At 47.2% G+C, this 288,358-nt stretch overlaps 3 protein-coding genes, 2 long non-coding RNA genes and 1 pseudogene across 51 annotated transcripts; 3 read left to right on the top strand and 3 right to left on the bottom strand.

Moving 5' to 3' along the window:
• The first annotated feature begins 76,299 nt into the window (after positions 1-76,299).
• Positions 76,300-80,454, top strand: LOC149347676 (uncharacterized; annotated as a pseudogene). Its single transcript, XR_016292602.1, has 4 exons — positions 76,300-76,549; positions 76,644-76,823; positions 77,199-77,352; positions 77,782-80,454. The product of XR_016292602.1 is annotated as an uncharacterized LOC149347676 (transcript).
• Positions 80,455-80,590: 136 nt separating this feature from the next.
• LOC149347675 (uncharacterized) lies at positions 80,591-82,182 on the bottom strand. The gene is made up of 5 exons (XR_016292184.1): positions 82,016-82,182; positions 81,748-81,952; positions 81,092-81,225; positions 80,765-80,829; positions 80,591-80,683 (listed from the first exon to the last, which is right to left on the bottom strand). It is a non-coding gene; the product is annotated as an uncharacterized LOC149347675 (long non-coding RNA).
• Positions 82,183-85,356: 3,174 nt separating this feature from the next.
• On the bottom strand, positions 85,357-94,895 carry LOC149347674 (uncharacterized). The gene is made up of 3 exons (XR_016292183.1): positions 94,743-94,895; positions 88,475-88,538; positions 85,357-85,599 (listed from the first exon to the last, which is right to left on the bottom strand). It is a non-coding gene; the product is annotated as an uncharacterized LOC149347674 (long non-coding RNA).
• An 11,185-nt stretch (positions 94,896-106,080) lies between these two features.
• On the bottom strand, positions 106,081-187,125 carry LOC149347673 (uncharacterized). Of its 28 annotated transcripts, none has more exons than XR_016292577.1 (28): positions 186,957-187,118; positions 175,724-175,772; positions 175,536-175,626; positions 174,106-174,178; positions 173,496-173,667; positions 167,943-167,991; positions 167,754-167,846; positions 166,329-166,382; positions 164,303-164,399; positions 158,423-158,541; positions 155,434-155,597; positions 153,505-153,579; positions 148,277-148,324; positions 146,331-146,493; positions 144,437-144,504; positions 141,099-141,143; positions 136,197-136,294; positions 129,827-129,946; positions 128,329-128,492; positions 121,242-121,289; positions 120,833-120,933; positions 117,759-117,874; positions 117,517-117,561; positions 115,933-116,039; positions 114,981-115,151; positions 111,669-111,796; positions 107,162-107,268; positions 106,084-106,529 (listed from the first exon to the last, which is right to left on the bottom strand). XR_016292577.1 is itself a non-coding variant. In XM_089587282.1 (24 exons), exons 8-24 carry the CDS (start codon positions 164,325-164,327, stop codon positions 115,143-115,145), a joined length of 1,515 nt encoding a protein of 504 aa, XP_089443408.1. In that variant the 5' UTR covers positions 164,328-164,399; positions 166,329-166,382; positions 167,754-167,846; positions 167,943-167,991; positions 174,106-174,178; positions 175,536-175,626; positions 175,724-175,772; positions 186,957-187,118; the 3' UTR covers positions 114,547-115,142. The 28 variants fall into 28 exon arrangements, 1 of the variants encoding a protein (XP_089443408.1); XR_016292576.1 differs by having other exon boundaries at positions 173,496-173,609; XR_016292584.1 differs by lacking the exon at positions 173,496-173,667 and having other exon boundaries at positions 106,081-106,529; positions 111,669-111,762.
• Positions 187,126-197,444: 10,319 nt separating this feature from the next.
• On the top strand, positions 197,445-274,110 carry LOC149347671 (uncharacterized). 19 transcript variants are annotated; one of them, XR_016292567.1, is made up of 30 exons: positions 197,445-197,693; positions 204,987-205,135; positions 209,933-210,022; positions 211,283-211,431; positions 212,529-212,645; positions 216,119-216,195; positions 219,134-219,270; positions 221,516-221,581; positions 222,265-222,359; positions 228,548-228,669; positions 229,545-229,627; positions 231,390-231,464; positions 234,243-234,376; positions 235,155-235,303; positions 238,573-238,602; positions 239,652-239,736; positions 240,671-240,783; positions 243,890-243,934; positions 244,628-244,727; positions 249,286-249,377; positions 253,215-253,334; positions 255,604-255,654; positions 257,038-257,167; positions 259,446-259,490; positions 260,544-260,650; positions 262,474-262,518; positions 264,296-264,383; positions 269,148-269,246; positions 273,232-273,295; positions 273,980-274,110. XR_016292567.1 is itself a non-coding variant. In XM_089587281.1 (28 exons), exons 16-28 carry the CDS (start codon positions 239,708-239,710, stop codon positions 268,331-268,333), a joined length of 990 nt encoding a protein of 329 aa, XP_089443407.1. In that variant the 5' UTR covers positions 197,445-197,693; positions 204,987-205,135; positions 209,933-210,022; positions 211,283-211,431; positions 212,529-212,645; positions 216,119-216,195; positions 219,134-219,270; positions 221,516-221,581; positions 222,265-222,359; positions 228,548-228,669; positions 229,545-229,627; positions 231,390-231,464; positions 234,243-234,376; positions 235,155-235,303; positions 238,573-238,602; positions 239,648-239,707; the 3' UTR covers positions 268,334-268,482. The 19 variants fall into 19 exon arrangements, 1 of the variants encoding a protein (XP_089443407.1); XR_016292556.1 differs by having other exon boundaries at positions 239,648-239,736; XR_016292563.1 differs by having other exon boundaries at positions 235,137-235,303; positions 239,648-239,736.
• On the top strand, positions 222,372-226,529 carry LOC149347672 (uncharacterized). The gene has a single exon (XM_089587280.1). It carries the CDS (start codon positions 222,444-222,446, stop codon positions 224,040-224,042), a length of 1,599 nt encoding a protein of 532 aa, XP_089443406.1. The 5' UTR covers positions 222,372-222,443; the 3' UTR covers positions 224,043-226,529.
• Positions 274,111-288,358: the final 14,248 nt, after the last annotated feature.

The raw sequence follows: 288,358 nt of genomic DNA, 5'->3' as shown, positions 1-288,358 counted from the left end.
CTTCTTGAAGAAAAAATTCACTTTTATCGCACAACTGTGCAGGAGACGGATTCTGACTCCGCGGCAAACAGATGCAAGGACTTGCAGCAAGTGCCAGGGCCAGATCTACCCTGCTGCCACATACTGCAGGATAACTCTTCAAAAGGTGAGCTTCTGGTAACGTGTATATTCAGACAAAATTCAGGGGAGCGCTTTGTTGACCTAAAGTGCGGTGAGGCGAAAGCCTTAAGCGCGGTGCTCCTGCTTGTGTCACTGATGTGTGGTTAAGATGTTAAGCTTCGCCTCCAAGAGTGGAACGCGACAGCGTCTTGCAGCGCCGACAGGGAGTCCATAGAACGCCATCGCCCGTTCGGTTCTACGCCTTGCTCGTCGAAATATTGGTTTTTGAGGATACAAAATGTATCTTTCGCATACCTCGGTGGACACCTAAACCTCGCCGTAACGGGAAGGGAGGAAAATGGGAGTCAACGAAGACACTTGTTCTCTGGACGCGCCTTTTTCATTCCAAACCATCGAGCTGGCATGGTGGAGTGGTTAGCATGCTCGTCTTGCACTCCAGAGACCGGGGTTGGATTCCCGAGCTCGACCAATTTCCTACTCGGTTTTATTTATTAATCTGGCCTGACTAGAAAGGTTAATTAGGCTAATTGGGTAACTAAGCATTTAACCAAATTAACAAACAATTATTTCAAATACGATTCACATAGCACTGATTTATTATTGCTTTCCGATTGGAGAGCTCAGGACAGGACAACTTACCTTGGTGCGCTTCACGGGTTAGGGTAAAAGAGCGAACATAGCACGAAGAGCTTATCAGAAACGGTTAGTTGTATAAAGAGCTGAGTTCTATTTAGTAGTTGTAATCTTATCTAGTACAAGCACCAATTATCGAGTATGAACCAGGGCTCTAGATAATTTTGATATCGCTGTTTAGCGCATACACGTGAAGACAGCCCTATTTGGGCTTCTCCCTTAGACTACTCCAGTGTGGTTCGGATAGCAAAGTTCTGTCAACCATTCTCGTAGCCATGCTGTACCTCTTATATATGCAAAGATCACATCTGGGTGCGTCGTTTTGCTTCACCGCAATTTCCATTCAAATGCATTCTGAATGCATTCTCTCACCGAGTCTGTGCATGTTTAGCTACAGTCAGTTTCTAGAGGTCCGTTTACTGTGTGATATCAGCGCACGTTAAAGAAGCCTAATTGCTCGAAGTTTCCAAAGTCTTTCACTATGATGTCCCTATGATTGTCCAGACGAAGACAAGTCCCCTTGTCGAAACGTTGGCTCGAGCAACCTGATGTTTTCCCCTCCCTTGTTCATTTTGTGATCGCCAAGGACCATCTACCACACCCTATCTCTACCATGGACTCATAGCCTCAGTCACTTTCGGACATTAAACCCCTGCAATCCATAAACCTAGAGATAGTCTGTCGGCCACCTTTATCGTAGTATCCGCCAGCACATTCCTTCAATGACTGCTAGCAAAAGCCGTCTCGAGGATCTGAAAGCTTCTACCGAACGTGGATCAGAAAAGAGGGGAATAATTCGTTGCAGGGACAGTCTGTTTGCAAGAATTGGTTTTTGGTGACGTGTAATTTGAGGGATCAGAGTAGAGCCGCCTCTTCAGTCGGATTTTCCGTATGAGATAGTATGGCCGCGAACACGTGAAAAGTTGTTTGTATAGGTGGTGAAGAGATGGCAGCGGCATTATACTGAATAATTGTCTCCAATCCCTGTAACTACTCACCTTTAAGGATGAATAGAAAAGACCGAGCCTCCTACCACTACCCCGGAAGGCCAAGATTCTCTCAACTTTATAGAATAAACTTCTACCTTTACAAACAGAGCAACGTGAGTGCAATGATATAACGACTCGGAGTGCAGTTCATTCAGGCTTTGTGTTGTGGTCTCCTCTGTTGTTTCAAGCATAAAATGTAGAACTTGTAAATGCCATAATTTGTAACTAAGTTACAACGTTAAGGAGCCCAAACTGAATAGTATGTTTGAAACGCTGAGCATGTGTTGTTCACGACGCCATAGAGATGCTACGATGAGTTCTATCCCTTGATTGTTTACTGCAATATCCTGATGACCCCTTTTCTGTCCATAAAGTTATATGTTTATTTTACAGAAGTGGAGCTGAAAGAACCGCCTGCAACGTGACCATGAGTCTTGATGAAGAACCGCGGCAGCGCATATACTCTGAAGCGCATTCATGACGTGGGTGCAAAGAAGGTCGCCGACAGCCAGACCCGCCTTCACATAAGTGACAGCGAGGGCGAGTATAGACAGCTTTCACAGGTAAGGAAATTTTCCACCAAAGAAGTGCACGTAGCTGTCCCCTAGGATTCCTCGCTGCCGTATCAGACGACCATTAAGGCAATGTATTTGTGTCAAAATGCGTGGCTGTGCTCTTAGGATCATTTTAAATATGAAGCTATAAATGTCTTACTTTATTGCATATGATACCATCAGCAACAATGTACCGCATGAAACATGTGCGGCAAAAGCCTCTGAAGGGTGAATAGCTGCAGTCAGTGTGGAAAAAAATGTGCACTGAGGCAGCACCGCAAGAGACCGCAGCCTATTAAAACTTTGCTATCGTCAAAAGCGTTCTCCGTCGGTTTTCTATGGCAGTCTTGAGCAATAGAGAAAACATTGTTGATACACATCTGAAGCAAGGGCCATTACCTCCAATATTTCCACAACAGTACCTCACAATTTTCTAATATCAAAATTTTTGTTCAAATTTGTTGGACCTAATTAATCATTGGTCACGACAGGCTGCTCAGGAAGGGCAGCCTGGGTCGCTCAAGACCCGCTGTGGCAGAACCTGCCATCGCAGGGCAGTTGCGCGTCGCTTGACCGCTGCACCGATGGGCCTACAGTCACCATTCCACAAGTGTTAGCCATTTTTTCCCCGCGGCTTACATGTTCTCGATAGGATTGCCCTGAACCTAGAAAGGGAGCAAGAAAACTTTTAGAATCGCCAAAGGTTGAGAGGTAAGTATCGATTCTTCAATGGGAGGTAAACTGACAACTTCCATTTCCGCTTCTACTCAAAACATATCTTCGTTCCATGGTATCACGAATACATAAGTGTGTAATATCTGCATCGCAATGCTTGTCGTTTCCCATGTACGCTAGTTAAATTGGACATCGTGACAGCTGAAGGGTAAGGCAAAATTAAATTATTCCATGTCGCCGCTTTGCCTACATGCTCATTCCAGTGTGTAATTGTTAGAGCTATAATGCTCTGGAATTTGTTAGCTCACGATAAACGCGCTGGTATACACATATGTAGGAGCAAGAAAAGGCGCACCCTATATTGTGCCGCCTGGGATCCCGTGGTGATGGTGGCGCCTGCAGATTTCCGGAGGATGTATCCTTGATTCTTTAGATAGAAAGAGTCGTGAGGACCTGGCGCTGTTTGGTACATGCCTACCATTGCGTTCGCGCCTGGTGTTTTCAACTCGTGTTGTCTTCTTGTGCCTTTGTAAGAATGGAGATGTACCAATACCGTTAGGTATTATCAATACGGAAAGCCATATCTGTGTCAAGATAACTGTTGCATATAGCAGCGCTATTCTCTGATCTAACATGTCTCTTTTGCAGGAACGGCCCTTCTTTCAATATGATACAAAGGAAGAGGATAGTTCGTGCTGTGCCGACCCCTTAACTTCATGGGTAACTATGCGGCTGCATTGTCCTGTTTCCCATCACATGGTCATGTTCATCACCTGGCTCTTTTTGTGTACGTGAAGCATGTTCATCTGAGGTACCCACCTTAGCAATGATCGATTAAGTCTGTTGTAATATGATGAATGATTCCTTGGCACCTTTGTTGAAATGCAGAAGCATTTCTCAGACTTGAAATCACTAGTAATGGTGCCAAGACAATACACCGGCTCGAACATCTATGCGGTCAATGCAAAGATATAAGCAGGAAAAGTAAAATCGAGTTATTTAGGCATAGTCCTAATAATAGAGTAAACTGTCAGCAACTCTGTGGGACAGCTTTGCAAGCCGCCCACAGCGACCGCGCCATGGTGGCCAGAGCGTGTACGACTATTTACGACAGAATGGCAGCGCTCAATACCCACGTGGCCTCAGAAACCGCTGCACACACGCGAAAGCAATGCAAATGTGCATAACTTCAATTATGCTTTTGAACGACCAATCGTATACCCCTTCGTTCTTGGCAGTATAATACTAACCTTTTATTTCACATAGACAGGTTTTCATGGAGGACAAAGTTATTTGGAGAGACATGAAAGATGCCTTTGTCCTGCAGTGGGCATAGCCAGGCTGATGATGATGATGATGGTTTTCATGGCTGAACGCAATTTGGGACAGATCCTTTTTAAACCGACTTGAGCCGCCTTTTATTTACACGTTTGGTATTCCATTGGCTGTAGAACATATTTTGCGTGGTTAGTCCGCTGCTTTGCCTCCCAAACATCTTTCATACCGCTCAGGATGAACGAGAGCCGAAATCGCCTTATGCGTCGGCAATTATTTTTGCTTTTGTTTTGATTTGTTTTGTTTTGCACAAGTCCAGAACGCAGCCAGAGAGTCTGGCTGTCGGATGAGATGAGAAGTTAACAGGTTGCCGGGACCGGCGGGCCCCAGCTAGCAAAGGGCAGAATTAACTGGATGGATATGAGAGAGGCTTTTCTCATGCGGTGTATGCACTTGGGCATATGGTGATGATGTGAGATCAAGCATTATCATAATGAGGGGCTAGCAGTTGTCGGAGCCGGCAATGGCGTCAAGCTGCCAACCGCGACACCATGCAATGAAAGGAACTGCAACTTATAAAATTAAAAGCTCTTATATCAGCACAGCAAAATTTTTCATCTTCAGTTTCTTTCCCAGCCATTATGACTCCTAGTGCTTGTAGCGGAATTGGTGCGTACTGTCTCAGTGGCAGTTAGGTTAGGACCGTATCCAAAAGACGGGTGACCTGGCTCGTAAGGATTTTTTCCTGCAGATACGTGCCTTCAACCGCAAAAAAAAAAAACATAGAATTAGCCTTCAAGGCTGCATTCTTGCGTCAGTACCCATGTGCTTGTGTGTCTTGGTGCAAGTGTTGCTTACCAGAACGCTAGTACCACTGTTAGGACTGGGGCACCCAACCGATTGCAGCTACTGTTGTGACTGAGGCGTCCTCGGTTCGTGAAGGCCAGGTGAAAAAAACGACGGCAGGACAAACGAAGAAGGGGCTTTAGGTACACTACTTGCATGGCAGTAAGATACTGCACTAGCATCGACAGCATAATGGCCTCGCTCAAACAACGAAGAACCCGAACGCTATGTCTCTTCCTACCGACCTCCGGGCTCGCTTTTATACCCTCGGCGGTGGCGATTCCCGCCAGCCAGGGCATGTCCTCTCTAGTGCTCTTGTTCAGTTCTCTTGTTCAGTATTCTAGTTCAGTGTTCTAATTCACTGTTTTTATTCAGTTTTCTTCAGTTCTCTTGTTCGCATTTAATTTTTTTCTCATGCTTCCGATGAATCTGCAAGTTCGGCGCTATTGAGGCCATAGTCTCACCTTCCGGGATACCTGTGCACCGTCTTTACCAAAAGTAGGCTGACAACGGCGGTAACAGAGGGAAAGGGTGGAAGTCGCATACGATGAGCTGCGTGCATATATTTGGGAAGATTTCATCACCGAGGCAAGAGAAAGAGCAGCCTTAGAACCTCTGTCCTAGTCTTAAAGGACAGCGCAGGATTGCAAGACAGTTTCGCTCTCTTCTTTCTACCTGTAGTCTAATACGCAAGTTCTTGCCGGTACCCTAAATGAATTACATATTCCTACCTGACGTCTAGCATGCTAGTCACCGTTTCACTCACGGTCTCTCTTCTATCAGTGAATTCATCTTTATGTTCGGGCAACAGTCTTAATAGGAGACCGTTGTGAGTCGATACGGTCGTTTGATATCCGCTCTTTACTCGAGAACTTATCTCAGGACTTCTGTTTCTGAACTGACTGAATTGGGAAGAGGATGTGGAGGGAAGTATCCTTAAACTGGATGTACCCATGCCTCTTGCTTTAAACTACAATGCTGATATACTTTTCACGAGGGTCTGTTAGAGAGAGGATTGGCAGATTAGTGGTTTACAGTCTTCCCTAATGCACGGCGTGTTTCTCGTGCAGGCTCTGTATTTTCGCGAATAAGCAGCCCTGGGTGATGGCACATGGCTGCCTAAGAAGAGCTGGGACCAGTCCTCGTCCTGCGAACAGCCCTACAGCACTGAGCGTGCATACGAGGGACTTGGAGCGTCAGACGGTAAGCTGACGTCGTTGCCGAGTGGCTGCTGTGAGGAGGACACCCGAAACATGTTTTTCCACGCTGAAGCGCCGTATGCCCCTCTTGTCTTTGAAACATCACCTAATGTTCTCCTCTATCCTCTATCCTAAGCATCTAACTGTCCTCTGGTCGAAAATGTGATAAGTTGCAGTGAGATGCGGACTCATCTAGGGAGCACGTAGCTTCAAAAAGTTTGCAAAAAGGCTTAGTAATCGAGGAATTACAGCCGTCTCTGTCAAGTGGGTTCATTCAGGACCCCTTCAAATTTTCTCTTCTGTCATGTCGGGTAACTAGCGCAAGCCAAATATTCCCGAATTGTGCAACGTTAGTCGGAGGTGCCATGTACTTTCGTCAGATCATGCGTCATTGTACCGCCTTTCAAGTACACTTTTCTTGCTTTTTGCTACCCGGAATGTTTCCTGAGGCGCTGCCAGTGATGTTTCCATGCTCTGTATGCTTGATTTGCTTCGTAACACTCGCTGTTCACAGATGCATTCGTCACCCTTATGATTGAAAGTCCACAAAAGTGTTCACTTTGAAATAGGCCCCACCGTTAATGGCTGAATGGAAAGATTCCCGGAGAATCACCTGGAGATTGTGAACACTGGGTTATGATTCACCAGCTTTTCGCACTTAAGACGATAAATATCAACATTGCTATGCAGGCAGCAAAGCAGCGCGCGCTAGTAAATGGTCTCAAAACATATTTAGACAATGTTTAGACAATGTCTAACCTCCTGTGAAAGGGGATTTGCGTTGTAGTGCTTTAAAATGCGAGAATATGCACGAGGTACAGCTGATACGAACCTGGCAGCACTCAGTGCACTGTATAATTTGTTGACTGGCAAGCGCGTTATTTCAGTGAACAACCACTAAGTTCAGTGACGTCACAATGACTGGGGCAAGTGAACCTCAACGTCACTCCATACGGGTGGAAGCATTTGAAAACATGTTCAGTTATGTTCCACCCAACCGCTTGCTAGAATTATCTCTGAGCACCCATGAAACAAAACGTATTGTTTCTTCGGATTCCAAACTTCTTTCTTGTGCCCCTAAAAACAAGTGGACATGTCTGCGTCTCTCAAAGGGTACAACGGCAGCGGTTTGTGGCGTTCATCGTATTCGGAGCAACAGTTCTAACCCACTACCTATATCAGTGAATGTGACACGCATCCGGCATTCTGACGCTCTCATAGACCACCATACTTCACCTTTTTTTTCGTGATGCTGATATAGCAATAGAAGTTCTCTGGTCTGCAGTAAACCCCTGGCCCTGCGCTGTCCTCCAGCCTTCTCTCCAGTTAAACGACTGTTCTTTACTATTGCCCACGACCTTTCGGTACATGCTCGGGACATAACACAAAAAAGGTTATTAAATAGAGTGCCAGTAAGAAAGCCCCACAGCATTGAGCTTTTTCAGGAACTAAGGATTTAAAAAAAATGTGGTACCAACTTTCTTTCAAGCTTGGAAACAAGTCTTCGCATCACGCTTGCTCGGCGCAAAAGTGAACTTACATGCTTCCGGCTCAAGCTATGAAGCATGTGAGCTAGTTGTGCGTCCGTCTCAATTATTAACAGCGCCCCTCGGCACAGTGAATTATAGAGACAGATGTGTAACTTAAGATGCATAGGGCCCGATAAGTCTCGAGCATTCTTGAAAAGCAAGCTTCACCCAGGAACGGACGCTAATGGTACTTGAAGTGCAGTCGGACGCTACTCGTAACATTGCTTTACTTTGACACTGCTTTACTTGGGGTGGTCATACTCCACAGATTCCGTTTTGGTGCATAAAAGGCAGTACCATTCGCTTGGGGCATATACAATGCCCCATACATTTCTTCTTGAGTTACACGTCATGGGACAGGTTTCCACTGACTTGACTAGTCTTAAACCGACTTCACAGTGCCTTGCACCATTAGAACCCACCACCATCATCATTTCCTAAGCAGAAATCTGCGTTGAAGTGAAATTTAACCATCGGCTTATACATTGAAAAGTGGAATATATTACCAAAGCATGCATCATATTTCCGTGAAAAGAAATGGGTTCTTCCTTTTCCTTGGCCTCTTTGGACATGAGAACATTGCTGGTCTGCGTAGAAATTTCTGTAGCCTTCATTACGGCGTCCCTCGTAGCCTGAGTGCCTTAGGATGTTAAACCCGCATTCAAGTTCGGATCGTCCTTACAGAAGTACGAGCACTCCGGCATTTCGCACACTCCTCATCGTCTCCCCATGGCTGTATTCTAGCCGTTCCTAATGCTTTGTTATATATCTGCGCCTATAATCCGTTCACACCGTCACCTTTCCAAGCCTTGTACAACCCCAAACCCTAGTCTCTGTGCATAGAATCACGGCTGACATTCAGCTTTCCGCCTTGTATCATAAACAACACCCCCGCCCTGCCCCGTTTCGTCTGTATCAATATTGACTGAGTGTGCCCTCTTCTTACCTTTGAGCCCTTCACTACGGCGTCCCACATAGACTGAGTTGCTTTGGGATATTAAACCCCATAAACCGTCTTACCTTTATCAAACGTGATTCCTTTCGGCCGTGTTTGGCGACTACCTTTGACCCTTTCACTCTGAAGAAAAAAATTGCTTTTATCGCACAACTCTGCAGGAGACGGATTCCGACTCCGCGGCAACCAGATGCGATGACCCAGCAACCGCCAGGACCAGACCTACCTTGCTGCCACATCGTTCACGATAATTTTTAAACGGTGAGCTTCTCGTAACGTGTGTTTTGCAGAAAACAATGTTTGCCATCACACCTCTATATACGTCAGCCGTATATCATCATCTGCAGTAGGCAGTCATTTCCTCTATCCTACCAATTAAATCAACAGGACACATTCGGAAAAAACGTGTTGCTTGACATGTAACTGCTGGTTAACCGATACTGACACGCCGACAGGCACCTCTGGAATGGCGAATGTATCCTCCGTGGAAGGCTGAAGTTCGTGATATGTTGAAAGCTTTAGTGAAAGGCATTGCTCCAGTGCATGCCAGACAAGCTTTATCAGTTTACACAAACTTTCTTTTCTTCAGTCTTTCCAACTATTCCAACTACTGTGGAACACCACATAATCATTGACATCTGTGTACGTAAAAGCATTGTGCACTGCAAACGAAGAGCTCTTAAGCATATGCAGAGGTATTTTTGCTCCATTTTTTCACCTTACATAGCTAAATTTCATATATTTGTCACAGAGAACTTTCCATACTCGAGGATAATATTATTCTGCGGTAACTGCAGGATTAGCGCTTCCTTAAAGGCTGCATTTACACATTCAATTAGCAACCATTATAGCTAAGGAACACACCGCAAGCGAGTCCAAGGCCTCTGATGTGTTGAACGTCTTTGCAAGACTGCTCCATGAACCGCTGGATCGTGAACTGGATAAACGAAAGATGATCGCAGATGTGGTTAACTTTTAAGGAAATACTTGCACTGAAGCCTCCGTTGTCGTATAAGGAGACGGTGTCCAAGGCAGCTGCTCTTCAATACATTGTTCGTTGCTCTCAACCGTCATGCTGCAATTGAGGATTGATGATCTTTTTGGAAGGTAATCAGAGCTTTGTTCTCACCCGCAGTGCTCTCACCTGAGGGGTCGACTGTTTGTTGGCCTGCACCTGCCATGCACTTTGAGGGTTCGGAATACGGGCAGGGAATTAGGCGAGGTTTTTGAAACCCCGACTAATGGTATCCTTGATTTCTGACACTCGATGCAATGTCCTTGCAAGACAATAAACGCCAATCGGGTTCGAGGTCCACAGCGGGGGGTGGCACCATCCCCTTCCTTCCCCCCCCCCCCCAGTGTTCTATCTTGCTCTCAGGGTTAGCCGCGAATCCGAACACCCCACACCCTCTGTGTGGTCATCGGGAGCAATGTGCAATTAGAGACCCGACACGGAATACTTGGCTAACCGTCAGAAATCTCGAATTATATACGCCTCTCCCCCCTACGGCTCTGCGTCTGAGTCCAACGTATTGGTTTTTTTATTCTGCAGCGGCCTACCTCTAGCAGATCTATTACTAGTGCCGCCACCTTTGATTACTTCGCCCCTCGTCTACCTTTCAGATGTCTCGTGTAACTCTTGTACATTGCGAATTCACTACACTTTGGGCTCAATCCGTGTTACTAACCAGTGCAAGTAGTTCACCATCATTGATAGCAATATTTTTTGTTGACTGTTTGAAACCAGAGCATTTAATGCAGCAGGAATTAAAAATCTATTGCAAAAACTGCATCTTTTCTCAGTCCTTACAGAATGCATTGAGAAGAACTTAGCAGTCTGAGTTGAGTCCACTTGTAACTGGCTTAAAACTGGCCCATGAGCTGCTTCAATGTTTGTGTTATTCCCTGAAACTTCCTTGCAGTGCGGTGATGGAGGCTCAAGTAAAATTCTCTTTGCGCAGTCTGGTCGATGTCGGTGCCTACTGCATCGGGTGGAACACCTACATCGCGTACGGCATAAAGCCAGGTGCACAACTGGCGGCCTGGGTCGGTGGACACCTCAATCGCGCTTTCAGGTACGTGGAGGGGGCGTTCACCTGCAAAATGCAGTGCTTTCGCATAATATTTCGTGCTCAGCAATGCTAAACTGTCAGCCAATTTTTTTTTCGCTGTAGAGGACAGGTGAGTGACTTTTGGACAACAGCTGAGTGATATCCGGAATGTAGTGGGGCTCAGGAACTAATGTTCCTGTTAATGACTTCCGGATGTTACGTTTGTTTTATTTTTCTAATAGTTCTTACAAGGCCTTTATTACAGAAACAGCGTCCTTAAAAACTAAACATACCTCAGCTAATACCCGCAGCACGGATACTTGGTTTGTTCCTCATTTTAGGACTAATTATAAACTACAAACACTGCAACACAATCTTCCGCATGTACTTAACAAATATAAACATACCACAGATTTCAGATTCAAAAAATTGCGACGGTATTTTGTTGATATGTGATGTTTTTGTTTTCTTGCACTCATTATGTATTTCTGATTCTCTAGATGCACTATGTTCTACAAATTTTTGATCATTTTATACAACTTGATGTGTGTACTCTGCTTTAATGTATGTATAGTTCATTGTAAGTGTATTTTATTGTTTGTTTTCAAATAGTGTGTACTTTTGTTCTCCTTTTGTTGTATCTTGTTTATGTTTATTTCAATCACCTTAAAAGTCTAAGCCACTGTATGTAACGGTTTTCCGGGCCCAGTCAAGCTGCGAAAGCAGCTTTTTGCCTGGAAATCCTTCCAGTTGTTCTGGAAAAATAAATTCAATTCAATTCAATTCAATGTTACCTTGCCTTTGGCCGAGTTTACGGTGCGGTCTTAATCCCCAATTATGTATGAAACTGCACAGATTCAAAGTCGGTTTTCTTCCAGGGGCCTTGTTCTGCATCATCACAAACAGGCCTCTATGTGAAACCTCCGGCAGGATAACCACAAACTTGCCTCGCTGTCTGAGTTGCTCTTATGTGTGAAGCATATGCAGTGTGTAAGAACTTTTTTTTTTCGGCGTAGCATTGTCAGCGGTGTAGTGAATGAGAATACTGCTACGACAGCTGATTAACTAATATTCAATAGTAAATTTCTTAACCGTTAACTTGTATTACCTCTTATTTTCTTTTAGCAAACTCTTACAAGCGGGTTCAATTCCGGCTGCGGTGGTCGCATTTCGATGGAGGAGAAATGCTAGAGGCCCGTGTACTGTTAAAAATCCACAAGTGGTCGAAATTTCTGGAGCCTTTCACTACGGCGTCCCTCACAGGGAGTGTCGCTTTGGGTCGTTAAACTTCCATAAACCAAAAACCAAACCAAGTCAATTTTTGTGCTTTCTGACAGTCAGTGCTGTGTCTGTGTATTTCTCGACTGTGTCCTGTCGCTGCGCACTGTTTTAAGCAGAAAAATGAACCAACTGGCCCCGCTACTTCCCATGATCCCATTCAGGTCTGCCCTACAGTGAAAGTTGTTCTTATCTAGTACACGCGCCAGTTATCGAGTATGAGGCAGAGCTCCAGATAATTTTGATATCGCTGTTTAGTGCATACACATGAAAACAGGCCCATTTGGGCTTCTTCACTTAGACCACTCCGGTGTGGTTAGGATAGCATAGTTGTGTCAACAATGCTCGTAGCCACGCTGTACCTCTCATACATGCAAAGATCACTACTGGGTGCGTCGTTTTGCTTCAGCGTATATGTCTGGGAGCATTCAAATGCATTCTGAATGCATTCTGTTGCCGATTCCGTGCATGTCTAGGGAGAGTCCGTTTCTAGAGTTCTGTATACTGGGTGATATCAGTGCACGTTAAATCACCCCAATTGGTCGTAATTTTGGGAGCCCTTCACCACGGTGTTCCTCATAGTCTGAGTCGCTTTGGGACGTTAAACCCCTGTAAATCATGAACCTAGGGATAGTCCATCGGCCACCTTTCAGGCAGTATCCGTCCACTAAATTCCCTGCGTGACTTCTAGCAAAAGCCATCTTCAGGATGTGAAAGCTTGTCCATAGCGTCATAGCATGGATCACAAGAAAGCGGAGTAATAATTCGTTGGAGGGACGGTCTGTTTGGAAGAATTGGTTTTTGGTCACTTGTAATTTGACGGATCAGAGTAGAACCGCCTCCTGAGTCAGATTTTTTGTATGAGATAGTATGGCCGTGAACACGTGGAATGTTGTTTGTTGAGTTGGTGACAAGATGGCAGCAGCATTAGACTGAATAATTGTCTCCAACCCCTATAACTGCTCATCTTCATGGTGAATAGAATAGACCGAGTCTCTTACCACTACCCCGGAAGGCCAAGATTGCCTCAACTTTTTAGAATAAGTTTCTAATTTTACAAACAGAGCAACGTGAGTGCAATGATATAACGACACGGAGTGCAGTTCATTCAGGCTTTGTGTTGTGTTCTCCTCTGTTGTTTCAACCATAAAATGTAGAACTTGTACGTGCTGTAATTGGTAGCTAAGTTCCAATGCTAAGGAGCCCAACCTGGATCGTATGTTGGAAGGCTGAGCATGTGTTGGCCATGGAGATGCTGCGATAAGTTCTATCCCTTGCTTGTTTACTGCAATATCCTTATGACTCCTTTTCTGTCCATAAAGTTATATGTTTATTTTACAGAAGTGAAGCCGAAAGAACCGCCTGCAACGCGACCATGAGTCTTGATGAAGAACCGCGGCAGCGCATATACTCTGAAGCGCATTCATGACGTGGGTGCAAAGGAGGTCGCCGACAGCCAGACCCGCCTTCACATAACAGTGACACTGGTGGCGGGTAGAGAGCGCTGTCACCGGTGAGGAAATTTCCCACCAGAGAATTGCACGTAGCTGTTCCCTAGGATTCATCGTTGTCGCATTAGACAACCACTAAGACAGTGCTTTTGTATCTAAAATCATAGCTGTGCTATAATGCTAAAGTTAAATATGAAGCTATTCATGCTTTACTTTATTGCATGCGATAACATCGGCACCAATGTGCCACATAAGTAATTTACGGAAAAAGTCCTCTTACGGAAGAATAGCCATGGTCAGGGCTAAAACAAAGATGTATTGCGGCAGCTCCGGAAGTCTCACGGCCTTTTAAAAGAAGCGCAACAGTGACACACCGCAAAACACATCTTCCTTCCATGGTGTCGAGAAAACAGCCGTGTGTAAAAGCTGCATCGCAATGCATGTCGTTTTCCGTACAGGCTAGTCGAACTGATCGTGACAGCTTAAAATTGAGGGAAAATTTAAATATTAAACCGCGCCAGGTTGCCCACGTCCTCATTCTAATGTGTAATTTTTAGAGCTATAGTGTTCTTGGGTACGTAGTTCTCGGTAAACGCACTGGTGTCGTACAGACATGTAGGCGCAAGATTAGGTGCTCCTTCTAATGTGCCGCCTGGGATCACGTGGTGAAGCTGGCTCCTGCAGGTTCCCGGAGGATGTATTCTTGATTCTTTAGATAGCAAGTCATGAAGACCTCGTGCTGTTTGGTACACGCCTACCATTGCTTGCGCACCTGCTGGTTTAAACACGTGTTGTCTTCTTGTACCTTTGTAAGAATACAAAAGCACCAATAGCATTCGGTGTTATTAATAAGGAAAACCATATTAGTGTCGTTGAATATAGCAGCGCTATTCTTTGATGCAACATAAAAATATGACTCTTTTGCAGGAACGGCGCTTCTTTGAACATGTAAAAAGGAAGACGGCAGTTCGCAGTGCGCCGAGGGCTTAACTTCATGGGTGAGTATGCGGCTATATCCTCGTGTAGATTACTGCAGCTTTTCCCAGCGAAGCGAATGTCTAGTAGAATGTCCATGACCTGGCTGTTTTTGTGTGCGCACAATATGTTCACCTGAGGTACCCAGCTGAGCAATTGATCGAGGAAGTCTGTTAAAGCTGTGATATTATGCATGATTTCTCTACATTGGCAGATTTGTTAAAATCTGGAAGCATTTCGCTGACTTGAAAACACTAGTAGTGCTTCCAGGACAACACACCGGCTCAAACGTCTATGCGGTCAATGCAAATCTTTATTTAAGCAGGAAAAGTGCAATCGAGATCTCTACCTACTAATAATGAAAATTCTCTGCAACTTCCCACAAAATTTTAAAAGCAACCAGACATTGGCGGTAACAGACAGACAGGATGGAAGGCACACACTGTGAGCTGAGCGCATACATTCTAAAAGATTTTGTCACCAAGGCACGAGAAAGAGCAGCCTTGAAAGCTCTGCCCTAGTCTTAACTGTTTCAGGGTAGTGCAGTATTGCAAGACAGAAATAGTGTCGGTTCCTTGCTTCTACCTGTAGGCCTATAATCAAGTTCTTCTTGCCAGTGCCCTCAATGAATTGCTTGTTCCTGCCTGTCGTCTAGCAGTCACAGTTTCGCACCCAGTCGCTCTTTCATCAGTGAATTCACCTTTGCAGCACATGAAATGCATTGACTAAGACCTTTGCCCAAAACATTGTTAAAAAACTGTTTAGGATTTCCGAAAGCCTAGTAATTCTACTGCTACCTTGGGAATAACAGTGGTGTCTTTGACAGGCAACAGTCTTTAAAGGATAGCGGTATGAGTCTGTACGCTCATTTGATGCCCACTATTTACTCGAGAGATTATCTCGAGCGCAGTGAAGGTGGAGGAGGGTGTTGGAGGATCCTCCTTAAACTGGTTGTACACATGCCTCTTGCTTTAAACTAGAAAGCTAGAACTCTGAGACATTTTTGATGAGGCTATGGTAGAGAAAAAGGTGGGCAGATTAGAGGTTTACAGTCTTACAAACAGCAGGGCTGTTTCTCATGCAGGCTCTGTATTTGCACGAATAAGCAGCCCTGGGCGAATGCTCATGGCTTCCAGTCGAAGAACCGCGACCAGTCCTCTCGAGCATCCCTACGAGAGCAGACGAGGGACCTGGAAAGCGAGACGGTAAGCTGATGGCGTTGTAGAGGGGCTCCTGTGAGGACACCCGAAGCACGTTTTTGCACGCTGGGGTGCCGTATGCCGCTCTAGTCTTTGAGCCATCACCAAATGTTTTCTCAGGCCTGAAAAGGTCTTTATCTGATTTCTTCAGCTCCACTTATCCAGACAAGCACTGTCACCGAGGACACCCAGTATTTGAAAGAAATTATACCATGTGTTTGTTGCATGACGGTCCGAGTTGTTTATGAGCCATAAAACCCAATACAATACAATACAAAATTCAGAGGGGCACTTGGTTGACCTAAAGTGCGGTGAGGCGGAAGCCTTAAGCGCGGTGTTGCTGCTTGTATCACTGATGTGTGTTTAAGATGTTATGCTCCGCCTCTAAAAGTGGAACGCAACAGATTCTTGCAAAGCTACCAGAGAGTCCACAGAACGCCACCGCCGGTTCGACTCTACGCCTTGCTCGTTGGTAATTTTTTTTTTGAGGAAAGGTAATGTATCTCTCTCTCGCATATCTCGGTGGACACCTGAACCTCGCCGTAAGGAAATGGAGGAAGATGGGAGTGAACGAACACACTGTGCTCACTAGACGCGCCTTTCTTCATTCCAAACCATCGATCCGCTCTTCTGTGAAGCAAGGCTGTCCGATGTCTCCTCTGCTTTTTGCTCTTTACCTGGAACCGCTTTGTTTGAGTGTTTTGCGTAACAGTAATATCCATGGGTTCCCTATTTTGGGTAATGAAGTCAAATTGCTGGCATATGCTGACGACCTTGCATTTTTCTGCGTTGACAAGCCCAGCATTGATAATGTGTTGTCCACAATAGATCAATTCGGCATCGTTTCTGGTGCTCAAATGAATCGCTCCAAAAGTTCTGGCCTATGGTTTGGTTCATGGGGCACAACTCCACCTCTGTACGCTGGCATAGAATGGTATTGTGTGCCTCCTAAATATCTTGGCGTTCCACTTCATGCCTACAAATCCAGTGCCCATTACTGCAGAGAGCGAGTTCCGGCTGTTGAGCGTTATGCTCAGACATTTGTACCGCATCGCCTCTCAATTTTTGGTCGAGCCCAGGCTTGCAACACCTTTCTGGCAACAAGAATTTATTACGTACTCCAGGTCCTTCACTGCGCCAGACATTACATACAGCGTTTCCATCGTATATTTGCGACGTTTATTTGGTCCTCCAAATTTGAGCCCATGCGGCGTGATAACCTTTTCAGGCCTGTTTGCGCAGGAGGCCTGGGCCTAGAGCACCTGTATGTGAGACAGTTGGTTGCCCGTTTCTTCTTTTTTCGTGCTTGTTCCCTTCCGATTATTAGAGCATTCTTGCAGGTTAACTTCATGACTTTACTTCCGAACTTAGTAGTTTCTTCCAATTTTACTGAACGACCCCGTTTACTAGGCTTTATGCAGGAAGTTTATGCCTCCGTGCGTTTTTTGACAGTTCGGTTTTCAAATGAGTACTTATATTCTGTTTCGCGCAAAAATCTGTACAGGGATTTGATATCCATGCTCTTCCCGCCCCCACTGTATCGTTCCGTCTACGTTGGGCTCATGGGTCATGATGTTTTAAAGCGAGTGCGTAAAATGCCAATTTCTCCTTGCACCAAAACATTTTTCTATAAATTACACACTGAAACTCTACCTGTCAAGACGTGGCTCGATAGGAAAAACATTTTTGTGTCTTCTGTAAACTGTCGCTTGTGCAATGTGCCTGAAACAATTGAACATTGTTTTATAGACTGCAAAGACGCGATTTTGTTTTGGGATGTGTTGCAAAGGACGCTACAGAAAGATTTTCTCCTAAATTCCTACAGTGTGCGCTACCTTGTTGTTTCCCAACCTGACTCGAATCCTTATGATATGATTCTTCTGATTGGACTTCATAGTCTTTGGAAAACAGGCATGCAAGATCGCAACGTTGAACCTGTTGTTTCGCCCAGAATTCACTTTAGCCGAATGTTGCTGCAGGTAACGGACATTTACAAAAAATCGGACTTTGTACCGGATTGGTTTCCTCTCCTGATGCGCTGTATATCTTTACCGGCCTTTTAGCTATAATATGTTACTATTATGTTTCTGCCACCTAGCGCCTACCTAGGTGCTCTGTAAATAGTTGTTTTTGTGTGTGTATATGCACACACACATATGTATATATATGCTTTGTATACAAAACCATGTAAATAAATACCATGAAAGAAAAAAAAAAAAAAGAGCTGTGATGGCGGAGTGTTAGCGTGCTCGTCTCACACTCCGGAGATCCTGGTTCGATTCCCCAACTCGGCAAATTTGCTACTCAGTTTTATTTATTTACCTCGTCTCACTAGAAAGATTAACTAGGCTAATTGGTTAATTAAATAATTATTTAAACTCAGTCCCGCTTACTTGGAGCATCACTATACCATCCCTTTAATTGGTTGCATGGTAACTAGCCAAAGTACGATTGGCCCCGTTTGAAATTCGCGCTCTGTGACATCACGACCATTAGAAAAGCGTGACAATTCTGTCGACAACTCCTGATTCCAACGATGAGGATTTAAATAAAGGTTTCCGCCTTAATAAATGTTCTAGTTTATTCGCCTCTCTCTCTCTCTCTCTAACTATCCTCTGGTCCAAATTGTGTTAAACCGCAGTGAGGTGCGAAGTCGTCTGGGAAACACTTAGCTTTATTAAGACTCAGTAATAGGGGAATCGCAGCCGTCGCTGTCAAGTGGGCTCGTTCGAGACCTGTTCTCATGGTCTCTTCAAAGCAAAGATTTTCTCTCATCATGTCGACTAGGTACACCGCAAGCGAAATATTTCCAGTTTACCCGATTTTAGCTAGAGGCGCAATGTACATACGTCGGATCCTACCTCATCTTCCCCGTATCGTCATGTTTCCGGAGGCACTGCCGGTGAAGATTCCATAATTTGTGAGCTCGATTTTTTTTTTTTTAACATGAACTTGTTGATGGGCGCGTTGTTCTTTTCCCCGGGCTCAAGCAAACCCTTCTGTTTTTCTATATTCTTGGCTTGTGTAGCTACTGCATTGTTTCTTCTTGCTTGGCATGATAATTTATATTTTGTCAATTTTTCTATTTTTGAACTTGTGTATTTTTGTCTCTGTTTGCATTTTTGGGAAACTCCACGCAGCTGCAGGCGGCGTCGAGATCCCCGCAGAGATATGGCCGGCCGCAGGTGAGTCCAGCGGGCCCCGCCGATGCCGGAGCGCCCTTGGTCAGACAGTTAACCGCGAGTGTTCTAAACAAATAAAATTGGGAAGTGCATGATCGTGTTCACTTTGAAGGCCCCGCCATGAATGGCTGTTTGGAAAGGCCACCGAGGAGTCATCTGGCTGGCGTGGCGACTGGGTTATTATAATTCCCTAGCTTCGCGCTAAAAACGACCATTATCAACACTGCTCTGAACTGAGAAGAGCAGCGCGCGCTAGCAGTGGTCTCAAAATTGAGTTATATATCAACTTTCTGCCCCTTCTCCCCCTCTTTAATACCCTCTGGGCAAAGAGGGTAACTTGAAATAAGTAAATAAAAGGGAGTTTACGTTCAAGTGCTCTAAAAAGGGGAAATATGGACGAGGTGCAGGCGTTCCCAAACTTACTGCGCTCATAACACGCGGAATAATTTATTGACTGGTACAAAAATAAAATCTAGTTGTGTGCGTACGTGCGTGCAGCTGTGCTGCGTGCATTCATGCGTCTGTCTAACTACGCGTTCATCCCTCTTAGAAAGTCGTTCATTCGCTGAGACGTCCCAGCGAGCTCTCGAATCCTAGCATAGAGGGTAAGCTTTTGTGAAAGGAAGCTTAAGTGGCTTCTATTTCAATTTCGCCGTTTTTCCGCCAGCTTTCAGTGGACCACATCAGATCATATTTTGTCGGAGACATAGAGTTTCTTACTATTACCTAGAGGGAAAGCTGGCGGCGCTGCACTTCCGCCACCATGGACGCTCAAAGCATCATGGGGCGGTGAGCTACTTGTTGCGGAACAGTCGTAGTTTTTCGGGAACACGGAGTGTTATTACTAAGATGTTTCATTCCAAAAACGCTGTCCGTGTGTGCGCAGACGACTTTCGCGCGAACGCAGTGTGCAAAAGCCATAGTAGTGAAAACGCGACGACACACGACGCCAATAAAAGGTTTTACTCTTCCGAAATGTCATTAAAAACCTCTTAAAGTATCTAAGCAACAAGATTTTTTTCAAACATATTTACTTTTAAAAGTGCGCTTGTTAATTACGCAATATTAGTTTTTTTAGTGTTCATCACTTGGCCAATAGGAAAGCTAGTCATCTTTTATTTTGGGCAAACTTTGCACTTAAATGCTTTTCTGCTCTTTTGCTGTAATCATTAGACAAGATATTGAATATTAGGACGTTTGTAGTTATCAAACAGCTTAATTTTTCTATTATTTTTTGGCGAAAAGTTGCAGTTCCGCAACAAGTAGCTCACCGCCCCATGATGCTTTGAGCGCCCATGGTGGCTGAAGTGGCCTCGAGGGGTCGCCATGCAAACTCCCATAGACGGGCTGCCAGCTTTCCCTCCAGGTAATAGTAAGAAACTCTATGGTCGGAGAGGTCAATTTCAGGTTTGTTGCGAACCTAAATGAAAGTGCAATCCTAAGACAAGTTTCGTCGGTGTGCAGCCTGGGGAAGATCATAGGAGGTTAAAAGGTTTCAGATAGTGCTTGAGTCCTTTCTCGCTCCTAATATTAGTCAGCGGGCATAGCCTAACTCTCATGTGAAGTGCACGATGAGTGTGAGGGTAGTGGTTGGGTATTTTGCTTGGGAATATCGGGTTGTGGAGAATCGGGCCTGGTCCGGTTCTTGAGATATGCAGAACGATAGCTGTCTTGAGGAATAGCATGAGTTTATTACGGTCGTCTAGCAGTAGGTACCGTGTATCTTCAAATGTTTCAATAACTCAAGAACTGGTTTAGTGCAGCTGTTGGTATTTTCCCTCCCTGTCCAGTGTCCAGTGGTCCTCTTCGTAACCCCAGGAAAACTGTCAGCGCTTTGGATGCGGGACCTGCCCAGACGTTTACGAGGCTCGTTACAGGAACGCGGCCAATGAAACGAGAGTTGTTACAACGAGGTTCTAGGGCACTTTTATAGAGGCAACAATGCTTAGTCTTGACGCTGTGGGAACGAAAGTATATGCGCCTCTTGTGTACTTTGTGCCGTAGCATCGCATAAAATAGGAAGACGCGGCCTTCTTCAGCAAAGAGAGTTTGGCGTAATTTCGAGCAGTGCTGAGCACTTAGCGCATGAGCACTTAGTGTCATGTTCACTTCGATGACCTGCCCCGCCGCGGTGGCTCAGTGGTTACGGCGCTTGGCTGCTGACCCGAACGACGCGGGTTTGATCCCGGCCGCGGCGGCCGAATTTCGATGGAGGCGCAATTCTGGAGGCCATTGTACTGTGCGATGTCAGTGCACGTTAAAGAAACCCAGGTGGTCGAAATTTCCGGAGCCCTTCACTACGGCGTCCCTCATAGCCTAAGTTGCTTTGGGACGTTAAGCCTCAATAAACCTAGTAAAACTTCGATGACCGCGATAGCACTTGTTAGATGTGATTGTAATTTTCCGAGGCTCAAAACATCTTATGGAATGACGGCAATATGAGCAAACTCAAGAGTGCTACGACAAGTTATGGTTCGTGGGAAAATTATTCTCACGGCGGAAAATCCCGCCAACGGCATAGATACCGTGAGGACGGTATCCGGACGCCAGTCTCACGTAACTGCAAGCTTAGGGCTACAGACGTTGGGGCGTAGCCCCAAATAATTCAGGAAACTGGTTGTTAGTCTATATAGCATATTCTGGATAAATAGGTATTTACTTTCCACCTGCCGAGACTCATTATCCTTAGAACCACTGTGCAGATTTCCATTGCATGGCCCTCAAGGAGCGTAACGCTACAAAATTAAAGAAAAGTTATTCTGCTCGCGGCAAAAACGGCACCAGAAACACATTAGTCGTGCAGTTGCCACCACTACGCCATGGGTGGGCTGATATGTACGACTGGTGAAGCGTTCAAAAGCTGAGCGCCAAGCATTCAACGTCTCCATAGCCAAAAATAGCCGGCCACCCCCTTCCTAGGAGTTCGCACCACTTGCGAGCTCCGTTTCTTTCGTGCGATTCTATTTTTAGGAATCAATCCTGCCAGCGTTTCATGGGCAACGAAATACCAGACGGAACCCTGTGGTGGCTTTTGCTAGGCTGCTGCGCTGACTTGTTCTTGCCCAGTCATATTCGGCCCCGGCAGGGGCTAGAATCTTGCGAAGAATCCATTGCAATTGCACATTGTGATGGAAGAGCGGGCGTGCGCAGCATACTAAGAGCTTTTTTCTTTGAAAGCGGCCCTTAAATATGCGGACATACAAAATGAAATCCACGTAAAAGAAGGCTTTCCAATCCACACAGACATCTATAAATGCAGCTGTGGTGTGTTTCTGATTCGTACTGCAATCAGAACCTCGACTTTCTTTCGCTCGTTCCATAAAGTCGTAATAAGCGAGCTTGTGAGGTTTTTTAGCTACGCTAGCTCTGCTCTGTTTGTTCAGATACCATGTGCTTTTTGTCCTTAATTGTTGGGACAACTTCATTCTGTTCTCCTGAGCGACTGTATCGTCTTTCCCTGAAAGGTGAGAACTCGTGTGGTACGTAGTCCAGAGCCTGAAGACAACGCTCAGAACTTGAGAGAGAAAAAAAAACCTTATACAAGCGCCTATACTGGTTTGTGTATCCATTATTACCAGGAATATATCCGTTGAGCTTCTAGTAACAGTTCATACTACTATTTCAAGCATGCTGTTCGATCAGCAATACTTGTTGACCAGAAGTAGCACCCTAGCATGCCAGAAAATGTCTTTCTTCGACATGTAAACAAGAGGTGGCTGAAATTTCAATCCAGTCTTGAGAGAGTGCTGGAACAATTTGAAGTTTTGAAGGTCTACGGCGGCTAGCAGTATAACATAGGAACTCTTCTGGGATTCCGTTTCTCTTGATGCGGTGCTACGCAGCAGAGTGTTTGGTGGCAACCATGGAATTCAACAGATAACTCTGATGTTCTGAGACGGGTTTGCTGCTTTTCAGGAGTTAAGCAAACAGGTGATGTCATTCCACTTTAAGCGAGTGACCAATTGCCAGCAGATGTGTAGATGAGTACATAACACTGCCACCGCAGATATGCAGCTTCCGCCTTTACCGTACATTAAACTATGCACCGTACCGGCAGTTGCACCTAAGATGTTCTAAGTACGCGGTTTAGCGTTTCATCACGGCTGCCTATACTCAAGCGCAGTGCAAGACATTGAAAATTATGCTTAAAGTTTCCATCCATCATGGTGCACATCCGCTCCGACTGTACACATGTGACTCATAAGCTTATCTGTGTTGTCTTCATTGATAGTTCGTGAGGTTCACTGAGGGGTGAAAGTTTTTCCCAGATCCAAGTCGAAAAAAATTGACTGAATGTTGTTTCGTGTGCGAGAATAAGCTGCTGTGGAATTTACTGCAGGGATCAAAGGTAGTCCCTGTATTCTGGGTTAGCGACATAACAAAACCGATGATGTCATCACCTCTGCATCATCAAACCAACACGAAAATTCTTATCGCTCTCTCAATATCAGCAACGCGCTAGGCTGGGTGGGCATCCGGATTCCTTTTCCGAAGCCACTGCGTAAGCGGGTGCTGATGCCCCAAGGCTCCGAATGCACTTAAGCAAGAAACAAAGAGGGGAGAATTGTAGGGGGTCGCTTTTCATTACCTTGAGAGAACTAGTTTTTGCCCGAAGCATCCCCTTGCACTCAACATGTAAACGTGTCCAGCATTCTTGGACAAAGATTTTGACTATTGGATGGTTTTGGGAGGTTTAACGTCCCAAAGTGACTCAGGCTATGAGGGATGCCGTAGTGAAGGGCTCCGGAAATTTGGACCACCTGGGGTTCTTTAACGTCCGATAACATTGCACAGTACACAGGCCTCTAGAAATTCGTCTGCACCGAAATTCGACCACCGCGGCCGGGATCGAACCCATGTCTTTCGGGTCAGCAGCCGAGCACCATAACCACTGCGCCACCATGGAGGCTGAATATTAGAAAATTGCAAGGTACTGTTATGGACATATTGAAGGTAATGGTCCAGCCTTCCGATATGTAGCAATATCTTGGTTTTGAAACGTTTCCATCTATTCCATCGAACAGTTAAGACTGCCATCGAAAACCAAATGGGGTAGGCTCTTTATGATAGCAAAAACTTCCATATAATTAGCGTTAATAGACTTTTATAATGTTAATCAATGTTAATAGACTGCGGTCGGGTGATCCACACAGATATATTGTTATCGTGAAATCTGACATTATATGAAAAAAATTCGTTCATAAATGGTTTCCCGCCCAAAAATTTGTCCAGAATTGTATACGCACTGAGCTAATGCTCCTTGTCGTTGAAAGGTTTGCTACTCGTGTGTTCTTGTTTGAAAATCGCCATTCGTTATCCCCTGGAAACGGGTACTCTGCAAGTGATTTAATCTCAGGTCTAATATCAGATGTGATCTCATTGGTTACTGGATCTGAATGGCTCCAAATCTTAGGTGCATCTCAGGGTGTCGTATTTATTCATCTTCTTAATTTATTTATAGTAACTCACACTCGGGGGTGCGGGGCTTTTGCATTAGGGGAGACTGCACATCGTTTAACAGAACAGTTATGCAATATCAGCTCTTGAAATAACTCGCACTGGAGTGAAGGATGACGTAAGGGATGATAGAAACTTTATGAAATAGGCGGGGCCTAGACATTTTGCGGCACAATTTTAGCCTGGCGATACCGGCTTTAACATTTAGGTTAGTAACGCTAGTCAGAAAATTTCAATCTGGCGGCATGGTTTTGAATCGATTCGATTGTAGTGATTTGATTATTGGAATTATTGGGATTATAAGATTTCTGCCTCTATCGAAAATCAACCACCACAGCCGGGATTGAACCCACGTCTTTCGGGCCAGCAGTCAAGTGCCATAACCAGTGAGCCACCGCGGCGACCACTGATTCGATTAGGATGATGCAGGTCACTTATCACACAGGCGTACTCATGTTCGGGCCTCAAAAGGATTGGATATAGTATTTGTTTCGTTCATTTACAGGAGAATAAGCATGAGCTAGGTGAGATCGAAGAAAGCTTAAAGTGCAAATCATCGTTGGTAACATTTATAAACTGAGGAAGCACTTCCAATAGCTGGAAATGTGGTCACCTAATTGTTTTATAGAGGAGACAGAAGAGTTAGTCGTGCTGCTGAACAGTAGGTTACAGAAATAGTAACATCTGTGGAAAATATAAAAGATATGTGTGCAGACATACAGTCATTAGTCTATTTTAACGCCAATCAATTTCTGCCAGGTAGCTCTCACCACCTGGATTATCAATAGTGGTACAAAAGGAGGCAGTACATAACAAGACATAAAATTATGCTGGCTACCGAACCATGTCAGCATAGCCGATAACGAAATAGCTGACGTTTGTGCGTTACGAGCTCACCAATGCATATAGAAACAGTAAAGCTTCCACGCAAACATGGCTTAAAACTAGTACAGAGGAAATTCATCGAGGTATGTAGAGAGGCGACATAGAAGCATGGTTGTAGGTTGGTGCCTAAGGCTGTATAGACATAGCATCACCTCTAAAGCTTTAGCTTACTGAATGCTCTTCGAAGGAACCTATAGGCGTTTTGGACCTGTAGCCACATAGCTTGTTGAATTTAGTCTGGTTGTTTGGTTTATGGGGTTTAACGTCCCAAAGCGACTAAGGCTATGAGAGACGCCGTAGTGGAGGGCTCCGTAAATTTCGACCACCTGGGGTTCTTTAACGTGCACTGACATCGAACAGTACATGGGCCTCGAATTTCTCCTCCAAAGAAATTCAGCCGCCGCGACCGGGATTGAACCCGCGTCTTTCGGGCCAGCAGCCGAGCACCATAGCCACTGAGCCACCGCGGCGGCTGAATTTAGTCTGCTTTGCTTCAACAGCTGCCGTGGGGTATTAAAGGCCGGGATTCAACACAAAGATCATTAAACTCAGTTTGCTACAAATGCGAACTGTTCAGATGTGTGCTGTCCTATGCGTCTGATCTCGCCGTACAAAGTCCATAGTACCGCCTCTCTGGCACGGGGAACTTCATTTCTCGGTAAAACTGACGAGTTCTGAATGCTACGCTCTTCCAACACTGCTAAAAGGGTACATGACACAAGCAGTTGTATGCTAATACCAGATTCGATAACGTGGCGAATATCATTCGAAATGCCACGAGTGGTGTTCTTATTTTGCGCCGATTCTCCCATACCACTGCGAGTTTCCCAACTGAAGACTACGCTGAGTCGCTGGAAATGTCAGCACCAGGGCATAAAAAACCTTGCATTGATTAGGAAACCCTTCTATACCGAGAGCACTACAGATCTAACTCAGCATCTCCCAACTGCGAGGCGGATATTCATTCGGTAGGCTAGAGTATCAACTTGTGGACACCATAAGTTATGTTTACATAGTGTGCCTCGGTATATTTTAAACCCACGGCTAAAGTTAGCTCGGGCTCCTGGTAAAGTAGAAAAGCTGCATTATATTTTGTAAACATGGATTAGAAAACTGAAATATTTCGCACACTTGGGCTATATTTGAAGTTACGAAACCGCGAACCATCATCAATGCGTAGTGAAAAATGAGCAAGTACAGCTTCAGCTTCTGCCGCGTTCAACATGGCATAGACTTGCTGCCGAGCCACCTCATGGTTCACTCCTCATACATTTATTGGCTGCGATCCCATTTTTCCTGCCACTTTTCTGCCTGCTTTCCCGGTTGACATGAAGCAAAATCTTGAGGATATGAGAGCATCCGTGCAAATAGTTAAGGCGGCCAACAAGATATGTCGTCCCGAGAAAATTTTTCACAGTTAGGAGCAGAAAAATTCCTCGTACAAAGGTTGCCCCTCTGCCTTATATGAAATTTCGTTCCTCTTTTTCACACCATCCTTTCCTTCCCTCACAGTGCATTTAAAGTGTTCAATGTTAGGGAGACATACAAGGCCAATCATCTCATAACCAGTGAACTTAATTCTATCTTTCATTTAAGTTCAGCTCCAGAAGCGACGCCCCACCAACAGCACACAAGTTTTCAACAGCGCTACCCACGGTAATTGTTTTTTGCCACTAACCGGTAGTGCGAGCTAGTGACTGGGAGCTCTATCTCCATACCATGGAGAAACGAGGAAGGCGGGAAAGTCCGCTCCTTCCGTCCTGCAATTGCAAGTACGTCCCCGTTGCTGGTTGCTGTTGAGTGTGCCTGGACTTAGGTGGCTTCCAGAAACGCGTAACTTACCCCTTTTTCTTTTTCCCTAGCAGCTATACAGCAGAAAGGACAAAATGCATAACCTGCGAGGAATAGCACCATTTATTATACCCACTGAGTGCCATTGGGAGAAAAAACGTGGTGTAACCATGCCCCCTTTTTGTGTCCACCATCACTGCTTCTCCAACAACCATAGTTTGATGTGAAGCTCCCTCTTTAGTCATACAGCTGCGAAGTTGTGGCATACAGAACTTCACCAAGCCAAGTGTGTGCAATGGCTCCCAGCATGGGGGCGCTGTTCACAGTGGCGTGACCACCATAGTGTATAGTTGTTAATGTACGCACCAGAGATACTGCTTATTCACCATTTTTGACTGTACAAAGAGAAGGTCTGCAATAAATCAGCCCGAAACATGTTAGCCGTGCTTCGTTTTCAGACTACAAAATTTGCATGTACGCACTACTGTTTTAAGGCCCACGGTGAGGCGGTGGTGTGGTCGTGTAGTCAGTTATTCTGTGATCTAGGAATGATATTGGTGCTGGTGCACTAAACGTGACATTGTATAAAAAAACGTTAATATGCCCCATTCTGATCTTCTCAAACCAGCCGCTAGATCTGAGGAACTTGATTGTCCTGTTTCCCCACGTATTGTGACAGCTATAGGCCAATTTGTTTTGCAGGCTAAATATTTCCATCGCCACAGAATTACTCCAAAAAGACGCGGTGGTCGTGTCCTCACCATCATCCAATACAAAAGCAAAGCTTAGTATTCGTGTTTCAAGCTTTCTGTCCAACCACAGCTCTTTGCAATCCTTGAGAAATAAATTGGTTCCTCCAACCGAGAAACCATTCTCAGTACCCTAAACGGCGCATTGACTGGCGTGGCTACATTATAGATGGGACGAAAATACAACTTAAATTTATAGACAGAAGTCAAGTGCGATACACAAAACGGGCAACAGGGAACCTGCTGGTGCATCAATGCCAAATGCACGTATGGTTTCTGCCGTATTTCACGCGGCGTAATGAAGTCTACACAAATGATGCACCACCAGATCTTCATAACCAGTCATCTTGCATTAGGCTACGATGAGGCCATAACGTACTCAAGCCTGTGCCCTGGTGACCCGTAGCGGCGTGCATTCATAGCGCAGCGAAGCTGTTCCTGCAGCCATATGACTGACAGTAGCACATTGGCAAACTGCAGCTCGGAACGGACAGCTTCGAGAAAAAAAAATTAGGAGTGATCAGTTGAATGACAAGGAGTAAACTCTATAGCATCCTTCTTTCGATCACCAATCAATTCCAGTTGTGATTTTATTCCAATTATCAGTACATTGTCTTTCACCCTCCAGTCTATTCATATTCTTATTCTACTGCAGTTCTGACTACGCAACTACGCAAAGTGTGTTACGTTGTTGGATCGCGGTGAGCACTACGACCACTGCCGGTGCTGCGCTACAGCAGTTAAGCGATGCGCCACTGCACTGGCAGGTGCCTGTTTCAAACATAGCCACCGGCGGAGGTTGTGAAACTCAGGTGGCTCTTCCCGAGCTCACGTAAGATTCATCTTTGAACAGGTAGTTCTTCGAAAGCTATTCCAGTGGGAGAGGAGTAAGTGTAGAGGGGTGCGAGTCGAACGGTGGCAGATATCGATATTTACAACGGTGGGCTACAAGTGGGCTAGTGAGCATGTCTTAGCTGCATTCTGATGCAGTATACTGCTGACAGAACTGGAGGAGACACTTAAGCTCTGTCTTAAGGGTATGGCGCAATAGCGTAAGGAGTTAATTCCAAAATATGCAGAAGGGCATTATCTAGTTCACGTTCATAGATCCCTAGGAGTCCTAATATCCCTCCCGGTGCAGTGGTGCAGCGGTTAGGCGATGCACCTTGCCTTACGATGGCAAGCGCTTCCAGGTTGCGATTCCCGAGTCACCAATTGAATCCTTCCACCTGCAATGGTGGGTCGTTTGCTCACAATCAGTTGGCCAGGCTGTGATGACGCCGCATGGTCATGTGACCTAGGTGTCCCACCTACCTCCCAGATTGCTGTCTGGTGACAACACCGACGCCGAATTTTATGCGTGACCGGGCCTTTAACACTACCACGTTAATACTATGGCAAAGAAATGCTCTCGTAACTCAAAATGGTCGTTTCTACAAAATGCTCACATTCTTAAGTGAAAGAGCCTGCATACAAACTCTTTTGTCGCGCTCAATTTTACGTGCTACGAAGCAAAGATCAGGAGCCTGGCATCTTCATTCGTTCTTTATATTCCGGGAAGCGAGCCCGGCAAACTGATGGATACACTTGGTTTATTATGGGTGTTTAACGTCTCAAAACGACGCAGGTTATAGCCAGCCGGTCAGTATAACCATTGAGCCACCACAGCGTTAAAATGTGTAGTGTCTAGTTCAACCACTTGCGAAGAGCTCAGTTTCTAGTTTAACGGCTCGCTCGTCTCGTGGTGACGATTGAATTGGGCAGGTTGCTTACCCTATATCATCACCATCATCAGCCAAATGATTTATACTGCAGGAGAAAGGTCCCTTACATATCTCTCCATTTAACGCGGTGCCTTCCCAGCTGCGGCCACCTTATCTCCCCATATCGACTGAGGCTATGAGGGACTCTGTAGTGAAGGGCTCCAGAAATTTGAACCACCTGAGTTTTAACGTGCACACATATCCCACAGTACATGGGCCTCTAGAATTTCTTCTCCATCGGTGGTCGAATTTCGAAGGAGACGAAATGCAGAGGCCTGTGTACTGCGCGATGTCAGTGCACGTTAAAGAACCCCATATGGTCAAAATTTCCGGAAGCCTTTTTTCTTTTTTCTTGCCTAATGGTCTACGCAGAAAAAACGTGCAGCCTAAGCGGTCTTGATAGCTCAGTATTTATGATGCTCGGCTGCTGTACCGAAAACCGTCGATTCTATCCCGGTCCCAACGGTCGCAGTTCGTTGAAGGCGAAATGCTAGACGCTTGTGTTCTGTGTGATGTCAGTGCTCCACTACGCCGTTCCTCACTGTTGCTTTGGGTCGTTAGGCTCCATAAAACCAGTAAAACCAACAGAGATGCAGCCTTACGCACTCCCTGAATATCTGCTCTCTCACAGGCCAGGAACAAGAAGCTGCCACTTCGTTGTCATGGAAACAGCCAGTAGTGGGACGTGGTGGCTCGCTCTGCTATTGAGTCAGGCGTCTCCGACATTTAGCTCGGATACATTCGATCAGCGAGCGACCATTGCACGATGTAGCGTCACTCCATCGGTCCCAGTACGAAGAACATGTCCAGTCGTACCTGCCAGGCAGCCCGCTCAACACTGAAGTAAACGGCCGGAGGTGAGTATGTGGTTCCTGAGATACACTAGTGTATAGAGGACAAGCTTGCCTTTGTGATTTAGAATGATGTTATCGCTCTTCTATGCGAGAAAATGTGTTACTCTCACAACCAATCATTGCGGTGGAAGAAACCGAAACTGTCTGAGAGTTTTAACAAGCATGCTAATGCATGTGTAGATATTTATTAGCAGGACATTTTCACTGAGGTTAAAGCGATAAAAATTACGAGGAACTTTAGCGGCTAAAGTGGTGAAAGGCGAAAGCGTGAGTGCTGCATTCTGATACGCGATTGTTCACTTCACATTCTGTTGGTGCATTAATTAACTGCCAATTAATGACGCTTAATCTTTGCCTTTAGGAGTGTAACGCGACAGCGTGTTGTAGCGCTGCCAGGGAGTCCACGGAACGCCACCACCCGTTCGGCGCGATGCGTTTTTGTCCTTCGAACGCAACGCTTTTTGAGGAAAGGAAATGACGCTGTAATTCTCTATTCTGGGTGGACACCTCAACCGCACCGTACAGGAAGGGAGGAAGTGGAGTGTAAGAAGAAAGAGAAAGAGGGTCCGTAATGAAGGAAATGAAAACTGTATTTCAAGAAAGGAAATTGCGCAGTAACTATCTCACATATTTCGGTGGACACCAGTCGAAAGTTATATTTGAGGAAAGGAAATTGCGCACTAACTGTCTGCATATTTCGGTGGACACCCGTCAAAATTCGCGCGCAGTGATGTCAAGACCATTTCGACCAATCTGAAACGCGGACAAATTTGCTAACACGTCTTGGTCACGACAGTATGAGCCATTAAAGGCTTTCGCCTTAATATATTTGTTTTATTCACTCTTGTGGCCTAATCTTCTACGCGTAGAAAATAACGTGGATCCTCAAGAGCAGAAGGCTGAGTAGCAGACAATGTCATCACAAACCAGATGCCCTCAGTTCAGCTGACATAACATGCCTGAAATATGTTTCGGTTGATCAAAATGTGTAGCTGTGTATTCATTTTGATTGAGCAAAATTTCTCACAAAAACCACCTTTTCACGCAATTTTCTGTGGAAAAATAAAAGGGAAAACTCGGGAAAACTTGTCACTTAGCTGACGATATAAATCCCAGTTTTCCCTTGATCTTGTAACAAAGCAAGCTGAAACAGGAACACAATCAGCAGTGGTGTGCGTGTCCGCCCAAAGCATTACAATATAGAAATATGCCAGCTCCCCCAAAAGAATTACCAGTAGGAGACAAGGGTCCTATATTTTTATAGGATGCAAGTTTTTAGCCACTTTGCGGTATCCTTCAGTGAACGCATTTGCAAACTATTCAGGTGCAGGTCTTTTGTTTTCCATTTAAAAACGAAACATCGATATCGGCTGGAAGACTCAGTTCATCAATGAGAGGGCAGGTAGATCGTCGACTCCAGTGGAAGCTCTAGCATCTGAAGCCAGCAATCGTGGTATTATCCCCTAACGCTAACATTTTCTGCAACATACACGGCAGTAGTCTTGCTGTCACTGTAGTCTGCACATTGCACTCGTAAAGCAATTGCCAGTGACAGGGACCAGAAAATCATCGCACCCAAGCCCCGTCGATGGTCAGCATTCAATATATCAGCGGTTTCGTAGGATGTAACTGCCAAATATTGCTTCGGTTTTGCAGGGGCCTGCGCTTCTTTCATCGCAGTACCTCACCTCCACCGCTCTGCGGTCGGACGCTCACTTTCGGTCGCTTCCGCCTGAACTAGATAAGTAGGCCGCTGTTAAGCCACGTTCACAGTGGCGCGTCACGGAGGTCACGCGACGCAATTGTGCCGATTCATCATGAAATAAGGGCCCTGAGCAAGTCGCCGGCGACCCTTTTGGGCTGTCACTCGCTGACCAATTCTTATGACGCGACTGTATGTCGCAGAACTCCTCAACCAGTTTCTCGAAGCAAATTATCTCTGCAGTTCTGACTCCAGGCTTGTGACTAAAGTCCTTGTTCCTCGTAGGTACAAGCATTTTCCTAAATCTGACGAACAGGAGTCGTAGCCCCTCTTTCGTATCGAATACTTGCACCTGGTCTAGACGGGGCGCCTGTCGACACACAACCAGTTCCCTTTACAGCCCGCGTTCAAACACAGTAGACGGATAAGCGTCGCCTACACCCAGAATGAGGGAGGTCAGGATGTGAGCCACATAATGCCATGATTAAGGAAACTAGGTAACAATAAACATGCAAAGGTTTCCTCGGTGTTTTAATCGGTCCATAATACAACACCGCCCGTGTGTTTGGTGATGTCACGAGTTTAATGAACTCCAAGGGCTCAAGCATTAAATCCGGAGCGTTGAACTGTGACGTCCCTCATGGTATAAGTGCCCCGTCGGCACACTGAACCGTCATTCTTACTACATCGTACCAATATCATCTCTGATATCTTCTATCGTATTATGCCATACCATATTATGCTATACTTAACACAAGCACTAGGCCACTAAAAAATGATTCGTTGCTTAAACTGTTCATTGTTAACTTAATTGTTAGCAGAGAAAGGTATGTACTCATTATGTTGCTGCTACGAGGATCCCTCTTTTTTTTCCTCTCGAAACGCGAAAATCTCAACCACATTAGGTGCCAGTACTAGCGGGCCTCCGGGTCCGTTCTCAGAAAATTTGTGAAAATGTGTGTCATGGGCGATGCTTGTCTACGTAGGCGTTTCCAAACGATGTTCGGTGACTGTCGGCGTAGTGCAAGTCGTATAGCGAACCAGCTTGAACTTTTCTCCCTTCGCCCTCAAGCAACAGAGCCAGCGGGGCCGATGTAAATCAAGACGTGGCAGACTGAGCTGTCTGGAGTGCTTTCGTCACGTGAGTGCGAGCCGGTCCTCCGGCCTTATCTCCCTCGCCCTTACCACCGGGACTCGGATGAAGAGAGCTGTACGATGTGAGCAAGATTGATACTTGACTGTTGTGGAAGTGACTGGCCCGCTCGCTTTGCTGTAATGCAATTCATTCGACAGTCTGTATTCTAAAAAAAATTCAGGGGGGCGCTTTGATGACCTAAAGTGCGGTGAGACGAAAGCCCTAAGCGCGGTGTTGGTGCTTGTGTCACTGATGTGTGGTTAAGATGTTAAGTTTCGCCTCCAACAGTGGAACGCGAGAGCGCCTTGCAACGCTGACAGGGAGTCCATAGAACGCCATCGCCCGTTCGATTCTACGCCTTGCTTGTCGATAAATTGGTTTTTGAGGAACGGAAGTGTAGCTGTCTCGAATATCTTGGTGGACACCTAAACCTCGGCGTAACGGGAAGGGAGGAAAATGGGGGTGAACGAAGACACTAGATACGCCTTTTTCATTCCAAACCAACGAGCGGGCATGGCGGAGTGGTTAGCATTCTCGTATCGCACTCCGGAGACCCTTGTTCGATTCCCCAACTGGACCAGTTTCCTACCCGGTTTTATTTATTTATCTGGTCTGACTAGAAAGGTTAATTAGGGTAATTCGTTAATTCAGCAATTAACTAAACTTAGTCCCACTTGCTTGGAGCATTATCATACCATCCCGTTAATTGGCTGCATGGTTACTGACGAAGGTACAATTGGCCCCGTTTGAAATTCGCGCACGGTGACGTCACGACCATTTCCACCAGTTAAAAAGCATGACATTTCTGTCGACAACTCCTGCTTACAACGATGAGGCATTAAAGGCTTTCGCCTTAATATACGTGTTCAGCCTTTAATGTGCTTCAACATGTCTCTAAAACTCACACATCCTCACTGCGCATTGTACATTATTTCGTGAGTGAAAGCTATTGTCTTGTGCCACCCTTACTTTTCTGCAAATAACTGCAGTGTTGCTGGTTTAAATTGTGCCAAATTCTTTTTTTTGCCCTCCTTTGGGCGGTTTACTCATTGCAGCGTAATACGCATAGAAGGTTATGGCATGGACACATACATGAACAGGGCCTGTAAAAGAATGACCTCTTAAGAATGCTTCAGTACTGAGAGGTGGGAAATTCAGCTTTGTGCTTACCAGGAGCCAGATACAGACAAACCGGTTTTCAGCTTAAGCCACCCCTATTTGAGGCAGTCTAATGGGAAAAGACGCTGCTTTTCCACTCTCATGGAGACAAGTGCCAGCGTGACTTGTGCTTCACCTCTTCCTCATAGTTACAAATGACCCGCATCTCCTGACAACCCTTTTGCAACTTTGCTGTGATATCTTGCCACTTCTTACATTCCGCTTTCCCCTGTATAATTCATTTTTAATAATTGCGTAATCCCTCCACCTCTCTTGAAGCTCTACGAGCCAGTGTTGGGGCAAGGACGAGTTTCGGGAGAGCAAATGTGGCCGCCTACGTGTTATGTGGTGCCTTCGTCACATGGGTGCCTCTTATCCCACCGAAAGCTTGATCCCCCTGCTGCCGACGGGGACAGGTTGGGAGAGCACTGTGCTCGGTAAGGAATAATTCGACCAGAGCAGTGCATGAACCTTTCAACCTGCTGAAAGTTTCCGTATGAAAAGTTGTATAATTCCATGCATTTCCATATGAAACTTTGTGCAGTCAGTATCGAGCATATGGAGTCGTTATGGGCTGTATAGAAGCACCTATGGAAGTTTACGGACTCGATATAAGCTCATGCGCATTGCATGGAAAAAGTGTAAAAAGACAAGGTATCAATCTTCATATGGTTTGGTTTATGGGGTTTAACATCCCAAAAGTGACTCAGGCTATGAGAGACGCCGTAGTGGAGGGCTCCGGAAATTTCGACCACCTGGGGTTCTTTAACGTGCACTGACATAGCACAGTGTTCTTCCCTATGTTATGGGTTTCATATTCCCATAAATTCATATTAGTGGCTCATATGGAATGTTTCAGTAGGGAATCCCCCTGTGCTATTCCGTGCTGACTCCCTTCAGTTGTTTTAACTCCATCTTGGACAAATGTTCTCATTTTCATTCATTGCACCCAGGCCTGAGCTGATGCCCTGCTATTCGCTTGCAAGTACTGTTAATTCTACCCTGCTTATTCGTCAATTTTGTCCTCGGTTCCGGTTTTCGTAACTTGTAAAGCAGGTACGGAGCGCTTAGTTTGTGTCTCATGGCAACAGACGTTGAAAGGATTTTGCGCCCTTTGACAAAATCCTTATTGCCCGTCAACCGCTTGACCTCTGCAACGGGAAAGATCGAAATAATAAGAGTCACGTGCAGAGTCACCTGATTTGTTGACTTTACGACTGTTATTTTATGCACAGCTCCAACGACAGATTTTGCTATCCATGGAGGCTTAAGCGCTGCAAACCATCTATGTTGTGTGCCTAAGTGAGGTTTATGACCATAGTAATTGCTTTAATGGGTCAAACCTTAGGTTGTTTATTTTTCTACAACTCAATTCTTGCGGCTTTATTTCTTTTATTACTTACTCTCTTGCCGCTCCAGAAACAGAGATGCTAACTTTGCTGCCCGTTTCTGAAGTGGCGACTTCAAAACCTCGTAATTCGACTCTTGTTATATACACAATAATTTTACTCTTAGGGCACTCCATGATGTCAAGCTAAACTAGTGGAATGCATATCAGCTAGTTCCCATCAGCAAAATTGCTGAAATTCTCTGCGTTAAAAATTCTTCAATTCTCTCCACATAATATTTTCGTACTTTTATAACATACTGTACGAGTACGCAAGTAGTCTTGGTCAACAGTGTTAAGACCACAGCGTTTAGCTGCAGCGAAATTAATGTTCCAAGAATGTTCCGCGTAGCGGATCATTCAAAACTCTAGGCAAGCAGGAAACTTGTCTGCCACAATAAGAAGCCTTCTGGAAGCATTCCAAGGTGATCAGATCTTTAATAGTGCCGTAATGACTCTGTTGTGCGGCTGAGCCAAAAAGCCTTTTTCCTTGAGACTTTTAACCACGACTGTACAAGTTTAGCATAAAATAAATGGACATATTTAGAATCAGCACACTTTTCCCTGAAGATTTCATAATTGTGACCTCATTATTACATATAAATTTTTTTAAAGAGCAGGGTCCCCCCTTAAGCAGTTCCACGGTTGGGAGATATTTCACTGTCAGCTGGCCGATATGTTTTGCGAGTGAATGGTGATCAGCACAATGAGGCCTCCCTCCTCAGTACCCTTGTTCAAATCTGCGCCTCCAAGTGCAGGTTATTGTGATCTGCTCTTTCAGTCACATGGGGCGTAGTATTTAATAAGACTGGCGAAAAGTATGTTCTGGCTTAACCTCTTCCTTAAAGGGATGCTGACCCAAACTTTTGGAGCCGCTCTTTTACATGTAGACAAGAGCTTGACTGCTGAAAGTGATAAATGCGACAACCATTTTTGCGAGAAAAGGCAGATGGCACGTTTTTTCGCGATTTAATGCCGTATCGTTGCATCTCGTGGCCGCCTGTGGCAGCTGTGACTAGATGTCATAACACCCGTACGCACACTGTTCCCGCACGAGCACGATGGCCATCCCTACTCGCGGGTTTTGCCAGTTTTGCGTTGGTAGCGTAGGAGGTCGGGAGCCTTATAGCTTGGTCTACCCGTATTGCAGTGCGACATCGCGCTTCCAGTGACGCAACCGGTTGCCTGTCGGACAAGGGTGTCATGACGTCACGGTTTTCACCTCGCGCCGGCCAGGAGGGCTTGCTGAGCGCTCATAAAACATCGAAAAGAAAACCATCCGCTGAAAATTATGCGAAGTGATGACTAGATTTCGGTGTAATCACAATCCGAGAACCTATTTTTAGCATTTTTGTTCAATTTTAAGATTTTGCTTCAGGATTCCTTAGAAAGGTCAGCTTAGAGTAACTTTCGTTATGAATTGAATAAGAAACTACGAATTCCTTTCAGAGGGTTATGTACAATGCATTGCCTCTTTTTGTCGGGAGTAATTTTTATCTCATTAACCAGCTTGGGGAGGAGACGTGCTAGATGTTTACAAAATTTTTCCTTGTGAATGACCCGCCCCGAGTTCTTCCCTTCTCCGAAGTGATCAGAACTCGCTGCCCAAGAACTTGAATGCAGGTGCAGCACATTAGGGCAGTCTATCATGTTATAGCCTTATATGCGCATCGCAATCAGTACCGCGAATGCTCAACAGCCGAGCAACATCGCGTCCTCTGGAAATTTCCGGAGCCTTTCACTACGGCATCCCTCGTAGCCTGAGTCGCTTTGGGACATTAAACCCCTATAAACCAAACCAATCTGGCAGAAGCCAACAGTTGTACACCGATATTTATATCCAAGTTAAAGACCCTCACGGGGTCGAAATCAGTCCGGGCTCTTCTGCTGTGATGCCTTTATATTTAATGGCGACGCTAAACCCTACATAACTGCCTCCCATCACGTTTACAAATTTCAGAAGGTTGAGAGCTAATTTGTTAGCTCGGAGTCAACCAGAACCGGTGAGTTCTGCTGATCAGAAAGGTTATCACAGTTTAAACTGCGCTTTTTGATCATTGGTTTCATCCTGCGAGGCATATCCGCCGGCGGCCGTTAGATCTTGCATCAATCTGGCATTGCCACAGCTCTGATTCTGCATGCGTCGCTTCACTCTAAGCACCAGCGTCTCCCCTTCGTTGAAGCCGGTAGCTGAGGCCCTGAGGTGACAAGGGAAGTTAGACCTAGTTCTGTTGTCTTTGTTCCACATTTACGAATGTGCTACCACCGCAATCACGCTGCCGATGATAAAATAAAGCCAAATGCATGTTGAGATAAATATTGGATATAGCAATGCAGTTTTGAGAATGGTGTGGTTTTTGCAGCAGTTCCGTTTCCTTGGGTGTGGTACCTGGGACAGGGCTGCTCAGGAGACCACACTTCGGCACCTGGTGAGTATGCTGTTATCTGTTGTAGATTACTCGGGCTATTCGCAGTAAATGGAATGTCTGGCCTCAGTGTCTGTGACTCGACTGCTCTTATCTACCTGCGGCACGTTTATTTCCAGCAGTAATAAGGAGTAAGGAGTTGTAGTATCGCAATATCCAATGGCACTTCTTTCGTGGTCATGAAAACTCTCAGTAACACAATGGGACAATCCTATAGGCCAGCCTGACTGACCGTGCCAAGGCACCACCTAAGTGAGAGGGCGCAGACTCCGTTTTAAACACATCGGCACCATTCAGTGTACGCCTAGCTTAAAAGACCAAAGTCATGAAATTTATCAGAAGGAAGAAAACTTTATTGCTCACTCCCGAAGCACTTCCCCTGCAACACGCCACCTCACAGGTGGCGTGCTGCGGTGTGTGACGTGGCGTCTTAGCAGGCAGTAGCAGTTCGAAACGCTACCTGTCACGGCAAGAGCGGAGGAATGGACACCCGGAGGTGGATGGATGGCTACCACCATAACACACTACCTGCCAGCGGTGGCAGGTGGCGTTTGAAAAGCTGCGCTCACATTTTGCATAAGTGACTACCGTAATCGTCTGCCAATTTTAAGCCGGTTTAATTAAGCCACCTTGTATTCATAAATGTTTTTCGCTTGTCGAATCGCATATTGTCTGAATCTAAACAGACACTATTAGGAACGGCTATTTATTCAATTCGATTACGCGGCTACAGACACGTACCCTTCAGTTCTTGCAGTCATGCTTTATCCATAGCTACATGAGAAGATCGACTGCAGAGGGAAAGTTCAGCTACATAAGTTTTTAAAATATCGCATGCTCCTAGTTGCGCCAGTTGATGTCACCAAGCGCCTTTGGAACGGATATGTTTTGGCCAACCCTTTCTTTAAGCGAGTACAGTACAGGACAAACATTAGTATATATATTTTAATGATACAAGTGTATTATGCGTTCCCCGGAAAGAATCTCTGACGGGAATGTCGCTGACTTCGCTGCACTCTCAGCGCACTCTTTTTTCCGGCTATTTCTTCCGGCTATTAATTTTTTTCATTAGCCATCCAGACTAGCTATTGTGAGCAGTGGATGTCCGTTCAATGCGTGTAACGGTACTGAACAAAACATTGCTCTTACAGCCAAGGTTTGACGAAAATCGCATAGTAACGGTAACATTCCATGGTCACCTGGCACCTAGGAAATAATTTAGATTTGAAAAAAACTCTGGTGGTTAGCTATGCCTTCAACCGGAGCAGAAGCTTGAAGCAGAACTCGGTGCTACGTTCCCTAGATTTAGCGCACGTAGACTTGCGCCTTTGCGTCTACTGAATTACAATGCGCGCGCAATTTTGGACACTGTTTCCTCAAAGTGACTACTGCTGTTGTACCCCTGGAGTATGTGTACAGCCTTTAACTGAATCACCAGTGTACGCTCTAGCACTTTCTCCTGGTGTCATCGCAGAGCTGGCGTTCCTTCGGACGTGGTACCTGGATACCGGGGGCTTCCAGAGCCTGAATCAACTTCATAAGTAAGTCAACCGTTTTTCCTTTCTTACACTCAGACAGGCAGTTTTATGAACTGGAAGGGAGTAGCATATAGCGTAGGCGTCTACGTGCCCGATGGTTGGGCCGCTTTATTAAAGCAGCCTACTGGCGAGAGAGCACGACTTCGTGTGCATGCTCCATGCGCAGAGGTTTAACATACAAGCGTGATTAGACTACTCAAAAATACATTCTCTCTGGACGAGCAGTTACGCACCGTGCCCCTTTATTGGTACCAGCTAGCGCTGCGGATCACGTCACTGTTTTAATCCAATCCCGTGATACTGCATTACATCTTCGGTCACCTCCACACACGTCAGATGTGAAAACTGGCGAGGGGTCTCCGAAGATTTTCTTTGCATACAGGTGGCAGTGTACCTAAACGACGACTGCGAATTTCGGGTTGCAAATATGTAGACCTCAGGTTTGGCGCCGTAGAGCTCTGCTCGGGAATTCGTCATAGTCAAATTTTCTTACGAATGTTATCGATGTGTGTGAAAATGAATGATGCCAAAGTGACGGCCCGCATGTAGAACGTACAGATCACCTAATTCAAATGACCCAATAAGATCAGCATGCATACAAGTTATTGTTTTTAACACTTCGTGAGTTCAGTCGCCGAAACGTGGAGGTAAGCACACGTCATCTGTCCATGATCACTGACGTGCATATTTCTTGTGGCTGTGTCGTGTAGATTTGCACTCGGAACCTTTCTCTTTTAGTTCCTATCATGACCGCAAGGTGGTCGCTCAGCACTCGATCGCATTTGCTCCACTTTGTCTCGTTTAAGCTCTGGACATATTTCTGTACCAAAGATGGCGTTGTCCAGGGGCCTGCAGAAGATTCCCAGCAAAGTCTCTGGAATTGTGACGTGTCAACTCCCAGCCGTTGTTACTCTCTGCTGGGCAAGAACCCTGGTGAGTGAATGCTGCTTAAGAGGACATAGTTATGGTTCCCATTTTCGAAGTAGCGTGCTTCAGGGTATAAAAACGAAGCGGCGAATCCCTTTTTTTTTAGTTATCAGATCATGCCATTTATTCGACACGGGAAGCGTCTAAGGTTCCTCTGTACTGAGAACGTAGCATGTTTGATTCCTTGTTGCCTGTTTAGACACCGACCACCTTCCCGTTTTGTGATTGCAAATGCCGCAAATGGTGGTCAAACATGCTTGCGGGAGATAAAAAAAAACTGCAATCTTTGTAATTATTCTTCAATCCTCGCTTAACACTACATTCTAAATGCAGTGCAAAGTCGTTTATGCAATCTCCTAGAGATCGGCCTTTTTTTAGTCTCTTTGAAGTTTTCATATTTTCTGCTTTAGCTAAAAAGCACGGCTAAAGGTGTGAATTGCTCTCTCCTGGACGAAATGAGCCGATTAAGGATACCCGAGAAAGACAAAATATTAAGAGTTAAACTTCTTCAGGGCAACTACACTGTCGAGTAATGGCACTGTAGTTTTATGTATCGGGGGGGCCTTTGAATTTGGAGGCGCCACTTCTGGAGCATCATTTTACAAACAGTTGGCGTCGACTGAGATCAGTGTCAAAATTGGGCGAGCTTACATGCTCCAGAAGTAGATGAGTGATAAGAGTATTTCCACTATGTGCTGTTCTGGTAGTAATCTTACCCTTTGGGAAAAAATATCCACCATTAATACTGCCTATCTACACACACCCACCCGCCCGCCCGCTTTTCTACAACTGACGACTCATAGAAGTGGTAGTAGTGGAAATTATAGCAATGACTTATTAGGTTTTCGCCCCTATTTTTTGCCATTTTTACAGGATTGGCATTTCTTTTAATGTGGTACCTGGCCAGAGGGTGATTTCTGTGCAGAACTTGAGATTTCAGCGCCTTGGCCTGAAATTAATCGGTGAGTTCATTTCTATTTCTACTGAGTCGGCAATTGCTAGTGCCCAGGAAAAAAATGTCAAAACATTTTATAATCGTGCAACAGCGCCTGCAGGTATGAAGGAAGAGGGAACTGTTAATGAATTGCAAAACACCCATAATGCAAGACATACTAGCTGGAAATAAACAAATTGATAACTGCATCGGACTCGCCCTACACCACATCGAGTCGAGTCGACGATTTCAGATTTGAATGACCGAAAAGTACCTTTATCGATTTACTAATTTCCTGATTTAATTAGATATTTCGTGGCTGCTCTTCGCTTCATTCAAATGAGTTTTAGTGTATTGCAGCTTTGAGAGCACAATTGTGTGTTGGTCCCCAAAATGACTGCAGCCTATCAACGAGCCAACCTGCTATCGCTTCAGTTCGGAGTTCAAATAGGCGTCTGCAGTGACAACATTCCCTATGAACAGTTACGAGGCAGCCTCGATCCTTTTTCACAGAATTGTGTTCCCTTTGGCAGTAGCAGACTGAAGCTTTGGAATAGCCTCTTTTGACATGCACAGCCTAACGTGTATGGGAGGCCTCACACAAACCCAAGCACAGCTGGAAGACGTTACTTTCACCGTGGTATTTGAAACATCTTGCTGTGTCGATCGACTAAACGCAGTAACCGCTCTGAAATTAATAAAAGAAACTGAGATTTCTTTCTTTTGGTGGCTTATGTGGATTTTAGTCTTCGCAATCGTCGGCTGAAAAGCACATGTTCATTCAGAAGTCTTGACTTTCAACCTCAAACAAAAACCGGGGCTATTGAACAAGTGATTGAATGTGTTTTGATTTAGGATCAAAAATAGAGGATAACAAATGCTATTGTCATGGTCTTTATCACTCTACTTTCAGGTCATCCGCTCAAAGGGTTTCCCTATGCGCGGAAAATATTTTGCTCGAACCTAAATTCTGTAAGCTTGTCAGTGGCTAGGCTGGCTGAATGGTCTGTTTATTCTTGGGAAGCTTAATGAAGTGCTTATAGTGAAAAAAGTAACAGGTTCTAAACTTAAATCAGAAATTTTAATGGTTGAAAATATGCTTTCAATTTTCTAAACCTCAGCTATGCTACAAATAAAATTAAAGCATAATCAGCGATGACAAGCAATACTCCATTGTTGTATTGATTTCCTTCGTTACGTAGCACAGTAATATACGGCAATCATGTCTACTAATCACGACCTCGCTTAGAAGCCGGCAAGAGAACAGCGTCAATCCATTGTGGTTTCCACACCCAGCGCACGACTGCCGCAGACGCCGACGCAAGAACATGCCACTTGGCAGTGGTGTAGCCAGAAATATTGTTCAAAAGTTGTTAAATGCCGCTGGTAAAAAAAGAAAGCTTAGCGGCACCATCTGGTTTTTAGGAGAAAAACTATTTTTGTCGACAAATCAACACTCGGAATTTTCGTTTCTACACCTTTTACGTCGTGGTGTGTGTAGTGGTGTAGCGGCATGCTGAAAATATCGGGGGGTGTTCTGACACGGAAACACCATACCCCTCTGGCTATGCCTCTATGGCTTGGTTACTAAGAACCACCTCTTCTCTGCTTCCTTAGTTCTGTTCCTTACGATTTAAATGCACTTAGTGTTCCTTTGCTATTGAAATGACCTAAAGGGGACCATTTGCAGCGCCCTTGACTGCTGTGCCCTGTGTGCGCTTTTTTTGTTTGATTTGTGATGTCAGACGATCTATCCGCTGCTTCACCTCAAAGACGAATGTTGCTACTGCGGGCACATTGAAGCTTGGCAAATGCGAAGCAGCTTGGGGATGTGAATTTTATGCAGAACATTTTTGTACAGCGTAGTAAACAGAACCCGCATTAATAATTATTTATAAAAAAGGTAATACACTGCAAATAATGGCAAACGGCGCCGAGCGGTTCGCCTGTTGTTCCTAACATTTATAGGATTGTTTTTGAGGACTTCAACTGAAAAATGTTTTTCGCATCCTGTATGGATATTTCCGGCGCCAAGTCTGCCGCATAACCTACAACCTTCTCTTTCTTTGGTAGGACGCCCATTTCGACGAACCTCTCCTTCAGCCCACTGGTCTGAAGTTCGTGGGTGAGTTCACTGCTGTTGCCTTATAGAATATGTGGTAGTACTCCCACGCAAAACACGTAATGGGCCCAGTATTGCAAATCGATGGCTTTGCTCTAGTTCTTTTTACGAGCGACCTTTGCCAATATGTTTCCAATATTGGGCCGATTACCTGGTGCTGCTTCGATTACTGGTTTGGTTTATTTTAGTTGAACGTCCCAAACCAACTCAGGCTATGAGGGACGCCGTAGTGAAGGGCTCCGGAAATTTTGACCACCATGGGTTCTTTAACGTGCACTGTGCGATGTCAGTCATCGCACAGTGCACGGGCCACTAGAATTTCGCCTTCAACGAAATTCAGCCGCCACTGCCTGGGAAGATGTGCTACGTTGCAAACTTCATGCTTGTACTGTTTATCGGTTCATTACGACTGTCTGCTCATGCATTCTCTTCATTTCACTGAATAAATGTCACTAGGGAGTCATAGTTCTTAATCATTTGGTGCATAGGTGCATTTTAGTCTTCGCAACCGTCGACTGAAAAGCACATGTTCAATCAAAAGTCTTGACTTTCAACCTCAAACAAAAACCGGGGCTATTGAACAAGTCATTGAATGTGTTTTGACTCAGGAGCAAAAATAAAAGATAACAAGTGCTATTGTCACGGCGGTTATTGCTCTAATATAATGCATTGCATTTAGAGTGCTCATAAAGAAAACATCATTATTACGGTAACAGGCACAGTTCATGGCTTTTCTGGGCACTTATTTTGCACAGAGCGCACTCTACATCTATAAACAGTGTGAGTGTCATACCACTGAACGTGCAGTTCTTGGCACATTCAAACCAAAGCTATTTCAGGCATCATTAAAATCTTCTAAATGGGTTGCGAATGCGATTTCAGTCTTCCTCCTTGTGGAGGGCTCAACTGCGTTATCCTATCCTATTCGGGGCACCATTTTCAAAAAACCGACCTCCATTAGGTAGACGCCTCTCGTTCCTTTTCGCAAAATGTTCCCATTCCGGAAAAAAAAATCTAATTCCTAAAAGAAGCCTATGTTTTTTTTTAAACTATAACATGTTCCTCTATTCTGACAGTCGTATTTATCTCTTGGCACATGACAGCTTTACCTGCTTGCATGCTAGGGAGCTGAACACAGCACATTTGTTCCCTTTTGACAAGTCAGATTGTCCTATATCCGGACATCGCGTGGCTTCAGTTGAATTTGATAGGAAACAAAGCCTCTCGTGCCTGTGAGCAGTTGTTTGTAATACTTCAGTTTCCTAGTAAGACTACCCTGGTGAGGTTTTAATGTTCTTTTTTTTAAGGGTCTGTTGGATACAGTTGATTTAGGCGGTCATCAGACATGTCAGGGGCGAGAAAGCGTGAAGCGAGAAGCGATCCCATCAGCTACAAAAAAAAAGCATATCACCTGTTTTCAAACCAGCCACTTGAGACCCTGCACTTGATGCTGTATTTCGCAAAATCGGCAACATGAGTTCCCTCTTAGCAAACTTGTAACCAACCCAAATGTGCCGCTTTCCTTTCTTTTTTTATTTTCAGCGATGCGTTGGGGGAACATAATGGACCCCGACATGCCAACGTTTCCAGAATTCGCTGCGTACTTGTGCCACCAAATATTCAAGTAAGAACCGCTTCCGTTCACTTGGCACAGTTCTGTTCTGATTCCATTTATATGGAAGGAAGAACACGTGGCTCCACGAATCAACTTCTGTTCTCGTAGCGCTCTCTTTGTAACAAGGTGTGATAATGAAACTGTGTGAAGGAGCTGTAAGTGTCTGAAAGTTATTCTATACTGGCTTCTCACATTATTATTCGGAAACTCCTATCCGCTGTTCTCTAGCTACACGGGGCGTAAGCTGAAGGGCAAACCGCTGGAGCTAAGTGACTGACTGCACCTGCAACACGCCTGTACAGAGGGCAAAACGCATGTCTAGAACACGCTCTGAGCGTGTTTCGGGCGTAACACGCGATAACTAGCGATGAGATTTGGTTAAAAATGGTGTAGATGTGAACATGGGCTGTTAAACTCTTTGAATTTCATCGTCATTTTTTGCCTTCTTGGTTGCAGCGGCTTTGGGAGCTCCGGAACGCAGAGTTTGGTTGTTCTAGGCATGTGTTTTGCCCTCTGTACTTCCCCAGTATTTGCACTAAGCGCAGAAGTTTGGGTTATGGGGTTTAACGTCCCAAAGCGACTAAGGCTATGAAGTGATAAGCACAGAAGTGATGAGGAGTGATTCGAAAGGCTTATCACCCTTGTTAATGTTTTCTAACTTAACGTAAACTAACTGGCCACATGCTCACAGGCCTGAAATCCAAACAAGCACCAGCAGACACCGTCTGTGAAGAGAGAACGTTATGTGTGATGTTCGACACCAAATGATTTCTGGACTGCAACATTTTCAGAAGAACATTAAAGTGAAAGGATTCAACATTGAATTTCTTTTCAGGGAGCTTGTCGTTCTTCATTGTGCTTCCTCCACAACCGCACAGTCACAAAAACTAAAATTCTCTTTCCCAGAATGAGCGCGGCAGAAGACTGCGTTGAAGCAGTGTACTGTTGATACGTTTCAGACATCAAGGCCCATCTTTCCAGTGTCCGTCTATCTTTGTGGGCAGCAAAGTGCTGCTGGGAAAGAAGATATATTCAGGCATTGATGTGAATGTAGACTATTCTATCTGGTCTCAAAGAAGTGTTAACGCTGTATAAGGCTATACATATCAAACACGCATCGTTTCCTGCCAAGCTCCATTCATGCCAGCCTCCCTGTGCTGTATAAGGTAGCGGGTCTCCTTGGTTATTTTTATTGACGATTATATTACAGATGCAGTCTGTTTCAAATGAGTACAACACTCATTTGCGTCCTCATGCCATGGATGCATGTATTTCTGGCATGACACTTTCCTGAAGTAATCAGTGAATGCCTTTTGCTGTGATAAAAGATATGACAGCTGATTTAAGTCTCTAGACGATAAAACCACTTACAGGTTTTCCGAAGTATGTTTCTATATATTCGTCCTCTAAGGCGAGGCACTTTCTCCAGCGGTGCTGAGAAACCTTTTCATCGAAATTCTCCAGATGCCATCCTAATTGTTAGCGGCAAAACTTTGCCCAGCAAGAAATATTTCATGTTTGGAAAAAGATTGGGAGGGGCACCATCTGGCAGATCGTACGAATGAGGAACAAGCTGGAACTACAGTACCAGGCACTTGCTGAGGTGTGTGCTGGAACGCTGTCCTGATGGTACAAAACTCCCCTGGTCAGCGTTCCTGGTTTCCTTTCCGCATTCTTTATTTTAGACGCTTCATAAGTTCGCAGTAAAAAAATCTGGCAATGTTGTAACCTTTCGCATCACACTCAGTGAGCAACATATCGTTGCCATTTCATGAAACTTGATGCCGTCTCTCTAGACGATGGTACAGAGATGAACCTATACTTACCCATGATAAATAATAGAGCAAGCATATTGCTTCTCAGGGGTGATGAGACGTGGAGCCTATTGAGCAGAAATTTATAATAAGCTAATATCCCTGAATGTAGCATAGTACGCTCTCTCCTGTGTAATTCCCAGCTGTTCTACAATATGGCGCGTAGACAATTGCCGAGCGTGCGTTGTATCCAGAGGGAGTCCAACACCTTCGTTGGTGGTGCCACTCAATGGTCTCCCGGGCTTCGGGGCTCACCTTTTAAGCTCTCCCTGCCACACTTTAGATCTTGCACCCATTGTTTTGTCATGTGTGTAGGGGAACTGTCATGCAGTGTCATGAAAGTCCTGAATTTAAGATGGCAACATGTCCTCCATACGGTAATATTGTATTACAGTGCAGTGTTGCAGTTTATCCAATTTCTTCATTCTTAAAAGCTATCTCATGTAAAATACAGGCAAAAATATAACAGAATCTTAGAAATACGCAAATAGTAAATGCTACGGCAAACGGAGTATGCTGTGAAACTGTTTTATATTTCTAGTCTCCACCTTGCTCGGTTAGCCCCAAAACTCCATCACCCAGTGTATTTGATGTAAAATTAATGCATTTTGGTTTAACAGAATTGGTATGCTCATTGTACTTCCAGTGCCATGCAACTGAGGGCAACGTTAAAATGTAACGCAAAACAAGTGCCTGTAGTTAAAACCAGCAAACAGCAACCGCATGGGAGCAACGTATAGGAGGTATTCACATAAGGTCACGGGCGCCATTTTGGCCTCCAACGTGCTGCTTCAGTGATGCAGGCCGGAGGAGTGGGAGATAAGCCAATTAGACATTCGCTGTAGCCTTTCACTGTGTTTCATCTACGCCAAAATGGCGACCACTGTGGCTTGATTTTCATACATATCTGGCATCACACCAATAAGGTCCTTTTGTTCCCCGTGTCGTTACACTTGTGTTGAGCGTTGCCTTTTATGTGTAAACCGGTTATTAGTTGTCATGTAATGCCCCCCCCCCCCTTATGTAATGCCCCCTGGGGCCCTTAAGGGTAAATAAATGATGATGATAACAGTACTCTAATCGTTTATCAGGAATATCGTAAGCCAGCAGAAACGGGAGACACTTCGTGACAACACTGAGCACTGGCGCCACCTTCATGCTTAATTTTTTGATGTCAGCCGACAAGCTTAATCGTCGCTATTTTTTTTCCACAGCGTGTACAGGGTTGCATTACGATAGTTGTATCTAAATAAATGAAAAAGTTGGTACAACGTCTACATGTTGATAAAATAACTTTCTATAATAGCCACTAATTTTTTGTGGGAGCTAATAGATCCTTTTCATTGCATGCAGCTAACGCACCGCGAGGAGAAGCAACGGTTCCTCATGGAGTTACGAAGGATGGACGCTGTCCGACATGCACTGAAGGGTTACTCAATGTTTACGGAGATAACACCGTGGACAATAACGTGCTTAGATGGATTAAGAAGTTTCAACACAGAGTATTGTCCTGTTGTGTTATTTGTGATTTGTGAGGAAGAAGCGCGGAGGGAATCGCTCGTGAGCCCGGTCTCGACCGCTTGGACTGTCTCTGGCGCCTGCTCTCCTGTGGTCCTAGTCCTCCAGTGTCCCCACGACCCGCGTCTTTTGAGCGATCGGTGACAATATCAGTATGGAAGACAAACCACGCAGTGAGACATCTGTGCGTGACACGGATTGTCAGCGAGTAGACAAAATGGTGCTGGTCAAATGCACCAACTGTGATAGTCTACCCTGAGTAGTACTTTGTATTGAAAAACAGTTGCTCTACAAACAAATAATAGAATTTGAACGACGTATGTGAGTTAATAAAAATTACGAATTTTGCAATAGTTTCAGTGCAATCCTCATTTTTGCAGGAATATGGAACTTCTACATGTCTAGCAACCATTCCATGGCCCCTTTAACCTACCGCTCGGCAGATGCCCGGGCTGAGTGCGAAAACCGTGTCCCCTTCTTTCGTCGGCCCTCTTAGGCTGGCGTTCCTGAGAAACCTAGCGGAGCGCAGTCGGCACACACTTGGCTTGGAGCAAAGGGCCCTAATAAAATTCGCATAAAAATGTACGGTGCGCATCCAGTGATGGACACAACTTCATGTACTATCGCGATCAGAGGTTTACAGGACACGAGTGTGCGTAAAATTTTTATAGGCTCAGTCGCGTACTCCAGTGGCCTGAAATGTGTCAGTGTATGTGATGACATGTATGCGTTATTCATTGGTAACAAGACCACTCGACTGGTTTGCGAAGTTGAGCTAGAATGATTTTTTTCCCGAGAATATGCATTCCGTAGTATTTTTATCGCGATAGTAAGTCATCGGCGATTCACACCACAGCCACCGGGTGACTATCGCAGCAAAACAATTTCGCACTTGTGCTACGAGTTTGTTGCGAAGACATTTAGAACCCACCCGTCTAAATCTCGATTCAGCTGAGAGTTCGCGCGCAACAGATCAATCCTTCATTGTCCCGAGTTCATTCAAGTTCAACCACATGATTAATGGTGCTCTAGCTAGTTCGCTGGTGGCGCCCGCCATTCATTCATAACAGTGTCACACTTATCTACAAACACGAATTGAAACACTTCTCCCCGGGCTGTGCTTAAGAGCTGTTTTGCGATAATTTGAAAGCATCGGCACAAGTGAACTCAACGAGACCACGAATTTAACTTCCTATCAGAAAGATGCAAAAAAAAACGGACGGCAATAGAACGAAATATTTAATTGGTAGAACTGAAAGCACTTATACGCAATATTTCGGCTCTTTTTCTACTTGGGAAATAGGTCTGCTTCATTGATGAATGCCAGGTGGTTGCTTAAACTACGCTAAGCTAAAAAACAATTGCAGATTGTCCATTTGTATCTCGCATTACTTGGCTCGTTTAGCGAAAACCCCGCCGTCGTCAGAAACTCGAGGCAGAAACGCGGCAAGCGAATAACGTCACCACTCCTGGAAGTGGCACCGCTGCCGCCCAGGCAAGAGAGGGAAACCGTCCTCACATTGCGGAATGCGACTCTCCCCTTTCCGAGATGGGCAAGTCGACTTCTGGGATGAAGGAAATCAGATTCAGGGGCGCCCCTCCCTCTCCCTATCGTGGCTATAAATTACCTCCTCAGTCGGACAACAAAGCAGACCATGCTCAAGTTAGGCCTTAATTACAAAAGGTGAAGTTAATCCTATTTGCCATTTTTGTGACAAAACCTTACTGCAGACGATGGCCATTTTCTCTGGAGATGCGAGGGAAATCCAACCCCCAGAAAGCTCCTACCATATCCCTCAGCTTATAGCTGGGAGAAAATCATACCCAGTGAAGACAAAGAAGTACAAGCCAACATCGCAGATTGGATCCTCGAGGTCGTCCATTCATGGAGGCCACCTGAGGCGAAAGTGGGCCAACGACGACAAAAGAGGTCTAATAAAGTTTATTCCTCCTCCACCATGACAATGTGGTACATGTAAACTGTGACGGGTCGCCTACGCAGTGTACGCTAGGAACTACGACGCACCACTGACGTAGAGAAACACTACTCCTTACACAGTGGAATGCAATTCTCCCCTTCCGAGAAGGTCAAGTCGACTTTCGCAATGAATGGAAACAGGTTTGGGGCCCCCCTCCTTACTGGGGTGGCTGTATACCCCATCAGCCAGAGAACAAAGCAGGCCACGATTAAGATGGGAGCCGCTGGTCACCTCCGCCACATGCACCGGGCCAGAGGTCGCTGTCCTGCTTGATTTGATGGCGTACATGTAGTGTCACCTCCTCGAGATACGCTGGAAATAGGAAGCGCCAGTGTCGTATTCACGTAAACGCGGTTAGAGATTACACAAGGGGAGAGACCTCGCCGTCAACGTCAGTTGTCCTTCAGCTTTCGGAGAATGAGCTTGAGGAGGTATGCAGTCTTCATTTTCGAAGTTGAATCCCTCGCGTCGAGTCTACACCATTAGGCGAGACAGCATAGCGTGGCCGGAGGCGGCAGCTCAATGCCGATGAAGTACGGGAACCCGGCAACGCAATGAAACGTGCGAAACGAGCTGCTGCAGCGAAGACGTTAGACTCTCAAGTCCTCGATAACTCGTCGACAGGTAACGTTCTCGCACTACACATAAGAATCGCATAGGTACCCCAATAAAATACTGAGACGACAAAGAAAAAACGCGAGTAAAACTAAAAACTTTGAGATCACTACGGCGACCCGCAATGGAGCAATGCAAAAGCAAAATGCCCACATACGATATCGACGTCTGTGGTTGTTCTAATGTCCATGTACTATATTGAAGTCTATAGCTATTTTGACGTCTTATTTTTTTCGCGTTTCTAGCTTTTTATTCACTAATTAAAGCTCATCAACCACATTTTGCCCATGACAACACTAGCTGTCACAATCACACTTTCCCACATTTGTCTCTAGAAAACGTACAGCGGACAAAATTGCGGACACTTTTCGCTAACGCGAGAGTCGTAATGCTCTCGCATTAATAAAATACCATAAAAACGCAGTTATTGCAGTAAACAAGCAGGCGCAAGAAATGTGGAGCAAGGAGGACCCTCGACCGCATTATTTGGGACTGCACACAATCCCCAGGCAGGGCGAATAAAATAGGCAGTAGAGACGCCCGGGAGACCTTGCTGCGTAGCCCAGACCCTGAGCACCAGCTCCTCGTCGTCCGACTGGCTGAAGAGGCCGCCGGGATTCAAGAAATCCAGGCCAGCATCTGACGCGGCGACCCTGTCCACCCCAGTCCCTCCTGGCCCTTATCTCTCGACTGAGAGGGAGAGCCGGAGGGTAGGATGAGGTCGTCTTCTTCTGTCCGACAATAAAGTATTTCACTCACTCACTGGTGACCACGTAGTCCAAAAACAGGTAGCGCCGGAGCGCCCTCCAGCAATGCTCGTTCAGGTCGTCGAGCTGCGCCCGCGTGTCTTGCCGGGCGTGGCACACGACTCTCTCGCGAACGACGCCCGCCATAACCATGAAGGAGTGCATGTCGTCGAATGCGCAGAGTGCAGCTCTTAGCCCAGCTGCGGCCTTCTCCGCGGAGATGCATTCCACTTCGGCGAACTCTTCCAGCAGGGCACGATGTCTGAAGACGCGTTCCATGGCACCGGCAGTTATCCTGCGGACACAGCAGATGGTTTGGGACGACACACTAACCACTACCACTAACATTGCTATGCCAAAAAATAAAGCGTTATAATTCAAAAAGCCGATTTTTATAAATTATGTAGTCTTAGGTGAAACACCCTGCGTAAGAATAAAGCGACGCGGCGAAATTACCAAAACATCTAATTTGCGTTATTTCACCTTTGTGAAATTGTCTCCGAGTGCCTTGCCCTGCTAATAAACCTAGTACCACCGACCAGATCTTTAAATGGCGGGATTTTTGCATCCCTAATTCCACCTTATAAAATGCTTCCCTCGGCTGAATCACTGCTATATTCGAGCTGTAATTGACTTGTGTGGTGGCATTTGATGGCCCTTTTTTTTCATATTAAGCTTGAGTGGAGTAGTTGCCTGACTGGACCAAAATTTAAAAAATTCACATCGTCTGTAATGGTTTTGGTACATTTCGCTTCCTTCTCTGTGTAAACTACCTCTCTCCCCATGTTACACAAGCCTTTTAACCATAGTAAGCGCGACTGCGCCACCGGAACCATTGCTACGTATTACCCTTGTTTTGGCACTGCGTAGATGCATGCGATGAAAATTACTCTGAATTTTTAGTTATTCAGGCAACTAAACAACTCAAGCATAATATTAATAGAAAAAGTGATAGGGGCTTAACGTAGTTGACCCGAGCAGACCTGCGAAAACCGGTATTCGTTCTTCAATTGGAGGGGGCACTTAAATTTCGCTTTAGGAGTGTGGCATGATATCTTGAGTGGGTTAATGCCCATGCATGCTGAATTGGAAATTCCTACTTAAGATTCATAGATGGCGGCGAGTCCTCATATGCCACTACCAGCGCAGTGGCCCAGCGGTTAACCGATTCGCCACTGCACTGGCACGTGGCTGTTCCTACCCAGCCGCCCGTCGGGATTTTGCGACCCATGTTGCTCTTCCCGAGCAACCTCTCGCGCAGATGGCATGACGCTCGTCCGAAGTCACGCGAGTTACTACACGAGCTTACCCGAGTAACTCGTGTAAGCTCGGGTAATAACTAGGGTTGCTAGGCAACGGTACAAGATCGTTGGTAGCCGTACCGCCACGAGCATACGCGACGAGCCGAGCTGGGGTCCAGTAGAGTTGCTTTCGCAACAAAATGGACCACCAAGTGCAACCACACACGTCAAATTACAGCGTGGATATGCGAGCTCTTTAGCCGAGGGAAGATTTTTACAAGGTGCAATTAGGGATGCAAAATTCACGCCAGTTAAAGATTTGGCCGCCGGGTGTGCGTTCTTTGAAGGAGCCATACGCACCTTTCGAGACGAGCTCCCATCTTGAATTGAGAAGCCCGTGCCACCAGACTGGAGTTGCGTCGCGTCGTGTCCAGGACGGCGTACGCGTTTGGGTCCGAGTAATTGAGAAACTTCACGCTGACGAGGGCGTAGTTGCTGGCAATGCCTGTGGAAAAGTGCTTCGTGAAGAGTTCCAACATCCGCTCTTCAACAATCACACCGAGCCTTCTGATGCTATCGCTGCATCTGATAACATCGGCCAGATATTCGATGTCTTTCGCCTCCACGATATGCGAGTTTATGCGCAGCTTTGAGACGCTCTGGTTTCTTGAGAGCGACTCGATGGTGGCTTTCCAGCGTACGTTTTTGTAGTCCGCAGGCTTAACGGTTCCAGTCAAAAAAAGACGCAGCGTCTTAAGCGTGGTTGTTGCTCCGATTAGGCTGGCGATGGGAGACAACGGATCCCTATCAGTCGGATGTAGGGAGATGCTCAGGGTTAATGACGTCACGTGACTTACAGCAGAGACCTCGGCTGTCAGTTTCTTAAGTTGTGGGGCACTGTCTCCACAATCAGCCTGGATGTCGATGAAGCTCTTGCACTGAATGAGGCTGAAGTTGTTACCGTAGAGGGAAAGATCGAATGCAGGGGTGAAGGTAACTCTCCCTTCAGCTCCACTTTGGCAGATTGCCACGCAGAATTCGTTCAAGTCCGTCACCGACATTTCGACCCAAGCTATGCTGATGCTTTTGAGGTTCTGCTTCGTCGATAACAATTCGAAGAACTGCAGCCACTGCGGTAGCCTCCAGATCTGAAACGGCACCGTCATTTCTTCGATAGTGTCATTTCTTGTCAGACTGCGGAGCCAGCTATCACAATGACCACCCCCTTCGATGACGCACTTGTAAGCAGGATGAATGTAGAAGCTGAGAAGCACGGTGTTATTTGCGAGCAAACTGGCGATGAGGTCGAGCGCCTCATTATCGACGAAAACTCCGTCCAGTTTCAGTTTGAGGATGCTTTTGTTATCGCATAGCGCCCGTAACACCGCCTTCCCGCAGGAGCAACGAAAGTCGCAATCACCGTCGAGGCTCAGAGTCGTCAAGGTGCCGCTAGTCTTGAGGTACTCTGAAAATACCTCAAAGTCTTCGGAAGACGTCTCCAGAAACGTGAAGTTTAGTGTAAGCTCTCTCAAAGAGGCATACTCAGTAATCGCAGTCAGAAGGTCCGTTGGGTCCATGTCGTAATTCCAGAGTCCGGGAATGCGCAACGACTCCAGCGTATTCGTTTTCTTCAGAGTTGACTCCAGCGCTGTCAGATGTTCCCTGCGGAACTCTGCATCGGTTGTGTATTGAAAGTGCCTCAAATTCTTCAGCGACGAGATCACCGGGAAAAAAGGTTTGAATGCATCGCGGTTGTGCGTGAAATCCACAAGGGTAACACTACGGATGTGCTCGTTGTCGCGAAGGGCGTCGCAGAGGAGTGCGTCGTACACTCTGAGTCTGCCAATGACGACGTCAACCGCTGTCAGGCAGTGATGTTTCTTGATAAGGAAGTAAAGGAGCGTGGCCACTCTCAGCAATTTTTCAAGATCGTGAACTGTGGCGCACGGATCTATGCTCGCTAACATTAACTCGGGACGTGTTCGTGGACGTTCGCGGAGTTCATAGAGGCCCTGGAGTAGTGCTTCGTTCCACGCTGACAGTTGGTGAATGATCTGGCAAGCTCGGTATTTGGTGCCGGTGCAGGGTAGTGTGCAGTCAACCACTCCACCTGTGAAGGGAGCCGTGAAGCCGCCAGCGCATGCCAAGCAAATTCGGCATGCATGCAGTGTAGCCGTTGGGTTGGAAGACAGCGGGTCCTGACTTGGGTCTCTCTTGCTAGCCATCTGACCTGCGATAAGTAAGCGTTCGTCATGGCGTAGCGAAACAGCAGCTCAAGTGTTTTCAAGTCATGCCGTGGATGCAGGTGGAATGTTTCTCAAAAAACACACGTTTCATTTGGAACATGTTTGAATACTTCCACACCAGATTGTTCACTAATGACTGTGTGTGTTCGAATGACCTGCAGTCCAAAAAAAGATGAATAACGTATGCGCTTCGCTACTGTTGCTCATGCAGATCTCCGCCATGTTAGATAAGAACTTCACACAGATGCGTTGTCAAGTATCAAGTGAACATGGGTGAACTCTTTGTGTTTAGGTCATATGTTGCATCAGCGATATTTCTCTCACCTTGTCCAGAAGCACAGAAGGGTTTTTTTCGCGTTTCGGTCTGATCATTGAACACGGCTCGGCTTGTCATGTTGGTGTCCCTTACAAAAATTTTGTAGACTGTCTATAGAATTCTGTCTATAAAGTCCTGAGGACAGTCTATAGGCAATGCTATAGACAATCTGTAGATTTATGGCCAAACACTTTAATAGATTGTAGTCTATAGACTATGAATGGACAAAAAAATATCTACAGGAAGCCAATGGAGTCTATAAGAAGTCTATAGACTGTCTACAGACCATTTCCATAAAGGGTAACTATGGATCGCACGCTCTTTAGCACGCGTGTTATGCACGTTCACCATGCTATACACGTTCACCATGCTATACACGTTCACCATGCTATACACGTACGTTCACCATGCTATGCACGTTCACCATGCTATGCACAATCATCATCGGCTCGAATTAAGCCAGGTGAGAGTACCGTTCCTACGGACTTCCCAGAACCCCAGGTGGTCGAAATTTCCGAAGCCCTTCACTACGGCGTCCCTCATAGCCTTAGTTGCTTCGGGACGTTAAACCCTAATAAACCAGAATACGTTGCCCATCTTCGCCAGGTGAGAGTACCGTTCCTACGGACTTCCCAGAACCCCAGGTGGTCGAAATTTCCGGAGCCCTTCACTACTGCGTCCCTCATAGCCTGAGTTGCTTCGGGACGTTAAACCCTAATAAACCAGAATACGTTGCCCATCTTCGCGATGAGTTTCATACCGTTCATTTCAGAGACTGCTTCAAGGTACCCTCCACCGTTTGGCGCCGCTGAATCCCAGTGCAGAACACGAAAAGACGTTCCGACAAGCGAGCCACCGCTAGCAAGGAGAAATAGTGGCCCGACGCGCTTCAGTCGTGCAAGCAAATATTCAACGGGACTTCCAGGCATTCATATTACCGTAGCACGGGGAGGCAGACAACAGCCGATCACTAGCGCGCATTGTATCACTCTGCTTTGCATTGATTGCTCGTCGACCACGCCTGAATGTCCCCACAAGTTCACATACCGCCCACTTGTCGCAAAAAGCACTGTCTGTTTTCTTAATGAGTGATTCGCCATCGTGGACTGCTGAAAAGACCCAAAAGCACTGGTCGACGCCAGCCTAAAGATATCATTACATTTCTATCACCGCGTACATCTGCGCAATTCAACATCTCATAAAACGCTATCTCACGAGTGACTTGAAAGGAAGTTAAACGAGTGCAGCAGAAAAAAAATGCCCTTCAAACGATACCCATCATGACCCCAACCTCTGATCAACCCCCCCCCCTCGCCCTCAAATCCAAAGAAATAAAAGTGGAAACGGCCCAGCTAGCCTCGCCCTCAGTGTATCGCGATTTTCTCGTGCCTCGCCGTCTGTCACTTGTGGCAATCTTCCTTTCGTTTGCACTGTACTTTTGCTATCAATAGGACTTGCAGCGCACGAGCGTGTGGCCGCAGCGCTTTTCGGACGCACGGTAGTGCCAACAAGCGGCATGCCTGAAAACAAAGTAGAAAGGATTCTGCTGTTCCACCAGTCAGCCGCATCGCCCGCGTCGTCTGACCGATGCAATCTCAGATCAGTTGCGACATGCGCCTTGCACTGTCGCACAATTGTCGCCGCGCTAGCGTTGGCGATGCGATAACGCTATGCTCCTTTCAAGGCTAGACGACAGAGGGGAAAAGGTTCACTGCGGGAACAGCAAAATCCTTTCCCTTTGATTTGCATGTGCACCGCTCACCGGCCCCGCCATGCTTCCGGTAAGCACTCCGGCCACGCTTCCCGGCGTTGCATGTCGTATGGAGCGCGATAGTACATGTAGAAGTAATACAAAAGGAAAAGAGCTAGTCCGTAGCGATCCTGTCCTAAAGCGCGCCTCGGGCTGCTGTAAGTATTGAATGCACGCCCTGCCCAGCTTGCGACGGGGCGTGCTGCAATTTCAAAAACGGAATGCTCATCGAAGTACGATTTCGGCATGCATAGCAGCCAACTGGTTTTCTAAAGCAAGTGGAACTAAAGCACGACATGGCAGCCTCCAATATTTAAAAAAGCCAAAAGACTGATCGGCCCTCACATACACAGGCTCCCGTGTTCCCTTTCACAGTGCTGCTAGCTGTACACGTAAGTAAGGCTCCTCGTGATTTGCAACGCAAAATGGTGCACGTAGTTTAGAAGACAAGAAAATGTTAAGCGGTGCTCGTTACGACATAATGACGGAAGTGAACAGTCACCGGAACCAAGGAGCATATGGAATGTGTTTTTGTAGTTTTTTAACAATGGGACATACTTAAAGCAGAAGTAAAACAACCTCATGCCACCGGTGGGATCCGAACTCACGACCTCCAAATTTCGCGTCCTGCGCTCCTCCAACTGAGCGCATTGTTTAGGAAAGGCATAACACACAATGATCACTTAAAAGTAGCCGAAGGAACGCCGGCAACGGAGGACAGCCAGCACGCAAACACAGGGGACCATAGACGTTAGGAACGCCTTGTGCTGAGCTGCCAACCCGGCTTCGAGGCCTCGCATTGGCGTTGCTCAGTTGTTAATCATGAAAGCTTGCGTGCGCGCTGTATGTAGTAGACAGGTGAGCAAGCTTGCCTAGAGTACTTGAGCGTTGTCCTGCAGAGCAAATAAAAGCGCAACTTCTTTGCTAGGGGCAAGCTGCTTATCCCTGCAGGGTCGGCATTTCTATTCGGCTGCGCTCGAGCGCTGGTATCATCACTGACTATCAGCACCTGCACTAACATTTCGGCTAATTTCCTGCTCTAAGCACCGCCTGAGCGCTCCAGACAAGTGTGCTCACCTGCGGACAAGATCCGAAAATTGAGCGCAGAGGGCAGTTAAGATGACGCGCAGAACGCATTCGAAAAGCGTAGTGACTAGGGGAGCCTACAAACTGCTGCGGAAAGACCGAAGAAATAAGGTGCGGGGTGCACCAAGGAACAGCCAGAGGCCGAACAGGTTGCTCGGTTTTAAAGGCGAACCGAACAAATGAAGGAATACACGCACAGTCTGAACAAGAAGCACGCGAGGTCTATGGCAAACGCGTGAGTTCAGCCGCTGCTCAGCCGCTGAACAGCGCTCAAGCGTATGTCTCGTTCCCTTTGTTCCTCGTGAGCGCGTACCAACCAGCCCACATCAGCCCTCTTCTGGAGTACACGACGGGCCACGCAGCCTGAAGAAGACTGGCAGCAATGACACTCAGCACGAGAAGCGCTGGTTCAAACACGGTCTATGAACCGGGTGACGCTTTGCCTCAAAGCAATGACAGCTGGCAGTTTTTAGCCGTACCTAGAGCGACTAGTGCGGCAGCCATTAACATCTTTTTACTATTTCCTTGTAAGGGCGTCACACCTGTGCGGCTCGTGTAGTAACGCGACAGGGCCCGCACATTCATATCCCGCTAATTAAGACTCTAGCGGACACAGCGCAAAAATAGTCTCGTAAAGCATGTACTCACGGCAGAAGGAACGTTACGAGGCCTCCAACTGACTTCCTGCTAAACGGGTTCTCGAATAAAGGTGAAGGGTTCTCTAATTCGTCGTGTCTGTCGTCACAGCCTTCTTCGGTGCTATGCCACGTGTCGTGAAAAAAAACTGGTATCGCTTTTTTGTTTTTAATTCTGACGCAAGTTTTCTGAGTTCGGCCCTGCAGAACTCCTGTTGGTGTAATCGCCCCGTGCTGACACGTGCTAGAAAAGGAGGAAAGGTGAAAAAGAAAACAACGATAAGGTAGCTTTGTCTCTTTACTACTTGCTGTGCCATCTCATTTACATGGAACGACCCATATGCGATGAATATCGCACGATGGTTGACCGCACCGAAATGCACGTGCCAGTCGCCGATTTCATGGCGGTCAAGAACCACCGCATAGTATCACCGCGCCACATAGTACCGTTACGCCGCGCCACCAATAGATTTCGCTCTGCAGAATGGTCACACAGGAATGACTACCGTTGAGTGTAATCCAGGCGTTCTTATAGATGAAATGCAGAACATGCGCGCAGATTAGTTATGCAGTAGAGACTTCCTGTAGAGATTACAGAAGATGTACAGGATACCAGTGCATGTTCCTTTAAAACTATTATTCCCTTTTTCACAGACAGTATACTCCCGCATAAAGGGCTGGCCATAAATCCATTATGGTCAAACCCTGCATTGCATAATAATAGTTCACTATATCAAGGCTACTTATGAGTTATCAGAGCCGTTAATCGCAAAATGATTTCCATTGCAGCACACCCACGACACCAACAACGCGTTTTCATAAAGGCTTCCCCATAGGTCCTCTAATTATCAAATCGATAGTAACATGATCTTCGTTTACTTTTACCAGCAGAAACCGACAGCAAGATCTGGACAAATTCTTATTATCGTCTGCACTGCCTCGTAAAGCCGTCGATTGCACGTTCGATGCCAGGATCGTTTCGGCAACATCACCAGCCAACAAGTCTCAAACAGCGTACTTTTCACGTGCTTCAAGGCGAAGTAAGGGAACGGGATCACTACCTGTAAGCACGGACGAGACGCGTGAGCAGCGGTTTCAAAATGAGTTTTCAAGGCGCTTAAACTTTCTGAGACGAGTGCAGTGCGAGCCTACGTTAAATGACGACTATAGGTACAAGCTAAGCGGGCGCGAAGAGAAGATCCTCGACTGTGCATGCGTCGAAGACTGCGTGGTGGCACTGGTAGCGGTTCAACTGCAGCGTCAGCTCTTCCTGGTAGTCATCAATGCAGCAAGATCGCAGCGTGCCGTCATCCTCGGCGAACGTATATTCGAGGAGGACGATTTTGTCACCTCCCTCGAGGCTTTGCTACGAGTCAATGTTCACGTCTTGCACTCCACGTCGTGCTCCGTAGAGAGCTTAGACGGCGTGTACCTAATGGAACCTGACCTCTTCGCAACTTTCCTGGATGAGGGAATCCCGTAGACGAGTGACATTCCCCACGTAATTCTCCGGGACTTCTATCACTATCTGGACCCGAGTCATCCATATCGCAAGATCATTGCCTCGTTTCAAGAGAGTCGGCAGCGAAAAGCCTCCTCTTCAACAAGGCTTCTAGCGATAGTGGAGAACCTGGACGTCAGCGGCATCGACGCTCTTGAATCGGCACTCAAAAGCCTGCGGACGCCGCTGAACCTCGTTTGCTGCCTCGGGACGTCTGCGAGGCCTTACGCAAAGGATGTCGCCATCGAGGTCCGCCTCGTTCCTCTGCGTCACTCCACTCTAGACGCAGGCAAGTTTCCCTGGCTCGACCAGAGCAAAATCCAGGCAGTCAATTCAACGTTACGAGAGTGTGGCATGGTGGCCGCGCGCCGCCAAGCCCAGGATATAGTCGCAGGCAAGCCGCCGGCAGAACTTCGAGATTTCTTATCGCAATGCAAGAGGCTGCTCGTTGAGGCCAAGGCTAAGGCTGTCCTAGAATGTGTGCAAGGCCGGTCGGTTGCCTTAGTGTCGACAATAGCTTTCCAGCGCGCCCTGAAGGACGAGATCCGCGCTCAGCAGTCTGTGGCGCTCATTGCCGATCCCAGAAACGCTGCTATCGACTCGCCTGCCATCCTTGTGGCCACCATGGCGGACGTGCCTATTCTGGTGTTTTACTACTGGGACGCAGTGCTGCTTTGTGACATGCCTGCAGGCGTTGATTGCGATGAACTGTTCAGGAAAGCCCATCGCAAGATTGCCGTTGCTACCGAACCCGAATGGATCGATTGGAAGGAAGCTCTAAAGCTTTACGATGACCTAGAGGAAGTCCTTCAGCATGTGAACGGCTGAAATCCCGATATTCTGTATGACCTTTTTCTCTCTCTCGATGTGTGACTATTCGGTTGTTTTGCTTAGCCTAGTATCCAACTCCTTGACGGGCATAAGCCGCCGCAGCGTGGTGGCATTTGTGACATGTGAAGGTTGGAGATAAGATTTAGGTAGAAACCCGTTCGCTATTTCTTGACACTGTGAAGAACATACTGGTATCAGTGACGCTCCGTCTGATACATGCGTAATTCTCTTGGACGCCTACCTGCAAGTTTCTTGAGACCTCCGCTCGTTCGGGACATGCACGCTAACGTTCTGGACGGCGTGGCCTGGGCATATCAGCAGTTTCTGTACTTACACTAAGCGAACATCGGCCTCCCCTTGCACCGTTCTCTGCGTGGTTAATTCCGACCCTGTGTTCCAATGAAACACTCAGCCGACATAAGCGTCCACTGTTGCACTAAACACGTTGCCTAGCTGAGAGGAGCCTGTGGTTTAGTTAACTATGATTATTATGAAATGTATTTTGAACCAAAAATGATATTGTTACGTTCGCAAGCCCTGCACTTGGCATCTTTTGTGGGAGCGAGTGGTTACTTAATCACACATCTCCAACGTAACCCACGCCAACTGGGATGCCGCCCTGACCAGCTGGGACCCGAAGGAATAGCTTTGTATGATCCAACGGGCGAAAGAAATCGGGGAATTCAACTGTGCTTTTTACTGATGGAAGTGACCAGACTTAGTGCCAATAAAGTTTTTAATCATCATCATAACTCGACACTAGTGTCACAGCTGGTGCGCTTCAAGCTCCTAAGATGAAGCCCGTGTAGCGCAGGGCACTTTAGATGTAATCGTTTCGTCGCTGGCAAAGAAGCGAATGTGGTTTCATGCGACACCGCCTTTTAATGCTACTCGCTTCAAAACGATGTATGGCTAGTGATAGCAAACCATGCAATTCGTGTAGCTGGCTCCGAAAATGCGCGCTAACGGTCAATATACTATGCATCCGCACTTTGAGGGACACGTCTCATATTGCGGGGAAGTAAATCGAGGGTGCCGGGAGTGGAACTAATATTTGCTGTCGACATTCAAGTATAGCTACTATCAACGAACTGCTATAGTTACAAGTCGGCGGCTGCCAAAAGACATGCGTGGCAGCGAACACGTACTGGAATTAATTCGGTGTTTCTCTCGTGGCCACATTTCGAGGACGACCGGCCATCAAGTGTCGTTGAAGTTTGCAGTGCCTCGTCTTCAGAGCTGCGAACCCCTGGCCTGGCACATGCATAGGTCACCTGCAGTACCGAGGTGGCCCTTCTATTGATCCTATGCATGCCTAAAAACTGGTGCAGCCAGTCGTTTGACCCGCGAAAAACATGAGAACACATTCTGGACGATCGAAGGCGCTCGTTCGGCTGATAACATTTTTTGCCTTGGCGCTTTCGACGGTGCTGCCATCGACACGGTGAACTTCAACGCAGGTTGCATACAGCATTAATTTTCACGTCCCCCATTATCAGCCTTTCCTAAAACGGCAAACAGTTGCTTTGGCTCTCGTACTCTGATAGCAGTGGTAGGCAGGGGCCTCTTAATTAAAAAAAAATGGTAGAGACACTTACTACTGCTTACGTGTTGGAATGCGAAAGCTTGTCATGGACGCAAGACGTAGACGTTTGGTTGCGGTTCGCGAAGTCAGTTTATCTCAGGCGATCAATCAATCTTTTTTTTTTCGAAGTATGACACTACCCGCACACAATCACATGCGTATGACACCACCCGAAAGGCTGTACGACGAATGGTAGGAGGATATAGAAGAGGAAAGGCAGGGAGGTTAACCGAAAGAATATTCGGATTGCTACCCTACACATAGCATCACAGTTATGATACGCAAGTCTGGGATGGCATACACTTGAAGATGCCTATGTCGTCGGTTCGAACCAGGGGCGTAGCCGGGGGGGGGGGGGGGGGGGGGTGCTATAAATGATGGTGATGCGGCAGTGAAAAAAACACTGACATGGCGGCCAAGAAGAGTGCGGCTGTGCGGAGTGGCTGTGCGGCCAGGGATATACCGTACTACCTCTCGCTATGTATATCCTGGCATAGCTGAGCTAAGCCACTTCCAATTTTTGTCTATCCCGCTGACAACGCGGTGCGTGTTCATAAAATGGCGGATATGATGCAGCACTCTGTGAGGTCATTTTCGTGCGTAGGGCTGATCCTAATCAGTGTTCCTTCGCTACAGTGTAACCTAAAGTGCAAAGGACGTTATTCTCTGAGATATACGTATAAGTACGAAGCAGGAAAATGCATAGTTTTGGCATCACCACTTATGTTTACAGACAAAGGCGCCGTAACTATCGGTCCTCGGTGGACACGTCAATCCCTTCTGTATTTTCTCAGTAAAGCTGTTATGCAGAGCGCATCGTACAGGATGCTATGAGAGCTGCGTTGTAAGATCGTTAAAGTGTATAGTTGGGCTACTTCCTAAATTCACGATCACTAGCGCAATGAGTTTAAAAGCTGCATTGTTGAAGCATCCCGTGGACCTACCAGCCAAGTTCTCTGCTGCCTCTGTCCGCTCGAAGCTGGACGTCCGCAGAACCACGTGCTACAAGAGACATGCAAAGGGTGCCAAGGCCTCCATTATGCGAGGTCAAGATACAGGTAACACCAGTATGAAAGGAAACACGGGAGCTCGTGGCCTCCGCACTTCGCGTAATGGTGCCGCTGAGATCTGGCGAGAATCGGCGGCATAGGCGCATGCGCACGAGACAAGGGCGGCTGTTCTTGCGCGTACGCGCACGGCCTCGCCCATGCACTCCGGCTGTCGGCGGCAGCGCTTCGCGGAGCGCGAAAGCAACGGGTTACCGTGTTCCCTTTCATATTGCCGCTACCTGTACGTCCCAATTGATCTTCTAGACGGCGTGCGAGCCTTACTCTCGACGAGCACAGTGCCACACGACTGCTGCGCACTGATTTCTCGGCCTTTCTAGCGCATGAGCAACGTTGAGCTCTTTATTCTTGCAAGTGTGGTGTAGGCACTATACCTCAGGCGTGTCAGGCTTCGTGAAAAAGAAGTAGTATGAAGGATAAATTGAAAATCGAAATTGAAAATTAGTTTGAGAAAGGAGATGGCGCAGTATCTGTCTCACATCTTGGTGGACACCTGAACCAGGCCGTAAGGGAAGAGATAAAGGAGAGAGTGAAAGAAGAAAGGAACAAAGAGGTGCCGTAGTGGAGGGCTCCGGAATAATTTCGGCCACGTCTGTAAGGTGCACTGAAGTCGCACAGCACACGGGCGTCTCTTGTGCTTTGCCTCCTTCGAAACACGGGCGCCGCGGCCGGTTTCGAACCCGGGTACTCCGGCTCAGTAGCCGAGCGTTCTAACCACTGAGCCACCGCCCTCTGATAAACATTTTTAGTGCCAAGACTTATAAGCACGCACAATATAGTCACACTGCCTGATGCTAACTGTGCCGTTCAATTCATACTTGAATGGGCTTCGGCCGCGGGGTATCGCTTCGTGTAGGGACGCAATGCATGGATATGACCACGCTTCTCATAGCCTGTCAACACCAGTCGCGTCCAATCCAGAGCTAAAAAAACCACTCAGTGATTTCCACCCCCAGCAGCACTGCTAATAAGCCCAATATTGTAAATGTACTGCAAAGGCCAGTCCTATAAAGGGCCAGAGTCAAACCATCCATTTCCAATATCGGGCCCTTTACCTGAGCTCCTTGGGACCGAACACATGGCCGCGATCACCGTCGTTGGACCTCTTTCACCAGACGTGTCGTGCCATGCCGCAGTTTCGACGCTACGAAGCAGGCAGTTTGATGGAAGATGAGGTGCTAAACGTCCGCGCTCCGAACCAAATCGAGATGCATGCAAAAGCAGCTCACCTGGAGAAGCTCGAGAGAACGCGAAGTCGTTATCTAGATCCCAGCACATGCGGGATCCACTGATCATGCTTTCTGATCGTTGATCATGCTTTGCAGTTCATCTCCTGAGTGACTTAGCAAGGCAATGTCATCAGGGAATGGAAGATTACTAAGGTATTCTCCATTAACTCTTATCCTAAAATCTTACAATATTCCACAGTTGGCTCACAAATGAAAGTGATGTCCGAGAAGGCTAGACTTGCACCTGCTTTTACGCCCTTCAGCAGAGCCAAAGAACAAGGTGTTTACATCCATGTGGTTTTGAAGAACGTCGTACGTAATGCAGTCAGGACTAGCATGCATCCCAAGCGGCATAGGTAATTGGCCCAATACTGGAAAGAGATGGTTTCGCATTGGTCATTTGTAATACCAGCGTACATCTCTAATGTTGGGCCGATTACCCGTCCTGCGACAAGGTGATAGTGCACTTTTAATTTCCCCGATTCTTAAAGAAAATTCGATAGCTTTTCAAAGCTGGCTTACCGCCAAATATCAGAAGTGCCCCCCCCCCCCAATAAATTTAGGTGGATTAGTAGATATTATTGTGGATTAAGGGTGGATTAATAGGTATTAATGGGTGGATTAATGCGTAAGAGTGGGTCGGGTTGTTACTGTCCCGTATGACAATCCAAAGAAAGATACCCGAACATTCGACTCCTCAGGTTTTCAAACTACCCTCTCGAACGGTCAGGGAATTTCGTTACGAAGAAACTGGTTTGACAAGACGATAGCCTTTGCATTAAAACAGGCTTGATGGGCTGGGGCCACACAACGTAAACCGTGTTCAGTGATACCACCAGAGCAAAAACGTGGCTGTGTGTCTACTAGGTTGAGCCAGGATATATAGAGCGAAAGTTCTCTCAGCAAGCACTGCAATCATATTAGCGAGAGCATATCACGTGATGCATCACGTGCCGCAGGTGCAAGAGCGAGCGTCCAGAGCGGCGGTCGGCGCAGCGGCGGACGTGACTACCAAGCGCAAGAGCGAATCACGTGACACATCACATGCCACAACTGGCGAGCAGGAGCGGCCGAGCAGCAGCCAGTGTAGCGGCGGACCTGACTGCCCTGCGCGCAGCTGTGACGTAGGTGTCACATGGCATTACGTCATAGCTGCACGCGGCGCGCTTCCCCTTAGGGGTCAAATCTAAGAGCTAGTTGACCTTCAGGCTCAGCATGGTGGCTCAGTGGCTATGGTGCTCGGCTGCTGGCCCGAAAGACGCGGGTTCGATCCCGGCCGCGGCGGTTGAATTTCTTTGGAGGAGAAATTCGAGGCCCGTGTACTGTGCGATGTCAGTGCACGTTAAAGAACCCCAGGTGGTCGAAATTTCCGGAGCCCTCCACTACGGCGTCTCTCATAGCCTTAGTCGCTTTGGGACGTTAAACCTCATAAACCAAACCAAACCAAACCACTTGGTCACTTCAAGATGGCGTGCTCTCGGTCCAGCGGCGCGCCTTGTACTTGTACAGGGCGGGATCTTCCCTGTAGACTAGCGCCGCTTTGGGGTCGATAGGGTGGTCCATGTCTGGGGCCCGCAGGAGGGAGCAGATGGAGAGCATCACGTCCGATATGGACACAGCCGGGGACCACTGCGACGTGAGGATGCCCAGGCAGATGGGGGATCCGCCAATGAGGTTTAGATGGTGGATCTTGGTGACGAGCTTCACCTGCGAAGCAGAACAGCAGTGAGGCTTGTTTGCTTTGTTAACCTGCTTCACGCGTCATTTGTTGATTTGTAGCGCCACTTGGTGGCCAGGGTGCGCATTGCAAGAGCCCTGCAAACCACAAACCTCTCAGAGACGTCTAGCTAGACGTCTCTGAGAGGTTTTCGGTCTGCTGAGAGACGGTGCCTGTCATAGTTGGCCCGAAAAGAATTCCATGCACGAGAACTAAGGTTCCCGTTTGGTTTGAGTACTGTGCCATCGTCCGCAGTGGTCGCATCTTTGGACAACTGAGCAATAGAGTCAAAGCAGCGGCAGCAACCTTCTTCCTTGGTTCAATTTCCCGCACCTTCGAAAGAAATTTTCCTTTTGCTGATCGCGTCATTGCGGATTTTGTGAACCACTTTTATTAGACGCCGACGCCGCCTAATTTCGTTTCTAATGGGTCATACAAGGCTTTCGCCTGAAAATTGTAAGCCGCGAGGACCGTCAGTTACTGTGAAAAGTATCCCAGTTAGGTAGCCAATTTGGTAAAACGCGCTAATGAACACTACATAATAGCCGCCGCGGTGGCTCAGCGGCTATGGTGCTCGGCTGCTGCCTCAAAAGACGCGGGTTCGATCCCGGCTGCGGCGGCTAGAATTTCTTTGGAGGAAAAATTCTAGAGGCCCGTGTACTTTGCGATGTCACTGCACGTTAAAGAACCCCAGGTGGTCGAAATTTCCGGAGCCCTTCACTACGGCGCCTCTCATAGCCTGAGTCGCTTTGGGGCGTTAAACCCCATAAACCAACCAAACACGATATAATTAGTACTGTCCGGTCGACGGAAGAGACGATGCCATGGAGGTTTTTGAAACAAATAAAAAACCGATATCTAAAGCCATGCAGCGCGAGGAGTTCCGGTGCTTTTCCCACACACAGGCGAAACTGAGAGCTCGATGCAAACACAACGCCCGCTAGTAACGTGTCGCAGTGTCTATGACTCCAATCCTATCTGCCTGCGTCATTGTGCCACGCCATGCACGTTTTCAACACGATAGGGGAAGGAACGCTAGCCTGGTGGCGGCAGCGGACGCATGTCGGACCGCCTCCCGCATTGTGGGCTAATTTTACCAGGTTAAAACGGACGTGGCCCAACCATTTTTGGTGTGCGAGGAAACCAAGATATCCGACGCATCTGGATACCAACTTCAAAACGGTAGGCCAATTTTGCGACTTTTTATCGAGTTGTAAAGTTCGCCTGCGAACCGCCGCAGCTAAGCCTAACGAGACGAAGGCCTCCGCTAGACCTCGGCGTTTGCGCCGAGACAGAAGCCGACGGAGGGATGCTCGCTAGCCCCAGCGGGAGCGGAAACGCTCCCAAGGGCATGCAAAGCGAGGATTCACAGTGCGAGGATTCTCACATGGAAGACGAAGTTTCTGAGGACGAAAGTTCTACCGAAACGTACCAGGAACGCGCGAGCGACGCCAACACGGACACTGAGGAAAACGACAACGATGGCGCGGATAACTGGACGCCAGTTATGCGGGCCAGGGCGCGACGACGAGAAAAGCTCAAACAAGCAAAAGAAGAAAAGAAAGCCAGAGCGGAAGCCAGGAGGCTACAGACGCCAGTCGGACGGGATGGCAGCGACCAATTTGGAGAAGACAGGCGGCAAGGCGCCATCGCGGAGGGTACCACCGCTACCTAAGACCGACGTGAAAGTCATCCTAAGACCTAAGCAAGGGCTGCAACTGAAACAGTTTCCACAGTTTCTCATCTCGAAAGCAATCCAGGCGGCTACCGGCCACCACTCAGCATGCGGAGGAGAGAACTTCATTACCAGAATCCGACCTGGATCAAACATAATCATCACAAGCACGCCATCTGAAGAGACGGCAAGACAAATCAAGCAAATAAGACAACTCAGCATCAAGGGCGTCAACTACGAAGTCAACACGTACATTGCGGCGCCGGATGATGTGATCCGAGGAGTCATCCACGGAGTCGACCCGGGCCTCAAGACCGAAGACCTACTGGCGGAACTAGAGTCCGAACGCATGGAGTCGAAATCGTCGGGGAGAGAATGCTGGGTAAATCCTCCTCAGCAATGCTATTCTTCGACGGCAAATTCCTTCCCAAGCAAGTGATTTTTGCAGGGGCTGAGTACCAATGCTACCCGTATCGAGTCCGAAGGCAGGTGTGCCACACATGCATGCAGCCTGGACACAGAACAGACGTGTGCCCCACCCCACAGGTGAAGGTATGCAAGTCATGTGGAGCTCGGGACCCCCAGGAAAACCATCAGTGCGAAGCAAGAAAATGTGCGCTCTGCGGTGGTGACCACGCTACTGGAGACAAGGACTGCGAGATGCGGTACAAAAAAGCCAAGTACCAAACGGGGCAACCGAAAGGCAAGACCCCGCCAGGTCAACGAACGCAAGACAACGGGGACGCTGGACCGCCGGGACAGCGATCGCAAGACACCGGGGACACTGCTACACGAACGAGCAGATCCAGAGAAAATCAAGGGGCAGACGCAACGAAGCAACTGCTTCGTTCAGACAACAACTCAACGCTCAGCAGCAACGCCGAGAAGCGCACGAGATCGAGGTAAAGATCAGCGATGCGATCCAGATCCATGTCGACAACGCGCAAAGAAAACAGCGGGTTCCAGGAACGCAAAGGTGACTTCCCAGGCCTGGCGAGCGAAAACAAGAAGCAAGATCTCAACCAGCCACAGCAGAGACCGGAGAAGAAGGTGAGCTGGCCAATTGGACATAACTGTGCAACCACTGTGTCACACTCTAAGACAATGCAACTTGAGGAAAGAATAGTAAAACTAGAACAGCGACTTGCTCAAAGCGATCAAAGGGTCAAAGAGCTAGAAAAACAAAACACGCATCTTAAAATAGAAATCCAAAGACAAAAAGCACAATACATGAACGCACTAAAAAACCTCGAACACGCCAGACAGCCCATGTTCATCACGGAGGCCGATCAAGTAGAAACGTACCAACGTAGAACAGAATCCGCAGAGGTGGCCGCCATAAAGGCGGCACAACACCAACTACAAGAAATCCAAGAACTCGATCAGGAGATGGTGAGAGCAAGTTTGCTAGCAATAATGAAACACCATGTCAAAGTCAGTGAAGACCTGGAGAAAATGGACGGAAAATACAACTACATTAAAGGGAAAGTAGCGACTACAACGAAGGAAGCACACAGCAAACGCATGAGAGAACACATGAGCAATAGGCCCATCCGTTCCGACGAGCAGGAAGCAAGAATACAAAATGTCTAACGGCAAAAACAGAAAGCTAAACAAGAAAGGAAGCTTGAAAATTTTGCAATGGAACTGTAGAGGAATAAAAGGAAAACAAACTCATTTAATCCATCCCATAAAGAACCAAGAAAAACCGCCGGACATCATTGCCATCCAAGAATACGGGGCCAGGGCTAAAACAAGCCTAACAGGATACGAGATGTATGACGGAGACGGTTCCGGCAAGGCCGTCACCTTAGTACATAAGTCAATTACGGCAATCTGCAAAACCAACATACCGGATACGGACTTACACCACACTGTACTAGAAATTGCACCAGAAAAACCAGCGGATGACAGCGCTTTCATCATAAACGTAAACAGCCCCCCAAAACAAAAGAACCCCAGAATACACGAACTGTTCAAAAAAGCCAGCGATATGGCAGGCCAGGACCCAACGTTGATCCTAGGAGACTTTAATGCGGCAAGCCCCATTTGGGGGTACCAAAAACTGAATGCCAAAGATAAAAGCATAGCAGAAAGCGCAGAAAAATACTGCATGGAGCTAGCTAACGACCCCACAACGACGAGGATAGGAAACAGCGTCTGCAAAGACACCACGCCTGATCTAGCCTTCTCAAAAAACAACGAGAATATCCAATCGGAAAATACAATGGAAACCTTAGGGAGCGACCACTTCATCCTTCACTTAAAAATAGCCACAGGAGAAATGAAGAGATGCCTAGGGACTGCCAAAATCACAGATTGGGAAGCCTTCACAAACCACAGCGACGAAATAACAAAACCGATAACCAACATAGAAGAGTGGTGCACGGAGCTTAGGAAGGTCAGACAAAAATACACGAAGATGATCGTTCGCACGGAACAACACCCAGACGTAGACAGCCACCTTCTTCACCTATGCGAAGCACGAAGAAGCCTTATCAGGAGATGGAGGCAGCAAAAACACAACAGGAAACTCAAGCTGAAGATCGCAGAACTGACTAAGAAGGCATCAGAACACGTAGACAACATCGCCACGCAAAACAGGCAACAATTCACGGAAACACTTAGAGGAACACTAGGCACGGCCCGAACTTGGAATATACTAAGAGCTTTGATAGACCACACGAAAACCAAAACGGAAAGCGGCAAGTCCATGAAAAAACTACTCCACACCTTCCCTGGAACGGAAGACCAACTAACACAAGCACTGAGGGAAAAATGCTACGGCACAATCATGCACCCAAAGCAAGACCAAGTATACACCGACGAAAACAACCCCGAGATTGATAGGCCAATAACCGAGGAGGAAGAAAGGGCAGCCATAGGGGAAGCAAAAAAGAATACGGCAGCCTGAAAGGACAAACGAAATAACGCTACCCTTAGAAACATGGGAGGCACGGCCATCGCCGAGCTTACGAAGTACCTAAACGCTATCTGGGAAAATGGAATCGTGCCGGCGGAATGGAAACATGCAGAAGTAATTATGTACCCAAGCCGGGTAAAAGACTCCAAATTGAAAACCTAAGACCAATCTCCCTAACCTCCTGTCTAGGGAAGATATACGAGAGGGTGATTAATGAAAGGATCACAAACTACATGGAGGACAAGGGATATTACCCTGATGCCATGTTTGGCTTCAGAAGGGGACTGTCCACGCAAGACGTACTCCTACAATTAAAGGAGGATGTCCTCACTGAAATACCAAGAAGCGGCGAACACATAGTGCTAGCACTCGACATAAAGGGAGCCTTCAATAAAGTGGGACATGCGGCCATCATGGAAGGTCTAAATAACATAAACTGTGGAAGCAGAGCCTTCCGTTATGTCAAAGCCTTTCTCACGGAACGAACAGCTACGATAGGCATCGGAGATACAAGATCGGAGAGCTTAACGGTGCCAAACAAGGGTACCCCGCAAGGCTCAGTAATATCACCCTACTATTCAACATAGCGATGATAGGACTCACGAAAGTATTGGACGAAATAGAAAACATCAGCTACGCAATGTATGCAGATGACATAACAATATGGACAACCACAGGCTCCCTAGCAGCTAAACAAGAGCGGCTACAAAAAGCGATCGACCATACTGAACAATACGCCAGGGCCAGAGGATTATTGTGCTCAGAAGAAAAATCAGAATACGTAAGAATCAAAAAAGGTACACGAAAATACGATTCCCAAATCACCCTGAAACTCGGAAACGAAACAATACCTGAGAAAACGGAAGTCAGGGTACTTGGAATGTGGCTGCAAAACACAGGCCGATGTAGAAAAACCATTGCCTCTATTAAGAATACAACAGAGGAAGTCGCCAGAATCGTGCGAAGAATCAGCAGTAGAAAGAAGGGGATGAGAGAACAGGACACCCTAAGACTCATTGACAGCCTCGTCACGAGCAAGAGACTCTACAAATCGACACCATACTACGCAAAGCGTACAAAACGGCACTCAAACTGCCAATGTCCATACCAACCGAAAAACTAATGCCCCTGGGAGTACAAAACACCTTCGACGAACTACGCGAAGCGCAACGTAGTGCGCAATTAGACAGACTCACTCAAACCAGAACGGGAAGACACCTAATGGAGAAATTACGGCTACCTCTAGGTACACAAAGAGACAAGGAACAGATTAATAATGAAGACAAAAACAACATCCGGGTAAGACCAATACCACGACACATGCATCCGAATTGACATCATGAAAGACGACAAGCCAGAGTCCGAGCACTCACCAGGGAACTCAGCGACAATCCCAACGTAGTCTACACGGATGCAGCAAAGTACCAATACCAACGCAAAACAATCGCCGTTGTAACAGACGAAGGAGGGCAAGAAATAACCAGCGCAACGATAAACAACCCGAACATAGAAGCAGCTGAAGAAGCCGCTATTGCTCTGGCAATATTTATTTATTTTTTATTTTTATTTATCAAATACTGCCAACTGCCTCTTGGCAGTCAAAGCAGGAGTGGATACATTGTTCTTGAACAATTGCTAAGGTGAGTTTAACAGCGGCAAAGAAAGAAAACATGCTATTGACAATCAGCCATGAAGGAATGTGCACAATCAAAAAACACACAAAAAAAGAAAGAAGGAATACACTTTGAAAGGTGGACGGCAAAGCAAGAAGGGTTGTAAAGAAATACTTGCAGCATCATAGATAAGATGACACGGCTGTAACAAAAGATTCAACTGAGGGCATGTCAGCTACTTCATAGGGTAAGGCGTTCCACTCAGCTGTGGTTCGAGGAAAGAATGATGAACGGTAGGCGTTTGTTTTAACCTGCGGCATTACAATTGTTTTGCTGTGCTTGCCTCTCGTTTTCCTGGATTCGTTGAAGTGCATGTAATTATGAAAATTTATTTTGACATGGTGGTTGACAATACTGTACATCATTTGTAGGCGGTGTAGTTTGCGGCGCATTTCTAGCGACGGGAGCCCAGCTCGTGTTCTCAGGTCTGAAACAGAGATACTTCTATGGTAAGCGTTAAAAATGAATCGAAGTGCTTTCTTTTGTACCCCTTCAATGTGATTGATGTTTTTCTTAGTATGAGGGTCCCAAACAGTGTCAGCGTAATCAAGAATTGGCCTAACGAGTGTCGTGAATGCTGCAAGTTTTGTTGCACTAGTGCAGTGCCTCATGCGGTGCTTTAATAACCACAGCTTTTTTAGTGACGCCGACACAACATATTCAACATGTGCGTTCCACGTTAATTTGGAGTCAATTATAACACCAAGATATTTGAAGTGGTCAACCCGCTTGACATCAGCATTGTTAATTTTGTAAGTATATATTAACGGTTTTTTCTTTCTTGTGACCATCATGTGGGCACATTTAGAGACATTTAGGTCATACGCCAGGATTGACACCAACTGGTAATTGCAGAGAGGTAATCACGTAGCACAATTTGATCTTGCACAGATTCGATGACCTGGTACACGATGCAGTCATCGGCAAAGAACCGGCATTGTACAGAGGAATCCAAAGACAGGTCATTTAAATAGATCAGAAAAAGAAGAGGTCCAAGGACAGAACCTTGTGGTACACCGGATAATACAGGGGCAGATGAAGAAAGTGAGTTTTCAATGCAGACATACTGTTGTCGATTGGATAAGTAACAATCAAGCCAATTCAAAATTTGTTCATTTTGCAATACACTTTTTAGCTTAAGTGATAACCTTTTGTGACAGACTCGGTCAAACGCCTTTTCGAAGTCGAGGAACAGTATATCAATTTGCCCACCCCGATCCAAAGCTACCATGAGATCATTAGTAGTGTGTAGTAGTTGCGTAACCGTGGATAGGCCACGTCGAAAACCGTGCTGTCCCTCAGAAAAGAAATTATTATTTTCCAGAAAACTGCTTATATGCTTAAAAATAAAGTGCTCCATTACCTTGCTAGCGGTGCACAGGAGCGAAAGAGGCCTGTAATTGTTGACACTAGCCTTATCTCCAGATTTGTGAATAGGGATGACCTTAGCCATTTTCCAATCATCGGGAATGGTAGCTTGATTCAAACTCTCGTTGAATATTATGAGCAGGTATTTCGAGCACCATTCTGCGTACCTAAATAGAAAGTTGTTGGATATTTCGTCTGGTCCGGCAGATTTTTTTGTGTCTAAGTTTAACAGTGACGAAAAAATGTCTTGTTCCGTAATAAAGAGGTTCGGCAGCTCATATTTTGGGCATACATATTCAGGACTAAGATGTCAGCTTGTAAAAATACGGAAGCAAAATACGCGTTGAAAGCCTCGGCAATACACTGAGTATCAGTGGTCTCGGTACCGTTCAGTCTGACTTTGGTCACCGGAGCTTTTTTGTTTGTTAAATGCATCCAAAACTTTCTTGGCGCGTTTGTAAGAAAATGGTGCATCTTAACGTTAAAAAAGTTGTATTTAGATAATTTAATTTTATTTTTAAGTTCAGTGCGCAATGACTGTAGCTTTGAGCGAGTGGTGCAAGAATTGAGGCGTGAACAACGTTTTAGTCGACGCTTTAGGTGCAGTATGTCCCGAGTAATCCATGGACTGTGGCGAGGTGCTTTCTTACACTTCATGGGAACGAAATTCTTAGTGCATTCATGTACTGAATGTTTAAAATGCTTCCATAAATCGTTGACGCTAAAGATTCCCAGCTTGTGTTTTTCAAGAAAGGAGTCAAAATCCTGTTCTAAGTAGTCAATCACGCTTTCGTCGGCAGCATTTCTAAAGTCCAAGGATTTCTTGGGGATGCTTCGTGTCACCTTTCTTGATAAACTGCTTTTAAAAAGAACAGATTCGTGATCGGATATGCCTGGCAAGACTTCAACAGTAAATCCTAAATCACTTACTTCTGCAGAAATAAAAACAAGATCGAGAATTGATTTCGAAGTCGTAGTGACACGTGTTGGTATTTCCACTATCTGTTTAAGATTAAAAGAAAAAGCAATATCAAGCAGCAGTTCACAGTGCAGACATGAAGGCCTTGCGCATAGTTCGTCCCAGTTTATCATGGGTAGATTAAAGTCGCCGCATAAGATAACATAAGGGTAACGTTTTCTGTGCTCATGAAGAAAGTTGTACAACGATTCTAAAATCGAAATGTCAGCATTTGGAGGCCTGTACACTACACCCATAAGAAGGCTGCCTTGGTGCAGTTGTACGTGAATCCAAACCATCTCGACAGATGTGTTGTGAGGAATTAATGTGTAGTTAATGCCCTTCCTAATTATGGCCGCGACGCCACCTCCCCTTGAGCCACGGTCTTGTCGAATTATATCATGCGAGATAGGTATCCGCCTCGTGCGCTGGTGTTTCAAGCGTACACGTAGCGCCCTCTGTGGGGAGCAGCCGAAAAAGGCGTCTGTTCCCGTCTTCTGCCCGCCGCGTCGTCAGCCGGTCTCCGCCATGGCGCAGCGTGGTACTGCTCTGAGTGCAAATCGAAAAAAGGTCACTTCGATATACTGTTGCGTGTACGGATGCCACAACAGTTACGCCAATACTGCCAGGAAGATTCCAAGTGTGGAGTTTTATCGATTCCCGTGGAGATCATATGAGGACGAGCGGAGAGAACGCTGGATCAGAGCGGTGCGGCGTGCAAGGTAAACAACGCCTTCGTTTGTTTCGGAGGGTTGCGATTCTTCGCGTTTGCGGTAAAAATTGCTAAGTAGTCTCATTTTTTTTTGTTATTGACAGCCCCGATGGAGAATTGTGGCAACCGGTGCGGGGCCGAACACGCATCTGCAGCGCCCATTTCGTGGGAAATCGCAAAAGCACCATCGCCAATCACCCTGCTTACGTGCCGAGCATATTTCCGTCGTGCTACGGAAGGGGTGACGGCGCCTTACCAGAATCGAAACTGGAGAGATTCGACAGGTGAGCACTGCAGAAGGGCTAGTAATGAGCCGTCAGAGATTTCATGCGGGACAAAGAGCTCTGTTATCTTCTCCGTTCTTGCACAACACTCGAGCGCATGTGTCGTTCTTGCTCCCACTCTTGATTGTTTCTTTATATTCCTTCGCAATCGCTCTGAATAAGCAGTTGGTAGTTGCGCCTGTCCCGTGTCGCTTTCTGTGTGTTGTCCTTTTTGGCGCTACAACTTTTTTTATTGAGCTCTGTGTTTGTTGCCTTACGCTGCTAACTTTGTTCAGCCTACGTTGCAAAGTTTTTCTTTTTTGGCTGGGTTGCGCACGGCTCACGAAGTTTAGGTTGTGTTGAGCACTAACGTGCTTGCTCACTCGAATTTTCTAGAGCTCAGCGACGAAGCCAGTCACTTCCAGCGGCGGCTGCCCAAGCTGCAGGAGGCAGTGGAAAGCAATTTTCACCCGCGGGCTCTCCGCGCAGTTGTGGAGATGAACCTCAGGCACCAATGGCATCCTCTAGTGCATCCTCTAGTGCATCTGTGGTGAGCCAAATTTTATTACAACTCATTGTAGTGTTTTTATCACTGTAACTAGTTTTACATGTTATTCATTAGGAATGCAAGGGAATGGTGTATTTTACTGTATCCAGAGACAGAGCAAAAATAAACTTTTATATTGCTCTGTAATTTTGGTCGCACATTGCTTCAGACTTGCTGGGCAGCGCTGCCTCCCATTGCTCTGATTTAGCACCGTGTATTTTGGAAGGTAGCGTTATGTTTTAGTATGATATAAGGTTGGTTTGTCCCCGCACCAGGGGCATTCTCTGTCATAATGCGTGGGATGAATTTTGTTTTAAATGTGGACGGCTTGTTTTGCTTACCTCTGGTGTGTTTTCATTGGTGCCTATTAGTCAAAACCCATTCTTAATTTATCATGCCACTAACGGTGGCCTTCTACATCTTTCTTTCCAGGCGACTCAGACTGATGAAGACTTTTTTGGAGGCCCCTGCACTCTGTTTCTGTCTGTGACGTCACAGGGGTCAGCTTCAACACAGGTCGCCCATAGTGACACCGTCGACTGTGGTATACAAGTTGACTCCTGCAAAAAGTCTTCCTCCACTGGGCCAGACGAGCGAACATGCACATTTATTGGCTACCACTCCCTTGTCGAAAGGCAGGATGCCTTCAGAGAATTGTGCGGAGTGAACACCTGTGTATTTGCTCTTTTAATGTCGGTGCTCTCGCCTATTGTTGTGAGAGAAGTTGATGTGCCAGTTTCGCAAAAGCTGGCAATTTTCTTAATGAAAATGAAACTTGGAGTGTCTTTTGCCAGTATTGCAGTGCTTTTTGGGCTTCATCGTACTACAGTAAGCCGGATATTTTTTTTTTTGTTTTGAGTAACCTGCTAAGTGCAATGCAGAAGTGGATACCCTTCCCATCACTCGAAACTGTTCAGGCAACAATGCCTGCTTGTTTTAGGCTCCACTACCCAAGCTGCCGATACATAATTGACTGCACTGAGCTAAGAACGGAAGAGCCAGCCACTGTGGAACAAAGACGTGCTCTTTTTTCGCATTACAAAGGTGGCTATACTTTAAAATTTTTGATTGGTGTATTGCCAAATGGTACAGTTAGCTTTATATCGCAAGCCTATGGAGGCCGCGCTTCAGATACTCACATTACTATAGATTCAGGATTCCTGGACCGGATAGAGCCTGGAGATGTTGTCTTAGCTGACAAAGGCTTTCCTGGCATAAAGGCACCAGCACATAGTCAAAGCGGTATTGTGGTTCTGCCTCCCTTTTCAAAGGGAAATGCACAGTCTATCTTTGAAGAACTTCAGGAGACTTATAATGTAGCACAAGTGCGTGTACATGTTGAAAGAGTGATCCAGAGAGTTAGGTTGTTTAATGTTCTGAATTCAAGGGTGCCAATTGACCTGATCCCCCACATGACTGAAATAATGCGAATGTGCTGCATTCTTGTGAATCTTCAAGCACCAATTATAAATGTTCCAGATGTACAGGAGAGCTAATTTGAACCCTTCGTGATGCGTGCTTTTGACAATATCCATTGCAGTTGTGCACAAGCCTGATAAGAACAACGCTTTGTGAAAGGAGGTGCAAGACTTATGCTAGACACACGTGTACTATGATGAGTTACTTTTACAGTAGTCGCTTGACATGTCCTGCTTAATACATACAATATATAGTTATGAATTTTTTTTAGGAGCCAAGGTTTATTTTCTGCATGCCTTGCTGCTTCCTGTCATCCTGCTATGAATCAAACAAATACAGTAATTTTTTTTATGCCAGGATGCATATGGTGGAGCCTCGGTTCCGTTTGTTTCTGGTTGAAGTTGTTTGCTCATGAGCTTACCATCCATTGTTTACAAGGTGTTCACTATGGTAACTGCTAATCAAATGACGTCGTCTTGATATGCCATTACATACATCATGACCCACAAGGCACTTCAAACTGGACAAATATTTATGATCACAGCACACAAAGCAATTCAGTTTGAATTGCAAAAGTTTTTATTTCAACTTTGTTGCACACCACCATATGCAGAAGGGATACATTTTTTTTCTGGTTGAAGTCTTTTATTTTTCTATGCAAGTTATTACTATGGGTGACTCTATGTATGGACAGCTTCGCATGGAAACGTGTATCCATACCGATAAGGCATGGCTGTGTTGTGCACAACTCTTGTTGATTAATGCAATTTTGTCATATGTTTTGCAATGCTTACTGTAATACTCAGTTAAGGCTGGTGTAACTTTCCTGCAAGGTGTTTGAAAGTGTGACATGTTTTGGATGTAATGTATTTTCTTAATTATTGACGTTTACTATCTAATTGCTTGGTTGCACCTATTTTACTTGGGCATACAGTATGTGGTGATTTTGCTTGCTTTGATACTGGCAATACAGAATAAAAGTTCTTTATTGCACCAAAACTGGCTTTATAGCAGGATACAATGCAGTCACCAAATTTGGAGACAACGCTAGAGCCCATGTACTGTGCGATGTCAATGCATGGTAAAGAACCCCAGGCAGTTGAAATTATCTGGAGCCCTGCACTGCGGCACCCCTTACAGCCCTAGTCGCTTTGGGATGCTAAACCCAATAGACCAAGCCAAACCTTCGAAAACCAGCGGTTGGTAATAATGGGCCATGATCCATCTGGTCCTGCATTACTACACTGACCAACCGCAGCAGCAAACTAATTCAACCAAGCAGAAGGGATAAAATTTCTTGAACTTAAAAGTTTGACTTGAGGTATGGTTGTTGTTTAAATGACAAAAGCTTCTTCAGCTGTCTACATTTTTGTCGGGGAGGAATTCTCTGCGGCAGTCGTGATTGTAAGTTGAGCTTCACTATGGATTTATGTTGTATCCAGCCACAGAAACGACAGTTATTCATACTAACACTATGTACAGTACACCACTAATGATTTGAAAATTGGCATACAAAAACTTATCCTTGTTTGGCTAGCCGTTTGAGCAAGTAAGAGAAATAAAAGTTTTCAAGCTTTGGAATGAACTCAGCCAAGAAGGCATCATCCCTTTCAACCATTATGGTGACACTGCGTGTGCTGGAATATACAAAGAGAAGGGCGTCTTTCACCCCCAAAATGTATAACATGACCATTATTTGGGTGTAATATTGGTGTGTTTTCTTTACAGCCAGCTTGCCATTAACATCTTGCACATATGGAATGTAGCTGATCTCGTTCTCATGATCAATAAATACATCATTCCTCAAAGAGAACGGACACTTGATTTCTACAAGGTGAATGGCATCGTCGAATGCAATCACGCCATCCGGGCTGCAGCAGAGCCATTGCTGCTCAGGATGAATGACGAGTCCCACCTGCCAGAAAAAAAAAAATATGAGCACCTGAACCGACAATGCGGATGGAACCGGTGATAAATGTACCAAATTCTTAAGTACCTCATGAATAGTAGCTTGCAGCAATTCTGACAAGTGCTCCCGTGCCTTGGGTTCCATCTGTTTGCCTGCGCAGAGTAAAAATTAATGGCACTTGTTTGATCCAGGTATACATTGTAGCATGAAAGTATGTGACACAATTTCTGGCTGAACTTTGGGTAACTGTGTCTCTATTGCATAAGGCAATGCCTACTTTTCACATATATTCTGAAAGGAAGCATCCATTTTATGCATACACAGCATATTTCCTCTTTTGTACAGCTAATGGCTACACTAGCACAAGTAGGGTGCCACGTAAGTTGCCGCGATCCCTTGCGCACTGCTGCTTACCTTATGAGGTAGCTGCAGATGAAAACTTCCTCCTCCCTACAAGGCTGTCCGCAAGGGCTTCGAATGCGCTTGTCCTCGTTTTAATGCGATGTGCTGTGGAGCTTGTTACTCGTAGGTGCCTTTCTAGATGCCACCTGTAATAAATCACACATAATATTAGCACAGGGACACTAAGAAGTCGCATGTAAAGTGTAAAACGTTAACAAACCTGTTCACAGCTGCTTGACCTTTGGTAATTAAAGCAATCTCGACTATTTCATCAAGACTTTTGCGCACACACTTCTCATAAAGCGTTTTTTCTCTGGTGGATACTGCTGACAGCATGTCACACCTTTTCAACTTTAGAGGTGACACAGATATTACCTCAAACGCACTGAACCGCTGTCGCTCGTTTTTTAAGATCCTCCTGATCAGGTGAGCGTTTGAGGGGCCTGTTGTGTCAACAGTATCTGAAGGTGGCGTTCCTTGCTCATTGATCTGGACAGTTTCATGATCAAGAACATGCCTTATTGTGCAGTTGAGGTCTGGAAACTGCGCGTGAACGATGGCCGGGTCGAGTGGCTGCAGTACCGGCGTTGGCAGAGGCCGTCCTAGGTGACAGTTATAGAAAACGCGTTAATTTGATTACTGTGGTGGGAAAAATCAATCACTCTTACTTGAAAAGAGGTCCTTGACCAGTTTCTTCTCGTCGAGTGTCGGGCGGGCTGCCGGCTTGTTCCACGCACATGGCAGGTCCGTGCACGACGTATGGTGGTGGTTGTTCACGTAAACAGCTACCGCCGCAGCGTGCTTGCACCAGCCCTCACGACCCGCCTTGCAGGTGCAGGTGGCTTTCACGATGCTCCGATCGCCTCCCGAAAGCTAAGAAACCATATTAAGAGCTCAGGCACGTGCGCACATGTTAGCTAAAAGCTAGGTGCTTACCTCAAGCCGCACGTCGTAATCGACGCTCTTCATTTCCGCCACGCATTTTCCTAGGATGTCTGACGGCCCCGTGACGCTTGACAGCTCTTCTCGGACGCCGTAAACATGCTGCGCGTTAAACAATTGTTGGCCAAGCGTCACGCTGCTGCCTTTAAAAAACTCATCCACATCTGCAATACGTCTGAAGCCGCAAAAGAGCACGCAGCTACGGCTTGGCGCTGCCATTCTTGAAACGGCGGAACAGACAGCTACCGACCGGTTCGGCCGCAGGTGGCGCTTCATGTTTCGGAGCGGTGGCGCCCTCATACCAGCGCACGAGGCGGATAACGTCAGTATCAGGGATACTGTCATGGAGCCATGTTTCCGTGAGAAGCGTGACGTCAGGGCCGCAACCAAGAAGAAGGCTTTCGAGTTCATCGATTTTGTTCACGACGCTTCTAGCGTTGACATTTAGTACAGATAGCGGTGCTCTGTCTGGGTGTGGTTTTGTTGGCTGCAAGGCGCTGTTTCGTTTCTTTTTGCTAGAATTATGCCAAGTGTGTCACTTCAATTCCAGCGGAACAGCCTTGTTCAGTCCTTCGTCCCATCTGTAAACCTTCCCGTTTATTTTGACCTTATCGAATGATGACACTACCTTGTCGCCTTTGTCTCTGTTTGGTTTTGTATAGGCCCAAAGTTTTTTTCTTATCACTTGGACTCGGGGCGAAAAGTCCTCCGAAACGCTGAATTCTGAGCCTTTAAAGGCGCTGCATGCTCTCAGTATCCTTGATTTGTCCCTGTAGTCTGAAAGCCTGAATATTACAGGTCGACATCTATCCTCACGTGCTTTCCCAATTCTGTGGACGCGCTCCATTTGCAAATTAGGGATCTTTAGTTTATCTTCAATAATTTGCGCCACCTTCTGTTCCAATGAATGTGAAACATCTTCGCTTTCTTCCTTCAAGCCATACATGATTAAATTGTTTCTGCGACTTCGGTTCTCGAGATCGTCCACTTTCAGAAAAAGGCTGTCGACAGTTTTTTGCAATTCTTCTACCTTTGTTGTGTAATTCGCAACCGTGGTTGAAATATCGTTCACTTTTTGATCAGTGGAAGTTAATTTATCAATAGTTTTGTCTAGGCGACTGTTTGTTGAGGCCACACTTTCCTTTAGTTCCTTCAAGGCATCCATTATCGTTGTAAGCATTTCCGCGGTAGAAGGACCCGGATTCGATTCAACATCACCACAGCAAGGCAGTAGGTCAACAAAGCAGCTGTAAACATTTTTCAGCACTTCTAAAAACGACCGTGGGCACGGCAAGAGCAGCAAGAAAACATCATCACTACGATAGCCAGGAACATGGCCGTAGCCTCTCCCCTGGATTAAGAACAAGAAGGGGTTCTTTAGTTGAATGGTACGGCAAAACAGCGCTGACGGACGGGACGGAAGAAGATGAGACAAACACATGCGCCGTCCCGTCCGTCAGCGCTGTTTTGCCGTACCATTCAACATGAACCAACCAGCCCGACTCAGCCCTCTCCTTGAGTTCTTTAGTTGCATGCTTCCAAGGCTCCCGCCGTGCCCACTGCTCGATTGCCGCTGTGCAGTTGACTTTATACAGCCGGTGAGTGGTGACGTAGCGGATGAAGGCGTTTGGTGCGGGTCAAATTGCGTGGTCCAAATGCGCATGCCTGATGAATCGCCGTCAGAACGTTCCATCGTAGCATTGTACAGATGCTCGTTCAAGATTGTCGCCGTCACCGCATCCACGCCGCATTCGGTAGCTGTAGCCGCATCTCTCGAGTTCACGAAAAACACGGCCTGGATTAAGAACAAGAAGGGGTTCTTTAGTTGCATGCTTCCAAGGCTCCCGCCGTGCCGCACGGCAACGCAAAAGGACACAACCTCACTATAGTGACGGACTCCAAACAAGCATGTAGAAACTACACAAGAGGCAGGATCGACAGCACCGCCAATCACATTCTACACACGACGAGAAGACACAGAAACACTAAACATATTATAGTGTGGGTTCCGGGACATGAGGGGATGAGGGGCAACGTTGCAGCAGACGAGTTAGCTCGAGGATACGTCAACCGAGCAGACTCAGCACTTTGCACCACAGGCACCTTTGACCCAGTTACCCCCACGTACTCAGATATACTCGATCATTACAGGGGTCAGCGGAAACGCTACCCAGCCCCACACAAAAGGCTCACCAAAGAGGAGGCGTAGACTGGCGCAGACTACAAACCGGTACCTACCCACACCTTCACGAACTGCACAAGATTTTCCCTACACAATATGCAGACGAATGTCCGTGGTGTCAGGGTAAACCTACACTAGAACATATCACATGGAGCTGCCCTAAGGCAGACTTAGAGCCAAAAATAAACCCGAGTGCGATGCATTGGGAGCACTTGCTGGCCAGCGAGGACGAGGAAGCGCAACGATTCCTTGTGCGCCGAGCCACGATGGCAGCAGTCAAGTGCGGCATCCTGGACCAAGGATCGACAACGGCGCCCAGTGACCCGTAAGGGTCAAGAACACCAATTTATTGACAATAAAGTTTTTTCCATCCATCCATCCATCCATGGCTAAAGGTCAAACGTGGTTACACCGCCGGGACGACGCTGAAGGGCTCAAACTGTGAGCAGTATTGCTTTCGCAATTATAAATAAGACCGAGTAGGAAATTGGTAGAGTTGGAGAATCGAACCAGGGTCTTGGGAGTGCGAGACGAGCACGCGAACCACTCCGCCACGCCAGCTCGATGGTTTGCAATGAACAAAGGCGCGTCTAGTGAATTCGGTGTCTTCATTCACTCCCATCTTCCTCCCTTCCGGTTACGGCGAGGTTCACGGGTCCACCGATATGCGAGACAGATACATTTCCTTTCCTCAAAAACCAACTTATTGACGAGCAAAGGTGTACAGCCGAACGGGCGATGGCGTTCTGTGGCCTCCCTGGCAGCGTTGCAAGACAATGTCGCGTTCCACTCTTAAATCGAAGCTTAACATCTTACCCGCACACCAGTGACACAAGCAGCAACACCGCACTTAAGACTTTCGCCTCACCTTACTTTTGGTCAGCAATTCCCGAGTAACCATGCGGTGTGATGGACTCACCATAGCACCTGCAAGAATAGCAAAGGAAGCAAGCATTTCACCTCTGTAACTGCACCAGCTGATGCCTGCCACCAACAACAGGCAAAGAATCACTACAATAAACTTAAAGTACACAGAGTACTTTTACCCATATATGCCACAACTGCAGAAATTTGAACACATCAGAATATTTCTTGATATAACATGTTTATTTAACTTCAGCATTCAGAATCATCCTTCAGTGGTGAACGGCTATGGTTGCCCCCACCGCCCGTACAGCCGCCGCCACCGCCTCTTTGGAAACCGCCACCTCGGCTGCCACGTTCAGAGCCAAAGGCACACTTCTCTTCATGCCGCTTTCTGCGGGCATTGAAACGTTCAGCCATTGAATAAAGTTCTAGAGGAACTTCTTCGTTTGCCTTTTCCAAGATGCGGATTAGCTCGTGAGCCTGTCTCCAGTTTTCCCGAGTAACCAGTGTGGTGGACTCACCACGGCGCCTGCAAGAATAGCAAAGGAAGCAAGCATTTAACATCAGTAACTGCACCAGCTCTTGCCTGCCATCAACAACAGGCAAAGAATCACTACAACAAACTTGCAATAGACCTCCACTACGGCATCTCGTTCTTCTTTCACTCCCACCTTCCGCCCTTCCCTTACGGCGCGGTTCAGGTGTCCACCGGGATATGCGAGACGTATACTGCGCCTTTCGTTACCTTAAAAACCAGTTTACTGAAGCCAATTTAGTGAAGCCGTAGGTTAGCAGCCGCGGTGGCTCAGTGGTTAAGGCACTCGTCTATCCAGCCGGAGTACCCGGGTTCGAATCCGACCGCGGCGGCCGTGTTTCGATGTGGGCGGAACGCAAAAGGAGCCCGTGTGCTATGCGATGCGTGCACGTTGAAGATCCCCAGGTGGTTGAATTATTCGGGAGACCTCAACTACGGCGCCTGTTTCACTTTCACTCCCACGTTCCTCACTTCCCTTATGGCGCTGGTCAGGTGTCCACCGATATATGTGGGACAGATACTGCTCCATTTCCTTTCCTCAAAAACCAATTTACAAATTTACCAAGCCATAGGTACTCGTCGTTCATTGTATTCATTGGCGCTGGCGTTGGTAGTGTTTTGCATTACGATGATGCATAACTGGCTCCCTTGGTCAGTGGACACCTGAATTGTGCTTATAGGTACGTACGTGGGGGGATGAGAGAAAGATGTCGGCTGCATGAGTCAGCGCTGGAAACTTGTGGCAGACACGCCGTAGAGGAACATATCTCTATGGACACGCGGCACTGCTGCGATAGGCCGCAGCATTCGGGTGAGCAAACTCCCGCGATCAACCATTAACTGCCACCTGCGAGCGTAACAGCGTGGGTGCGCTGCCTATCCAGTGTCTGGAGCGCACTAAACACTAAGACGCCAAGCCGCTTAGTTTTTTTTAATTTATTAAAATTCTCAGCGTGGGAACATTACCGAGGGGAGTGGGTTAATACAACGACATCGATAAACACAGCAAAATTTTAGTTTGATTTGGTTTATGGGGTTTAACATCCCAAAGCGCCTAAGGCTATGAGAGACGCCGTAGTGGAGGGCTGCGGGATTTTCGGCCACCTGGGGTTCTTTAACGTGCACTGACATCGCACAGTACACGGGCCTCTAGAATTTCTCCTCCAAAGAAATTCAGCCGCCGCGGCCGGGATCGAACCCGCTTCTTTCGGGTCAGCAGCCGAGCACCATAACCACTGAGCCACCGCGGCGGCAGAAAATTTTCACAATATTGTCACGACCAAAGAGGCCGTGGAGGTAGGCGTCGGGAAGAAGCCAAGACTGGGAGCCTTCTTTTAATTACAGCGCCAGGTTCCAGGACACCGAATAGAACAAGCGCGCCTCGAGAGCTCACCGCCGCTTCGTCGTCGTCTTCGACTCAGCGCGGAGGCCGCGCGGCGCGTTAGGCGCGTGGCAATATAAACAAATAACGAGATTGACTGGATTCTAAGTGTAACAGTGTTATGTGTGCGTGCATTCCAAAAACCAAAAATTAGCTGGGGTTCAACTACTGCTGAACCTGGTTAGAGAGGACAAGCTATGGCGAATCGGACAACTGAGAGCATTGAGAGCGTTCCACACGCTGGATAGGCAGCGCACCCACCCTGCCACCCTCACAGGTGGCAGTTCCCAATTAACCAGTGTACATTCATCGGGCGTCCGAAGTATGTCCTTCACTGGATATACGGATATCTGTGGGATATTCTCCGATGTCCAACGGCTCTCACACGGACGTCCGAATGAGGTAAAAATATAATTATTCAGACCGCCGACAAACACCCTTCTCTGATATCCGCCGGCAGATCTTTTGAAGATATTTGCGGGTGATGCCTTCACCACAGTCCTGAGGGAAGCCAGTACGACAACCACGAATTAGTACATCTCGCAGGGCCCATAAAACCCCGCAGAGTGTCTGAAATCGGCCACACGCCCTGCCGTATGTCATATGCATGAATGTAAAGCAATCAACGACCAAAATATGAAAACTTATCAAATTCAAGATCATTTTAGTATGACATAAAGGCCTCCTTCAGTCTTCACGAGATGTTCTTCAAGCTGTCCATACAGTTGGTACACGCAGCAGGAAGGATACCGTACAGACTATGGATGAATTTGTAGCCTAACTGGCAACGTTTTCTGCAGAAAACAGTCCACACTAAGTAAACACTAAGTAAGCTCAGAATATGTCATTAAAGCAAGGGGATTTGACAGAAGACGTTCACTTCCATGCAGTGATTCCACTGTGCCAAGAAAGCTAGTTATCTGTAGCTGCTAGAGCAAGATTACTTCTTTAACAGCTGGTAAGTCGTAATCAATGAAGGCAGGAATATTTTTAAAATGCACTCTACTTTGCTTCTCCGAAATACGCTGCAAATGAAAGGTACTACTGCAAAGAGCTTTATACGAGTTCATGAGAAATGCGTTTACAGAGAAAGACACCACAACTACTCCCACAGGCAGTCGCATCCATAATGAAGGCCTAAAAGATTGCAGTGTGAGAGTAGGGATCCTTACCAGACAGCTGCAAGCTATACAAGGTACTCTCAGAAAAAGTTTGCGGGATGTGCATTTCCAGAAAAATATTTATCTTTACATTGCCTCGCGAGGCAGCCAGCTGACAATTGTTCAATAATATCGAGTATTTATATCCCTACATGATTTTAGGCTTTATATTAAATCGCTTTAGCTAACAGCACAAAGAAATTTTTTCGACCAACTCTCACCCCGCAAATTTCTATCCATCACTGTACAAGTACACTGCGTGCACAGAGCAAAGAAAAAAAGGCATGCATTATGGGTACGGGGAAACTTGCATAGAGCTCAAACTTACCTGAAGGCTGCTGCTGTACGCTGAGGTACTATATAGCTGCTAGCTTATGTCGGCCACAGCCACACTGCATGGGCAAGAAAATAAAGTATGAGAGAGAAACTTATAATGCACTTTGTCTACAATGCAGCAACACTACCTCTTTTGAAACTATACTGCCCATAGGGTTCACTGATGAATCGCATATCAGGGCACCAACAGCATATTTGATGATCCACAGCTGCACGGGAGTAAGGAAGAGAGATCTGCTCCCAATCCAGGAACATATAGCTCTAGGGGTGCCATATATGGTCCTGTGTTTTGGCCGAGCATTAAGACCAGTGGGCATAAACATGTTTGACAAAGCTATACCAACGCACTGCATGATCTCATTGCAGTCAGTGGTTGGGAGATAAGTGAAAAATGTGTGACTGCAGTTTGCAAATTTAGCCAAACACTTAAGTATTCGTAAACAATGCTGCTGCACAGTGCAAAGTACTCTGCAGTAGATGGTTGGAGACTTCCATTCGGCAAGCCTAATAAACAAGTTGCTCAGCGACCTACGCTTTCTATGATGTTGCAGAATTTAGCCACTAATACGTATGACACCGGAGCTTTTTTGCGAGGACTTCATGTGCAAAACAAGTTCTTTTCGTGTGCGATGGTTTCACATCATATTTGTAGCCAGCCAAGCAACCACATAACACACGAACCGCACACTTCAGTAAAAGTAAAGGACGAAAGGAGCCGCACGCGGCGAAAAACGAGACGATAAGGCCGGAAATGTTGACTGAATGATTGGATTGACTTTTAGGCCTGTCGCTCTGCCGCGGTCCCTGGTAGGAGTTTAGCCGGTTCTGTTTTCATGGAAGGTTGCATGCATAGCTATATGCCCGGTTACATCGAAGGAATGCTGGCAGAGAAAAGGACGATAATTATGAGCACTGGCGTCAGAAAGACACAGTTAGTTTAATTGATTCAGATTCTTTCCCATCTATACCATATTCGAGTGATGTTAATAAAATCTGACTATTAAACTAATTTCTAGTAGAAGTGTGATTGCGTGAATTGTCATTTACGAAGTCGACTTTTTCATTTTTTTTGTGTGAGGGCAAACATATATATGCATTGTCGTAAGTTCACATCTCTGGAGGGATATATATGGATACTCCTGCGACATCTGCATGCAGATGTCCGCCAGCTATCCAGTAACAAATGTCCCTCGGACACACTCAGACTCTCCGATGCGTATATCTGGATAGGCACATCCGTGGTGATGCCGCAGGGACATCTTAGCCTGACAGTGGAGATTTCGACCTTACTCGGACCTACCACGAATATCCGTAGTTGACATGGTTGGTTGATCGCGAGAGTTTGCTCAACCTAACGCTGCGGCCCATTGCAGCAGTGCCGCGCATGCCACAACGTTACCAGCGCTAACGCATGCAGCCCCTATCTCTCACTAATCACCCCCTTACCTGTAAGAGCGATTCAGGCGTCCACTAACCAAGGGAGGCAGTTATGCGCACTTTCCTTAAAATCATCGGAGTGTAGAACGCTTAGAATGCCAACGTCAAAGAACCCTTAATGTCCCTTTGAGTATTTAACCTTACATGAAAAGGCCAAACCAATTGCTATAGCACCGCAGTAAAGCGGGGGAAATCAGGTGAAACTGGCTGGATACCAAAGCGTCTGTAGCGACAGGGGTGAAAAATGCAGAGTGGCCACGCTGGTCAAAAGGAATATAGCAACCCGAGAGAATGACGTGAGCACGGGGGACATAGAAGCGTGGTAATGATAAAAATGATTACGGGACGCAAGAGAGCAAAAAGCATATTTCTGCTTAAAATCTACAGCAACCCGAAGCAGAAGAAGAAATTTGGAACGATATTTAGAAAAGTCAGACTGGCCGGGAAGAGCCCGCTAGTGATCGTGGGGGACTTTAATTCGGCACACCAGGATTGGGGGTACGCGAGGCAAGATCCGAAGGGCAGACTTCTCCTTGAGGAGTCCCAAAACCTCGGACTAACCTTGCATACCAACCCGTGTGCGCCCACTAGAGTAGGTAGCAGTGTAAGCAGAGACCCCGCGCCGTACCTCACCTTCAGTAAGAATGCAGGCAGAGTAGAATGGGCAAACATCAGGGAAAATCTGGGCAGTGACCACTCCATCGTAGCCGCGAAGCTGGGAGGAGGAGTGAAGCTGCGGAAACTCAAACAGGCGAGAATCGTGCAGTGGGACAGATTCCGGGCAATCCGCAGAAGCCACAAAGCTAAGGAAATTGGCGACATAGGAGACTGGGCAAAACAACTGAGGGAAGACGCCAGGGACGCGGAAGTGATAACCGAAGGGCAAGACAGCAAGCTAATGAGCATGTGGAAGGAGAAGAAAAGGCTCGAGAAGAGACTCAAATCTCAAAAATGGAACAAACGTCAGGCGTTCGCTGGCCAGGCACACGAAGGAAGTGGAAACGTATGTGATAAAACTAAAGGAGCAAAACTGGTACGGCAGGCGCGACGAGATGGAAAGGGGCATGAGCTTAGGAAAGACGTGAAACATACTAGAGGCATCTCCTCGACCCGGGCAAATCTAAACAGGCAGCGAGCGTTAACCAGGGGAGAGCGAGACATGCTTTCCAGGGCGCGGAAAAAGAGCTGATGGACACGCTCAGGGACATTTACGTAGGGGACGCGACAGAAGCACGACCGCGAGGATATGGAGGAGCGGAAAATGAGGAGCTATACGGGGACATTACGGTAGAGGAGATCAGAGCAGCTATCGCTGGGTTAGACTCGCTCAGTACCTGGCCCGGAAAAAATACCGAATGTCATGCTCAGGAACCTAGATGACTCGAGAGAGGTGATTGCGCGATACATGAACAAAGTATGGAAGGAAGGTAAATTGCCGGAGGGATGGAAACAGGCAGTGGTTGTTCTCATCCCCAAGGTGGGGAAGGAAACAAAATTGGAAAACCTAAGACAAATCTTGTTAACGCCGCGCGTGGGGAAACTCAAGGAGCACGTAGTGCAAACGAGGTTAACGAGATACATGGAAGATGGAAACCTGTGGCCGCACGAGATGGCGGGCTTTAGACCTAAGCCCAGCACGCAGGATGTAATGTTCAAACTCAAACCTGACTTTATAGAAAAGAAAGGATTAGATGTCAAGGTGATCCTAGGTATTGACCTCACGAAGGCCTTCGACAACGACCGACACGAGGCGGTGCTGAGAGTTCTGGAAGAGAAAGCGTGGGCAAGAGAACATGTGAGTACATCAAGGACTTTCTCCGAGGGAGGAAGGCGGGGATTAAATTTCATGATGCAGAACCCCCATGCATAGGGCTGGGCAGCAAAGCTACTCCGCAAGGAGTCGTATTATCCCCCTTCTCCCGGCCATGCTGAACAAGATCCCCGATCTCAATTTGAGTATGTACGCGGACGACATAACATGCAGTTGAATAACGGAAGCGACGCGGAAATTGAGTGGAGTCTTCAAAGGGCAGTAGACGTAGTGGTGAAGTACGCGGCCGAAAGAGGCCTGGCGTGCTCACCGCAGAAGTCGGAGCTCTTCGTGTACAATAGCGACAGCAGGAACAAGAGAGACGTAGAAATTAAAGTGGTGCTGGGAGGCCTGGAGGTGCCCAGGGTCGAAGAAATGAGGATCCTAGGCATATTTATGAACAAGAAAGGCAGCAACACCAATACCATAAAGAAATTAGCCACATATGCAGACCAAGTGATAGGCATATTCAGGACCGTAGCGGTAAAAGGGCGAGGACTAAAAGAAAGGAATCTCCTGAGAATGTCGCAGGCGTACTAATAAGTCGGATCTGCTACGCGACGCCGCTCCTAAACGTGAGCAAGGCAGAAATTGAGAAAATATACAGAAAATTAAGGAAATGCGCATAGCGAGCTCTGGGACTCCCCATATCCACGTCGACGCAGCGGGTTGAGAATATGGGGGTACACAATAGATGGGCTGCGCTGGCAGATGGGGTGAGAATAAACACATACCCAACAAGAGCTAAATTACACCAGTGGTACCCTACACTATACTCTCCGCAGTGTCCACATTGTGGAGCGGTAGCTAACCTCTACCGTATGGTGTGGGCATGCCAATATAATCCCTTAGTTGACCCCATTCCCAACCCCTCGGAGGAGCAGTGGGAGGCTATTCTGCTAAGCGATGATCCTGACCGTCAGCACTTGCTGGTGGGAGGGCCAGCGCAGCAGCAGCAGCCAGTGGACTACCGGACTAGGCGGCCCACCCACATGTTCTGAGAATATTGAAGAAATAAAGATGTTTTCAATCAATCCAATTCAATCAATCAATCAATCCAATCCAATCCAATCAATCAATAAATCTATCAATATATAAATCAATCAATCAATGAATCAATCAATCCCAATTAGCACGGCTCGGCTCGGCTTGCTAACTGCGGGTCAGTGACATAAACAAACAGGTATATGAAAAGATGCGCGCTAACATGTTGAAGTGGTAGAGCCGATCGCGTCTCTCGATCGTTCAGGGAGCGGAGAAAATGCAACGACGCTGTTTCGTTTTTGGATGCGCACGCAGCGACTGGAGTCGAACCACGATGCCACACTGATGTGTCAGAAGATTATGCCTCGCATCGGCCTGCAACGCATCGGCCTGCAACGCATCGGCCTTCCAGACACAACGGTCAAGAATGTCGTGGCTTGCGGAAGACACTTCACTTTGGATGACTGCGTCTACGGTCCAAACCTACTTCAGGCAATGAACAGCCTCCGTCAGTGAGGCTGGGGTGAGGAAGGACAAACAAAACAAGCGGGGCGAAACACCGTAAGGAGACCCAAGGAGAAAAACAGAGGGGTGTTTTATCCTGCACCTCCCCCCCCTTCATGAAATATCCAGGCTAGCAAAAAGCAAGACAACAATTCTTTTCCAAGCGGGACTATGACGTACAAGTGAGGTACTCCATCAGTCACCATGCGTCCGCTAACATCAGTGGAGGAATGGGGACTTCCCTTGTGGAGCCTACTCGGCAAGGCACCAGAGGGAAAAATCTCGGGGAGGGGACAGAAGGAGAAGGAGCACGGCGAAGTAGCTTGATTGCGATAACTGTATCTACGCTATTAATGAGTCTTTTCAAAAAATATTTGTGTCCGCGCCTTCCGCGGTCTATGCTTCGCTACTAGAGAGGTAGAAAACATCTTCGACCACAGTGTAGTCAGCGGCCCTTTAAGGCACGGTTAAGTGTCAAAATAGCGATGCAACCGTTTGTCGTACAGCGTTCCGGGTGGTGTGTGTGTGTGTCCTTTCACATTTCTCTGCTGAATTTTAGAGCGGCAGCTCTCCTTGTTTCTTTCCAAGCCTCCGAGTTATGCTGATTCCACGGATAGAATCCAAGATGGCGGCCTCCATGGCAACGAAATTTTCTTATAACGTTCGACTCGACATGTTGCGTTCCGGGTCCCAGCGTTATGCTTTATAACGTAAATCGTTAATCAGTGGCAGCCATGGTTACCGAGATGGTCACATTAGGGTATCAAATGGGCACCTGAATTCGAAACGCAACTATGTAGATCCTGCATGTGTGTCCCTACCTGGAAAGTCGGGCCACAGAGCCCCGAAATTCGTGTAAAATTCGTGGGACAATCGCTTGCTGCAGAATATTGCGGATGTCGTCTTAAGAGTCCGCTTTTCGAGCAGCAATACCTTACTGGATAAGTTAGATCCTATCTCGCGGCAGAGATTCGAGCCGGCGACTTATGTACTATCAGCAACAAATGAAACGCGAACAAGAAAAGTGAGGTGGTAACACAAAACACCAACGTATTAGCTCCTGGATTGGAAATACAAGCGTGGTTGAATAACACTTCTAAAGAAGAGTCTTCGTGCCTTCGAAATTGAAATAGCAGGAGCTAGTATTCAGCTTCCCCTGGCTAAGAGCTGCGCATTTTCCTTTGCGTGGTTGAATTGTCTTGTTCGCGTTTCATTTCTTGCTGATAGTACCTCCTATTCTACGCCTCTATGAATATTCATATCAACATTGCGGCTCAATATCGTTTGTCGCCGTGTGTTCGGGGTAGCCGCACACGATTAACGATTTCGCGTATCGGACAGCATAAACTTACTAATTGTGTTCTAGTCTCTTTTACCCCGGAGATTCGAACTAGCGACCTATGATTGATGTGTTAACGATGGAGATTTATGTGTTAACGATGGACATTCGATTGCTGCCTCAGCGTCGGCTCTTCTTTTTTAAGGACTAACTTTGACTACAGCCAAGAAAGCCCTTTGCACTTACAGCAGCACTACGAAGAGGTGGTGCCAGTCAGCTCGAGCAGTTCAGGTCAGACAAGGCGACGTAAGGTAACTCCCACACGTCCAAGGCTCCACTGGCTGCCTGCGAACACGACAGGGAAGTTAATATCGCATTAAACGACGCAGAAAACCCCTCCTTCAACCCCTGCTAATTTCGTGCGTTTGAGTTAAATATGTAGCACGATATTATTCAACGCCATTGATTTCAATTCTTGCAAATTTTCCGATCAGTGTTCTTATCCACCGCTTACAAGCCGCGGGAGCGTCACTTGAAGTCAAAGCAACAAAGCCGCTTGCTTATTAGGCGAGCTATCCCGTTTAGAAACGGCGGAAAAATTACTCCATCTGAAACGTTATTGAATACAGTGGCCAATTAGAGCCCGCTACAAAGAAACTGAACAATGAAAGAAAAGTCATAGACTGCGCATTTTCTCTTCTTTTAATGCGAAAGAATTACTATCCTATGTCTGTGGCTTTCTGGTGCGGTTTCGGTGATGCTTGGGGTGAAGTCTACCAGAAGACTTGGAGAGGAGGATTCACCCTGCCAAACGCATTCTCTGCACCAGCATCGTTAGGTATGATTAAGAGGGGCTACCGCCACAAACATGGACAGTGTTTTAAAATGCTTGCTTTTGTGCCCGCCCTACAAAGCATGACGAATGTTTTTCTGCAGCTGTTCCATAAAGCGTAATAGGCGGGAAGTATTAGAACAGGAAAAAAATTACCGAAGACACTGGTTCTAAAGTATGCTGGCGAAAGCCTTTTGATCAACCCACTGCATATACCACGACGTACATGGCGACCCAGTGGAATGGTCAGAGTGTTCGCGTATATCCCATTGAACTACCCAAAGGTGCTTGTTGTAAACGAGGGACTCTATGGCCCGCTTCAGAGCCATGCGTCTCAGTCACTCGACTGCAAGGAGATGTCTGGCGAAGGAGCGGCAGTGCAGATGCCACCGCCGACTCACGCGCGCTCGTTCTACCGTTACTGTGTGACGTCACGCTTGCTATGGATAGCTGCGCCCCCCACCGGCGCGCCGGCTCCTAAGGAGGTGAGAAGGTTGCGCCGCTGCGCGGAGGAGAGGCCATAGTTGGCACGATTCCAGCGCTCGGACGTACACAGCGAGTATGAGCCATTAAACGATTCCGCCTTAAAAATGGGTGGCTGCTGGTTCAATAATTTCGCTGTGGAACATGATCGATGTGCATTTTTCGATATTCACATCGAAGGATGCTACGTAAACACTCATGTGCCATCCCGTGAAAAATGAGTTAGCTGCAACACAGCAGCTGTGTGTGCATCCCTGTGCAACTGAAAATTTCTGCGCTCCCTCGTCGATGCAAAGAACAATGCACACTCAAACGTCATGCAGCTTGGGTGCTCTCTATTCGGGCTCATTAACAGACTGTACAGCGGAATCCTTACCAGGTTCACTCCGGAGGCGTTGCAAGACATTCGTATTGAGCTCGACAGTACATAGATCACTAGCGGGGCTTTCTCAGAATGTGCTGCGCGCGGAAGTGAAATTGTTTTGTTTCTGATTAATTTAGTCGCCTTAATATTGTATATTCGGCGCTCTGTTTTTAAGCTTGCTGGAGAACACAGACGATACTTCTTAAAAACTGAGCTTAACAGACGCACTTGCAGTATTTCTGGTGACCAGTTTAGCCATGAGAGATAAAAATTTTTTGCTGAATTCTTAGCGTGTCATGCGTATGTTTGACGCAGAAAAATATTATATTATACCTGGAGTATTACTTTGCTGGTATCTTGAGTTGCAATTTCTAGCAGTAGTTTCACTTCACAGTAGCATCTCAAACATTCTTCGAAATAAATTTTTAATAGTGGGAAATTGTAAAGTACTGGTACAAAAATATTGAAAATAATATGTAGCAAAATCATTCTTTTTATAGGGTTTCCATCGCCCGCATGAAGCAGTTAAAACTGCCATAGTAAACCAAAGGAGAAAGCTTCTGACAATAGTAAAAACATCAATAACAAAAATATTCAAGCCTGCGCAGGGTAGATAAGCAGAGATATTGATTGTCACAGAAAAATATTATAATATATCAAAAAACTGCCCTCATCAGCCTTTCTCATTAAAAATTGCTTTTGTCCAAAATATCTTGGTATGATTCTGCAAACGTGTGCAAAACATAAACCACTCGTATGTTGCGTTGTCAAACTAAGAAAATGGTTTCGTGACGGCCTGGATATGTTGAATTACTAGGGAAAGTGTTTATTTTGAATCAAGGTAAAGATCGGAGTCATCAACAGTTGAATAGCTAGAGAAAAACACCTTCGACGATAAAGGGAATAGCACAGCAAGAAAATAAGAAAACTGTGTGAAAAGCTTTTCTATATGTAGCAATCTTACAAAGGGTTCAGCGCCTCGCCTCGCGCTCGCATTCAAAACAAGCGCATTGAAAAATTTTTCCGCTGTAGCTCGTATTGTAGCGTTTAAACCTATGCTCGGAAATGTGCTGACATGCAAATGATTTTATGTTAACCAGGTCATTCCTTACCCTTATAATGATAAGCAATTTCTTAAGCACGACCAGGAATGTGCTTGCACTTTTCCACGCGCTCTTCACTCGGAGCAGCCATTTTTAAGTTGGCCGCCGCGGTGGCTCTGTGGTTATGGCGCTCAGCTGCTGATCCGAAAGACGCGGGTTCTGTCTTGGCCGCGGCGGTCGAATTTCGAAGGAGGGGAAATTCTAGAGGCCAGTGTACTGGGCAATGTCAGTGCACGTCAAAGAACCCCAGGGGGTCGAAATTTCCGGAGCCCTTCACTAGGGCGCCTCTCGTAGCCTGAGTCGCTTTGGTATGTTAAAGCCCATAAACCAACCAACCAGTGTCAGAATATTGCTCCACAGGGCGGGTGCCATCGGTCACCTTATGATGCGCAGTCTTCTCTTGTGAGTGCTAGCCGGAGTAGTTTGACGTTACTCTTTCGGCACCTGACCCAAACTCTTGGTGCAGTGCTGTGCACGTGATCTATCCAGACTGCCTGGTTGTAACCGGGACTATCCCAACCGGGTGTGGGTATGGAATGGCAGCAGCAATGTTCGTCGACCAAAACCACTTCTGCTTTTTGTCCAGACGATTATCGCCGTCGGCACGTGCGTTCCTGCCTGCACTGGAACATTCGAAGGGGCGTATGCAGCCGATGTGTGTCCGTTCCTGGATGCGATTCCTGCCACAGACCAAGGGCTGGCCTCACTTCACCTAACCCATGGATCGACGCTGGAACAAACAGCCGCTGTGACATCGACAACACCGTACCTGGCCTATATAAACGACTTGTCTAAGCCGGCACCCTTCAGTGGGCATGGAATGGCAGCAGCAATGTTCGTCGACCAAAACCACTTCTGCTTTTTTGTCCAGGTTGGTGCAGTTCCATCTCTTTTCGCAAAGCGATCGAACAACGCTTGTCTGCTACTGTTCCCATGCCCACATACTTTGGTCCGTACTGTTGTTGATTGTGTTCATGTTGCGAAAATGCTTCTTCTGGGTGGAGATGTCGAGCTAAACCCAGGCCCTTCTGGGGCCTGCGAAAAGCTTCACACTGATGTATTGTCTGCCATCGAACGCCTCACCGCGCATCTAGACGACCGGCACGATAAGCTCTTGAAATCTATGGATGAGCTTAAAGTAAACCAGAAGCTGCTCGACTCCAAGGTGTCTGATTTGACGTCAAGATTAAAAATACTAGAAGAAAAAGTAGTCAACCTTAAACATTTGCAAGACGAACCTCGCCTACAACAAATGGTTTCTACAGCAGTTCGTACCAAAACTGTCAATCTAGAATCACGACTAAATGCATACGAGGATCGCTCGCGGAGAGATAATTTAGTCTTTTATGGCATTTCTGATTGTGCTGATGAAACATGGGCGCAATCCGAAGAAAAAATTCGGCAAGTTGTATCAGATAATCTCAAGTTCCAGTTACCAGAAGATGGAATTTCTCGCGCGCATCGGCTAGGCTCGTTCGCTTCGGACAAAAGTAGACCCATTATAGTCCGCTTTTCAGCATTTAAAACGAAAGATGCAATATTCGTCCAAAGGGTCGGGAATCAGCATGAGCGAAGACTTTTGTAAGGCCACGCGAGCTACTCGCAAAAAGCTGATTTCGCGAAAAGTACTGGGCAGAATTATTCCATGAAATACAACAAAGTGGTCATCGACAAGAAAAGTTACATCTACTGCCCCGTCACGGACAGCGTTTGCGAGTGTCACAAAATTCGGCGCATTTTAGGAACAAACAAAGAAAACCGCCGCGCGCACGGCGTCTCGCCGGCGCGAGCCCGACGGGGGTGAGGGAAAGCCCCGCGAACGCGTGCTTCTCTCTCCACCGCCGCGGCGTGCGCCGAGGAGATGAGTCATCCCCGCCGATTATTCTCGAACATGCGAGTCGGTTCTACTGCTGACGGGGGGGAAAGGGCGTAGCCTTGCGTGCACTAAGACACGTGCTCCTCGCCCGTCGGCGTCGGCGCCGCTCAAGAACACGCTCGAAACTTCGAGATGCGACCCCCGACCTCTGACCAATGGGGACGCGCGGCCGGTGAGAAGAGGAAAGGGAGTCAGCACTGCCAATGCTGCGTGTATGTGCGCGCCTACTCGGGCGCGAACAACAAACAGACGGGAGAGCGAGCCTATAAAGAAGGACGTTGACCGCTATCAGTCAGTCCGGACCGCCGTTTAAGCTTCGGAGAAGCGCGCCCGTTCGACTCCCGGGGAAACACCACTCGGCCAGCCACGGACCAACGAGGCAACGTTCGCCTGTCTGCGGGACGGCATCGTCGAGGAACTCTGGTCGTCGGACTGCCGCAGTGCCCGGTGAACAAATTGTGTTTTGTTTGTTTACCTCTCTCTCTTGTGGTAGTGCACTTTAGGTGCAATATTGCCTTTGTAGTGTATTCTCTCTCGAGTTTAACTTTGCACGTGTTGCATTGTTCTGTTAATCACTTTGTATGTGTCTGTACTAGTGATTGTGAAATCCTCTGTATCGTCTCTTTGCTGTATAAACTTTGTTTTGTTTTGTGAACCTTTGGCTCCGACCCATTCTCTGGCTTGCGACCAGCGAAAGCTGGGCACCGAACGCCCAAAAACCTCTTGTCACTTGGTAGCTGGTCTCCGCTGAGTTTGCCACGCTGAGTCGAGGGCATCTCCTCTGAGTCCGAGACCGCTACCCCCACACGCTCTAAGGGTGTCTGGGAGCTTCCCACGTAAAAGTGCGCGAAGTCTGGGTGACAATATATTCTGGCGTCCGCGACAGGACGTTTGGTGTTGCAAGCACAGAGAACGGAGAAAGAGTCAGAAGGAGTTTACGAATCGTAAACGAGTGTTAGCAGCAGAGCGATATTGTGAGGTGCCGCGCTGAAGCGGTTAGTGTGGTTCACCGAGTAGATGTATTCGTTGGCTTGTATGTAGAGTTCGGTCTCCAAATATGAGCTTTAAGGAGCTAAAGGAGCTAGTAGAGGTCGGTCTCCAGATGGGGATGACCGGAGACGAACTGCGAGAATGGGTGGACCAGGAAAGAGAGAGGGCTCGAGAAGAAAGAGAGAAAGAAAGACAGCGCGCTAGAGAAGCGGCTGAAAAAGAGAGGCAAAGGAAACGTGAAGAAGAAGAGAGAGAACGGAAAAGGCGCGAAGAAGCGGCCGAAAGAGCTTTTGAAATAGAAATGGCAATCATTCAGAGGAAGATTGCTGAAATTCGGCGTTTGAACGACGTCAGGAAGCCTGTGGAGCTTAACCCCGTAGAGGCCGGGTGGAAGACTAACGAGTCAAATTTGTTGACAACCACGGAAGAGGTTGTAACTAGCTCCACTAGTGACAGTGAGGTTGTGGAACAGTCTGTGCCTGCAGCTGCAACCACAGGGAGTGAGGAGCAGACCGGAGTGTCGCTTCCTCAGGATTTTGAAAGTGTAGCTACTACCGAGGTAGTAGGCACTGAGGAGAAGGCTACCCTGACGCTACAGTCAGAGTGCACCCTAAGGAAGTCGCCTGATGTCGACGATGAAGCAGTTCGGACCTCCGTCGAGAATTCAGAGTGGAACGCGTCTGAGTCTTGCAGTGCAGACCACGAGAAAGACTGGTTAAGGGGCACTGAGTGTGAAGGCTCAGACGTTGTAATAACGGAGGAGAGCGCACTCAATGAAGACCCGGAAGCCGTTCCGAGTGAACCCTCGAGCAGCGAGGGGGGCTTTCACGATGTGGAAGGCGAGGAAATCGGTGCCTATGACGAAGGAGAGGAAATTAGTGCCTCGGAGGAAGGAGACAGTGCAGTACAAGGAATGGAGCAGCACTGCACTGAAACTAACGAGCTCAAGAAAGTATCAGAGAAAGCTGTGGAAGCAACACTGAGCGAAAGTGAGGAGAATGAGTCATCAGCGGCTAATGAGCCATGCTCAGAATGCCCCTCACAAGAAAGGCTCCAAAAGAAGAAAAAGGATTTGGAAGAAGAAAGCTCAGCCCTTGAAGAACAAAAGAGAGATGAACCAGTGGCTGCATCGCGAGAGAACTCGGATGACGCAATTGACAGTGAACCGGGCTCGACCCGAAGGAGAATTTGGAAGATGGAAAAGAGAAAGAGAAGCGAATCGAGCACCACCAATACAGGTGGAATTGAACAGGACGGGCCTCGCAGAAAGCTGAGGAAGAGAATGGACAGGAAGAGATCCATGCTAAAGACAGCTGCGACGGATGCAAGCGAGCTGCGCGAACATCGCAGCAAAGTCAGAAAGAAGCTCAGAGGAACGAGCCCAGCCTACCGCAAGAACTCCGTCTGGAGGCGCAAAAGAAAACAGAAGAGCGTGCGCCGAGAAGGAGAACGCGAGAAGTGGAGCCGTCATGAGCGAACTGGCGTTAAATTTGTTCGCAACAGACGCTCTAACCACAGGAAAGAAAGAAGGGCTCAAAGTCTGGGCACAAAACCAGACAGCAGCACGAATAGGAAACTGGGCCACAACAGCGTTCGGAAGAGAAGTCTCAGCAGAAGGCGGAAGAAGACTCGAACCCGCGACAGGAAGAAAAGCCAGAGCCACGTGCGAAAGCGAATTAAAAGCGCGACTGAAAGCTTAAAGCAAACAGTAATTCTTCGAGCCTGCTGTGCATGCCAAACCTGGAAGTATAGGCGAAAGTGTGCCTTGTATTTGCGTGATCCATGTTTGTAGCCTTGTGTTAATGTACTGCCCAATCGCGGCGTGTATTTATGTGCATTGTGAACATTGCACTGTGTTGTGTTTGTGGAAACCTCATGGTAGTGGTGTATGTATTTTCACATGTAGTTTGTGAGCGCATGCATGTGCGCGCGAATTGTACCGCCGAACTGCGGGGTGTTTTGGAGTGCAATCTGTCTATTGTACTGTGTTATGTATGTGAAAGCATCAAGGTATTGATGTATGTATTTTGGCATACGCCACTGACTTTGTGAGCGCATGCATGGGCGCGCGAATTTTGTGTTTTGTGAATATTGTTACACAATATTCTTAAAGGAAGGGGCAGTGTCACAAAATTCGGCGCATTTTAGGAACAAACAAAGAAAACCGCCGCGCGCACGGCGTCTCGCCGGCGCGAGCCCGACGGGGGTGAGGGAAAGCCCCGCGAACGCGTGCTTCTCTCTCCACCGCCGCGGCGTGCGCCGAGGAGATGAGTCATCCCCGCCGATTATTCTCGAACATGCGAGTCGGTTCTACTGCTGACGGGGGGGAAAGGGCGTAGCCTTGCGTGCACTAAGACACGTGCTCCTCGCCCGTCGGCGTCGGCGCCGCTCAAGAACACGCTCGAAACTTCGAGATGCGACCCCCGACCTCTGACCAATGGGGACGCGCGGCCGGTGAGAAGAGGAAAGGGAGTCAGCACTGCCAATGCTGCGTGTATGTGCGCGCCTACTCGGGCGCGAACAACAAACAGACGGGAGAGCGAGCCTATAAAGAAGGACGTTGACCGCTATCAGTCAGTCCGGACCGCCGTTTAAGCTTCGGAGAAGCGCGCCCGTTCGACTCCCGGGGAAACACCACTCGGCCAGCCACGGACCAACGAGGCAACGTTCGCCTGTCTGCGGGACGGCATCGTCGAGGAACTCTGGTCGTCGGACTGCCGCAGTGCCCGGTGAACAAATTGTGTTTTGTTTGTTTACCTCTCTCTCTTGTGGTAGTGCACTTTAGGTGCAATATTGCCTTTGTAGTGTATTCTCTCTCGAGTTTAACTTTGCACGTGTTGCATTGTTCTGTTAATCACTTTGTATGTGTCTGTACTAGTGATTGTGAAATCCTCTGTATCGTCTCTTTGCTGTATAAACTTTGTTTTGTTTTGTGAACCTTTGGCTCCGACCCATTCTCTGGCTTGCGACCAGCGAAAGCTGGGCACCGAACGCCCAAAAACCTCTTGTCACTTGGTAGCTGGTCTCCGCTGAGTTTGCCACGCTGAGTCGAGGGCATCTCCTCTGAGTCCGAGACCGCTACCCCCACACGCTCTAAGGGTGTCTGGGAGCTTCCCACGTAAAAGTGCGCGAAGTGCGGGTGACAGCGAGGTACATGTTGATAGCGCACTTTCCCCGGTCACGGCTAGCTCTGTTAATCCCGGCTCAAGCGCCTCCCCGCTGTCACCATAACTAGATAATATCGAAAGTCGATCCGTTGCACGCAGCTTTTCTTTTCTTTTTTGCAACATAAGGAGCGTTAGCAATAAACGCGACGCCCTTTCCAGTCTGATCGACACATGCACAGCGGACCTGGTGATCGTGACAGAACTTGGCTCTCTGCTAAAATCAATGATAAAGAAATTTTGAATTGCGCACGTAAATTCTACAGGTGTGACCGTGGAACTCGACCTGGAGGTGGCGTTTTGATAGTAGTCGCGGACTGCTTGGTTTCCTTTAATGTTCCTATTCTTTGTTCGCTTGAATTGGTTTGTGTGAACATCCGCCTCAACTACAAAGATATTATTTTTGTCGCGTGTTATCGTCCTCCCAATTCATGTAGTAGCTTTTCATCTGACTTGCATGATGCTCTAAGTAAATTGCACACCAGGTTTCCCTCATCACCCACTTTCGTTTTAGGCGACTTCAACTTTCCTAACATCACTTGGAACGTACCTTTGCCGTTTGCAAATGACAACTCCGCTGAATGCATTTCCTTTCTTGAAGTATGCTCCGACTTTAATTTGTGTCAGCTAGTTACTAGTCCAACACGTATTGCTCAGTCTAGCGCTAGTACTTGCCACACATCCGGACCTCGTTCAGTCACTTTCTCAGCTTCCTGGTTTGAGTGATCACTCCGTGATACATTTTAATATGCGGAGTGATTCCCCTCGCAAGCAAGTAAGCACAAAATTTATTAGGGACTACGGAAGAGCGGACTATGCGTCTATTAACGCAGGACTACAGAATTTACAAGTGATTACTTTTCTAGATTTTCTGACAGATCAGTAGAAGAAAACTGGCTTGCTTTAAAATCGAAAATACTGGAGCTTACTAACCGATTTATTCCCCTACGTAGAATAAAAAACAGCTCCAATGCACCTTGGTTTACAGCGTCACTGAAGCGATTACTGAACAAAAAAAAGAGTATCTTCCGGAAGGCCAAGTTATCCACGTGCGAAGAAAGATGGGAGGCTTATCATCGCGTGGCAGCAGCGTACACAAACGCACTTTCAATCGCCAAACGCACATTTTTCGAACGCACATTGCCATCGATGCTTGCCTCAAATCCGCGCAAATTTTGGAATGTTGTCCGCGGTGATGACACTACGCAGATTGAATTACTGGCTGCTGATCAATCTGTCGTTCCTCCGGAAAGCTGTTGTACTGTTTTGAATGAAGTGTTTTCAGCGTCTTTTTTGAAAAACGTTCCCTCTACCCTTGCTACTGTGTCTCAGATTGATCACCCATGTATGGATCCTGTCATTTTAGATTGGACCGGCATATGCAAATTAATATCTGGAATTAAGCTTTCTTCCTCACCAGGCATCGATGATATTAGTCCGAAATTCCTGAAAAACACTGGAACATGTAATTTATAGCCATATAGTAACTTTTCTTGAGAGTAACTCTTTTTTCAGTATTCATCAACACGGTTTTCGAAAGAACTATTCATGTGAAACTCAACTTTTAGCCTTTACAAATGACTTGTTTTCAGCTCTTGATTCTAACTTAGTTATTGACTGCATTTTCATTGATTTCGCCAAGGCTTTCGATACTGTTTGCCATAGTTTACTACTTCTGAAACTAAGCAGACTTAACATTGATCCGAACGTCTTAAAATGGATTGAATGCTTCTTGTCTAACCGCACACAATTTGTAACTGCTAAAGGCCATAGCTATGATCCTTGCGGTGTAGCCTATGGTGTTCCACAGGGATCAGTGCTGGGGCCGTTGCTCTTTCTAATTTATATTAATGACTTACCTACTAACATTTCTTCTTCCATAAAACTCTTTGCTGATGATTGTGTTATTTACCGTCAAATTAAAAGCTGTGCTGACCGCCTTACCCTCCAGTCGGACCTTAATCAGATTTCCTCTTGGTGTAACACTTGGCTAATGAAGCTGAATGTAAGTAAATGCAAGTTTATGAGAATTTCCCGCCACTCACCTACTCAAGTTTCCTGTGATTATTCACTATGTAATACTCCTTTAACCCATATTTCCACAAACAAGTACCTTGGTGTGCATATTTGCAGTAACCTTTCCTGGCAAGCTCACGTGGACTATGTCACAAGTAACGCTAACCGTACTCTCGGTTACTTACGTCGCAACTTTTCTATGGTACCCACTAACTTGAAACTTATACTGTACAAAACATTTTCTCTAACTATCATAGAACTGCAAGTGTAACTCAAATGAAAGCAAATTTAAACTTACCGGATCTTTCAATTCGTCGAAAAATTTCCCGTCTATGGCTATTCCACAAAATCTACCATTCAAACCATGATCTCAGAGATACGTTGCTTGTACCACCATCTTACATTTCATCCCGCAGCGACCACCAGTTCAAAGTTGGCGTACCCAGCAGTCGCACCAACTTACACTTCGCCTCTTTTATCCCCAAGACTGCTAAGGAATGGAACCACCTTCCCGCTTCCATCGCCTCCATCACAAACGCTGACTTGTTTAAAAACGCTGTAATTGATTTTATATTGTAGGGCTGCGTTACCTGTTCTGTTTTTGTTGTGTACCACCCACTCCTCTCTGTAATGCTTCGGCGCTGAGAGTAAATAAATAAATAAATATTCAATAAATAAAAGTACCACGGGTAATCGGCCCAATATTAGAAATAGATAGTCCTGTCCTCAGGACTCACAGGACTTAGGTCCTGTGCAGGGCCGGCATTTGCGAACACATTTCCGATACTAGGTCGATTAGCTGTGCAGCTGGGTATGGCGGTCGCAGTGTCCCATGAAAAAACTCAAAGGCAGGATTCCTGTAGCATTTTTACATCAGTGTGCTCAGAATCGGACTCTGTAAAGTGAATGCAAAGCTTGTTGTTGGACAAGTCTTTTGTTCTGAATACCTTTTTCTGCGCAAGCATATCATAATAACAATCTGACATCGCCAAACATGCTTGGGGAACAATGAAGGTGTAGTGATGCCTCGTAAAAAGCTATATATCGTCTTTTTTGTCGTTTCTACTCCTGGAAGCGTGACCATCGGAAGTTATGTGCTCTTGGCTCTCCGTCTCACCTGTGGTGAGCCTTTTGATGGCTGTCGATTCCCAGCACAGCAGGCCGCACCCACGTGACAAATGAGTCATGCCGATTGCCAGCTTGCACTGTGTTAAAACAAAAGAAAAAGCATGTAATCCACCTGCCACGAAACCTGCTCCACACTGCAAAGATATCGCGCCCTCATGAAAACGGAGACCCTTCCAACAGCTTTCCCCCTGGAGATATTGAGAGGTACCACGTGGGATGAAGGTGCACTAAAGGCGATTTTCAGTTCCTCTTTTTATCGTAGCAACTCGGTATACCAAAGCAGCACAAGTAATCGCCCCAATATCGGAAATGGCAGGTTTCGTATGATCCTTTGCGTAATCGGGCTTTGCCAATATATTCCCAATATTGGTCCAATTAGCTGTACTTCTGCGGATGGCGGCCGCAGTGGCCATTGAACAAACTAAAAGCCAGGGTTCCTGCAGCCTGTTAACATCAGTGTGCTCGGAAACGGACCCGCTAAAACGAATGTAACGCTTATTGTAGGATTAAGTCTTTCGTTCTGATTACCTTTTCCTGCGCAAGCATATCTTAATACCCATCTGAGTTCGGCAAACTCCTCTGGGGAACAACGAAAGTGTAGTGGTGGCGTCTTAAAACGCTATGTATATTCTTTTTTTTTTTTCTCATTTACACTCCTGGAAACGAGACCATCGTACGCCTTCAAAGTGCAGTTGGCTGTCCGTCTCACCTGCGGCACGTCCTATGATGCCTGTCGGCAGGTAGAGGATGTTCTGACTCGCAGCAGAGCAGGCCGCACCCACGTGACAAGTGGTCTGTGCCGGCTGAAAGCTTGTGCTGCGTTAAAATAAAGAAAGAAAACGTTCAATCCCAGTGCGACAAAACGTGCTCAACTATGCGAAGATATCACGTCCTCAAGGAAATGGAGACCGTTCGAATAGCTTTCCCTCTGGAGATATTCACAGGTACCGCGTGAGACTTGAAAGGGCACTAAAAACGATATTGAGTTCTCTCATTTTATCGCAGCAACTCGATATATGGAAACAGCACAGGTAATCGGCCCATTGTCGGAAATTGAGGGTCCCGCTGTGATGATCCTTTCTATAATCGGCTTTTGCAAATACGTTTCCAATATTGAGCTGATTAGCTGTGCTGCTGGGGTACACAATCCGTGCATTCGCTGAAACATCGAGTTATTAAACTGAGTGACCGTTTTTACTATTAAATTGGATTAAGCGCCACGGATTCCCCAATTATTATTTTTAACTCTCCTCGGTCAGCAGGAATAGGAGTGCCTTTCAGCCAATCACGTGGGGGCTTTCTGCTCTGGCCTTGGCAGAGTAATACGTAGAGCTGTCTTCAAAAATCTGCCTGTCTCTAGTCGGACTATGTTTGGGCGGAGCACTCAACTGTGCGCATAACCCCTGCCGCAGCACACGAGTTCAGTACACAGCCCGCGTATTTCGTGCTTGTTATTTGGGTAATATGTTCTCTGAACCAGAAATAGGTAGCAGTTTTTATCAATCTATTACTTTAGTCGTGCGTGAACAGAGTAATAAAAATTACGCTGACTGTGGTTTCTTACAACACAATTTTACATGGCTATTGCAGAGTGCTAAGACTGATTCTCTCGATAGCAAATCCACGCGTATTTTATCTTTATGAGGATCATTTGCGGCTGTGGCTGAAACTAATCATACACCGGAACCCCCAAGAAACACAATAAAAGTGAAAACAAATGTTTCAAAACGCTCTTTAAAATGCACCTTTAATATAGACACGGATGCAAAAAGACAACGACAGCAGCGTACTTTTCACTGCATAGCATCATTAGGTTGGGATCACACTCTGCTTCGAGAATGGCAATATACTGGGAGCAATTCTGAAACCGGACAATCATTGATTGGTTATTATTGATCAGTATCATGTACAGTCTTTGTCAAAAGTTTAGAGCCCAGGGGTTTCACTTCCAAGCTTTATACTGGGATTCCAGGAGCATTCATGGAAGTCCTACCTGTTGCAGGAGGCAGTACCAGAAGTCTTCTCATATCCAGGAAATTTGGAGCGCTAGAGATCCATTAAGAACGACACAGTGTGGCTCAAAAGAAAACCCACTGGGCTCCAAACTTTTGACAAAGGCTGTACGTACCCTTGTGGCTGACAGATGGTGAGCCTGACGGGAGACAGCAGCTGGCTGCAGTGAGCAAGGACATGGAGGTTAGTGGTGATAGAGATCACGAAGTAAAAGCGAATGCTTGTGTTCATTATTCAAATGGTGTTGTGCCACCTGTCCTGTTTAATTTTGTACAGTTCTTTGAGTCACTTCTTTTCGCAAGTTACACAAACTTCATTTGAAAAAAAAATAGAAGCAGAGTGTTATAACCAATCATGAGACATACGCTACATGGGCGTCCACATTTCTACAGCAGCCTATGACACTGGGATCGATCCATGACAGCACCGGTCACAAGAGAAAGCCGCTCTTCTGTCTCGTGTTCCTATAATTCGCAAGCACTTCGAAGGTCGGAGACAGCTCCTAGAGAGATCACCCACTCACCTCCCCCCATCTCTCTCTTTGCACCGGTCAGAAGGGTGAACCCGAGACACCATAAATACAACCTGCTTAATAAACTCGAAGCACACGCGTTGTAGATCTGCCACACATAGTCTGTAGATTAAAAATTAAATCTCGTTATACCTGCGTGAAGGCTCATCATCATCTGTGTTCAGCACGAAACAAGGGGCCAGCCAACGTTATTTACGCTTCAGAAGTTTGAAGCTGGCAGTGCGTCCAGGGAAGGGTTTGCACATTTCATGTTACGGTTGGAATTTGTGACGACATAACCTGCAAATGCGAGCTAGTTTCGCGTTCTGAAGTGTCCAGAACCGTGGCTAGGTGGAGATTATTAGTGGTGACGATAATACAATGACTGTGTAAAGGGCACACAGTCACTTTCCTGATGGTTATCAATAAACTATGGCTAAAGTTAACCAGTTAACACTGGTAAAGAAAGTAGTTGTATATCAGCTAAAAGAAGGCGTAAAGACTTAAAGTAGAATAGATACCAAAACCAAGAATCAAGGTTACACCAGAAGAAAGCTAAATGGTTGACCAATGAAGTTTGTGTGAGACAGAGGCTCATAACCAAGAGGATGTACCCCATGAGATATGAATTCAGCTCAAAGCACTCCAAGGTGGCAAACAATAAGCCTGCAATTGCGCAAACTGCGCAATAACTTTACGATGATGACTGTGTGACCTGGCTGACCAGTCCCGACCGGGAAGTCCAGTGATGCCGCTGGATAGGGCGCAGCGAACGCCAACGCCCATGGCCTCTTGGACTGAGGACGCGGCCCGCCTGGGGCGAAGACTCTCTCGGGCTCATTAGCGCAATGAAGTTTATTGCTACTACAAAGGCTAAGCAGTCACACCTAAGCAACAAAGAGTATATCAACCTCGGCGGCTACAGAAAACCAACACAAGCCCATAATTCCTCAACAACAGGATTCGGTGGACATTGCGAATGTTTCAGCGCTGGAGAGGGCTGTAACGAGAGAGCAGTGAAGAGCTTAAAAAAATCAAAAGAGCTAACGAGAGCAACTACCCCACGCTATATGAAGCCTCTAAAACCGCAGCATTGCCCAACCAGACGCGCCAACTGCGCACGCGCAGGTGCACCTTCTCAGACTGCTCAGTGGCTCTGTGGACGCAACTTCGCATCGCGATGAAATAGAAAGGGGCGAGCAAACAGCTAAGGCAATCATGCCCCAGCACGGGGCCGAAAACGAATTTTTCTTGTCTTAAGCTCAGAATGGACTGAAAGCTGCAATTTATGCTGTAAATTTTGTTAATATCCTAAAAGTTTCAGCTGCTCATCACTAGTTCAGATTCCGGAGCTGAACCTGCCGGCTTCATCTACTGGATTGTGCAACCGTCCGAGAACTCTCCTATCAAGGCAACGTATCCCTCATCATCGTATCTGGCCACGTCGACAAGTAGCGCAGTGCGGTAGTGCAGGAGCAAGGTCGAGATCACCATGGGCCCTGCTTAGAGCCCAGAGGAGGACAGAAGTGGACGGCCCTTCAGCAGATTGTACGAAAAGTACAATAGAAGGGCAATGAAGAAAGTTCCTGCAAAGAATCCACGACGATGCACCATGAAGACGCCAGCACAAGGCCAACGAGGCCCGAGACTGCTAGAGAGATGGGTCTTGTAGTGCACGTCTGTGGGACGAGCTGATTATTCGACGGTCCAAGACAGATCTAATTACAAACGCCTCCTAGAAACGCGTCCTCAAGCAGAGGTTGTGACGCTCTCGTGAGTTAAACGAAAACCCTAGCAAGCATCACTAATCCAGGCCTCCAACAGCATTTAGAGCTCAGCTGTCAAGCTGAATTCCTTTCCTAGAACTGAACTAGAATGAAGGAAAGTGTACTTAACATAAAACTAGGGGAAAAGTTTTTTTGTTTCACAACTTCTGTGGTCGGAAAGAAGCGATCACGTTTACTATGGGCTAGTGATCATGCGTTCCATTGGGTGTGTAACGCAAAAGTTTTTTGACATCACCATGACTGCCGTTAACTTAAGGCGCTTTTCACGAGGTGTAACTTGTTGCGTACTTCCTTATCCCATGTAGCCTATGGTTTATATTTCATTTTTCTATGCAGTAACTTCACGAAACCTTTTAGCATATGCTTTCTTCCGTAAGTGTGCCTTGAAGAGCTTGTGTGCAGCTCATGTGCAAGCTTGTTGCACTTGACTCTACCAGATGTCCTTTGGTAGTGAATCGATATAGCGCACGCCGTGACTGCTATCGAGGGTTTGGCAGCACATGTCCTGAAACGTATTTCGGAAAGCCGGCCGCATGGCTCAGTGGTAAGGCGCTCGTCTAACGAGCCGGTGTACCCGGGTTCGAACCCGACCGCCGCGGCCGCGTATCGATGGAGGCGAAACGCAAGAGGCGCCCGTGTGCTGTGCGATGTCAGCGCACGTTAAAGATCCCCAGGTGGTCGAAATTAGTCCGGAGACCTCCACTACGGCACCTCTTTCTCGCTTTTTTCTTTCACTCCTACCTTCCCCCTTTCCATATGGCGCGGTTCAGGTGTCCGCCGAGATATGTGAGATAAATACTGCGCCATTTCCTTTCCTCAATAACCAATTTACCAATTTGAAGGTCACATAAACACGGAAAGGCGCGCAGCAACGCAACCGCAAAGAGTTCGGCAATGCCCCTCACCTGCCAAACCTCCCTCTCGCGACCAGCAGGCCTGTGAGTCGACGCCGCGTAGACTGATTGCGGTGGCACCCACGTGGCGAAGGCACACCAGAAGCTGCAGACAGGCGTGGCTACATCGTCGCACACTTCTGCAGTTTGAAGAAAAACTGAGTGAGGTTTGCCCTGTAACCGTAATTGGGCTTCAAAATTGAGAGGTGCCAACTGAAAGTGGCACCGGCCTATGCGCCCACATTCAGCTATGATGACGAGATCGTCGAGCGCCTCTGTGAAAGCTTGGAATCGGCAATGGGCAAAGTAAAATAGGAGGACCCATAACCTTCGCCTTATGAATGGAACGCAACAGGCTGTAGCAGCATTGCCGGGAGTCCACGGAACACCATCGCCCGTTCGGCGCGGCGCCTTGACCATTCGACAAATTGCGCGTAGTCTCTACGAGGCCTCTCAAACGCATTTTTCATTTTTAATGGATTCAACTAATTGATTAATTTCACACATACCTAATTGCCAAGCTAAAGCATTGGCTTTTGATTGGCACCCTTTTTACACTTTCGAGCCCCTTTTTCTATTTTTGTTATTTTTTATTATTTAATTAATCAATTATAAAATTACAACAACTGTATCTCCTCGTCGTCTATCACGCACCAATTAATAATCAACACTAGAAGCACAAATTGCCATGATACCATTTCTTTTTACGCAGCTCTCGATTATTTCCGACACGCGGTACCGACCACTACTACGCCGGCGGTTTTTCGACTCAACGAGCTGTATAAGCTACAGCGTAAAAACACAGCACACTGTACAGATGGGCGACTTCAATGCCGATGAAAGCAATAAGCAGTCTGGACACCAGGTAGTGAGGGACTATGGGATAGGTTCTAGAAATAGCACGGGATGGGGTATTAGTCGAGTTGCCGACAGAAAACATTTACGGATCATGAACACATTCATCCACAAAACAGCAGAGCAGGAATTGGACGTGCAAGGACGTCACTGGCTAGACCAAAAAATAAAACAAGCTTCATACCGTGCGCTCTGGCATCGTGCAGGATGTGGAGGTCACCAGAGAGGTGCGTTGTAGCGATTAAAGGATGATAAGTTCCCCAATTATCCAAGACCAGAGGGCCCAGAAGAAACTAAAGAGACGGAATCCCATCAGTGAGTTAGCAGTAAGAGGGAAAGTAGAGGATTTCAGGATGTTACTACAGGACAGATGTTCGGCATTAACTGAGTGCTAGGCCATTAATGTTCCAGCAGTGAACGATGAGCACACGGCTGTCATTATGGATTGGACAGTAGAAGTAGGCGGAAGCATGCTCATACATGGCTTATTACTTACGTGGGTTTAGCATCCCTAAGAGACTAATGCCATGAATGACAGTCTTGAAGGGCTCCGGAAATTTTGACCAGCTGGGGTTCTTTCGCACAGTAGACGAGTATCGCACAGTAGACGGGCCTCTAGAGTTTCTCCACCATCGAAATTCGACCGCCGCAGCCGGGATCGAACCCGCGTCTTTCGGGTATGCAGCCTAGCGCGCTAACCACTGAGCCTCCGCGGCGGCTCCGGATGCTCAGACAGAATAATGGCAAGCTCTCACGGGAGGCGAATGAACAGGTTAAGAAACACCGAAGCATGAAAGTAACCCCACAGAAAGAAGAGAACTCCCGTAGCTATCACAGCTAATCAATAAGCTGAACGTAACCGATACAAGGAAGTTTGGTACGGAGAGAATCAAGGATACTGTAAAAAGCGGAGGTAGCCTAAAAGCAGTGAAAAGGAAACTAGGCACAGGCATAGACAACCAGGCATAGACAACTAACATATTCCTCCATAAAGTAAGGAAAGAATTCCAAAAAGGAATGGTGTCAGGCAGGGAGACGATATCGCCATTTCTATTCTCCAACTGTTTACAGGATGTATTCAGAGGCCTGGATTGGGAACAGTTGGAGATGAGACTTAATGAAGAATATCATAGTAATTTCAGATACCCTGCTGGGATTTCCTTGCTGCAGGGTATCTGAAATTACTATGATATTCTTCATTAAGTCTCGTCTACAACTGTTCCCAATACAGGCCTCTGAATACATCCTGTAAACAGTTGGAGAATAGAATTCCTGGGATTTCCTTGCTGCCGCCGCGGTGGCTCAGTGGTTATGGTACTCGGCTGTTGACCCAGAAGACGCGGGTTCGATCCCGGCCGCGGCGGTTGAATTTCTTTGGAGGAGAAATTCTAGAGGCCCGTGTACTGTGCGATGTCAGTGCACGTTAAAGAACCCCAGGTGGTCGAAATTTCCGGAGCCCTCCACTACGGCGTCTCTCATAGCCTTAGTCGCTTTGGGACGTTAAACCCCATAAAGCAAACCAAACCGATTTCCTTGCTAATTCACTCAAGGGACGAACTCCAAAGCATAATAAGTGACTTTGAGAGGCAGAGCAAAACTGTGGGTCTGAAAATTAATAAGAGAACAGCTGTTTACAGTTGGTAGTGAGGTGAACGAAGTGGTAGGTGATATACCCAGTTAGGTAAGGTAGTGAGCGCAGATCTGGATCACGAGAGTGAATCGAGCCGTATGAAGCCGACGTATGAAGCCTGGCTTCATACGTCGGCGAAACAAAAAACCTCGCCCAAAGAACAAGGCAACACAAGAATGACGTCCGGCAAATGAATTCGGAAGCCAACCCCATCGCCGAACACTGCGAGCGCGCCGACCACCCAATAGCCTTCGAGGAGGTGAGCGTCTTGACCGTGGAGCCAAACCTGTTCAAGAGGCGACATGTGGAGTCATGGCACATCCGGCTCACAAAGGCGGCGATGAATAGAACCCCAGGAACGCTCCCCTCTGCGTACGTTAGTGGACTCCGCCAGGTGCTAAGAAAGGGAGAGCGAAGGCAACACCCCGCGGCTGCTGGCACACTTTAGTCACCCCTGAAGAAGGGACCGAGTTGGTCCCGAAACGTTGGGCAAGCTTAAAATATTGGTTGGCGTCAGTTTTTCTCTCAAATGCAGTATTAAGAAACGGAAAGAGGGCAGAGTGCCTCAGGGAATAAACGCGGGCTTATCGTCATCCCCATCATCAGCCTCACTACGCTCACTACAGGGCAAACGCCTCTCCCATATCTCTTCATTCGTCATTCACGCATTACTAGTAACGTTTTTTTCGTAAGCATGAACAAGCATTAGCGGTGTCGGCGACATCGCCAATCGTCCTGCGCTGTCGTCTATACATCGGCTATGTCGAATGGTTCGAGTTGTTTTCCCAAAACAGAAGCACAAGCGTGTTTTTGACGGGTGTCGGTGCCCAGCTACTTACCGCCTCGGCTCGGTGCCTGCGCCAGAATTGCGGACGTGGCACTCGGGACTGGAGTTGGCTCGGCAGCGCTTCCTTGCCAGTCTCGGTAGCGCCGATGCCGGACATGTTACTCGTGTTGGACTCCATGGACCCCGTTCGGGCATCGTCCCACCGAATGCAGAGCTACGATGACTGCAAGAAGAGAATGATTGTGCACACTTCGCCGCCCATTTGCCGTAGAGATCGGGAAGAAATTTCATTATTAAGCCCAAGCGCAGTTTTTTTATGGCAGTTTGGGGCGGGGTAACATACTACAAAAATAAAATAAGGAATACAATTAACTTCAGGAGTATAGGGATCGAAAAATTTTAGAGGATGCGTACGCCTCGCCTTTAAGAGTTGAATGCGACAGTGTCTTGCAGTACTGTCAAGGAGTCCACGGAACAAAAGCAGCCCACTGTCCGGTCGGTCGGTCGGTCGGTCGAAATCAATTTGATTTCCACGGCCAGTAAAAAAAAATACATGCGAATCATCTGGGCGCTTAGCCTTCTCGGCTAGACTTGGGCCCATGCAGAAATTTCAAAAAATAATTATAGCGACACAACTCAGTATTATACACAGAATTCATGCACAGCATTTGTGCGAGAGTTATACACAAATAAAAGCGAACTAATCAAGATATTACACAATAGTTAGGAAAAAAAAAGAATGAATGCAATCTAGAGAAACGCCGGTTTATAGCGGTGTTTTAAAACGAATGCAACGCTTGCTGTAGAATAAAGTCTTTCGTTCTGAATGCCTTTTCCTGCTCAAGCATTATATAATACCAAGCTGATTTCGCCAAACCCGTTTGTGGTACAGCGAAAGTATAATGGTGGTGCCTTAAAATGCTATATATATATTCTTTTCGCAATTTATATTCCTAGAAACAAGACCATCGGACGCCCTCAAAATACTGTTAGCTCTGTCTCACCTGCGGCACGTCCTTTGAGGGCTGGGGGTAGATACAGGGTGTTCCGACTCCCAGCAGAGCAGGCCACACCCACGTGACAAATGTTCCGTGACGGCGGCAAGCTTGTTCTGTGTTAAAATACAGACAAAACGTTTAATCCGACTGCGACAAAACCTGCTCCACACTGCGAACATATCGCGCCCTCACGAAAACGAAGGTCCCTCCAATACCTAAGCAGCACAGGTAATTGGCCCAGTACTGGAATTGGAAAGCGTCACTACGAACCTTTGTAGAACCGGCCTTTGCCATTGCATTGAAAATATTGGGCCGATTATCTGAGCTACTTGGGTAGCTTTCCGCCTGGAGATATCCACACATGCTGCGTGGGACTTGAAGGTGCAGTAAAGGCGATTTTCAGGTTTAGGTTTAGGTTTATAGGGTTTAACGTCCCAAAGCGACTAAGGCTATGAGAGACGCCGTAGTGGAGGGCTCCGGAAATTTCGACCACCTGGGGTTCTTTACGTGCACTGACATCGCACAGTACACGAGCCTCTAGAATTTCTCCTCCAAAGAAATTCCAGCCGCCGCGGTCGGGATCGAACCCGCGTCTTTCGGGTCAGCAGCCGAGCACCATAACCGCTGAGCCACCGCGGCGGCAAAGGCGATTTTCAGTTCGTCTTTTCGTCGTAGGAACTCAATATACCCAATGAGCACAGGTAACCGGCCCAATACTGGAAATGGAAAGCGTCACTATGATGCTTTGCACAACCGGCCTTTGCCAATACATCGCCAATATTGGGCCGATTAGCTGTGCTGCTGTGGAACAGGCTCCAAGCATTCATAGAGACTTCGAATTATTACTCTGAGTGGCCGATTTTGCTATTAAATTGGATTAAGCGCCACGGCTTCCCTACTTCTTTTTTCTACTTTGCCTCGGACAGCAGGAATAAGAGTGTTTTTCAGCCATTCGCGTGGGGGCTTTCTGCTCTGTCGTTCGCCGAGTAATACGCAGAGTTGTCTTCAAAAATCTGCCGGTTGCTAGTCGGTCTATGTTTGACCGGAGCTCACAACCGTGCTCATCACCCCTGCCACAGCACACAAGTTGAGAACATAGCCCGCATATTTCATGCTTGTTATTACCGAAATATGACATGTGACCCTTGAATAGGTACCAGTTTTATCAATCTATTACTTTAGTCGTGTCTTAACAGAATAATAAAAATTACGTTGACTGTGTTCCTTTACTGCATAATTCTCCATGGCTATCCCAGAGTGCTGAGGATGAGTCTCTCGAAAGCAAATAGTCCACACGGATTTTAATTTTTATGGACATCATATGTGGCTGGGGGTGAATGTAGTTATCCACAGGAACCCCCCCTCAAAAAAAAAACAAAATACAAGCGAAAACACATTTTCCAAAACGCCCTTTAGAACACCTATAATATACACACTGATGCAAAAAGGCAACGACAACAGCGTATTTTTCTCTGCATAGCCTAATCAGGGTGGGATCACACACTGCTTCCAGAACGGCAATATACTGATAACAATCCTTAAACAGGACAATCATTGATTGGTGATTATTGAGCACTATCATGCACGTACCCTTTGGGCCGACAGATGGTGGGCCTGACGGGAGACAGCAGCTGGCTGCAGTGATCAATGACATGGAGGTTAGTGGTGATAGAGATCACAAAGTAAAAGCGAATGCTTGCGTTCATTATTCAAATCGTGTTGTAAGAACTGTGTGGTGTATTTTTGTACAGTTCTTTGAGCCGTCGCGAGCCGTGAGTGTGCCGTCGCGTAATGTTCGCACATTAGTCAACTTTTCTCGAAAACAGCCTTACTCTCTTCTTCAAGCGGGAAACAGGGGTAGAAAGGGGTCAGTGCGATAAAGAAGATCACTATTCCAGCGATCTGCACTTGTTTGATCGCGCGCCTGCGACGATCACGCCTCTGTTGCCTGAAACAGAAGAAACAAAACACAATGTCAGAACTTAACACAGACCGGCACCTCCCTGTCTGCAGTCAGACAAGATATATGTGGTCTGAGGTAACTACCAAGATTCCCCCATTTTAAAAGGACTCTCTCGGCCGCTGAGGAGCCCTGGCCAGTAAGAAGCGCAGGCGGCAATTATTTTCCTGTGTGGTTGAAGCCCTCTAAGCAAGGGTCCCACGCAGCCAGAGGGTGCGTGCAGATCAGCAAAAGCAGGACAGGACAATTCGAGGAAGAGTAATGGAGCTTCACAATGACCTCGCCTCAAAACGATCTAGCTCTGCGAATGTCGCTTCTGACTCGTAACCGATCGTAACCGGTTGTGACTCGCACCCGTAACCGGTGGTAGCTCTTCCCGACGCCACACCGTTAATACATGTCCGCGCATAGCCAGGTCTTGACGGTGCGCATTCATGACAACCCTGTTGGGCACTCCGCACAACAACTTCGCTCGTTCGGAGCGCTGCTGTCCCCGTTTGCAGGCGCGTGTCCCGCGTCTCCCGCGGACCCTCGAACTCCAGTCGTGGCTGAGCTCACTTCATGGCCACAAAATGGTCACGCGACACAAATGGAAATCTGACTTACTCCGCTCCTCCTTTTTCACATTAATCCCCTAGGATTATTTTTATGGTTGGTAACATTGGGCGGTAGTAGCAGGCGGGTAGTAGACGGTGGTGAGCGTTTAGCCTGCCACCTATAACTCATTGATCAAACTTTTGTACTATTGTCCTGAATAACTTAGCAAGCCAGTGTCATCGGTGAATCGAAGATTGCTAAGGTATTCGCCATCAATCCCCAACAGTTCCCAAGCCAGGTCTCTGAATGCCTACTGTAAACAGGCGTTGAATAACATTGGCGACTTCGTGTCGCCATGCCCGACATATTTCGTCAACAGTATTGGATTGCTGACTTCATGGAAGACTGACAGCTGTGCAGAATTCAAGGTTACCTTACGGTATCTTTGCCGCTCTTCTACACTGATTCGACAATGCCTGCATGACTACTGACGTTGCGATTGAGTCAAGTGCGTTCTCTTTCTCTATCACGGCTCTCTGTAGGGGTTGCCTATATTTTTTGCGCTTCTCTATCACCTGAATAATAGTGTGAATATGGTCTGTCCTCGAGTATCCTCTGCGAAAGCCTGTCTGATCGACTTGCGGACAGGGTTGATTTAAGTCTAGGATTATCTTAATTATCGCTCACCTGGAGACTAATCCCATTCCAAATCACATTCGTGACAAGAGACCCAACGGGAATACTTCGATTTTCGTCCTTATTTTTTTACTCTATTCTGCAAATGTTTAACTCAAGAGCGGTAACGCCATCGGCGCCAGCGTTGCATTGGCGAGCAATAAACCACGACCATGACTGGCATGCGGTGCCCAGAGAGCAACCTATGGGAGGCAGGTGGGCCGCATGGCTCACGTTCCCTTGTTTAGTTACAAACTTCCCACCGCGGCAATTGGCATTTATTTAATGATTGATGGTTCAGGAAGATCAACCTGGGCCACATAGGGCCCACCACTGAGAGGACCTGCCATCGCAGGGCACAGGCGCATCGCTTAACCGCTGCACCACTGTGCCAGGAGCGGTATGATAACCAACCATTATTTTTTCTAGTCTTCTCCCATGGTTTAATTAGTTCTGACGATAATTGTGCACTGAAGATGGCCCATGTTGCTCTTTGGCCTTGAAACCAAATAGTTTCTGCTTAGTATAAAACATGACTGTAGTTTGGTGCCCGCAAAAAACGCAAAACAGACCACCTAGGGCGTCTACTGTCGGTCTTTCACTCGACTATAATGGCGCTGTTTCGCGTTCCAAAAACGACGGCTGGCCGAGTCTTGAGGTTGGTGTCAAGCGCTCGCAACGCCCCTTGCTCTGTGCTCGCATACATTCAAATAATTCCCTCCAGTTGTCCCGATGAAAAGGGCCGATAGCCACCGTCGCGCAGTAGCTACGCTGACCTTGTTTCAATTGGTCGAAATGGTCCTGACGCCACAGTGCAGGAATTTCAAACGGGGCCAATTGTACTTCGGCTTGTAACCATGCAACCAATTAAAGAGGTCGTATAGTGATTATTCAAGTAATTGGGACTGGGTTCACTTAATTGCTTAATTAACTAATAATTAGCCTAATTAACTCAATTTGCTAGTCACACCAGATAAATAAATAAACAAAACCGAGTAGGAATTTGGTCGAGTTGGGGAATCGTACCAAGGTCTCCTGAGAGCGAGACCAGCAGGCTAACCACTCCGCCACGCCAGCTCGATGGTTTGGAATGAACAAAGGCGCTGAATACGGTGTCTTCGTTCACTCCCATCTTCCTCCTTTCCCGTTAAGGCCAGGATCAGGTGTCCACCGAGATATGCGAGACAGATACATTTCCTTCCCTCAAAAACGAAACCAATTTACCGAACCGGTGATGGCGTTCTGTGGACTCTCTGACAGCGTTCCAAGACGCTGTCGTGTTCCACACTTAGAGGCGAAAATTAACCACACGCCCGTGACCCAAGCAGCAACACCTCCCTTATGGCTTTCGCCGTACCGCACTTTAGGTCAACAAAGTGTCCCCTCAATTTTTTTTATTACCAATAAATAGCCACTAACAACAACAACAACGAAAACAACAACAACAAAATGACTCCGACGATTATTTTAGCAGTGAGTGTTATATTTTGGATCTCTCTCTTTTTGCGCAAACGTAAAGCAGAACACGGCGGTTCTCTGTTATTCCTGTCTCTGCTTTATCTGGTGCGCAAACAAACTAAAACCAAACTGCTGAAGGTAAAACGCGTGCGGAAGACTAGGAAGGTACATTGACCGCACCATAAGAGGTCAGTGCACCCTCCTCACTGCTTCTTGATTTACCTGGAAATATGGATCACAGCGTGCAAACACAACGAGACTGGCTCGCCGCCTCACCTCTGCAAGGCCGCTCCTTTTGGACCCCGAGGTGGCTCTGGCTCCAAGAGGGGTAGGTTGCACCCACGTAACGAAAGTACTGCAGTCGCCACGGGCTTCTGCTGTTTCAGGAAAAAGATAGAACGTGAGTAATCTGCTTGGGACAAAGCCTGCTCGACACTGGGAAGACATCGCGCGTCCAAGGAACGGAGCTGTGTTCCAATAGCACGCACCTGGCAAATTTCGCACATACAGCGTAGTACTCATTGCAGACACAGGTGCAAAACAAAATATTGGTAATATGGGGCTACAACACTTTGCCAATAAGGGGATCATTAGGGTACGACACTCATCTTCTAGCCGGAAAAATGCTGGTTACTTTTCTGAAAGAGGTATACCGTGGTTATTTTTTGGACTATTGTCCACGTACCTTCGGTTGCAGGAAACACTGAGCCTGATGGAAGACAGTAGCGGCCATCTGCAGAGGTGAATGAGATGGGGATTAGCGGGGACAGAGATAACAGTGCTTGAGTTCCAAATGCTTTCTGTCCTGTCTCTCGCTTGATTTTCTTGTTTTCAGTTATTAGCGGTGCCCGCCTTGCAAACATGTGCAGATGTCATGTCAAGAAAAATGGGAGTGCAACAACAGAACCCAAAATGGGAAGAAGCGTAGTTGGGCTTCCACGTTTTATAACAGCCTACGGTGCCTGTTTCGACCGTGACAACACTAGGCACAATGGCCGAGACTATTCCAGGACCTGCTCTTAGAATTTTTTCAGAACTCCGGAGGCCCGGGCCCACCTCCTGCTGAAATATCACCACCTACCATCAGCCGCCATGACTGAACCCAAGGCAATTTTTACCTCAGTAGAAGTTTCGTAGCGAGAGCTACATTACGCGCAAGTCACGCCATATCGCCGTGGCATCAGTTTCGCCGTGGCTACACCGTGACCTTGAGCCGTTGCCTAGCAACCGCCGCTCGCGGGGCCATCTGGCGTGACGTCACAGGAGGAGCCGGTGCCGCCGCGTTCGGGCGAAACCGAGTTGCAACAGTTGTGCGCATGCGCCGTAGGAGAAAAAAAGGGGGGGGGGGGCGGTTGGCGCAGCTTTAATGTAGCCGCAATAAGACGCAATGGGGGGATAACAACCAAAGCTAAACACTGAACATAGGCGGAGAGAAACTAAGCTAAACGAGAAGGTGTAATCAAGTTTAACTATACTCTCGCTACGTATATCCTGGCCTAGCTGATCTAAGCCAGTGCCATTTTTTTTAAATATAATCAGCAAATAAAAATCCCACAGCCTTGTGGTCTTTCTATGGCTTAATGCCTACGTGAAGGCTGAGTGCCTACTGTGCCCAGCCCGACAGTAGGGGAGAGCCCATGGCATGCACGCTTCAGAGATGTGAATATCGCGGGTAGTCCAACGACGAGCGACATTGAAGTGCAGCTGACTTCGGAAGCTACAATGCTAACGAAAAGCACAAAGACGTTTACTAACTTAGTCTTTCACAGTCACTGCTTTCCTCGAAATGCGAATCTGATGAGTACGCACTTTAACGACAATGTGGGCGTACTTTTGTGCTTTGAAAAGCCGAAACAAAAAAGAATGAAGAAACGACAGCATAGCGCACCTGCTTTTACTGCAGCCGTTTTACTTCCTTTCTACAATATCGCTAGCCCAAAAGTAGGAGCCACGGCAGGGTGGGAAGTACATCAGTAGACATCGAGGTAGTAGACAGTTAACCACAACAAAAAAAAAGGTTTGATAAGGTTACTGCGCACAAAACATTAAGCACATGAACGGAAGTACAAAGCATTTAAAAAATTAAATAGTAACAAACAGACCTCACATCATAAGTTCAATCAACGGCTGATTTTTTCGTTAAGAAATGTTTATTGCCTCAGGTCATAAAATGGTACGTAATGACGGATGACAAGGATGCTTAAATAAATGAGAAAAGGTTCGCCGATCTTATGAAACCGAGGATTGAACGATGTTGTGGTCCCTGTGTTCAAGCAGTGTATGTCGGTGAAAGGCCCGCTGCCGCGATTGACCGAATTCTTGTCGGCTTCAGCGCTGGGCAAACCCACAGCAGGTGGGGAATGTCGGCCCCAAGATTTCTGTGTTTGCAGACTGGACACTCGAGACAGGGATATAGACCTTGGACAGATCTCACATCATAAGTTCAATCAACGGCTGATTTTTTCGTTAAGAAATGTTTATTGCCTCAGGTCATAAAATGGTACGTAATGACGGATGACAAGGATCCTTAAATAAATGAGAAAAAGGTTCGCCGATCTTATGAAACCGAGGATTGAACGATGTTGTGGTCCCTGTGTTCAAGCAGTGTATGTCGGTGAAAGGCCCGCTGCCGCGATTGACCGAATTCTTGTCGGCTTCAGCGCTGGGCAAACCCACAGCAGGGGCGCTATGCCGGAAGGCCCGAGTTTGGCGCTCGCCCGAGTTTCATCCGAGTTTGCGATGACGGCAGTCAGTGAACGAAGATAGCGCGGAACGTGCGCAGGCAGCGGACACTAAAATGTAGAGATAAAGCCACGTAAAGGCGATACAAGCGCACCCTGCGCGCCTGTTTCACACTTCAAACACAATACACTGCGCAATACCAGGCCGCAGCGCTACCTGAAGTTATCAGCGCCATATCAGCAATCGCGAAATCGTGACTTATCTGGTATCTATCTGCACACTCGCCGCTAGCAGTTTGACACGCCTTTTCGGGCGCGTCAAAGGCGTGCATAAGGCGTGTCTTTTCTTTCAGGCTCTCTGTCTCTCCATTTCCGAAGACGAACAGTGCGCACTAGGTGCACTCTTGTATCAACCCTTTCTCTTCTCTCGGATACGTTAAAAGGCAACAGATAACATTATGAACATTTTGTTAATTTTCAAATGTATTTTAAAATCTGAATCCAATGAAGCGTTGTTGAAAAGCATAGCTTTAGGAAATTAACAAAGATTTGACACTTTCTGCCGCTAGAGGCGATAGTGAGGCCATTGCTTGCCGCGTGGCTTGCATACGAACTAGAGCGGCAACCCACCGTGTCGAAAACGAGAGACCCCTGCGCTGACACGCCACCGGCAGCGCTGCCTTCGACTGGAAAGACTGGGCAACTACTACACGCTGAATCTGCCTTATTTTTCGGCCATTGGGATAATATATTTTATTGTGTCGTATATCAAAATATAACAGTCATGCATCTTCTGGCTTGCATAATAAACAAAAGCAAAAAACTGAACTTCACTGCACCCCCGCGTCACTGCTGCTTTCTGCAGTGACCTCAGGTGGAGTTCTCCGCTGCTACGGCCACTGCCGCACCCCGCTATGGCCAACCATTGCTTTTAGTACGCTCTTGGCGAATCTCAGCGGTAGAAATTGGTCGTGCGAGCGGCCGTGATGCGCTGTGAGAAAAAAAATTGCTGTTTGGCTGTATTCAATGATTCATTACGTATGCCTGTTGTGTGTAACGCCTCTTTAGTGCACTGCGGATGCGAAGAGCGTGCTACCCAGCGACACAACTCATCCTATGTCATCAGACGCTGACTAAAAGCTGTGAAGAGGTTGGCGCGCGTACCTGCGTAGTATTTGTTAACGTCGCGCACTTCAAGGTTTTGCGGAATGGTTTGGTCACTATCGTCGATCGCCGTTGTATACCGCCGGGACATAGCATTAATATCATTCGGGCAGGTGAGGGATCCTGTTTGTAATAATGGAATCGGACTTATAACAGAGAAAGGTGTTACGGTTGTGACGTACGCAGTGCTTGCGTGCTGGAAATTACAAACACTGGGTCTTTGTCGATCCCAGATGTGTTTGACACGTTGATCCTGAGCTTTACCACCGATGAAAGGACGGCCAAGCCAAACACCTGTGATGCGATGTTGTTGGAGTAGGACGTTCTCCAAGCACCGGTTCGTCGTCGTGCTCCGTGTTTGACGCCTTGCAAGCAGGTGTGACGCGCCTTCAGCGTTGTGCTGTGTCTTACGTGGTTGCAACAGGCTATAGTGTTGTGCAATCTTGGTATGCGAGAAAAAAAATCGGCGGCTTTCGCCACGTTGCCTGTCCTTCGCAGAGGTGCTTAGATTTATCAGCTCTGACGTCCGTTTTCCCTGTTATATTTCGATGGTCAACATCGTCGATGTCTGTCGGCAATCACCACAACCGCGCAGCATACCTGTAGCCGGCAGGGATGTTGGGAGTGGCCACCGATAGCGCGTACGCCTATAATATATGTACGGCACGCCGGGGGCGTGACCAATGGTTTGGATTGACAGGTGAACTCGGAGCTAAACTCGTGAACGGTGAAGTGCACCGAATTCATCTCGGGACTGTCATGGCGGCAGCAGCAGCAGCCTGGGGCCTGGGTAATCGCTTCCTCTGACGGCAAATGTCAGTACGGCTGGCTGGACCCGTTTACTGCCATGGCCGACGACGAATTTCAGTGACATTTTCGCCTCTCCAAAAGATCGGTGCGATGGTTGTGTAAATAGTTAGGCGACGACCCACGCCTGCGGAGAGTGCGTATCGGGCTTCATTCGCTTTCGGTCGAAGAGCAAGTCCTCTGCGCCCTCCGGTTGTTCGCGACCGGGAGCTTCCAGGGGAGCGTCGGCGCAGACCGCTTTATTGGACGCCAATAAAGCACTGAGAGCTGCTGTGTGAGGGACGTCTCCGACGCGCTTATCGACGCGGCTGTGCAGAAGCGGTGGCTCGCTTTGCCCACGACTGCGTATCTTGAGGAGCGTTTCCTTCTGCGCGGCGGCATCACAGACCTCGTGGGATGCGTCCACGGGACCTACATTGGCGTAAAGGCCCCTTCGAAGTCCAGCCCTGACATGGTGAAGGCCAACTATTTCACGAGGAAGGCACATTATGCATTGAACATTGCAATCAGTAAAAAATAATTGTTCTCGCCAAGTCCTTTCGGCTACTCTACAGCACAGTGCCAAAGTCGGTCCCAGATTCTTTTGGCGAAGACTGGATCAGCCGCTGACCGGTTCCACAGAACAATTCATAACATGCCAGGTGCCTTAAGAGAGGCCCACAAAAAAAAAGTGGGCTCCTCGGCAACGGCGAAATCGAAAGTTGCAGATGGCCACTTGTTAATCGGGCCACTGCAGAGCACTCACCACTGTGCTAATTAATTAAATCCGACGAGTGAATGTCATCTTTCGCACAAACCTCTCACTTGCATCTAAAAAGTATAGTCACAATGCTGCAGAATCAGGAAGATAACCGCCACTGCTGACCAAAAGGCGGTGCGAGCTCATTGACAACGAATTTCGGACAGCTCACATTAACGCGGTATGCATGAAATGAACAGATGCATGCAGTTCATTTCAGAACACGGCATAATATTCAAGCGATTCTGAATAAAACGAGTTTTCTCATTCAAGTCAGGCGAAATTCAACTGGCGGTGAAAAAAAAATGTGAGATAAAAAAGTTTCACCATGCGGGATTTGAACCCACGCGCTCCCCTTGCCTGTCACTCTCCGGAGCGACGCGTTAGACCACACGGCCACAGAACAGCGCGGAGTGATACACCTCTATTTATTTTTTTTTGCGGACTACTTCCGTAGCCTTCACAGCGTTCCACATGTACCTCGTCGCCATTGGCGGTCAGCTGATGACGGGCGTTGGTAGCGTTCCCTGGCGGTACGAAGCAAAATTTAGTAATGCATAAATCACTCCAAAGCGCTTTAAATCCAAATCTTGCACACTATAAAATGCTTATAAAGGTGTATTAAGTGCATTATAAAATTCAACAAACCTTGTTTGTCTAATTGCACACGCAGTGCACTTGGTGGAGCGACACACAAATGAAAAGTGCACCGGCGGTTGGCTCACGTGACCCGTTCTTTGTAGACCGCCCAAGAAGCACATGAGGTGGCGCCGATGTGATGATAAAGCACGGAATATATCCAGATAACCCAATGAAGTTTGAGGCGTGACGAGGGTGGGATTTTGTCTTGCTACCATTAGTTCACTCTTCTGAGGGCGTCGCCAGAGCTCGGGAAGATTCCGAGTTTCAGCAAACTCGGGACTTCCAGCATAGCGCCCCAGGTGGGGAATGTCGGCCCCAAGATTTCTGTGTTTGCAGACTGGACACTCGAGACGGGGATATACACCTTGGAATTGCAGCCACTTTCGAGCCGCGGCTGGAGTTATGGCAACCCCGACCCTGGTGCTCCGAAGCACAGCCCTCGCTGCACGGGCAAAAACCACAGGGGAGGGTTACCGCACATGGAGGGATTAGAGCACGTGTGCGGCGCTGGAGGTTTTCCTTTCTTGTTAAAAGCAGGGTGGTCTCATCCAGATTGAGGACTCGAGGCAAAGACAAGGTAGGGTTACCCACGTCATCGACTTGAACCCACATACTGTCAAGGATGCTCCACTCGAGTATTGTGCGTGAAAGAAAGGGTATTTAAAAACATTCTTGTTTCTAAAGGCAACAAGGTGAAAAGGCAACAAAGCATAACAAGAAGAAAATGTGACTTGTTGATAAGTGTTGCTTTTCAAATGGCCTTCCTCAACTTCACATAGGAAACGCAGGCGCACAATATTATTTTTGTCAAATAACGCCCTCGAACCAGTTCTTTTCCTGAGTTCAGTAAAGGTTGTAACACCATACTGATTGAAAGTAAGCCTGATTGCTTTCTTTTGCACCCTGTCGACTTAATTGGTAGTGAGAAAAGTGAATGGATCCCGTATTATATTACCATATTCTAGAAGAGGCAATACATGATTATTCCATGACAAGTCAGACTGAAGATTCATGCCCAAAAACTGGTTTCTTGTTGTGAATTCTGCAGTATTAGGAATGAGTGGCTCCTTGGTGAAAGACATGAGCTTAGTTTTAGAGAGATGTGAGAGATTTGTACTCTAGAAGCTTAACATCTTAAAGAGGTGCGACAACATCGCTTAAAATAATTTTGTCACGAGGTTATGCATAATGTAGGCAATATGAGGGTCCCAACGCAGGTCTTTAACTATAAGAAGACAATGTGTGTAACATGAAGGTCTCAACGCAGATGTTAAACTATGAACTTACCGAGATACTTGTATTCAGAAACTCTGAGAAGTTCAGCGCTGTGTTAGAAAAAAATCAAAGCAGCACACCACGCAGTAATTAACCTTTCGCCGGAGGTGACACTTGCATTCCGCCTTAAGGGTACCTACCATACGAGAGCGGTAATGGGTCCCTCCGGCATCCTAGGGTGCTCTTTGTGTACCACTTCGCAGTCGCGGACACTTCTTTTTTCGCCACAACATGACGCTTAAGACTGCAGTGCGACAGCATCAGGGATCGTTCCTGCCCAAGCACTCCGCTGTGCCTGGGTTCTGCCTACTCGTCCTTTCCTTATCATGCGCATCAGCCTGCGCTCGGTGCCGCCTGCTATGCGTCGCCTATCTACAATCGTTCGAGCTACCCCGCCCTCAAAGCGGAGCGAGGGTGTGCACATAATCACATTTTGTGCCAATAGCAGGTCATGAGTCACTCACCTCTCGGATCGGTGCCTGCGTCAGAACAGCATATTCAGCCACATCGGAGATGGTCTTGCTCGCAGGCCCTTTCTTGGCAGGCCACCAAGCCGGACATGTTACTCGTGCTGGGCTCCGTGGATGTTGATTGGGACATCGCTGCACCCACTGCGCAGCAGCGGTGACTGCAAGGGAAAAATTTTGGTCTCCTATTAGTGCCTCAATGTTGATGACACGCTTATTTAAAGGAAACTGAAACAATGTATTCAGAATTCGAGGTTATTCAAGAAATCTAATCTATCAAGCTTCTACATAAACCTTGCAAAGTATTTTTGCACTGGAATTTAAAATGTTGACATAATCCTCGATTGAAACCGTGACGATGTTTAGGCTTCTTCTCACTACGTTGGGGGAGTGCGGGGAAATTCGACAGTGACGTCATTGTTGCCGAAATTTCAGATGTTCGCTGCTTACGCCTGCATGCTGCTGTCGTCGTCAGATGATGCCAAACAATGCATCGTGAGCTTCACCTTCGATTGCGTCGGTTTAATTCCATGGAATAACCGTTTCTTCGCTGGAAACATAATACCGTCTTACTTGACGTCATTATCGGTGCCTCTGACCGTCGCTGTGCACTTCAGAGAAGCCTGAACGCCGACAACGACTTTATTCGGCGATTACTTCACCATTTCAAATGCTAGAGCTAAGTGATTTCTTAGGCTTTACCTGCACATTTCGCTCATTCGGCAACCTTAAACTCATCGAATTCTAAAACCGTTTCAGTTCCCCTTAGATCGTCAACCCAGGCTACTCACAGCTTCAATGCACTACCGACAGCTGTTGAGCTGACAACATTCAGTGTTAATCCTAATCAAGTGAATTACAAGGTTTCACGTTTTTGCAGTCATCTCCGCTATCCTTATTCTGCCAATCCGAAACACGAGAGCGCCGCGAGGAGGTTAGCACAAACTTCCTGCAAGCGGCTGCGCCAATTATCCTTGCTTCACACGGGCGCTGTGGACATGGCCATGTGTCCTCCTCCACCTCGATAGGTTTAAAACAAACTGCCAGCTCCAGCTATGTCACACGGGCGCTGTGCACATGGCCATGTGTCCTCCTCCACCTCGATAGGTTTAAAACAAACTGCCAGCTCCAGCTATGAAACCACATATACCGCTCCAGCTCGCTATTTTGAGAAGTGAATTAAGTCACGTTTCCCGACATACAAAACATGCGCTTTTAGTTCTGCTCCGTGCATCCGAGGTTAACTGCACAACAAATTAGTGCATTCGAAAGCCACCTTCCAAACACCATACTTTTGGTGAAACATTTTTGCTTTGAATCTCCCTGTAACGGGCAACGCTGCTATCGAAAACAGCCACCTTGTTAGGCACTCATTTCAATAACGGAGACAAACGTCATGGGGTAGGTATGGTAGCTTCACGTTTCGCCCGGCCCCTGTGATGTAGCGGGGCAGTAGAAAGTTCAGTTGCAGTAGAAAGTCGCCCCATGCACTTACCGACTCGCTTGCAACCCGAGGAAACGGGACAGCTCCTGAAATCAGAACGTACGAGGCGGCTGCTGAATCCCTGATCCCGGGATTCTAGCCCCAGTCCACATCCAAAACGCCGAGTGCCACCTGCGAAGAGCGCCTCATATTGATGCTAATGTCGTACACACAATGCAGAGGATAGCGACGGTGTTTCTCGGTTATAGGTGACGTCAATTGCACCATAACCTAGAAACTCTACGAACCATGTCCGCCACGGTCGCTTGTTGGTTATGGTGTTCGGCTGCTGACATGGAAGACGCGGTGGTTCGATCCCGGACGAGGGACTTGCGTTTTGATGGAGGCGAAAGGCTAGAGGCCCGTGTGCTGTGCGAGTCACTTCGGTAGGTTTCAGACATTGAGTCGCTTTGGGACGTAAAGTCTCACTAAACGAAAGAAATCTAAAAACAGATTTAGGAAAGCGTGATTGTAGTTTGGCCGATGTAAAGGAGAGCAAAACAGAGTACCCATGATGACCGTCTTTGGTCTTTGTCTCTAGTAGGGGTGTGCGACTATCCGATATTTTCAAATTTCGAATTCCATACGCTCCTTTTCGTTTAGCTGAACGAAGAAATAGTTCACGCTCAATAATCTTCGGAACGAATCTAATACGAGTCCAAGTGTTCGAATAGTTTTCGAGTGACTTTTCTTCGACGCCTCCTTCAAAAACAGGCCCCACATCAACATCGCACAGTACGCTGCCGCGAATGATCTTCGTTTTGAGCGCTGCGACGCGATCCATTATTGCAAAACTCATAACACACAAACATATGGCCTCCCAGACTCGGTGACGCTGCAGGATTCAGCCAGGTTCAGTAAACCCTTGATTAATGCCAGGTATCCGAGGTCATTGGTCATAACTCCTCTCATACCTCTCAACAAATGAGATTTGGCTCTAGTTTGTCATATTGCTTACGTGCTGCGCACCTCAGAGTGCCAAATATGTGCTCCGTCTGTGTCCAGTTAGAGCGCGGCCGCTAGCTGCTCGCTGTTTGGCATCGATAGTCATTTTGTGCGAATATTATTATAATTACAGCGAAGAACCAAGTAGATAATTGATTTGTATTTTATTCACTTCTTTTCTGTATTCGATTCAGTTTATAGCCTAACTGTCCCTATTCGATTCGGCTTCCAAAATGCTACTCGCATACCGTTCACTACGCTTCAGGCGGTCGCACGTTTTTCAGTGTACACGTGCCCGACAGTTTCTTGATTTTTGTGTCAAGCTTTCGTAATCATGTATGCACTAAGCTGCCAGACGTTAAGCCTTTCCTTCCAACTGAATCGCCTCGCTCCAGTGCGATAAAAAGGGCTGTAGTTTCATTTTTCGTTCCAATATTCACTTCGGCACTATTGCGTTCACGTAATTTATTCTTTCGTAATCAATTTAATTACAAAATTACTCTGCGCTTGCCTTCCATTACTCAATTTCTGTCGCACTTGGTGAGCGCCTGCAAAAAAAAACAATGGACAGACAAAAACTCAGCCTTATTTTGAAAATATCGAACCATATTTCCATGCGTCTCCATAAAAAATCTTATCGAGTCAGTATGGAGCCTATACATTAGGTATAGACTATACGGAAGCTCGTATGTAATCTTAGGTTCTTCGTATGAAGGCACATACACTGTCATTGAAATCATGTAGACGTCATGTGGAATGCTTATGAACACCGTACAGACAAGATAAGGATGTCCATATGATTTCCTAATCTTATAGACCCCACAATCGCACTATAAAACTCTGTGAAAGGGAATGTTAAGGAATATTTGCCTTTTGCCTTTCAGTAAAAAGATGCGTTCTTTGCTAAACGAAAGCCAATGCACACGAAGCATTTTTACCTTCTTACGCTGAAAAAAGAAAGGAGAGAGTGGTTCACCAAGAGGAGAGAGACCCCTCTTCAACAAAAACATTCATGGTTATGGTATGGTTTACGGGGGTTTAACGTCAAAAGCGGCTCAGGCTATGATCGCGGGACGCCGTAGTGGAGGGCTCCGGAAACTGACCACCTGGGGCTCTTTAAAGTGCATTAACAGCGCACAGTACACGGGCCTATGGAATTTCGCCTCCATTGACATTCAAAGGAGGTGAAATTTTAGAGGCCCGTGCGCTGTGCAATGTCAGGAGCCAAAAAAACTGGACACGCACTAAAGATATCCATCCTGGTTTCTAAAGAAGTGCACTTCTGTTCTACATTCACGGCAAATGAACTGGTGAATGAACAACTTTTTCGCGCCTCCTCTACGTACGTGAATGGAGAGCACCTTCTTTCCAGAATTGTGTGGTGGCAAAATACCCAGACATAGATTTCTCTTTTACTTTGTGCTATGGTCTCAGACAATACACGTGTTTTGAGGTAATCGGCACCTTCCGCGCTCGCACGCTGCCGTAGTGGCTCAGTGGTTCTGGTGCTCGGCTGCTGACCCAAGAGACGCGGGTTCGATTCCGGCCGCGGTGGGTTCTATGGATCCGCAATTCTAGAGGCCCGTGTACTGTGCGATGTCACTGCACGTTAAAGAACCCCAGGTGGTCGAAATTTCCGGACCACTTCACTACGGCGTCTCCATAGCCTGGGTCACTTTGAGATGTTAAACCCCATAAACCAACGAAACCTTCCGCGCTCGCAGAAACTGACACAGCAAAGCACAAAAGCGAAAAAAGTAAGATCACGTAAAGCACGGATTAAGAGACAGCTTTGCTGTAAACAACTTTTTATAGCCTCAAAAGAGGTCGAGAACTGTTATGCGCTTTCTCCAGAAAACTGCGGAGACCAGCAGATGGTTCTTCATGCAGATCCCTCAGGTTAGCCTACCCAATCATTCACACCGGAAACGTGATCGTGGAATTCCATTTCGTTTGGTTTTGACCGAGGTTTGAGAAAAAAGTTTCATTTTAAGTGAAAGTTCCGAGCCGGCGCTTCGATCACGACGGACAGTCCCGAAATTGCAGAAGAAGCAGCCATCGCACTTGCAATAGTGGGCACGGATGCGTCAATGATAGTCAGTGACTCAAAGGTAGCAGTGATGAACTTTGCCAAGGGGAGGGTCTCCCCTCTGACGAACGGAATCCTGCGGACTGCAAGGGACGACCGCAAAATTCGCATAGTCTGGACACCTGCACACGCATCCCTGGCTGGAAATGAAGCAGCTCACGAACTGGCTCGAGGTCTTGCTTTCCGAGCCAGTGGCCATACCGAGGGCTTCGCAGACAGGGATCGTCTTGTAGGTTACAGAGAAATCACACAACATTATAGGCTCAATCGAACAAAGTACCCCGCTGCTGATAAATCATTGACAAAGAGTCAGGCCACCTCTTGGCGCCGTCTCCAAACTTATACGTTTCCGAACCCGGTTATGTGTAGTCGTTATTATCCGGGACAATATTCAAACGAGTGTAAGCAATGTAAGGCCAAAGCGGATCTCAACCATATTCTCTGGAAATGCCCTTTTGCCCCCCTGGAGGGACAAAAAATAAAGTCACTTGAACAATGGGAGGCTCTCCTACTCAGCTCCGAACCGGAGACTCAAACAAAAGTCGTCCAACTGGCCGAAGACGCCGCCAGGAGCCAAGACCTTCTGGCCGTCGTTTAGGCGGGGGGCCTATATGCCCTTCAGACTGTTGGCAATAAACGTTTTACAATCCAATCCAATTCCGAGGCCGATTAATAAACGGCTTTACAATCGACTTTTCTCGTGCAAAAATAGTCCTCTTTCAGGATTTATTGGGCTAAAACCAACCGTTACAATATTTGGAGGGCACAAACGGCTCTCTCAGCATTTTCATTTTAGTAGAAAAGTTGAGGCAAAAGCACCCGCGACCCGATAATTCTGGGTGGTAGCAACACTGTAATAAAGCAGCACTAGTTTTCACTCTTTATTTGGGACAGGGGCTGTCATCCGTGGACGCCTTGTGGGAGCCTCCTGCGAGTGAATTCGGGCAGAACAGGCTCGTGAAAAAAAAAATAATTTGCACATCTGCCCATTTTGATTTTTTATTTATGTTTGTATATGATGTTCCCCACGGGCAGCTCTATACTGCAATCCTTTCACACACTTGATGATTACGCATCAAAAATAAGCCCGGCTTTACTAACATCTTATTAAGAGAAAACTTGGTTTCTTGTGGTATAACGTCCCAAAGCGACTCAGGCTATGAGGGACGCCGCTGTGAAGGGCTCCGAAATTTCGGCCGCTAGGGGTTCTTTAATGTGCACTGACATCGTAGAGCACACGGGCCTCTAGAATTTCGCATCAATCGAAATTTGACTGCCGCGGTCGGGATCTTCCGGGTCAGCAGCCGAGCGCCATAACCCCTGTGCCACCGTGGCACCATAACGCACTGAGGAGAAGCTGTTTTCAAGCTCTTATCTGCGGACAGTTGTGATTGTTAGAACACCGGCCATAACCTTAATATGTTTCTCGCAAAAACGACTCCACACAGAATTTAAAAGAAATGGCAAGCAACTACTACGGCATACATGCGTAAACGCCTTTTTGTTGCGTGTACGACATGGCTGTTATGTTAAATATATATGTAGCCATTGCTTTATGTGCCAGTAGAGCCCTAATTTCCGCATTTATATTAATGTGTTCACGCTTAGGAGACTACTCTTCTTTCAGTTAAATCGATATATGTCTTCAACCAGTCACCATGCCCTTCAACGCCGCAAAAAGCACATCAAATGTTCGGTCGATGGCCACAACCAACACAATCAGCACATCGAATGTTAGATCGATGGCCACATAATTAGCTGGCCATAGAATGAGCAGGGCAGTTCATAAGAAAAATCTTGATATATAGAGAGCGACGCTTGAATTCGCATGTACAATCCAACACAAACTGAACTGGACTGAAACCAGGAAACACGCAACAAAAAATAAGACTGCAGCTTCCAGCATGTTAAATTTGGTAACGTTAGGTTAGGTTAGGTACTTTCCCTAGAGTTTCTTTCTCGGAGCAGCTATTTATCAGCCGCATTCAATGTTGCTGCATAAAAAGAGCAAAATAGGTATAAAATTTTTTTTCTTGACTATTAAACCATGTGTGATGCAATTTGTAGGAAATGGTTTCAGTGTTAACATGAATAGCAATGTGGGTCACAAATGATGTTCCATTCTGGTATAAACATTCCCTTTTATATTCACATTTCTAAAGGATACGAATCAACATTTCGAGATCTCCCCACAACTTCAGAGTCAGAGCTCTGCTCCTGGGGGTACAACTTCCGTCCTCCACTGGACGTCGACTGCGACCATTGGGTACTTGACCTTGACCTTTACTTTAACCCGTAACCTTGACATTTGATTTAAAACAGTGGGCACCTGACCTTCACCTTGGCATTTGATTTGAGCCAGTGGAGATCACGCTTAACAGAGCTTTTGTTCCAATAACTAGCTTCAATCCACGTTCAACCCTACCCGCTGTTTTATAGTAACTCAACAGGGATCCCATCCACCACCCTGCCGTGAATAACGTATTCACGTTCTAGCTTGTCGCGGTGGTTGCCAGCTTCTTTGTAACTTACCGCTCTTATACGAACCAAACTCTCGGTCTAAATTTCTAAGAGAGCTACCTTTCCCAGAGAGTGCGATTCTAACTGCAACGCCTGATCACTGCATCAAAATTAAACCACCGGAAGCAGATCAAAGATAAAATATATTTGGCGGAAATGTTTCAAACGCCTATTAGAGCAGTGAATTTTATATTTTGAATCTCTTTTCTCGAGCAAACACAACCTGCGAAGAAATGGGGCGGTAAGACGTGCGCGGAAAACTACGGAGGTTTACACGAAGCACGAAAGGAGTGAAACAGGAGTGAGCTCTCGTCTTGAACACCCCCTTATCGGAATGGGTTTGTTGCCCAAGCACCTGGTACGTTTCCAGAGCTAAAAATATGCAATACTCACGGCTGGCAGAGGAAACAAGTTGCCCCTTCAAAATATACGAAGTTGTAGTCGTTAAGAAGATTTTAAGCGATGCCTCAGCCGCCTCTATTTGCTAACCTTAGAATTGCAACGCCGCGTTTAAATTAGTACTCCTATTGCTAACCTTATGCATAAATTTAATATGCTTCACTCTTGGCATGCACCTCCGTAATCATGAGTAAACCCCGATATTTCGTGACTGAAATCTGCGCTAGAGCTAGAGCAGCATACCCTGGCCCTGAAAAAGAGTGTAAGAGGAGACTGTAATCCCTTTTTACGCACATATATGCGTATTCGTGTTTGTAGTGCAGAATGAAGATGCCTCAAGTGGTCGGCAGGCCCTCCTAACTCCGCTTGATTACCCTGGAAACGTGGTGCACAGGGTGCGGGGAAAAAGCAACTGGCTCGCCCTCTCACCTCGAACTGCCGGCTCCCCATCACCTCCGAGGTGAGTCTGGCTCTCAGGAGGCTCGGTCACACCCACGTGACGAGTGCACAGCGGTGGCCGGAAGCATCTGCGGTTGGAGTATAAAGGCAGACTGTGTGCCCTGCCTGCTACAAAGCCTACTCCACACTGAGAAGATCAGAAGTGCAAGATGCCGGGCTAGTTGGTAATCCATGATGAAATAACAGCGCAAGGAACGGGACGAAAACACGAAGGAAGAAGACACAGACACGGGCGCTGACTAACAACTGAAATTTTATTTCGAAGCAGGACACATATATAAAGTACAAAGAGGGGGGGGGGGGGGGGGGGGGGTGTCCAAGGCGATCCTGCACAATCACCGAAACAGTGTAGTCACGTCCAAGGGTAAAAACGATAAAAAGGTGAAAAAGCCGAAAGAAAGACAAAAAGCGATAAAACCACGGTGTAAGAGGCCGGGACGGAAGTAAAAGCGATGAAAACGATGAAAACGGATATGCACATAGCCAAAAGGCAAAAAACAGCGTTAAACTAACGGTGAAAAACGGGACTAAAATCGCGGCACAAGGTGATTAACAAAAAAGACAGGGAGGGGCATTTAACAACAGGATTAAACATTTACCCTGCCCCTAAGAAAGTCCAATTCTTTTTGCGACAGGCAGAGGGAGGGTGCACTCACACATTGTTCTTTTGCGTTGTGGATTTCGAATGCTTCTACGATTTCCCTGGATATCCTATCCCGTCCTCTGGCAAGAACTGTGCAGCGATTGAAATCTGGGTAACAGGTTTCGTCCGGATCATTACGTTTGCACTTTTTGCAGTGCTTGGCAAGGTGCCCAGAAATTGCAATATTGTCTACATTATTCCTGTGCTCTTGAAGCCTAATGTTGAGGCACCTGCCTGTTTGGCCAATGTATCTCTTCCCACAGGATACGGGCAGAGAGTAGACGACGCCGGTTTTGCAGGGGACGAGTTGTTCCGAATGAGTCTGCCCACACCCACGGGCGATCAGAGGTTTGTTCACCTTCGGGCATAGGGCGGAAAGCTTGTTTGGCGCTGAAAAGACAACGTCAACCCCTGAACGTTTCGCGACCTTTTTGAGGCGGTGGCTGACCTCATGAATGTAGGGCATTACGACCACTCTTCTATTCTCCCTGTTGGACGCCTCCTGCGCGTCATGTCGTCCTTGTTTCTTGGCGACGGACCCGGCCACGGACACCAGAACGTTCAGGGGATAACCGGCGGTTGACAGGCGCTCGACCTGGTTGCTGAAACTATCCTGGAAATGATGTTCACAGGACTTCTGAAGCGCATTTTGAAAGCAAAGTCTTACTATCCCTCTCTTAACGAGTTTTGTATGGGCAGACATAAAAGGCAGAATAGGTTTTTTACTCCTGGGCTGATAGGACCAGCAGGTATGCTGGTTAGAGAAATGCAGTCGCAAGTCCAGAAATCTGATTGAGCATTCATGAGGTGTTTCATGCGTCAAAGCCAGAGGAATACATTGGCCAAACATAGAAAGAATTTCGGATACCATAGGGTTAAATGCTTCGTGGCTGCAATTCAAAAGGACGAGATAGTCATCCACGTAACGAAAAATTTTTTTATAGATTTTTTAGATTTTTTTATAGGTTATAGATTTTTTAAGTATTAAACATGACCGCAACCTAAACGCCTTCTCGGTCGACATCAAAGATTTATATTATTCTTTACCGCACAGAGAACTGCTGTCTTGCATTGAAGAAGCTATCGACACCTTCGGAGCCGTGAATTTTCAGAACGAAGTAGGCCTGTCCATCGGTGATTTCTACGACTTGTGAAATTTTATCTGAATTCTTCCTATGTTACGTCAGGTGAACATGCATATATACAAAAACAAGGTGTATGCATAGGCTCTTGCGTAGCACCTATCCTAAGCGAACTCTTCCTTGCTAGATACGATAGGATGTTGAATGACAGGATCGCTGATACGTGCGTAGCAAAAATTTTTCGTTACGTGGATGACTATCTCGTCCTTTTGAATTGCAGCCACGAAGCATTTAACCCTATGGTATCCGAAATTCTTTCTATGTTTGGCCAATGTATTCCTCTGGCTTTGACGCATGAAACACCTCATGAATGCTCAATCAGATTTCTGGACTTGCGACTGCATTTCTCTAACCAGCATACCTGCTGGTCCTATCAGCCCAGGAGTAAAAAACCTATTCTGCCTTTTATGTCTGCCCATACAAAACTCGTTAAGAGAGGGATAGTAAGACTTTGCTTTCAAAATGCGCTTCAGAAGTCCTGTGAACATCATTTCCAGGATAGTTTCAGCAACCAGGTCGAGCGCCTGTCAACCGCCGGTTATCCCCTGAACGTTCTGGTGTCCGTGGCCGGGTCCGTCGCCAAGAAACAAGGACGACATGACGCGCAGGAGGCGTCCAACAGGGAGAATAGAAGAGTGGTCGTAATGCCCTACATTCATGAGGTCAGCCACCGCCTCAAAAAGGTCGCGAAACGTTCAGGGGTTGACGTTGTCTTTTCAGCGCCAAACAAGCTTTCCGCCCTATGCCCGAAGGTGAACAAACCTCTGATCGCCCGTGGGTGTGGGCAGACTCATTCGGAACAACTCGTCCCCTGCAAAACCGGCGTCGTCTACTCTCTGCCCGTATCCTGTGGGAAGAGATACATTGGCCAAACAGGCAGGTGCCTCAACATTAGGCTTCAAGAGCACAGGAATAATGTAGACAATATTGCAATTTCTGGGCACCTTGCCAAGCACTGCAAAAAGTGCAAACGTAATGATCCGGACGAAACCTGTTACCCAGATTTCAATCGCTGCACAGTTCTTGCCAGAGGACGGGATAGGATATCCAGGGAAATCGTAGAAGCATTCGAAATCCACAACGCAAAAGAACAATGTGTGAGTGCACCCTCCCTCTGCCTGTCGCAAAAAGAATTGGACTTTCTTAGGGGCAGGGTAAATGTTTAATCCTGTTGTTAAATGCCCCTCCCTGTCTTTTTTGTTAATCACCTTGTGCCGCGATTTTAGTCCCGTTTTTCACCGTTAGTTTAACGCTGTTTTTTGCCTTTTGGCTATGTGCATATCCGTTTTCATCGTTTTCATCGCTTTTACTTCCGTCCCGGCCTCTTACACCGTGGTTTTATCGCTTTTTGTCTTTCTTTCGGCTTTTTCACCTTTTTATCGTTTTTACCCTTGGACGTGACTACACTGTTTCGGTGATTGTGCAGGATCGCCTTGGACACCCCCCCCCCCCCCCTCTTTGTACTTTATATATGTGTCCTGCTTCGAAATAAAATTTCAGTTGTTAGTCAGCGCCCGTGTCTGTGTCTTCTTCCTTCGTGTTTTCGTCCCGTTCCTTGCGCTGTTATTTCATCACTGAGAAGATATCGCGCATCAAAAAAAAATTTCAACAGTGTTTCAGTAGCACGCATCTGGCGAATATCGTATATACAGGGCGTTTCCCATAACATGAACCAAGGGTTTTTAAAAAAGTGACTAATCAGAGCCCGGCGAAACCGACTAACTGCTTGCCATTCTGTGGCGCTCCTCAGAGTATTTTAAATTCTGCTTATTTATTCAATTAGGTAAGATTAATTGTTCACATTTCCTACTGTTCACTTTAATGTCATGAGCGGTTCCTTAAGGTGCAGAGGAGGTTAAAAAAGAGATCCAGTTTTTTTACAGCGACGCACTGGTGCATTCTCCGGCGTTTGAATAAAGCCCGCGAAAAATGAAGGAAACCATGTGACAGCGTTCATACGCTAACATACTCCATGACTCCCAACGGTCCAGGACACCCAACGGTATTTTGAACAAACCAAACGTGTGCGCTGACCGTGCGTAAGCAAACGGTCGCCGCTCAGTTCCAATGGGCTGCAGTGATAAACAACAAAAAAAAACGGAGGCTGCTTTGAGATACGCGACTCCACTGCTTTCCCTACTTTTTCTGCTTTGCCTATGCGATGATTCAAAAGAATTTCGGGCCGCCGCGGTGGCTCAGTGGTTATGGTGCTCGGCTGCTGACCCGAAAGTCGCTGGTTCGATCCCGGCCGCGGCGGTTGAATTTCTTTGGAGGAGAAATTCTAGAGGCCCGTGTACTGTGCGATGTCAGTGCACGTTAAAGAACCCCAGGTGGTCGAAATTTGCGGAGCCCTCCACTACGGCGTCTCTCATAGCCTTAGTCGCTTTGAGTTGTTAAACCCCATAAACCCACGAACCAAAAGAATCTCCATCTGAATTGGCTGTGGAGTTCCAACTTATCACTTATCGCAGATCACACCGGCTCTTCACGTTTAGGAAGAATGTGCTGACGCACTTTAAGGACTATGCTGAGAGCGGTGTCGGCCGCTCACTCTGAGACGGTGAGCACACAATCTTCGCTCACTCAGGACGCGCTGGACAGCGCTACAATGCGGTAGCGATGGACTGCCATCACGTGTTTTTTTTTTCATATCTAATTGCTTGAAAATAGGACCGTCTAGAAAATATGTCGGTACAAAAAACTTCTGCAACTTAACGCATCTGAAGTTACCGTGAAATGACTATTAAATTTTTTCAAAAATTAGGCGGAATTTGAAAGATACTTTTACAGGCGCCGCACGACAGGAAACATACATGGTTTTAAATAGATCTTGCGAGCCGTTTTTTTAATCCTTGGTTCAAGTTACCTGAAACCCCCTGTATAGCGTAGGACTCATTAAAAGCAGGAAAAAAATATTGATAATACAATGAAAGAACATTCTGCAAACCAGGGTATCATTAGGCCAGAACGACACTCTTTCGAGACAGAGATAGTGTTTGTCACTTTTATGAAAAAGGCATTAGTACATGCATTCTGGCATCTGCAAGTAGATTGGGGTGAAGATTTCTTGGACTGTCATCCACGTACCCCTTCTGGAGCGTATTGAAGCTGACGGGAGGCAGTGGCAGCTTCCTGCAGTGAACAACAGCCCAAAGATTAGGGGACACTGAGATGAAAAGGCAAAATGGATGCTAAGTTATCTATCAGATATTTTTGTTCATGTGTCATTCGTATGGTTTATTTTTCAGTTTTTAGCGGTATCCCTTCTTTACGCATATGGTGACATTGTGTAAAGAAAATGTTCCCGAGGCAACAGCACCAAGCATGACGCAAAGTGGTTGGGCTTCAACATTTTTACGTCATAGCACTTGGAGGGCCATCGAGGTGGAACCTGTTCGGCGGCCAGGAGAGTTTAGAGGGATTTCTCTCCCTGCACCTACTAGGTTCAACGATCCCCGTTACCTCTACCACTCCCTGTTTGTGGCAGAAGGAGGTACACGACGAACAAACGATGACTTAGCAAAAATGTAAACTAATATATTAAGAGAGATAACATTAAAATTTCAGTTCAGCAGAAACCAAGAGTAGGAGGTGGCCCAAATGCCACCTATGTCATGAGAGTTTTTGACGTTATCACAACCTGCCCATCGTGGAAGTTGCAGTGAAAATGATTAGTCGCGAGAGGTTCCTCAGGAAACCCAGGTGGCACAAGCAAAACCGTTGGATGGGCATGAAATGGCCACTGACCGATGCTTGCAGAGGTGCATCACTTGACCATTGCGCCACTGCATCGCTAGTGAAATGAGGAACCGCCGCGATCTACCACTGGGTCGGATTTTGCGCAGTTGTGTAGTCGTAATTGAACGAAAATCAAAATTGGTATAGACTCTTAGTACACGACAATAACAGAATTGGATTGGAATTCGAATTGTAAGAGACTGCTGAGTGAAAGAATAATGCTATGGCATTTCCTCGCGTGAATATATACTGATCGCCTATTTTTAACGCAGCCTACCGAGCACAGTTCGCCCAAGACAACACCAGAGAAAGGCAGAAGCTCTTGCGGGACATTATCCTAGAATTCTTCAAACACATGGAAGGGCCGAAGCGCTCCCACCAGACCAGCCCGATCTGGTGGGCGAACCCAAGACAGCATAAATATGGGCTCAGTGAAAATTTCGAATGAGTAAACGAATCTGTTAGTGCATAACTCACACCGCTGTGATCTAACTATGCATGTAAGCCTACGTAAAGGCTTACCTTCTGTGTTGAGCCCGACAGTAGGGGCGAGTCCATTGCGTCTACACTTCAGAAGCGTGATGGCCCCAAATGGTTCAGATATGCGGGACTTCTGTTTCCAGCTTGTTTCGAAAGCAGCAAAGCCAACGACAGACAGAAAGGCGTGCACTGACTTGTCTCTCAACAAGTAGCGTTCTGCGAGGCATGACGCTGATGGGCACGCACATTAGCGAGCATACCGGGTGCTTCCGCGAAAACGCGAAAATTTTCATAGATATTCTTTTTGGGGTAAAGAATATGGCTTTTGCGGCAGAGTGTTACCAGTGCTGGTTAACTAACCTTTAGTAAGTAACTTTTAAGCCCATATATTTTCGCAGGATGAAGCCAGATTTTGTCGAGTCACAACTTCGAGGGTAAGCGCGTTTTCGAAATTCTAGAAACTGGTATAGTTACTAGAACGACCGGCTACAAATGTATTAGCAACTGGGCACCTAACTCTACTTGTTAAAAGTTTATTAAAAATTAGTCACCCAGCTTACTATTTAAGACAATACACCACTTTTCTGTTGTCCACCAACACTGGTAACACTGTGCCGCAAAAGCCATATTTTTACCACAAAAACTATGAAAATTTTTGAGAGTGTTCGCTGAAACATCCGGTATAGGTGAATACTTGTCTGCTGCGAGAAGGAATGAAGAACAGAAACAAGGAGAAAAATATTGGCTTTTTTTTTGTACGCCCTTACCACTGCATAGCACATCTGCTTTTGCTGCCCCTTCATATATTCGGAGCAGCGCTGTCAAAGCTGGAGCATTCCTCTTTCTCTCCTAACTCCTACCTTACTCCATTTCCTGACAGTTTGGTGTCCACTCCATAGTGAGACAGTTACTACGCTTTTCCTTCAATCAAAACCATTTCCTTTGGTATCTCAACTGTAGCTGTTGTGCCCTGTGGAATCAAAGAAAACCTAAGCTGCCCATCGCAGGGTGCAATGGGCCGGCTCTGACCGTAAATCGATGCATTAAGCAACGGAGCTTAGCTCTGCCTGCCTCTTGTCTTCCCTTCTCAAGTTTTGTGCATGGAAAAAAGAATCACTTCACTCTGTTCTTATTTTCACTTCCTATTCCTATTTTTCAGTCTTCTATCTTGATTTAATCCTGCGCGCAATGTGCTTGTGTCTAAAAGGCTCATCTCCATGGGCACATCCGAGGCGCACGAGCGCAGCGCCTACGCGCCCAGCGCCGCGCCGCGATAAGCTTCGGAATACATATGCAACTCGATGGCATGTCGCCTCCTGTCGCAGGCACTCGCGCTCAGCTCAGCTCAGCTCAGCGAAGAAAACGGCGGAAAGGGCCGTACCGGATGCCGAGAGACCTGCGTTCTCTGATTGGTTACACCGACCACAAACCAGCGAGCCACTTCCGGCGACAGCGCCAGCTCGCCTCTGCGCCGCGCGCATGCGCAGACCGGCTCCGGCGTACGCTGGTACGCGTAGGTGCTGCGCTCGTGCGCCTCGGATGCGCCCATGGAGATGTGCCTTAATGCGAACGCTGCAGAAAACTTCTTGCGAAAGCAACACTACGCGAGTCGCCGAGCCATTTCGCGGAGCTGAGGAAAGGCCATACTGCGCGTGCGCGACGAGCAGTGACGTCACACGGCGCACAGCTGGCGAGCCGCCGCCGTCGCTGCGCGGGTGACTCAGACGTGGCGCCGCTCCGCTCGCCAGTTGCGCATGCGCAGTAGCGGCGCATAGCTAGAGTGTCAGTGCCGCCACCGCTTCCGCGCGTTCTTATCGCCCCTCTCTCTCTCCTCGTTGCTTTCGCAATCATAGAGGTTTACCCATAGCTAAACCACGTCTTGAAGTCTCCGTGACTTCTATTCTTCTAAAATGTGTTTTAGAAGATATAGTTTCTTCAGTATGTTCTTATCAGACATCGCCTACCATTTCTAATCCAATTCACTACGGAGTATCTTTCTAACTTCTCTTCAGGGTGTGCTTCTTTTCCCGAATATACCTTAGCGACCATGTGCAGCACATGCTCCAGCTCCCGCAAAATCTTGCAATCTGTTAGTGACTTGTTATGCCGCAAGCCAAGTATTTCATTTAGGATTTCTTAATAAAAAGATGAACGAAACGTAAATGCGCACAACAACACAGTCAGAAGGAACATGGAATACGCCTCACCTGCAAAAGCTCCTTCCAGGAGCCCAGTACCCCGGAAAAGGCTGTAGGTGGCTGGCTTGGTGGTACCTCTGTGAAGAAAGCACAGCCAAGATCATACCGTGCTTCTTTTTGTTAGAAGCAAAAATGAGAACTCGATTAATCTGTCTGCTCTAAAACCTGCCTGATTTCATAGGAAACGGCCGCTGAGATAAAGCACATATTTCTCACAAGATGCGCTAACGAGATTTCAGTGATCCCGTGTTACAATCAACTGTCATACTATCAGAAAAGAGCTTCTCGTAAACCCCGTCCTTCTCAACGTCAAACACCGGTGCCAAGAACGATAGAATTCCGCGGATAACAAAAAGAGCTCTGAAAGAGACCCATTCTTTTCACTAACTACACTAGCAGCTTTTGAGACCGGCAAGAAGAGCATTATTTCACAGAAGCAGTGCTACGCTCCACACACAATGACGTCATTAAAAGACCACGGTGGTAGCGCTCTATTGCGCAATGATATACTAGGCACCTGCTGGGGCGACGAATGCATGAGCCTGGCGTGAGACTGCAGCATATGTTAGCCGTACAGAGCGTCGTGACAATCAGTGACGCAGGCCGTCTGTGATGCAGACAAGGTTATGCTTTTGTTCCTCGCATCATTGTTGGTGATTTGGCCTGGTTTTTTTTTCGCGAGGTGAATCTGACGGGATTGCTCCAGTCACCTCAATACTTACTCGCAAGCTAGAGGAATTTCGCAGCTGCATTTCATAATGATTTAAATACATCGAAAGGCAATGGATCGGTCAAGTTTCCTCCGTATTTTAATTTTTCGCATGCACTCTGCCATTGTGACACTCTGTAAATAATCAGTAACAAGAGAAAAACTTAAGCTGCTCCAAATCGCTTTCGTTGTTTATGTTATGTTCGGCATTTACGGAGAGGAGTGCAAAAACAACAAGCCAAAACTTTTTTTTCCCCCGTAATATATGCATTAGGATTCGGATTCCTTGAAACCTCTTCTGAAAAGGTAACTTGGCTATATCTCGCATCGCTGAGACCAGACCTGCTCATTCGCAGATCATCTGATGCACGAGGTATAGTTTAGAGAAGTCCTTCAACACTACTTTCACACTGGGAACATAGCGGCCTTGCCGTAAAGGTCTGAAGTCAAGACTTGTGTAGCAAATCATTTCTATGTCTTTAAACTTTATTGCAAAAGTTAGAGAATCATCAGGCAACTAAGATAATCTTGCGAAAGCACATTTACTGTACTGAATTCTTATACTCCAAACCGATGCTTCACACATGCTTTCTACAGATTTTTGAACCTATGTTCAATTTCCCTCAATCCTGACATTTCAATTTCATCTGCACTATTTCTTCACACCTTTACAAAAGCCAAAAATTGTTCCAGAAACTTGTCCCTCTAAAAAAAAATTCAGGGCTAGTTTATTTATTCTGTTGAGAATACCTATTTCAACGACTGGACATAGACAGCGCCGAAGCAGGAGAGTACGCAAAAGTGCATTGATTAAGAGCTGTACCAAACGGAAATTTATTGCAGGGTCGACAAAAGCAGGCGAAGCTAATGTGCATGGCAAGAAAGGGCCACAGTCATCAAGCGAAGCAAAGCCAGAGGCGAAAGGTGCCAACAGGGAACAAATAAAAAAATGTGCTCAGAGTTCAACATCAGAATTTTACAAAAAACACGGCGAACATCCCCTTGATATCTGCTCTTAACTTCACCCGCCCATTATTTCGTCACTCACGCTGTCTTGTGTTCATTAGCCCACGCTGAGGGCTGTCTGATATGCGTCGCCTATGTAGAACAGTTAGAGCTGCCCCGCTCCCAAAAAGAACCCAGGATGTATGCACAAGCGCATTTCCTGCCTGTAGTCAGTAATCGGTTACTCACTTCCTCGGCTCGGTGTCTGCGCCAGAATAGGGGCGCTGAATCGCGGAGATAGTGTTGCATCGAAGGCCCTTTCTTGGCAGGCCACCAAGCCGGACATGTTATTCGTGCTGGGCTCCGTGGACGTCGAGTGGGCATCGTTGCACCGATTGTGTAGCGGCGGTGACTGCAAGAGGAAAATTGCGGCCTACTGTTAGTACCTCAATGGTCATGACACGTCTATTAAAATTAGCCCGGCCTCCGATTTTTCTCTTCACATTTGAGGGGGGAATGGGAGGGGAGTATAACAGAAAAGGTGTTTAAAATTAGAAAAAGAACTCAAATTGTAAATTAGCGGATCTCCTGGGTCGAAACAAAACGTGAACTATCAACGACGCCATAGTGAAGGACTATGGATTGCTGGAGACCAGTTGAGGCTCTGTAATGTGCGCTGCCTTCACACAGAACGGGCGGCTTTGCATTTCCCCTCCATCGAAATAGGATCGTCACGGCAAAGAAAAACGAGAAAGGTACCAACATTCAAAAAGCTACCAAAACAATCACACCCAAAATAGTCGTTCCAAACCGTCTATGCCCATTGTGTCGGCTACCACTAAAAGGTAGATTATCCCAATAGCTGAAACTGTATTATCTTGGTGTTTAAGCACTATTATATTCTGTGGGGACGTGCTCTCGCCGGCTCCCTCTGCTTGCCTTCCCCGCGATGCACCCCTTAACTAACAAGGAAGAGCGCGGGCGTCGCAGCGCCACGGATGGCGTGATTGTTGTGCGCGAGGGGTAGACAGCGCTTAGGCTTAGGAGATTGGACGCACGCTGACGCTAACGCGAAAGGCTCCGCTCCTCGCCGGCGGCCGGCCTCGTGGTGGGAACATGCTGCCGCCACCTCGTCCCGTCCGGCCTCGGAGTTTCCCACTTGCCCTGGCGTGGTGAAACGTTAGCTCTTAACCGTGCTGGTGAGTCTGACGCCCTCGATTCCTCAGCGTATTTTGTTGCTAGCTCGCGTTATTGTCGTTGTAGCAATGAATGCCTTGTTTGTGTCAGCCAGAGTTTCCACTGCGCCACCGCGCCCAGGTTGCTATGAGGACTCCCAGCGATCTGACTGTAGATTAGAGAATGACCAATGCGCACATAAGAGAAATACCTATTAGAACAATCGCGTTGTACCTTGAAGGCGGAGCTTATCTGTCCCCTCAAGTTTTTTCTCTCTAATCAATATTAGATTTACGGCAAGGGTCCCAGATAACGGAAGCATTACCCATTGCAGGAGGGACAATTGATTTGTAGAGAAGGAGATAAATTTAAGATGTAAAAAGTTAGAGAATGCCACAAGAAGAGCAGCTTTAAGTGTGCAGCAGCAGTTACACACTCTATATGAATCTTCCACATGAGAACACTGTTGCTTATCAGTACGAGTAATATATAAGCACTCTTTGCAGAGTAATTTATACCGCTAACAGCGCAGACAAATTTCAGAAAATTTCTGCTATTGCAATAGGCCGCAGCGTTCATTGGGTGGGCGAACTCTCAACCATAACTTCCGCCAGTCCGGGTGGCCCTCTGACATCCGAGATCAGCCTGATTATCAAAAGGGTCGGTGGCACCCAAGTGACGAATCTACCACGGTTGCGGAAGCGCCTGTGGATTGAGGCTAAAGGGAGAATGTGTGTAACCTGCCTTCTACGAAGCCTATGCCGCAATGGGAAGATATCGCGCATCTAAAAAAACTGAACAGTGTTTCAATAACTTGCATCTGCCGAAATTTGTATGAAGTGCAAAAAAATATTGACAATACGCTGACAGAACATTTTGCCAATCAGCGGATTATTAGGCCAGAACGACACACTATCGAGACCCGGAAAGTGGTGGCTACTTTTTAGAAAAAAATTAGTCCATACATCGTTTCTGCAAGCAGAATCGCGTCAAGATTTCTTGGACTGTCATCCACGTACCTTTTGAAACGAACTATAGAGAGGCTGACAGGAGACCGTTGCAGCTTCCTGCAGTGAACAAACGCACAGAGATTAGAGAGCACCGAGGTGAAAAAGGAAAATGGATACTTATGTTATAGATAGCTTTTTCACGAGTCATTCGTTTGATTTTTTCCTTTTTCAGTTTTTATTGGTGCCTCTAGTTCAACCCCTACCTCAAGAAAATGTCAGTGACGTAACAGAACCAAACATATGACGTTAAGTGTTTGGGCTTCAACAAGGCCGCTGCGGTGGCTCACTGGTTATGGCCCTTGGCTGCTGACCCAAAAGACGCGGGTTCGTTCCCGGCCGCGGCGGCCGAACAACGATGGAGGCGAAATTCTAGAGGCCCGTGTACAGTGCGATGTCAGAACAGGTTAACGAACCCCAGGTGGTCGAGATTTCAGAAGCCCTCCAGTATGGCGTCCCTCGTAGCCTGAGTCGCTTTGAGACGTCCAAGAAATTTGGAAGGTTCCTTTTTTGCGTACAAATTTTAGCCGTCAAATGTTAGAGTATTCCCTTCCATCGTTACTTAACTATCTTCACAGTCATAACATCTATTTAGAAAATATTAGCGTGTCAATGTTGAAGACTTTTTTTTCGTCATAATAGAGATTGTATACCTTCACTAAGAATTGTATAATGATGATGTATTTTTTTTCCTGCTCTTTATATATGTATTGTGCCTATGCTATCTTCCGACATGAAAATGCAATATTCTTATTTTGTTATTTTGCTTCAGTTCGTGCAGTGGCTTTGCACATTCATTTTTTTTGTGTGTCTAAAGTGTGTCCGAAAAATTAATCACTACGTTGCGCAACCGTTGTATGCTTTGTAAAGAGGGGCTTGAACCTCGTCAAGTGAACTATTTTTCACTTTTGTTCAAGCCCCTACCGCTTTGATGGAAATAAATCATATCAAATCATATCAAATAAATCAAACTTTTAACTCGATAGAACTCAGAGGGTCATCAAGGCTAAAACTGTTCGGCAGTGATACCTCCGGGAAGCCTGCGCCTGCCAGTGGTGGCAGGAATTGTTTAAAGGGATTTCCTTCTCTGCACCTACCTGGTTCCAACCTTTTCCTTTCCCCCTTCCACTAGACGGTGTGGTGTAGGATGACTCAGTAAAGATGAAAATAACTGATAACGACTTAGATAGCGTTAAAATTTCTGTTCAGAGCAACGAAGAATATCAGCTGTCCCAGATGCCACCTATGTCTCGTGACCACGTGACACCATCATAAACTGCCCCTATCCGTTTGTGAACAAACAGCCCACCGTGGCAGGTGGCTGTTATTCACTGGTTGCGAGATGCCTCTCGAGAAGAGCTATCTAGGATACACAAGCCCAACCACTGCCTCTCTAATCAACAGCCACATGCCGGAGCATTCTATTGTGCATTACTTAACCACTGCACCGGTAGTGATTTGAAGAACCTCCGCGATCTAAGTAGGACGAATTATGTGTAGTTGAGTAGTCGTAATTAGAACAAAATCGGAATTGAATATATTGTTTAACAAAAGACAGTGGGCTCAGAACTGGAATACAGTCAGAACTCTAATACTCTGCTGAGTAAAAGAAGAATTCTGTCTCTTTCTTATTTCCTAGAGATGAAATTTACTACCCTCCCCTAATTTTTTAAAGCAGCCTACGGAGCATGGTTCGGCCAAGGCAACATCAGACACAAAGGCAGAATCTGTGACGGGACCTGATCCTGAAATTCTTCAAACACTTCGAAGAGCCCGGGAGCATCTCATGGAGGCATGCCACCACCCACGTTCAGTAGGCTCATTACCAGCCTGATCTGGTGGGTGAGCAAAAATACAGCATATATATGGACTCAAAGAAAATTTAGAATGAACTAAAGAATCTGTTAGCGCAAAGCTCACAGCGTTCAGATCTATGTACGCATGAATGCATACGTAAACGGTCACACCACCCGTGTCGTGTAGGACAGAAGGGGCGAGTCCATAGCATGTACACTTCAGAAATGTGATGGTTCCTAATGGTTCAGATATGCGTGACTTCCGTTTGCAGCTCGTTTCGGATGCAGCAGAGCCGACGACAGACAAACACGTGCACTGACATGTCTGTTATAATCGCAGCGTTCTACGAGACCTGCAATGCACATCAGCGAGTATACATGTGCGTGCATGTCAGCCCTGGAAAGCAATAAATAAAAGATGGCGGAAAATGTCACCTCTCTTTTTACGTGCTTACTTACTACTGCATAGCACAGCTGCTTTTACTGCCCCTTCATACACCCGGTGCAGCGCTGTCAAAGGTAGAGCGTTCCTCTTCATCTCGTTTCTAATTCACTCCCCCCTGACTACATTTCCTAAAGGCGAAATTGAGGTGTCCACACAGTAGTGAGACAGCTACTGCGACTTCCCTTGCAGGGCGCAGTAAGCCAGCTCTGGCCGTAAATCGATTCATAAGCAACGCAGTTTACCTCTGTCTGCCTCTTGTCTTCAAGTTTTGTGCATAGAAAAAAGTTGTTTACTGTGATCTTACCTTCTCTTCGAAAAGTTCGCAGTCTTTGTTCATGATTTTAAACCTGTGCACAATGTGTGTGCGTGTCTAATAAGAACGCTGCACAAAACCGTTACAAGAAAAGTGTTTTCATGTCTCTGTGACTTCCATTCTTCTAAAACGTCTTTTATAAGGCGTAATTTCTTCTGTGCGTTCTTATCAGACATAACCTACTATTTCTAACTCAATCTACTAAGGATTAACTTCTTAAACTCTATTCAGGGCATGCTTCTTTACTCGAGTGTACCTTAGCGAGCTTGTGGAGCACATGCGCCAACTCGAGCCGAATCTTCCATTCCGTTAGTCACCTGTTATACTGTGTACCATGACACCCGTGCCCGATTTCTCGATGTAATGACTAAATATTATTTACTGCTAGTTAATGAGACAAGCTTCGCCTTTAGTAGTGGAACGCGACAGCGTGTTGTAGCGCTGCCAGGGAGTCCACGGAACGCCACCACTCATTCGTCGGGATGCCTCGCCATTTGAACGCAACGCTTTTTGAGGAAAGGAAATGGCGCAGTAATTCTCTGTCATCTCGGTGGACATCTGAACCGCACCGTACAGGAAGGAAGTCGGAGTGAAAGAAGAAATAGGGGCAGTAATGAAGAAAATGAAATGGTGGAAAGGAAATTACGCAGTAACGGTCTCTCACATATCTCTGTGGACACCCGTCATCCGTTCGTAGAGGAAGAGACGAAGTGGTAGCGAAGGAAGAAAGAGAAAGAGGGGCCGTAGTGAAGAAAATGAAAATTGTATTTGAGGAAAGGAAATTACGAATTGTCTCACACTCGCTCCTCACACATGCGCAGTTGGAGCTCTCCGGGACTCCGCGAAATCGCTCATACCTAGCATAGGGTTGCTTCCGCAACAAAAAAATGAATGAAACGCAAACGTGCACGATAACGCAGCCAGAAGGCACATGGAATACTGCTCACCTGCGAAAGCCCTTTCTATGGGCTCCAGTCTCCGGGAAACGGTTTTCCGTGAGTCTGGTGAAGTCTCCTATCTCCCGAAATTGGCTCTCAGTGGCGTGGCGGAACCCACGCGACGAATGCATCAACCAAGACCATCCCGGGCTTCTTTTTCGTCAATGCGTCCGCTGCAAAACATCCCTCACTTCAGGAAAAACGGGCGCCGACCTGAAGCACATATTTCTGACAAGATGCCGCAGCCAAATTACAATGATCCAGCCCTTCAGTTAACTGCCGTGCTATCGGAAAGATTCTCGTGAACCTCGCTCTTCTAGACATAGCCTCACCGGCGTGTTAAAGTTACAGAAGAAGAAATACTGTGTATAACAAAGGGGTAAAAGCGCTCTGAAGATAGCGGCTGTTTTCAGTAGACACACTCTTACCTTTTGAGAGCATCGAGAAGTGCTTTACTTCACTGAAGCAAGGTTATGCTTCACAGAGTGTGACGTCACTTAAATACTAAGGAAGGGGCGTTATACAGCGCAAATACATACTACAAACCTCCTGAGCTGACGAATGCATGAGCCTGGCAGGAGACAGCAGTACATGCCTGGTGTGTATAGTGACGCTACAGTCTGTGATGAAGGCGGTAAAGAGAAGGCATTCCTTGGGCTCCTTGCATGACTGCTGCCGAATATCGGGTGGTTTTTGTTTCCCTGAGGATCATGTGAAGGTACTATTCCGCCCATCTTCCTACCTACTCGAGGCGAGAGGAATTTCGCAGGTGCATTTCATAATGGTTTAAACAGCACCGAAAGGCAAAGGAAAGGTCGTTTCCTGCGTGTTTTATGTTTCGGGATGCACTCGGGAGATTGCCTTGATATCTTCTCTTCGCTTGGTCACCCACGCAATATTTCGTCACTTACGCCTTCTTGTCAAAAGCATTAGCCCACGCTGAGTGCTGTCTATGTCACCGATATAGATTAGTTCCAGCTACCTCGCTCCCAAAAGAAAGCGAGGATGTACGGCCCCCGTCAAATGTATACAACCCGAGGGGTTTGCTTAGTACAGCCATTTGTAGCGAAAGCTACATTTGCCACGAACCTCCGATTTCGCTGTGGCGGTGCTCCGAGGAGGGGCAGAAACCTACCTTGAGCCGTTGCCTAGCAACCTCCGCAGCTGGCGGTGTGCGCGCGATCTGGCGTGACGTCACACGAAGAGTAGGTTGGGGCAACCGAAAAGGAAATAAAAATAATATGCCCCTGCCTGACATCACACAGTGCGTCTCAACATGGAGCTGCCGCTGCCGTTTGGTATGACGTCACAAAGCTTGCCTCGTCGTTGCGCTTGCCTCCGCACGCCTCGCCAGCTGTGTCGCATGCCTGATAACATGTCGGGGGATTGAAAAGGAGAGCTCGCGTGCGCCACAACCACAGGTGAGGCGGTAGTATGGACGGCGACAAGTAAAACGCTTTTGCATTCTGCCCTTAAAGGCGAAGCTTTAGCGTCCTCCATTTTTTTTAGAAGGGCTCTCTCTCACATCTAGGAGTCTAAAGCTTGCGAGGATTGAGGAGGCGAAGCTATTGCTCTTTAGAGAGATTACGGTCCATGAGGATGCATAACAAGTATCACAGCCGGCCTCACAAGCACGCAAGGGTATACGCACAGGCGCATTTTCTGCCTGGAGTCGGTCACTCAACACCTCGCCTCGGTGCCCGCACCTGAATCGCGAACGCTGCAATCTCGCAGGTAGTCGTACTTACGGGGTCCAATCTTGGCAGGCCACCAAGACGGACATGTTACTCGTGGTGGGCTCCGTGGACGTCGACTGGGACCTACTGCGTTGCAGCCGTGACTGCAATAGAAAAATGGCTATCTCCTATTAGTAGTTCGATGCTCGTGAGAAACTCCGGTTTTTGTCAGGGGGAAAAGGAGTTCCACAAAAGGGGAGATTGAAAATTAAAAATACAATTTAGTTTGCAACTTCTGGGACTGAACTTGCCGAACCTAAATGCGGACTATGAACGACACCGTAGTGAAGGGCAATCCAGTCCTTCATAATCCATGTTTTGTTTTGGAAAGTGAAATCCCGTAATCATGCTGATGACAATGATGAGTATGGGATTTTACTTGTCGAAGCAAAGTGTGGATTATGAAGGACACCGTAGTGAACGGCTAGGTATTCGTTTGGCGTTATGAGAGTTTAACGTCGCAAAGGAACAAGGACTATGAGGGAGGGCGTGGGGTTTCTTTAACGTGCCCTGACATCGCACAGCACGCGGGTCTCTACAATTTCCACCCCATCAGAATTCAACCACCGCGGCCGGGATCGAGCCCGCTTTTCCGGGTCAGCAGCCGAGCGACATAACCACTGAGTCTCTGCCGCGGCTTGAAGGACAACGTATTATTGTAGAAAGGCGGGGCGATGCAACGTGCACTGCCTTCGCTTAGCACACGGGCGGCTTTGAATTTCCTCCATCGAAATAGGGCAGCCACGGCCTGTAACGAAGCCGCGACCTTGGGATCAGCAGCGCAACCCGAAGACCATCAGGAAAGGTACCTATATTCGAAAAGCTACCAAAACAGTAACACCAAGAATTGTTGCTGCAAATATTTTATACCCCGAGTGTTGGCTACCACTACAGGTAAATTATACCCACCGCTCAAAATTACATTTCTTGGTGTTGCATTATTATGTTTTTTCTAGAAAATATAATAATTTAAAACGTGGTAAGCAGACAAACATAAACTGTTTACAATATATGTTGCTCTTAAAATACAGCAAACAGAAGGCGTGACAAGTATGGAGAGATAAAAAGGAACTCGCTAAAAAGAAAGCACAGAAGGACAAGGTGTTAGAGCTGTCTCCATGAGATCGAAGCACTAATTCTGCCAGACGTTTTTCTTTCGCATGAGTATGAGTTGTGTATGGCGGGTGCAACCAATGTGCAGCCAGCGGCGGTAGCCTATAAGATGGACATTTCGTTGTCCATTCGGCGCCCATTCGCTCCTCTCTCAGCAGACACTCAGCTATTCTTTCGACAGAGCGCTGCGATGCGCATTAACAATGACTGCATACTGCACCCAATTTCAGTCAATGATAAGGTCCAGTCACCAACCACTCAATGCTCAGGTCGCTTGGCACAGACGCTCTGCGGCACAGACGATTTGAGTGACCAATGATGAAGGAACGAATAGACGCGAAATAAACTACGGTAAATGGGCAGCTTATGGAATACGGCCTCCAGTATAGAACTACCTCAATGAAGCGCTCTTGGTGTTCGCATGATTTTCGTACCAGGAAAATAGCTGCTATCATTTCCGGTTTATTGGCACCTTCGATATTCGATCAGAAAGAAGTATAGCTTCTACACTTTTCCTTTCCAATGAAATTCCCGCGACTTGCGCACGTAATTCTGCTGAGAAGTTTAACGGCAGCGAAAAGCTTTCTAAAAGCCTGGAATCGTAGGCCTAGCAGCAGTGGTACTTTCTTAGCGGATTCACAAATGACACGAATCACTTCAACAAGGCTTAAGAATTGCCGTTCATCTTATTTGCTAGACCGACTGCCCTGGACTGGCGGTGAGCCACCGCGGCGGTCACGTCTAGGTAGCTTCTACACTCATCAATTGAATTGCAAGGACCCGGTAAAAGGCTATGCCGCGACAAAAACTATTGGCTCGCCAACTTACCGACTCGCTGTCAACCTAGAGGACCGGTACAGCGCCTGAAGTTCACAACAAACAAGGCGACGGTTGAACCACAAGTCCGAGGTACTGCAGCAAGATGGCGAGTTTGGCGAGCTGTACATTATTGAGGATTCTAGCAGTGGTAACGTCCAAATGCCGACAGCATCCTGCGAAGAGCACCTCATGTTGATGGGACTGTTGCATAAATGTAGCGGAGAATACTAACTGCACTCTGCACTGATACAATTTCTCGGTGTGCACATTGTATTTTAGGATTTAGATACTGCAATCCTACTTTTAAAAATTATAGCTGGATAGGAAAAAAAAGAGAATACCATAAATAATACTTTCGCAAACCACAAATAGCTGGTGTATGTCTGGAGCGGAAAAGTAACTAAGAAAAAACGTCCGTGTCAAAAGACTACAAAAGGAAGAAGGCCTTCCAATAACAAAGATTTCTTTTTTTTTTCAGAACGGAAACTTATTGGAGTAACGTTATTAACAGTGATTATTTGCAATCATCACTGTCATCATTTATGGGTTTTGGGGGTTTTACCGTCCCAAAGTAATCCAGGCTATGAGAGACGCCGTGATAAAGGGCTCGAGAAATTTCTACAAACCGTGGTTCTTTAAAGTGCACGGGCCTCTACAATTTCTCCTCCATCGAAATTCAACCACCGCAACAGTTTCGAACCCATCGTCCCTCTATGCTATAATTTCCAAAATTAGGATTCACGTCATTCGCGTATTGTTCTTAGCCTAACTACTTTGTTTCCTAATTCAGCCTTCTTTCAGTCATTCATAGGGAAGAAGGCAACCGCAAGAAAGAAACCTAGCCTTGGTAATGAAAAAAAAAGCAAAACAGGGTTTGTTATACTCGCCAAGAGAGTGCCACACGGCCTGAAACAAGCTAAAAGGATTCGTAACATGAATTTGACGTCGGAGCTTTAGTTCTTTAGTGAGCAGATGCTCCTTGATATGAAAACCAATATGCACCATGCATTGTGTAAACTATTTGTTCATGAGAAGGTACGGTGCCCTCCAGTATAAATTTCTCGCTGAAAAGATAACTTTGGGAGGTGCTTCAAATATATTTGGGATCTGCAATGCCAGGTAGAAAAGATTGTCAGGTTGTTCTTTTTTTCGCAAGCATTAATTTGCAATTCCCTCGGCTTAGGCTTAAAGAGAAAGAAATAATGTGGACCGAATGCTGCTCTCCTGGTGACACTGACACAAATTTTAATGCTTCCATCTTTATGACAAGAGTAAAGCATTTGTTGCATGACGTGGTGACGGCGATGCGTTAATGCCATCCCCGTGGCATAAACGCACATTTCCAAGCTCAGTTTATATCACTACCGCTGACAACAAATACATGTCCTTCCTCATTCTAGAGCAGAAATTTAGCACAGAGTGTCGCCTCAGCTATGATCACTAAGTAGGCAGCCATTGTAGCATGGCTCTTTCCAAACAGTCGCTCATATATGTGCTCAAATCACTGCCTACAGATTTGGCGTTAACAATGGCATCAAAACGCGTAATCGCAATCAGTACCGTCATGGAGACGATTGAACGTTCAGAGTGATTTCATGTAGTGTTCGTAATCACAACGCTCCAGAAAACCAAAAAGGAAACTACAAGAAATCCTTACGGGCCACCTCTGATGTGACAGCGTATGTGAGGAAATTTCCATATTGCCGCGAGTCTGTAGCGTTTGTTTGTTGTGTTTATTTGTTCATGCTTCAAGGCTGCCGGCACGCCGCTTTATCGCTTTGTTTGTGACGCAAGACGCGCCTAGAATTATCTCGATGGATCGCATCCGGACGGAGCCGACTCTAGTTTGTGCCAGAATGTTCTAGTAACTTCTAAAGCTTTATCTCGAAGATTCGCTATTGGCTTTAAAAAGAGCACGGCCGACAGCGGCGGTCATTCTGTTCGACGACCGCCGAGCACGCTTGTTGGTACGCCGCCGCCAAGTGATTCAGTTCTTTGCGGGCGCAAGTCAGCCCGAATATTGAGCTTCGGTTTCGAAGACATTCTCGCTGTGTCCCTGTTCGCGGGACACCAGTCACCACTACGTGACAATATAGTGGGCAATTTGTTCTCTTTTCATTCATAGATCGCTGGGAGTGCTCATACCTCTCATGGCAAAGCGGTGCAGCGCTTAAGCGCCGCGCTACTGCCCCTCCAAGCGGTTGTTTCAAACACAGCCACAAATGAGGCTTTTGAGACAGAGAAACCTCTCCCTACAAATCATTAATTTAAATGCTACCTGGCACGGTGGCCGGTTTGCTTAAATGCCGGTGGGCCTGTTGCCACCTGCAACGGTGCGCAGGTTGTGATGGGATCACAAGAGCACGCGACCATGTGGCAGGTGGGCCACCTGCTTTGCGATTTTTAGCTCACGACGTCGCCGATGACGACGGGTTTTGCGCTTAACGGGGCCCTTAACGCTTCCGCATTAAATATTTTCTAAATTGCTACCAACACTTTCTAAATGCGCCTGAAACATTCAAGAGCATTAGCTCTTACTCATCCCGTTTGAAGATTTCGTGGGGTCTGCTACCACCCTGAGATCACAGCGCCATCTGTGGCAGCAAATGCTCATCCCGTTTCGAGATTTCGTGGGGTCTGCTAACAGCCTGAGATAACAGCGCCATCTGTGGCAGCAACCAGAAAACAGTACATTTCGCAATGAGACTTGTAGGGCCATCTACAAACAACCACCTGCCACGTTACAATGATGACTTCATGGTCCAGCATGGTGGATAGAGGTCAATTCTAGTAAACCAAAGAGCTAACGCTCGTTATTTCAACGTCTTCGAGAAAGTGTCGGACTTTTTTTGTTAGGCTTTGTGTTTTGCCAAGAATTTTGTCCAGGGAACAAACTGTGCTGGGAAAATGCAGTGCAGGCAACTGCGACAGGCAACACGATGACACTGTCTGGAGGTTAGAGCAAACTCGTTCCACAAACGCCCCAAGTCGTCCTCACCTCCGAGCGGTGACTTCCACAGGCCAACATCGACGCCGAGACGTTGTCGGTCTGGGTGACGTCGGCGCACCTACACCCACCTGACGACAGGGCTGCGGACCCTGTAAAAAGGCCGGACCCTGTAAGGTGATAAAAGACAGAATGTGAGATACAAGTGCTTAAAGATGCTCTCTGTAAGTGCGATAAAACTTCTACACACCGGAATCAATTCCTAGAAATTACTTGGGCGAACTACCAATTTGCAGCTATGGGCTTAACAGTTGTCCGAACTTCCAGGACGTCCCCGAGAAAGGATGTAAACCGCCATCCGGTCCTTTCTTTGCGTTCCCTTCCTTTTGCTCCCAGAAAGGTGCAAAATGTGAGGGTAGAATGTTTAACAATTGGACCCCAATCGCGTTTCGCTTCAGCGCCGCTAATAGAACTCTAATTGACAGCGCACACCATTCGCAGTTTACAACATCACATATAGACGTAGGTAGTGCCGGTGCTTCGCGCTGGCAAGCACGTATACCAGCTGGGGCGCCGAATGTGCGAGCCAGACCAGAGGCACGGGCAGCGTCCCGCATTGGACACTACTGTGACAAAATATGATCTGTATGACCAAGGGAACGTAATTTTCGCATTCACCTCAAATTAGGTGCAGGACTATTTTTTGCTGGCAAGGGTTCTTTCAGGTTTTTGATGCTTGAGCTGAAAATTTCCAGGCCATTTCATTTTATTTTCTAACTTTATCGATGAACAAAACTTGAGATAGACCTTCCTTCCACTAAAAATGATCATCGTATTCCACCCAGATTGGGAAGTAAACTTTATATTCGAAGCCCTGCTTTCTCCTGAAGAAGTTAGCTGTGAGCCACACTCGCGACAAATCACAACCGTGTACGCTGGCATGCAAACACGTCAACTCATCAAATTCAGTCTTCCCTGTCTCAGCATATTCAGTCTTCTCTGTCTCTCTCTCTGTGCTTGTTGGTTTTATTGCTCATAAGCACTCCCAAACTCTCCCAAAGGCAGAATACGAGCGTGATGCCTACATTACCCGATTGTTCTGACGCTTAAAGGAGCTGGGCTTCTCACACACGTTGGATACATGTCACATTAGGGCAGTTAGATATGAGCTGCCTACATAGACCTAAAGTAGGTCCCAGTAGGGTGGGCGGGCTTCCTGCTTTAGCTGTGCATATCACATGTAGCAGGTATGTTGCCCTTCAGAGTCCGGCGTGCTTAAAATTCCTGCATCGATGCATTCTCGAGAACGCGTGTCCAAGCGCACATCGGACATGTCCTTGTAGAACTATCATCGGTTGTACGTGTGTATTCCAAAAGCCAACTGACATACGAAACAGTCGTTCGTCCTCATGGACTGCCCAAATGGGTCCAGTGCAGGGCCGCATGGGGAGCTTGGTTGTGCGCCCATTTATGGCAAATTTAGAGCGGAACCAGCATTTAGCTCAACTTAGGTTGCTTACACCGCTTTCTTATGGGACCAATGTGAATGACCAGAGGCCAGCCCACATGGAGCCGATCTGGCCCCCCTTATAGAAACGCCATGGGGCAAACGTGGACTGCCACAGTGAATCGCTCATAGGGGCCCCCACCTTCTGGCCCACTTTGTGCTCACGACACCGCTGAAGTGCAGTCCTCGTCTATATTTTGTTCTCTTCTTATCAGGAAAGAAGAAGGCGCTCCATCGAAACTGTGCCAGTTAACTGCAGTGAGTTGCAGTGAGTTGCAGTTAACTGCAGTGAGTTGATGAAATACAGTGTGCATAGAAAATGGTGAGGGGGGCAGTGCAGTAAGGCTGAGAGCCGGTTCGATTGTCCATTCAGTGGCTGTGTGAACACATTTTTCGCCCATTCTCACGAATGAGAACAACGTTCCCAAGCAGCACACATAATAGGGATAATATGCATATGTATTGGCAAAGTCCAGTCCTACAAAATACCAGAGCAAAACAATCCATTTGCAATGTTAAGCTGATTACTAGTTCTCCTTGGCTTGTTACTTATCGAGTAGATGTACCAAAAATATTTGTGCTTCAACGCAGGCTTATCATTCTGTACAATGCAGCTACCTTGATTTTAACGGTATTTTAAATTTTCTGAACACATTGGTATCGTTGAACGTGCAAATTCTTCTACCATTTCTTACGCAAGTACTAATATGATTTACGGCGGTGTGACATACTCTGCACTTCCTATGTGCTGGTACTAAACTTGGGGATGGCCAAGAAAAAGTGTACATTGTTCAAAGAAAACAGGTTGGTTGGTTGGTTTATGGGGTTTAACGTCCAAAAGCGACTAAGGCTATGAGAGACACCGTAGTGCAGGGCTCCGGAAATTTCGACCACTTGGGGTTCTTTAACGTGCACTGACATCGCACAGTACACGGGCCTCGAATTTCACCTCCAAAGAAATTCAGCCGCCGCGGTCGGGATCGAACCCGCGTCTTTCGGGCCAGCAGCCGAGCACCATAGCCACTGAGCCACCGCAGCGGCTGTTCAAAGAAAACAACAATATAGAACTCAAATAAAATTCCAGTACAGTGTTCCTGGTATTCTCTGCCTGCATGTGGCTTTTAAAATCTGCTCCTGCCTGATGCCATTATTTTAATGATTTCGCCGTCGATACTCTAGACGTGGCCGCCGCGATCTGCTCCGGCGGCGGCGCGCGCCGTTGCTCCGGCCGTCCCATTCGGCGCCTCGGCCAGCAGAAGAGTGTAATGCTGCTAGTTCCCTAAAACGCCGCGAGGTGGCCGTCTTAGCCTAAGCATCGAGAGGCGCTCGTCCGGCCGGCACTGCCTGCACTTTCAGCCGCTGCACCAGCTTTGTTGGCGCGCTTCGACACTGAATGATTAGGCATATGCAGGCAGTTTTTTTCTGACTCGTTCCTGAGGTGACAATGAAGTTGAGGTACATTGTTAAACAGTTGCGAATGTCTTCTCCATGCAGCTTTTGTGGTAATTTAAGAGTTCATGGGGGCAACACATGCTTTCACCTTGCGACATGTCGTCTAAATTGCTTGCTATCGCGCTGAGTTTTTTCTTCACATCCTTGAAAGTGATGCCCACTCGTTCACCTACTCCACCCATGAAGTGCAACCAAAAAGCGACCACTTTGCTTTATGTTAAAGCTATAATAACTGAGTGGCAACAATGCCATGATTTGAAAATTTTGCAGTACATTGCAGAAAGTCTAGGTCGGGATCATGGTCGGGATACTTATATGGGCATTTTCTATCTCACTGCAGCGGCCGCCATCAGGTATCACAAATGCCAGCATTGCTTACATAGCAGGGTTCGTGGCGAGAGCTCTTGAAGAATGTAGAAGGTGCAGCTCCTGGCCTGCCCTTTACCAGTCGGATGGGTCTAGTCCGTTGCTGACTCATTAGCCTACAGTCAAGGGGGGGAGGGGGGGGATTAACCTACCCAAAATCAGAGTTCGTCAGTGTTCTGGTGGCCACTAAGAAGGCTTGATATTGCCCCGCCGCATATAAAAATAAGCAACGTGCGGCAGCAGCTGGCTGCAGCTATTACTTTCGAGGGTCTGGCAGTGCTCCCTTTTTGTTGGCAAAGCAAGGGAGGACCACGCCGCAAGCACAGTATCTGTGGTGGCACAGACTATAGGGCAGCATATACCGCAAAAAAAAGCTCGCCAGCCAGCCGCTCCACAGGAAAGGGCTCCGTGTTTAGAATGAACACTATGCGAGAAACATTATAGATCTGGTTTAATCTGCGTAATTAAATCAATCAGGCTATATGCGCCAAAAAACCTTATGCACTGCAGGCTGTTGGGCACGGCCCTGCCCAACATTCGACAGGGAAAAAGGAATTGACTGATATCTACAAGCGCCGAAAGCAAACGTTTATTGGATGCATTAAAGTTCAAATGAAATACCATTGCTACACAGGAAAACCGACAGAACGCTAATCTCCCTATATAATTTAAGGCTCTAAACTAACGTTTACGTGGACAGCACAATTAAAATTGACCGCTGTGCTCAAATGCAAATTAATTCATGTTTGGTGCCATATACAACTGCACAAATAAAAAAAAGGCTCTTATGACGATCTGCTTTATCTCGGTCCTAAGTCTGCTTCCGAATTTAGGAAGATATTGTTACGTGGCGGCCAGCCGAAGAATGAGACGTGGTGAACGATGGCTATGAGATGATTTAATGGCCGCTGGCCTAGCGCGAGCGCTCCGTCCCGCGCCACTGCCAGCTTCGTCTTCGTCACACTACCCGGGGCCTCCGAGCGATCGTCCCGATCGGTGACGAACAGACGGCGAAATGGCGATGGTCTTGAGTGGGGGGTGGAACAGGATGTAGAAGATGGTGCAGTGCTGGCCGCCACGATGAGAAAGATGAGAGAATGAGTCCCGGGCCACGAAGCATCCGCGCCGTAGGGTGCCAGGAGCTGACGGCCGAGGTCTCTGGACGCACCGAACGGCAGGGGCAGGGGGGCGGTGTCTTCATGTTTGGGTCTTGGGTCAGTGGGGTCTTGGGTCGGTGGGGTCTTGGGTCGGTGGGGTCTTGGGTCGGTGGGGTCTTGGGTCCGTCGGGTCTTGGGTCCGTCGGGTCTTGAGTCGTCGTGTCGTGTGGTCTGGGCGGGGGACGGGGCTGGGGTGAGCGTCGAGGTCGGTTCAGGTCGGGCGGGCTGGGGCACGGCCGTGCGGCGCTGACCAGGTACTCACGGCCGACGTCCACGGCAGGCCCAGGACACCGAAGCTCCGTGACCAGGATGGCGATGAAGGGACCCCAGCACCTCACACCAAATGTTACGTGGCGGCCAGCCGAAGAATGAGACGTGGTGAACGATGGCTATGAGATGATTTAATGGCCGCTGGCCTAGCGCGAGCGCTCCGTCCCGCGCCACTGCCAGCTTCGTCTTCGTCACAATATTATACCAGTAAGCTATCTTGTCCTTTGCCGGCGCTCCTATGCGGTAATTTTCTAGCGCGCATCGCACACAGGCCTGCGACAGCTGCGTTTTCGCGGTTTACGCACGACCGCCTCAGGGGAAAGCGAGCATGGGGTAAGCGCGCCACCGTGCGGCGAGAGGAGCGGTCACACCGCTCTCTCAAATTACGCTCTCTCCGTGCGAATGGAATGGCCGGAGCAAAAGCGCGCTTCGATCGCGGAGGCCACGCTCTAGAGAAGTAATGAGCACCAAATGCGAAGGCTGCGGAATGTTATACCAATTTACTCTGAAGGAGTAAACACATGCCTACTAGCTACCGCCATCATTCCAAAGCTCACTTTGGTCCTAGTGGTCCAGTGTGTGCAGACGTAAAGGCGATAGTCGCCTTTGATTGCTGGCAAATGCAGCCGCTTCACATACATTATTTGATTCCTGCCCTTACGAAGCCAACGAAAAGGATGTCGATTGTACTTGTTTCTAAAAAGGCTCACGGCTCGTCTATGGTGCAGTAATAATGCATGCTGCGGGAATATATTTGGCGACGCACGTTTCACAACGTCATTTCTTTTTGTGCCCGCGCCGTTCATCGCCCTTTACATCAGTAACGGGCTAATTGATATCGGCCAATATCGGTTGGCTACCACGCTTCAAAAAAAAAAAAAGTAATCACCTCCAATGAAAAGGCAGCGCTTGTTAACTAGAAAAGGCCGCAAAATCTTAATGTACTGATTTCAATGCGTTTGTTTGAATGGCAACGCCTGAATGGAAAATACGTCACTATCCTTTTTGACTCGCAGTCCTGGAGTCTTTAATTAGTGCTTGTCCTTAACGTCACAGTTTTGAATATTTCAACAAGGAAAACATCCTTCCACAGCGCAGTTTCTCGGTGACATCTGAGCCGCTAAAAGTTACTGCCTACGGAAATTGCCATTTGCAGGAGATGAAGAGACACGGACTTACCAGAGCACGGGCGGGACAAATCCATGCTGTGCTGCTACCGGTACCTGCGACTTCATGGTGCACACCAGGGGCCCCGTCCATGTCTCTGGACGTATCGCTGACGGAAAAGAAAAAAATGAAGGGGACACTAACTAAAGCTCCGAGTTGAGGCTATGATGTGATAGTGTAATAGGTTATCTACCACATGTGCAGGTGGTCATTCTCTATTTTAGATTCAGAGATTCGTGGCAGTCCTCATACCCCTCTTGGCGCCGTGGTGAAGCGGTTAAATGATGCGTCATTACCCTGCTATGGCAGGTGCTCCCAGAAGCGGTTCTTGTGCGGCCCAGGTTGATCTCCCCGAGCGACCAATCATTAATTAAATTGCCACCTGCCACGATGGGCAATTCGCTCATTATCCGTTGGGCTGGTTTTGAATGACTCCGCAAGGTCATATGACCTTGGTGGTCAATCTGCCGCTTATGTTGTTTTCTGCACATCACCTGCCAGATGCATGCTCGTGATTTTTCGCTCACAACGCCGACGCCAGAGTTTTCTGGGTAACGGGGCATTAAACGCTGCCCCGCAGGATGCATATTTAGGCTTAACATCCCCAATACTTACAAGCATGCTATCTCCGCATTATCCCTAAAAACTTGCCAATGCTGATGCATATGCAATCAAATGGTTGCATATTAGCTTGCCTAGGATGTATCCTTACGAGGAGAGACTACTCGAAGACTCAAGGGCGGTTAGCAATCGTCGTCACACACTAAAGCCACCTAAGTGTCGCTGTGCTATGAATGATGCCTAAGTGCTAAGTGGCGAGAATGAGCTTCAAGCATTCTTGTAGTAACTGGTTTTCAGCTCAACGCATCAAGGCTAATAGAATCCGTTGCTGGGCTAGTCAACTCATTCTTAAAGGGACACAGAGGAAAATTGGACCTGCGTCGATATAGACAGAGTGCGGCATTTTAACGACAGAGAGGCCACTATCACCAAAAAGAGCTTTGTAAGTTAAAGAAAGAAAAGCAACAAAATGCACGTGCTGCCATCAGTGGCAAATTTTGGAAGTAAACTGCGTGCGTCAACAGTGAATTTTCGGGGCGTATCCCACAGGCTATGCTATGCGAGTTTAGAACTCAAATCGGCAGCACTCGTCCTTTTCAATTTGGACATCAACTTCAAACCTTGTGGCGGGAAAATTTTTTAATTCAATTTTCTCAGTCATAATTAGGTTCGCTGCTGCCAGATAGATATTCACCCACATCTAAAAGGACACAGAATCAATCTTTACGGTGAACGATAATTGCATGGATTTGTCTTCAGCGGTTCAGAATTAAACAAAGTTCTACATCTCTCAACACGCAGTGACAGTGAACAGTAAGGGCGCTGACAACATGCACACTCCGATCAGCTTTCTCCGTATGGTTTTTAGCGCCACGCAACTTTTCGTTTATTAAGTGTCATGGCTAGAAGAGGTGGCACCTGGTGAATGCCACCGTGCAAAGCTAGACACAATGCAGTTTGACAGCCCTGGGGGGGCAACAATAGCTGGTGGTGGACTTCTTTCGCACGCGACATTTGCAGACTAATTATTTTTATGCCTTGTTGGATATTTAACAACTACGCCATTTGCAGTTCGAACACTTAAGACTCGTGCCAAGAGAAAGATTTCATTAGAAACACAGGTGAGTAAAGCAGTTTTATAATATCAGCACTTTCCTACCGAGCTCAAACGCAGAGGCTAATGAAAATGCTGGAGCTCTGTTTTACGATACCGCAGCCTTCTTGGAAAGAGAAAGGGACTTTATAAACTTCGGAGACAAAAAGGAGGAATTTAAATTAGAAAACATATTCGAGTTAATTCCCCAGCGGAAATGAACACTAGACCTGGCTGGCACATGAAGTGGACCAACAGATGGCATGGCCCAATAAAAGAGGGCTAGTTGGAATATAATGCTTAAGGCCTTTCTTCTGTTAGGCATTCCTAGCTTTTATAAATAAATACATGTTTCGTGTTCACTAGAAGAAATGACGAACTTACCCGTGATATTCAGATTAAGTGGTAGCATCTCCTGCCAGCGGCGTTGTTCCCGGCCTGCAAAGAAAACCAGACTTAAGTCATGTACCAGACAGACGTTCAACACATGCTCACTGGACGCGGTTTACAAAACGCTTACGCTCTCCTAAGTGAGGGTACAATGACACAAAATACTATATTTAACCTGCTAAAATTGCGTGCAAACAACATGCGAATCACCGCAAATTCAAAGTAAATCTACAACATTATCATCACAACCATCGGTCCAAACTGGCTGTGTAATAAGAGAAAGGGCGCTCATTGACCGCGAAACAATTGCACGGTCCTCCAGCTGCACCAGTTTAACTCCCCCCTGCCTTAGATCAATTCCAATGCTCATCGCCACAGCTGCTTCTCTGAGAGGTGCAGCTACCCCTTATACAGAGTATTAGAATAATATTTTAAGGCGAAAGCCTTTAATGGCTCATTCTCCCGTCCGTCCATCCGGCGTTACATCCAGCGCCTGGGGTGACTCATCGACGAGCGCAGCTGCCAAAAGGTGACGCCATCTTCGTCGACAGGTGGAGCTGTTGGCGCGACAGCGTCGAGCGCTGCTCCGTCGTCACTCGGTGTTCGGCAGCTAGTGGAGGAGGATGGCTCCCAAGCGGTGCAGGCGTAACAAACATTGGCAGTCATTGGCAGTCGAAGCAGCGCGACCAAGGCTTTCGCCTAGCGCAGTTTAGGCTGCCAAAGTGTCCCCATAGTTTTTACACAATTTTTTTAATTACTTTCTTGAGCTACAAGAGCGCTGCTTTTCGGCACTAGCATTTTCAGCGATGTAGAGCTTAGACATGCCAACTAACTGGCAGGCTGGTTCACTAATATTGAATAAACTTTGTAACTATTACTGTCAGGCTTCTTAATTAGAGAGGCGTGCGCCCATCATCATCATCATTAATGAAATTAACGCATAGGGCTGGTAGCAGGATGCTTAAATTAGGGTGGGTCAGAGAAAGAAATGTTTTAACACATGGCTGTTGTCCAAGTCAGCATTGCTCTATATGGTTGTGTTGTAATCCAGACGTGCTGATGATTATTAGTGCATGAAAGAGGAAATAGTGGGATGGAAATTCGACTTCCGCGGTCGAATTTCTATGGAGGTGAAATTCTAGATTCCTGTGTGCTGCGCGATGACTGTGCACGTTAAAGAACCCCAGGTGGTCGAAATTTTCGGAGCCCTTCACTGCGGCGTCTCTCATAGCCTGAGTCGCTTTGGGACGTTAAGAAGCAATTCCTGGGTATGCAGTTATGTAACATTTGGAGCCACCGCTCCAGGTGTGTAAGGACCAATTTATTTTTCTTGGAAAGTAATATCAATATATGAAATGCAGTGTTATGCGTCTGGTGTTAGCCCACAGTGGAGAAAGCTCCCTTTCCCCTCTCTCATACCTGCTTTCGAAGCGGAGAGAACCCACGCGATGACTGCACTCCACCCATTGTGTTAGTATCGAAGTTGCCTCCACGCTCATGTCCGCTTCGCTCCTATGTAGGAAAAGAAAAAAAGAAACAAGACAATGTTAGGAAGCTCGAGCCTAGAAGCAAGCCCCTCTTCAAATTCTGTGAAGATAAAGCACATACATATTATATCAAGGAATGTCGGAGCCTGACGGGAAACAGGGGCGGTTGCCTGCAGTAAGAAATATAGTATGACGACCAATGCCGACCACGATTTCACTGCAAAGAAATTAGTGTAGTGGCATACATATACGCACATGGGTGTTTTTAGAGCGAAACCAGTAAGCCTCCTACATTGTAACATGAAAAGTTCAACTAAGGGTATTTAGAGTCGCTGAGTAGGCCACGAAACAACTCAATCGCGTTTTGAGCTGCGTGCCGTTAGTGACACAGATGTGGGCTGCCTGTGTTGGCGTTGGACGCTGAGGTGGAAACGCGGAACTGGATGAATTGGCCGCCGGTGTTCACTGGGTTCATTGGCGCTGGTGGTGACAACGTTGTTGCTGTTGTAGTTGTTGCCACTGATAGAAGGATGAAAAAAAAATTGCACGGGCCTGTGGGTCGGCTCGAGCACCACCGCTGCCACCTGCAGATAGAAGAGAGTTAAAAGATCAGAGGAAAGCGAAAAAGAAAAGAAAAGAAAAAAAAATGACGTGCGTCGGAGCAACCGCGTCCACCGAAGCGGCCGCTGGCTGCAAAAAAAAAAAATGTAAGCGGCCGTAGCCGCGCTTCGTCACCACCTCCAGTCTGTGTAGGCTCCGTTGATTTTATAGTGCAGCTCTTAGGCGCCTGTTTCTGCGGTTCGCGGCGTCGCCGTCGCCGTTGTCCGTCGCCGTTCTCCGTTGCAACCAGCAGTGGACACCTCAGTCGCGATTTAAGCTGCGAAACCAATGGAGCGGTAGCTTGGAAAGGTGAAGGCAAAATGGAACGGGAGCTTGGAAAAGAGAGGGCAAAATGGGTGAACTGGATTTTGAGCAAAGGAAATGGCGCGCTATCTGTCTCACACATCACGGTGGACACCTGAGCCAGAGAGAAGGCGCACAACTGCCCTCATGGAACAGTGGACACTTCATTCTTGCTTTAAGCTATGTGGCGGTAGTGACAGATCTGCGCTGCATGCGCTGGCATTGACAACGTTGCGGCAGAATACGGCGCTGAAGTCATAGGCCTTCGGCGTTCGTTGTGTTCCTTGGCGTTGGCAACGTTAAGCACTCCGGTCATTTTAACGAAAGGAAAATAACTGGCTCCCTGGGACAGTGGACATCTTAATCGCGCTTATAGGTGCCTGGGGTATTGAGAGAGAGATGTGGGCTGCAGGCATTGACATGGTTGTGCCAGAAGCGGGGTGCTGAATGCGTTCATTGTGTTCATCGGCGTTGGCGTCGAGAACGTTTTACACTCCGGTCATTTTAAGGAAAGGAAGTGCGCATGACTGGCTCTTGGTCAGCGGACGTCTGAATTGCGCTTATAGGTACGTTGGGGGGATGAGACAGATGTGTGGCTAGCCGTATGCGTTTGCGCTGACAACGGTGAGCGAACTCTCGCGATCAGCCATTAACTGCCACCTGCCAGTGTGGCAGGGTGGGCGGGGACTTTAATGTAGATATAAAGACAACCAAACAGAAATTCCTTACCGCTCATGGGGGAGAACATCCCTTTCCTATCGCTCGTAACGCTTCCTGCAACTGTGACAACCTCGCGAAATACCGCACAGACCTCTCCTTTGCGAACCAGGCATTGGTGCAGCTAGTCAAGCATATGTCCATCTATTTCTCCGACCAAAAAGCTTCCTTCATTACAATCAAGAACTGTTAGCGGAGTGTTTCTTCAGAAAAGAAAATCTGTGGAAAATAACAACATTAAAACTTCCTGTTGGGCGAGTTGGTAGTTCATACTGAATTAGAAATAATATAGCGCAAACAAAGACACGGACAAAAAAGAGAGGAAACACACACACAAGCGCTAACTGTCAACTGAATGTTAGAGAAAATGTATGATTTGGCATAAAAAATTGTAAAGCTGTTTCCTTCTCATGGCCAAACACAAATAAACGTCACACTTCCAGCCGCATGGAGGAGGCCATAAGTGTGTGCCTTTTTGATAAAGCTACTAGAGGCTCATTTTAGGGCGTTTTACCAAACTAGCAAGACAGGGCCAGAACATGTACATTTTTCCTAGGGATTGAAGATAATTTTTTTTATGCGCCCACACATCTGTGCAAGGGGCTGGGGCATAAAGGGTCATGCCAATATGTAATCACCATCACCCTCACTGATCATGGTGTCTCACATATGCATACATAAAAATGGGTGCATCCACTGATCGAAAAACTCTCAGTAAAAGCCTTCTGCAGCGTTCCAAGAAAACAGTTCAGAATCGAGCACCTCAGATAGTTGGTTGCCGGCCCCTTAAAATTGTTTCAGATCAAAAAGAAGGAAAAAAAGAAACAAAAAGAACCAGTGCTACAGCCCGATTCAAAGACAGATTTCAGGCACACATACTCTACTAGGCTTCACGATACGTATCAGTATTACAAGAATTTGTCCACTGCCCAATTCTTAGGCACTGATCGCGCCATAAATTACACCAAATTTAAAATGAGCAGTGGTTTAATCTGCTGTAAATTTCAAACATATCTTTTAGTGGGAGCATTGGATAATGTCAAAACCTCTTGCGTGAGCCAGTTGAGGTTGCCTATTTGCCACAAGACATATCGCGAGACATTGTCAATTTATGAGTGGAAACAAACAATATACCAGCAAACGAAACAACAGGAACTTCTTAGGAACATTTACACTAATATAATTCAGGAGTAGAATTTCAGAAGCAGAGGGAAAAAAAGTCTGCGGAGGATGCTCCCTTTTTTTTACTTACATGCAGTAAATTTTCTTGACGTTGGTCCTCACCGTAATAAAGTCTGCAGCTGCCTGCCTTGTTACGTAACATTACAAGCGATAAGAAGAAGCGTTAAGATTTATTGTTGTGTTGGGTTTAATGGCACATAGGCAACTCAGGCCATCATGCGCTAAACTCAAGGTATAGGAGAAGTTTTCTGTGGCTTTTAAAAAAAATGTGGAAGGTAATCGGGTGGCCTACAGGGCCTGAAAATTTCAAGCTACTTAGTAATGATACAGGAAAAGAAATTTAAGAATGGCTAATTGTAAAATCTTTAAAGAAGGTCGGGTAACCACGACAGCTTCAGGCTGGGCAAGGATGTTGGGCCGCCAAACCAATAAAACAAGACCTCAGCCTTCTGCCCAGGAATGAGAAGGTGGCTGAGGAGTATCAAAAATGAAGCGAAGCAGTGGGTGAAATTTACAGTTCGTTAAGGAGACCTGTCTCTCTTAAAAACCTAAACAAACAAGATATGTCGATAATTGAATCTTCACCCAAGAGTAACATATAAATGAGTAAAATACATTTTCCTTAGTTTCTCGGCTTTCATGCGTGATAATAAAATATTCGTGCACTCCACATATTGCTGAACTTCAAAAACAGGTTTGTCTTCATTTTCCAATAGAAAGTTGTGTGTAAGGCATGTGGGCCTGTACGGAGAAGACAAAATAACTTCAATGAAACGCTCCTAGCGCAAACATGACTTCCACTGACCTAAAACTGGAGTTACTTTGTTGTTTACTTCGTTGTTCCAACCCAACTGCATTTTCTGCTTAATTTATGGTGTACACCGTTCATGCAATCCTTAAAAGGTACTTGACCAACGCACAAGTCTGCGCTCTCGTTGCCTTTAACTCCAACATGACGTGGTACAAAGCAGAGTACCGAGCACATGACTTGGTACCCAGCAGCACAAAGCAGCGGAATAATTGCATTTCTAGAATGAAGGGCTATAAGTACACTTACAGAGCGAGTAAATAATGCTGTTCGGGAGGTTCTCCTTCACTGTTTTTACTACAGCTACCCCAATGGCGTCACATTCAGTAGTGAAGATGGATGCGCACAGTGGAAGTCATACTGATTTCTTCGTATTTCATTGTGGGGGAAGCGTCAACACCAGACTGCATCACAAAAGCAACTGGTGAAAGCAGTTTAGAAAGACAGCTCAGTTTCAGTAATGTGGTATTATGTTTGCAGATGTGAAGAAGTTGTTGCATTATTGTATAGTCACGTTACAAAAAGCAACACCTTCATCAGTTCAGCCCAGCTTTGATTTCTTCTACTGTATCAATACTCATATATAATATTTAATCTAGTGCTATGCAGAGAGAGTGAAACACAGATTCCAACGTAATGAATGGAAAATATTCAGAAAACACCCTATGTCCCTTTGAAGTGCAAACTATCTCTAACCTCTGCACTAAACAGACTATGGTACCTTCCACTGGGGATTCATGCCCAAGGATAGAACAGGAAACCCCTCAACAGGCAAATTTCAGAGCGCAGAATACTTCACATCCAGACTCCACAGGCTGATTATGCTTGCATAGTATAGTATAATCTTGCGCACTGCATTAGAACCTACATGCCACCGTAATAGTATCCTCAGTTAATGAGTCACGCTATTTCTGCACTCATCCCAGTACACATTGGCTGAAAAGATCCACTGAATCCCCATCCCAAATGCAATTTCCTAGCAGGTGAGAGAAACTGCTTTCTAATGATGTCGACAAAACTGAGGCCACCAAAGGGCATGCCCACACAGTACTGCATCCACAGCGATCATTGTGGACACAAGCTGAGACTGACTACACAGTACATTGTGCTGTGACACCGAGTACACAGTTTAGATGATGGTTCGACTTTGACCAGTAAATGCCGAACCGCGGCCTAAATTTACAACAATTACAATACAAAAAAAATATGAGGTGCATTAACAGGTGCAGCTGTCAGTCAAATTAGGTTTATCTTTTTGCATTTTTATTCGAATCTATGAAATTGGCAAAACAAGCCTTCATTGTGATAACATCTGCCAGTTGTTTCAGGCTCCCTGTCCTTCGCTCTTGGTGTACGGTATGATATGCCCCTTCTGGCAATTTTTTGAGGAATACCTTGCATCTTAACAGCATTTTCACCACACCAAGGGATCTGCTTGAACCATGCTCTTCATTATCATGCTAGTAATGCATGACACAGACATCCTAACAGAAAATAAAACAATGCAAATGGTTCCTGACCTTGAGTGCTGTATTTGTGGGCTTTCGTGGAACTCAAATACAGCGCTTTGTCGTCACTAAATATTGCTCTTCGAAAACTGTCATGATGTACATGGACAATGTTCCTATCCCGTTCATACAGTTTTCGAAAAGCCATTATTTAGATAAGTTCTAGTAAGTTAACATTCTTGAACAAGTACATCACAATGAATTAAATCAAACGTATATCCACAGTCAAGGCTTCAGTCATTTCAAAGCATGCTGTTAGAAGGTTACGAGAACAGAAATGAAGTAAACACACAACAGAAGAGGCAAATCAATGCTGTGGGGCTTGAGCACAGACATAAGCTAGGTCAAGGAGCATGAGAGGATAAGTTTTCGGAACACGCAGGCTACAAGAAAGCTGAAAAAGTTCGATGCTTGAAGGTGCGACTGAACAGTGAGGGGCGCCCTTCAGTTCGTGGCAGACAGGCCAGAAATTAAGCATTTTTTGTAGCTTCTGTGTTCCGAAGACTCTGGCACCTGTATGTTCAATGCAATCGGAACAGGTAAAAAGGGTGCTCACCTCCAAGTACAGGCCTTCAAACTGGAGTACATTTATGCCACCCGGGGTATTCTCCTCAGTCACTAGCTCCCTCAAGTTTTTCTTCACTCGTTCAGGGATGGTTAAAACAGAGCCCTGCAGAGTGCGATGGCAGGCAGTCATGGCCATGACTGGTGACTGCTGCAGGTGAGTGCTACAACCATAAACAGATGATTCAGCCAGTATATCTGCACCTCAGTCATCCTTCTGAAAAGATGTTGCAGCCATTGCTACAGCTTTTCAGTTAATGGGTTAACTGCCACATATGCAGACGTTCATTCTCTGTTTTATATTCATAGGTCCGTGTGAGTCCTCAGACCCCTCCTGGCTGAGTGGTGCAGCGGTTAAGCGATGCGCCACTGCTCCGCAATGGCAGGTGGTCCAAGCGGGAGGCCTCCTGCGGCCCAGGTTGATCTTCCCGAGCGACCAATCATTATTTCAATTGCCACCTGCCATGATGGGCCGTTCGCTCACTATACGCTAACTATCCGTTGCGATAGAGTGCTTCAGGCATTTCTTCCGTTAGGCATTCCTGGCTTTTATAAATAAAAAAGACATGTTTCATTTTCAGTAGACGAAACGACGAACTTACCCGAGATATTCAGAATAACTGGTAGCATCTCCGGCCCAGCGGCGCTGTTCTCGGCCTGCAATGGGCACTCGACCTGCAAAGAAAAACAGACTTTAGTTCATATAGCAGACACGCGTTCAATATCCACTTATTAGACGAAGTTTATAAAACACCTACGCTCTCCAAAGTGAGGGTGCAATTGCAAAAAGGACTATAATTAACCTGTTAAAAATATGCGTGCAAACAAGCGAATGACAGCAAAGGCACAAAATTCAAAACATTATCATCATCACTACCAGCGGGCCAAACTGGCTGCGAATAAGAGAAAGGTCGCACATTGACCGCGAAACAGCTGCACGGTGCTCCAGCTGCACGACTTATACAGGGTGTTACACTAAGATTTTAAGGCGAAAGCCTTTAATGGCTTGATCTCCCGTACGTCCCTCCGGCGTTACAGCCAGCGCCTGGGGTGACCCATCGACGAGCGCAGCTGCCAAAAGGTGACATCTTCGTTGACAAGTGCAGCTTTGATCGACAGCTTCGAGCGCTGCTCCGTCGTCACTAGGTGCGCGGCAGCTAGTGGATGAGGATTGCTCCCAAGCGGTACAGACGTAACAAACAATGGCAGTCATTCGCAGTCGAAGTAGCGCGACAAAGGCTTTCGCCTAGCGCAGTTTTATGCTGCCAAAGTGTCCCCATAGTTCTTACACAATTTTTAAAAGCACATCTTTTGAGCTACAAGAGCACTGTTTTTCGGCACTAGCATTTTCAGCGATGTAGAGCTTAGACATGCCAACTAACTGGCAGGCTCTAATATTGAATAGTTAACTTTGCAACCATTGCCCTCAGGCTTCTTTATTAGGGAGGCGTGTCCCCATCATCATCACCATTAATGAATTTAACACATAGGGCTGGTAGCAAGCTCTTTAATTAGGGTGGGTCACAGAAAGAAATGTTTTAGGACGCGGCTATTGTCCGGGTCAGCATTGCACTATATGGTTGTGTTGTAATGCAGACGTGCTGATACTTATTAGTACATGAAAGAGGTCAGCATTGCACTATAAGGTTGTGTTGTAATGCAGACGTGCCGATACTTATTAGTACATGAAAGAGGAAACGTGTGGTGTGTAAATTCGACCCCCGTGGTCGAATTTCTATGGAGGTGAAATTCTAGAGGCCTGTGTACTGTACGATGTCAGTGCACGTTAAAGAACCCCAGGTGGTCGAAATTTCCGGAGCCCTTCACAACGGCGTCTCTCATAGCCTGAGTCACTTTGGGACGTTAAGAAACAATTCCTGGGTATACAGTTATGAAACATTTGGAGCCATCGTTCCAGGTGTGCAAGGACCAATTTATTTTTCTTGGACAGTAATATCAATATATAATATGCAGTGTTATGCGCCTGGTGTTAGCTCGAAGTGGAGAGAGCTCCCTTTCCCCTCCCTCATACCTGTTATCGAAGCAGAGAGCCCACGTGATGAATGAACTCCACGCGCTGTGATAGGATCAAAAGTGCTTCCACACTGATGTCCGATTAGAACCTATGTAGTAAAAGAAAAAAAATCAGGAGACGATGTTAGGAACTTCGAGCCAAGAAGCGAAGTCATCTTCAAATTCTGGTGAGGATCATGCACATACCTGCTATATGAAGGAATGTCGGAGCCTGACGGGAGACAGGGGCGGTTGCCTGCAGTTGGAAATACACAATGACGACCAAAGCCGACCACGAATTCACTGCAAACCAATTAGTGTAGTGGGATACATAATCAAATGGATGTTTTCAGTCCGAAAGCAGGAAGCCTACTACTCTGTAAAATGAAAAGAGTCTCAGAGTGGGCCACGAAAAACATCTCAATCGCGCTTTGAGCTGCGTGCCGGTAGTGACAGAGATGTGCGCTGCCAGTACTGGCGTTGCACGCTGAAGAAAAAACGCGGTACTGGATGAATAGGCCGCCGGCGTTAGCTGGGTTGACTGGTGCTGGTGTTGTTGTAGACTCCGTTTATTTTATAGCGCAACACTTTGGCGCCCGTTTCTGCGTTTTGCGGTGCCGCCGTCGCCGTTGTCCGTCGTCGTTCTCCGCTGTAACCAGCAGTTGACACCATAGTCGCACTTTAAGCTGCGAAACCAATGGAGCGGTAGCTTGGAAAGGTGAAGGCAAAATGGGTATATGGATTTCGGGCTAAGGAACTGGCGCACTGTCACACACATCTCGGTGGACACCTGAACCAGAGGGAAAGCGCAAAACTGCCCTCATGGAACAGTGGGCACCTCAATCGTGATTTATGTCCGGTAGCGACAGATCTGCGCTGCATGCGTTGGCATTGACAACGTTGTGCCAGAAAGTCGGCGCTGAAGCCATAGGCCGTCAGCGTTCGTTGTGTTCATTGGTGTTCGCAACGTTAAACACTCCCATCATTTTAAGGAAAGGAAAATAAGTGGCTCCCTGGAACAATGGACACCTTAATCGCGCTTTAAGGTGCGTGGGGTAATGAGAGAGAGAGAGATGTGGGCAGCAGGAATTGACAAGGTTGTGCCAGAAGCGCGGCGCTGAAACCAGAAGCCGCCGGCGTTCATTGGGGTTGGCGTCGAGAACGTTTTACACTCCGATCATTTCAAGGAAAGGAAGTGCATATAATTGGCTCCATTGGTCAGAGACGTAAGGAAAGGAAGTGCGCATAATTGGCTCCCTTGGTCAGCGGCCGTCTGAATCGCGCTTATAGGTAATTGGTGGCGATGAGACAGATGTGGGCTAGCCGTATGCGTTCGCGCTGACAAGGGTGAGCGAAGTCTCGCGATCAGCCATTAACTGCCACCTACCAGGGTGGTAGGGAGGGTGGAGACTTTAATATAGATATAAAGACAACCAAACAGGAATTATTTACCACTTATGGGGGAGAACATCCCGTTCTGCTCACTCATAACGCCTCCCGCGGCGATGACAACCTCGCGAAATGCTTGCATAGACCTCTTCTTTTAGAACCAGGCATTGGTGCAGCAAGTCGAGCATATATCCATCTATTTCTCCGACCACAAAGCTTCCTTCATGACAATCAAGAAATAACTTATCGGAGTCTTTCTTCAGAAAGGAATATCTGTGAAAAATAACTACGGGTCTCATTCGGGTAGAGTCCTTATTCCCAGAGGACGCGCCTCAGCAGTCGGGAAGAGCGGACGTGTCTGACGTCGGCTCCGCCGAATTTAATGTTCCTATCCCGAAGCATTTGTCGAAGCGTTACAACGCCATCTGGCTACACTTCCAGAACAACGAGGAGGCAACCCACCCTTGTTCAGGTGGGACCATTTTCTCAAATCCTTCAAGAATTTGAAGACTAGGCGGATCGCGCGAGTTGCTAAGCCTAACAGTTAGGCCACGACTCAGCTGCCCGCCGCGGCTCCGCGGGCAAACTCTGCCGCAAACCATGACGACCCTGATGGGATACGACCCGGAGGGGATGCAGGTCGTCACCATGCCACCGGCGAAAAGGTTACGGAGGCGATTATCCAACGCAAGGTAGAAGGGTGGGAACGCGCATCAGCCCGTGACAACCACTCGGCACGGCAGAAAGGTCGAACGCCAGATGGACGCGTCACGGCGGCAGAGGATACGCCGCTGCAGCAGACGCCCCGCACGCTAGGCAAGCGCGGGAAGCCTCCTCCGCAGCCGCATCTCGACAAGCAAGATACATTGATCATAATCATGAAACTTAAAGGAACGCTGGATCTCAGCAAATTCAGGGGAAGCGTCGCGGTCGGAAACGCCTTGCACATTGCAGCTGGCGTCGACAAGGGCTCAGCCGAGCTCAGAGTTTGGCCCATATAGGAACAGAACATCATCGTCGTCGGGGTGCGAGACGCCGAAATAATCAGAAAGATCCTGGCAATTCAAGAAATTCAGCTTGGGGACAAGGCACACGCATTGTACTCCTACCTCCGCCCCTCCGACGACACTTGCAACGGAGTAATACAAGTGGACCCGAAGGTTTCCGACGAAGACATCACGAAAGCGCTTCGCTCCCCGGACGCACCAGTGGTGAGCGTGAGGAAATTAGGTTCCTCCAACGTGGCGGCCATCATGTTTGAATGAAGAAAGGTCCCGTTTCACGTCTTCTACTACGGTGAAGCGGTTCCTGTACGCATATACAAGAAAACAACGCCAGCCTGCGCACTGTGCGGGAAACTTGGACCTCGGGCTGATGTTTTCCTTTGCCCTTCGAGAGAGCGGTCAGCAAGATGTTCCAGAATCCCGCGACTGCCAACCCAGGTGCACGGTCTGCGAAGGTCCACATCCCATGGGGTCGAATCAATGCAAATACAGGTACCGAACATCAGAAACAACCAAGCCCCAGACAGGACAAGTCAACCACCGGTCAAGATCCAGGCTTCGCAGCCGGTCCGGCAGCAGAGGCCCATAGCGGGGACCGGCTGACCGACCAGGCCCAGTCCTCCACCAACAACTCAGCACCACCCGGCTCACGCTCTTCAAGCAATGGACCTGGGGCTACCGATAAGGTGTCGCACAACAACGGCAGTCGTCCAGCCGAGAAGACAACAGGACCCCATAAGAAGGAGCAGCGCAACGGCAGCACGGTGAGCTGGGCAGATGTAGCTGTCTCCTCCCCCGAAGCGTTGGCTTACAAACGACTTAAAGCAGAAATTGAACAACTAAAATCAGAAAATAGCACATTGAAATAGCCGTTAGTCATCGCAGTCAATCCAAACAACACATTACCTCCATCGACGCAACAGGCATGTCCAATGGAAGAAGATAGGGCAGAGCTACACCCTCCGTCTCCACACCAGTTAGATGCTAGCACCCCCGCGAGACAAGCAACTACACCAGACGCACCCCGCCAGGCACCAACTCCGCAGGCACCACTACCGCAGGCACTAAAGCAGCAATATACAGATCACCCCCAACCCTATGAACGCATCACTCGCTTGGAAAAAACAATTCAAGACCTCATTGAAAATAAATTACAAATTATGATCGAGACGACAATCAAAAGCATGTTCGAATCAGTTATTAAACACAAGATGGAAAATCTCGAACCAGTACTAATAGGGATGCAAGCGCAGGAGATTAGAATTGACCGCAAACTTCAGGAATTGTCAGATGTTTCTCACAACAAGGGCACAAAGCTACAGGGTAAAATGAGAACTCGTCGCCTGCTAAGCACTGAGCTAGATCTAAAACCTGAGGGCGCACTACGTGATGAGAACCACGTTTCTAGTGTTCAGCAGGGCTCCACAACGCAGACATAAACTTGCCATCCTACAGTGGAACTGCACGGGACTAAAACGGAAGAGGGAAACATTACAACTATACATAGACTCTCATGCCCATACGCCGCAAGTAATAGCCCTGCAAGAAGTGAATATGGAGGCTAAGATCCGAGGATACTCAACACATCAAACAAATCCCTCGACATGCGTCTTGGTCCACAAATCATGCACGGCAACCTCTGTAGACCTTAATCTAGACACGGACATTGAATATACCTTCATAAAGCTACGACCACAGCACAGAAACAGCATGGCCACCTACATACTCAATACATATAGTCTCCCCAAACAGCACCGCGTTGCATTTGACGCGATCTTTCTTAAAGCACTGAGGGAAGCCCAAAAAGCTACATTAGCTATAGTTGGCGACTTTAATACTTCTAGCCCCCTGCGGGGCTACCCGAGGGCAGACGCGAAAGGCAGAAAACTAGCATTCACCATCGCCGACATGGCCTTGACCCTATTCACGGACCCGCAGCACCCGACGCCAGTCGGCACCAGCATAACACGGGATACTTCCCCCGACCTCACGCTCGTCCGCAATGCCCGCAACTATGAGTGGCTCAATACGGGAAAAACGCTAGGCAGTGACTACTACGTGCTGCAGACCATCTTCGAAAGTAACAAGCACAGCAAACCACGAGGGCAAGCCAGAATTACAGACTGGGAGAGATTCAGGAAGGACACCAAACTAACAACATCGGAACAAATAACCAGTTACGATGATTGGGCGGCCTCCATTCTCGACCTCAAAGAAAAGTTCACAAATCCCTCGCCACCACGGAGGACCACCCAGCTGTTGACAACCACCTCCTACATCTTTGGCGAGCCAGACGGGGTCTTATAAAACGGTGGAAAAAACAAAGGCACAATCGGAAACTCAGAATTCGGATCGCCAAGCTCACTATTCAAGCGGAACAATACGCATGGGACCTCGCTCTGACCGATTGGCTAACAAAGTACGAATCCCTCAAAGGCCGCCTAGACACCAAGGCCACGTGGAACCTTCTGCGATGCCTAATTGACCCTCCGAAAGCGAAGAGTGAACAACACAGAAATTTTCATCGAGCCCTACACAGCTTCCAAGGCACAGACCAGGAACTCGTGGATAAACTCACGCGTCGCTGTATCTGCACCGCGCGAGACCCACAACCGTACAATAAGGAGTACCGAGGGCAACCGAACGAACACCTAGATAGAAACTTCACTTTGGAGGAAATCATTGCAGCACTAGCAGATATGCGCCGAGGCACAGCCCCGGGACAAGATAAAATTACGGTCGGACTTCTGGCCAACTTCGGCACAGAGCCTCTGCAGCAACTCACGGAATACATAAACGAATGCTGGCGCACCGGCACCATTCCACAAGCATGGAAAACAGCCAATGTACACTTTATCCCAAAGCCCGGCAAGGAAATCAGCATCGAAAACCTGCGCCCCATATCCCCCACGTCGTGCGCAGGCAAACTCATGGAAAAGGCAGTCCACACCCGTCTCTCTAACTATCTTGAGGACAACGAGCTACTGCCACACATGATGTTTGGGTTTAGGGCACACTTGTCCACCCATGATGTGCTTCTGCAAATCAAACGCGAAGTCATCGATCCCGCACGCACAAACAGTAATCGAGCGCTTCTAACACTCGACCTCAAGGGAGCGTTTGACAATGTCAAACACTCCACAATCCTCAACCACCTCCACAGCACGAACTGTGGCCAGCGAGTCTACTCGTACATCTGTGATTTCCTTACGGACAGAACCGTCAACATCAGCACCGGCACAAAACACACAACGCAAGTGAAGTTGGGCACGAGAGGGACTCCGCAAGGGGCAGTACTATCCCCACTTCCCTTCAATATTGCACTGCTAAATCTCCCACCTGTTCTCCATCAGGTACAGAGCATACGCCACGCCCTGTACGCTGATGATATAACTATCTGGACAACCACAGGAAGTATGGGAATGATTGAAGAACAACTACAAACAGCGGCGACAACAGTTCAAAATTAAGCACGGGCGTGTGGACTAACGTGCTCACAAGAAAAATCCGAACTCATAGTCTTCCGTCAACGCAAGAATCAGGACACCATCAACATCCGCGTAGACAACTCACCCATGAAGGAAGTTCAGATCCTCAAGATACTGGGTCTGTACATAAATAACAACGGCAACAACCTTTCACCCTCCAGAAACTATGGCTCGTGAGCGATCGAGTGCCAGGATGATCGCCAGGATAACGACGCGCAAATCAGGGATTCGAGAAGACGATACTCTGCGACTGGTGCAGGCGTTCGTTGTAAGCCGCATCGTCTACGTAGTGCCCTACCTCCGCCTCAAGAAGCGTGACATCAAAAACCTCGACATCATAATCACAACCGCCTGCAAGAAGGCCCTGGGACTCCCTCTTGCGACATCGACGGACCGGCTCTTGCGACTGGGTGTGCACAACACGATAGATGAGCTGATAAAGGCACACCTCACGGCGCAGGTGGTACGGCACTCCAGAACTCGGACTGGCCGACAAGTCCAGAGTGATTTAAACATCAATTGCCCCCGACAGCTAGACACCAAAACCGACATCCCAGCCTCATGGAGAGGACAACTCAAGGCAGCTCCACTGCCCAGGAATATGCACCCCGATTTTCACCAGTCAAGACGACAAGCACGAGCCGAAGCCATGAAAAGACACTATGGCGGGCGCGAGGGCGTGTTCTATGTCGATACTGCGAGCCCCGAGGAGGGAATGACGGCCGTCGCGGTAGTGCACCAAGATACAACAGTCGACGGACTAGTACTGGCTAGCCAGGACATACTGGCTGCGGAAGAAGTGGTGATTGGTCTAGCTGCAACACACACTAGCTCAGAATAGATTCTCACAGATTCACAGACAGCGTATCGCAATTACCTCAGGGGCAGGGTCGCACCGATAGCAGCTAAATTCCTGCAAGATAGCTACACCCGTGGCTACCAACCCACACACAAACACTTAATATGGGTACCAGGTCACCAGGGCATCCCAGGGAACGAGAGCGCACATGCCTCAGCCCGAGCATTTCTCCCCCGGGCACCCAGTTCGGATGCCGTGGAACCTCCTACCCCACTACTAACTTACAATGACATACTTCAACACTTAAGATTACCCCGTCAAGTCTACCCTCCACCGGCTAAGACACTAGATAAAGGGGAAGAACAACACCTCCGAAAGTTACAGACCAACACTTACAACAACCCACGAAGACTACATGCCATAGGCCCGGAGTCATTTGACTCACAATGAAAATTTTGCAGGGAGAAGGCGGACCTGTACCATATGGTATGGGCCTGCCAATGAAATCAGGCTATCACTGTTAATAACCAACCAATGCAGGAGGGGTGGGAGGCAGCTCTGACCAACGTTGGCTCTGACCAGCTCGGACGAAAAGAGTAAAAAGAAACTCATCGAAAGAGCCCGGACAGCAGCCTACGCCAATGGGGTTCCGGACTGATAGGATAGGATAGGTTAGGAAAACTTTTAATGTCCAACAGAAAGAGGGCAGCCAGAGGGCTACAAGCCTAGACGACGGCCGAAAGGTCTTGACTCTAGGCGGCGGCTTCGGCCAGTCGGACGAGTTGTAACTGAGTCGCTGGGTCGGAGCTCAGTAGTAAGGTCTCCCATTGATCTTTTGTGTTGGACTGAGAGCTCCAACCACCAATACAACCTCCTAAACTATTTAATTAAAATATTTTCACCACCATCTCATTCCTCGGTGGACACCCGAACCGCGCCGTAAGGGCCTTAAGGAAAATGAAATAAAAATTGGTTTCAATGAAAGGAAATACACCTGTCTCTTTCATACCTCGGTGTACACCCGATAGGAATGTGCACTACAGTACGTCTCTAAAGCACCCAAGACAACACTCGTATTCACTAGACGCGCCTTTGTTTTTTCAAAACCATCGAACTGACGTGGCGAAGTGGTTAGCATGCTCGCCTCGCACTCCGGACGTCCTGGTTCGATTCCCCAACTCGACCAATTTCCTACTCGGTTTTATTTATTAATGCATCTGGGATTTTAAGGCGAAAGCCTTTAATGCATCATACTCTCGTGACGAATGAATGTTAGCAAATGTGTCCGCGTTTCAACGTCACTACAAGAACTGTCCAAGCTGGGAATCGAACCAGGACCTCTGGCATTTCAGGTGAAGACGCAATCACTCCGCCACAAAGGCTCAGGGTTTGGGTACAAATAAAGGCGCATCTAGTGAATGCATGGGTTACATAAATAAAATAACAGAAATAAAAAATAACAACAGAAATAAGTTACGAAAAATTAAAAAAAAACAAAGACGCAGCGTTTCAAAAAACGCAGCACTGTTGAGAGCCAAAGTGCCCCCTGAATTTTTTTTTTTACTCACGGCCAACGCCGCCGTCGACGACACCGGCTTTTCTGCGACCCGGGGCTATTAACGCTGTCACATTAAAACGCGAAGTGTGAGACGCGCAATACGCCGCCGAGGAAGTTTTGTAGCACGTGGCAGCACGAGGAACCAGGGTAGCAAAACGCGCTCTGAAAGAACGGAGAAGTGAAAAAACTCCGGGACCCCTTAACGACATTCTTTAAATGCTACAGCATCTGGAAGTCGGCCCAGCCGATAATATTCCAAAGGAATTCCGAAATATTGTAAGTAGGTTAACCTCTATAGATGGATTAAGCCGCCGGATTGATAGGGATTAGTGCGTGAGTCGAGATGGCTTTGTGGGAATTGGTGAATTAACGCGGATTAGAGTACAAACGTAGGTATGGTTAGTAGAATCCTATACGATAAACTATTAGAAGCTACTCAAACATTCTATTAACATTTTTAAATTCCGAGGTACGCACTGCACATGGGACATTTCTGCGTTTTGTCTCCCTCAGAACGCGGCCGCCATGGCCAGAATTGAACTCTGGTCCTCCAGCTCAGTATCCGAGCTCCACAACCAATGAACCCCGCAGGTATAGCTATGCTTTGAATCAAGTGTGAAATCGTGCTCCACGACTGAGCACACAGGCCTAATCGATGGTCGTCCGCATCTTCACCCTCGAGCTACGCTGCTACGCTAAGTGCGACGGCTGCCCATGCAGTTCCGCTAAACGTACAAATATCTTTGGTTGCTGCCTGCCGCTAGGCTCCCAGGTGCCCCAGTACCGCCTAAGGATATGAAAAAAAATTCAGGGGGCACTTCTGCTGTCTAAAGTGCGTAGAGGCGAAAGCGTTTTCCGCACCACTTTGCCTATGATTGATTGATTGATAACAACTTTTATTTCCACCGATGTAGGAGGCCCCCTACTCCCCGTCCCTGGCACGCAGGCCTAGGGGACGGGGGACGGGACCTCCGCGACTAAAGACTGGCGAAGATACATTGTCTCTTCGCGGCTTCAGCCGCCAGGCGGACAGCTCGTTTCTGGTCGGCGGGGACCTCGCTTCGCAGAAGGGCCTCCCAGGCTTCTCTACTCTTAATATTGTCCTCAGCACCCGGGGATCCAGGGCATTGCCAAATTATATGATCGAGGGTCCCTCTCGCTCCGCAGGTCTTACATTTGTCACCTTTTTTATCGTCTAACGTGGTTTGAAATAACCAGACAGGGTTAACGAAATTTCCGGCCTGTAATCGTCGCCAGGCGATGGCCTCTGTATTGGTTAAGTTTGGATCTGGTGGTGGAATTAGACGCCTGCCTAACCTGTAGTGCACGGCGATTTCCGCGTACGTTTGCAAACGTTCGTCCATCCCCTGGGGGTCGGGCGGCTCTACAGTTACCCGGAAGTAGAGATCTCGGGCTAACATGTGGGCCGCCTCGTTACCGGGGACGGATGTGTGTGCTGGGACCCAAATTAAGGTGATCTTGCGATCAATTTTGGCTGCGGACAGAATTCGAGCCGTTTCTGGCGAGACCCTGCCCTTTCCGATGTTGCAGATTGCTGTTTTGCTGTCACTAAGAATCAAACTAGCCTTGGTTCCGGCGCAAGCAAGCGCTATTGCGACCTCCTCGGGCGTATCTATGTTTCTACTCCTAATGGAGGCGGCAGCGACTGGTGCACCTCGGCCGTCGACTACTGAGGCGACCGCCGAACCCGACCTGCCACTCGCTGCGTCCACGTAGGCAACCTCATTTGCCCTGATATTTCCGGCCCTTTTAACCAGCGCCTCCGCCCTCTTCTCCCGTCTTTCCCGGTGATGTTCTGGGTGCATGTTGCGGGGGAGGGGGGGAACGATGATATTCTCGCGACATTGTGGCGGTAGGGCGACCTTGTCGCATATGCCCCTATCTACTTTTCGGCCGACCCACTCTAAGATGGTGAGACTATAGTGACGTCACCACTGGATGACGCCACACATAATTGATGACGAAGTAATGACAAATTACTAATTAGCGCCGCCGCGGTGGCTCAGTGGTTATGGTGCTCGGCTGCTGATCCGAAAAACGCGGGTTCGATCCCGGCCGCGGCGGCTAGAATTTCTTTGGAGGAGAAATTCTAGAGGCCCGTGTACTGTGCGATGTCAGTGCACGTGAATGAACCCCAGGTGGTCGAAATTTCCTGAGCCCTCCACTACGGCGTCTCTCATAGCTTTAGGCGCTTTGGGACGTTATCCCCATAAACCATATACCAACCAAATAATTAGTGCCTAATTACTGATTAAAGACTGAATACTAATTAACGGCTGATTAATGACGCTCAAACTTCGCCTTTAGGAGTGAAACGCGACAGCATGTTGCAGCGCTGCCAGGCAGGCCACGGAACGCCACCACCCGTTGGGCGCGACGCCTTGCCCTTTGAACGCAACGCTTTTTGAGGAAAGGAAATGGCGCAGTAATTCTCAGTCATCTCGGTGGACACCCAAACCGCACTGTACAGAAAGGGAGGAAGTGGGAGTGAAAGGAGAAGATTGGTTTAGTTGGTTGGTTTATGGGGTTTAACGTCCCAAAGCAACTAAGGTTATGAGAGACGCCGTAGTGGAGGGCTCCGGAAATTTCGACCACCTGGGGTTCTTTAACGTGCATTGACATCGCACAGTACACGGGCCTCTAAATTTCTAAATTTCTCCTCCAAAGAAATTCAGCCGCCGCGGCCGGGATCGAAACCGCGTCTTTCGGGCCAGCAGCCGAGCGCCGTAACCGCTCAGCCACCGCGGTGGGTGAAAGGAGAAGAGGGCCGTAATGAAAAAACTTAAAAGCCGTAATGAAGAAACTTAAAATTGTATTTGCGGAATGGAAATTAAGCAGTAACTGTCTCGCATATCTCGGTGGACACGCGTCAAAACGCGGACACATCTGCCGACACGGCTGCTAACGACAGTATGAGGCATTAAAGGCTTTCGCCTTAGTAGTCTCGAGTAAGACGAGCGCCAGAGACGCCCGTCGAACACGGTGGACGCACCAGAACGCTTTGCTCGCCGAAGCAATTCAAGTGAAAAAAACGCTTTGGACGGTAACGCAAAGCCCCTTTACCAGAGACGGAGTAATGGGAGAGTTCCTTTAGAGCTTGCGAGCAGCGTGATGGGCATATTTACCCAAAACAAAAGTCTTCATGGGTGAATTATCGTTTAGAATTACTCATTGTTCTCACCTTGAGTGATGCCTTGCCTCGGGAGCCGTTGTAAAACGATAGTTGCCGGCTGTGTCCAATCCGAGGCACACCTCAGGCCCTATGCAGCCCTACCGGTGCCTTCCAGGAGCCTCTTGCAACACCTCCCGAAGTTGGGGCCTGCTCGTTGCACAATGGCCGGTTCCTTCCGGAGTGACGCTGACGTGTGTGTTCGGACAGCAGGCCACGTTAGGTCGAGCGCCAGCCAATCACGTCCTTCCGCGTTCCCATGTCACGTGCTCCGCCTGGCGTCGTCGCCGTGTTCTGCTTCAGGCTAGTGCCACACTCATATTTTATGCGTAGAGTCCTCGGGAAAAAAAAATATCTCAAGCTAACGACGGCCGAAGCAAGAACGTATAAAAATTCTGGGGGGCACTTTGTTGACCCTAAAGTGCGGTGAAGCGAAAGCCTTTGTGTACAGCTTTTGGGGGGCATTTTGTTGACCCTAAAGTGCGGTGAAGCGAAAGACTTTGTGTACAGCCTTATCTCTAAGAGTGGAACGCGACAGCGTGTTGCAACGCTGCCAGGGAGTGCACAGAACGCCATCGCCCGTTGGCCTCTACGCCTTGTTCGTACGGAAATTGGGTTTTGTGGAAAGGAAATGTATCTGGCCCGCATAGCTCTGTGGACACCTGAACCTCGCCGCAAGGAAAGGGAGGGAGATGGGAGTGAACGAAGACGCCGTATTCACTAGACGCGCCTTTGTTCAGTCCTAACCATCGAGCTAGGATGGCGGAGTGGTAGCGTGCTCGTCTCTACTCCGGAGGACCTGGTTCGATTCCCCAACTCGACGAACTTCCTACTCGGTTTTATTTATTGGTGTGGTATGACTAGAAAGGATAATTAGGCTAATTGATTAATTAACTAATTAACAAAACTCAGTCCCATTTACTTGGAGCATCAATATACTATCGTTTTAATCGGTTGCATGGTTGATGATGATGACGATGTCCTCAGGCTGAATGGCACATACCCACGGCGGGGGATTGGCCAGGGTGCATAGCGGTTACTAGCCAAAGTACAATTGGCCCAATTTGAAATTCGCGCACTGTGACGTCACGAACATTGCGAACAATTGAAAAGCGTGACATTTCTCTCGACCACTCCTGCTTACGACGTTGAGGCATTAACTTAATAAATCATGGCTCTACAGTCAGCGAGAGCTGCGGTAGCGACAGTAGAGCACCTTTTTTATTTTCTTTATTGTCTGTTCCCAGTACAGCGCCCCTTTATTGATTGTGGCTGAGCGCTGATCGCCGGGAAAAGTTTTTGCTTCTATCTATATGCAGTTTTCACTGAGAATTAATCAGACGACGACTAAATTTGCAACCAGATCCAGCAAAAAATGCGAACTTCTTACATCATACACAAAAAACAAAAATTCAGGGGCACTTTGTTGACCTAAAGTGCGGTGAGGCGAAAGCCTTAAGCGCAGTGTTGCTGCTTGTGCCACTGATGTGTGGTTAAGATGTTGTGCCACTGATGTGTGGTTAAGGAACGCGACCGCGTCTTGTTTTTGAGGAAAGGAAATCTCTCTCTCTCTCTCTCTTTAATATCTATGTGGACACCTGAACCTCGCCGTAAGGGAAGGGAGGAAGATGGGAGTTAACGTAGAAGCCGTATTAGCTAGACGCACCTTTGTTCATTCCAAACCATCGAGCTGGCATGGCGGAGTGGTTAGCATGCTCGTCTCGCACCCTGGAGACCCTGCTTCGATTTCCCAACTGGACCAATTCCCTACTCGGTTTTATTAAGGCGAAAGCCTTTAATGCCTGATACTGCCGTTAGCAGACGCGTCGGCAGCCTTGTCGACAGACGCGTCGCCAGGAGTGTCGACAGACGCGTCGGCAGATTCGTCCGCCTTTCGGCGTCACTGCTTAAAAGGCTCAAGATTCCAGCATTAATAAAGGCGCATCTAGTGAATGCATGGGCTTCATAAATAAAACAAAAGGAGTAAAGTCAAGAAAAGAAAAAAAAATAAAGTAATAAAATGAACAAAAATGAAAACAGAATAAAAATAAGATGTGAAAATAAAAATAAAAACAATAATATTAAGAAAATGGGCCGAAAATAAATAAAAAACAAAGTATGAAAAACAAAAAGTAAATAAAAACAAACAGTGGTGGTGGTGGAAACTTTTATTGTCAATGATGTAGATCGTGGGGGCGAAGCCCCCTACATGGCACTTGGATGCCTCCTCAATGTGAGGAGGAGGCACCCTTACAACGCGAAGGATAGCCCCTGGAGCGCAATCCTGTGAGCGCTGGAGATGATCCGGCGCTGGTCTTGAGCGGACGAGCTGGTCAGAAGAGACTCCCAGTAAGACTCCGCCGCGGTTGGTGATGGGGAATGAGGGAAGGTGGGGCATGTGAGGAGGGTGTGTAAGAAGTCTCCCGGTTTGCCGCAAAGTTTGCATGATGACGGGAATTGGTCTGGGTATCGGGCATGCTGCAGTATTGGGTATGGAGCAGTTCGGGTTTGTAGTTGTCGCCAATGTGCAGCCTGCGGTATGGTGAGGGATGGAGCTGGGGGTGCGTATTCCCTTCGTTTGTCTCGGTAGTACGAGAGAATATCACGGAAAGAGAGCAGGCGCTCTGACGCTCGTAGAGGGGGCTCGACTCCTGCCCGGAATGTGAGACCTCGGGCTAGGGAATGAGCCTCCTCGTTGCCAAGGAGGCCAGCATGTGCTGGAGTCCTGATGAGGGTGATGAGGCGCCGGGGCTGCCAGAAACGTAGTAAACGAGCAGCGGTGCTGGATATGTAGCCCTTCGCATAATTTAAAATTGCAGATTTGGTATCGGAGATAATTTTTCTGGCAGATGTAGAAATGAGAGCAAGCGCGATGGCTGCCTCTTCTGCCGCTGTGGTCGAATTGGTAATGATTGAGCTCGAGGTTAGAAGCTTTGCATTATTGTCGGCTACCGCCAGGGCCATACGGGAGCCTGTCGTATATTCCGCTGCGTCCACGTAGACCACCTCATGGTCCTCGCTATACTGTTTGTGAAGGGCCCGAACCCTTGCTACTCTGCGTTCCCTGTCTCGCTCAGGGTGCATGTTCTTGGGGATGGGGGTTACGTTGAGGTTAGAGCGGAGGGTAGCAGAAATGGGGACCCCCTCGGTAGGCTCTGTAATTGGGGTCAGGCTCAACTGGGACAATAAAGTACGACCAGCCTCTGAGCTGGATAGACGGGATAGTTGTGCCATAAAGGTAGCTTCTTTTAGTTCCTCAAAGGTATTGTGTACACCTAGTTTGAGGAGTCGGTCGTTGGATGTGCTGGGGGGAAGACGTAGAGCCGTTCTCGTGCAACTACGTAGGAGCGCATTAACCGCGTCTCTCTCCTTCTGTTTGAGGGGTAAGTATGGAAGGGCATATGTTGTACGGCTTATGATGTAAGCCTGGGTGAGGCGAGTCGTGTTTCGCTCGCGTAGGCCAGCCCTGCGGTTCGCTATGCGGCGAATCAGTCGAGTGGTGTGTTGAGCGTGTGTTTGAAGTGTCTTTATGACTTCTCCATGCGCACCGTGGGAGTGGAGAACCAGTCCTAGCACGCGGATTTGTGTACTAGTGGGATGGGATGGGTACCTAGGGCGAGGGAGATGGGTGCATTAACTGAATCGTGTTGCTTGGGCCGGTAGAGGAAAAGCTCCGATTTTGAAGGGGAGCAGGTCAGGCCACGCTCCCGTACATATGCGCCGATGGTGGTTAGTGCCAATTGTAGGTGCTCTTCTATTTCGGCATCGCTGCCATGGTTTGCCCAGACAGTGATGTCGTCGGCGTAGAGGCTGAAATGGATGTCGGGAATTTGAGCTAGCAAACAGTGGCCAGGAAACGCTTTCGTCTTGCAGCACTTTAGACAGCCAAAGGGCCCCGTGAATTTTTATGCGAAGCATATTGCTAGAGCTACCACTCACGCCGTCGCCGTAAGACCCCTAGCCGTGACACCACGTGACACCGTGACGTCACACCACGTGACATCGGATGAGAGAGCCGGCCACCACCTCGCGCCGTCGCCGTGGGACCCCTAGCCGTCACGCCACGTGACACCGTGACGTCACACCACGTGACGTCGGATGACAGAGCCGGCCTCCACCTCGCGCCGTCGCCGTGGGACCCCTAGCAGTCACACCCGCGCATTCACCCCTAGCCGTCACACCCGCGCATTCCCGCGCATTTCGAACGCGCGTTCACACTCGGTGTAGGTGAAACGCTCGCTCTACCGGGCAGGCAGACGCGGCTTCCGTGGCAATCCAGGCGCTCACCCAACGCGCGTGTCGGGGTTAGTCGGCGTTCCGCTGTAGCCATGCCGTTGTCTTCCCCCACGACGAAGGCTTCTAGTGGTTGTATTAAAATGACGAAGTATTCAACCAAGGAAAGCCATTTATTACCAAGCCTAGCCACTAATATGCTTCGCATTCCCCAGGCTTAGCCAAGCTGAGCCTCAGCAATTTTTATTTATGTGATCTGACTAGAAAGGTTTATTTGGCTTATTGGTTTTTAACATTGTTCTAATGCCATCCATCATGTCCCGTCACACACCTGTCAAGTGATGGAACTCTTCAGAATATTCGACACCATGTCTATGAAACGTCTGGAAACGTGAATGGTTAATGATAGTTAAGCACTACTTGCACATTTCGTGATATAAATTAATGTATGGTTAATGATAGTTAACGTGACCTTAAGTAGTACACTGATTAATTAGTGTTACGGTACAAACGCAGTGGACAGTTCCACATGCCACTTCTTAACTACTACTAATTACCATTTAGTCTTTAAATACAATGATATAATCACGAAGTCCAATTATATCATGTTCCGATGTCTTTCGATTGCACCCGATTAAGTATTGATTGGCAAATGCCCATATAAGGCATGCATCCGAAACGCTGACACATTTGCTAACACGTCTTGGTCGCGACAGTGTGAGGCATTAAAGGCTTTCGCTTTAAAATTGTGACGAGTAATTGGATTGATGCGGATGAGATGCGGTAGCATTCATCCTTCCTTCGCCACTCTCTTCTTGTTTCTGTTTATATTTATTTATTTATTTATTTCAAAGTACTGCAGGCTAGCTTTAGCCCAAGCAGGAGGGGCATGAGAAAACACAAATCACAACAGCACGTGAAAACGTTGTGCTGCAATTGCGATTGCGCAACTACGCAATAAAATTCAGGGGGGCACTTTGTTGACCTAAAGTGCGGTCAGGCAAAAGCCTTAAGCGCAGTGTTGCTGCGTGTGTCACTGACGTGTGGTTAAGATGTTAAGCTTCGCTTGTAAGAGTGGAACGCGACAGCGCCTTGCAACGCTGCAGGGAGTCCACAGAGCGCCATCGCCCATTGGGCTATACGCCTGCACGACGGTAAATTGGTTTTTGAGGACAGGAAATGTATCTGTCTCGCATATCTTGGTGGACACCTGAACCTCGCCATAAGGGAAGGGAGGGAGAGCACTCAGTAAGGCCATAGTCCTTCAATGCTTTTTAGGACTATGGTAAGGCTGAGCAAGTCATTTGGCGACGGATTCAGAGAGACACTTTTCCGAACCCCATCCTGCATTCTCTCGTGCACCCAGGGGAGTATCATCCGGTGTGCAAATTATGTCAACACCCTAAGGCAGAGTTCTATCACATATTTAGGGCCTGCCTTAATGGTCCAACTCCCCCTTTTCTGAGACTTTTCCTTTGAACGCAAGGCTTTTTGAGGAAAGGAAATAGCGCAGCAATCCTCTGTCATCTCGGTAGACACCCGAACCGCACCGTAAAGGAAGGGAGGAACGCCACCAACCGTTCGGCGCGATGCCTTGCCCTTTGAACGCAACGCTTTTTGAGGAATGGAAATGGCGCAGTAATTCTCTGTCATCTCGGTGGACACCCGAACCGCACCGTACAGGAAGGGAGGAACAACATCCCGTTCGGCGCGAAGCTACCGGCGCTTGTATGCCGGTCCTGTCGTATAGGAGGGCTTAGAGAGTCTCGTAAAACTCGTATGGTGCCCAGATGCTCTCGTTTGAGTGCCCGGATGAGTGGAATTCAGTGCCCGGATTTTGGCTCTCGGTCTCGGCGTGACGTCACAACACTGCCGACAACGGGAGTCAAAAGCATTTCATGCTTAAAAAACCATGGCGCCTTGACGGATGCTATTGTGAATGATTTCTTAAGAACCGAACGCAGTGTACTATATGCATGTTTGTGTATGTATATCCAACTAGCCCTCCAGTTCGTCCTGAGCACTGTACTAGAGTGCGTAGGCGTCTACTAATCTCTTTAGATAGGTTAAGTTTGTTGGGGTTTAACGTCCCAAAGCAACTCAGGCTATGAGAGACGCCGTAGTGAAGCGCTCCGGAAATATCGACCACCTGGGGTTCTTTAACGTGCACTGACATCGCACAGTACGCGGGCCTCTAGAATTTCGCCTCCATCGAAATTGGGCTGCCGCGGCAAGGATCGAACCCGCGTCTTTCGGGTCCGCAGCCCAGCGCCTTAACCACTGAGCCACCGCGGCGGGGCCTCCTTAGATAAGTCTCATTTGTACTAAAGTTTGTGGCCGAATAACCTCCTTAGATAAGTCTTGTGTAAGCAAAATCATCGTTACTTCCAAAAACGCAGCATATTTGTCCTTCTGAGGCTTCACCACTGTGCTGCTCACAGTGACACCCGTCGGACTGGCTCACTGATTAGGACCCTGGGCTACTGAGTCATACAGAGCTTCGAACCCGGCCGCGGCGGCCGCTATTCGGTGGATGCGAAACGCAGACGTCCGTGCGTTGCGCGATGTCAGTCACGTTAAAGATCACCAACAGGTCGACAGTATTAAGGAGCCCTACACTGCGGTACCTTTTTCTTCACTCAGAGATGCTGGTGTTTCGCCTCTGGTGAAGTCGCACACACCAACTGGGGGGATTAGCCAGGGTGCCTCGCGTCCACCGAGAAGTGATAGGTATCGCGGCTTTCATTTCCTCGTAACCAACTTTTTCTCCAATTTCGGCGGCTCTCTCATTCACCCTCATTCCTGAAGTAACTTTTTATGCGTAGCATATTGGAATCACTAAGTTCAGCCCTTGGGCGCGGCCGGGCAGCCACCAAACCACGTGACGTCACGTGGTTTGGTGACGTCACGTCACCACGTGACGTGACGTCACCAAAGCACTTTGAAAAAAAAAAGAAAAAAAAAGAGAACGGCTGAGCATGGTGGTGGTTGCCACCGCCCCGTTTCAAAGGGGGCGCTCCTATCCATCCATCCATCCATACGTCACGGAGGAAAAGCTGCTGAGAAAATCGAGTACCGCCAAACAATACCTCGCGCAAAAGACCGCGCAATATGCAACGCATTCTTGGCTTAACCAAGCTAAGCCTGGACATCTTTTTTCTACTTCATGTCAAAAACATCGATCACAGCCAGGTTTCACCTCGAAGAAAAATTTAGCTGCGGTTTTACTGTTGAATCTGGTTAGGGAGTGGAAGCTGTAGTGCATCGGGCAACTAGCGTCTGTGAGCGTGTTCCAGACAAAAATTCAGGGGGCACTTTGACTGTCTAAAGTGCCTAGAGGCGAAAGCGTTTTCCGCATGACTTTCGCTGCTTCTGTGGCAGTGGTGGCGTCATATATAACTGAGTACTAATTACTAATTGATGACAAATCACTAATTAATGCTTAATTACTGATTAATGCCTGAATACTAATTCACTGCTAATTAATGACGCTTAAGTTTCTCCTTTACGAGTGGAACGCGACAGCGTGTTGTAGCGCTGCCAGGGAGTCCACGGAACGCCACCACCCGTTCGGCGCGACGCGTTGCCCTTTGGACGCAACGCTTTTTGAGGAAAGTGAATTGCGCAGTAATTCTCTAGATCAGACTGTCCCTGGTGCGGCGGTACACCTACACTCTATCACATTACCTGGGAGTGCGAAAGAAACATAGCATTCCACAATTATCAACCACCGAGTGAGGAGCAATGGGAGAGCTGTCTCTCCAGCAGCGAGCTCGAGGTCCAGAGGGCCTTGGTACAGCACGCTGTTGAAGCGGCACGACTCAGTGGAGCCCTGGACTGAGGGCCCACCCTTGCTCGAAGACTCAAGTCGCCAGCGCCCAAGCAGGACGACCAAGAAGTCTTCATCTCCGCGAATCTCTTGAAAGAGCAATAAAAGTTTTCTCTCTCTCTCTCTGTCATCTCGGTGGACACCTGAACCGCACCGTAGAGGAAGGGAGGAAGTGGGAATGAAAGACGACAAAGATGGCCCGTAATGAAGAAAATGAAAATTATATTTTTTTTGGAAAGAAAATTAGGCAGTAACTGTCTCGCATATCTCGATGGACACCGTCAAAATTCAGGGGGCCACTTTTTTTACCTAAAGTGCGGTCACTGATGTGTGGTTAAGATGTTAAGCCTCGCCTCTAAGAGTGGAACGTGACAGTGTCTTGCAACGCTGCCAGGGAGTCCATAGAACGCCATCGCCCATTCGGTTCTACGCCTCGCTCGTCGGTAAATTGGTTTTTGAGGAAAGGAAATGTATCTGTCTCCCATAAGTCGGTGGACACCTAAACCTCGCCAGGAGGAAAGGAAGGAGGTAGGAAAGGTTTGGTTTGGTTTATGGGGTTTAACGTCCCAAAGCGACTAAGGCTATGAGAGACGCCGTAGTAGAGGGCTCCGGAAATTTCGACCACCTGGGGTTCTTTAACGTGCACTGACATCGCACAGTACACGGGCCTCGAATTTCTCCTCCAAAGAAATTCAGGTAGGAAAGACGTTTATTGCTCTAGAAAGGTGCTAGTAGCAGACGAGAAAGAAGTGGTCCATCTTCCTTCTTCTCACAGGGTCGGTGCCCCTATTCCAGGGCCCCGCTGAGCTTCGCTGCTCGTTGGGCGTGCTGGATCAGACCTTGTTGGCAACCCAGATCGCCGCTGGAGATCCGGCTCTCCCACTGTTCTGCACTCGGGTCTTTGCGAAAGTTTTCGTTTTTACTGCATTCCCACGTGATGTGGTACAACGATGGTTTGCTGCCACACCACGGGCAAGTGTCCCGATATCGCGTCGGGTAAATCTTGCTAAGGATATGCCGGTTTGGGAATGTTCCTGTCTGCAATCTTCGCCAATACACTGCCTCTAGTTGATTTAGATCAGGATGAGGCGGCGGATAGCGGATCCGTACCCCCTTATAGTAGTTCAGAATGTCTGAGTACGTAGGGCTGACTCGGTCGGGTAGATCGTCCGATTGGGAGGAAGCTCGGCTCGTATACCCTTGAGCTACCTCGTTGGCGCGTTCGGAAATTCTCCTCTCTAATTTAAAATGATTGGTGAGATCATGATATGTGATCATGGAGTCCTTCGTGAAATTCAGGGAGCCAGACTCATCCACTGCCCGGTCGACGAAACCTCGGGCTTTATTCTGGGCTGCCTCGTTCCCCGGATCCCCGAATGGGCTGGGACCTATATCAATTCGGAATAATTTGGTAAGAAGTGTCCCAGAAGGCAGTTATGCGCCTTTGCTTTCGAAGCTCCCGCTGTTCGTCTGTTTTGGCGCAGCTCCGGAGCAGTCTCGCTTTCCAGGCTGGAGTTGGACTCCTCCGCCAGCCCGGGAGCGTCTGCTTGCCTTCGGAGATATCATTATCCACTACCGAGATACCGTCAGATGCACCGTCAGCTCCCTCTATAACCCTAACCTAGGCCTCCCACTGGCGCCGACTCCAAACCCGTACTGCTCCCTACCCTATTCTTCTTCATTCCCGCTACCCCGATCAGTTCCTTTCCTCCTGTAAGCTCTGCGGGAAACCGGGATACTTTATCCATATCCTTCTCACATGCCCTACCTTCCCTCACCCTCCATCCCCAACACGGCGGAGTCATACTGGGAGATACTTCTGGCCAGCTCTGCTGCTGACCAGCGCCGGATAATTACCGACGTCTTGAAGCGGATATCCCTCAAGGACTGCCCTTTGCCCTTTAAGGGCAACCCCCTTACGGTTGCCTCGTGCCACATAAGGGGAGGCAGGGTTTGCCCCTTCTGCATTGCTTTGCAATAAATGTTTCCGCCATCACTGGAGCGGCTGAAGGTCGCTGAAGGTAAAAGCGACATGGTGGGCGAAGCTCGCGGAACATGTCGTAGTAGAGCTTTCGCTTTGAAACTCTAACCCTGCTCGCGGTGCATGGGCACATAGTCGAACCACCACGGTGGCTGAGGGGTTATGGCACTTGGCTGCTGACCCGAAAGACGCGGGTTCGATCCTGGCCGCGGTGGTCGAATTTCGATGGAGGCGAAATTATAGAGGCCCGTCTACTGTGCGTTGTCAGTGCACGTTAAAGAACCCCAGGGGGTCAAAACTTCTGGAGCCCTGCACTACGGCGTCCCTCATAGCATGAGTTGCTTAGGGACGTTAAACGCGACAAACCAGCACACAGCCACTCTAACCAGGCGCCAACGCTCGCGCCAAGCTCCAAAAAAACACAAAAAGAAAAAAATGCACTCAGAAGAAGCAAGAAAATTGTAGAATGTTCCCGAAAGTGTGACCACGTGATACCTTCCGGACGCGGCAGGCAGCGAAATAAAACAACGCCTCAACCTCCAAACCCGTGCAGACGGCGACGTGTCCAGCAGTGGAAGGGTGGCGTTTGATCAGGGCGGACGCCTAAAAGCTCGCTGGGTGCAGGTGCCCTGTCCAGCGTCGATGGTGGAGCGGATTTGGGTCTTCAGAACCTGTCCTGCGGCTTCGGAGTCATCGTTTGTACCGTGTGAGCAAACTTTTGCTGTGTTTTCACTTCCTACTGAAAACTTGTGTGCCGTGTGGAGGAGTAGCTTGGCATAAGAATAAGTCGCACTATGTTGAGGTTATTAGTTGTTTATTACCGTATTTAAATCTCGTGTTGAATTTGCGAACTATATTAGGCCAGACGTTAATGCAGTTGCTTTTTTTCACATAAACGCACCTTTTGTCCGTAATTGTTTTTCCGGCATGCGTATGTTGAGTTGGTCTTACTTCAGTCAAAGAACTTAAGACAATTTAGATACCGGCGGTCGAATTTCCATGTGAAGGTGAAATTCTAGAGGCCCGTGTACTGTGCGATGTCAGTGCAGGTTAAAGAACCCTAGGTGGTCGAAATTTCCGTCGCCCGTCACTGCGGCGTTCCTCATAGCCTGAGTCGCGTCGGAACGTTAAACCCCCATAAACCAAATCAAAGCTTTTCTAACCACGCAATTCCCCAACAAAAGGCCTCGAACCTCCCTATCTAAATAGCTCACTCATGCATACGGTGGATCGGCATTTCTATTCATTTGGCGTTCCAAAACGCGTTTCCACGACTCGGGTGGAATTTTCGAACACTAGCGTACGGGCTTTGTTCATAAGCTGGGCGTCCGGAAGAAGTTTCCCCTCTTCGCCCCCCCCCCCTCCCCACCATACTGGAATTACGGATATTATTTATGCCCTAGTAGAAAACAACTGCAAACCTACCGCCTCCCCCATCCGCGGACATCGGGTGACCCCACTTGGAAAAAGTTCTGCGGACGCCCTTGTTCAAACGGTTTTTGCGTGGCTCGGCACACTAATTGCTTCCGCGGGATGTGCGCTTTTTTCTTTCTCTCTGCTGCTGTTTAGTGAAAAAGAACTATTAGCCTCCTACTCGGCAAAATCAAACGACGGACGTGCGTCGGGAAAGGAAAGGAAAGGTTCATAACTGGCTTCTTGGGTCAGTGGCCACCTTAATGGCACATTGAGGTGTACTACGTGGCGGTATATATTTTAGTGACAAATGTGCGCAGCATGCGTTCACGTTCACTACGTTGCGGCATAAACACGGCACTAGGCACCTCTTTCTTCTTTCCCTCCCACCTTCCTACCTTACGGTGCGCGTGGTGCAGGTGCCCCACGAAGATGAGAATTACTGCGCCATTTCCTTTCCTCAAAAACAAAAATTTTCAACTTTTCAATACGCATGTCGCCAGCGTTCTAAGGCGTTTGCATTTGCCGTTGGCGTTCCTTGGCGTTTGCCGTTGGCGTGCCTTGGCGGAGTCCCTTTATGAGCTTTTCTATAAAAAGCTTTAGGTAAAGGCGCATAAACGATTTTCGCATCGAAATTTTGACGCAACCGTTCGTCATACACTGTTGTCGGTGGTGTCAAGCTTTCTCATTGCATTGGTTTATGGTTTGTGGCGGTTTAATGTCCCAATGCTATGGGGGACGCCGTAAGGGCTCCGGGAATTTTGACCAGCCGGGGTTCTTTAACGTGCACTGACGTCGCACAGTACACAGGTCTCTAGAATTTTGCCTCCATCGAAATGCTACTGACGCGGCCGGGATCGAACCCGAATCTTTCGGGGCAGCAGCCGAGCGCCATAACCACGGAGCCGACGCGGCAGATCTCATTGCATACCTTATGTCGCTGTCACGTTGGAAGATAGTTCGTAGCCTGCGCACTGAGAAATTCAACAGAGACGCACTTCTGAACGATGATTCCACAAACTATAAATTCATGGAGGTCGGAGTGAAACATGCAAACTTGAATATCTGTCGTGAACTATCTTCCAATCTTAGTCACGTTGCCAGATAGTTCGCGGCAGGTATTCGAGTGTACGGTGTTTCACATAAACCTTCGTGGATTCAGCGTTATTGGAGTCATCGTTCCGAAGCGCGTCTTCGTTGCATTTCTCATTGCGCAAGCTGCGTCTAGCTCGAGCGCTCACGATGAGGGTTTTCACCTTCAGTGCACATAAGCAGTGCAAAATGCACTATGAATTCTTGCTCGCGCTTCTTCATTGCGTCTTCGTTCTTGCGCGACGCTCTCCTTGCTGACACGTTGTATTCACTGTTTGGCTTCGTCACACGTAGTGTTGTATCATTGTATCCTTGTTCTGTACTGCTGCGTTCTTTTATGTTAGTTTTCGCTCAAACTGACGCGCCCAATGGGAGGGCATGGTGGTGGCACGCTGTGGTGGCTAATTTGTTTTTTTTTGCTTTGCATATTGTTTCAATGCGCCATTAATATCTCGTGCGTTCCTCGTCTTGCTGTACCATTATTCACTCTTTTGTTGTGTTAACGATGGCAGGTGTAAGTGCTGGCATGTTTTATTCGCTTTCTTGTTTAATTGAATGCGCTTTTGTTGAACTTTATGCTCTTTTCCTTTTTCGTCTTTGTTAGTGCGCGTTAAAGATCCCCAGGCGGTAGAAATTATTCAGGAGCCCTTAACTTCGGCCCCTCTTTCTCTCTTTCACTCCCACCTTCGTCCCTTCCGTCACGGCGCGGTTGAGGTGCCCACCAGGGAGTGTTACCACGCCTTTCGTTTCTTGAAAAGCAATCGTTATCCTCCGGCATGCATTGCTTGCTGGCACATCATTATCGTCATTGATGTAGGCGCTGTTGCTTTGCGGCTTCCATTAGTTCGAATGCACTTCTTGCCACACACCCCGGGTTTCAGCGGTGTCTGTCTAAAACCTCTGTGAAGCACGTGCAATTGGCTCACTGGGTCAGTGGACACCTCAGTCGCGCTGTGCGTAGGAGGTGGCATCCACCTACTATTTCAGGCAGTTTCGCCGCCTTTCCTTCTCTCAAAGCCACCGGAAGCTTGTTTCGACTCTGTAGATTTTTAGGAAAGGAAGGGCGCATAACTGGCTCCCTTTTTTTATGGACACCTCAATTGAGCTTTGGTGTGTGTGGCGGTGGTGTCCACCTACAAAAAATACTTCTTTCATGCGATAATTCGTGCTTAGCAATGCTAAACTCCAAACTGTTTTTGTAGCGTGAGATACATTGGCCACAGTCTCGCCGTTTCGTGTGCACCCTCCGTCGACCATACTGCGCATGTGCGAGGAGCGAGTGACGTTACACCGCTGCCGCTGCTGCCGCCGGCGTAGAGGCACGTGACGTCACTGCTCACACTGCGTATATCGTGGCACAGCAGAGCTAAGCCACTGCCGACTTTTAGTTGCACGCGCTATTTTACACGTCTTTGTTGAGGCCTGCTGCGTTCATTCTTTTCCAGCGTTTATGGTCTGGTGCTGTATTACTCTCACGAGGTAGGGTCTATGAACAGGGAAGGAGATCGATTTTGAAGCACAAAGAATGTATGAAGCCGAGGAGACTATTGGGATGATATGGAACAAGTGAAGAAAAGGAAAATTCGGCTATAACAATGAACACGCTGAAGGTGGAAATAGGTTGACTTGTAGTTAAAGAACAGTAAACACACCGTGGTAGAAAACCGGTGTTGCACTAGTATATATATGTATGTTTAGTCAGAGGAGAGATATGAAGAGTTAGTAATTTACGGTGGGCTCTTAAGGTCCCCATATGATGTCAATGCGAAAGCATATTTTGACGTAAAGTCCTTTTCCCTAAATGTCTTTGCCCTAAAGGTGTTTGACTAAAAGGTTTTCGTCCTTAAGGCGTTTGCCCCAAATACGGTCATCCTAAAGTACTTCACTCGGTTGCATTTCACTCTAAACACCCTCTACCTAAAGGCGTTTCCCATAAAAACTTCAAGCTAAAGGCCTTTATCATTTTTAGAGTTAATTATGACCCTAATCATTTTTCAGTCATGTCCTTCATCTTTCCACTACTACCGCTATCACTGTCACTCACCGCTGTCTCTTCCAATATCTGCTTCATTGCCTATGGTGATTCATTACTACTTTATTCTACACTGCTGTGATTTTTTGATGACGTCATGGGGTTATGGGGCGCCACTTTATGACGGACATCTGGTTTTGCAGCTGATAAGCTTTTCATTAGTAATGTGCAGAATAAATTGTACAGTTGATAGTGATCCGTGCCTGTCAATTCTTGGCTGATGCCTCAGTGTGATCATACGCCGTCTTTTCTAATAACAACAACAACAGAAGAGGTGACGTGGACAAGGGCAGAGCATTCCAGCTGTCAACGGGGTTTATGTCGTCTTCATGCAGGGAACATGCACCTTACGCACCTTCACTCGCACTGTCTGACTAACGGAGACAACAAAAGAAAACGTTATGGGGAATGGCTCCCTTTTCACCCTAGCTTAGTCCTAAGCGAAAATACACTTGTTGACCTTTTTTTTTCTAAGATAAGCAAAGCTTCATAACAAGCTTTGAGCTGTAACTTAAACATTTCGTTCTTTTTCATAAAGCCTGCGAACTTAATCGTAGGCAAATTCAACGTTGTCTTAGCCGCATGGTAACTTTGTTCAATAATGCAGCGAAAATACAAGACAACTCTTAACATTCGTCCTGGATCCGACGCCTCAGGTATCCGTCGGTAACATCACCAGTTTAACTTTGCAGCGAAACGAATAACTTAAGTGCTTAGCTTCCTTACTGAACGGAAATTTCCAAGCAATTCCACTTACACCTTTCTTTGGCGTTTGGCTGTACCATCCAGAGCTCCTTGAATTTTATCTGACAAAAGCCATCAGCTCCTAAAAGACACCAGTCGAGTAGTACTTGGTTGGTGACTTGAGGAAATCTCACTTCATTAGAGCTGCCTGCTCGTCCCACCATGTTTGTGGAATGCCAGGGAAGTTTATGCAACATGTAATGGCCAGGTTCATCCTATCCAACATTTCACGCAAGGGTTCAGTCACGCAAATGCTCAAACCGCTAAAGTTGCGTGCTTTATAAGATCGCCGGAAATAAGCTAGGCGGGAGCTACTATTTATAATCCTGGAACTTCAACAGTGACAGAACACATTACTTCATTCTTTTTTTCACTTCCACTTCCTCCCTTCCTGTACGTTGCGGTTGAGTGTACACCGAGATGACAAAGAATTACTGCGCCATTTCCTTTCCTCAAAAAGCGTTGCGTTCAAAGGGCAAGGCACCACGCCGAACGGGTGTGGTGGGGTTCTGTGGACTCCCTGGCAGCGCCACAACACGCTGTCGCGTTTGACTCCTAAAGGCGCAGCCTAAGCATAATTACATAGCAGTTAATTAGTATTTAGTCGTCAATCAGTAATTATTCATTAATTAGTAATTTGCCATTACTTAGTATTTAGTACTTAATTACGCGTGACCTCCTACAGTGTTGACATCACCAGTGCCACAAAGGCAGTCAAAGTGGTGCGGAAAACGCTTTCGCCTCTACCCACTTTATACAGCCGCTGCGATTGCCGCGCCGTTGCTTCCACAATTCTACTCGGGATGGCCATTGGTCACACCACAGCCAGTTTTAAGGCGAAAGGCTTTAATGCCTTATGCTGTCGTGACAAAGACGTGTTACCAAATGTGTCCGCATTTCGGATGCATTCATTATGTGGGCATATGCCAATCAATAGCCAATCCATACTTAATCGGGTGCAATCGAAAGGCCTCGGAACATAATATAGAGATTTCTTGATTATATCATTGTACTTTAATGACTAAATGAATAATTAGTAATTGGTATTAAAGTGCCTCGTGGGACTATGCACTGCGCCTGTACCCTAACAACACTAATCAATCAGTGTTCTAGTTAAGGTCACTTTAACTATCACTAACCACAAAATAACTATTATCACGAAATGTACGATTTATGCTTAACTATCATTAACCGTCATTATTCTAGAGAGTTTCATCACTTGACAGGGGAGTGAAAGGACATGATGGATGACATTAGAACCATGGTAAAGACCAATTAGCCTAATTAACGTTTCTAGTCAGACCACATAAATAAATAAAACCGAGTAGGAAATTGGTCGAGTTGGGGAATAGAACCAGGGTCTCCGGAGTGCGAGACGTTCACGCTGAGCACTCCGCTATGCCAGTTCGATGGTTTGGAATGAACAAAGGCGCGTCTAGCTAATATGGCGTCTTCGTTCACTCCCATCTTCCTCCCTTCCCTTACGGCGAGATTAGAGTGTCCACCGAAATATGCGAGAGAGACACATTTCCTTTCCTCAAAAACCAATTTACCGGCGAGCAAGGTGTAGAGCCGAATGAGCGATGGCGTTCTGTAGACTCCCTGGCAGTGTTGCAAGACGCTGTCGCTTTCCACTCTTAGGATCCGCTCTTAGAAGCGAAGCTTAACATCTTCACCACACATCAGGGACACAAGCAGCAACACTGCGCTTAAGGCTTTCGCCTCTCCGCACTTTAGGTCAACAAAGTGCCCCCCTGAATTTTTTCCGGCGCGCGGTGCAGACAAGTACAACTGCAACTACTGCTGCTACGACGCCGACGCCGCCGACTTTTCCACCAAACGAGCTGTATACGCTGCAAAGTAATAAATTTACGAAGAAGGCATGATTATAATTGCCATTCTCCGCAATCACACATTAATGCATAAGATAAGCCTATTCATTTCTCTCTGAAACATAGCAGAGTGCACTTCCTTGCCAACTGCTTGTATCATCGTGTTATGTCAGTTATCATCATGTGAAAATAGAATTATTTTGAACCTGTAAAGTGCATTTTGTCTGCGTCGAAACTTTTGTGTTGTTTGTATTGTAACCTTGTTCTATTCTTACGACAACCTTTCGTTTTTGTTGTGAACAAGTGCGGTTTCTTCCCTCCACCTGGTAACTGCCTTTATCGATCAACCGTATTAAAAAGATTTATCACTGCTGCAATAATCGGTGGGCACTCTCCATTACCGGCCCTCTTCGCAATCGCGAGAAGCGTGTGTAGAGTTTCAAGAGTTAAAGGCCCCCTTTACTGCGAGAACTGCTTTCTCTCTAAGAAGTAGGCCTTCACGCGCCCCTACTGCCTCAAATTATCCTCCCATCTGCGCTTCCATGCATACGGTGTACGATTACGAACACATGCGGGATTTTTTTCTTATCAAGCTCCTTTTACACTTTATGACCATCCACTTATTGCAATCATGTGATCTTAAACCTTAATGCCTTCCGAAATGGCGCATTACGAAAGGTGTGCGTTAATGCTTTGAAACTTTTCAGTGGATGGAAGGATGCAGTGCGCTGGAAATTGTGCAGCAATATTTGCATTACGCATCGATTTCGATTGGACATTTGCAAGTATTGACTACACTTGGAGACCATGTACAACTTATATGCAGGAGAGCCAACTGTTCCGAATGTAGGTTCTCAACTGGTTTCATTTTGCGCCGCTGTTCTAGGTATACGTGAAGGGACGCCTCTTCCTTAGCAGTGACGAACACAGCCAGCAGGGGCCCCTGGCATCACACTACAAAATCGCAGAGCCAACAACATGTCCGGGCGGGCATGCCTTTTATGTCCGTTCTTTGCGAAAGAAAAGGCTAAAATGGTGAGTACCGTAATATCTCCTGGTAAATGCCGCTGCGATGGCTCCGTATTTGTGGTACTTGCCTTCTGATCTCAGATACGCGGGGTTCGACTCCAGCCGCGATGGTCGCATTCTGACGGAGGCGAAATGTTAGTGGCTTGGGTATACTATGCCCGCCAGTGCACGTTTAAGAACTCCAAGTGGTCGAGATTATCCGGAACCGTCCACTACGTGAACCCTCACAGCCCGAGACCCTTTGGGACGACAGAACCCACAAAACCTTTTCCATCACTTGGTAACCACAGCATGGCGCGGAGAAGCTCCTTTCTAAACTTCAAGGTGGTTTGCTTTACTTGAAGAAAAACCTAGTATGCTTAGGCGATATTGCGTAAGTTGGGAAACTAGCCGAGAACAAGCGTAAAGGTAAGAGCACCCACCCTGCTACCCTGGCAGGCAGTTGGTTGGTTGGTAAACATTTATTAAAACAGTCAAGGGGCCGAAGGCCCAGATCTAGGGGTCGGCCAAGACTCCTTGGAATCTGGCAGCCTCTAGAGCGAGACCGATGAGCGTTCGTTGGTCGTCTAGGGTAGAGCTGCGTAGACGAGCCTCCCAGGTATGTTGTGTGGGTGTTGGTATGTGTTGTCGTGGACAAGTCCAGACCATATGAAGGAGGTCTGCTGGGATACTGCAGTGTTTACACATCGGCATATACCGTTCAGGAAATATATGATGGAATCTTTTGGGATTGGGGAAAGTGTCCGTCTGGAGTTGGCGCCATGTGACGGCCTCTGTCTTTGTAAGTTCTTGGTGCGGACCTGGATAGAGTTGGCGAGAAAGACGATAGTGCTGGAGCAGATCGCGTGAAGTGATTATGGTGTCCTTCCTGACCACGGCGGGCATGTTGGGGGCGGAGTGATAAGCTGCTCGGAAAGTGAGCCCTCGAGCTAGCTCATGTGCTCCCTCATTACCCTTCAGACCCATGTGGGCTGGAGCCCATATCAGTAGGGTCAGGTGTTTAGGAGGATTTGATACGAGTACGCGAAACGCTTCGACTGAAATACGGCCATGAGCAAAATTAAGAATGGCGCGCTGTGAGTCACTTATGACTACTCTAGCTTTAGAAGTGGACAGCGCGAGAGCAATAGCTACTTCCTCCGCTGTAGTGATATGTGAAGTGCGTACGGAGCAGGAGGCATGAAGAGTCATGTTCTCATCTGTGGCAACCGCTGTTGCAGCAGTCCGAGTAGGATGGTCTGCCGCGTCTGTGTAAAGCACATCAAGTCGGCCAGCATATCGCTGCTGGAGTGACGTGGCCCGAGCTTCTCTGCGATCTTGATGATGAGTTGGATGCATGTTGCGGGGGAGAGGGAGAGTCTTGATGTTGGCCCTGATGGCAGGTGGGAGATTGACCACCGAGGATGGCGGACGGAAGGGAGCGATGCGAAGTCGTTCAAGGATAGAGCGGCCTGCGGAAGTTAGGGAGAGGCGTTGGCGCTGGGCCAGGAGGGCCGCCTCAATGAGCTCGTCAACCGTGTTGGAGACACCAAGGGCGAGGAGCTTGTCGTTGGGAGTAGAGAGAGGAAGACCAAGGGCTGTTTTGACGCCGCTGCGGATAAGGCAGTCCAGGCGGTGCTTCTCCGTGAGCGTGAGACGTAAATATGGGGCAGTGTAAGCAATACGACTTACTACAAATGCTTGAAAGAGACGAAGGAGATTCGCCTCCTTCATGCCTGCCCGCTTGTTGGAAACGCGCCGTATGAGACGGGCTGTCTGCTGTGTGTATCGATGGAAGCGTTGTATTGTGCTGGTGTTGGCTCCGTTGGCTTGGAGGTGGAGGCCAAGAATTCGGATGGTGTCGACTGTAGGCACGGGAAGGTTGTTAACAGTGAGGCGGATATTTGGAGATGTGGGGGGTTTCCGGGTGCCGGGATAACGCACAAAGAAGAGCTCAGATTTTGCTGCTGAGCACTTAAGTCCTTTGTCCGATAAGTAGTCTTCAACTGTGTTGATCGCCGCCTGGAGAGTCTCTTCAATGTGTCCGTCACTGCCGCCAGTCATCCAGAGGGTGACGTCATCTGCGTAAATGCTATGATGAAGGCCCTCGTGGCGGGCGAGTCGAGCGGGAAGGCCCATCATAGTGATGTTGAAAAGCAGCGGAGACAGGACGGAGCCCTGCGGCGTGCTCTTGTTGCCCAGGGAGATATCCTCGAGGGAGTGTGGACCGGCAACGAGCGTGGCAGTGCGATCCGTAAGGAAAGCACGGATATAGTTGTACAGAGTTTCGCCCACCTGCAGATTCTGGAGGTTGGACAGGATATCAGTGTGTTGAACGTTGTGGCAGGCAGCAGTTAATGGTTGATCGCGAGAGTTTGCTCATCCAATGAACGCTACGGCCTATTGCAGCAGTTCCGCGTGTCTGCCACAACGTTGTCAGCTCTTACTCATGCAGCCCACATCTCTATCTCATCCGGGCGCGGCGGCCGAATTTCGATGAAGGCGAAATTCAGAGGCCCGTGTACTGTGCGATGTCAGTGCACGTTAAAAATCCCAGACGGCCGAAATTTCCGGAGCCCTTCACTAAGGCGTCGCTCATAGCCTGAGTTGTTTTGGGACGCTAAACACCAATAAACCAAATCAATCGTCCCGCCATGTAACTATAAGCGTGATTCAGGCGTCCACTGACCCAGGGAGCCAGTTATGCGAACTCCCTTTCCTTAAAAAATCATCGGAGTACGTTGTCAACGCCAACGCCAATGAACACAATGAATGCCGACGGCCTATGGCTTTAGTTCCGTGTTTTTGGCGCAATTTTGTCAATTCCAACACAAGCAGCGCGCATCTCTCACTACCGCCACGTAGCTCGAAGCACGACTGAGGTGTCCAATGTGCCAAGAGGGCCGGTATGCGCCTTTCCGTTGCTTTCCAAGCTACCGCTCCCCTGCTTTCATATCTTAAAGCGCGAGTAATGTACAATGTCCCAGGGGACCAGTTATGCGCCTTTCCATTGCTTTCAAAGCTCAAGGTCATTTGAAGGTGAAAACTGGGCATACGGCGACCGAAGCTCGAGGTCCCATAGTGAAACTTTCGTTTCAAAAACATTGCTTGTAGCAACATGCCTGGGCTACATAGGCTGCAAATATAGGCTTCGCTGTAAAGGTACCATGTGTTTAACACCATTTTCTTATGGCAGCTGGTTTCATCGCTATTAATACTCCAGTTCATATACTTGCTCACGTTTACATGCCACAGGTCTACTGCAGCTCTTTTTACTAGGTTTAGGTACCTCTTAATCACTACGAATATGCAACGAGTCCCGTCAGTCAACCCTTTTCACCTAGTCATGCATAGACAGCCCGATTTAAATGAAACATGAAACATTATTTCGGCGCTTTTTCAACCGTGAAACTCTTGCCTTAGTGAACCCGTAAAATCGGTAAATTGGTTTTTGAGGAAAGGAAATGATGCAGTCTGTCTCTCTCATATATCTAGTTGGACACCTGAACCGCAAACCGCTCCTTGAGAGACGGGAGGAAGGTGGGAGTGAAAGAAGAAATAAATAGGTGCTGGAGGCCTCCATAGTCGAGCTCTACCGAATAATTTCGACCACATGGGAATCTTTGACGTGCACTGACATCGCGCAGCACACGGGCGCCTTTCGCGTTTCTTCGCCTCCAAAGAACCCTAGAGCGCAGACTCTGGCCCCCGCCACAATGTATATGACAAGTGCTATTTTTCTGCACGAACGCCCAACGCCCACGACGCGGACCCTTGCTCGCCGAAGCGGCTTTGTGCACGCTTTCCCCCTTTCTCTTTCACCCTTGCAGAAATGGCCTCATCGACGCGCCACCTGTCGCACTAGCCTGAAATGAAACGATGTAAGGACCAGGGTTGCAGTAGTTCAAGGCGACTTTTCGAGTGCACAGCCAGATAGTTTTCTCTTCACCACCGGAATTTGGTAGCTTCATGGCTGCCCCCTGGCCTGACATTTCCAGCATTGCAAACACATTCGTGGCTCTCAGTGCATCTGCCTTGATGATGGAATTATTATTGGTGGTGATGTAACTTATGCGCTGCTGGCATGTGTAACCCAGAACCCCGAATGCCGAATAAAAGCTTGGTAACTCTGCTCTGGTCGAATTACTATGGAGGCGAAATTGTATTGCACAGTGCTATGTAAGTGCACGTTAAAGAGCCCCAGGCAATCGAAATTTCAGGAGCCCTTCACTGCGGCGTCCCTCATAGCCTGAGTCGCTGTGGGACGTTAAACCACCATAAACCTAAACGTTCGAAATAACTTTTAGTGAGACAAGTACAATTATCTAAAGAAGCCCGACTGAACCTTTTCGTGTCTTGTGCCAATCTAGACTGCCATAGCTGAAAACCGTTCATTTCAATGAAGATCTGACAGTAATCTGCCGGCAATAAAAAATATCAACAAAAAAAGGGCATTATGTTGGAAAATCTATCGCATATTTATGAGAAGCTAGGTGTGATTCACACCGTCTGTATTGATCGACGATTGTCGTTATGAGTCAATACAGGAACGCTGGGCGAACACTTGCAAGATATAGCCTTTCACGTGCATTAGATAACAGCTTTTTTATCTATACCGATATGTAGGAGGTCCGATTTCAGGCTTTGGCTTCGGGGCATCCTAAGGCATATAATTATAATATACCGATATGAAATAAGAAATGCTCTGATTTAAGCGGAGTGATCTGCTACTGAACAATGCAATTTCGTATAGGTTAAGAAGGTTTTCACCATGTTAAAATCGTCTTTAAAAGTACCCGTATGCATATCGTTGCTTTCCTATAGGGACACCGTTCCTCTCCACGTGGTACCCCGCTGCTAATGACGCAGTGGCGTGATTTCCAAACTTCCGCAAGCAGTACCAGAACCTGAAATGTATGTTTGCAGCTATTTTAGCGCTACTTATTGGCATTAATAAATTTCAACACGAAAATATTTAGCTCCGGGGGCGTTGGGCGCAAGGGTAGCGCATCTGTCATCGGTGCACACCGAAGCATATATATCAGACAATCTAGTTTTGTGACGTCACGGCGTTAAACACTCACATGTATGCGCAAAATTGACGCAGAAAAAAAGGAAGAATAAGAATCGGCGCCACTTTCAGTTTTACTTTGAAATTGTAACTTTTCATCTTGTCTCATGCTCAGTCTAAACCGATAACTCACCAATGTCTTCCCTAACACGTAATTGGCTCAATATTGAGGGCGTATTGGCACATACCGGTCGCACAACAGACTACAGTAAAACTATGCATTTGCATTATTAGGGCCGATTACCTGTGCTACTTGGGATGTTCCTAATTTCGGAATAACCTTCGTCAATTTGCCACTTCAGCATATTAAGAGGCTGAGTTCGCTAACGGGTCTATTTTTTACGACGCACTGTATTCGCTCAAGAGACTTCAATAAAATTGTGGCGTCGCTGCTGAAAGCGAAAAGATCGAAAAAATTGGCTCGCACCGATCAAAAATTGGTGGTAATTAAAGGGCAATTGCATATGTTAGAAATCGACGGGCTTAAATGTGTCGAATATATGAAACTTGCAGGTAAAGCATACGAAGTCCTTTTGGCTTGTGTTCCTAATGGTGACGTAATCGATGATTAAATTTGCTATGGCCTTCACGCTTCGCCGCCGCGCGCAGTGGCAAGTGGGCGCGCATAATGACGTCATCGAAGGTACTGGTACATTTCCAACGCATAAACACTTAGTTTGAAGGAAACAAAAACAAACGTGACCGAAGGCAAAGCCCACCGAGAGTTCTTCGGCAGCATCAGACAAGACAGAGCGGGGTGTGCTTGATGGCAGAGATAGGTGGAAATCTTACCTTCCGTGACGTCACATCGAACTTACGCACACTCCTCCGGAACATTGAGGAGAAGCCTAAATAAAGTTCAATCCACGATTTCACCACTATTTTAAATGCTAGCGCAAAAACTCTCAGCGTACTTTACCTACTGGCTGTATGCATTTGAATCATTGAATTTCGCGCGATTCTCCAGAAGTTGTGCAGTTGTCTTTTAAGGTGAAATAAGTACTGAAGGCTTTGCTTTTTTTTTTGCCTTTGGGTAAACACCAATTACGCATTACAAATTTATTGGGAGCCGCTTCTTGCCGTATTTCTCCTGTTATGTGCAGTGGAAGAGGATGCAGTTTCTTCGTTGTCATGGAGACAACCCGCAGAACCATCGTGCGTCATGTCCCTGCGTGTTCGTCTCGGGTCTCGCGTGGAGCGAATTCGAAGGCGGAAACAGCATGCCACGTGGGGCGTTGCTTGAAGCAGCCTGGTACGAAGAATATTTCCTGTTTTACATGCTGCGGACACGCATAAAGAAAGAACGGAATACAGCCTGTGTTAAGCGTCTGGAAATCTTGTGGTCATGAGATCATGCATAGGCCGTTCTGTCATTTCTAGTTGATGAATAGACTTCGTTGTATGCACGGTCATTTTTGTTTTCATATTTTTGTTTCTTGTTTTTGTTTTGCTTTCCTCCGAAGCTGTGGTGAGGGTTACGGACTGATTAGAGAGCCCTCAGGGTGGACCCAATGCTTTAAATGTCAATTTATGCGTCGCTCGAAAGTATTAGTTTGCATTACATAGAGAGTTTACATTTGAAAAGTATAGATGGCTTATAGCTGTGGTGACGTTTACATATTGATTTGAGAGCCGTCAAAGTTGACCCATTGCTTTAACTGTCAGTTTATGCGTCGTTCAAAAGGATTATGTTTGCATTATATAGAGAGTTTACAGTTGAAAAGTATAGATGGTGTGTAATAGTGTTTATACACTTCGATTTCTTCATGTGAGGTAAAGTGTCTCCGGGAGGGGTAATGTGTATTTAAGGCGAGTATTTATTGATTTGTTCTAAAATATCTGCTTTTCTTTTGGATCAAGACAGCTTTGATTTGATTGGAAAGCGCTTAGTTCGTGCTGCGAATCTACCGCAGGTTCTAAAACCGCTACTTGAAAGGCCGCATGCAAACGCTCTGTAGAATCATTCGAGAGACCGTTATTACCCCCATATCTAAAAGACTGTCCGCGTCGGCGTCGGCTACCGTTTCAAGCCTCGCAGTCTTAGTATTAAGATCTTCCATTTTATTTCAGTTATTTGTTATGTAAAATTATTGTTTGACGATTTGAAAACAATTTTTTTAAAGAAGTTGAAAGTTGCTGCCATAAAAAGTAAAGTAACAGTATGAGTACATGTATAAAGTGAATATAAGAGCTTTCTAGCACTCTGAGAAAGCCCTCAGCAACATAAATCAACCACTGAAAAATTACCGGAGTTGCTTTTTAAGCAGCTCAAAAGCAATTGCGGTTCAATCCGCGTAATATTGCAGTCTTACCATCACTCCTAAATTTTTTTGACCGGCAACTTTTCAGGTAGGATTTTCCCTATGCAGGAGAGCCAAAGCCCCACTTCTACGTATGAGATACCTGCGTCGCTCATGGACGCCCTTGCAAGCTGTCCATTTCATCATTCGTTCCACTACAGTCCCAGTGAGTAAGCCTCGCTTAGTATAAGTGAACAGTGGTTGGCATTTCAACTCTAGCCTTTTTACACTGGAAATATCTTATTCACCTCACAACTTGTCGGAAATGTTCATAGCGCGAACACCGTAGCATCGATGCTCAGCGTTGGATGACCAACATGAAAACGAAGGGTTTTATTGCGAAAGCAATGCTATGCCAGGTCTAGCCGCTCGTCGCGTGGTCAGGAGCCCGCGGACCCCCTGCTCCTCGAGGAGCCGGCCCCGCACCTAACAGATGGTGCGATGTCAGCCTCTCCATTGCTATGCGATGCGTGACGTCAGCTTTTATGCCAAGCATATTGCTAGGGCTACCACTCACGCCGTCGCCGTGGGACCCCTAGCATTGACACCACGTGTCATCGTGACGTCACGCAACGTGGCACCGTGACGTCACACCACGTGACATCGGATGAAAGAGCCGGCCTCCACCTCGCGCCGTCGCTGTGGGACCACTAGCCGTCACACCCGCTCGTTCCCGCGCATTTCGAACGCGCGTTCACACTCGGTGTAGGTGAAACGCTCGCTACACCGGGCAGCCAGACGCGGCTTCCGTGGCAATCCAGGCGCTCACCCAACGAGCGTCTCGGGGTTAGTCGGCGTTCCGCTGTAGCCATGCCGTTGTCTTCCCCCACGACGAAGGCTTCTAGTGGTTGTATTAAAATGACCAAGTATTCAACCAAGGAAAGCCATTTATAACCAAGCCTAGCCACTAATATGCTTCGCATTCCCCAGGCTTAGCCAAGCTGATCCTCAGCAATTTTTTTTTCGTGTCACTTAATAAAGTGGCGTACAAAATTCAATGTAAGTGATGCACATAGATGGGCATCTGCAAGCATTGCGTCTCCCACGTTGTGCACTAGCGGCGCGGTTGCCTCTCGCACGATTTTGTTGCGAAAGCAGCACTACTGGAGCCAAACTCGGTTCGTCGCGTATGCTCGTGGCGGTGAGGCTACCAAACGACCTTGAGTCGCCGTTGCCTAGCAACCGCCTCAGAAGGTGCTCGGGAAGAGCAAGATGGGTCGCTCATTCTCTACCGTTGGCTGTGATAGAAACAGCCACCTGCGAGTGCAGTGGAGCATCATTTAAGCGCAGCTCCACTGTGATGACAGTGGTATGAGGACTCGCCGCCATCGATGAATGTTTCGATGAAGCCTTTCGTCGCACCGTTTAGCTGGGTGTTCCTTCAGCTTCGTCCCTGGACATGGATTCCCTCTCCCCCACTCGGTTTCGCCGCCACCGGCAGCTGCTCCGCACCACGTGACCAACCACGTGACCGGCCACTGCACCGCCACGGTGGCTACGGCGCTGCCACGCTGAAGGCCCGAAATCCTGGCATAATATTGGCGCCGTGCGCACACACCAGCTCCGTGCTCTGACGTCACTCAGCGCATGCGCACAACTCACGAGGCGGGTGGCGTCTCCTCCACCGCGTGGCCCGACGCGCGCGCGTCCACAGCTGGCGAAGCAGTGGTGCCACGGCTCAGCGCGCAGCCACGCTGACCTCGAGAAGCGGCTAGCGTAGTGTAGTTATCGCTACAAAAGGACAAGAACTTAAACCACAGTCCTGAAAAAGGAAAATTCAGAAGGAATTAGATTGCCTGATACGACGTCTACAATGAGTGTCTAATGCAATTTCTGAATTTCCCTCCTGAACTCCAGTTGGAACAGGTTCCATTGCATTCTAACAATATGCATGTCACTCCCTTCTAGAATGTTTGAGTACCTTCCATGTGATTACCTCTGGGATTACACTAATCCGACCCAGTAATCAACCTTAATCCACCTTTATCCATTATCTGGTCTGGGACTATTTTTGGGGCTCCTTGTGAATTTTAGAGCAAGGGGAGGGGAAGCAGCATCCAAATTTTGGGGGTCCTAAAATTTTCTACTAGGTGGACTCCTCAGATTTTCTACCAAGTTGCCACCTACAACCATGGACATGTTTTGAAGTCACAAGGTCGCGTGACCTTTCAATCCAATCAGCCGGTTGTCTCCTGCCACGGTGGGCAGGTTGTGATGACGTCACGAGGTCACGTGACTGCACTCAACCATGAGAAAATATTGTGATAGAGTAGCTGGAATTTTCTGTGAGGCAACCTAAATGCTTTTGCATTAAAACACCAATAACTTTAAAGATATCTTACCTAGCTCTACAGACGAAGCAAATATAGCTGCAACATATTCGGTCGGCTTCGAGCCGCATGAAGTTGTGCATTTAGCCCACGATGGGCAGTGTTCTCTACAGCAATGCCAGTTCGTTACTGAAATGTTCTTGTGCAGTTAATTTTGCCCGTGAGTGTGACAACCCTGACACAGGTCTCCAAAGCTATAAGTGCTACGTGTTTGCCGGTCGTGCTTCCAGCAACATGTTAATGTTGACAGATTATTGTGTTAAATGCCATAGTAGCAGATTTTATAAAAACCTCAGCTCGAGGAAATCATCGAGCAAGTTCTTGTAAATTAAGCTGCCTTAAAATTGTGACGAATATTTAAGAGCCTAGCACAGACCTTTTCCTTCTGTGTAGTTCGAGAGATGAAACTACATGCACATCAGACTGGTGTATTAGATTTCGCTTTACATCTGTTGATACTTATGTGCCTGTTAGCGGGCTGTAGCTGGTACTCCTTGTGAAACTGCTGTTTCGATCTAAATAAACATCACCTTGGAATCCTGTACAGGAAGCCTTCTGCTATGCAGACCTCATTCATTTTACATATGTGTATGGCTCAGAGACCATCTTTTTTTCCCCGATGTGTACTCATGCGAGCTTTTTTTCTGACAGCAAGGCTTTTGCTATGTATGTGTTTGAAAAAATCTCGTTATAACGAACTAAGTGAATGCTCGATGGTACAGGTAACTAACTACTATTAGCATGCATACCAGATGTGCGAACACCTGTTATCTGCATTTTAACGCATTTTCTTGGTAAAAACGCCGTATACCTCACGATACATAGCTTGTAGTCCGAGGAGAGATTCTGATGCCGGTGGTTGGAATAATACAGCAGTTTTATTCAAAATAAAATTATTAAATTTTTCGCCCCCATCTCCTTGGTTGAGGAAAAACTCAAGTCTGGCCAACCAGTAGTGGTGGAGGAACAAAATAGGAGAGAAAAAATTCTTGTATCTTCTCTGGACTGCACTGCATGCCATCGACCATTCTAGCTCATTCACAAATAATAAGCAAAGTCCACTGTGGCATATAAATAATACAGAAAAGTATAGGCTTGATCTCCTCGGTACTCACCTATGCAGGCGATTAGAAACGTCCAGTTCTTGTAAAGGATCAGTTCGGTTTATTAGATTAAGCCGTGTCGCTAAGCATAGCAGGCAATCAAGAAACCTAAAATTCCATCTATGGTGACGTTGTGTTGAAAATACGGCCTGCGCATTGTTACCCCGTGGTAGATGCTCCTCAGGATATCTTCATCATTATTTCAGGAGGACAAAGAAACTAGGGAAAGGACCCTGGAGGAAGCAGTGATTCAGACACGGGATTTTTACTTCCACACACCATGGTAAGTCCCCCTCAGTGTTGTTTTAAGACAATGCATCGAATTTTTAAGCTGCAGGGACAGAAAAAAGATGATAGAGTTGGACAACACCAGATCTTTGTGCGTTTTGGCCACATAAAATATTCCATTCAACTCCTCTGGTTCTGACGTTAGAACTTCCGAGTTTTGTTTTTAAAGAGCACTTTTTCCAGAAGTGCCAAAGCTGCCTTCTCCACCTTGGCCAGTGTAGATTTGAAGTTTTCCTTCTCAGAAAAGTGTTCCTTCGAAACGGCGGCGAGCCCAACGTGCTTATGAAGTTTTTCTTTCTCGAAACTTTTTTGTGTGATTATGTTACGACGTTGTGTTTCTTTGTTCATGCTCAAAGCAGCTGGGAACGCATGTCCCCATGTAATGCGGAGGTTTTCATTAGGGCTCCTTTTCTCGATCACAGAGAAATAAATCTTTAGCAGCTTAAATAATCTTCAGACCAGTTCTTCGAAACCCTCCGAGAGCTTTTGAAAAATGAACCAGGATTTATGATTATTTGATTAGTTTATTTCCAGACAATCCGCAGACAAAACAAATCGTTTTTTTCTGTTCGTGTCTGCCAGTTCAGTCGTCTTTTGGTACGCTATACCGCTAGCCTCAAAGAAAAAATTAGCGCAAACTAAACCTTTTGGCTTGGCCATTTACTGAGTCCATTTGTATGCGACCAGCCAGTATTTGTAACTAATGTGTCCTACGGCCCCGTCGGAGGATGTAGCGGAACTTATAGCAGTAGTAGAGGACGGTTGAGGCACGACATCTGCAGTGCTATCCATGTATATCGGACGTTGAGTGCTTCCACGGCAATCAGGGTCCCCTACGTTGCACAGGTAGATGCCCTTAGGAGCAGGTTCACCTTTCCTAATAGGAGCAGGTTCACCTTTCAGTACCCCCCGTCGTTCATGTGATCAGCCGCCCTTTGTATAATATCCGCAGTTCACCAGTTGATCCTCAGTCGCTATCACGGAGGCTCTTATTTGACGCCACTCCTCACAGTGCCACGTATGTCAGTTGGTGGTGATACCAGCGATGTGCCTCCCTAATTAACTGTCCCAGCCGGTTCCGCCAAATGCAAAGCGCCGTCGGGTTCGAAATCCGAAGAGGGGTTTAAGGCTGCAACACACGGTTCATCACACTCCATGATTAGCATCAGGTGCATGAGGTGCTATCCAGATATGCACTGTGCGGTTGTCTTACGTCTCTGTGTCACTATACGCGCTTCCCGTCCACCTCATCATTCGACTCGTGACGTTGTACATGGGAAGTCTGACAACAAAGCCAAATTGTGACAAGTGTGACAAAACGTTTGATAGAAAGCCAAATTTGGTTCTAATGCTTCACAACGTTGGCGAGAGCTCTAAAAGAATCCATCGCGGGAAGCCTCGAAAGTAGTGGCTCTATTTTGAGCACCTGATGAATGGTCGACAGCGTCAAACTTATACCGCGGGCCTTGACAGCCATTCGTGAGCGCCGTGACTTTGTACTCTTCATCGAGATGTTTAAACTTTTCCTCATGGGGTCAGCTGAATGAGAGCTCTAATCTAAATTACTAAGAAATGATATATTCCCACATCGGCCTGAAAAATTTGTCACTACTGAAGAACTTTCCTAGACGCGAGTCGACTGCCTACGCTTAGGTTGTCGGCCATGCCCGCAGTGCTTTCTTAAGGAACAAACAAGGGCTTACGTCCGTTCAAAATATACGTGCCACTAATCTTAGTGCCTCACCGCAAACTTTGGCTAGCCTACACACGCCTAGAAACCGGTGCGTTTTCACGGCGGATGTTTATGGATGTTTTTTCATTAAACCAGTAAGTACTCAGCCTATCTATGTATAAACCGTCTCCTTCTAGACAGCCTCTCAGCTCAGCCGACTGCTGCCCTTGGTGAGATCAGTGCTTTAGTGTGTTCTTTTTATTCGTGTTTTCTATCCTAACTTTTGCCGCTTGCAAGACGCAATGAGACGGTTATAACTGCAACCAGACTTAGAGTGCGTAAGCATCTTTTCGCACAAACTCATCCAGTCTAGTTCAGTGTTTCCAATTTTTAGTCTTACTGCCTTTTTGTATTCCAAAATACAGACTCTTTAGTTGAGAACACACAAAGGCATTCAAAGTCTAAACGTTCCACACACTAAACAAGACCGGTTTTTCCGAGAATCGAGGCGGAGACAGTTTATAGGTAGATTATAGGTTTACATTAGCCGCTCGTATGTAATTATTGGAATATGGAGTTCATAAGATAAGGAAAAATATATAGGAATCGATATCCAGTTACAAATCTACATCTTGTCTCTGCGGAGTCCGTAAGCATTCCACTTTATTTCCGTACTATTTCTGTACAGTGTACAATACGTCATACGCGCTTTCCATACGTGTTTTTCATATATTTCATACCGACTGCGTATGCAACATCCTGACTTCATATATTCTATAAAAACATACGGAAATTTTCAGGAAAGTAACCCCCTCCCGACACGCATCTCCTGTCGTAATATGTTTTGCGTGTTGCGCGTGTTGCGCGTGTTGCGCGTGTTGTACTAACTATGGCCGCCAAATGCTGATGTACACACTACCACATGCTCTTAACTCTTCTGATAACACCTCCAAGTCACCTCCAAGACATTAACACTTACAATTATGAACCCGCAATGTTAGCCTTATCACTTAACATGTTTTTATGATTATGTAAAGCCGTCGCCATATATATATTGCTTTTCTTTATATCGCTATCACTTTTTGTCCCCTGCTGTATTGCTTTGTGAACGGGGTGCTAGCCTTTGTCAAGCCGTTACAGGCTTTTTGCTAGCACCCCGTTGCATCACGAGTTCTGTAACATCATTGTTGATGCTAAAATAAATTTGAATTTGAATTTAAATTTGAAGGTGGACGCTGCATTCTGCTTCATCCATTCGCAGACCGGAATGTGCCTACAGCCTGTGTTTTGAGCTGTCTTCGCGAAGCCAACCAGGTCTTTTAGAACGTTCGCATCCTGGGAGGAGTGCTGCATCCTGCTTTACTTCTCCTGCAGCCGTCGCCATACTGCTGACACAAGGTTAGTAATATTAACAGCAATGTTCTTGCCGCGCCATCTCAACCAACTTGCCCATCTGCCTAGCTCATGGAGGAGTCGTGCTGGTCATATCACTGCGTGCAAACTTGAAAAATTTAACTGTCTGGCGTGTTATTCGAACTGCTCGTAATTGAGACTTGCAACCATGTAGAAGGGTTCATGTACAGTCGTGAGCAATATGACAGGGCACAAACAACTGTGCTCAGCATATCAAATTATGAAGTAATCAGTAAATGAATGCTCATACTTTGTTGCCTGTCCCATTCCTCACAATTTTGTTAACAATTTGAAATCCCTACCAAATTTTTTAGAGCAACATGTTGACTTGTGGTAATTAACAAATGAGCCTAAGAAGCAGGAGGTGCCTATAGCGTGCTACTGTGCCTCAAAAGCAAATTATATAGTGTAACGTGCGAGAAATGAAAACTTGAAATCTTTATAGAAAAAAATTGGCTGCGGTTTAGCTCTGGTTAAACCGGGAGTGACGCGACAGCTACAGCTGGCCGAGTGGAACTCGCTCAGTCGAATTGCAAAGTCAGTCTTTCGCCGCTCCATTTAGCTGGGCGTTCCTTCATCTTCCTCCCTGGACGTGGATTCACCCTCCCCGATCTCCCCCTCTCTACTTCCCCACTCGCTTTCGCCGCCGGCTGCTGCTCCACACCACGTGACCAACCACGTGACCAGCCACTGCACAGCCATGGTGGCTACGGCGCTGCCACGCTGAAGGCTCGAAATGCTAGCATAATTTAGGCGCCGGGAGCACACGCGAGCTGCATGCTCTGACGTCACTCCGCGCATGCGCACAACTGACGAGGCGAACGGCGTCTCCTCCACCGTCAGCGTAGCCGTGAGGCCCGACGCGCGCATGCGCACACCTGGCGAAGCAGTGGTGCCACGGCTCAGCGCGCAGCCACACTGACACAGTTTTGCCCATGGGTCTATGAACTCTAACATAGTTCTCCAAAGCTATAAGTGCTACGTGCTTACCGGTCGTGCTTCTAGAGGCATGTTAATGTTTTCAGATTATTTTGCCAAATGCCATAATACCATAATCTGCAAAAACCTCAACTCCAGGAAATTATACAGCAAGTTTTTGCAAACTAAGCTGCCTCAAAACGGTGACATTTAATAGCCTAGAACTGACCTTTTTCTTGTGTGTAGTTCGAGAGATGAAACTACTTCAATGTCAGACTTGTGTATTAGGTTTCGCTTTGCACCTGTTGATACTTATGTCTGTTAGCCGGCTGTAGCTGCTACTACTAGCAGCTACACAGCCAAACGGCTGTGTCGATCTAAAAACCATCGCAATGGAATCCTGTACGGGAAGCCTTCTGCTATGCACACCTCATTGTACTACATGAGTGTGTGGCTCGGAACGCATTCTTTTTCCCCGATGTGCACACAGGCGAGCTTTCTTTCCGACAGCAAGGCTTTTTCTATGTATGTGTTTGAAAAAATCTAGTTCTATGATCTTAGTGAATCTTCGATGGTAGAGGTAACTAACTACTTTTTGTATGCATACCGGATGTGTGAACGCCTGTTATCTGCATTATAGCGCATTTTCTTGGCAAAAAAGTCGTGTACCTCACGATCTACACCTTGTAGTCCGTGGAAAGTTTCTGGTGTCGGCGGCAGGGATAATACAGCAGTTTTATGCAAAATTTATTTCTTTTATATTTTTCCCCTGCTTCTCATTGGTTCAGGCAAACCTGAACCAAACTTTAAACCAAACCAAACTTTATTTTATTTTACAAATGTGCATACAGTCTTTAGGATGAGCCACAGGCCAAAAGCTAAAGAAAATAGCTTGAAAATGCCTGTGGCTCATCTAAGAGCCATTACAAAATAATGAACTCTAATAATGAACTCTAGCCAACCAGGAGTGACGGAGGGCAAAAATAGGAGAGAAAGAATTCTTGTATCTTCTCTGGACTGCATTTCATGGCGTCGACCATTCTAGCCCATTCACAAACAACAAGCGAAGTCCACTGTGGCATATAAAATATGTAGAAAAGTAGAGGCTTGTTCTTCTCGGTACTCACCTATGCAGGCGATTAGAATCGTTCAATTCTTGTGAAGGGTCAATTCGGTTTATAACATTTTTGCCGTTGGCTAAGCGTAGCAGGCAATCAAGAAACCTAGAATTCTATCGTTGGGTTGATAACACAGTCTGCGCAATGTTGTCACTTGGTAGATTCTGCAGCGAACATCTTTATCCATATTTCAGGAGGACGAAGAAACTAGGGAAAGGAGCAGGAGGCTGCAGTGACTGCCGAGCTGGATTGAGTGACAGGTCGGAGCGTGTTGATGGCAGCGATGGAAGTGCCACTTGATTGTCGCGGTAGACAGAACATATTTGCACCGCCTATACATGGTTTCGTGTGAGCTTGCAGTAGATAAACCTGCTTAGCCAGCTAACTGTTCTAACTGAATGATAATAGTGAATAAGTAGGTCTTAGCTATAACTTCCGATGAGGTTGTGGTGCTCACCGCTATGCAGAGGCGCGTAAGCAAGCCGAGCAATACCTCATTCTCCCCAGATGCGCTGCTAATCCTACATTAAAACCCTCGCATCGCGCCTCTGGCTTTCTTACGTTATTTTCTACTGTGAATGTAACCCGTACTCGACAGCTAGCCAGCTGTGCCTCGGACGCTGAGAATACTGAGCTCTTTCGGTTAAAACCGAATGCCAAAAACTGCAATCGGCTTACATTTATCGGTGCCTTTTGGTTTGAACCGAACAGTCAAACCACTACTTATAGCTCATGTGTCGCTTCGGGGCGTTCAACCTCGCGATTCTCAAATTTCGAAGAGGGACTGCAACATGATTCTTGTTCGAATAAAAACTTTCAGTAAGCCTGTAGCTCGCAAAAAACGAGCCACAAGAACGAAGGTTTTCATACATTGCGCAGTTCCGACCGCTTGCAGAATCTTTGGCCGCTTATCCCGTATTTTTGTATTTTCCTCCACTTTCAGCGTTCAGGAGCCGACCACCAAGCACAGCCGATGCGAGCCGTCCAAGGAGCCGATAACCCGGCTGTCTACACGCATTCTTCTACGCCTTTCCCAAGGTTAACCTTTGTTCATATTTTGTTGAATTGCGTTGCGAGTGAACGCTGGAGTTTAGTTGGCACGGAAGCAGCATTTGGAACACCATGGCTCATGCAGCGCATCTTTACCCTTCGCAGACGATCTTCGCGTTCTTGGTACTGCTGTGTCCGCCCCCGGCATACTCGGCGGATGACATTTCCACACCGCTGCTACAATCAAGCGATGACGCATTCTACCAGCAGCCCTTCAACTATCTTCACCTGGATCCACTACAGTTAATGCGACCGGCTTTCTACGTACCTTCATCGTCGACTCTGACGTCACATCGCAGTGGCAATTTAAGCGGCTGTCTGAGCGACAGTCCGTTTAGTTGGCACGGAAGCAGCATTTGGAACACCATGGCTCATGCAGCGCATCTTTACCCTTCGCAGACGATCTTCGCGTTCTTGGTACTGCTGTGTCAGCCCCCGGCATACTCGGCGGATGACATTTCCACACCGCTGCTACAATCAAGCGATGACGCATTCTACCAGCAGCCCTTCAACTATCTTCACCTGGATCCACTACAGTTAATGCGACCGGCTTTCTACGTACCTTCATCGTCGACTCTGACGTCACATCGCAGTGGCAATTTAAGCGGCTGTCTGAGCGACAGTCCGTTTAGTTGGCACGGAAGCAGCATTTGGAACACCATGGCTCATGCAGCGCATCTTTACCCTTCGCAGGTGTGTAAAAACGTTTCGCTTTATGCTAAGAAAAGTGACGACCCGTTCTTGCTATTGCTTCCGTGCCAACAAGTGCTTTGTGAAATTGTCTGCGATTTTTTCTCAATGGCGATGCTCATACTGCGCTCCGGTGATGTAGAGACTAATCTGGGGCCCACCACGCGTAATACTGAAGCATTACTTGAACTGCAACATTTGCCCGCTAATCCTTCGGAGCAGATGGAAGTTCTTTTTCGGCTATTAAAGGACCTCCAGGCACGATCTGTAGAATCCGCTAAGGGCCAGGCCGAGTTGGTTAGCGACGTTAAGGCAATTAAGGTTGGTCAAAAGAACATCGAGACCAAAATTGAGGCAATCCAGACGAGGTTAGACAATCTTGAAGAAAAAACAAAGGTATTAGACCGTCTCGATGATGACATTGCTGGAATTCAAGTGTCAGCACAAGTCCAGACAAATCGGCTCGACTCTTTAAAACTGCGTGTTGACGAACTTGAGGATAGATCTCGACGCAATAATTTAATTTTTCATGGAATCCCCGATTCTCGCGAATCATGGGAACAGTCAGAGTCGAACGTAAGGGCAGCACTAGCCGAAGCAATCGACAGCCTACCCGACACAGCAATAGAACGCGCCCATCGCATAGGTCGCTACACGCCCGATAAGTGTCGCCCAATTGTTGTCAAGTTCGCCAGCACGAAAACAAAAGACAAAGTACTTTCCGCGCGAGCAAAGCTAAAAGAAAATGATGTCTCTATTTCCGAAGATTTTTCGCCCGCCACACGCCATGTACGAAAAAAACTCATTGAGTACGCTAAAAGCCAGCCCCAACCATGTACTTTCCAGTTAAGATACACTAAACTAATCATGAATAAAAAACAGTTCGTCTATAACCCGGCAACAGACACCATCAGCGAAAATGCCGCGTACGAACCACGAAATAGCGGCGAGCATGTTGATTGTGAACACGTCCCAAGTTAGGAAAGCGCGAGGGGAAGTGGACAAGACGCGTCCCACGTATCAGTTTTTTTTACTAATATTCGTAGCATCATGAATAAACGCGCTTCCTTAACTTCTGTCTTAGATACTTGCAATACCGATATTTTAGTGCTTACAGAAACGTGGCTGCATTCACAGGTTCAAGATCACGAACTTTTTCAGACCGCTCATCGTTTTTCACTCTATCGTTGTGACCGAACAATGCGACAGGGAGGCGGCGTGCTCTTAGCCATTTCGAAAGATCTTGCATCCCAGTGTATTCATGTATCTACTGACTTAGAAATGGTTTGGGCCATCGTTGAACTAAACCACCAGAAGATAATCATTGGTGTTTGTTACCGCCCCCCAAACCATTCATCTAACTTCGTAAATGAGGTACATGATATCATTAACATCGTTACATGCCGTTATCCCACGTTACCTTTATTTCTGCTTGGCGATTTTAATCTACCAAATATAGTATGGAACACTGGATCTCCAACCTTACAGCCTTTTTCTTCATTAGCCAATGAGTTCTTAGAAATGTGCTCAGTTTTTTCGTTTTCACAACTTGTTACGCAGCCTACAAGAATTATGGAATCTGTCGCAAACACACTGGACCTTGTATTAACAGCGCAACCTGATCTTGTTTCCGACATCACGTACTTACCCGGCTTGAGCGACCATTCGGCCCTTTCATTCAACTTGAATATCTTGCGACCAAAAACCGTTAAAAAATTCAAACCGTTTCGAAATTATGCAAAAGCTAATTTTGAAGCCATTAATACTGAATTATCAGTCTTCCTTGACGACTTTCTACAAGACTTTGACTGCCGTAGTGTTCAGTCTAACTGGAATATGTTTTCTTCCAAAATTGCTGAATTAACAAACAAATGCATCCCACTTCGCACCCTTGTCTGTAACCATAACGCTCCATGGTACAGCACCTGTCTCAAGCGCTTGTCTAATAAAAAAAGGCGTCTCTACAAATCTGCGAAAGGTTCTGTTAGCATAACACGGTGGACTAAATACAAACTGGCAGCCCATGAGTATTTAACCGCGCTTAAACAAGCAAAGAATAACTTTCTTCATAATACCCTGCCATCAATGCTTAAAACCGACATAAAAAAATTCTGGCGTGTGATTAACCCCAAAGCGGATGACATGATAACCTTGATTGACAGCTCTTCCAATGTTATTCCAGCTAACGAATGTGCGTCTGTACTTAACGAAGTTTTCCTGCGCAACTTTTCTTCAACTACCAATATTACGCCCCAATCTACGCACAACAATGTTTATCCAGCAATGTTTCCCACAACCATTGAAGCAGAAGGCATCGAATCAATAATTTCATCTCTAAAACCATCTTCCGCTCCTGGGCACGATTTAATCAACGCGAAATTTTTGAAAAACACGAGCTGTTATTCTTCCATTTTTCTAACAAAGATATTCCAGCAGTCGCTCGAAAAAAGTTCTTTGCCGGCTGAATGGAAGGTAGGGAAGGTGATCCCACTCCATAAATCAGGTGACAAGCATTGTACTTTTAACTACCGGCCTATCTCGCTCACTTGCATCCCATGTAAAATTCTAGAACATGTCCTTGCCTCAAATCTAGCTAGCTTTCTCGAATCTAATTCATTTTTCTCACCATCGCAACATGGCTTCCGCAAGACTTATTCATGTGAAACACAACTAGTATCATTCACGCATCAGCTAAACGTCATCCTTGACCGCTGTTCACTTGCCGACTGTATATTTTTAGATTTCTCGAAAGCATTTGATAAAGTATGCCATAACCTTCTAATGTTTAAGTTACATCAACTTAACATTGATCCCAAACTGCTTGCTTGGATCGAATGCTTTCTTTTTAACCGTTCGCAATTTGTTTCTGCTAATGACTCAACCTCGCAGCCAAGTAAAGTACAGTCCGGCGTACCTCAAGGGTCGGTACTTGGTCCTCTACTTTTTTTAATTTACATTAATGATCTACCCTCTTGTGTTTCCTCTAACATTCATTTATTCGCAGATGATTGCGTCATCTACAGGGAAATAATTTGCGACGATGACATATCTTCTCTTCAATCAGACCTTAACGCTATCTGTATTTGGTGCCAATCATGGTCAATGGAATTAAACATCAAAAAATGTAAATTTCTGCGTGTATCAAGAACATCCGGCCAGCTACCTTCCTATCACCTTAATAATGTCCCTCTAGATCCTGTTTCTTCTTACAAATATCTTGGTATCCATATTACTAGCAACCTCACTTGGTCCATTCACACATCTTACGTAATTAATAATGCTAATCGCATGCTGGGATATCTAAAACGTAATTTCTCTAAGGCACCTTCTTCCCTAAAACTACTTCTATATAAGACACTGGTCCGCTCAAAGCTAGAGTATGCTGCAGCAGTGTGGGATCCCTTTAAACAAAACCTAATTCACTCATTAGAAATGGTCCAGAATAATTCTGCTCGTTTTATTGTATGTAATTATAACCGAACTGCCAGCATCTCTGCAATGAAATTAAATCTCAGCTTGCCATCTTTAGCATCTCGCCGTAAAGCCCTTAGACTATCACTTTTTCACAAGATATTTTATCATCCTTCACTTCGCCACGAACTGATCTCCCCTCCCCAATACATTTCATCAAGGCTAGATCACAATAACAAAGTCGGAATTCCATTTTGCAAAACCAATGCCATGTTTCAGTCATTTCTTCCGCGCACATCTGCTGAGTGGAATCACCTTCCTGCATCTACCGCTACCATTACTGACAACCAACGCTTCAAAACAGCATTAGAAAACTTTGTATAAGTAGGAGCATCATCTTCTTTTTTTTTATTCTATATTCTTGTTGTTTTTTGTACGAGCGTTTTGTTTGTTTGTTTTTCACTGTATTGCTGCGCTGTATTTTGTGTATTATACACTATTAACCAGCACACCAAGAACCCAACAGCTAATAATGTATAACTAGGAGCAATCATTTTTGTATTACTAATTAGTTTGCTGCACTGTACATTTTTTTTCTTAAATTTTTGTAACCACTCCCCTCTATAATGCCTCTGGCCCTGAGGGTACACGAAATAAATAAATAAATAAATAAATAAATAAAACGTGCTCAGGAAAGAAAAAAAAAAGCGCCCGTCCTGTCCGTCTTTCTGTGTGGTTTGTGTAGAATTTAGCGCTGTTTTTTTCTTTCCTGAACACAATGTCACACCAACTAGCCCAGCAAAAAGTACTGTTAAACGAACTTTAGTCTAAACGTGTGCAAGAGCTTTTTGAATAGGGTCAAGGGTCAAAGCATAGAGTACCTGTGGGCTGGCTGTTGGACTAGAAATACCTCCTCAACCACTAAGGTTCGAATATTGAGGTGCTGCACGCGCATTATCCGCTGTTGTCTACGAAGACAGCATAACCCTCCTGAAAAAGTGAGAAAAAAAAGTTGTATCATACAAACCTTAATGAAAGCTCCGTCATCAAATTGTATAGAAATATTATACAGATGTCAGACAAGGTCGTGCACTGTCTAAAATTTATATTCTTGCATTTGTAGGACAAAATGTGTATGAGGTTATTATTGAATCATACAGAATTTTTTCATTTTGTTGAGAGCAGTTCTTATTGGGCTCGTAGGTTCTTGAACCTTTAGGAACCCATGCACGCATTAAGTCGCGCATAAGCATCGCTCAAGAAATATTTTCTCAGCCTTATGCAAACGTACAAACATCTTGTACAGACATGTAACACATATATTTTTAAAACAAAGGAAGGGAAATGGGGGGCTCGTTTGACATGCATATAAAGGAAGCCAACACCCACTGAAACCAATGTGCATAGGGGAATGTTTTTTTTATTGATAGTGTTGATCCATGGGAGAATGATAATAGTATCAGGCAGGTGTACGTGGCTTGGCCTCTGTAACGTTGAGTGCGTTCTAGACACTCGATACTCACCCTGCGACCATGGCAGGTGGCACTTAATGGTTTATCCCGAGAGTTTGCTCACCCAATGAATGCTGCGGCCAATGCCTGCAGTGCCGCGTGTCTGCCATAACATCGTCAGCCCTAACGCAGCTAAGGTTTCCACTCTCCCAGGGGGCCTGTTCTGCACTTTGCTTCCCTTTGCTTTATTTGAAGCTCAAATAAAAGTGCAAACCCCAAGCGCCCCGAAGACTATAGTGAAGCTTACGCTTCGAAAACAACCATTCCACCGGAGGGATCCGAGCCCACGACCTCTGAATTTCATTCATCTCCGGTGCTCTCCAACTCAGCTGTGGCAATGGCAGTCCAATCTCCAGAATTGACAGCCGTCCAGTCCACTTTGTTATTGTCTTTGATCGGCAAAATAATTGCAGCAGTATTCTCCCATGCATCGACAGCACAAATAAAAAAATGATCCCCAGGTGGTCGAACTTTTCGGAGCCCTTCACTAGGGCGCCCCTCATAGCCTGAGTTGCTTTGGGACGTTAAACCTCCATTCCGAGTCGCGTTCGTTCCTATTGCCAGAAGGAACCCCAGGCTTAGCCTCTGCGAGCCGCACTCTTCGCCGAAGCCGTCGACCACCGCTGCGATGGCTGAGGAATCGCAAGCACAATCCTCTGACCACCCAGCAGGAGCGTCGTTGAGCAGTGAGTGTCAGGTATATTAATTTCATTGGTGACCGAAGCTAAGAGCAGTGAAAAACGAATATTACTTTTCCCGCTGTCGAAAAACCGTGCAACCAAGGGAGCTTTTTTTGTACGTGTGTTGGTGCGTACTGGCTTCGAGTTTATAAAGACTTTCGGCTCGCCAGAACGCGTAAAGAACACGTGCCGAAGACATAACCAGTTTTTAAGGGAAGAATGGAGGAATGATCGCTATGCTGTTGGTATTGCTAATACCACTACAGGTGGCAACCACTTGCTGTACTGTGCCCTCAGGGTCATACTGTGAGCCCATTCGGCAACTTTTTTTTTTTCAGCGATACTGCGATAGTTACTAACGCGCCCGCAAATGATCATGATGGTCTCTGCAATACATCCATTATCCTTGGAGCAGGAACTTTGAGACTATCGTTAAAAGTGTGATATTGTGTGTGGTTAAAAGCAAACCACATTAGCGGGGCATGTAATTTACGGAACCGCCGTGGCGTCGATAGAAAGAGCGGTGCTCAGTGCGCCCTGCACCACCTCCTCCGCTGTCCCCCACCTGCCCCAATCGCTATGTAACTTGCGAGAAATAATTAGGTAAAACACATCAAAATAAAAACGTGCTTAGTGGACCTTTCAAAACATTTAATTCAACAGAGGAAAAAAATCAGCATGTAGCAGTAAAAAAGATGCACTGTTCGGAAGCCGTGATGAATATTTTCAGATCTCTGCTAGAACGTGATCTAACACCTTAACTTTTTAGGCCAAATAAACCAGTAAGAAATTGGCATTCCCTATGTGCACACGATGGCTGCTCACTAATAACCACCAGGCTCACTGTCCTCTCTTCTCTCTCTCTCTCCCTTTCTTTCTAGCGCGTAGGAGGCTAATGAGACTCAGTTTTATACTTCCCCAGTACAATACACACTGCGGACTGGAAGACGTCCTCGTGGGCACTGTAAGTGCGTTTTCAGTGATATCTACCTAAGACTCGATGGACAAATAAAGCGTTATCCCTCGGTTAGCTCGCTCGTTTCTCTCGCTCGTTTTTCCTTTTTTCCCCTTTGTTCCCCTCCCCAAGTGTAGAGTAGCCAACGGGGCATCGCCTGGTTAATCTCTCTGCCTTTCCGTCCTTTTCTCTCTCTCTCTCTCTGTAGCTCCACCACCCCTCAGGCCTGTAATCAGTGTGCTTTAATGAGAAAATGAATTTAGGAAGTGGGTAAGCGCAGCCGCAGCTTGGTCAGGAAAGTGTTAATTTCGATGTTTCACGCAAGCCATTTTGTGGACCTAGCGTCCGCGGCGACGCTTGGTCCGCAATTACCCCCAGATGCAGGATCGTGTGACTCATTTTGCCCGTCTAACTACCGGCACATTTCTAACCTGCACATGTTGCAAAATACTGCAGCATTAGTTTTGAAGCGTAAAGAGTCTTCTCCATCCAATTCAGCATGGTCCTCAACCGTGGCACCGAAACTATGGTTTAACTCAAAGACCAAAGACCGAGAACCTGTCCATGATTTTTATGCACTTTTCTAAAGCGTTCGGTGGGGGTTCCCACGTCAGATTGCTTTACAAGATAAACCACCAACTTGGCGATGGCCCTCTTGTTTGTCGGACCGTTAATTTTTGTGAAATTGCTCCCAGTAGGTAGAATACAGTGACCGCGTACTTAAATAGGAGAAGGAAGAGGTGCCTGCTTTATCTACAGCCGGCACAATCGGTCGGATTCCCCTACCACACTTCTCTCACTCCAGCCTCGCAACCCTCAATATCAGAGCGAAGACTAAGTGCCTAAGGCTTTAATATTTCGTTGTACACAGCGCGGTTAACCTAAACCCCACACTTTTGCCGCACACGGACCCGACATATGCAGTCCTTCACACTAGAATTCATTTCTTGTAAAAATATATCTTTAGCTGTTCTCTAATTTTACGAGTTATGCGGGGATAGAACTGTTTAAACCCTGCACTTATTACACAGCCTGGTCGCAATGCAGGGCAAAGGCCTTTCACATGTCTCGCCTTTACCAACTGCAGCCATCGTATCCCCGCAAGCTTCTTAAACTGATCCACTTACCTCACTTTCTCCTGTCCCCTGCTACGCCTCGAATAATTCAGAAATTCATTCGAATCATGCAGAAATAATTTCGAAAAAACAGCTGCGACCGCCACTTATTTTTGCTTAGCACCCAGTTTTGATAACATGCGTGATGTTTAAAGTATTGTAAATGCCTGGTGTTCACTGTTTTTTCGTGGTTTGCCATGTGACATGCGACTCCCATTGCACTTTGGTTTTTTTTTTTTTGTGACCACGTGCCTAGTCCTGTAATCCGTCGGGATCGCAGCATTTTGGAATAAATGTATCACAAGCGCGTCTAACTAGGAGGGTGTGATGGTGTCAGCAGTTTCCAAATAGAATAAGGGAAGGTCGGAAAGGCGCAGAAGGGGCAGACTGCTGCTGAGAGTGCTTCACTCTCTGGTTGCGGAACTGTGACAAACTGAAAATAAACGAAAATGGACTAGATGCAAGTACGTAAGATAGGTTCTCCAGTAAAAAGAAAGAAAACAAGTGCCGACCAAGTGCCGACCCATGCTTAGGGCCATGGCTAAGCATAGCAGGTGATCAAGAAACTTAAAATTCTATCGTTGGGTTCATAATACATCCTGCGCAATGTTGTCACTTGCTAAATTCTCCTGAGGACATCTTTATCGATATTTCAGGAGAATGAAGAAACAGGCAAAGGAGCACGAGGCAGCAGTGATTAAGATCGGGGTCTTTTACTTCCACACACCATGGTAAGTCCGCCTCAGTGCCGTTTTAAGACAATTCACCAAATTTTTTAAGCGCAGGAAAATCCAAAGATGACAAAAACGAAAAAGATCATTGCTTTGTGGGTTTCGGCTACACAAAAAATTCAATTCAACTGCTCTACCTTCGACGTCAGAGCTTCCTGATCTTGTCTTGAGGTGTCACTTTTTCCAGAAGCGCCAAAGCTGTCCTCTCCACCTTGGCCAGTTGCACAGTTTTAGATTTAAATTCTTCCTTCTCAGCGAAGAGTTCCTTCGGAACGGCGGCGAGCCCAACCTGTTTGTCAAGAATTGCTTTCTAGAAACTTTTTTAAACGAGTATGTTACAAAGTTGTGTTTGTTTGTCCATGCTGAAAGCAGCCGGCATGCATGTCCCCCTCTAATGTGGAGCTTTTCGTTGGGCTGCTTTTCTTGACCGCTGCGAAATAAATTTTTTGCAGCTTGAATAAACTTTAGACCAGCTCTTCGAGACTCTCCGAGACCTTTCGAAACACGGACCAGGCTTTTTGAATATTTGATTAGTTTTTGCAGAGAATCCGCAGGATCCAAGACACATCGTTTTTTTTTCTGTTGCCTTGGTCTGTGTGCTACTTCAGACGTACTTTGTCTGACGTATCTGCGCATTCATGATTCGGTACGCTATACCGCTAGTCTCAATGAAATGTTTATGGAAATTAAACCTTCGCGCTCGGCTGTTTACTGAGTCCATTTGTAGGCAAGCAACGATATTTTATAACTGATGTATCCTACGGCCCTCTCGGAAAAAGTAGTGGCACTTATATAGTGGTAGAGGAAGGACGCGGCATGACATCTGCAGTGCTAGCCATGTATATCGGACGTTGAGTGCTTCCATAGCATACAGGGTGTCCTAAGTTGCACAGGTGCCCTTTGTACATGTGCACCAGCGCAGAACAGGAGCAGGTTCGTATTGAGTACTTCCCTCGTTCACGTGATCAGTCGCGCTTTGTATAATATCCGCAGTTCAGCAGATGCTCCTCGGTCGCTATCACGGTGGCCTTTATTTGATATCACTCCCCACAGTGCCAGATATGTTAGTTGGCGGTTATACCGACGGTGTGCCTCACAAATGAACTCTCGTAACCGGTTCCGTCAAACGCAAGGCGACTCCGGACTCTAAATCCGAAAAGGGCTTCAAGGCTGCGGCACACGGTTCACCGTGTCTCCTAGATTAGCATCAGGTGCTATCCAGAATATGCACTGTGGGGTTGTCATACCCCTCTGTGTCACTATACGCGGTTCCGGACCAGCTGATCATTCGACTGATGCCGTTGTACATGGGAAGTGTGACCGCAAAGCGAAATTGTGACACGTGTGAAAAAAGTTGGACAAAAAGCCAAATTTCGTTCTAATGCTTCACAACGTTGACGAGAGCTCTAAAGGAATCCATCGCGGGGAGATTCGGAAGTAGAGGCTCTATTTTGAACACCTGACCAATGGTCGATAGCGCCAAACTAATGCGGCAGGCCTTGAGAGCTCTTAAGACCGAGACGTTTAAACCTTTTTGCATGGGGTCAGCTGAATGAGAGCTTTACTCTTCATTACTAAGAAATGATGTATGCCCACATCGGCCGGAAAAATTTGTCACTACCGAAGAACATTCATAGACGCAAGTCGGCTGCCTGCGCTTAGATTGTCGGCCATGCCCGCAGTGCTTTAAGGAGCAAACAAGGGCTTACGTACGTTAAAAATATACGTGCCACCCATCTGTTTGCCTCATCGCAAACGTCGATTGGCCTTAACATGCCCAGAAACCGGTCTGTTTTGCTGGCGAATGTTTTTCCATTAAACCAGTAAATACTCAGCCTATCTATGTATAAGCCATCCCCTTCTCGATAGCCTCTCAGCTAAACCAACCGCTGCCCTTGGTGAGATCGGTGCTTTTAGTGAGTTATTTTTATTCCTATTTTCTATCCTAACTTTTGCCGCTTGCAAGCCGCACTGAGATGGTTATATCTGCACACAGACTTCAGAGAGCCTAAGCATCTTTTTGCACACACTTATCCAGTCTAGTTCAGTGTTTTCAATTTTTACACTCTTAATGCCTCTTTCTATTCTAAAATACAGTCTGTAGTTTAGAATACAAAGAGGCATTCAAAGTCTAAACGTTCCACGCACTAAACAAGACCGGACTTATCCGGGAATCGAGGAGGAGACAATTTATAGGTAGTTTATAGGTTTATATTAGCCGGTCGTATGTCATTATGAGAATATGGAGTCCATAAGTTCAGAAAAAATATATAGAAATCTATATGCAGTTATAAATCTATATCTTGTCTCTGCGGAGTCCATAGGCCTTCCACTTTATTTCCATACAATTTCTGCACAATGTACAGTCGGGGACAAAAGTCTCCGGACCACGTGTGCCTCTAACGAAGCCGATACCTCTGCTATTGGTCGGCGGCTTGAGACCACACTTGTGGAGGTAAAAGTTAAACTTTTGTTCTTTCATCTCCACAAGTGCGGTTTCCAGCCGCTGTCTGATAGTAGAGCTATAAGCTTCGTTTGAGGAACACGTGGTCCGGAGACTTTTGTCCCAGACTGTACAATACGTCATACGCCCTCTCCGTACGTGTTTTTCACATATTCCATACCGACACCGTCTGCATCATACTCACTCCACAAATGCTATAGAAACATACGGAAATTTTCGGCAAAGTAACCCTCTCCAGAGACGCATCTCCTGTCTTAGGATGTTTTCCGTGTTGCGCTAAGGTGGACGCTGTATTCTGCTTTATCGTTTCGCAGACCGGAATGTGCCTACAACCTGTGTTTGGAGCTGTTTTCGAAGCCAACCAGGTTATTTTGAACGTTGCATCCTGCGGGGAATGATGCATCCTGCTTTGGTTCTCCTGCAGCCGTCGCCATACTGCTGAGACGAGGTTAGTGACATTAGCAGCAATGTTCTTGCCTCGCCATCTCAACTAACTTACTGATCTGCCTAGCTCATACAAGAATCGTGATGGTCATATCCCTGCGTGCAAAATTCCAAAATTTAACTCTCTCGTGTTATCCGAACTGCTCGTCATTGTGGCTTTCAGTTGTGTAGAAGGGTGAATTTACAGTCGGGAGCAATATGAAAAGGAGGAAACTTTTCGCCCAAAACTATGAAATTTCTGGCTTTTCTTCAGCTAAATTTTAGAACGACTACTAGATGTTATACGCCAAGACGAAAATTTGTTACCCAACTGAAATAATTTTGCTTATTAAATATGACTGAGGAGTAATCAGTAAATGAATTCTCTTGCTTTATTCCGCGTCATATTCCTTACGACTGTACAAGTTTTGTAAAGTATGCAATTATTCGCCCGCCTCGCCGGTCTCCTCGCGAACATGTTCTGCAAGGTGTCGCTCTGGAGCTAGCACTTAAATCCTCACGTTTCGCGGAACCATGGACGCAATGTCTTGTACTTGCCACCAACCCCTTCACCCTATAACCACCGCTTTTCATCTCCTTCGTCTTAGACTCCCCACTTCCCAGCATTCCAAGCGCAGCAAAAGTGCTCTGGCAGTGGCTGGAAGCTAATGGGAGCTTACCATGCCCACAGAACTAAGGCCGTTCATCTCAGCGAAAGTCTTATCAATGCGATTCGTAGATACCCGCAACTACCGGCAGCACAACTGCGTAATCAGTGAATTCAGTTTGATTTCCGATGGCAGGATGCCCGTCACCTCCTGGTCCATCTCGGTGTGACCAGCCGCCCAACACCCGACATCCCCGGAGCCTGAGCCTGAGCCTGACCTGAGTTCGTGTGTAATACCTGCGCAGCGTGCGCGTGGTAGTGGTCGTCACTCAGTCCAACAGACTGGTGAGAACTTAATAAGACACGAGCATGTTCAGCAAGATCCGTAGATGATCCTTGGATTACCTTACTATCAATTCCATAAATAGGGCACAATAGAGCGTGACGGATTCATTTTTTTTTTTCAAACCTCTTCCAATCTACAGACCATGGTGGCCAAAATGGCACTCATGGTAACGCTAGAAACTGTTCAAAGCTTAGAGCTGATGGTGACGGTAAACATAATATCGAAATCGACGACTGCGCGGCCGGACTTTTCCTGGCACTTACTTTCGCCTAGCACATGCCTCTTAATGTAAGTTTTGTCCTCAGAAAAAATGTGACGGATGATTTGGCTTTTGTTTATAGAGGATCCATTATTCCTGGCATAAATGTAAAAATCAGCCGTCACACGAAATGACGGTCTAAAGTGTCGATGAATCCAATTCGATGTAGCACAGAACCATAGTTAATTTCCCACCCTGCTGTAACGGACTTCAATTAGGGCTCTTATTTTTGCGCTATTCAGGCGAAAATTCCGGATTCTAACATTTTCCGCGGAACTTCTTGATAGCAGCCACAGTCTCTTTTTGTTTATGACATTGCTTGTTTGAAGATGGGTTGTAGTGGCAGAATAATAGAAATGTGATCATTTTCTCTTTAACAATTCTCTAGAATCCTAGAATATGGGAGAAAAATGAAGAGGGTTTGGTTTGGTTTGGCTCATGGGATTTAACGTCCTAAAGCGTGTAGAGCTATGAGCGGTGCCGTAGTGAAGGGCTCCGGAAATTTCGACCACTTGGGGGTTCTTTAACGTGCACTGACATCGCGCAGTACACAGGCCTCTAAAATTTTGCCTCCATCGAAATTCAACCACCGCGGCCGGGATCGAACCCGCGTCTTTCGGGTCAGCAGCCGACAGGGTGCCATGGTGACCGCTGCTGCGCGAAAGCCCGCATGCATCTACGATCGAGAGGCTTAGCGAGCAATGTAGGGGGATCGTTCACAGAATCTAAAGTTTTTCGAATGTAAAATCAGCACTTTTAGTTTAGATGTATTACTTTAGCAAACCAAGTGGAGAAGAGAGGCGCAGAATCTCGCAGTAAGAACCTTGCGAAGCTGTTTAAGACTGGCCGCACATAGCTAGCCGCATCGCATCACCAACTCTCCTTGTGAGATAGTCGTACCTTGGCTACTTTCTGACAAGGACACTCACAACGGAGCCGAGAAAGGCTTTATTTATGCGCTTTTGGCCTGATCAGACTACTGCGTCGCGCCTACAGTGTGCACTGAACAGCTTCTTTTCAACTGTCAGAACTATCCCAACGTCACCCGATTACTCCCTGCCTCCTGCTACACATTTTGTTCGACTTCTGCCAATTTTATATCTATTTGCTTCCTTCATATATAATGTATAGTACAGTAATCTCAGCATATCTTGTAAAGAAAAAGATGGCCGGCAGCTCCAGCCAGCTGCGACAGGAAGCACGGCGAACGGCAGAGGTGGACAGCGACGGGAAGCGAATGCGTCGAGACGGGGTAAAGATGGCAGGGTGGCCGGAAGTACTAGCGCAGTTAACGGAGACCATGACGTCTTCAGCCGCAGTCAGTTTGGCGCTTGTGGTTGTGGTAACGCCCACTGGGTCTTCGCCGAAGGGAACAAGTTCACTTCACCTCGAGTGTAGTTGTTGACGACGTGATATTGGGAGCAAAAGTCCCCTAAGATGACGTCTTGAGAGGACGAGGAAAAGCCGCGAAAAGTGGCGAATCTGCGATGCGAAGTGAAAAGCCAGCCAGCAGCATCGCCAGTCTTTGCAGTTGTAGGCACAGTTTCACGCTCAAGGCTGTTACAGCAGCGCCGATGTCAGCCAAGGCGAAAGCGTAGTTGCTCTTCTTGGTTCATATTCGATGGAGAAAGCTGAGGCCTTGAACAGGACAGCTCGTCCCATTGGCAGGTCAAGCAGTTTGTCCGTGAAGAGATTGCCTTTTCGGCAGCTGTCACTTGTTCCTGCTGTCCCAAATTCATATAACCTGGCTCAGACACTCCCGCACTTGACAGGGCGCAACTTTCCGCGCCACGGTGCTACCATCAGTTTACTCCGAGCCTCCCGTTGCAGCAAAGTTCATCTACCTTGAAGCCGTCAAACAACCCCACCAAGAACATTTTGTTTCGTTTATTCCTCTACCGTGGTCTACCCCCACTTCCTGCCACCCGACCACCACCTCGGCGTTTGTATCAATGGCGGACAACGAACAACCTCCCTATTAGTTATGCCTGCGGCATTCTCGACAGAGTGACGCGTCACAGCCGCCGCCGGGCCCTGCCCCCAGCTGCCGATGCCAACCCTCAAAGCCTACTTCTACGTTCGTCCGCAGCCTTTTGAGCACACCCCACACCTCCTCAAAGATGAAACTGGCTTTATTTGCAGCAATATATCTATTGCGAAGGCTGGGTACAGAAGTCAGAGAGGTCCGGGCTCGAACTGTTGGCGCTCTCGTCTCGCTGCGCGTGTTCACTCTGCCCCTGCAGCTGCCGAACATCTTACTCTTTACAATTGTAGTACACCTATCTTCCAAAAACTGGCACATAGTTCTTGCTCAGTGCACGCTGGAGAGGGAGCTAGGGATGAAATATTTTTAGTGGCATCAAATACAGAGCTGCAGCTGAGACCTCGGGAAAGTATTGGGGGCCTGTTTTTATTGTGAAATCATTATCCGGTTCGTCGGCAACGAAACTGGGTGGTGTTGAGCGCAAAAGTTGTCGCGGAAAATTGCGGATGACGTCACCGTGGTATAAAAGAAAAATAAAATTTCATCCGAAGGCGCGGAACTGAAACCAGGACGAGTTTGTTCGTTCGATGAATAACGAAATTGTTATAGGTTCCCTATCACCATAGTTGAGTGTTGTGCGTGTCTCGCTGGCCGAATGTGTTTCATCAGAAATCACTTGCGAAATCTGGAAGCTTTGCTTGCCAGGATGTACTTAGCTGAAGTGAAACTATCACAAGCACTTACACCGACATACGTCATTGTCGTGTATTTTTAACTTCGTGTACGCTGAATGTCCAAGGCAAATGCGTTGGTAAGTAAGGTTCAAACCGCTGATGCGTAAAACACATTCGTCCAAAATTTCAAGCGCAGGATTGTTGGTAACGGAGAGCGTTGCTTTGCGTTCTGCACTAGACCAGCTGCATGTTCACAATGACGAGGTTCACTTGAATGCGTATATGAAAGAAAGGGATTTATAAATATCAGAGCCTTATGTACTGGGACTAATTATGTTTTCTCTTCCCTAGCGGGGCCTTCGAGCGGTATTCGAGCGCCAGGTAAGTCATATTCGTTTTTATTTAATTTGGAACCATTCAAGACTAACTCTATCTGCAGATGGAGATCTGCTGAATCTCTTAGCGGATCTTCAGTCACAGTATGGAAATATTTAGTTGGTCTGTAAAACGATCAGATTACGTTAGTTTCGAAGCGATATTTAAGTCGTTAAAATGGACACGAAAAAGGCATGAACACCTTCGACCTGCGTTTCCGTGTTCGTGAAATTATTTAATGTTTTTATCATATTAGGTTGCCAAGAGGCTAGATGCGTGTGTTATATTAAACAGGTTCCCATATCAATCTTTTAAAAGGGCGAAAAGAAGCGCCCACGCGTATCATTTGGCTTGTCATTCTGCAGAAAGTGGATACCATTCCACTATCATAAAATAACCGTTCTTGGCTGAAGAACATATTGATATGGCGAAACACTAATTGCTTGTTCTTGTGGCTGGACACACCAGCCATTCCTGGTCAGAGGGACGGCCATTACTAGTTGAAGGTTTGGAGGCTCTATTCGAGGCGTGTAAATACAGCTTATTTGAGGAAGAGTTGACTAGGCCACAAAACCGCGTTGCTTCTCAGAGAACACAGGTGAACTTATTACATAGGCATGGCCTTATGGCTGTGTGTTAATGAGTAGATGCATCCTTAGAAAGGGCGATACAAGATTGTTTAGCCGCCGCGGTGGCTCAGTGGCTATGGTGCTCGGCTGCTGTCCCAAAAGACGCGGGTTCGATCCCGGCCGCGGCGGCTGGAATTTCTTTGGAGGAGAAATTCTAGAGGCCCGTGTACTGTGCGATGTCAGTGCACGTTAAAGAACCCCAGGTGGTCGAAATTTCCGGAGCCCTTCACTACGGCGTCTCTCATAGCCTCAGTCGCTTTGGGACGTTAAACCCCATAAACTAAACTAAACAAGATTGTTTAATTGAGTAGACAGTACACAGGAAATAAAACTAGAAAAATTAGTGCTCTTGCATCATAACCGCTTATGTAAAGTGTCCTCCGTGACACACGTGGCAACAATCTTATGCGCCGTTTCCGCAGGAAGCCCTCGGCACTTCGCTGCGCTGCAGTCGACTTGTTCCTCCTGAACTTGCGGCGTCTATGCTACGTATGCTGCAGGATTACGAGCAGTAAGTATATTGGGTGGTACTACTCACGGCACTTTACACTTGTTGCACAGGGCCACACATTTCCACTTAACTAGCGAGCACCTTCTTGTCTAATGTGCGCCTTCTTGTTTAACTGACGAGAGTGAAGCACTGTGTGTGGTGAATGAACACTGTTGCCCGACTACATTCAGCACCATTCGTGCCCACAGCTGATGGGTTCGACGATGTGGCGAAATTGGTTTCAGGATCCGCGAGAGACATTGGCACTTCTCTCCCGGGATCACACGCTCGTTGACCACCACACAGTATGGGAGCAACAAAAGATGCGCGTCATACGTAAAATAATGTTTGACGCTGTTTGCTTTATGTCACTCTTCACAAAGACCATGGACAAGAAGACATTAACCACTTTGAAAAATGTACTCCCGCGTTGCTTATATAGAGTAGTCAATAGCACGAAGAAATCATTTTAGTGCGTCCCTGCGTGCATGCGTGTGTGTGTGGATCACTGCAAAACGCAAGGCTCAAATGCAAAACGTAATGGCTGGCTAGTTGGAAAAATGCACCATAACATCGGGCCAAATGACTGAAAAAAAACACATAGTCTGTAGAAGGATCGTTGGCTGCATGCTTTTCTCGTAGTACACTATAGCTACTCCCCACGCTTGGTGTCCGTCTTACAATAAACAAACTCCGGACGACCGATGTAGTCGTTTAGCGGTTTTTAAATGAATTACGCAATGGGCCAGACAAGTGCTTTTCTGCCATCGAAATTCATCGATATGAGCGTCGTAAGCACACTTAGTTTCCAGAGTGCGTTCCTGTAAATAGAAACCTAATGTCGCTCTTTGGTTGTTGCTCGCTTTTTTTCATTGTTGGGTGTGATGTGTCTTTGTTATTCGGCTCGGCTAGAAGAGATGCAGTGTGTTTTGATGACAGTTCCCCTCTTTCGCAGCCACCAAGCAGCCGTCAGGTTTCGCGCAGTCGGAGCCCACTCAGGGCCGGAACCCATGGTGGTTGCAAGATGCAGCGCTCATCATCGCAGCCTTCCTCACACTACGCGGACTGGTGAGTGCCTGTTGATGAGAGCTAATGTGGTATCGCCGAGGATGGTGTAATGATAAGTGTGTATCGCAAACACGAGTGGGGAATAGCCTTTTTTGTGTTGTAAGTTTTTCAGCGCAATTTTATTCGAATATGTATGATCTCAGCAATTTTCTCATAACAGAATATTCTTAAACTAGTGAAGGAACCCCTTGGGCTCCCTGCAACATTCTTACCACAGCTTCAGGATTCGATGATGTGACAGAGTCCCGACGAGAGACGTTGGAAAATCTTTTCTGGAACCCCTAACATTGCACAGTGTATATTGCCGCCCTATCCCTATCCTTTCTTACTATCGCACCCGCGTGTGTACTGTGCGATGTCAGTGCACATTAAGGAACCCCAGGTGGTCGAAATCTATGGAGCCCTTCACTACGATGTCCGTCATAGCCTGAGTCGCTTTGGAACTTTAAGCCCCCATAAACCTCAACCGAAACCAGCTCTGGCTCCTTCCTCCCTTTCCCTCTCCCTGTCCTTTTATTCCCGCTTGCCACAGCTCAGGTGCTTCAGGTTTAGATGTTAGATGCCGCGGCTGGCAACATCTTTTCCTTCCATTGTTAACAACAAAACAACTAACTAATGCTGTCTCCTGACACTTCATTTGTGAATGTGCTAATAAAAAAAGCTGAATTCAAACCATCAAGACGTGTCACTGGGTGCCAATCCATTTTACTCCTAGTGACGGCAATGTTGCAGAAAATGTCAGTCGCATATGTGCTATGTGTGCAAAATTATTTTTTCAAATTTTCGACAACAAAATTTATGCCGTAGGGCCTTTTTATTGCGTAGGCTATAACGAGCAGGCTGACATAGTGTGCGGAGGACTGACTATGTGAAGCGCCTCACCGCGAAAGCTAATTAAAGATTTTGGCTGGCTCAGTTAGCGCACTTCATTGTGGTCGCGATTTAACTATGCCCTCTAGCATGTTCTAGGATGATTCAACACACTGGAGTAGTCTAGGAATGCGTTTTCATGGAGATGGTGTGCACTGAAATGTCAGTGCAAGTTAAAGAATCCCAGGAGGTAGGGATTAATTAGTTACGTGGTAGCCAACGCTTTTTCATTCAAGAATCAGTCGAGCACAATTTCGGTGTGGTGTCCCATATTTTGGCGAATGAGTTTAATAACCTTTTTTTTTTTGCTGAGCAACGGGTCGCAGTCCAAACTATGAGCTCGACGAAAATGACAAATAGCGTATCGTCATCGGCTTTCCTTCCTCTTATGACCGAATCTGATCTTTTCAGCAATTTGTCTAGTCTGAAGCGTAAGAAATCTGCAGTACTTGACAACATTTTCATAGGTGATCTGGTAAGAAACATTACTGCTGTGAAAAATGTTTTGCTGCTTATCTTAAACGGCATAATTAAAAATGGTACATGGCCAGAATCACTGCAAAGCACTCGCGTTGTTTCTCTGTACAAAAGTGGGACGAAGAGTGATATTGCAAACTACCGCCCTGTATCTATTCTTTCCTGCGTATCCCGGAAATTGGAAAAACATGTACTTTCTGTGATGAATGCATTTATTACTAAAGATGACCTAATGAATGGGAATCAGCACGGCTTTGTTAGTGGGTCAGGAACGCAGCACCTGTTGCAAAATTTCTCCGATTTACTGCCTCAAAGCTCGGAGAGCAATGACTTTGAATTTGCACTTTTTTGGACGCAAAAAAAAGCTTTAATCTCAGTAAATCATCAAATTTTGTGCTCTAAACTGTACTCGTATGGATTTAGGGGTCCTTTTTTGTCTTTAATAAGAAACTATCTTAACAATCGTTATCAAGCAGTCATGTTTGGGCCTATCTGCAGTGACCCTGTAAGTCTGTTGTGTGGTGTCCCGCAAGGGTCAGTTGTCTCCTTTGTTGTTTAACTTATATGTGAATGATATATGCGACCATGTGAAAGCATCCACCATGTTCCTTTACGCCGATCACAATTTACTAGTTTCAAGCAACCCTGATTTTTCCTATGCCCTGGCTAGCATTCAGGAGGGCGCTATAAAAGTTAGTGATTGGTTTGCCTCAAATTTAACAAAAATAAATGGCACCAAATTAAGACTTGTCTCTTTGGAAAATAGACAGTGATTTGCCATAGAATACTCATATGACTCCTATTTGCAAGAAACTCAGAAGCCTGGCATGCTTGTTTAATTTGCGAACTATGATGCCATTTTCTATTAGTCTCCCAGGCTCTGGGGTATAGTGTCTTAAGATACGATATGTGTTGTTTTTTTAACCGATCTTTCACATGGAAATGTCGGGTTAATAAGATTTTGAAAAACATTGCTACGAGCGTTCTCTACTTGCCGGAGGAAAATTTGCCGAACAGTGTCTTTACCGCAGCCGGTTTGCCTTCTTTTGACAATTTCTTCAAACAAACTGTAGTACTGAAATATTTTGAAACAGCGCATACAGGCTCATAAATATGCAACCGGTACCGTTGAGACATGTTCCTCGTTATCATAAACTGAGAGTGCGCACTCACTACGGCAAAGCAACTAGACAATATTATGTGCCAACTATCTTTAACGAATTACCAGACGATTTATTTTCTTTGCCCACCCGGAAAAAACTGAGTGTTGGTGTTCAAGCGTTAGAGAACCTTTAACATGAACCAAAATCTTATCAGTGCTTTTTCATACTGTTCTGTGCCAAAGTTTTTCTTATTTATATTTACGTCTTCTAACTTTCTTTGCCTCTGATGGAGCTCTGATGTAGCGCGAAGATTGCCGCGGCTGCCGGTTGTAGCCGCACTAGCCCACTAGTGGCTTCGGCGTTTCCGTTTTATGCATGTTCGGATTATACTGAACAAAGATTATTATTATTATTATCGACCAGTCAAATGAATCGCCGGCAAGATTCCGTACAGCTTTAACGCTCTTGATTGGCATTCATTGAAGTCCTTATCACGCTAATGACTGCGCAGCTTCGTTGGAGTGTATTTGGCGAAATTAATGAGTGCCACTTGTCTCCGGCCCCTTAGGCTTAGTTCGGTCAATTGTTTTGCTGCATTTCTTTATATGCCTTGTAGGCCTAAAAAGCAATAACAGCTGATTTTGTTTTCAATACAGCTGGGCCACAAACAACTGAGGCGCCCTTCCAGACCATGACCGGAGGTAAATACATATTTTGTCTGGGTATATGAGTTATCGCAGTGAAGAAGCATTACTAGAATAAAGAGCGTTTTCGCTCCCGTGTTGCGAGAAAAATTATATAATCGCACAAGATAAATAATGGTTGAGGTTAATGTTGTAAGAGCTCTTTTTGTTGTAATGCGGGATTTAAGACGCACGTATCAGTGTATTATTATTATTATTCCCCACGTTTGATGTCCGTCTTACATTAAACAAAATCTTCGTACGACCGATGTAGTCCTTTAGCGGTTTTTAGTTGAATTACGCAATGGGCCAGACAAGTGCTTTTCTGCCATTGAAATTCATCGATATGAGCGTCGTAAGCACACTTAGTTTGCGGAGCCCGTTCACGTAAATAGAAACATAACGTCGCTCGCTGGTTGTACGCTTTCTCTGATTGTTAAGTGTTACATGTCTTTGTTATTCAGTTTAGCTGCAAGAGATCCAGTGTGTTTTGATTACAATTTCAAAAAGCTCCCCTCTTTCACAGCCACCAAGAAGCCCAGCGTGTACTCCACATCAAAATCGGTAGAGTAGAAGCTTGGGCGAGTTGGTGATGGTTAAATTGCCACATAGCGCTAAAAAGACACGGACAAAGGGGAGACACACAGGACGGGCGCTAACTTACACTTTACATTACCACCTCTCTCTTCTCACTTTGCCCCGTCCGCAAAGATCCCTTTCCCAGCAGCACCAACGCTTGTGGCGCCACCTTCAAGCCCCCACCTTTCTCGACGCCGCACGCCCGGAGAGTACTCGCCGGCCTGCCGCTTATGTGAGAGCCCAAGAGCCGACTACACTCATATCTTAGTCTCCTGCCCAGCACACTTGCCCCCTGCCTCTTGGCACCTAAACAGTCCGCAGCAGTGGGAGGCTGCTTAATTCAGCACCGAGCCGAATATCCAACTTCGCCTGGTGATCTGGGCAGAGGACGTCGCGTATAGGCATGGCCTGGACGCCAAAACCGGCAGCCTGAAGGCCGTCCGCAATGCTGCTGCATAATTTTTGTTTTGTTTTAGGCCTTCTAATAAAATGTTTTTCACTACCACAACCTAACTTACAACTAAAGTTTACTGCATGAAACCAGGCAATATAACAGAGAAGAGGAGATAAAGCATTTGAAATAAGGAAGCACTCAAACAGCGTTATCGTCGAACAAGATTTACAGATTAGGAGACATGGAAAGCATTTCCTTGTCAGATAGAAACACTGAGGCAGCACTGACGCACGTATCTTCCTTTTGCGAATGTATATTGAACGCCTCTATAATTTCTCTAGTAAGCTGATCTTTGTGGCAGTCAATGGCAACAGAGCTTTTGAAATCCGGATCAAAGCCAGGGCACTTATTTGTTTTTCCTTCTTTTTTTTAGCGTTGATGTGGCCAGCAAGATGCCCCTTGACACCATTCCTGACATCATTGTTGTGTTCTGGCAGCCTAACGTTGAGGCATCTGCCTATCTTGCCTATGTGCTCCCGGCCGCATTTCAACGGAATAGAATAGATTGCATTTTTTTGCATGTGACATACTGGTTGTTATGCTTCTTTTTGCATTTCGTGTTTTTTTTTAGGACGAGGGTTCACGCGATTACACAGGTTTGAAAACTTGTCGGGAGCGGAGAACACCAACTATACTTTTGCACGGCTCATTATCCACTTGAGGTTGTGGGAAAGTGTGTGGCAATATGAAATAACCGTCAGTTTTTGTTTGTTTCTGTTTTCATCTTTGGAATAGGCTCGCTAGGTTCAGCCTTTCCGAACTGAGAAATTGTATGGTTCAGCAAATTCTGAGCGACAGAAACCAAAAGATGAGGAGGGTGACTTGCTTCCCTTAGCCTGTTGCACTGATTAAGAAAACTAGACTCTGTACAATGTGTACAGGATTTTTTGAGCGCGTTGGAGAGGCATAAGTTAGCGATGGCCCGCTTTACTATCTTAGAATGAGCCGAATGGAACGGAACGCCCGGTTTTTTGCACCATGGTTGATAGGACCAGCAGGTGTGACGTCCCTGGAAGTGTTTTATGCCCAGAAATTGAATAGACCGGTCTTCTGGCACCTGATCCGTGATGGTTAAGGGAGATAAGGCCGTGCTAAAGCATTTTAAGATCTGTTGCACAGTGGCCTGAAAGTTCTCTCCGTTTATACTTGTCAAAACGAAATAATCATCTACATATCAAAAAATTTTAACCGCAGAAAAACGTCCAAGAATCTGAGCTAACTCTCTGTCCACTGATGCCAAAAAGATGTCGCTTAGAATTGGAGCGAGGCAAGAGCCTATGCGAACTCCTGTTTTTTGAAGGTAAACGTTCCCATCCCAAGACCAAAACGTCGAGGAGAGGTACATCGTTAATAGTTCAAGGAACCCTTGCACAGACACCCCTGAGGCATTTTGGAAAGCTACGGAGCCATGACGGTCTATGCATTGTTCTACGTACAAAAGTAACTTGTTTTGGGGGATAGAATAATATAAATCTTTTACGTCAATAGAAAAGGCCACTAACCCACCACTTCGAGTTTTCAGAAATTTAACTACGTCAAGGGAACTTTTTTCTGATACGGGTCTTCTACTTCAAGCATCATCAATTGGTTCTTGAGAAAGTTCGATAGCGATTTTTGCCATGATCCCTTTTCGGTATAATTGCACGAAAGGGGCAATCTACCTTATGAGTTTTTGATGCGAAGAATATATTGAGGATATCAATGTCAATATTTTCTATATTATTTTGAAAAACACTAAGGTTCAACTTGGAGCATAACTGCATCGCTTTCTTTATGACAGACTCTATAGAGACAGTTCTTTCAAGGACACAAAGATCAGCTTACTGTGCCATCTACCTCCTCCCCCCGTATGCTAATGCTGAGTGGGAGGGGGGAAAGGGGAAGGTCGGAACCTGGTAGGTGCAGAGAAGGAAATCCCTTTAAACACTTCCTGGCAACATTGGCAGGCGGAGGCATCAGGCAGATGCCACTGCCCGACAGGTTCTTCCTTGACATTCCAAGTGTTATCGCATTAAAGTTTGCTTTATGGGGGTTGGACGTGCCAAAGCGACTTTGGCTATGAGGGACGCCGTAGTAAAGGGATTGAAAAATATCGCCCACCTGGAGTTCTTTAACGTTCCCACCACGAGGCCGCATGCCGGCGAAGAGCGGAGCCTTGCGCGTGAACGACAGCGCGTGCCCAACTTCCTGAGCCGACGAGGGCCGTCTCCCCTGCGCGCAGCAAACACGCCATCCGTGTCGTTCGTGTCGCTGTGACACCGGCGCCCTCCCTTGTTATTTAAAATAACTAACACGGCTAAAGAGGGTGCATTGCGAGGAAGCGAGCTACAGGGAACGAACTGAGGGTGCATTGCGGGGAAGCGAACAACAGGGGTAGAGTAAAGGGCATCCCCACAAGAGAGAAATCCCTCTAAACAGTGCTCGCCAGAGTTAGCAGTTGGAGGCTTCACGCAGACACCACTTTTCGCCTCAATGGCCCTCGGAGTGTTATGACATTAAAATATTGAAGCCCCACACGTAGCGTCACGTGTTTAGTTCTTTTACCTGAATGACATTTTCTTTACATAATATCAGCATATCCTTTCTTAAAGGGCGTCACTAAAAACTGAAAAACACAGAAAACCAGACGAGATGCATTTTCATATCTAGAACCTAAGTATTCACTTTCCTTTGTCATCTCGGTGACCGCTAATCTCCGTGCCATTGTCCACTGCAGGAAGCTGTCATTGTCTACGTCAGCCTCATTACGCTCCAGAAGGGGTAATCCAGAGTCCAAAAAATGCTCACCACAATCAACTTCCAGATACCACACTGTATATAATAATGCCTTTTTCACAAAAGTGACCAGCACTTTCTTTGGTCTCGAAAGAATGTCCGTCTGGCCTAATTATCCGCTCATTGGTAGCATGTTCACTCTCAGCGTATTATCTATTCTTTGCACTTGTAATGAGTACCACGCTATACAGGGTTTTTCACGTATCTTGAACTAAGGATTTAAAAAAAAAATGGCGCACCAGATCTAGTTAAAACCAAGTACACTGTTTCCTGTCATGTGGCGCTCCGGAGAGTTATTCTTCAATTCTGCTTAATTAGTTCCTTACTTTAGATTAGTTATGCAAGAATTATTATTCACTTAAAGGTTGTTGCGCTTCGTTAAATGGTTGATTGGGTTACGAAACAACCGACCGAGTTTCTTGTAACATCATAATTTCTACATGGTCCTTTTTTTCCAGCAATTAAACATAAAAAACCACGTGATAGCGCTCCTGCGCTGGCGCATTGTAGCGCTGCCCAGCGCGTCCTGAGTCCTAAGCTGAGCGGCCGACGCAGCTGTCAGCATAGTCCGGATATTGCGTCAGCACATTCTTCCTGATCATAAAAAAACACTGTGCTCTGCGGTAAGTGATAAACAGGCCATCTTCAGCCAATTAAAATGAAGCTCCTATTCAACAAACGCATAGGCAAAACAGAAAAGGAAGGAAAAGCAGTGAAGTCAGGTATTTCAAGGTAGCCTCCATTTTTTTATCATTTTGCAGTCCATGAAACATAGTGGCTGCCGTTCACTCGCGCGCGCTGACGCACTGTCAGCGCGCATGTTTCGTTCATTCAAAATACGGTTGGGCGTCCTGCAATATGGTAGCGCATGAGCGCAGTCACTTTTTATTTTCCACATTTCCCGGGCTTTCTTCCCACGCCGAAAAAAAGAACCACGTAGGAGACACGCTGCTGTAAAAAACTAGATCTGTTCTTTTTTGTCCACCTCTTCAAATTAAGGGCCCCGCTGCGGTGGCTCAGTAGTGACTGCTGACCCGAAAGACTCGGGTTCGATCCCGTCCAAGGCGGCCGAATTTCGATGAAGGCGAAATTCTAGAGACCCGCATGCTGTGCGATATCAGTGCACTGTAAAGAACCCCAGGTGGTCGAAATTTCCAGAGCCCTTCACTACGGCGTCCCTCATAGCCTGAGTTGCCTCGAGGCGTTAGACTCCAATAAACCAATCTCGAAATTAAGGGAACGCACGTGACATTAAGGTGAATAATCGAAAATTTAAATAATTAATGTTATTTAATGAACTCATAACGCAAAATTCAGGAAGAGACTGTGAGGAGCACCACACAATGGCAAGTAATATGTAGGCTTCGTCCAGCTCCGGTGAGCTACTTTGTTTAAACCCTCTGTTCATGTTAGGCGAAACGCCGTGTATATACAATATTCGCCACATGCGTGGTATTGAAATACTGTTGCGTTTGTTTTTGGATGCGCGATATCTTCTCAGTGTGGAGTAGGCTTTGAGCAGGCAGGTCACACTCATTCAGCCTTCGTTCTCGAACCGCAGATGCTTCCGGCTACCACTGTGCACTCGTCACGTGGGTGTACCTGCCCTTCCGAGAGCCAGACCACCACGGATGGCAGAGGGAGCAGTTCGAGGTGAGAGAAAGAGCCAGCCGCGTTTTCCTGTTACCCTGTGCACCACGTTTCCACGGTAGTCAAGTGCAGTGAGGAAAGTGTCGAGATCTGTGCGATGTCAGTGAACGTTAAAGAACCCCAGGTGGTCGTAATTCCCGGAGCCCTTCACTACGGCGTCCCTCATAGCCTGAGTTGCTTCGGGACGTTAAACCCCAATAAACCAAACCAAACCAGATTTGTTAAGACGCATCACTCTAAACACTCCTGGTGGTAGAAATTTCCGGAGCCCTCCACTACGGCGTCCCTCATAACATGAGTCGCTATGGGACGTTATACCCCAAGAAAGCAAGTTTTCTCCTAATGAGATGTTATTAAATCCGGGCTCATTTTCATTGCGTAATCACAAAGTGTGTGGAAGGGCTGCAGTATACAGCTGCCCGTGGGCAACACCATAAAGAAACTAGCGCGCAACCCACACAATGAATAAAAGTTTAAAATGGGAAAAAGTGCAAATTATTTTTTTCATGAGTCTGCTCTGCCCAAATTTCTAAACTCGCAGCAGGCTTTCTGAAGGCGTCCATGGATGACAGCGCCTGTTCCAAATAAAGTGAGTGAAAACTAGTGCTGCCTTATTACAGTGTTGCTATCGCCCCGAATTATCTGGTCGTGGGTGCTTTTAACTTCTTTATGAAAAATGCTGAGAGAACAGCGTGCGCCCTCCAATCAATCCTGAAAGAGGAATTCTTTTGCATGAGAAAAGTCGATTGTCAAGGCCGTTTATTAATCGGCCCCAAAAGATTTAATTGATTCCAAGGAAAAACCTCAACTTCAAATGAAGCTTTTTTCCCGAACCTTGACGAAAAAATTGGCAGTGGCTTAGCTCTCGTTACATCTGGAGGATTGGCAAAGCAGCCAGGGAAGAGAGAGGTGACGGAGAGCGCGCGGCAGCGGCAGCGGCCCTGGCATGCTAGCTATGCGGCGCTACTGCGCATGTGCAACTGGCTAGTGCGGCGGTGGCACTTCTGACTCACCCGTGCAGCGACGGCGGCGGCATGCCAGCTGCGCGCCGTGTGATTTCACTGCTCCTCGCGCATGCGCAGTATGGCCTTTCCTCGGCTCCGCGAAATGGCTCCGCGACTAGTATAGTGTTGTTTACGCAAAAAGACAAAACCAGAAAGAATTCTGCGACCACCTGTCCGATGTGTATGACTATATAAGCTAAACTAAGGGATCTGCACAAAAAACAACCATTGGGTCTGCGCAGTTTCCTGCAGAAGGCGAATAACATTTATCCTCCTTTTTTTACCTTATAAAAGGTGTTTCCAGTAAAGCTGCCTCTTAATGCTTGCTTTACGAGATCTTGCCTTCCTCGCTTTTGTGTTTTGCCCTGTTCAGTTTCTGCGAGCGCGGAAAGTGCTGATTACCTCAAAACACGTGTATTTTCTGAGACCATAGCATAATGTAAATGAGAAATCCGGGTCTGAACATTTTGCCACCACACAATTCTGGAACGATGCTCTGCATTTACGTATGCAAAGGAAGCGCGAAAAAGTTGCTCATTCCCCAGTTTGTTTGCCGTGAATGTAGAACAGAAGTGCACTTCTTTAGAAACCAGGATGGATATCTTTAGTTCGTGTCTAGTTTTTTGGCTTCTGACATCGCTCAGCGCATAGGCCTCTAGGATTTCGCCTCCATCGAATTTTAATGGAGGTGAAATTCTGAGGCCCGTGTACTGTGCAATGAATATCAACTTTAAAGAGTCCTAGGTGGTCGAAGCTTCCGGAACCCTCCACTACGGCGTCCCTCATAACCTGAGCCGCTTTTGGACATTAAACCTGCGTAAACCAAACCATCCATACCATAACCGTGTTTTTGTTGGAGAGGGGTCTCTCTACTCTTCGTAAACCACTGTCTGTTTTTTTTTTCAGCGTAAGAAGGTAAAAATGCTTCATGTGGATTGGCTTTCGTTTAGCAAAGAATACATCTTTTTATCAAAAGGCAAAAGGGAAATATTCCTTAACCTATCTTTTCACGGAGTTTTATAGTGGGATTATGGGGTCCATAAGATTAGGAAATCATATGGAGATCCTTATCTTGTCTGGATGGAGTTCATAACATTGAACGTGATGACTAAATGAGAGTGTATGTGCCTTCATAAAAAGAACGTAAGATTACATACGAGCTTCCGTATAGTCTATACCTACTGCATATGCTCCATACTGCCTCGATAAGATTTTTTATGGAGACGTATGGAATTATGGAACTCGTCATATAGGACCTTTCAGAAGGGCGGTGATATGTTTTCGATAATTTCTGAATAAGGCAGTGTTTTTGTCTTTTCGTAGTTTCTTTGGAGGAGAAATTCTAGAGGCCCGTGTACTGTGCGATGTCAGTGCACGTTAAAGATCCCCAGGTGGTCGAAATTTCCGGAGCCCTCCACTACGGCGTCTCTCATAGCCTTAGTCGCTTTGGGACGTTAAACCCCATAAACCAAACCAAACCATCTTTTCGTAGTTATTGAGCAACGGAAGGCAAAGCAGAGGAATTTTCAAATTTCTCTGCTGAAGCGGAACAGTGAAGAAGTGAATATTGGAATGAAAAATTAAACTACAGCCCGTTATATCGCACTGGAACGCGGCGAATCAATTAGAAGGAAATACTTAACGTCTGGCAGCTTAGCGCATGCGTGATTACGAAAGCTCGACCCTAAAATCAAGACACCGTTGGACACCCGTGTTCTAGAAAATGTGAGACTGCCCTGAAAGTCGGGAATGGTACGCGAGTAGCATTTTGGAAGAAGAATTGAATAGGACGGTTAGTCTATAAACCGAATAGAATATAGAAGAGTGCAGTGAATGAAATCCAAATCAATCGTCTACTAGGTTGTTCGCTATAATTATACGAACATTCGCAAAAAATGAATATCGAAGCCAGACAACGAACAGCTAGCGCTTGCACTCTAACTGTAGAGAGATGGACGATAGATATCACAATCTGAGGTGCGCAGCACCTAACGAGTATGTTGGCTGTGTGGTAGTTGTTTTTTGCGCCCCAAAAATTGCCAATAGAGCCAAATCTCATTTGGTGAGAGGGATGAGAAGAGTTATGACCATAGGCTTGTGATATCTGGCATTAATCAAGAGTTTACTGAACCTGGCTGAACCCTGCCGCATCTCTCGTGTCTCGGAGGCCGCATGTTTCTGCGTTGTGAGCGCTGCAATAATGGTCCGCGTAGCAGCACACAAAACCAAGATTATTCGCAGCAGCGTAGTATACGACGCCGATGTGGGGCCTGTTTTTGAAGCAGGCGTCAAAGAAAAGTCACTCGAAAACTATTCAAACACTTGGAGTCGTATTAGATTCGTTTCGAACAACATTGAGCATGAACTATTTTCTTAGTTCAGCTAAACCAAAAGGAGCGTATGGAATTCCAAATTTGAAAATATCAGATAGTCGCACACCCCTACTAGAAACTGGGTACTTACTCTGTTTTACCCTCCTTTACATCAGCCACACCGCAATCACGTTTTCTAAAAATTGTTTTTAGATTTGTTTCGTTTAGTGAGGCTTTACGTCCCGAAGCGACTCGACGTCTGAAACCTACCTAAGTGACTCGCACACCACACGGGCCTCTAGCCTTTTGCCTCCATCAAAACGCAAGTCCCTCGTCCGGGATCGAACCACCGCGTCTTCCGTGTCCGCAGCCGAACATCATAACCAACAAGCTACCGTGGCAGACATTGGTCGTAGAGCTTCTAGGTTATGGAGGGATTGACGTCACCTATAAGCGAGAAGCACCGTCGCTATTCTCTGCATCCTTTGTACGACATTAGCATCAATATGAGGCGTTCTTCGCAGGTAGCACTCGGCGTTTTGGATGTGGACTGGGGCTAGAATCCCGGGATCAGGGATTCAGCAGCCGGCTCGTACGTTCTGACTTCAGGAGCTGTCCCGTTTCCTCGGGTTGCCGGCGAGTCGGTAAGTGCATGGGGCGACTTTCTGACTGCAACTGAACTGCCCCGCTGCAACACAGGGGGTGAAACGTGAAGCTACCATACCTACACCATGAGGTTTGTCTCCATCATTCAAACGAGTCCCTAACAAGGCGGCTATTTTCGATAGCAGCGTTGCCCGTTATAGGAAGATTCAAAGCAACAATGTTTCACCAAAAGTATGCGGTTCGAAAGTGCCTTTCGATGTGCCTTGATGAGCAGTTAACCTCGGATGCACACAGCAGAACTAAGAGCGCATATTTTGTATGTGAAGAAACGAGTCTTATTCTAAAAACTTCGATGTCAGTGCACGTTAAAGAACCCCAGGTGGTCGAAATTTCCGGAGCCCTCGACTACGGCGTCTCTCATAGCCTTAGTCGCTTTGGGACGTTAAACTCCATAAACCAAACCAAACCTTCTAAAATAACCTCTTATACCAAAATAACGAGCTTGGCAGGTACATATAGTTCATAGCTGGAGCTGGCAGTTTGTTTTAACTATCAGCCGCGTCTACTCCTTTCCTTTTGTTGTTTCTTTCTCGAGTGAAACGGTGATAATGCTCAGAGACATTCTATTTTATATCCCTTTCCCGAGTACATAAAAATTAAGTTGGAACTATACGCCCGACTAATCAGAAAGGGTGCGGCCAATTTGGTTGCCACCTCATATCCACTGCCGAAAATCGCTTCAATATTTCATCACAGTTGAGTTTCCCTCTAAGTCTTCTGGAGGGAAATTGCGTTTGACTATTATTGAAGGGTGCTTGACGTCTTGCGAATTCGATATTGCTCAATCACGTGGCTAGAGGACATTTATGGAGAGGTTTTTTATTAACAATCAATAAAACTAAGGAAGATACAAGCAAGGAGAAAACTTATTTACATTTGACTGACTAGTTGTTTTAAATGAAGAAACCAGTCCTCGGTCCAGCCGAAATGGCTGGTTTGAAACCCTATGACCCCGCCCTCGGTGGAGACAGCAACCAATCAGGTAACTCTACAAGCCTCCACCCAATAAATCACTGGGGAAAGGGAAACGCCACCAATCACCAATTGGGAAAGAACAACACAGCCTATCAATGGTTTTGGAAAGAAGACAACTCACCTCCATGAACATTGTACAAATATGTACATTTTCCACCATCAAGATTTCAAAGTTTTCTCTCTCCCTCCCACGAGCTTTGTAAACATTCTCGATTTCCCACGGTGCAGGTTGTTTCTGCCTCTGGTAAACCCAGGTTCGAGGAAAGTCACCTCAAGGCCCATCTGCTCAGTACCCTCGCTTACAAACTGTCTTTCATGCCTGCAGATAGCGTGGCAATGTCCTGTTGACCGCGCCTCAAGTGTCAACGCGCGTTGCCCTAGACATGGGACAAAAGCCACGTGACGTGGATCCGTCTTTGCTCAAGAACGTGCACAGTGGGATGCGACCTTATATGTTCCAGGAAGGGGTTTAACCTTTCCGTTATTCTAGGAATCCTCCGCTATCCAGCTCCCCTTATCCGGCTGGGTAGCCAGTGTGACTCAGTTGCAGTTCTCTCTCAGTTGCTTCTCTGCAGTTGTGCGGAGGGCAGAAAAAAAACTCTACATTCCTTTATCGCGAACCCAGACGCGGCAAACAACGCACAGGACCGCGAACTTAATTACCACCATTGGCACGAAACAATAATTTCTGGCTCAAATTAAAACATAAAATATTGCCAGTTTGCATATCTCCCTGGACGTCAAAAGCATTACCATGCCTGATACTATGCACACAAGAAATAAATAACAAAAACCCATTGCTTGATTTGCGACGCTGGGCTCATTCAAGTACATGATAGAGACAAGAACCCTCTGGCGTTACCGAAAAGCGCACTTGGTTTTGGTTTTAGCGTCGTTTCCAGGCTTGACCCGGGCTTGTGCAGCTCAAGAGCTGGGCCAAGTAGGCCAGGTTACCGCGTGGGTCCGCGCCTATGAACAAATTACAGCCAGAGGAGAGCTCTGCAATGCGCACACCTGGGCATAGAAAAAAACCGAAGTCCACTGCAGCACTCGAGATCCCATCTTACGTCATACGCAGAAACAGTTTGTGCTCAGTTTGCTCTCCATCTCTTTCTGACTGATATTTACCAACCATTTAGCTTATCTCACGCGGTTTCCAAGCCGCGGCCAAACCAAATGTAATCATAAGGTACATCATTTATCAGTTTCTAAAACCAAGTCATCTGGAGTAGTTGTTGTTCATCACGAGACACGAATTTCATCTTTCTGCAGAAAGAGAGAGGCAAGCCAGAGAGAGCGAAGAAAGCGAGAACTGGGAAAATGGTAAGTGTGCGATGTATTGTTTTTCTTGGCCTTTGGAGAGCAACGCGACGATCGATTCTAGAACATGTATCGAGCTGAGAAATAGCCTCTTCTCAATACGTTAGCATCATTATTTGCAGATCTCCAGCGCATATTGCATAAATTGATTATGTAAATTGGTTTTTGAGGAAACGTAATGGAGCAGTATCTATCTCACGTAACTCGGTGGATACTGGAACCGCGCCATAAGGGAATAAAGGAAGGCAGAAGTGAAAGAAGAGAGAAAGAGGTGCTGTAGTGGAGGTCTCCGGAATAATTTCGACCACCTGGAGATCCACAGAATAATTTCGACCACCTGGAGTAGTGGCTCAGTGATTACGGCGCTTGGCTGGTGACCCGACAGACGCGGGTTCGATCCCGGCCGCGGCGGCTGAATTTCGATGAAGGCGAAATTCTAGAGGCCCGTGTGCTCTGCGATGTCAGTGCACGTTAAAGAACCCCAGGTGGTCGAAATTCCCGGAGCCCTTCACTACGGCGTCTCTCATAGTCTCAGTTCGTTTGGGACGTTAAACCCCAATAAACCAAACCAAACCAAACCAAACCAATGATTATATATCAGAATATCGGAATTGGAAGGTATTTAGACGTGAGATACACAAGTATCTAAGCGCACGCACAAATCATGGGGCAACTGAAAGTGACGCCGGCAAGAAAAAGTAATGAAAATATTATGAGAAATGCCCTCGCATGAATGAAAGGGTGCTCCCGGATACAATAAACAGTAATTGATTCGAGCATTCTTAAAAGATGCAGTGGTTCTGGGCACGTCGTTGGCAGGTGTTAGTAACTAAGATCTGGCAGACATCCTGTGCTTGTTATTTAGCAGAGGGAAGTGTAAGGCTGCTCCAGGCGCCTGTTGCAGTACGAGTAGTGAAAGGAATAAGGGTTGGATAAGAATGCGGGATGAGAGGGGGTGGATTTTCGAAAGGTTGCAAAGTGACCAGGATCACTCGGTGTGGAAAGCAGCTGAACCAGAGTGGGGACAATAATGAGGTACAATTCATTGCAGGTGCCTAACCTCTGTTGTAGCTTGACTACTTGGAGGAGAAGAATCTACTCCCTCGCTAAATTTTAAAAAGAAAAAAGTTAGGAAATGCAGGGAGAGTGGACTTGGGAGAGGATAGAGCCCACTTCAGAAATATTCACTGCCGCGAAAAAAAAGCAGAGAGAATGACGTCGGAACTCCATAAGTTAAACCAAATAAAATTTGAATTTCCAACACTTTACAGATAAGCACTTCATTTGGGGCGCAAAAAATCGCCGCTTAAAGTCAGAATGACACCTTTTAAATGTGCTTAAGGTTTCGCTTTTGGAGCGGCAAAAAACACTTTTTATGGTTTCTAGGCAGACATCACCCCTGGCTGCCCTGGTTATGTCCCTTCCGTGATGCCATTCGAAGTCTGGCCGGGACGACGAAACAAGAAAGACAACGTTATTACAGAGAGCTCCTCGAGCGCGAAAGGCTGAAAAAGCGGTAAGTAACCCCAGTAGCACAAACGGGGCTCGGAATTGCGTCTGCGGAATTGCGGAATTGGGCTGCCCCACACGGGCAGCCCATGGGGGCCCGATGTGGGATATGTGCGGGATTTGCAACTCGGCATCGCGCGGGACCCACAGGGGCAGCCCAGTGGGCTTGCTACATAGGACCAGCAGGGGACCCCTATGGTCTGCATGCATAAAAACGATACAAAGGGCTTTCCTCGGTCCAGTAGGACATCCACTGCAAGACCCATCTCTCTAGCAGTCACAGGCCTCGTTGGCCTTGTCTTGGAGTCTTCATGGTGCATCGTCGTGTATTCTTTGTAGGAACTTTCTTCATTGCCCTTCCGTTTGTAGTTTTCGTACCAGCGGCTGCACGGCCGTGCACTTCCTCTGGACTCTCAGCAGCGCCCGTGGTCATCTCGACCTTGCTCCTGCTCTCGCACGCTGCGCTACTTGTCGACGTGGCCAGACCCGTTGATGAGGGATTCGTTGCCCTGAGAGGCGAGTTCTTAAGATGTTGCACCATCCAGTGGGTGAAGCCGGCGCGTTGACTTCCGGCATCTGAACCAGTGGTGCGCAGGTAAAACCTTTAGGTTAACAAAATATACAGGATAAATTGCAACTATCAGACCACTCTGACGACCTTAGGACAAAGGAAAATGATATTTGGCCACTTGCTGGGGGAATGATTACCTTAGCTGTTTACGCACCACTTTCAATGTCAGTTTCGTCGTGATGTGAAATTGCGCTGGGCTGTCTGAGAAGGTACAACTGCGCGGGCGCAGTTGGCACCTCTGGTTGGGCAAGGCTGTGGATTTACCCGCTTCAAACAACACAGGGTAGTTGCTCTCGTTAGCTCTTTTGATTTGTTTTAAGCTGTTCGCTGTAATTTCGTTACAGCCCTCTACAGCGCTGAAGCATTCGCCATGTCCGCCGAATCCTTTGATTGAGGCTTGATAGGCTTGTGCTGGCTTTCTGTAGCCGCCGTGGTTGATACGCTCTTGGTTACTTAAGTGTGACTGCTTAGCCTTTGTAGTAGCAATAAACTTCATTGCCCAAATGAGCGCGCGAGAGTCTTCGCCCAAGGAGGGCCGCGTCCTTAGTCCAAGAGGCCATGGGCATTGGCCGTTTTCTGCGCCCTCTCCAACAGCATGACTGGACCTCCTGGTCACGGCTGGTCAGCCAGATCACACAGTCCTCTTCGGAAAGTTATTGCGTAGGTTGCACAATTGCGCGCTTTTTGTTTGGCATTTTGGAGTGCTTTGAGTTGAACTCGTAGCTCATGGGCTACACGCTCTTGGTTATGAGCCTGTCTCGCACAAATTTGATTGATCAACCATTTAGCTTTCTTCTGGTGTAACCTTTTTTCTTGGTTTTGGTATCTATTCTACTTTAAATTTTTACGCCTTTTTTAGCTGATATACAACTACTTTCTTTACCAGGGTTAACTGGTTAACTTTAGCCATATTTTATAGATAACCATCAGGGACGTGACTGTGTGCCCTTTACACAGTCATTGTATCATCGTCACCACTAATAATCCCCACCTAACCACGGCTCTGGACACTTCACAACGCGAAACTAGCTCGCAATTGCAAGTCATGTCGTCAAGAATACCAACTTTAAGATGAAATGTGCATGCACTTCCCTGGAGAAACTGCCACCGTCAATCTTCTGAAGCGTGAATGCCGTTGGCTGGGCCCTTGTTTCTTGCTGAACACAGATGATCCTGAGCCTTCACGTAGGTATAGCGATATATAATGATCAATCTACGGACAATGTGTCGTTGACCTACCACGCGCGTGGTTTGAATTTATTTAGTTGACCCAAATTACAATTAAGCAGGCTGTATTTATGGTCTCCGGTTCACCCTTCTCACCGGTGCAAAGAGAGAGATGGGGGGAGGTGAGTGGGTGATCTCTCTAGGAGCTGTCTCCGACCTTCGAAGTGCTTGCGAATTATAGGAACATAAGACAGAAGATCGTCTGTCTGTTGTGACCGGTGCTGTCATGGATCGATCCGGGTGTCATAGCCGCGTGTCATAGAAGTGTGGACGCCCAAGTGGCGTATGTCATATGATTGGTTACATTACTGTGCTTCTACTTTTCCTCGAACGCAGTTTGTCTAACTTGCGAAAAGAAGTGACTCAAAGAACTGTACAAAAGTAGATAGGACAGGTGGCAGAATACCATTTGAATAATGAACGCAAGCATTCGCTTTTACTTTCTCACCTCTATCACCACTAAACTACATGTCATTGCTCACTGCAGCCAGCTGCTGTCTCCCGTCAGGCTCACCATCTGCCAGCCCAAAGGGTACGTACTTGATAGGTATCAATAATCACTAGTCAATGATTGTCCGGTTTTAGAATTGTTACCAGTTTCTTGCCAGTCTCTAAGCAGTGTGTGATCTCAACCTATTGAAGCTATGCAGTGAAAACTACGCTGCTGTCGTTGCCTCCTTGTACCTGTGCGTATGTGAAAGGTGTTCTAAAGAGCGTTCTGGGCAATTCGTTTTCGCTTGTATTTTGAGTTTTGGGGGTACCTGTGGATAATTAGTTTAAGCCACAACCACAAATGATGTCCATGAAAATTAAAATAGCGCTTAAACTATCTGTTCTCGAGAACTCAAACTCTGCACTCTGCGATAGCCGCGGAAAATTCTGTGATTAAGAAACACAGTCAACGTAATTTTTATTACTCTGTAAAGATACGATTAAAGCAATAAGTTGATAAAACTATTACCTATTGGCGGTTCAGAGAACATATTACCGATATAACAAGCACGAAGTACGCGGGCTATGTTCTCAACTCGTGTGGTGCGGCAGGGGTAAAGCGCACAGTTGTGTGCTCCGCCCAAACACAGTCCGACTAGCGACAGGCAGATTTTGAAGACAGCTCTACGTATTACTCGGCCAACGACAGAGCAGAAAGCCCCCACGCGATTGGCTGAAAGGCAATCCTATTCCTGCTCTCCGAGGCGAGTTAAAAATTTAAGTGGGGAAGTCGTGGCTCTTAATTCGAAGTTTCAGCGAATACACGGATCGTGTACAGCAGGAGCACAGCTAATCGGCCCAATATGGGGAATGTATTGGCAAAGGCTGATTTTTTACAAAGGATCACAGCGGGACCTTCTGTTTCCGATAGTGGGCCGATGACCTGTGCTGCTTGTATATATCGAGTTGCTGCGACAAAAAGAGGGAACTCAAAATCGTCTTCAGTGCGCCTTCAAGTCTCACGCGGTGCCTGTGAATATCTCCAGAGGGAAAGCTATTCGAGGGACGCCATTTTCTTGAGCGCGATATCTTAGCAGTGTCGAGCAGGTTTTGTGACACTCGGATTAAGCGTTTTTTCTTTATTTTAAGGCAGCACAAGCTTGCAGCCGGCACGGAACATTTGTCACTTGGGTACGGCCTGCACTGCTGAGGGTCAGAACCGCCTGTATCTACCGGCAGCCGTCAAAGGACGCGCCGCAGGTAAGACAGAGAGCCAACACCACTTTGAGGGCGACAGACGGTATATATATATATATATATATATATATATATATATATATATATATATTAGATTCCCGTCGCTGATCCCATTTCGTTCCCGTTTCGGAGGGCCCAAGAGAAAGTAATGGGCATTCCACTAACGCGAACCTGATGCGGCAAAACAAAGTACAGCACCGCGAACTTCACTTATATACATTGCCACCTGGTGCTCTTAGGTGGCGCTGAAGTGTCTTCGAAGACGTTGAAGTGTCTCGCGCTGGCTGGCTGGCTGGCTGCTGCATTCTGCTGGTTAGCGACTTGTAGCCCTCTTTTTCGTTACATTATATATATATATATATATATATATATATATATATATATATATATATATATATATATATATATATATATATATATATATATATATATATATATATATATATATATATATATCCCAACACCACACTTTCGTTGTTCCCCAAAACGAGTTTGACGAACTCAGGGTGGCATTATGATATGCTTGCACAGGAAAAGGTATTCAGAACGAAATACAATCCTACAAGTGTTGCATTCGTTTTAGGGAGTCGACTTCCGAGCACACTGATGTTAAAAGGGTACAGGAATCCTGGCTTTAAGTTTGTTCAATGGCCACTGAGTCCGCCATTCTCGGAAGTACAGCTAATAGGCCCAATATTGGGAATGTATTGGGAAAGCTCGATTCTACAAAGATCATAGTGACACCTTCCATTTAAGATATTGCGTCAATTACCTGTGCTGCTTGGGAAAGTGCTCTTTGGAAAGTCATTGCGTGGATTGCGCAATTGCGGGGTTTTTGTTTGGCACCTTGCAGTGCTTTGAAGTGAATTAGTAACTCATGGGGTACATCCTCTTGCTTATGAGCCTCTGTCTGGCACAAATTTGATTGGTCAACGATTTAGCTTTCGTCTGGTGTAACCTTGATTCTTGGTTTTGGTGTATATTCTAGTTTACGTTTTTACGCCTTCGGTTAGCTGATATACAACTACTTTCTATAACAGAGTTAACTGGTTATGTTTAGCCATAGGACACAGTCATTGTACCATCGTTACCAATAATAATCCCCACCTAACCACGCTCTGGAGACATCAGAACGCGAAACTAATTCGCATTTGCAAGTCATGTCGTCACCAATACCAACCGTAAGATGAAATGTGCAAGCACTTTCCTGGACACACTGCGACCGTCAAACTTATGAACCGTGAATGCCGTTGACTGGCCCCTTGTTTCGTGCTGAACACAGATGATCCTGAGCGTTCAGGTAGGTATAGCAAGATATAATGATCAATCTACGGACTATGTGTGGTAGAACTACCACGCGCGTGCTTTGAGTTTATTTACTTGACCCAAATTACAATTAAGCAGGCTGTATTTATGGTGTCTTGAGTTCACTCTTCTGACAGGTGCAAAAAGAGGGAGGGGGGGAGGGCTGAGTGGGTGATCTTTCTAGGAGCTGTCTCCGACCTTCGAAGTGCTTGCGGATTTTAGGAACATAAGACAGAAGAGCGTCTGTCGGTTGCGACCGGTGCTGTCGTGGATCGATTCGGGTGTCTTAGGCTGCTGCAGAAATGTGGACTTCCAAGTAGCGTATGTCATATGATTGGTTATATTACTGTGCTTCTGCTTTTCTTCGAAGTTTGTCTAACTTGCGAAAAGAAGTGACTCAAAGAACTGTACGAAAGTAAACAGGACAGGTGGCACAACGCCATTTGAATAATGAACGCAAGCATTCGCTTTTCCTTTGTCATCTCTATCACTTCTAACCTCCATGTCATTGCTCACTGCAGCCAGCTGCTGTCTGCCGTCAGGCTCGCCATCTGTCGGCCACAAGGGTACGTACATGATAGTGATCAATAATCACCAATCAATGATTATCCGGTTTCAGGACTGTTACCAGTATAATGCCATTCTCGAAGTAGTGTGCGATCTGAACCTAATGATGCTATGCAGTGATAACCACGTTGCTGTGGTTGCCTTCTTGCATCCGTGTGTGTCGAAGGTGTTCTAAAGAGCGTTCTGGGCAATTCGTTTTCGCTTGTATTTTGAGTTTGGTGGGTTCATGTGAATAATTAATTTCAGAGACAACCACAAATTATATCAATAAAAATTCAAATAACGCTTAAACTATTTGCTTTCAAGAGACTCAAACTCATCACTCTGCGGTAGCCATTGAAAATTCTGTAATAAAAAAACACAGTCAACGTAATTTTTATTACTCTGTTAACGCACGACTAAAGCAATAAATTGATAAAACTGGTACCTATTTGCGGTTCAGAGAAGATATTACCGATATAACAAGCACGAAATACGCGGGCTATGTTCGTAAGTCGTGTGCTGCGGCAGGGCTGATCCGCACGGTTTTGTGCTCCGGTCAAACATTAGTCTGAATAGCAACGAGCAGATTTTTGAAGACAGCTCTACGTATTACTCCACCAACGACAGACCAGAAAGCCCCCACGTGGTTTGCTGAAAGGCATTCCTATTCCTGCTCTCCGAGCCGTGTTAATAAATTTAGTTAGGAAGTTGTGGCACTTAATCCAATATGAAGTGTAATAATTCGAAGTTTCAGCGAATGCACGGATCGTGTGCCCCAGCAGCACGGTTTAATGAGCCCAATATTGGCAATGTATTGGCAAAGGCCGGTACAGACGCTTTGCAATTCCAGTATTGGGCTTATTACCTGTGCTGCTTGTATATATCGAGTTGCTGCGATAAAAAGAGAGAGCTCAAAATCGTCTTTAGTGTACCTTCAAGCCTCAGGCGGTTCCTGTGAATATCTCCAGAAGGAAAGCTAGTCGAGGAGGTCTCCATTTTCTTGTGGGCTGAGCAGGTTTTGTCGCACTTGGATTAAACGTCTTTTTTATTTTAACGCAGCACTAGTTTGCAGCCGGCACGAAACATTTGTCACGTGGGTGTGGCCTGTATTGCTGGGCGTAAGAACCGTCTGTATCTACCCACAGCCATCAAACGACGTGCCGCAGGTGACAGAGAGAGCTAACAGCGCTTTGAGGGAGACCGATGGTCTTGTTTCCAGGAATATTAACGACAAAGAAGAATATAGCATTTTAAGACACCACCACTACACTTTCCTTGTTACCCAAACGAGTTTGGTGAACTCAGACTGGTATTTTGATATTTTGATATGCTTGCGCAGGAAAAGGTATTCGGAACGAAATACAAGTCTACAACAAGCGTTTCATTCGTTTTAGCGGGTCCGTTCCCGAGCACACAGATGCTAACAGGCTGCAGGAATCCTGGCTTTGAGTTTGTTCAATGGCCCCTTCGGCTGCCATCCGCAGAAGTACAGCTAATTGGACCAATATTGGGAATATATTGGCAAAGGCCGATTACACAAAGGATCATACTAAACCTGTGATTTCCGATATCTAGGCGATTACTTGTGCTGCTTGGGTATACCGAGTTGTTACGATAAAAAGAGGAACTCAAAATCGCCTTCAGTGCACCTTCATCCCACGCGGTAGCTGTCAATATGTCCAGCGGGAAAGCTGTTGGAGGGGTCTCCGTTTTCAGGAGGCCGCGATATCTTTGCAGTATGGAGCAGGTTTCGTGTCAGGCGGATTACATGTTTTGTCTTTTGTTTTAACACAGTGCAAGCTGGCAATCGGCATGGTTCATTTGTCACGTGGGTGCGACCTGCTCTGCTGGGAATCGACAGCCATCAAAAGGCGCACCGCAGGTGAGATGGAGAGCCAACAGCACTTCCGATGATCATGTTTGGAGGAGTATAAAGGACAAAAAAACGATATATAGCTATTTTAGCGCCACCACAAAGCGTTCATTGTTCTCCAAACGTGTTTTGCGATCTCAGATTGGTATTAAGATGTGCTTGCGCAGGAAAAGTTATTCAGAATGAAAGACTTAACACGACAGCAAGCGTTGCATTCCATTTAGGGAGTCCGCTTCTGAGCACACTGGTGTTAAAAGTCTGTAGGAATCCTGCCTTTGAGTTTGTTCGCGGGCCACAGCGACCGCCATCCCCAGTTGTACAGCTTATAGGCCCTGTATTGGAAATGTATTGGCAAATGCAGGTCCTGCACAGGACCTGAGTCAAATTGTCCATTTCCAATCTTGGGTCGATTACCCGTGGAGCTTTGGGATCATCATCATCATCATCATCAGCCTGACTACACCCACTGCAGGGCAAAGGCCTCTCCCATGTCTCTCCAATTAACTATGTCCTTTGTCAGTTGCCGCCACTGTATCCCCGCAAACTTCTTAATCTCATCCGCCCACCTAACTTTCTGCCGTCCCCTGCTACGTTTGCTTTCTCTTGGAATCCACTCCGTTACCCTTAAGGGCCAGCGGTTATCTTGCCTTCGCATTACATGCCCTGCCCAAGCCCATTTCTTCTTCTTGATTTCAACTAAGATGTCATTAACCCGCGTTTGTTCCCTCACCCACTCCGCCCTCTTCCGATCTCTTAACGTTACACCTATCATTTTCCTTTCCATAGCTCGCTGCGTTGTTCTTAACTTAAGCTGAACCCTCTTTGTTAGCCTCCACGTTTCTGCCCCATAGGTGAGTACCGGTAGGATACAGCTGTTGTATACTTTTCTCTTCAGGGATATTGGTAAGCTACCATTCATGATCTGAGAGAACCTGCCATATGCGCTCCACCCCATTCTTATTCTTCTAGTTATTTCCCTCTCATGATCCGGATCTGCGGTCACTACCTGCCCTAAGTAGACATATTCTCTTACTACTTCCAGCACCTCGCTACCAATTGCGAACTGCTGTTCCCTTGCTAGGCTGTTGAACATTACTTTGGTTTTCTGCATGTTAATTCTTAGCCCCACCGTTCTGCTCTGCCTGTCTAACTGGTTGATCATGCTTTGCAGTTCTTGTCCTGAGTGGCTTAGCAAGGCAATGTCATCAGCGAATCGCAAATTACTCAGGTATTCTCCATTAACTCTTATCCCTAACTGTTCCCATTCCAATCCCCGCAATACCTCCTGTAAGCAGGCAGTGAAGAGCATTGGCGAGATCGTGTCTCCCTGCCTGACACCTTTCCGTATTGGAATTTTATTGCTGACTTTATGGAGAACTATAGTAGCTGTGCAATCGTTATAAATATCTTCCAATATTTTCACATAACACTCTTCCACACCCTGATTCCGCAATGCCTGCATGACAGCTGAGGTTTCCACTGAGTCAAATGCTTTCTCGTAATCAATGAAGGCTATATATAGGGGTTCGTTATATTCTGCGCATTTCTCTATCACCTGATTGATAGTGTGAATGTGGTCTATTGTCGAGTATCCTTTACGAAAGCCTGCCTGATCATTTGGTTGACTAAAGTCCACCCACTTTGGGATAGACCCAGTTAAAAGCAAGCAGTCCGGATAGATCACGTGCACAGCACTGTACCAAGAGTGTGGGTCGTATAAAAGGCTTAGCTGCCGGAAGAGTAACGTTAAACTATCCCGGTTAGCTCTAACAAGAGCCGACTGCGCATCAAAAGGTGACCGATGGCATGCGCCCTGTGGAGCGATATCCTGACACTGGTTGGTTGGTTTATGGGGTTTAACATACCAAAGCGACTCAGGCTGCGAGAAGAGCCGTAGTGAAGGGCTCCGGAAATTTCAACCACCTGGGGTTCTTTAACGTGCACTGATATTGCCCAGTTATTTGGCCTCTCCAATTTCTCCGCCATCGAAATTCAGCCGCCGCGGACGGGATAGTACCCGCGTCTTTCTGGTCAGCAGCCGAGCGCCATAACCACTAAGCCACCGCGGCGGCCAACTTTAAAAATGGCTCCTCCGAGTTAAGAGCGCATGGAAAAGTACAAGCACATTCCCGGTCGTGCTTAAACAATTTCTTATTATTAATAACTGTAAGGAATGACCTGGTTATCATAACATCATTGCCATGTCAGAATATTTCCGAGCATAGGTTTAAATGCTACAATTCGAGGAACCGCTGAAAAATTTTGCAATGCGCTTGTTTTGAATGTGAGCGCCAAGCCAACCGCTGAACCGTTTGTAAGATTGCAGAAAAGTTGATCACACAGTGAATTGGTAAATTGGTTTTGGAGGAAAGGAAATGGCGCAGTATCTGTCTCACATATCTCGGCGGACACCTGAAATGCGCCGTAAGGGAAGGGAGGAAGGTGGGAGTGAAATAAGAAAGAAAGAAAGAGGTGCCGTAGTGGAGGTCTCCGGAAAAATTTCGACCACCTGGGGATTTTTAACGTGCACTGACGTCGCATAGCACACGGGCGCCTCCTGCGTTTCGCTTCCATCGTAACGCGGCCGCCGCGGTCGGGTTCGAACCCGGGTACTCCGGCTCGGTAGACGAGCTCCTTACCACTGAGCCACCGAGGCGGGTTTCTCTCATTTTCTTGCTGTACTGATACCTTTATCATCGAAGGCGTTTTTTGGTTGCTCTTTAATTGTGCATGGCTCCGATCGTTACCTGTATTCAAAAGAAACACGTTCCCTAATAATTTAATATATCCAGGTCGTAACAAAACCATTTTGGTAGTTTGACAACGCAACATACGAGTGGTTTATTTCTTCCACACGTTGGCAGAATCATACGAAGATATAGAGAAAACCAATTTTTAATGAGAAAAACTTTATGCAGTTTTTTTATATATTGTGATATTTAACTGTGACAATCAATATCTCTGCTCATCTCTCGTGTGCAGGCTTGAATATTTTTGTTATTAATGTTTTCGCTTTCGTCAGAAGCCTTCTGCTTTTGTTTACTATGGAAGTTCTAACTGCTTCGTGCGGGCGATGGAAACGCTATAAAAAGAATGATTTTGCTACATGTTGGAAGAAGGGACCATTATATTCCATATTTATGTGCCAGTACTTTACAATTTCCTAATATTGAAACATTTCCCGAAGAATGTTTGAAATGCTACTGTGAAGTGAAACTACTGCTGGAAATTGCAACTCAAGATACTAGCAAACTAATACTCCAGGGTAATGGAATATTTTCCTGCGTCGAAGATGCGCATGACACGCTAATAATTCAGAAAAATGTTTTATCGCTCGTGGCTAAATGGGTCACCAGAAATATTGCAAGTGCGTCTACTAAGTTCACTTTTTAAGAAGTATCATCTGCGTTCCCCAGGAAGTTTAAAAAGCGCCGAATTTACAATATTAAGGCGGCAAAATTAATAAAAACAAGAAAATTTCACTTCCGCGCCCTGCACATTCTCAGAAAGCGCCGCTAGTGCTCTATGTACTGTCGAGCTCAATACGAATGTCTTGCAATGCGTCCGGTGTGAACCTGGTGAGGATTCCGCTGTACAGTCAGTAAATGAGCTCGAATACAGAGCACCCAAGTTGCACGAAGTTTCAGTGTACATTGTTCTTTGCAGCAACGAGGGAGCGCAGAAATTTTCAGTGGCCCAGGGATGCACACACAGCGGCTGTGTTGCAGCTAGCTCATTTTTGGCGGGATAGCACATAAGTAGTTACATAGCATCCTTCGATGCGAATATGGAAAACGCACATCGATCATGTTCTTCAGCGAAATTATGGGACCAGCAGCCACCTTTTTTTTAAGGCGAAATCCTTTAATGGCTCACATTCACTGTGTATGTTCTACGCTGGAATCGTGCCAAATGTGGCCTGTCCTCCATGCAGCGGCGCAACCTTCTCAACTCCTTAGCAACCGGCGTCGAGTGAGTGAGACGCATGGCTCCGAAGCGGCCCAGAGAGTCTCTCGTTTACTACAAGCACCTTTGGGTAGTTCAATGGGATATCGGCGAACACTGTTGCCATTGCACTGGGGCGCCATGTACAACATGGTATATGGAGTGGGTTGACCAAAAGGCTTTCGCCCAGCAAACTTTAGAACCATTGTCTTCGGTAATTTTTTTCTTGTTTTAATACTTACCGCCTATTACACTCTTATTCGCACAGCTGAAGAAAACATTCGTAATTCTTTGTAGGGTGGGCACGGAAGCCATCATTTCATAACTCCATCCATGTTTGTGGCGGTAGCCCCTCTTAATCATACCTAACGATGCTGGGGAAGAGAATGCGTTTGGCAGGGTGAATCCTCCTCTCCACGTCTTCTGGTAGTCTTCTCCCCAAGCATTACCGAAACCACCCCTCTTCTCCTCCTTTCCACAATCGCTTTTGACACGGTTTTGATGGCAGAAAGCCACAGTGATAACCTATTAACGCTTTCGCATTAAAAGAAGAGTGCGCAGTAGTAATCTATGACCTTTCTGTCATTGTTCAGATATTTGGCTGCCGGCTGTAATTGGCCAGTGTATTCAATAACGCTTCAGATGGAGTAATTGTAATTGTAACCTGCTCAGGCGTTTCCAAACGGAAAAGTTGCTAGAAATGAAATCACTGGCGCTAAATAATATCGTTCTACATTTTTAACTCAAACGCACGAAATTACCCAGTGGTTGAAAGAGGTGTTTTATGAGTTGTTTAGTGCAATATACACTTGCCTGTCGTCTTCGCAGGCAGCCAATGGAGCCTTGGACGTGTGGGAGTTACCTTACGTCGCCTTGTCTGACCTGAACTGCTCGAGCTGACTGGCACCACCTCTTCGTAGTGCTGCTGTAAGTGCAAAGGGCTTTCTTGGCTTTAGTCAAACTTAGTCCTTAAAAAAAAGAGAGCCGACGCTGAGGCAGGAATCGAATGTCCATCGCTAACACATCTATCATAGGTCGTTAGTTCGAATCTGCGGGGTGCCCAAGGCTACAACTCAATTAGTAAGTTCATGCTGTCCGAAACGAGAAATCTTAAATCGTGTGCGACTACCCCGAACAAACTGCGACAAACGATTGAGCCGCAGTGTTGATATGAATATTCATAAAGACGTAGAATTGGGGGTATAGAGGTCGCCGGTTCGTACCTCTGCTGTGAGCTAGGATCTAACTTATCCATTAAGGTAGTGCTGCCCGAAAAGCTGACTCCTATGACTCCATTCGGAATATTCTGCAGCAAGCGATTGGCCCACGAATTCTACACGAATGTGAGGGCTAAGTGGCCCGACTTTGACGCCTGTCAGGTGAGACACACATACAGGATTGACATTGTTGCGTTTCGAATTGAGGTGCCCATTTTATACCCGACTGTGACCATCTCGGTAAGCATGGCTGCCACTGGGTAACGATCTGCGTTATAACGCATAAGGCTGGGACCTGAAACGCAACTAGTCGAGCTTAACGCTGTAACAAAATGTCGTTGCTATGGCTGTCCGTTCAATCAGCATAACTCGGAGGCTTTTAAAGAGACAAGGAGGGCTAACGCTCTAAAGTTCAGCAGATAAATGTGAAAGGACACACACACACACACACACACACCAACCGGAACGCTGTACGGCAAACGGTTGCATCGTTATTTTGGACACAGCCGTGCCTTAAAGGGCCACTGACCACACTGTGGTCGAAAATATTTTCTACCTCTCTGGTAGCAAAGGATTGTCCGCGCAAGGCGCGGCCGCAAATATTTTTGAAAAGACTCATTGTAGCGCAGATACAGCTATCGGAATCGAGCTACTTCGCCGTGCTCCTTTTCCTTCTGTCCCCTCCGCGAGATTTTTCCCTCTCGTGCCTCGCCGAGTAGGCTACACAAGAGAAATGGCCCTTCCTTTACTGATGTTAGCCTAGGCATAGTGTCTGATGGAGTACCTCACATGTCTGTCATGGTCCCGCTTTGAAAAGAATTGTTTTCTTGCTTTTTGCTACCCGGGTTATTTAACGAAGTTGGGGGGGGGGGGGGGGGCAAAGCGCCCTCCCATTTCTAGCACGTTTTGGGCAACACGCCCAAAACGCGATCGTCTCGTTCTTCGCCGCGTGGGGCTCCTTTCCGTCCTTACTTTTGCTGAAGTGTGCGGTTTTTTAAGGCGAAAGCCTTTAATGCCTCATACTGTCGTTAGCAGACGCTGTCGGCAGCCGTGTCGACCGACGCGTCGGCAGATTTGTCCGCCTTTCGGCGTCACTGCTTAAAAAGAAAGTGCGCCGAGGGTGGGAATCGAACCAGGGCCTTTGGCATTTAAAGCGGGGGCGCTACCACTCCGCCACGAAGGCTCAAGGTTCGAGCATGAATAAAGGCGCATCTAGTGAATGCATGGGTTTCATAAATAAAAAATAAAAGGGATAAAATGAAGGAAAGGGGAAATAAAAAATAAAAATAAGAATATAACAAAAATAAAAACAAAATGAAATAAATCTTGAAAAAATTTAGCGCGACACACAAGGACCGAAAGAGTAGACGACACGAGCACTGACTAACAACTGGAAGTTTATTCGAAAACACGTAGAATTATAAAGGAAGAAAGTGCGATAAAATCGTTGGTCAAAAACCAAAAGAAGAAAACTAAACACAACAGTCACCGCCAGCTCCTGCTATCAAGACGCAAAGCACTTGTCCAGATAAGCTACCTCTTTTTCCCGTATAGTAACGGACGGTTTGGCCACGCACGTGTTATGAGCCTTGGCGATACTATATGCCTCGTAAATTTCCCTACACAACACGTTGTCATTCTTGTACTCAATCGTAGTGTTGTCAAGGATCGGCGAGCACTTGCTGGTCCCGAGATCCTTGCACTCACGGCAGTGCAAAACAAGGTTCGAAGACACCGGTTTCCTGCAGTCCAGTGAATTCTTGTGCTCCTGCAGCCGCACATTGATGCACCTGCCCGTTTGGCCGTAATACACCTTCCCGCAGGCCAATGGCACCTTGTACACAACCCCCTTTTCGCAGGCGGTGAAATCGCTGGCATGACTGGCAGTACACTCCCGCGGGGATTTTCGAGGCAGTGTCTTGTCTAGCCTGTTCCGAACTGCCGCGCACACTCTCCCGACCTTGTTATCAGCTGAAAAGACCAGCTGCACATCATGCTTAGCTGCAATCTTCCGTAGTCGATGAGACAGCCCGTGTATGTATGGCATACATGCAACCTTCTGGCGTGGCCGGTCCGCTGGTTCCTGAACCGAGGGGGAAGCCTCGCGCTTCAGTTTTAGCAATAGTCGCTCCGTAAGCCGGGCAAGATGCTTTTGAGGGTAACCAGCTTCTTGTAGTCTGGCCACTTGCCTCAAAAAACCTTCCTCAAGTCGGTGGGGACACGACTGCCTCAGGGCTGTGGTCATACCGGACATGGCTATGCCGTCCTTGACAAGTCTTGAATGCTGGGACTGGAAGTTTAGAAGGGGCTTCCCCGCCTTTGGAGCATACACCCAGCAAACATGCTGATTGGTTAACTTCAACTCCAGGTCCAAAAACCGGATACAACCGGATACAAAAACCGGAGATAGCAGGAGCTGGCGGTGACTGTTGTGTTTAGTTTTCTTCTTTTGGTTTTTGACCAACGATTTTATCGCACTTTCTTCCTTTATAATTCTACGTGTTTTCGAATAAACTTCCAGTTGTTAGTCAGCGCTCGTGTCGTCTACTCTTTCGGTCCTTGTGTGTCGCGCTAAATTTTTTCAAGATGTATGTTAACCAACTCGCCCAGTCTGCAGTATTGTTAAAATGAAATAAGGTGAAAATAAAAAAAAACAATAAAAATAAGAAAAAGGGCAAAAATAAGATATAAAAAAACAAGGAAATATGAAAACAAAAAATAAATAAAAACAAGCAGTGCGCCAGGAAACGCTTTCTCCTTGCCGCACTTTAGAGAGCCAAAGTGCCTCCTGAATTTTTTTGTGTTCTGTGGTTGCTTGGCTGTGCTACAAATGTGATGTGAAACCATCACACACGAAAAGACCTTCTTTTGCACATAAAGTTCTCGCGAAAAAGCTCCGGTGTCATATGTATTAGTGCCTAAATTTTGCCACATCATGGAAAGCGCAGGTAGGTTGAGAATGTGATGTAAAAGTTGTCTGCTTCGACAGCTGCACAACTTGTTCATTAGGCTTGCCGAACGGAAGTCTCGAACCATCTACTGCACAGTACTTCGCACTGTGTAACAGCATTGTTTAGGAAAGCTTAAGTGTTGTGCTAGATTTGCAAACTTCAAACATTTTTCACTTATCTCTCGCAATCACTGACTGCAATGAGGTCATGCATTGCGTTGGTATAGCTTTGTCAAACATGTTTATGAACAGTGGGCTTAATGCCGCCGCGGTGGCTCAGTGGTTATGGTGCTCGGCTGCTGACCCGAAAGACGCGGGTTCGATCCCGGCCGCGGCGGTTGAATTTCTTTGGAGGATAAATTCTAGAGGCCCGTGTACTGTGCGATGTCAGTGCACGTTAAAGAACCCCAGGTGGTCGAAATTTCCGGAGCCCTCCACTACGGCGTCTCTCATAGCCTTAGTCGCTTTGGAACGTTAAACCCCATAAACCAAACCAAACCAAACCAAACCTTAATGCTGAGCCAGAACGCTGGACCATATATGGCAGCCCTAGAGCTACATGTTCCTGGATTGTGAGCAGACCTCTCTTCCTTACTCCTGTGCAGCTGTGGATCATCAAATATGCGTGTGTGATTCATCAATGAACCCTGTGGGCAGTGTAGTTTGAAAAGAGGCAGTGTTGCTGCATTGTTGACAAAGTGCATTATAAGGTTCTCTCTCATACTTTATTTTCTTGCACATGCAGTGTGGCTGTGGCCGACCTAAGCTAGCAGCTGTATACTGCCTCAGCGTACAGCAGCAGCCTTCAGGTAAGTTTGAACTCTGTGCAAGTTTCCCCGTACCCATAATGGATGCCTTTTTTCTTTACTCTGTGCACGCAGTGTACTTGTACAGGGATCGATAGAAATTTGCCGGATGAGAGTTCGTCGGTAAAATTTATCTCTGTGCAGTTAGCCAAAGCGATTTAATCAAAAGCCTAAAATCATGAGGGGACATGAATACTCGCTCTTAGTGAACAAATTTCAGCTGACTGCCTCGCGAGGCAATGTAAAAATGAATATTTTTCTGGAAATCCACATCCTGCAAACTTTTATCCCAGTGTACCTTGTGTAGCTTGCAGCTGTCTGGTAAGGATCCCTACTCTCACTGCAATCGTCTGGGCCTTCAGTATGGTTGCGACTGCCTGTGGGAGTAGTTGTGGTGTCTTGCTCTGTAAACGCATTTCTCATGAACTGGTATAAAGCTCTTTGCAGTAGGGCGCTTGTTTTTGCAGTGTATTTTGTAGAAGCAAAATAGTGTACATTTTAAAATATATTCTCGTCTTCGTTCCTTACGACTTACCAGTTGTTAAAGATGTAAACTTGCTCTCGCAGCTAAAGATAACTAGCTTCTTGGCACAATGGAGTCACTGCACGGAAGTGAATGTGGTCTGTCAAATTCGCTTGCTTTGTTGACATATTCTGAGCTTACTTAGTGTGGACTGTCTTCTGCAGGTAACGACTCCACTTGGGCTACAAATTCATCCATGGTCTGTACGGTACCCTTCCTACTGCGTGAACCAACTGTGTGGCGAGCTTGAAGAATTTCTCGTGAAGTCTGAAGACGGCCTTTATGTCATAAAATCGTTCTGTATTTGATAAGCTTTGTCATTTTTGTCGTTGATTGCTTTATATTCATGCATATGAAATACGGCAAGGCGTATGCCCGATTTCAGACACTCTGCGGGCTTTTATTACCCTGCGAGATGTACTAATTGCCCTGCGAGATGTGCCCTGCGAGATGTACTAATTCGAGGTTGTAGTTCTGGCTTGCCTCGGGACTGTGCAGAAGGCATCACCCGCAAATGTTCCTCAAAAGATCCGCGGCGGATATCCGGGAAAGATATCTGTCGGCGGTCTGAATAATTATATTTCTACCTCCATCGGAGGTCCGTGTGGGAGCCGTTGGACACCGGTGGATCTCGCAGATATCCGCATATCAAATGAAGGACATACTTCGGACGTCCGATGAATGTACACTGGTTGATTGGGAATTGCCACCTGTGAGGGTGGCAGGGTGGGTGCGCTGCCTATCCAGTGTCTGCAACACTCTGAACGTTACAGCCGCCAAGTCGCTTAGTTGCCGGATTCCCCATAGCTTTTCCTCTCTAGCCAGGGTCAGCAGTAGTTGAACCGCAGCTAATTTTTGCGTTTGAGGAAGGGAAATTTTGTAACTGTCCCACTTATCTCGGTGGGCACCTGAACCGCGCTGTAAGGGAAGGAAGAAAGGAGGGAGTGAAAGAAAGAAGGAAGAAAGAAGTGCCATAGCGGAGGTCTCCGGAATAATTTCGACCACCTGGGGTTCTTTAAAGGGGTGGAGACACTAAATTTGTGGTCGGCGCGCGTTATTTGTTTCAAATGGTTCTTATTGCTGCAGGAAGCATGATACGCACCCGGAGATTCATATATCCAGAGTGAATAATTTATTATCACATTTTTAGGTGAACGAATTTGGGTTTCGGTTTCGGAACACCGAGTTGGACAGTGACGTCACTATCTAGGATGCTCAACTACTTTGCGTGGTCACGTGGGCCCACAAAGTAACGCACCTCCTGCTGCATCGTCTGCTTTGTCACACACATGTTGGGATTTTGACGAATATGTTGTTGTTGTTGTAGCCTACGACAGAATGGCACATACACACTCTGGGGGATCGGCCAAGAATCGGGTGGAAAAGGTTGGTATTCACCTGTACGTAGTAAAGGCAAAAGGAAAGCACACGGGAGAGGAACACCGGGGGAGTCTACCACAAGAAGGGCACGGAGAGGATGAAAAAAAAAATCAACAAAACTGAAAACGATTCCAATGAGGACGTCTTTTTTTTTTATCGCACGCTAATATCGCCTTCGCGTGTTTCAGTGAGGATTCGAGGCACTTTGCAAAATGCCAGTAAGCATGACTAGTTCGGTACTGCGTTGTCAAAAACTACCGAAGCGAGTGGCGGTTCGCAGCAAATGTGGCTCGCTGGTGAGTGAACTGCGCTCACGGTGGTGGTGGTGAAAACTTTTTAATAAACAACAGGAGAGTTTGCAGACCAAAAATGGCCCTTTACATAGGTGGAGTCCTTAGTCCGGGACCCCGCTGGACGAGGCCGCTACTCGCGCCCGTTGGACTAGAGCCCTTTGAGACTCCAGCCCCGAGCAGTTGAGCAGGGCTGCCTCCCATGCCTCTCGGGAAGGGGAAGGATTGGGGGGAAGGGAAGGATTCTTTTGACAGGCCCAAACCATGTGGAAGGTATCGGAAACTTCCCCACAGTGAGGGCAGCGCCCATCAATTTTGGGGTCGAAATGTTTCACTATTGCAGGACACAACAGAGTGTTGGTCTGCAAGCGCCTCAGAGTTCGCTCATCAGCTTTACTCAGGCCCTTAGCAGGGACCGGGAAAAGACGATGGCGTTCGCAATAGTCGTCCAGAATTTCTCTGAACCGCAGAAGCGGTTGCACAATCTCCGAGCCGGAAGAGCCTGGGGCTCGTCACTCGTGCCTCATGGCAGGCGGCTGTGGTTGTGCCCAGCTCATCATGCGTCACTGTATTTTGGTACGACGACACTAAAACATTGGTAACTCTACGAGCGTAGTGACGTCAGCGTTGATCCTGCTAGTAAAGTTTATCGAACGTGAGAGCGAGCATTAAGGTAATATTTGGAATTGAATTGAAATATATTTTAAACGTTTGTGTCAAACTCCTGGCTGTGAGTGCCCTTGCGTACAGAGGAATTCCATAGCAGGCTTTCTATAGCCTCAAAATTTGGTGTCTGCACCCCTTTGACGTGCACTGACATCGCACAGCACACTGGCGCCTTTTGTAGTGAAAGCTATATTGGCCTCGAACTTGCGATTTCGCTGTGTCGGTGCTCCGAGGAGGCGCAGAAACCTCCTTTGAGCCGTTGCCTAGCCACCACCGCAGCTGGCATGGAGTGAGAGCGCGCACCTCGCAGCGGAGCCACCACCGCCGTTTGGTATGACGTCACACCGCTTTCCTCGTCGTAGCGCTCGCCTCCGCTTGCTTCGCCAACTGGATCGCATGCCTGATAACATATCGGAAGATTGAAAAGGAGAGCTCTTGTCTTTCGCCACATATATCTTGGCATAGCCGAGCTAAACCGCTTCCAAATTCGCGTTTGACCTCTATCGAAACGCGGCAGCCGCGGTCGCTTTCGAACCCTGGCACTCCGGCTCAGGAGACGAGCGCCTTAACCCCTGAACCATCGCGGTAGGTGAACGCGACAACGGCGATTCGTTTTCTCGGCAAGGATGTGTGGAGGCCAGTGTTGAGGTCGCCCAGTAGGCGACCACGGCCACGTTTATTTGAGGCTGCCTGAGAAGAGGTAGCGACAGAGCAGCGGCGGCAGCGTCCGGCGAGGCCGAAGTCCCCAGCGTTCTCTTCTGCGCGAGCCGGCGTTCTCCTGCGCGTGCCCACCGCTTCGTCGTCTTCCGCGTGCCTAAGCGGTGGCGCTACAGAGGCCCCCACCTAGCACGAACGTCCGGTTTGTGCGAAAGCGACAGAAAACACAAGAGGAGAGGGTGGAACAAAAGAAAAAATATAAACTGGGAACGAAAGGCCGGTGAGTTCAGGTCGGTAGTCCGGGAAGGCAGTCAGGCTGAAGAACAAAGCTCAGGCGGTCAAGCCTGGCTGCTTCCCAACGGGTGAGGGAGGCAGAAAGCGGAAGATGAGGACAGGGGCAGCAGACATGAAAAGTAATCCAAGATACGTCCACGGGATGGCCGGGAACAAGTCTTGCGGGCAAGTGGTAGGGCTGACAGCGCGCTCGATGATGGCCTGAAGATACACCAGCGTCCAGATGTGCAAGCGTGTTTGTGCGTCGCCCCAGCGTGTGTGGTAGATGATGCCGCCTGTGGCAACAGCAGCGGTAGTAGCGGAGGCGATGGCGCTCGAGGCGGCGAAGAAACGGCAAGGGAGGCGTAGGCGGAGCGAGCAACAGGCGGCTGCCATCTGATTGGAAAGCCGGGGCTGCTTGGGTAGTGGCAGCGGTGGATAGAGGAGTAGGGCGCAAATCCGGCACGTGAGCGTCGGAAGGAACGGGGTGCGCTGGTGCCGCTACGACAGGCGGTGCTGGAGGGGGCCCGCTGAGGCGCGTCCATGTCGCATGCATGCCACCTTCGGCGACTGTCTCGTTTGTCGCAGAGGCAGAGTCACTTGCGAGGCCGCCAGATGACCAGGGAGCCGTGGGAAGCATTGCGGGTTGCGCATTAGCAACGACAGGGTCTTGGTGTGGCGTGCATGCGTGCCCCGCGACAGGAAGGACAGATGGGCTCACCGGGGAGAGGCATGAGGGAACAGGCGAACATGTGACGAGGAGCGGGGCTGCGCCGCAGGTCGTTGTACTTTCCCAAGAGGTGGGGCACGTGTCGAGAGAGAGCTCTTCTGGTGGTGGTTCCAAGGCAGGCACCACAGCTGGCAACCAGGGCTGAGCAGGAGCCGTTGGACGGGTGCTCGCACGTGGATCGTCGTCTAGAGCCGAAGCTGTAGTACCGTGTGGGATGCAGGACGAAGGTTTGCGCCGAAAAACTTGAAGAAGGCGTCCTTCAAGTCATCGTAAGGGTGTTCACCCGGCGGTGAAAGGTCAAGCTGGGTAAAGAGATCGGCGGGCAACTCCCTTTTCACGAGGAGGTACCGCCAGATCTGTGATCGGACGCCGTTCACGTGTAGCTGAGCGTCCACTTGCAGAAACCAAACGACAGGGCTGTGCGGGCGGAACGGCCACAGCTGCAGACGTGAAGAGTCGAGAAGCTCGGGTGGCTGCCACTCGTCTTGAGCCAGGTCCTCGGCGAGAGGGCAGGAATTCGAGGGTGCGGTCGATGTTAAAGCAACCGGGCCGGAGACGCTGGACTGGGGCGGCAGAGTACTGGCCAGTGACGGTTGCGGCGTGCTGTTTCTCGAGGATGCAGCCGAAAACGAATGCGATGCTGGTGCGGGCGCAGGCGCTGGCGGTGGCGAAAGCGAGTCCGCCTCATCATGGAGCGGCAGCGGGTAGTATGATGCGCCGTAGTAGACGAGGACGGCAGCGCGCAAGTCGCCGTAGGGCCGGCATCCTGAGGCAGGGCACGCGATTCGGCAGAGGAGGTCAGGCGGGAGAATGTCGCAAAGGACTGCGTGTTTAAACGGCTGGATGGTGATGCCGTTCAGGTACATCGCAGCCTCCAGTTGGGCGAACCACCCGCCGACGCCTGCAGGCCGGAACGCCGGGAGCGGCGGGTTGAAATCCAGGTCTTGCCAGCCTGCCATGCTGGGACGCCGCTGGGATAGAAGGCGCGGCTCTCCGGGTCACCAAGATGTGGAGGCCAGTGTTGAGGTCGCCCAGTAGGCGACCACGGCCACGTTTATTTGAGGCTGCCTGAGAAGAGGTAGCGACAGAGCAGCGGCGGCAGCGTCCGGCGAGGCCGAAGTCCCCAGCGTTCTCTTCTGCGCGAGCCGGCGTTCTCCTGCGCGTGCCCACCGCTTCGTCGTCTTCCGCGTGCCTAAGCGGTGGCGCTACAGATGATTAGGCTTTTTTGCGACACGAGCTCCTTAACGCTGTCAGTTTAAAACCGACAATGGCAGCCTCTCTGCTTGGCCAGTCAGCGGTCAACGTCGATGCTATTTTAGTGCGAAAGCTCTGTTAGCACTTTCTCTACAGTTTCACTGTTGGCGTGAAACCTCTGATAGAGTAACGAAATAAAAGGCGCAGTGTGTGAATACATTTAAATACGAGGGGGTACCCAAAAGAAACCGAACTTATTTTTGTTTGAACTTATTTGTTCGCATTGTAAGCGCCGACCTTCAATCTCCTTCAAAGTACTCTCCGCTTGCAATGATACGTTTGTCGAATCTTTCATTCCATTTTTCAAAACATTGTTTAAATTAATTTTTTGTGATGCTTGACAGCCCCTCCGTCGTTTCTTTGTTCACCTCAGCAACATCAGCGAAACGCTTTTCGTTCACCTGTCTTTTCATTCTAGGAAACAAAGAAAGTAGCACGTGGCAAGGTCGGGTGATTATGAGGGTTGAGGAACAGAGCTCATGCCATTTTTGGTCAAAATTGTCGTAGAGACAGGGCAGTGTGAGCAGGGGCATTGCCATGGTGGAAAACCAGTCACCTGTCTGCCACAAATCAGGCCGCTTCCCCCGCACACTGTTGCCCAATCTTTTCCAAACGTCCAAGTAGAAACCCTGGTTAACTGTCTGACCCTGCGGAACAAATTCTGAATGGACGACTCCTCTCAAGTCGAAAAAACAAATCAGCATTCTTTTGAGGTTTAGTTTCACCTGACGAGCTTTCTTGAGGCGAGGTGAATTTGAAGTTTTCCATTGGCACGATTGTTGCTTTGAATCAGGAACACTTGAGTTGTCCCCATAGCATCGTCCTTGAACATCTTTCGCAATATTTCAAGAGTTTCCGTTCCACTTTTTTCGAGAAAAAATCAGAATTTCACCGGCGCACTCGGTTCACGAAAATCAGCCATTGCAAAAACGACACTCACACAAAACAGTCGTCACTCAAAAAGTCTGCCTAAACTAGTCTGACCTTCTTTAGCGACGGAACTCGGATTACTGACTCTGGAATGTTCGTTCTATGCGCTCAAAGTGGCAAACGCGTTACCACAGAAGCTCTGCCGATTCAAAAAATTAGTTCGGTTTCTTTTGGATACCCCCTCGTAGCACTTTGAGCTAAGTGAGGATAGTGACCAATGTATGCTGCATGCGTTCGCGTTGACAACGTTGCGGCAGGAACACAGCCAACGCAGCACTGGAGCAATAGGCACCCGCCGCGGTGGTTCAGCGGTTAAGGCGCTCGTCTACCGAGCCCGTAGTACCCGGGTACGAACCCTACCACGGCGGCCGCGTTTCGATGGAGGCGAAACGCAAAAGGCGCCCGTGTGTTGTGCGATGCCACTGCATGTTAAAAATCGGCAGGTGGCCGAAATTATTCTGGATACCTCCACTACGGCACCCCTTTCTCTCTTCTTTCACTCGCACCTTCCTTCCTACCCTTACGGCCCGGTTCAGGTGTCCACGGAGATATGTGCGAGAGGTTCAACGGAAAGCAGCAAGGTTCATATTCAATAAATATGGTCCTGTTTCTATCACTGAATTGGTTGGACAATGTGGCTTCCCGTAAATAGGTGAGAGACATCGCATATGTAGGTTAAAATTCTTTTTTCAGTAACTAGCAGGACATTACAATATTAACACATTGGTATCTTTACTTCTTCGTCAGGTTATATAACGACAACGACATGACAGAACTTACATTGCCCCAAAACTCAAGAATTAATTCTTTTATGTACTCTTACTTTCCACGAAGTATAATTTATTGAAATAACCTCGCTAACGACGCATCACGCAGAAATAATCAAGATCTTTTCAATATCACCTGAAATTATGTACTAATATCGTTTTGCCTTTGTATATGTGAAACTATGCACATTTACCCAGCCTGCTCAGCTCTTCAACAAAGACCGCAGTATGTATGAAAAAATAAATAAAGAATGCTGCACCATTTATTTTCTTAAAAAAACAATTTATCAATTTACCTGTAGCCCACTGGCGTTGATTGTATTATTGGCCTTGTTGTTGACTACATTGCAGACGATGATTGTGAAGAAAGTAAAGCCGCATAACAGGCTCTCTGGGTCAGTGAACTCCTCAATCACGCTGTGAGGTTCAAAGGCACTGGTGTCCACCTGCAGAACACCGTGCTTTCGCACATTTTTTTTTTTTTGGGGGGGGGGGGAGGGGGGCTTAGCAATGTTAAACCACCTGCCTCTTTTTTTTTCCTAAGTATGAATGATTTTTATCCATATTTCGAGGTTGCACGGAGCAAATGGTAGTGGAGTTAAATTAAATCTGTTCTTTTGAGGAAAGGAAATAGCGCAGTTATCGCCTCGCATATTGCAGGAAACCAGAACCACACCATGAGGAAAAGGAAGGAAATGGTTGGTTGGTTGGCCTCAAATAAAATGGCGCACACCCACTACGGGGGAGTGGACAAGACACTGGCGGTGAACTGCAAGAAAGAAGAGCGTTTATAGAGGAGGAAAAGGAGTAGTAGTAGGCTGACAGATTGAACAACGCAGTTGGGAGAGAAAAAAGAAGGGGTGCCATATGCTACGGAATATTTTTGACCATCTGGGGACCTTTAATGTGCACTGACATCGCGCAGCACGCAGGCGCCTTTGTGTATCGCTTTCAAAGAAACACGGCCCCCCTGGCCGGCTTTAAACTCGGGTGGTGGTGGTAGTGGTGAAAATCGTTTATTGAATAAAAGAGGCGAGGATCTTTGAGAATCCCGCAGTGGGCGGAGTCCTTACTCCGGGACCCCATTGGTCGAAGCCGCTAGCTTAGCCCTCTTGACCAAAGCCTTTTGGGCCTGAAGGTTTGAGCAGCCAAACAGGGCGCCTCCCATTCCTCTCTGGTAGGGTTGGGGGGGGGGGGGAGGGGGGGAGAAGAGCTGAGTTGTGCTGGCAGATCTAAACCATGTGACAGGTGTCAGCCACTTCCTCACAGTGTTTGGACCTGCCAGTGAACGCGGGATCGAAGTGTTTGAGTACTGCTGGGCACAGCATTGTATTCGTGAATAACTGGAGCAGAGCGCATTCGTTTGCTTTGCCTAGTCCCCTTCCAGGGGATGAATACAGGCGATGCCTATCTTTATAATGGAATGTGATATCTTTGAAGGAGAGTAAGCAATCACGTTCAGGTTCCAAGTGCTTGGGAGCCAATGGTAACGCCCGGTGAATGAGTGCTCGGGCCGCCGCGTCTACAGCTTCGTTACCTGCTAGGCCCTGATGACCCGGAGCAAAAACTACGCAGCGGGTAGTAGGATCGGTACCACGGCTGCTGCAGTTCCTTAGTATTCGTTCAGCTAGAGGAGTTATCTTGCAAGCCTCTTCATTCTCCAGCTCAGTTCCCATGCTAATTGACGTTCTAAACCCTCTTTTGATTTCGAGGAAAGGAAAGGCACATAAGTGGTTCACTGTAGACGGACGCTTCAAGCGCGCTATGAACGCCAATATTCAAAAATGAAAATTGGTTTAGAGGAAAGGTAAAGACGCAAATAAATTGGTAAACTGGTTTTTGATGAAAGGAAATTGCGCAGTATCTGTCTCACCTATATCGGCGGACACCTGTACCGCGCCGTAAGGGAAGCGAGAAAGGTAGGAGTGAAAGAAGAGAGAGAGAAAGGGGTGCCGTAGTGGAGGTCTCCGGTATAGTTTCGACCACAGGGGGATCTTTAACGTGCACCGACATCGCACAGCACACGGGCGCTTCTTGCGTTTCGCCTCCATCGAAATGCGGCCGCCACAGACGCCCTAACTCTCTCACATGTCCCGGTGGACACCCGAACCGGGCCATAGGCGCTGTGAGATAGGAAATCCTATATCCGGCTACAAGACAGAATATGGCCCATATCAACTTGGCACACGAGGGACTCCACGGGGAGCTGTCCTCTCGCCATTACTATTTAATCTGGCCATAATGAAGCACACTACCCAGTTGGCAGAGGTCGCCGGTGTGCAGCACGCTCTGTATGCGGACGACATCACCCTCTGGGCAACACAACAATCGGTTGGAGACATCGAGACCAACCTGCAACACGCGGCCGCTATTGTGGACGAATATGCTCATCGCTGTGGTCTTGAATGTTCCCCGAGCAAATCGGAATTTGTGCACATACGCCGCAACTCAAAGTTCACAACCAAAATTGCCCTTTCCGTGCTTAGCGGGCCGATACTTGAACACGAGGAGATCCGGGTACTGGGGCTTTTCATTCATCATAAGCGCAAGATAGACACTACCCTAAACAAGCTACGTAAGGTGGGGGACCAGGTGGGTCGGATGCTCCGCCGGGTATCCAATAAAAGGAGGGGACTACGATGCAAAGATGCCCTGCGGCTGGCCAATGCATTCGTAACCAGCCGGATTTTATATTCGGCTCCCTACCTCCACCTACGCAAAGGCGATGAGAATGCCTTAGAAGTAGTTCTCCGCAAGATTTATAAGAGAGCGCTCGACCTCCCCATAACGACGTCCAACAAGCGTCTCCTCGGTCTGGGGATGACCAACACCTTTGGGGAGTTACGAGAAGCTCATCTTAACAATCAATACTTTCGCCTGAGCAAAACACCTGCGGGGAGCTGCCTTCTGACCCGCTTACACATATCCTGCGCAGCACAGACAGAAGAACGGGTCCGCATCCCTGACGCCCGGCGCTTTGCACTCCAGGTGCGACCCCTTCCGAAGAACATGACTGCAGACACCCATGATGGTCGCCGTCTAGCGCGGGCGGAGGCTATTTCTCAACAATATGGCCATAAGCCAGGTGTCTTCTATGTGGATGCGGCCGGCCCACACCATGGGGGTTGGTACACGGCGGCCGTCATCCACCAAAACACTACAGTTCAGGGCCTTACTTTCCGTGCCCCAAACATTACATTTGCGGAAGAGATCGCCATTCCACTGGGCGCCGCAGATCCAGAGTCGCGAGTCATTATCGCGGACTCCAGGGGCGCCTGCCGCAATATTGAGCAAGGGTATATTCCAGACCGTGCTTACAAAATTCTTCACGCATGCGAATACACACGGTTTCCAACCCATCGTACCATCGTGTGGGCTCCGGCTCATGCGGGTCTTGAGGGGAACGAGACAGCCGACGCTGCCGCCCGCGCGCTTACTCACCGGGCATCGCCTCATCCGCAGCCTGATTCGGAATTCAATTTCAATCCGGCCACCACCTTAAAAGAGATCACCTCTCTTTATCAAAACTTTCATGGTCTCTATCCCCCTCCCTGTAAAGGCCTCACCAGGGTGGAGGAGCGCTGGCTTCTTCGCCTCTATACCAATACTGTACTGTGCCCGGCAGAACTTAAGCACTTCAATTCTTCTTTCTCGGGCGCGTGCCCACACTGTGAGGAGGAGTTTTCGGACACCTAGCACATGGTGTGGGCATGCCCTTCCAATCCCGCCTACCCACCCCACCTCCACCCCACTCGAGAGGACTGGGAAGCTGCCCTCCGCGGCTGCTCCGAACTACATGCCCAACAGGCATTGGTAGCTAGAGCCCGGGCCGCTGCTGAAGCTACAGGGATCGCGGACTAGGGATCCCTCCTAGTGTTTGTAAGGGGCGGGCCCTTCCGGCTCGCCCGATCTACCTCTCACTTTAAATATAAATAAAAGTTTCGCTCCTCCTCCTCCTCCATCGAAACGCAGCCGCCGAGGTCGGGTTAGAACCCGGGTACTCCGGCTCAGTAGACGAACGCGCAAGTACTGAGCCACTGCGGCGGGTATCTAAAACAATTTCATGTCAAGCTTTTAGTCGTTGTTAGCGGTATGTTTAAAGCTTCCACCGACGAAGTGAACCACCTATGCGCCTTTCCTTTTCTCGACGCCAAGAAATGGTTTAGACCACGAATAAAAGCAAACGGAACTGTTCTTACATCTTTTTTGCAAGTGGTACCAGGTTTGATGCAGTTCCAGGCAAGAATTGCTCGCTGCGGTGGCTCACTGGTTAAGCACAAGGCTCGTGAGCCGGAGTACCCGGGTTCGAACCCGGCCGCCGCGGCCGCGGTTCGTTGGAGACGAAACGCGAAAGGCCGCCGCGGTGACTCAGTGGCTATGGTGCTCGGCTGCTGTACCGAAAGACGCGGGTTCTATCCCGGCCGCGGCGGTTGAATTTCTTTGGAGGAGAAATTCGAGGCCCATGTACTGTGTGATGTCAGTGCACGTTAAAGAACACCAGGTGGTCGAAATTTCCGGAGCCCTCCACTACGGCGTCTCTCATAGCCTTAGTCGCTTTGGGACGTTAAACCCCATAAACCAAACCGAAACGCGAAAGGCGCCCGGGTGCTCTACGATGTCAGTGCACGTAAAAGATACTCAGGTGGAGGAAATTATACCACAGCCCTCTGCTACGGCACCTCTTTCTACCTTTCTTTTTTCATATTCGCGTTCCTTCTCTTGCTGCGCGATTGGGGTGTCCACCGAGATGTGAGCAAATTACTGCACCATTTCAAACACATACTACACTTCAATGAGCCCAGAGAGTTCCCTGCACACCGACCTTTTTCACTCGGAAAATAGTCTTATGTGTGAAGGGTTCTACCCGTAGAGGTGCGCGCAGCAGACCAGCGCTAAATGCATTGAGCCTTCGCGGCAAGAGGTCGCAGATGCGAATAAATTGCAAGTCACATGATCACACGAAAGTTTAAGGATAAATCTGGGAAGGTTTGTTGCAGCTTTAAAAGGATGAGGAATAATAATAGAATATAAATGGAATGAGAACCGCGCCCACCCGGACCATCGTCTATTCACTTCCTCTTTTCACCACTACCACCTGAAAGCCGCTGTTACAGATTAGCAGCGTTTGAAATGCATGTTTTTGGAACAAGTTTGTTGGGATAAAATCGGGAATGCGGTGAAGGTGTAAACTGTCGGCGGCGTCGGCGTCTCTGGGTAGCCTCCACCAGATCCGAGTTCACCATCGGGTCGATTCTGAAGCAGCAGCCATAGATTTGGCCGTTTCTGAGACGAGTGCACAATACACATTCTCGGATTCTAAATCAGGCATATGGAACTTTACTAAGCAATGGCATTACACACCAGCGGATCGAGTCCTGAACAGTGCTGTAGCACCTAATCGGCTCATGGGTTCCTGTGCAGTGTGGACATGCGGGGAATGAGGCCGCACACAACGACGCCCGAGGACTCGTTGACCGGGCGGTGGACGTCCTCTCCTCGTTCCACTGTGCCAGAGAACATATGAAGACATACAATGAAATAGCGCTCCACTACCGGGCTTCCCGACTAGCTTACTAGCCCTCCTCATAAATCACTCAATAAGGCTGAGCAAGCCATTTGGCGAAGGATTCAGACAGGCACTTCTTCGAACCCCTTCGTGCTCCCTCGTGCACCCAGGGGACTAGCATCCGGTCAGCAAATTATGTCAGCAGAAGTCTATCGCATACTCCCCCTTTTCTGACGACTCGACGACAAGAAGAGACGGGGGGTGGTGCTGCACAGTCGTAGCCGGGGGTTCTGCTCTGGATGGCGACCTGAGCCAGTGAGTTGTCAGGAGTCAGAGGCTCTTGGCCACCAAGCGCGATCGTGAAGGACCAGCTGTCTCCTACAACTCCTCTTTGCCCTATCACCACCCTAAAAGGCTTCCTGCTAAGGGTTACCGTATGAAAGGTTTGAAGCGAAAAGCTTCACTAGGCTAGTCAACACCGAGGCAAGCGTGGGCCCAGTCGTTAGAAAAAGCCACAGGTGCGCATGCGCGACCTGCGTGGCGTCACGGTGGACACCCGAACCGCGCCGTAAGGGAAGGAAAATGAAAATAAAATTGGTTTTAAGGAAAGGAAACGACGCCTGTCTCTCTCATATCTCGGTGGATAGCTTGAACCGGCCCCGTAAGGGCCTTAAGAGAAATGAAATGAAATGAAAATTGCTTTTAAGGAAAGGAAATGCCTGCCTCTCATATCTTGGTGTACACCCGAAAGGAGTGACGTCACACGCTGCACAAATAAAAAAATAAAGAAAAGCAGTGCGTGAGGAACCTCTCATATCTCGGTGGACACCTGAACCGCACCGAAGGAAAGGAAAATGAAAGGAGAATGGGTTTTAAGGAAAGGAAACGACTCCTGCCTCTCTCAAATCTCCGTGGATACCCGAACCGCGCCGTGAGGGCCTTAAGGAAAATGAAATGAAAATTGCTTTTAAGGAAAGCAAATGCCTGTCTCTCATAGCTTGGTGTACACCCGAGAGGAATGCACGCCACAGTACATGTCTCAAAAGCAAGCTTCTAAGAAAGCACCGTATTCACTACACGCGCGTCTCCTCCTGCAAATTGCCGCATCTTTACGCTTCGAAATATCCAGGCTTAACCTTAGCTAAGCCACAGCCAATTTTTCCCACCAGCACCAGCCGGGTGGTGCCGAGTCAAAGGCTCTAGATTTGCCTTGTTCCAACCGACACCTGTCAACAGTCACCCTCTCATCCTCTTCATTTGTAGCGGAGAAAAAAGAGCGGCCAGCCGAAAAATGACCCAGGAAAATCTAAAATGGCTCAGACGTCAACAGTCCTACGAGCAAAATACTCAACCTCCCCAAAAATTCTGTGCTAAACTGAAATGCTGAAGCTATCCCTTCTCGCTTTGCTTGGGTTGAGCAGTCTGAGCCTCATAATTGAGTCACTGTAAGCTTTTAAAATTTTTCCAGTGACCCTCCTTCACCTGCCAGAGAAATGGCGGATCGCTTAACCGTTGCACCGGTAGGTAGGAGTCGCCGCTATCTAGCAATGCAACACATTTTGCGCGGTTGCGTAATCGCAGTTGGAATAGAAACAGAGCAGGAAGAGATTGCCAAAGGAAAGATGAATGCTACTGCTTTTCATCCGCATCAATCTATTTACCAGCCACAAGTTTTTTAATTTCGTTCGTTGTAAGAATTTGTTTGCATCTTTTGCTGGAGCTGGTTGCAAGTTTAGCCGTCAGATGATTCATTCTCAGCGAAAACTGAACATAAATAGAAGCAGCAACTTTTTCCGGCGATCATCCGCACAGGATGCCATGCTGCAACTCACACACGACCTTTTTGACCCGCTTCTTCCAGGTCACACCAAGGCAGTCTTAGCTTTGGATCTCTCCAAAGCTTTTGATCGCATTGAGCATCAGGCGATCATGACTGCTCTATCCCCATTGAATGTGGGTGTGCGCACGTATGCCTACATTCAAGCATTCCTGACTGACCGCACGGCTGAGATACACTTCGGGCCTCTGTCTTCCACCTCCTACACACTTCAGAGTATCGGCACCCCTCAAGGGTCCGTCCTTTCCCCCTT

This window comes from Amblyomma mixtum, chromosome 4 (genome assembly GCF_055824585.1).
Source record: "Amblyomma mixtum isolate Tamu chromosome 4, ASM5582458v1, whole genome shotgun sequence".
NCBI classification, from domain to species: Eukaryota; Metazoa; Arthropoda; class Arachnida; order Ixodida; family Ixodidae; genus Amblyomma; species Amblyomma mixtum.
This window is presented reverse-complemented; position numbering and strand designations above follow the sequence as displayed.

Excerpts from the sequence above, each read along its gene's own strand:
- LOC149347673 (XM_089587282.1), bottom strand. The coding sequence starts at position 164,327 with ATGGATTTGTCCCGCCCGTGCTCTG. Across the intron at positions 129,947-136,196 it reads TGGGGAGCCGGCAGTTCGAG|GTGGCACTCGGCGTTTTGGA; the intron begins GTGAGAGGGCGA and ends CGCTCTTCGCAG. Across the intron at positions 117,875-120,832 it reads AAAGGAGCGGCCTTGCAGAG|GCAACAGAGGCGTGATCGTC; the intron begins GTGAGGCGGCGA and ends CTTCTGTTTCAG.
- LOC149347672 (XM_089587280.1), top strand. The coding sequence starts at position 222,444 with ATGGCTCATGCAGCGCATCTTTACCCTTCGCAGACGATCTTCGCGTTC.
- LOC149347671 (XM_089587281.1), top strand. The coding sequence starts at position 239,708 with ATGCTACGTATGCTGCAGGATTACGAGCA. Across the intron at positions 249,378-253,214 it reads GGCAGAGGGAGCAGTTCGAG|GTAGCACTCGGCGTTTTGGA; the intron begins GTGAGAGAAAGA and ends CGTTCTTCGCAG. Across the intron at positions 253,335-255,603 it reads CTCGGGTTGCCGGCGAGTCG|AAAGAGAGAGGCAAGCCAGA; the intron begins GTAAGTGCATGG and ends ATCTTTCTGCAG.